The sequence below is a fragment of the Erinaceus europaeus genome, chromosome 2, assembly GCF_950295315.1.
Source record: "Erinaceus europaeus chromosome 2, mEriEur2.1, whole genome shotgun sequence".
Classification (NCBI taxonomy): Eukaryota; Metazoa; Chordata; class Mammalia; order Eulipotyphla; family Erinaceidae; genus Erinaceus; species Erinaceus europaeus.
Genome location: NC_080163.1, coordinates 157,269,579 through 157,557,936, shown reverse-complemented (window position 1 = coordinate 157,557,936; position 288,358 = coordinate 157,269,579). Strand labels below are relative to the sequence as shown.

At 39.0% G+C, this 288,358-nt stretch overlaps 1 protein-coding gene across 4 annotated transcripts; it reads right to left on the bottom strand.

Moving 5' to 3' along the window:
- Positions 1–115,276: 115,276 nt before the first annotated feature.
- On the bottom strand, positions 115,277–251,550 carry TOX3 (TOX high mobility group box family member 3). 4 transcript variants are annotated; one of them, XM_060185555.1, is made up of 8 exons: positions 250,964–251,550; positions 151,311–151,376; positions 147,145–147,396; positions 130,863–131,132; positions 124,986–125,213; positions 122,892–122,972; positions 116,496–117,212; positions 115,277–116,234 (listed from the first exon to the last, which is right to left on the bottom strand). In XM_060185555.1, the coding sequence occupies exons 1-8, from the start codon at positions 251,048–251,050 to the stop codon at positions 116,178–116,180; spliced, it is 1,758 nt and encodes a 585-aa protein (XP_060041538.1). In that variant the 5' UTR covers positions 251,051–251,550; the 3' UTR covers positions 115,277–116,177. The 4 variants fall into 4 exon arrangements, with proteins under 4 accessions (XP_060041538.1, XP_060041537.1, XP_060041539.1 ...); XM_060185554.1 differs by having other exon boundaries at positions 147,145–147,399; positions 250,964–251,549; XM_060185556.1 differs by having other exon boundaries at positions 115,277–117,212; positions 250,964–251,549.
- Positions 251,551–288,358: the final 36,808 nt, after the last annotated feature.

Below are 288,358 nucleotides of genomic sequence, written 5' to 3'. Positions count from 1 at the left end.
CAGTAATTCTCAACACAATCTTCCAGGTAGGTTTTCCCAATTATCTTTGGTAAGAGAAAAAAAATTGAATTATTTGATATTATCAACTCATATGAACAACACTCCATTATTCTTTTTTTTTTTTTAGTTACCATCAGAGTTATCTCTGGGGCTCAGTACCTCCTTTATGAATCCACTGTTTCTTGTGACCTTTTTTTTCTTTTACATTTTATCTGATAGGACAGAAAGGAACTGAAAGAGGAGGGAGGGAGGGAAGGAGAGAGAAAGATAGACACCTGCAGACCTGGTTCACCATTTGTGAAGCATCTCCCCTGCAGGTGGGGAGCAGGGCTCAAACCCAGGCCCTTGTTCATGGTAACAGTGTGTGTTCAACCAGTGTACCACCACCTGACCCCAGCTCTTCATTTCCTTGTAAGACTGTAAGATTGACTAATAGGATAAAGGAAGTTGTAGATGAGAAAAAATTATTTTTTTTATTGGGAGGTTAATGGTTTTACAGTACAGTTGTTGGTTCATGGGTACAATCTCTCATCTCATCAAGATGGGTGTCTAGAAAACACTATCACCCCCAAATTAGAGTCATCATCCTGTACTAAGAAAGTTATCTCCTTACCCCATATCTCTTCCTGTCCTCCCTTCCCAGTGTCCTTTACTCTGATGCAATACATCTAACCAGTTCAAGTTTTACTTTGTTTCCCTTTTCTGTTCTTGTTTCTTAAGTTCTGCCCATGGCTTTGATCATCCCATATTCATCCTTCTCTTTTTGACTTATCTCAAGCTCCAAGATAAGGTGAAGAAGGTGTCATCACCATTATTAGTAACTGAGTAGTATTCCATTGAGTATGTATCCACCAAATTTTTCTTGGCCACTAATATGCTGTTGGACAACTGAGTTGCTTCCAAGTTAAGGTTCAAATTGTGTTGCTATGGAAATAAGTCTACATAGATCTCTTTAGATAGATGTGCTTGTTTCCTTGGGATATATCCTTAGAAGAGAAGTTGCCATGTCATAGAGTAGGCTCATTTCTAGCCTTCTAGAAGTTCTCCAAACTGCTCTCTACAGAGGTTGAGATCTGCATTCCCACCAGCAGTGCAGGTGGGTTCCTTTAACTGTACAACCTCTCCAACATTTGTTGTCACTGACCTTCCTTGTGTATGAAATTCTCATAGAAGTGAAATGGTATCTTACTGTTATCTTTATTTACATTTCTTTTGACAATCAGTGACTTGAAACATTTTTATATACCTGTTGGCCCTTTGAATCTCTTCTTTGGTAAATATTATTTCATTATCTGTTCCCCACTTTTGGATGGAGTTGTTTTCTTAGTTGCTGAGTTTGATGAGCTCTTTGTGTATGTTGGTTATTAACATTTTGTCTGATGTATGACATGTAAATATCCCATTTGGTAAGAAGTCTTTCTATTTGGGTGGTGGTTTCTTTTGTTGTGCAGAAGCTTTTTAATTTGATATAGCCCCATTTGGTTTATTTTTCTTTTCATTACAAATGGATCTGGCAGGAAGCTCCTAGAAAATATTAACAAATATAGTAAGATATCCAGCTATAAAATTAATATACAAAATGAATTATAGAATTAATATACAAAAATCTGTCATTCCTATACAAGAATACTAAGTCAGAAAAAGAAGTTCAGAAATCAATCACATTTTCTAAGCTATCAAAAACAATCAAATACTAGGAGTCAGACTAACAAAAGAAGTGAAAGGCTTGAATACTCAAGATTACAAATCACTATTCAAGGAAATAGGAAAGCTACAAAGAAATAGAAAGATATGCCATGTTCATGAAAAAGGAGAATTAACATCATCCAAAAGACTATACTACCTAGAGCCATATCCAGATTTAATGCAATCCCTATCAAGTTCCCACCAAATTTCTTTAAGAGAATGATCTGGAGTAATAAAATACCTAGAACTGCCAAAGCAATCTTGAGAAAAATGAACAAGACTGGAGGTATCATGCTTCCAGATCTTAAACTATATCATAATGTTATTGTAATCAAAACTGCCTGGTACTGGAACAAAAATAGACACAGTGGCCAGTGAAATAGAAATAAGAGCCCCAAAATAAGCCCCCAACCTATGAACATCCAAGAAGGCCCAAAATATTAAATGGAGAAAGGAAAGTCTCTCAAACAAATGGTGTTTGGAAACTTGAACAGAATAATGAAACTAACCCACTACATTTTACCACACACAAAAATAAACTTCAAATGGATCAAAGATTTGGATGTTAGACCAGAAATCATTAAATATTTAGAGAAAAACATTGACAGAACTTTTTTAGAACTAAGTTTTAATGCAGAAATAAATAGCATAATGATTATGCAAAAAGTTCAACCCATTGCATAATCCAGATCTGAGCAGTGAAGTTTTAAATAAGTCTTCAATGACAAGAAATTTCTTTCGGGGGCCTGGTGGTGCACAGATTAAGTTGACATAGTACCAAGTGCAAGGACCTGAGCAAGGATCCTGGTTCCAGCTCCAGGCTCTCCACCTGCGGGGGTGGGGGGGTGGGGGGGGCGGGTGTCACTTCACAAGTGGTGAAACAGGTCTGCTAGTGTCTTTCCCCCTCTCTATCTTCCCCATCCCTCTGTCCTATCCAATGGAAAAAAAATGGCTGCCAGGAGCTCTGGATTTGTATTGCTGGCACAGAGCACTAGCAATAACCCCAGAGGCAAAGTCAAAACAAAATATATATTCTCCTTTAACAAGTCCTCAGAGGTAGTCAGGACACAGCAGGCTATAATTGACCCTACTCTCCCTAGGGATACACCAAAAACTTGGTTACTGACATGAATATAATGAACATGCTACGAGTGAAAAGACGTTGAACAGTTGCTGCAGAAGTAAGAAGTTCACCACTAAAAGTGAGAAGGTACTATTACCTGGTTCTGACTCTTTGTGTGTCACTCAGTGGTTTTGAGGCCCTTTTTTACTTTTTATATTTATTTATTTATTTATTTATTTATTTATTCCCTTTTGTTGCCCTTATTTTATTGTTGTAGTTATTATTGTCATCATTGTTGGATAGGACAGAGAGAAATGGAGAGAGGATGGGAGGACAGAGAAGGGGAGAGAAAGATAGACACCTGCAGACATGCTTCACCACCTGTGAAGCGACTCCCCTGCAGGTGGGGAGCTGGGGGTTCGAACCAGGATCCTTACTCAGGTCCTTGTGCTTTGAGACCCATTTTTAAGAATCTTTTTCTCATTGGTCCTTAAATGTCTACCTGACAAATGAAAGTGGTACATCCATGGTCTCTGAGTTCTTTCCAATTCTGTCTACCATCCCACTTTTGCTGTAAGTACTAGATAGACACATGTGGAATTATTCAAGATGATTCTACAGAAAAATGGAGATGCTAAACAACTTACAAGACCACTCCTGCTCCTAGCTAAAATGGGACAGAGTTGGGTTTCAGTATGAAATTGAAGACTACAGAGGATATTAATAGGAGAAGAAAGAAATGTAAACATTACTATGTGAGCATTCGATGGCTGATACCATGTATGTCAATATATTTTTCTATTGCCACCAGGGTTAACACTGAGGCTTAGTACACACAGGATAAATCCACTGCTCTCTGCAACCTTTTACTTCATCTTTTTCTAAAACAACTTCTTCTTCCTCTTCTTCTTCTTCTCCTTCTCCTCCTCCTCCTCCTCCTCCTCCTCCTCCTCCTCCTCCTCCTTCTCCTTCATCTTCTTCTTCTTCTTCTTCTTCTTCTTCTTCTTCCTCCTCCTCCTCCCCTTCCTCTTCTTCTTCTCTTTCTCCTTCTCCTTCTTCTTCTTCTTCTTCTTTTTCCTCTCCTTCCTCTGCTTCTCCTTCCTCTTCTTCTTCTTCCTCCTCCTCCTCCTTTTCTTCTTCTTCTTCCTCTCCTTCCTCTCCTTCTTCTTCTTCTCCTTCTTCTTCTTCTTCTTCTTCTTCTTCTACTTCTTCTTCTTCTTCTTCTTCTTCTTCTTCTTCTTCTTCTTCTTCTACTCCTTCTTCTTCTTCTTCTTCTTCTTCTTCTTCTTTTCTGTTTTCTCTTTGATAGAGATGGAAAGAAAATGAGAGGGGTGGGAGGAATAGGGAAACATGGATTCACTGCTTATGAAGTTTCCATCTTTCAGGTGGAAACCAGGGGCTTGAAATGGGTCCTTGAGTATGGTAATGTGCATGCTCTACCAGATATAACCACCATTCCCAATAAATGTTAATAAATGTCAACAAAGTAGCACTAGTCTACTTCTAAAACAGTCCAGAAGCCAAGGCCTGGCTCATTTTGTTGGCAAGTGTATTCACTTTCTTTAAATCTCTTTCTTAAAGCTCAGCAATAAAAGTCCACATTCATTGCATTAAAGAAGTCCAGAGTTTTGCCACTTGTCCCTATAGTCAGATTTTCTCATGCTATACATGGTTAAACTGGAGTTCCACCACAGGCTAATCCAGAGATTTTACAGAATGAATTATCTCCTAACACTTTATAGAACTCAAGAATGCTAGCCCCCCCCCCCAAAAAAAAAAAAAAACATCACTCAGTGTCCTCAGACATCACACTCTACATTCTCAAGGGCAATCAGAACAAATGCAACCTTAAATTTTACTTTTTACTTATTCTGTCCACCTTACAAGTAAGATTATCTGGAGGCAGAGCCAAGATGGTGGCTTGGAGACAACACCTGCCATGAACTCTGCAAGGAAACTGCTTTCAACCTAGAAATTTTGGGTGAGGGTAGGATTTTTGGGCCAGTGCTGGAGGAGCAGTGAAAGGGTGTCAGGGTGGAACTAAGGAACAGCCCTATAATCCACCCTTGGGCTGGCAAACAGAGACCAAAAAGGACAAAGGATTTTGACTTGGATATTTTTTTCTGCACTCCCCTGCCCCAAGACCAAACCCCACACCAGCCACTCCTGGTAGGCCTTCTGTGGAACTAATTTCTTAATCAATATTACTGGCTCAGCAGGGCTATCATCCAAAAGGCGGGGGACTATCTTCCCAAGAAAAGCCCTCCCTCCCCTTTTTTTTCTTTTTGAAAAGTGCTGGAGCTCTGAGTGACATAATATCTGACCAATCAGAGCCTGGGTCTTGCCTGGGTTAGATTACCTGTCTTCCTTCCATCTACATTAAATTTGTTTGATAGTTGCTTCTTATAATTATTTTTGTTTGGTTTAGGAAGGGGACAGGCTATGTACAGCCAATCTGGAGTGGTTTAATCTGAAGACTGACTGTTAGGGTTGTTTTTGTTTTGTTTTGTTTTGTTTTTTAATTTTTATTTACACTTGTCTGTTTTCCCTCCTCTCCAGGTTGACCAAAATTAGCTGTTGTTGCTTTTTCCACTGATAGGCGACTGGGATATTATCCACTGTGTGAAGAACTTGCCTTTCTTTCTTTCTTTCTCTCTCTCTCCTCCACTTTTCTTTTTCTTTCCTCCTACCTGATCCAAAAAAAATCTCTTTCCTTTTATTGCTATTTTTTCCCTCTTTTTCTTTCTTTCTGTATTCACTACACTCAATTGTGAATTATCTTGTGGAAGAAGTCTGACTCAGAGTGGAATCTGTGTGTGTTTTCTCCTTTCCTTCCTTCCTTTTTTTTTTTTTTTCAATTTCTTTATTGGGGAATTAATGTTTTACATTTGACAGTAAATACAATAGTTTGTATATGCATAACATTGCTCAGTTTTCCATATAACAATACAACCCCCACTAGGTCCTCTGTCATCCTTCTTGGATCTGTATTCTCCTCTCCCCCCTTCTGCTTTCCTTTCTCTCCCCACTATCTCTAGAATTTATAGTTGACAGTTGATTTCTGTAATTGTCTATTCTTGCTTTGTATTTTTCTTTCTTTTTCTTTTCTTTTTTGAGTGAAGGTGTCGCTTGGCTAACTGGTTTTGGTTGAACTGCATTAATCTTTGCTTCAGTTGCTATTGTACTTTCTGAGGTTTGTGACTTCATTTGTGAAAAGACAAGTGAGACTGTCAAAAGCCAAAGACAGTGATGTTTTCTGATTTTCTACCAACATATTAACCACTAAAATGTCCGTAAATACAGTTTTTTTTTTTTTTAACCAAGCTCTTCCTGTTCATGATCTTCCTTCAGATTCACAGCTTGTCTGTGAGGTCTTAATGTTAGATTTTCTACTCTCAAGATGACTTAGAGAAAAGTTATGCATCAAGTACCAAGTTCCATGTTTGTAATGATAAAACTGGATCTAGGCTCAATGATTTATGTTTGTTGAGCCACACTACTGGGGTCCCTGACATGTCCTTGTTTAGTGACTGGTACCAGGAGGCTGATAAGTGAATCACAGGCCATTCTGACAAGGCATCTGTGAAGTTTCCTGTTTCAACTCCTCTTCAAGCAGTTCACCCCCATCTGAGGACCTCTGGGCATTTTTGAGAGGCTAATGTGACAAAGGAAAACACATGACCTGAATCTGAATTCTAGTTCACATATGAATAATTGTCTGATATCAGACAAGTTCCTAGGGTGATTTAAACTTCAATTATCTCTTCTGGAAAAGGGTGACTATAAATTCTCACTATGCACAGGGAGACATGTACAAAGATGTTTGTCAGAGTCTAGTTTACCACAATAAATACAGGAAAGAATTTATCAGTAGCAGAGTGAGTAAATAAAATGATGTTTAGTGGCAAAATGGAATAATCTACCACATTTAAAATGAATAAACTACATATATAAAACTATATACAGTACATATACTACATATAAATATTAGGAAGCAAATAATAACATATATGCTTATATGTACTTGTATGTGTAAGTGCAGACTCTAGTATTTATGCCATCTTATGCTATAATGTATGTACATATATATAATTAGGCAGATAAAATTTAAAAACAAAGATTTAAAAAAAGCAAAATGCAAATAGAGAGAAGACATCAATGTACCATTTGTTTATGTACCTACCTACCAAAAGAATAAGAATGATCTTTGGAGTGATGACCACCAATCCTGGAATACTTTTTTCTCTATGAAGGGATGAAGATGAAGGTATGTGACTAGACAGCAGAGTGATTCCGATATAAATATATGTGATTACCTTTAGGAGCAATTCATATTTCTAATAATGTTTTAGCAACTTGGAGCTTTTCATATCTATTTTATTTATCCTATATAAACATATTTATTTAAAGGAAGTTTTCTAATAAATTCTACTTTAGAAAAGGATATTTCTGTTATATAACTAAGCTTCCTAACTTTGTGTACTAGTCTAGTAGTTTGAAGTTATTTTCTAAACATTGTTCATCCAACATGTATTTAGTGATGGCCAGTTCTGAAGTGGTCTCTGTACTAGGTAGAGATATACAGAGATAAACTAAGTAAATATGCATTCTAAGTTCTGAAAGCTTATGTTGGTGAAACAAACTAAATAAGGAAATAAATTATGCTAGATTCTGTGAAAGAAATTTTAAAATGTGCTATGATTTAAAAAAAAATAGAAAGGAGAAAGGGGAGTATTTCAGTTATCTGTTATCTATCAAAACCAACCCCCAACTTCAGGGTCTTCAAATAAAAAACAATTCTATTGGTTGGCTAGAAGTTTTCTTTGCTTCCTATAGTGTTCACTGGAGAGACTGAGATGGCTGGTAGACCCACAGTGGCCCAACACTCATGATGGGCAGTGTTTTGTTTGTTTGTTTTTACCAGAACACTGATCAGCTCTGGTTTATGGTGGTTGGGGGGACAAGGATGGACCTGATACTTTGGGGAGTCAGGCATGAGCCTTTTTATACAACTGTTATGCTATCTACCCCCACATCATCATGGGCAGTTTTATACTGACTGTTGGCTAAGATCTCAAGGAAAGGTATAGCAATGATGTGGGGGTAGATAGCATAGTGGCTATGCAAACAGATTCTCATGCTTAAGGCTCCATAGTCCCAGATAAATTTCCCACACCACCATAAGCCAGAGCTGAGCAGTGCTCTGATGAAAAATTTTTTAAAAATAAATTAAAAAGGAGGGAGAGAAAGATAGACACCTGCAGACCTGAGGTATAGCAATGTTGATTTTAGTTTCACCCACATAAGCTTTTCCATGAGGCTCTTTTAACTCCATCAGCACTGGGTTTTGTTTTTTGTTTGTTTGTTTTTCCTCCAGGGTTATTGCTAGAGCTCAGGTGCCTGCACCAGGAATCCACTGTTCCTGGAGGCTATTTTTTTTCCCTTTTGTTGCCCTTTGTTGTTTTATCATTGTTGTGGTTATTGTTGTTGTTGTTGTTGTTGGATAAGACAGAGAGAAATGGAGAGAAAAGGGGAAGACAGAGAGTGGGAGGGAAAGATAGACACCTGAAGACCTGCTTCACCATTCGTGAAGCGACCCACTATGGGTGGGGAGCCAGGGGCTCGAACCAGAATCCTTAAGCCAGTCTTTGCGCTTCATGCCATGTGCGTTTACCCTGCTGTGCTACCACCCGACCCCCTCAGCACTGGTTTTAAAGCAATTATTCCAAGTGAAAAATACAGGACTTTGGATCACTTAAGCTTTAGCAGTGAAATTAGTGTCACTTTTACCACATATATGGGTCAAACTGAGTCATAGCACCATCTCGGATTGCTAGCAAAACTTTGCACTATCTCTTGGGTGAAGAATCTGTGTACCATGTCCTTCCTAGATATTCACTATGACCACCATCAAAGTGTAGTTAAAAAAAATCCTGCCATAAATAACATTATTCTGGGTCAGTGAAATAGCTCACTGGGGAAGAGACCTGGTCTGCCGTGCATACAAATTTGAACCAGGCCCCACTACACTGGAGGAATCTTCAGTGATATATGTATATGTGTATATAGGTGAGAGTGGTGAAGCCCCACTTACAGAGAAAAATAAAAGAACATTCAATTCTGGGTAAGAGAGATAGTATAATGATTATGCAAAAAGACTCTCATGCCTGAGGTTCTGAGATTCCGGGTTCAATCCACCACACCACCATAAACCAAAGCTGAGCGGTGCGCTGGCAAAATAATAATAATAATAATAATTAAATTCTGATACACTGTATTCACTGTTTTAAAATTTTACCTTTTGCAACCTGAAAAGTCACACAGTAGCTAAAAGTATGAGGTCCCGAGTTTGATCTTGTGGTAAAGTGATACTTGGAATTAACTCCCTTTTATCATTAATAAATAATTTTTAAAAAAACAACTTCTGAATAAGTATATCTGTGTACCATTTTTGTTTTATGAGCAATGTTTTCCAAAGCTGATTGACCATAAGCACTATCTTAGTCCACTTGATCAAGTACATTTGCACTAAATTTTGCAAAGGACCATTATAAATGAAATAGATGTTTACAAATTGGAGGTGCTTAAAGCTGAATGACAGATATCTTATGTTCCTTGGAGAAAAGATTCTTCTGTGTAAATCAGGAAAATTAATAAACACAGTAACATGGTCTGCACGACACAGCCCAGGCCTGAGTGTGGTGGTGGGGTTGGGGGGTTCCAGAGGAGAGAGCAGGGGGAGAAGGATCTGGGTTCTGTTTGTTACCTGTGGGCCTCCCCTAGGCCTTCAGCATTTCTCTGTTAGTCTCTCTAGCCTGGGAATAAGAAACTCTGGAATTTTCATTTCCACTAGAATAAAAATTTATAAGTAAAGTGCCATTAAACTATCAGACTGGAACGACCTGGACAATTATTAGTGAAGAACTGCTGTGAATGACATAAAAGACCAAAACACTCCTCTTGAACACAATCCAGGATCCAACAGACAGGCTGTGGTGTTCGGCAGCCTCGGCGGCCGTGTTACAATTGAATTACAAGAGGAAAACAGCTCTGTGCTGATTTCATAATTATCATGATCTACTATTATGATCCATCACCAACCCAGCCGTTAGTGAGGCCACAATAAATCACCATTATTTATACCGCAACAAGTAACAAGGAAGTATCATCAAGAGTCATAATTCACACTCACTTCTGGTTATAATTACCTATATAGGACAGTCTAGGTATGTCATGAAGATAACACAGGAGGAGAAATAATATCATAAGGAAGAAATAATATCCCACTCTCTTCAACACATGGGGTCTCTCAGCCAATTTTTTAGCTCTGCAGAGAAAGGAAAGGTAAATCTGCTATGTCCTCTTTCACAGTAGCTGTCTTGAGTCTCCTCAGATGACACCAAGTCTAGTGAGCTCTGGGGGATGTACTTTTAGGAGGGACATTAAGCAAACTCACAACTTCTTGGTGGCCCAGCAAGATAGCTTATCGAGGAAAGCATCTGAGAGGTTTGAACCAGGCAGTAACCAAGCTGAGGGGAGATTTGATGCTATGGTGTCTTTCCCTCTCTCCTTCTGTCTCTCTATCCCTATTTCTGTCTCTCTCTCACCTGGAAAAAATCTATAGTGAAGCCCCAGCGATAATATAACAAAATAAAATGAAATGAAAGAAAAGCAACCTCTTGGCGACATCAAATCCTGTGAAACCAGCCTGAGAACCTGGTAGTGATTATGCTGAAGGAAGCAAGACCCACAAGAATGAAATACTGGGAGCATGTCACAGAAATGCATTCCTTCCAGAGGCATTTTGCTCTGTTTGAGCAATGTACCAACGGAGACTAGACAGCCACATGCTTTATACGAGATGAAGGCTTCAGATAAAGGGGAATTCAATAGACCAAGTCTAAATATATTTTAGCCACAAAATTATTAGGGCCAATATGATTATGCCAGCCATGTTGGGACCTGAAGTAAAAGGGAAAGTCAGCATAGGGATTATTTATTCATTCATTCACTCGTTCATTCATTTTTACTCACCCAGGGCCTTACATATGTGAGATTTTACTGCTCTTGGGCTACTTTTTTTCATTCTGAGAGTCACAGAAAGAAGGAGAGACAACACTCGCAGCACCAGAGCTGCCCCCATTGCCATGCCACTCTCACGAGGTGCAGGGGTTTGATTTTGAATCTCATGCATGTCTGGGTGTTTGCCCTGCCTGGTAAACTATCTCCCTAGACTTGTTTAAAATTTTGGTATGTTGTAGATTGGGAAGTTCTGCAGAGGATAATGCACTAGACTTACAAGCATATGAGGTCCTAAGTTTAACCCCTAGCATTGTATATGCCAGAGTACTGCTCTGGTCTCTATTTCTGTCTTTATCTCTGTCTCATGAAATATATAAATTAAGTCTTACAAAAGTAAATTCTGGGTGAAAGAGACAGCATAATGGTTATGACTGAGGTTCTGAGATCCCAGGTTCAATACCCCATACTACCATAAGCCAAAGCTGAGCAGTGCTTTGGCAAAAAAAAATAAATAAATAATAGATAAAATTCAATACATTATATTCATCATGGATTACTAGCATTAATTTTAATTTTTAAAGTTGAACAAAAGTACTATTTATTTTTTATTAGTGACCTAGCACGTTATGATTGAGCCCTCCTCAATCGCTATCTAACAGGCCATGGCCGGTGCGCCGCTAAGTTCCATCGCTGGGGAGCCAGAGACGACCCGAACTGCCCCTGCGGCTACAGACAGACTATGACCCACATAGTCAACAACTGCCTCCTCTCCAGATTCAAAGGAGGTCTCGAAACTTTACATCAGGCTCAACCTGACGCTGTTGACTGGCTACGGAAGAAGGGCAAACGCTAGAAGAAGAAGAAGTGAGTGAACTCTTTAATTTTGTTCCCTAAGAGAAAGTCTCAGCTCTTCATTCTAATACTACCCTGGCTAATTTTACCAATAATTCTATGAAGTAGACATAATCACCTCTATTTTAGAGAAGAAAAATCTGAGACTCACTAACTTGGCATATTCTGGACATACCAGAAATAACAGTAGACAACAACTTAAAAATATATGTTATCTCATCTTCTCACATCCTACATTATATCAATGAATAAGGCAGAATTATAATGGGTTCCAATCCAAAGGCAGAAACCCAGAGGAACAATTCACCTTAACAGAGAGAAAGTGGACTTAGGATCAGCCCACTTTTTCATTCACTTCAGAATAGAAACCTTTAACAAAGGGTCTACAAGAAGTCATCTGCCTTTATTGGGTACATAAAACTTCCCCAAAGTTGTATGAAAATCCTGTGTCTATGTCTGTGCTAGACAGAAGACCTACTTGTGTTATCTGTTCTCAAAAGGGCCTTTAATTCTACCCTCCATACTATCACCTTATGAGAGTTCAGGTAACTCCTCACATAAAATCTTATAGTTGGTGGGGGTAGGGGGTAGATCATGGTTATGCAAAAAGACTCTCATGCCTGAAGCTCTGAGGTCCCAGGTTCAATCCCCACACCACCATAAACCAGAGCTGAGCAGTGCTCTGGTAAAATAAATCAATAAATAAATTTTATAGGAAATGATCCATTAACAAAGATGGATTCTATGAAAATAGCAAGCATTTACTGGGGCCAGAATTACAGCTGACAGCAGTATCATTTTGTTTTCTCTAGAAACTTGGTTAGGTATAACTTTTTAATGCTGTCCAATGATGGGCATCACTGAATCCAAATTCCCTATGTCCCATATATGTTACCCCAGGACTGAGATTACTGCTGAAGTTTGACTCTTGAACCTCTTTCCCCAGGGAGCAGCTGCAATGTGTTGGAGCAACACACACACAAGTCCTTACCTAGAAGGTTGCCTTCACCAAGTCACTTTGTTAAGATCCAAGTCTCTTACACGTTCAAGTGAAGACTTTGGGTATCTTAGCTCCAATTTATTTGAGACATGAAGACCCCCACAGTCTCACTTTAAAACCATTCTCAATTATAAACAACAGAAAAACTTTGGCAGAGACCTTCTGTACTAAGGACCTTCCTATAGTTTAGTGTTCAGAATTAATTCTGCACCATTGATGCCACTCTCCAGAACCTGACGTTCTTAGTCTTAGGACGTAATTTCTAAAGAATTTTCCTTTAAAATCAAACATGCAGCATGGGTGTTTATTCTTTTGAACTAAGGAGTAGCTGGGGCCAGGGAGAGAGCTCAATGGACATAGTGTGTGCTTTCCCCTGCACTTGACCCAAACTTCAAACCCCAGTAGTACATGAGAACAATTCTGGTGCTGTTGTAGCTCTGCCTTATTCTCTGATCCTCTCACTTATCTGAATTAAACATGGTCCAGCATTGTGAAATCGTGCTTGTGGAAAGTGTCAGCCCTGAAAAAAAAAAAAGTAAAAATTAAAAATAACGGAAATCTGATATCAGAGAGAGCACATGAGGTCTGGTTTTAGTCATAGTGAGTAACTTTACTTAAAAATAAAATTAGGGGAGTCGGGAGGCAGCGAAACGGGTTAAGCGCACGTGGTGCAAAGCGCAAGGACTGACATAAGGATCCCGGTTCGAGCCCCCATCACCCCACCTGCAAGGACATCACTTCACAGGCAGTGAGCAGGTCTGCAGGTGTCTTTCTCTCCCCCTCTCTGTCTTCCCCTCCTCTCTCCATTTCTCTTTGTCCTACACAACAACGATGACATCAATGACAACAACAATAATAATACAACAATAAAAAACAAGGGCAGCAAAAGGGAAAATAAATAAATATAAAAATTTTTAAAAATAAATAAATAAAATAAAATAAGAGTTATTTTAAAACTATAATAGGTTGATAGCATAACCTTCCAATAATTAAATGAGGGAAACAAAGACACATAGTGGTAAAGATGGCAATACTGGGTAATGCTTTACAGAGACTTCAAGAACAAAAGACTGTATATATATATGTATATATATATATATATATATATATATATATATAAAACAATTCATTTTGTTAAAAGGATGAAACTGGGGCAGGGCGGTGGCATATCTGGTTGAGCACACATGTTACAATGTTCAAGGACCTGGGTTCAAGTCCCTGGTCCCCACATGCAGGGGGAAGCTTCACAAGTGCATAGCAGGTCAGCAGGTGTCTCTCTGTCTCTCTCTCTCCCCATTTCTCTCAATTCCTGGCTCTATATCCCATAAATAAATAGATAATTTTAAAAAATTAAAGACATGAGATGAAATCATTAGTAAATTTCAGCAAGTTCTAAATAGCAAAGGTTCCTTATGTTCTGAATACAAATTCTTTCTTTTTATTTATTTATAAAAAGGAAACACCAACAAAACCATAGGATAAGAGGGGTACAACTTCACACAATTCTCACCACCAGACCTTTGTATCCCATCCCCTCCCCTGATAGCTTTCCTAGTCTGTTCTTCTTCTAGCGTTTGCCCTTCTTTCGTAGCCAGTCAACAGTGTCAGGTTGAGCCTGATGTTAAGTTTCGAGACCTCCTTTGAATCTGGAGAGGTGGCAGTCGTTGACTATGTGGGTCATAGTCTGTCTGGAGCTGCAGGGGCAGGTTGGGTCGTCTCTGGCTCCCCAGCGATGGAACATAGTGGCGCACCGGCCATGGCCTGTTCTATAGCGATTGAGGAGGGCCCAATCATAACGTGCTAGGTCAAAGCCGGGTTGACACTTGCAGGGGTCTGTGATGAGGTGTTTGTTCTTTACCTCAGCTGACTGCCAACTCTGTTTCCAAGAGTCTGGAACAGAGAAGTTCAGTGTAGGCATAGGGGACCAGATTGGATGACGAGACGTCAAGTGTTGGACAGGGTGGGCGAAGATATCCGTGTATATTGGCAGGTCCGGTCGAGCGTAGACGTGGGAAATGAACTTAGATGATGCCGCATCCCGACGCATCTGGCAGGGCGATGTTGCTAAGAACTGGCAGCCATGGAACCGGGGTGGAACGGATGGTTCCAGAAATTATCCTCATTGAGGAATATAATTTGGAATCGAACAAGTGGACATGGGGGCTACGGAACCATACTGGGGCACAGTATTCTGCAGTGGAATAGCATAGTGCCAGAGATGATGATCGTAGTGTGGAAGCGCTCACGCCCCATGAGGAGCTGGCCAGTCTTGCAATGATGTTATTCCTCACGCCCACCTTTGCTGCAGTTTTTATGAGATGATCGTGAAATGACAGAGTGCGATCGAGAGTAACGCCAAGATAGACTGGCTGGGCTTCATGCCGGATTCTCGTATCACCAAGCTGCACATTAAGCTCATGCGAGGCCGAGGCATTGTGTAGATGGAAAACAGATGATACTGTTTTTGCGGTGCTAGGGATTAGTCGCCATTTTTTACAATAATTAGATATCAAAGACATGTCTTTCGTGAGTGTTTCCTCGAGGATGTCAAACTTGGATGCCTGAGTTGCACAGCAGATGTCATCAGCGTAGATGAACTTCCTTGAAGAAGTTTCTGGGAGGTCATTGATGTAAATATTAAATAGTGTAGGAGCCAGAACAGAGCCCTGGGGGAGGCCACTTGAGACAATTCTCCATCTGCTAGACTTGTCACCCAGATGCACCCGGAATCTTCTGTTTTGGAGAAGAAACGATATAGTGTTGGCCACCCATGGAGGCAGGCATCTTGAGATCTTGACTAGGAGACCATGGTGCCAGACCGTGTCATAGGCTGCTCTGAGATCAACAAAGACAGACGCTTTGAAGAGGGTTAAACCGGGAATGGCTGCTGGCTATGATAACATCATCCCAGAACTCATTCTTAACTTGGGCCCTACGGCAAAGAAGTGGCTCACTTCATTCCTGTCCCACATCTTGGAATCTGAATCTATGCCCAAAATTTGGCGTTGTGCGAAGATAATAGCAGTTTTGAACCAAAGAAAGACCCAACACTGCCTACCAGCTATAGACCAATTTCTCTCCTCTCCGTGTGTTAGAAATTCCTTGAGAGGCTGCTTCTGTCACGTATTTCTCCTCTTACAGAGAAATTCCTATCACCCGCCCAAGCTGGTTTTTGTCCAGGAAGATCTATCTGCGAACAAGCCCTGGCCCTCTCAACTTACACTGAAAATGGATTCCAGAAGAATTTAAAGACGGGTGCTATCTTTGTTGATCTCAGAGTAGCCTTTGACACGGTCTGGCACAGTGGTCTCCTATTCTGTAACCCTCTGGGAGTATGGACCCAAAATCGTTGTGGGATGCAGAAGGTTGAAGGTCTGGCTTCTGTAATTGCTTCCCTGCTGAACATAGACATTGTCTGGTCGATCCATACTGCAGCCTGTCTCTCTCTTTCCCTAGTGGGGAAAGGCTCTGGGGAAGCAGAGCCTCAAGGCACATTGGTAGGGTTGCCTGTCTAGAGAAGTCTGGTCACATCTTGCTACCATCTGGAACCTGGTGGCTGAAAAGAGAGTTAACATAAAAGTCAAACAAATTATTGAACAATCATGGACCTAAAGGCTGGAATAGTGCAGATATAGTGTTGGGGGGTCCTCCATTTTGTAGATAGCTAGTAGGCATATTTTAGTTATATTTCAAAGGGCCTGTAGCTATACTAGTTTTGGGTTTTGGGGGGTTTTTGTTTGGTTGGTTGGTTTTCACTGCTTTCATATTCCTTAACCCTCTGGGAGTATGGACCCAAGGTCTGTTGTAGAGCCAGATGTTGTAGTGCGCGGGCCGCAGAGAAGAGAGAGAAAGGGTCCGGAGAGAAGAGGAAACACAAATCTTTATTCGCGCTGGCACCTCAGAGTTGAGTGTTAGAGAAGCAGGTTGGGCCACGTGGAGGTAGAGAAAATGGCCGCCTCACGCAGTAACCTTTCCTGCGTCTGAACACCAGAGTGGAGCGCCGGCAAGAGAGCGAGGTGCAGAAAACGAAGGGTTTTTCTAGGAGTAGCTTTCGTGAGAATGGGAAGGGGGAGGAATAACCATAGCACTCCATGATAGGATGATAACTCTCGTGAGAATGGGAGGGGGGAGGAGTAACCAGAGCACTCCAGATATCGCGGGGATATAGACAATGTCCTGAGGGCACAACATGGCTGAACAGGCACTCCAAGAATGTCCCAACTCTCCAGGGAACTAGCAGTAGCCTGAAGGGACAACATGGCAGATGTAACTGCATTGGCACAATTTCCCAGCATCTCCCCCTTTCCTTTTATCTAATGCCCAGGGCAACAGTGTGTAAAGTCTATGAACTACTCAAGGTCAGTCTATGAAAAACCAGCAACGTGAAGGGAAGGAAGCTGCTGTAAAATAGTCTAAAGTGTCCAAAGGGTATATATACCAGCAAGTCCGATAGAAGTCTCAGTCCAAAGTAGGCGACTAGGGGGAGAAATGGCAGGGGATGAAATGCTGCATGAGGAAGGTCAGCGTCTGGAATTCTGCTTTTCTGTAGATTGTGAGCTGGAACCGCCAAAACATGACAGGTCAAAGCAGAAGCAGGAAAGGCAGACAGGCAGTAAAAAGGTTCTGTCCTTGGAGTCTGCGAATCAGATTCTTCAGATCGCATCAGGTGACATCTAGGGTTTCAGGGGGTGTGCCACTGTAGTCGTGCCATCTAGTGGGTGATGTCAGGTTGTGCAGGGGTCCAGATGTTTTTTTTTTCTGGGATTCCTGTGGAAGAAACAAACAATCTGCTTCTCGTGGTTAGCAGGGCATCTGATTTGAATGCTTTATAGAAAAAGAGGTTTGGTGCCTTGACCAACTGAGTATTGGGGGATGTATCTTTCCTATTCATTTATGATTATATTTTATATTATTTGTCATGGTAGTCAGCCGTTTATCTGGAAGGTCCTGGGTGATTCATGGGGAAAAAGACCTTATCTTTTAACAAAGACTCTAAGGTGTAGGGAAGCGGGAACTATCTTATCCCTTTTTTTTTTTTTTGTATCTTGCCTTTTGTTGCCCTAGTTGTTCTTGCTGTAATTATATTGTTGTTATTGCTGATATTGTGGTTGTTGGATAGAACAGAGAGAAATGGAGAGAGGAGGGAAAGACAGAGGGAGAGAAAGATACCTGTAGACCTGCTTCACCGCCTGTGAAGTGATTCCACTGCAGGTGAGGAGCCGGGGGCTCAAACTGGGATCCTCAAGCCAGTTCTTGCACTTAGAGCCACCTGCGCTAAACCTGCTGCGCCACCGCCCGATTCCCAGGAACTATCTTTTAACATAAACTCTATGGCCATGCCAATAGCAACCTTGAGGGCACATGTGGCTCCCCACATGTCCCCCTGTCTTATACCATGTTTTGATGTTTGGCGGACTTTGTTTTGTGGCAGGGTGGACTGTGCCTGTCTTAGGTTGGGGATCAGCCTTCCGTCTTACCCGTCATTGGAACACCTGGTCATTTTTGCCCAGTAGTACCAGATGCCCTGTCTTAGGTTGACTGGATAGCACTAGTTTCCTCTTACCCGTCATTGGCTAGCCAGCCCTCTACATGGTGGTCGTTCTGATGGAGGGGGGCAAATCCTCCACAGCAACTCAATATTCTGCCATGTCCAGCCTATGATAGTGAGTTTGTATAGGTTTCATCTTTATGGCATCAATCTGTTGCCGCAAAAGGCCATGAGCTTGTTAAGAATTATAGGACTGTGGTCCAGGAGGTGGTGCAGTGACTAAAGCCTTGGACTCTTAAGCATGAGGTCCTGAGTTCGATCCCTGGCAGCACATGTACCAGAGTGAGTCTGGTTCTTTCTCTCTTTCTCATTAATAAATAAATTTAAAATGTTGAAAAAAAAGAATTATAGGACCTATTGTGAGCAGAAGAAGTAAAACAAGCTAGAGTCCCACAACTAAGGGTATACAGGTAAGGAAAGGGGAATGTATCCATTGATATGAAGAGGTAGGATCATATCTCAAGTCTAAGGGAAGCAGTCAGTGGAAGTGATGTCCAGGGGAACAGCCATTTGTCTTTGGGGGTAGTAAAGGATGTCCATGGCATGGGTGATGTTATAAAGGGAAACATCTTTAAATTGTTGGCTGACAAAGGCAGGCCTATGGTGGCAAGACAAGATACACCAGTTAAGTTTACAAGAATATGTGAATGTTGCTAATTCACATAGGTTGGATATGGAGGAACTTCTTACAGTTTAATACCTTACCATATGAACAGATGATTCCTCATATGAAGACTTGATAGCTGTAATCACTTACTTGTGAAAAACAATAAAACTTGTAACAAGTTAGAGGTTTACTATAACTGACTTTGGACTATAAGCAGACTCAGGTTACTTAGAGAGTTAATGCATGTTAGTAACAATGGTTTTAACATTTAGAGTACTTCTGAGCAGATGGGTCATACAAAAATTTTTGGTCATTCAGCACACTCACTCACAAAACATAACTGGCCATTCATAACATAAGACATTCAGGGAAGGGGTAGGAGAGAGGGCTCTGTGAGCCAACTTTTGTAGGTTCTGCCATGTCATATTATGGATCCTGGGATGTATCCTGCATCTAGTCCTCTTGTGTTTCTTGTTCTTCAGTGCCATCATGAGGGTATTGTCAGACATGGCGGCAGGAACCCAGACAGGTTTAAAGTAATTATGAGGGAAAATGCATGCAAAACCTCTTCCCATAGTCAATAGAGGGTCAGGCCCTTTCCAAATTTTATCAAGTGGGTCTTTCCATTTGACCTTAATAGATGGGAGAGTAGATGGTGTTTGCCAGTGAAGAATAATAGGAGGTAAGTCCGAGTTATTGTAAATATTAAAGAGATTTAACATAGTTAAGGCTTTTGCTAGCTGGATATTGGGGGGATACATTCCTCCTTTATCTTTATTCAATTGAGCCTTAAGAGTTTGATGGGCCCTCTCGACAATGCCTTGTCCCTGTGGATTATAGGGAATGCCTGTGGTATGAGTAATGTTCCAGAAGGAACAAAAATCTTTAAATTATTTGCTGGTAAACGCTGGTCCACGGTCGGTTTTCACTTGAAGAGGTAAGCCCATCACAGCAAAAGAGGAGAGCATGTGGCTTATAAGCTTTTTAGAACTTTCTCCTGTCTGAGCTGTTGCCCACATAAATTTAGAAAAGGTATCAATTGAGACAAACACATATTTTTGTTTGCCAAAGTTTGGTATGTGGGTGACATCAGTTTGCCAAATAGCATTAGCTTTTAAGCCTCAGGGGTTAACACCAAGAGTCTGAATAGCAGGTGTTTTTATGAGACTTGCACAGGAAGAGCATGTAGCTAGGATATGTTTTAATTGTGGTAACGGAACATCAGGAAATCGAGCTCGAAGGCCTTTAAGATTAACATGGGTTAGAGAATGGAAATCAGCAGGATCAGAGACAGAGACTAGTAGAGCTCCTGTGGAGGCAAGGCGGTCAGCTGCAGCATTCCCTTCGGACAGGGAACCAGGAAGAGGGCTGTGGGAACGAAGGTGCTGAATATATAGTGGTTGGGTTCGAGAAGAGAGCATAGAGGCGATTTGAATCAAGAGAGGGGAAAGTGGGTTGTCATCAATTTTCACATAAGAACGAGCAAGCCATGGAAGTAAGTTAACAGTATACACACTGTCAGAAAAAAGGTTGAAGGATTCTGGTACAGCTTTTAATGCAAGGAAAACAGCATAAAGTTCTTTGTACTGAGGGGAATTCTCAGGAAGCTCAGTAAAGAGAGGTTTAGGAGATTGTTTGTCTGGGTAATATATAAGGGCAGAAGCTCCCTTTTTTCCACCATCAGTGAAGACTGTAGGAGCAGAAGGAATGGGATCTCGAGAGAAAAGTTTAGGTGCTAGTAGAGGCAGAAGAGGTAAAGAAGCTATCAATTTATTGGAAGGAAAATGGTTATCTATTTGTCCTGGAAACCCCAGGAAGCTTATGGCAAAGCAGGAATGATGGCGTATAAGCCACTCTGTATCTGTGAGACAAAAGGGCAGAATAATTAAATCCGGTTCTTTCCCTAAGACCTGCACAGACCTATTTCTCCCTTGGTGAACCATGAATGCTAACGTGTCTATCTCAGTGAGGAGTCTTGGAGTTCCTCCTACTGGCGTGTGAAGCCACTCGAGAACCCCATGGTCTTGCCACAATGCCCCTACTACTGTGGGGGTGGAGTTGAAGATTAGAAGGTTTACCGGAGAGGAGGGAGAGAATCGAACAAGGTGCATGTCCTGGAGGGCCTGGTTAACCCTTTCCAGTGCCAAGGAGGCCTCGGAAGTTAACTTACGTTTTGAGGAGGGCTGTTTGTTTCCTTTCAACAGGTCAAACAGTGGTTGGAGGCAGCTTGTAGGCAGATAGAGATACTGCCTAAGCCAATTTAAATTTCCTAGGAAACTTTGTAAAGAAGCAAGAGTAAGGTTAGAAGGAAAGGTGACATTAGGTTTTTTTTTTTTTTAATTTTTTATTTAATAAAGGATTAGTGAACAAAAGCATAAGGTAGGAGGGGTACAACTCCACAAAATTCCCAACACCCAATCCCCATAACCCACCCCCTCCCATGGTAGCTTTCCCATTCTCTATCCCTCTGGGAGCATGGACCCAGGGTCGTTGAGGGTTGCAGAAGGTAGAATGTCTGGCTTCTGTAATTGCTTCCCCGCTGAACATGGGCATTGACTGGTTGGTCCATACCCCCAGTCTGCCTCTCTCTTTCCCTAGTAGGGTGTGACTCTGGGGAAGCTGAGCTCCAGGACACATTGGTGGGGTCTTCAATCCAGGGAAGCCTAGCCAGCATCCTGGTGGCATCTGGAACCTGGTGATTGAAAAGAGAGTTAACATATGAAGCCAAACAATTTGTTGAGCAATCATGGATCCCAAGCTTGGAATAGTGGAGAGGAAGTGTTAGGGAGGTACTCACTGCAAACTCTAGTGTAGTCCTGCTTTCAGGTATATATTTTGCAGTAGTTTATGGATATGTGTGCACATAAGCTCTCTCTCACAGAAACTGGTGTATATCTAGGTTATGGGACTTTGTTAGAAAGTGAACTACCTGAGATGAAATTAGAGTGTACTATTAAAGGAAAGGTCTCACCCGAGTAATGAAGCTGAAGGGTTGTCATTCCACACGTGAAGTCTCTGGATACATTCTGAGGTGAAGCATGTTGAGGTAGTAATCATTTCTTTGGTTAGGTTGTGATCGGCAGATGCAATGTTATTTGGTTTGGATTGGGAGATGCATACGGGAAAGTGGGCCCTATCCAAGGGTTCCAGGACTGGGGGAAGTAGGGGCTCTATAGTGAAGATGTGAGGTTCCTGCTGTCTTAGGGTTCAAAAAGACAATCAATAGTTAATATTATCATCACATTATTTGTTAATTGGGTTAACTTTGAAAAGTCCCTTTGTTATGGTTTGCTGGACAGTACCCAGTATCTTGTATATAGCTGTGCTATTGGAAGCTTCTAATCTACTTGGTCTAGGCTTTTGAGAGAGTCCGCATATCAAATACATAGCCTATATATTAAAAAGATTCAGTTTGTCTTTTGAGAAACTTTGAGACATACAATTGATTTCCCCCTCTCATATTAATTAACTACTGATTTATATGTCTACATTTTGCTAGGAGTGTACATAAACACCATTCCCACCACCAAAGGACTGTGACCCATCCCTTCCTCCCACTCCCACCCCCCACTGGCCCAGGAAGCTACATGCCTACCCCTCACCACTGGGTTTTTACTTTGGTGCCCTAGACATTAGGTTTTAAGGGACGAATTTGCGTTAAAGAAATCTCTGAACCTAAGAAAGATATTGGAGGAATTAGCTGTATCTTCTCAGGAGCTACATTAAGGCCACTTTTCTTTAATGCAGGAATGAGAAAATCACGTAAGGCATAGAGATCTGTATCTGATTTTCCCCATATTAAAATATCATCTGTATGATGAAAAACATTAAGGCCCTTATGAATATATGGGACAAGGGCAGATTTAACAGCCTCCTGACAAATTATAGGACTGTTGGCCATACCCTGGGGCAGCACCACCCATTCAAATCTGTCAGCAGGGCTGGCGTTATTAATAGAAGGAACAGAGAAGGCAAAACGTTTACAATCTTGTGGATACAAGGGAATAGAGAAAAAACAATCTTGTATATCAATAGCTATGATTGGAATTCCTGTGGGAATTGCAGAAGCAAGAGGCAAACCCCTTTGGGGGGAGCCCCAGACCTGCATGGTTTTATTTACTGCATGGAGATCTTGAAGGTGGCGCCATTTTCCCGAGCACTTTTTAATCACAAAGACAGGAGTATTCCATGGGCTTCGAGAATGGCGAATGTGTCCTAAGGACAACTGATCTCGGACGAGCTCTTTTAAAATTTTTAGTTTATCCCTAGGTAAAGGCCACTGTTCCACCCAGACAGGCTCATTAGAAAGCCAGCTTAAATGGGGTGTTTGGCTATGAACAGTGGCATTTAGTATTGGGGGTGCTGATTAGACCTGGTCTCTCGGGAATGGGTGTTACACTCTGCAGAGGCATCTGTGGATATCCTAACATCAAGACATTGTAGAAGAATAGGTTGGTGCTAATATTAGCTACCAAAGGGCAGAAGTGTCCGGTAGAACCTTCCGGGTCTTCCCACATGAGCGAGTCTTGTGTGCAAAATGATTGGGTCACCCCTCCTACTCCATGTATACTGGGTCCAGGGATGAGTTCCCAATCTTGGGGAACCTCTTCTTGCCTTAAAATCGTCTTTGCTGCCCCGTGTCAATCAAAAATTTAAAAGGAATATTGCCAATCTTTACTGTCATAGAAGGGTTACCTTGTTCTAGAACAGGAGTGGTCCACAAAACCTCAGGCCCCGAATTTGTACCATTCAGGGGCGAACCATCTTTATGAAATTGGGACCAACAATCTCTCTTCCAATGAAACCCCTTACGACATCTTGGACAAACAGTACGTGGCCTCTGGCTCCCTGACTGAAAGCGGGGTTGCTCTGACTGGAGGCATGGTCGCAGCTTATCAGGACATTGGTTACGCCAATGTCCTTGGTGACCACACTGAAAGCAGGCCCCATTGTGATTACATGGGGTAACTGCATAAACCTGTGTCATAGTGGATGCCCCATAATTGCCTGATGTAAGTTCCTGTGTCGCTAAAATCCAATTATCTGGGTGTAGGTGTTTAAGATTAAGGCATGCCTGACAGAATTGTGGTATCATGCCTTCCCAGACAATAGAGTGCAGGAGTAGTGAGCGGATGTCAAGATTATAAACCTTTCTCTCTAAGCTTGTCTTCACCCTTGAGATGAAGCTCGCTAATGATTCATCAGTGCCTTGGTGAATAGAGTTAATGGGAACTGACGAATCTACATTGGGTGGGGTCACCCTTTCCCATGCTTGTGTTGTGCAGATGCGTACCTGTTCAAAATAACCAGTTGGAAACCTGGCTTCTGCCTGCTGAGCTCCAGATTCATAAGCTCCTTCTCCAAACAAAGCATCAGAATCCCATTCCACCTGTTTGTTACTATTTTCCTGCGACTGTCTAGAGCACTCATCGCAGAAGTATGCCTTCCACTGTAGGTAGAGGGGGTCTGGGAGTGCAGCACGATCCAGATCTTTCCAATCTTTGGGCGTGTTAAGATGGTGGTAAAAACTCCTTAATACGGACTTGGTCCATGGAGCGTGCATTCCGTCATCCCTGACTGCTTGTCTGAGTGTTTCAAAACCTTTAGCGGAGTATGGCTGCCAAGGCTGAGGGTTTTGTTTAGACGGGGCCACGTTTACCGGGAAGGTGTGGATTTGGTTCGATGACACTGGGGAGAGATCTACAGAAGTGGAAGGTGCCGTGGAAACTGCTGTAGTGGCCGCAGGGGAAACTGAACACATATCTACGGGGATGGAGCTCTTGGGGTGGACTGCAAATGGTTTAAGGTCCTTAAATGCTGAAAAAATATCCTTTAACTCTCGTATCTCAGCCACAAGGTCTCTTAATGATGACGTATCAGCAGGGGGTGGGGTCAGAGAAGCAGAAGCCTCAGGGGAAGCCAAAACCGGGGCGGTAGGAGGAGGGGCTAGAGAACCGAAAGCCTCAGGGGAAACAGGGGGCAGGGCCAGAGAAGCAGAAGGAACAGAACACGTGTCTGCCGGTGAAGGGGTCATAGAAGCCGCAGAAGGGACTGAGCACATGTCTTCAGGGACAAGAGAGCGAGGTGCGGAAAACAAAGGGTTTTTATAGGAGTAGCTTTCGTGAGAATGGGAATGGGGAGGAGTAACCATAGCACTCCAGGATAGGATGATAACTCTCCTGAGAATGGGAGGGGGGAGGAGTAACCAGAGCACTCCAGATATCGCGGGGATATAGACAATGTCCTGAGGGCACAACATGGCTGAACAGGCACTCCAAGAATGTCCCAACTCTCCAGGGAACTAGCAGTAGCCTGAGGGGACAACATGGCAGATGTGACTGCATTGGCACAATTTCCCAGCAAAGGTCACTGTGGGATGCAGAAGTTGGAAGGTCCAGCTTCTGTAATTGCTTCCCCACTAAACATGGGTGTTGACATATTGATCCATACTCCCAGCCTTTCTCTCTCTTTCCCTAGTGGGGCAGGGCTCTGGGGAATTAGAACTCCAGGACACATTGGTGGAGTTGCCTGTCCAGCGAAGTCTGGTTGGCATCATGCTAGCATCTGGTACCTGGTGTCTGAAAAGAGAGTTAACATATAAAGCCAAACAAGTTGTTGACTAATCATGAGCCTAAAGGCTGGAGTAGTACAGATGAAGAGTTGAGGGGGCAGGGTTCCTCTGTTCTGTATGTAAATGCAGTGTCTCTCCCCTCCTCTTTCCTCTTGCTTTCTCTGTCTCTATTAAAAATAATAATAATAAAAAGAACCTTCTAGTTACTTTTCAGATAATATCCAGACCTTTCTAACCCACTGGAAATAAGTGGTCCCATCACTCCCTTTCTTACTCTCCCACAACCCAAGTATCCCATTTAACACTGAGCACTGCACAGTCACAAATGAGTCCTGCTCATGTTCCTGACCATTGATCCACCATCATTTTTTTTTCCAGGCCTGAGGCATGAGATTATCTGCAAAGCTGACTTACAAGATAGAAACCCCAGGCCTCTCCCTTCCCCCTTTTCTCCAACAAGCAGACATTGATTTTACACAGAATGTGCATGGCGTTGATGGTGTTATTGCAATCAACATGAAAAATACCACCACAGTGCTTATCCAGACGTCTCCGTTGTTTTGCCTCATAGCACAAGTGATTGTTTAAAGAGGCTTGACACTGTTGGAGTCTTTTGTTTTATGGATTTTGCAAAGCATTGCTCTTTGTCTCCTGGGCTGACAGAAGAGAAAGCTCTTTTTTTCAAGCCAATGGGCAGTGCTTTAAGAAAACAGGATCCAAGGTGATCCAAGTCTGATTCTGAGAGTCCTTTGAAGAACCTACATTTATTTACCTGGCAATGCTGGTTCTACAGGAAAGGCAGTACCAAACTTGTCTGTGTTTTTATCTTCTTTCCTCTAATGAGCCTACATTCTCATCTTTTTCCCATGGTATTATGCCATTATTCCATAATGATCCTAAGTAAAAAATGTGTCTGCATTTTCTTCCTCTCTCTTTCTTTCTCTCTATTTCTCTCTCTCTAAATTGTCTCACCCTCACATCACAACTGATCAGTCATCAAAAATTCACCTAATCCCCCAGGGAAAGTCAACAATGAAACTTGGTATTCAATTCAAATCATTCACTTGCTACCCTTCCCATTCAGCCAAGAATCCAGAGAGCTCCATCTTTTTTCTCCTCCTGCCTATAATGATAGTCACTAATACCACATTATAACACCCGCCTCTTATATCAGAGTGCGACCCCAAAAGGCAAGAAATCTTCAGCATGTTATCCAGCTTACTGTTGATTTTTAATTATATTTACAATAAGGGTGAGGGCAAGGGCTAAATTATATAATTATGATATTTTTGAGAATGATGACTAAATTCTCAAGCAATGCTACAGCTGAAATTAAAATCTGTTGATATTTTGGACCCAATAGTTTTCGTTTAGGGCCAATGCCTATACATTGGAAGATGTTAGCAGTATAAAAAATGTCTTTGAATATTGCCAAATATCCTGGGAGAGGTGAGAACAGTACAAAATCACCCCAGTTCAGAATGACTGCCATAGAGCATACATATTTTGAACTTGTAATAACCTTGATAGTCTTAAATTTAGAAAAAAATGTGGTAACTAAGAAACCACCACCCAAACAAAGAGAACTACCACAGAGTGGGAGAAGATCTTTACATGCCACACATCAGACAAGAGTTTAATAGCCATAATATATAAATAGCTTGCTAAACTCAGCAGCAAGAAAACAAATGACCCCATCCAAAAAATGGGGAGAGGATATGAACAGAATATGCACCATAGAAGAGATCCAAAGGCCAACAAACATGAAAAAATGCTCCAAGTCTCTGTCAGAGAAATGCAAATAAAGACAACAATGAGATACCACTTCACTCCTGTGAGAATGTCATACATCAGAAAAGGTAGCAGCAACAAATGCTGGAGAGGTTGTGGGGACAAAGGAACCCTCCTGCACTGCTGGTGGGAATGTAAATTGGTCCAAACCCTGTGGATAGCAGTTTGGAGAACTTTCTGAAGGCTAGAAGTGGACCTACCCTATAATCCTGTAATTCCTCTCCTGGGGATATAACCTAAGGAAACCAGCACACCCATACAAAGGATTTCTGTATACCTATGTTCAAAGAAGCACAATTTAAATAACCAAAACCTGGAAGCAACCCAGGTGTCCCAACAGATGAGTGGCTGAGTAAGTTGTGGTATATATACACAAAGGAATACTACTCAACTATTTAAAATGTTGATTTCCCTCCTCTCCTACTTCCTATTATACTTCCCTCAGTCACTCCAAAGCCAATGTTATCAAAGTAAGGACTACAAACGCTGAATAAGGGCAAGAGACTGGCATACTTTAATGATGACTCTTTAGTCACTATCAAGCCACCCCAACAGCTGGGGCCCTCATCGGAAAGTCCTGAAATTCCCACACAGACATGATGGGCCTAGACCTTAAATAGATCCCTCTCTCCACTGTCACTGGTCATCTCCATCAGGAACAACACAATGGAACCCTTTGTGGACCCCATAGGACCTTGCCCTAAATGTGGATCAAAAATGGTATAGAATGTTCCATCCTATGAAGGGAGGCTAGATAACATACTCTATATACTACCTGAGGAATATGGGCCCTGAAATTGTTACAACTTGGAACATTCCTACACAGAATGCAAGCTCAGACCTACAGGGATGCAAAGGTTACGAAGGCTACTTTGCTGAATATGAGGCCCAGATCAAATTGATAGAGATGACAGTCAACAATATTTTCCATATTTGGGAGCTACTCTCTTCCTTGATCCAGCTTTCTAGCCCTTTCTCCAGCCTTGACATCTCCCCAGACAATAACTTAGACCCACCTGCATATCAGGCTCAGTAAAAAACGAGTGTAGTCATGGGCCCTTTGAAGTATAACTAAAATAGGCCTACTAGCTCTCTTCAATACAGAGACCCTAAATTTTCATTTTCAATATTCCAGTACTTAGGTTCATGATTAGTTAAAAATTTGTTTGGTTCTATATGTTAACTCTTTTTTTCAGACGCCAGGTTCCAGATGTTACCATGATGCCAACCGGACCCTGGAGCTCTACTTCCCCAGAGCTTCATCCCACTAGGGAAAGACAGAGACAGGCTGGGAAATGGATCGAGCTGCCAATGCCCATGTTCAGCAGGGAAGCATTTAAAGAAACCAGACCTTCCATTTTCTGCACCCCACAATGACCTTGGGTCCATACTCCCAGAGGGTTAAAAAAATATGAACACTATCAGGGGAGGGGATGGGATAGGGAGTTCTGGTGGTGGGGATTGTGTAGAATTGTGCCTCTCTTATCCTATGGTTTTGTCAGTGTTTCCTTTTTATAAATAAAAATTTTTAAAAATGGTGATTTCACCTTCTTCACCCCATCTTGGATGGAGCTTGAAGGAATTATGTTAAGTGAGATAAGTCAGAAATAGAAAGATGATATGGGATGGTCTCACTCATAGACAGAAGTCAAAATACAAGATCATAGGGGAAAACAGAACCTGGACTGGAGTTGGTGTATTACACCAAAGTAAAAGACTTTGAGAGGCGGGTTGGGTAGGGTTTAGGTCTTGGAGCAGGATGGCAGAGGAGGACCTAGTGGGAGTATATTGTATTGTTATATGAATATATTATGCATGTACTAACTATTGTATTTTACTATCAACTGTAAATCATTAATTCCCCAATAAAGAAATTTTAAAATATATATAGTAACCTTAGAGCAATGTCATTTATAGAATTTGGAATTTCGTGTGCAGATGAGGAATATAGCATAATGGTTATGCAAAAAGATTTTCATACCTGAGGTGCCAAAGTCCTAAACTCAGTTTCCCATACCATCATAAACCAGAGCTGATCAGTGTCTTGCTAGGTCTCTCTCTGTTTTTTTCTTCTATCAACTATCTCTATCATTAAAATAAAAACAAATTATCTACATCCAAACATTAGATACATACTCACACACACAAACATATATGGATTGGGAATTTAGGGTCATTTACACATCATGACTTTTTTCTCTCTCTAGTCTCTGTGGCACTCTTTACCAAACCTAAACTATGATTTTGTTCCACCCTGTCAAACTCCTTGTACTGCATTCTGAGGATCAATATGCTACTGTAGTTTTCTGTTGACCTATCAAACATTCTAAATTTGATCATAGAATTTATCACTTCTAAATTAGATCACAGAATTTATTAACAGTGTGTAGGTTCAATTTGGAGTCCACTGTTTCTCTTAGAGTACAAACCAAAAATAAAACTGAAAATCAATGCATGATTACAAGTTTAAAGAAAGCCAGCATTGTGAGAGACTGGGCTTGTGATCTGAAACAGAGTGTGAAAAAGTTAAAATTGTTAGGAAAGAGTTGGGCATACCTGTCCATCACTGGGGCACCCCACAACTTTGTTGGCAGAAAGAGAATCACTAGATGAAAGTGAAAAGTAATCTCACCTGACAAAAGTACCTGATCTGCAATCCTTCTTCCCAGTCTGAAGCATTTAAAAAGACACCATAGGGGGAGTAGGGCAGTAAGTAGCACAGTGGGTCAAGCTCAGGTAGTGCAAAACAGAAGGATCCAGGTTCGAACCCCAACTCCCCACCTGCAGGGGAGTCACTTCTGTCTTCCCCTCCTCTCTCCATTTCTCTCTGTCCTATCCAACAACAACAACAACATCAATAACAACAATAATAACTACAACAATAAAACAACAAGGGCAACAAAAGGGAATGAATAAATAAATAAATATTTTTTAAAAGCCACCATGGAACAAAAAAACGTATATGTGTGTGTGGGTGGGGTGGAGTGGGGGTGATTTGAAATATATGAGGCTGGGAAAATCCCATTGCTGTAGCATAGTGGGTTATGCAAAAGATGTACATGCCTCAGACTCCAAGCTCCCAAATTCAATCCCTGTCACCACAAAACAAACCAGAGCTGAGACTAGCAGTGCTCTGATAAGGCTGGGGGAGGGGGGTGTGGACACAGCACTATACCTCTGGACCCTAAACTGTACAGTATCTTAATAAATCGATTCTCTTTGCACAATTAGACAGAGTGTAGGGCCTTGCTGTACCTGCATCAGGCAGATGAGAAATAGCTCAATTATAGGCCCAGATCTGTTGCTGGACAACAGGCTGCCACTGGGTGATCCCCTGAATCTTTTGCCCCACACCTGGCTGAGATTTCCTATATGATTTCTTCCAGAGGAGATAGAAGGAGGAGGAGAAGGAGGAGGAAAAAAGGAGAAAAGAAGAAAGAAAAAAGAGAAAGAAGATACGGAGAAAGGCTTTCAAGATTCTTCAGACTCTTCAAACGATTTAACTATTAAACCAATTTATAGAGTTTAATAGAAGTATTGCAGGAGCTACCTTGAAAGACAAGAAAAACACTGTAAAATGAAGGTTTCTGGTCTGGATCTCAAATACTAGTAAGATCAACTTTTCACTTACCTTTTTTACATACAGGATTTCTAAATTAAATTTACTGCTCCTACTACCATCCCCCCAAAAATATAGTTTTAGTATCAAATGTGTGTATTGTTAAAAGGAAAAAAAACTAAAAAGCATTAAGGGCTAGGGAGATAGATTGACTTGCATGCCTGAAGTTCAAAGTTCTCAGGTTTTATCCCCAGCACCAGCACAAGCCAGACTAGGAAGTGCTTTGGTAAAAAGAAAAAAAGAAAAAAAGAGAGAAAGAAGAAAGAGGCAGAGGAGGAAGGAGGGAAAGAAAGAAAGAAAGAGAAAGGAAGGAAGGGGGGAAAAGGAAGGAAAAGGAGAAGAAAAAAAAAACAATGAATCTTACTGAAGCACACTTGAAATGAAAAAGGCTAAACAGCCTTGAACTGGTAAAATAACACACTTGGACAGTGCACTGCTTTGCCGTGTGCACCAGTCAGGTTCAAACCTGGTCTCTTTCACTCCCTCTGCCTCTTTAAAAAAATATATTTATTTCCTTTTATTGCCCTTGTTTTATTGTTGTAGTTATTATTGTTGTTGTTGTTATAGACGTCATCATTGTTGGATAGGACAGAGAGAAATGGAGAGAGGAGGGGAAGACAGAGAGGGGAAGAGAAAGATAGACACCTGCAGACCTGCTTCACCCCTTGTGAAGCCACTCCCCTGCAGGTGGGGAGCTGGCCTCCAACCGGGATCCTTATGCTGGTCTTTGTGCTTTGTGCCAGGTACACTTAACCTGCTGCACTGCACTACCGCTCAACTCCCTCCCTATGCCTCTTAAAAAAAAAAGAAAGAAAGAAAGAAAAGAAAAGAAAAGAAAAGAAAAGAAAAGAAAAGAAAAGAAAAGAAAAGAAAAGAAAAAGCCGATTTATTCAAAGAGAAGGGAGTGTATTAGTAGTTACAACTTTTGAAATGGAGAGATTGAGTTTCAATCTGAACGTAGTAGGGACAAGTGGGAATTTGCTTGGGAGTCATCCAGTGGAACATTATGAAGAGGAAACATCAGAGGTAAAGGAGATTCTGGCTACAATAGTCAAACAGAACATAAAAATAATATTATAATAATAAATTAAAAATTACTATAAATAGAACAACATAATTAGCCAAAAAAAAAGTATGACAATTAGAATGCATTGAAATTTTCAAGACAGAAAGAAAAAAATTAACCAAACACAATACTTAAAAAAAAAGAATGGGTGATGGAGGAGGAGGAACTTAATCTGTACTCAGGTTAAACTGATAACATTGTTCTTACTAAGACTGAATCTTGTAAAAAAATACACAATGGGTCCAGGAGAAGGTTCAAGAGTCTGATTAAAGTCTGGTCAATCCCAGGTGGTTCACTTTCTAACAAAGTCCCAAAACCTAGATATACACCAGTTTCTGTGAGAGAGAGCATATGTTCACACGTATCTATAAACTACTGCAAAATATATGCCTGAAAGCAGAAGTGCACTAGAGTTTGCAGTGAGTACCCCCCTAACATTTCCTCTCCACTATTCAAAGCTTTGGGTCCATGATTGCTCAACAATTTGTTTGGCTTCCTATGTTAACTCTCTTTTCAGTCACCAGGTTCCAGATGTCATCAGGATGCCGGCCAGGCTTCCCTAGACTGAAGACCCCACCAATATGTCCTGGAGCTCAGCTTCCGCAGAGACACACCCTACTAGGGAAAGAGAGGGGCAGACTGGGAGTATGGACCGACCAGTCAATGTCCATGTTCAGCGGGGAAGCAATTACAGAAGCCAGACCTTCTACCTTCTGCAACCCACAATGACCCTGGGTCCATGCTCCCAGAGGGATAGAGAATGGGAAAGATATCAGGGGACGGGGTGGGAAATCGAGATTGGGTGGTGGGAATTGTATGGAATTGTACCCCTCCTACCCTATGGTTTTGTTAATTAATCCTTTCTTAAATAAAAAATAAAAATAAATAAAAAAATATAAAAAAAAGTCTGGTCAAAAAAAAAGCATCTTCATTAGTATGTGCTATAATTATTAAAGTTTTTAGATCTATAGATGAGATAGCACCAAAATCTGGACACTTCAGGTTTCAATATGCTGAGGGGCAGGGAACAGGAATAATCTAATGTACAAAAATACTTAAAGGGGGAGTCGGGCTGTAGTGCAGCGGGCTAAGCGCAGGTGGCGCAAAGCACAAGGACCGACATAAGGATCCCGGTTCGAACCCTGGCTCCCCACCTGCAGGGGAGTCGCTTCACAGGCAGTGAAGCAGGTCTGCAGGTGTCTATCTTTCTCTCCTCCTCTCTGTCTTCCCCTCCCTCTCTCCATTTCTCTCTGTCCTATCCAACAACGACAACTACAATAATAACTACAACAATAAAACAACAAGGGCAACAAAAGGGAATAAATAAATAAAATAAATAAAAAAAAAAAACTTAAGGATGGGGAGTCGCGCGGTAGCGCAGCGGGTTAAGAGCACGTTGCACAAAGCGAAAGGACCGGTGTAAGAATCCAGGTTCGATCCCCCAGCTCCCCACCTGCAGGAGAGTCGCTTCTTCCTCTCTCCCTCTCTTCCTCTATCTTTCTCTCTGTATCTAAATAAATAAATAAAACGAATAAAATGTTTTTTAAAATACTTAATGATTACTCATAGTCAGACTTACAAGTCAAGAGTTTGACCTTGTAGGGGAGAAAAAAAACTATCTTTTTACTTAGGTCCTTCCAAAAAATTCGAACAACCCAAAGTGTGTCATTGGTAAAAGGTCAGTTTCAGAGGTGGGGCCCTGAAGGCAGAAAGTAAATTAGCTAGGAGATAAAGACAGCCTGAGGGTGGGGGTGAGGTGGTGTTGGTAATAGGTGGGGATGTGCTTTTGGAGAAATTGATCACTTTAACTGACTCCTCTTCCCAAAGTCTTCTGCATCAGAGGGCCTAGAGACCACATAAAAAGTTGCTACTCAAATTTGCTGGATCTCTCTCATGAATACAAAGGTACATGTTACTAATATAATTTTCCTTACTTTTCTCTTATCAATAATCTGCTTCATTCTTGTTTGATTATTTATCCAGCCTTGAAGAAATCAGAGAAGTACAGAGTGGTTTCTTTCCACCCTCATATATTACTGTAGCTTTCTATTGACTTATCAAACATGCTAAATTTGATTATAGAATTTATCACTTCTAAATTTGATCACAGAATTTATTAGCAGTGTGTAGGTTCAGAAAAAGTAAACAAATTTATTTAATATCAGTTTTATGTGACATGGAAGCAAAAGTAAGGAAATGAAAGTCTGAAGAAACACTTTGGCTTATGTGCTTTTGTGCTGATTTCGTAAAGAATGTATGATAGAATAGGAAGTAGTGTGAGCTAAGAGTCCTAGACTAGGGGAAATTGAGCAGAGTATATTTATTGACATTCTTCCCCTTCCCCTTCCTATAAGCAAGGAACTCCCTCCCGCTTCTCTCCCAACCCCCACTGGAGCATTGTTCAGCTCTGGTTTATGGCGGTACTTGTGGACTGAACCTGGAATCTTTGGGTCATTTTACATAGTCATTATGCTATTCCCTAGTCCAAGAAATTCTTTTCTTCTGGGTAATGTAGAGTATCTTTCACATGAGGATCTTACGACCTGTTTCAGGGGAAGGTGTGAAAGTTCTTATGCCACCTTTCTCCCTTCATTTTTCAAATTCCTTCAGTGTGATATATTTTTACTACTACTACTACTACTACTACTACTACTACTACTACTACTACTACTTAGAGAGAGACAGGCAAAGAGAGGAAGTGAAAAAGAAAAAAACTTTCTCCCATGAAGTGAAGGCTAAACTCAAACCTGAGTTATGCACATGATGAAGCAGTGTGCTATGCAAGTGAGCTATTTCAACAGCCCTCAGCTTAAAATTTGCAATAGCTATATTGCTCTATCTTGGGCAGCATGCTCTGAACCCTGTCAACCCAGTCCTAGTGCCCCCTCTCCATGCTAACATACCATTAGTGGGGTACATTAGAAAAGCCTGATTTGAAAGGAAAGCTAAGGAAGTGAGAAGGTAACATTGGAAAATGATGTATTTGTGTGTGTGTGTGTGTGTGTGTGTGTGTGTGTGTGTCCCGTTTTTTCTCTCCAGAACCATAAGCTTCTCCCTCCCACCCTTCCTTGAAACCTAGATTTTTCCAAGAACAGGCAAACATTTCAGCCTACCCCATACCTTCCAAGTGTCTGAGCAGGAATGGATCCTCTGACATTATTTCTGAAGCCCGAGCCTTTGACAAAAGGCCAGCCTGGCAGCCTCAGCTCTGCAGAGTTTGCCCTGAGCCCTGCCGTCCTCCTGTTTTATTAATACTGAGCCTAATGAGAACTACTGGCCTGAGTGGCAGCTACAAAGACACTGTCTCCTAAAATGTGATATTTGATCTCAGGAGGATTTTGCTGTGGAATAGTTTATAATCCTAAATTTAAATCCTTCCTGAATTTCAGAGGTTCCAGTATCAAAATCCTTTTAGGATTTTTTCAAAGTGTGTAATCTGTTTAGAATTTTTTTTTAACTCTCTGGCCCATTCTTTCTCCAAAAATAGGCTTGCTACATTTTTAACTTCTTAAAAAAAAGGAAGGAAAGAAGGAAGGAAGGAAGGAAGGAAGGAAGGAAGGAAGGAAGGAAAGAAGGAAGGAAGGAAAAGAAAGAAAGAAAGAAAGAAAGAAAGAAAGAAAGAAAGAAAGAAAGAAAGAAAGAAATGCTTTTAAAATTATTTTGTCTTGCTTGTTTGACTTAAGGGGCAACAGTTTCTAAGACATGCAATGAAATATTCTTACTAAAATAAAGTTAAACTCCTCTCAGAGACTGCAAATAAACCCAGTAGAAACATTTATTTTAAAAGGGATTAAAGAAAGAGAGAAAACAAGGAGCTATATTAAGGGAAAGGAACTAGAAGCACAGAAGAAAGAAATACAAAACTTCTTCTTTCCTCAATACTTTAAGCATCCTTCTTTGGAGAAAACAAGATAGTTGTTTATTATAATTGAAATTAGAGGGTGGAAAATAAGAGTTCCCTCGAGTCCAAGAGTTGGTGAGTAAAAGGGAGGGAAGAAGCAGTGGAGAGAGTAGAGAATGAAGCAGAAAGGAGGAAGGCTGAACTGTGGAGGTATAGTTTACACTCAGCTGTCTGTCTGAACAAGCCTTATACTGGGCTGGACCTGGGCCTTTTTATTGGGTGGATAAAGGTTGAAGTTAAAAAAAAAAAAAGTGTCCCTGAAGACAGTCCACAGGTAGAGATTGCTTGCTTCAGAATGGTTGAACCTCATGGACATATTTTTCCATGTGATTTTCATTCCATTTTCATCATCTGTTATAACATAAAATTTCATCAACTGTAAATGTCAGTTCTTCCCTTTATTATTTGCTAATGTCATAAAAATCCGAATTGTTTGCTTTGTTAAAGGGCTTGCTGGGCATTGACTTTTCCTTATTTGTACTTTACTACCCTAAATGTGTGAGGTTTGTTTATTTTTTTTAAAAAAAAAACATCCTTTTTGAAATGGGATTTAAATAACAGAGCAAGGTTTGCCATTATCATAAATGTATAAAGTGCTTTGTGAGTAATAAAATGGATCATGGATTCAGGATAATTCAAACTGAAATGTTATGTTCAGTATCAAGATTAGATTACGTTAATGCAGTTCATTTTAAATGGTTTAAAGGCCATCAGATGCATGTGAAAAGAATCTGTATCATAACTTAGAATAAATAGACTGAGACATTTGTTTATAATGTCAGTGCTAAACAAATCTATTACTACATTTCTGCATGTAGCGTTATATTACCACTGCTATTAAACAAACAGAGCATGAAGATAAATTATAGCTTTAATTATAAACATTACCTTTGCGTATTTATTAATTTAAAATGGAACAATGTTCAATAACCTTAGGTTATTTATATCAGCTAACATTTTAATTAACTTTGTTGTATTTATGCATCTTGGTAATTGTTGCTACCAGGCACATGGAGCTCTTTGAATAATGGAGGCAATCTAACCTATCCCTGTGAATATTACCCATTAATGGGATGGTAGCGTTGTAACTCCTGCCAGTCAGACTATGCTGCACAGCCTCTCCAAATGTGCAGCAAAATGTGGCAGTCTTCTTGGAAGTCACCCATGGGAGCACCTGGAATTCTTGGATAGATTGGAGAAGGGTGGCAGAGAACCAGGACTTCTTTTGTTAATTAAGGACGTATTTCCTAAAGATTGAGCTGGAGAATCACCCTTGAGAATGAGCCATGTCCCTTCTTCAGCTGTGTCCCAATCACAGGTTTGAATCTTGGTCAAAAGATTCAGACAAGCATTAATTACTGTAGTTCTTTAAGATTTCACTAATCAATTTAATTTTCCTTTTTGTCCTCTGTAGTAACAGGCTGATGATTAATTCTCTCAGAGTGATTGTCAGGAATGTTTCAAATTCAGAACAAAAAGAATATCTCTAGACTCTAGCTCACTATATTTTCTACTGCCAATCTTTTTGCTTTTTCACTGATCTCTTGGGGTCTCATTACAACCCATTTTCATGTGAAAGTTATACTGTGTCTGAAACTCCCTTATTCCTAGTTAGGACACAGGAGTCTGCCCTTTGGGGCCTGGTTACCCCTTTAAGTAACTGGAGTGATCTGAATCAGTGGCTGGGTTAGCCTTCTATGTGCATGCACAGATCTCTCCTGTCCAAGTCTGGGAGAATCTTTTTTCTTTCCTCCTGTGTCCCATAGCTTTCTAGGTTTTTGCTAAAACATTCCTTCTGTCCTTTCCACGGTAGACGTTGCTAGTCCATTAAACCTTAAAAGCTAAATTATTAACAAATTAAAAAAAGAATGTTTCTATCCCTGAAAGTAAAGGTGGGGCTTGATATTCATATGCTTCCTCAAACATTAATAAAGTAGAGGAAAGAAGAAAATATGCCTATTTGAAAGGGGCAAAGACAGGTAGCTTTGTAAATCACTACTCTCACATGTATGTACCCAGCACACCTTATATTAGTGCCTATGTTCATTTGCTTTGATTACCATAACAAAGTAACACAAACTAAGAAGTTCAAACAACAACTGGTTGCCTTACAATACTGAAGACTGTAAGTCTGAAACCAAAGTGCAGGCAGGGTTGGTTCCATCTGAGGATTTTGAGGGTAAACTTTGTTCCAAATCTCTTTCCTTGGCTTGTCAATGGCTGAATTCATGTTCACATGTATATTCCCAGTATACCTGACAGTCTCCAAATTTCTTTCCCTCTTAAAAAAAAATTATCTATATATTTATTTTTGATAGAGCCAGAGAGAAATTTAGAAGGAAAGAGGAGGTAAGGAGAGAGAGAGAGAGAGAGAGAGACACCTGGTAGGGTTGTTTCACCATTCATGAAGCTTCACTCCTCCAGGTGGGGGTTGGGGGCTTGAATCCAACTGTATGTAATCCACTGTAAATGTGTGCTATCAGGTGTGTCACTGCTTGATTCCCTCCCACTGTCACCACCAAATTCATAAGCTACTGAACTACTTCCCTGACCTAAACTTAATCACTTCTGTAAAGTAAGTAAATAAACAAATAAATAAATAAAAATAAAAACTCCAAAGAATGTGACATTCTGAAAAGCAGGGAGGTTATGCCTTCAACATATAAATTTTACAGAGAAAAAGGATATATGTAACATAATCCAGCCCCTAGCAGTGTTATGTCAAGTGATTTAGGCAGATGTGAACATAATTATCTAAAAATTATTTAGATACCCCAGAATGTGACTCTGGACAAGGTGAAATGTTAGAATGGAAAATTAACTGAAGAGTTAGAATAAATATGAGTACAAGCACAATACTTCTGATTAGTTATACAGCTTTATGTTATTTATGCTTTAATATGCATCTAAATAAAATGATATTAATATTTGACTACTTCTAAATGTTTCTAAAAGTTAACAAATGTAAATCAGCTATAAGAATATCTGTTCACAAGAAATTAGATCTTTCTAGTCAGCTTGTTTTGTACTTGAGTCTATATATTTAGATTAGCTAGAACAAATTTATTTACCACCCTCTGACTTGCCAATCAAGTATCTTCTCTGAAGAGTCTCCTCACTACACATTAAGAATTAACTATTCTTAAGCTTATTCATTTATTAAGTTATGTGTTTCAATCACCTTTTTTAAATACCTTGCTTGCCCTCAGTACTAGACAGTGTATTTTTTTTCCAAAATATTTTCATTTATCATGGGACAGAGACAGAAAAAAATTGAGAGGGGAGGGGAAGATAGAGAGAGAAAGAAGAGACAGAGAGACACCCGCAGCCCTGCTTCATCACTTGTAAAGCTTCCTCTGGCTGACCACAGGCTTGAACCGAGGCCCTTGTGCACTATAATGTGATCGCTTAGCTAGGTGCGCCACCACCTGGCCCCCTAGACAGTGACTTTCTAAAGAAAAGGGATTATGTCTCACTCATCTTTGCAACACAATCCTTGGTCCATCATATATATATTCCCTTTTGTTGCCCTTGTTGTTTTTATTGTTGTAGTTATTGATGTCATCATTGTTGGATAGGACAGAGAGGAGAGAGGAGGGGAAGACAGAGAGGGGGAGAGAAAGAAAGACACCTACAGACCTGCTTCAACACCTGTGAAGAGACTCCCCTGCAGGTGGGGAGCCTGGGGCTCGAACTGGGATCCTTACTTCAGTCCTTGAGCTTTGTGCCACTTGCACTTAACTCATTGTGCTACCACCCAACTCCAGGTTCATCTTTTCTATACTGTCAATAAATATTCTTCATGGAATTCCTCTCTGTTAGCTTTTGACTGAAGTTCTCAGGTTATTTTCCTCAACTAAATATGGAACACATGTTCCATAAAGTTTAAGCAATGCAGATTTTTAAGATTATCTGGGAAGATTTTTTTTAGCAACATGTAAAACATATAGGATACATTTGTTTCTCTAAATAATGTATTTTATATAATCATTTCTTTCATTATCATCCTTAATGACTGTACTGTGTCCCACTGAATAGATGTTATGATTTATTTAACTCAAATGTCTCACTCTAAGTGGGTGTTGGTTTTCAAATTTTTAATGTTGGTGATACAAGCAGAACCCAGGCAGGTAGCATAATGGTTATACAAAGAGACTCTCATTCCTGAGGCTCTGAGGTCCCAGGTTCAATCTCCCATACCACCATATGCTAGAGATGAGCAGTGCTCTGGCTAAAAAATAAAAGAAATAGATGGAAAAGACTTTTAAAAGACCATCACAGTGGTCAATTGGATCTAAAATAAGTAACAAAATAAGCATAAAAATCAGATTTTTGAGGGGGCAGGTCAAGTTATGCTCACGTAGTACAAACTGTAAGAACGCACTCAAGTATCCCCATTAGAGGCCCTGGCTCCCCACCTGCAAGGGATCAGCCTCATGAGCGCTGAAGCAGGTCAACAGGGGTCTGTCTTTCTCTCCCCCTCACTATCTCCCCTCCCCTCTCAATTTCTCTCTGTCAATTAAAAAAAGAAAAGAAAAATAATGGCCAACCAGAGCTGTGGATTCATAGTGCAGGCACCAAGCCCCAACAATAACCCAATAATAAAACAATAACAACAACCACAAAAAAAGCCTTCCTCTGAAATTTAAACAAAGTCCCAACAATTTAAACCAAGCCCCAATAATAACCCAATAACAAAACAATAATTAAAAAAAGCCTTCCTCTGAAATTTAAACAAAGTCCATCTAACATCTTTATGTGAGAGAATTCTAGTGTATATGTATATATGTTATCCTATGTGTATATAATATATGTGTATCAAATTTTGGGATTAATTAATGTGATAATAAGAGAAAAATTCATTGCCCTTGAATATTTATATCAATAAAAATGATGCCACAAGAACAACCTTAAAACTGGAAAACAAACCCAAAGAGAAAAAAATTATATATATATATAATAAAGATAATCAACGAGGATGAAAACTGAGAAAAGTTAAATTCACAGTGGTACAGTGGTGCCTCATTACTCACTGATTGGTTGCAGAAAGCTTATCACCACAAGACAGCTAAGCAGGACCATGCTCCTGAGCTGGTTGTCCACACCTTGTCTATGTTTGCTCCTTTCAGGATTGGAATGATGCTGCCCAGCCCTCATGTACAACCAAAGGAACTGCCACTGGATGCCACTAGACAAGGCAAGGTCCTTTCCCCCGTGATACAAATGCTGCAAGAAATCACAGATTTCAAGAGACTCAGGCACAACCCTTTTTAAAAAAAATTTTTTTTAATTATTTATTTTCCCTTTTGTTGCCCTTGGTGGTTTTTTTTTTAACTGTTGTAATAGTTATTGTTGATGCCATTGTTGTTGGATAAGACAGAGACAAATGGAGAGAGGCTGGGAAAACAGAGAGGGGGAGAGAAAGATAGACACCGGTAGACCGCTTCACTGCCTGTGATGCGACTCCCCCACAGATGGGGGGCTGAGGACTGGAACCAGGATCCCTACCCCGGTCCTTGCGCTTCGCACCACTTGTGCTTAACCCGCTGCGCTACTGCCCAACTCCCATCTCTTTTAAGGTCATAGAATGCTCCATGAGCTCCTGTGAAGGTCCCAAGGCAGCATACCAGTGTCACTACTTGCTCAGGTACCCTACAGCTGGACAACAGAGCAGGCATACCTCATGGAGTGGTGAAAATACCTAGTACAGGCTGATGGCATTGAAGGCTTGCTTCTGTGTTTGTAAGTGCATGGCCTGCCACATCTCCTTCTGGCTTCCTTACTTCCAGACCAGGTGGTAAGAGATAGTCCAGTACCCCATCTCGGTTGGCTTCTCTGTAGCTTAAAGAATAGCAATTGTTACTGACCCCTGGTTTTTATGTCTTCTCCCAGTTTGAGATCCTGCAGGGGAAAAATACACACACACACACACACACACACACACACACACACACACACACACACACACACACACACACACACACACAATAGGGCAGGGACAGGGAAAGTCATGGTATTTGCATCTACCTCATATTTACACCTCTACTGCAACTCCTCCAACAAAGTTACCATTACCCTTTGTGGCTTCAGCTCCTAGCTGAGTGACCTCTACTATCCCTACAGCTTCCAAAGGCAGCCTGAACTGAGGGCCTCTGAATCCTGTTTCCAAGTCTTCCTCTAGCCCTAGAAGGGGTGGAAGTTTCTGTTGTTGCTATTCTAGGGGTTGACTTTCTTGATTTGTTTCTGTTTTCTCCCTACCCCTTTTATCAATACTTGTGACTTCTTTTGATCTATCAGGCTTTGCTTAGGTTTTCTAATTAGAGCTTGAGAGTTGGTTTCTCATTGTTAAATAAGAAGGGAATAATTAAGAATGCAAATTAAAGCTCCTGGAGGGGAGAGAGAGCTTGATGGTTATGCAAAGCAACTCTTAAGCCTGAGGCTCTGAGTTGGGGGGTGGGGGTTAGGGGTTGGGCGGTAGGTACACAAATTGAGGAATGCAAACATTCAGGGGTTAAAAAGAAAAAGGCTTCTGGAAGGAAGTGTAAAACAAGCCATCAGTGAGGCAGGAAAGAAAACAGGAAAGCTCATTCAGTCATTCTTATGATTCTTCCTCTGCCCTCTATAACAAATTTAGTTTTTAACTGGTACCTCTAAAATACATAATATTGAATGCCAGAGGAGTACATGATAGGGAGAGATTTGAGGGATACCTCTTAAACTCCTTCATAGAAAACTTCCTGTCTGCCAGCACCCAGGACCTTGTCTCTTAGAAAAGAGATCCTTAGCCAAACATAATATTTAACTCAGTGGCTGGGCTTGAGTGTGTTTATTATCTTAATAACATACCAGCTTAATCAAGTCAGCCCTACTACCTAAGCTATGTCATTTAATTGTCTATGGTTTATATCTTGCATATTCAGTGACTGTGTGATTGAAAAGGTAATGATTGAGCCACTTAAGGAAAAAAGGAGAGAAATATTAACACCCACTGCATCAGAAACTCAGATTAAATTGAGTGATTTTACATTTCATCAGATTTTTTTCCCCAAAAATGACTGAATAAATATTGAGCATCCATGCTGGGGGGAAAATTCTATCCAATCAGAGCTCAACTGTGCATTCTTTCCCCTATCAATAGATCTGCATAGCAGTGCTTATAAAATCCTCTAACTAAATGTGCCTCATTAACCTGTATTTATCTGTGTTGAGTACTTGGTGATCCCTGATGTTTCTGGAATTGATTATCTCCCTCCAGGTGGATCTCAAAGAACCCTGGGCTGAGGAGACTTTAATGGATCTGTTGACATTTCCAGAGGATTTTAAATTCCAATCCCTCTTTACTGGTCACTAGCCCCCATCTATTTCACTTGTTCCTGTGGGAATTTCAAATTGCTTTATCTTTGCCCCTAAGCAAAAACTTTGACCTAACAGGGAACTTTGACCTCCCCAGAGCTGCTCCCCCACCCCAGCTTCTGCAGTGTATCAAAGTGGTGTGGTGTTCTCAATGACAGATGACACTTACTGAGGCCAGGAAGTGAGTAAAAATTAATTATGTTTCCAGGGACCTTGCAATAAGGTCACTCAAGGATGAGAAGTAGTCCCACTAAAACGAAGAGCCCATGGGACATCCACTGACTCTGTTCACAGCTTCCCAGGTTCATGGGAAGTACCCACCACAGTTAACTTAGCAGGTAGACACTCCATGAGAGCAGGGACCTGCTCTGCTTCAGAGCTCCCAGACTTTAGCCCACCATAGTAAGTGTTGAAAGTAATTCACTGAATAGTTCATTGATGAATCCTGAATGACACTAACTTACTGTGTTTACATTGACAATACTAAGCATAAGCTACATGCTTTCTAACCTCAAGAGTCATAAAAAAAATCATCTAGCCTCCATTCTTTCCTCTAGAGCGTCAAAACCAACCTCTGGAATCAGAAAATCCACTCCACAAGTAAAAATTATGATTTAGCAAATGATTTAACTTCTTTACCCCACTCTTCCCTCATCTGTGAAATGGGCATAGTAATGGTAGGTACAGGGAGCCAAGTGGTGGCACACCTGGTTAAGCGCTTACATTACAGTGTGCAAGGATAGATGTTCAAGCCCCTGGTCCCTATTTGCAGGGGAAAAGCTTCATGAGTGGTAAAGCAGAGCTGCAGGTGTCTCTCTGTATCTCTCCCTCTCTATCTCCCCCTCCCCTCTTAATTTCTCTCTGTTTCTATCCGATAATAAATAAATAAAATAGTTAAAAAATAATGGTAGGTACTTTAAAGGGTTGTTGTAAAAGTTATGTAAAGAGAGAGAAGACACTACCCAGGAATGGGAGTGGTTGCAGGTGTAGGTTGGGCCTTTGGCTTTAAAAAGACTTGACCTTTGGGGGCACACTATCTCTCTTCTGGGACCACCATGTGAGCTATATATGTCAGTTTTCAGCGCCTTTTTTTTTAAATTTTTTTATTTAAGAAAGGATTAATTAACAAAACCATAAGGTAGGAGGGGTACAACTCCACACAATTCCCACCACCCAATCTCCATATCCCACCCCCTCCCCTGATAGCTTTCCCATTCTCCATCCCTCTGGGAGCATGGACCCAGGGTCATTGTGGGTTGCAGAAGGTAGAAGGTCTGGCTTCTGTAATTGCTTCCCCGCTGAACATGGGCGTTGACTGGTCGGTCCATACTCCCAGTCTGCCTCTCTCTTTCCCTAGTAGGGTGTGTCTCTGGGGAAGCTGAGCTCCAGGACACATTGGTGGGGTCTTCAATCCAGGGAAGCCTGGCCAGCATCCTGATGGCATCTGGAACCTGGTGACTGAAAAGAGAGTTAACATACGAAGCCAAACAAATTGTTGAACTTCAGTCCCTTTTCTTTCTCCTTTTATCTCTCTGTCTCTCTTTCCTAACATGTTTTTGCATCCAATAAAGTTTAGTTTACCTGAATAATCATACTCTCTTATCAATTCTTTGTTGGGAAAAGGCGTAGCAAGCTCTCAGAATTGGGGAAAAGATGTTGTGCCCCCCATATTCCTTTAACAGATGATAAATATGTTATAACCTTAGAAGATTAGTCATCTGATGGGAGTCGGGCGGTGGCGCAGCGGGTTAAGCGCAGGTGGCGCAAAGCGCGGGTACCGGCATAAGGATCCTGGTTTGAGCCCCCGGCTCCCCACCTGCAGGGGAGTTGCTTCACAGGCGGTGAAGCAGGTCTGCAGGTGTCTGTCTTTCTCTCCCCCTCTCTGTCTTCCTCTCTTCACTCCATTTCTTTCTGTCCTATCCAACAACAACGACATCAACAATAAAACAACAAGGGCAACAAAAGGGAATAAATAAATATTTTTTTAAAAACAGATTAGCCATCTGTTAACTATAATTACTTAAATCAGGGAATTTCATTCAGTTTATATATATGTTTTAAACATGAGAATTTTTTTTCTCATAAAACTTTTTGGTTTGAGGTGAAATATGGTCTCATATATATATGATTCCTCTGTTCCATGACACTTTTTTCTTTCAGATTAGGGGACAGAAGCAAAAGAGAAAAGGAGACACTGTAGTACCAAAGCTTAGCCCATTCCTATAGTACCTACCAGCTGGTGTCATATTGCACCTATGTTTTAAGGAGACTGAAGCAGACTTACTCTGGTTAAATCTGGTGAAGGAAGGAGCCATGAAACTATCCTTCTTGTCATTGAGGTCACCCTAGAGTCATCTCCAGAAAAACCTAAGCTTCTAGAGAAAAATATGATGCTTCTATCATTTCATACACAAGGGCATGATGCTCAGAGAGGGGAAGTAGTCAACTTGAAACCACACAGCAAGTTTCATGTCTGAGTTCACTGAATTTTATTATCTGCTTTCCCTTTGCCTCTAGAACTTCAGGGTTGGTGGGGTCCTTGGTAATGAAACAATTCACTACTTTTCTCCCTCTATGATATTGCTTGTTGGCACAAGGTGAAAAGAAATGATTCTATACCCCCTCTGTATTCTTTAAAGCTGAGCAAATACTCAAATGAATATATGGCAGGCTAATAAGAAAAAAAAATTGTAAACATGTATAAACCACTGGAAAACATGGGAGATGCCAAGAGATTCTAAGAAAAGTCAAGTCACATAGTCTTTAGCAGAGACTTATAAGCTTTTAAAGGAAAGGATTTGGGGAAGAAGGTGGGAGAGGTTAGTTTAGATGACAGAAGTCCCTCTTTACTCAAGAAGTATAGGGTCTGTAAGACAATAATCCATATATGTTTTTGGAGGGACATCTTGCAAGATATGGGCAAGACATCTCTGGAGGGTGGAATGATTCTCCACTGGAGAAGAATTTTCTCATCCAGCTAGATACTGCTGTTCCCAGGTGCTGCTGGGAACCAGTCACAAAGGTAGGTGAAAGGGTTGCTGAACAGCCTTAAAACTCCATCGGGTGATTTTACAAATGATAGATCAGATTTTTGTACTAGTGTTGGCCAAGTTTGATGCAATTTTTTCATGACTAGGAATATTAGAGATAGAGAATTCTGTTCAAAATTTGCCAGCTACAACATGAACTCATTTAGTTATTATTTCAGTAAATTATACCAGTTGACTTTCTGAGATAAGACAAAGGAATATTTTAGGACAAATATGGATGGAACTCAAACTGATCATACATAGCGAAGTGAGTAAGGAAGTGAAAGACAACTTAAAGGATGGCTTTGCTCATATGTGGAATAAAGAGAAGTGAAGCATACGAATTTACAAAAAAAGCAGCTTATCTGCAAGCTGTCTCTCATTCTTTGTGAGAACTGTGATGGTAATTAACAAGGATAGATGTACAGAACTTTAGTGGTGGATACAGTGTGGAACTAGACTTTATAATCTTGTAAACAACAAACAAAAGCTTCTATACTAAGAAAGAAATTATCAAAATGAAAATGTATTTTATTAAATGAGAAAGTGTTTATAAATCATACACCAACAAGAAGTTAATATCAAAAATTTATTAGAAAGCTCAACAGCAAACCTGATTAAAAATGGGCACAGAATCTGAAGAGAAAGTTCTCCAAAGAAAACATAAAGATGACCCACAAGTACATGAAAATGTCTTCATCATCTCTTACTATAAAGAAAATGGAAATGATCACAATCACAAAATACTGCGTTACACCTGGGAGGATGGTGTGCATCCCAAAACACAAGAAGCAACAAGTATTTAGAGAGAAAAGAACTACTGCACATTGCTGGAGGGAATGGAAATTGGTGTAACCATTATGGAAAGAAATATGTAGATTCATAAAAAAGAAAACATAGAAGCTCCATGTGACCGTACCATTCCATTTTGGCTATTTATACAAAAAATATATATACAGGAATAAACTTTTTTTTATTATCTACTTATTTATTGGCTAGAGTCATCCAGAAACTGAAAGGAGGGAGGAGAAAGGGATGGACAGTGACAGAGAGAAACCTGCAGACCTGCTTTGCCACTTGCAAAGTTTAACCCCTGAGATGGGGACCAGTGCCTTGAATCTGGGTCCCCGTGCACTGTAACATGTGCTCAGCCAAGTGCACAACTTAGCCTCAGGAACAATAATTTGAAAAGATACATGTATCATCACATTCATGCCAGCATCATTTACAGTAGACAAGAGTTAGAAACAACCTAAGAAGCAGTCATCACCAGATGACTGGCAAAGAAGATGAAATCACACACACACACACATACTGTTCAGCTCTAACAAATAAAATCTTGCTATTTACAAGATAGATGAACCTAGAGAGTATCATGCTTAGTGAAATTTAAGTCAGACAGAGACACACACCACAGTGCTTGACCCATTTGCAGAACTTAAAGAAACAAAGCCAATGAACTAAATAAGACAAAAATAAACTTTCAGTCTAAAATAAAATCGGTGCTAACTAGAAGGGGAGAAGGGTGGATAAGTCAGATGAGAGGTCAATTCAGTAGTAAACAGTGACAAACTTAATGTAGAACATAGAAATGTCGATTAATAATAATGCACAACCCATGCAGGGGCAGCTAGCATAATGGTTATGCAAAGAGACTCTCCTCCCTGAGGCCCTAAAGTCCCAGGTTCAGTCCCTGGCACCATCATGAGCCACAGAAGAGCAGTACGCTGGTTAAAAAATAATAATAATAAAATAAATAATAATAATATTAATAGATACACAACCAACATTTCTTTATATAATGCAAAGTTGCTTTGATTTAAAAAATAAACTAGAAACTCTGAGCCAGATGCAGAGAAAAACTAAAGGGAAGCAGCACCCTACTGCACTGACTGAAGACAGCTTAATGATGAAACATCACAATCTTTTTTTTTTAATTTTTTTTTGTTTATTTATTTTCCCTTTTGTTGCCCTTGTTGTAGTTATTATTGCTGTTGTTATTAATGTCGTTCTTAGATAGGACAGAGAGAAATGGAAAGAGGAGGGGAAGACAGAAAGGGGGAGAGAAAGATAGACACCCGAAGACCTACTTTACCACCTATGAAGTGACTCCCCTGCAGGTGGGGAGCAGGGGGCTCCTACTGGAATCCTTATGCTGGTTTTTGAGCTTTGAGCCTCATGCACTTAACCCACTGCGCTTCTGCCGGACTCTGGAAACATCACAATCTTATCTTGACTCAGTGCTGATGACAATGTAAGACTTAAGCAATACTTGCTCATTATTTATTCTGCTGACATCAAATTAAATTTTCACATGTCAGAGTACATCCTTTCCTTGGCTGTGTTCCCCTTCAAAAATTTAAATGTCTATTGTTTTATATATTTACTTTACCCAATAATGTTAAACATCAACTTGAGTCTATCTTCCCACATACAAAAAAAGATAACCTTAAAAGATTTTAATGATATTTTAATTGAAACTTTATGCAATATATGGGTTAGTGTGAATGAAAAAAAGCATGTCAATTTTTTCAGTGAATTAATTATGACATTTCATTTACTGAGATATTTTCTAAACTATAAAGTCACTATGCCATGAAATTTTATAACTTTTTTTGAAGATCTCTCTCTCTCTTTTTTAAGATTACTTAAGAATAATTTTCTTAGCCTGAGTTGTTTACCTTTCCTATCCACAAAGAAAATAAAAAGTTGTCTGCACTCACACACATATACACTCAAAACTATAGTGGCACTCCCTACATGGAACTACATTAGATACAGTTGAAATTGCTGAAAAATCAAGACAATTTCAAGAAGTGATGGTTATAAAAATAGTTGACAGGTACTAAAAAGCAATGCAAGTAAAATTGTATGTGGTTGTCAAGTGTCTTTAAGGTTGCATTTTAACTACAATAATTTATTATACTTAGTTATCACTGCTTATTATTCTCATTAATGTGGATTGTTATTTTAACTGATTTGTTCTGGAATTTTGGAAAGCACTATTTTATGCTAGTTGGATATTCTTATTAAATTATGTTATTGGTCTTGACAGTTTTTCATTTGATTTAATTTTAAAATTCTTGGATATAGAAAAGCATATCATTTAAAAATAATGGCTATAACCCAGGTTTATTCCTATAGCTTCTACCTGCAGGAGGGAAGCTTCCAAGTAGTGGTGTAGTACTATAGGTATCTGTCTTTCTCTCTCCTCTCCTCTCCTCCTCTATTACTCTGGTTCTATGGGAGAGAGAGAAAGAAAGAAAGAAAGAAAGAAAGAAAGAAAGAAAGAAAGAAAGAAAGAAAGAAAGAGAGAAAAAAAAGAAAGAAAAAAAGGGGGAAAATGGCCTCTGGGTTCAGTGGCTTCACTGAGCCCTAGTGACAATCCTGGTGGGAGTAAAAGAAAAAAAAAGATGATTGTGAGGGCTAAGTGGTGGCTCACCCAGGAGAACACACAGGTTACTAGTTCACAAGGGCCCTACCTCAAGCCCCAGTCCCTACCCACAGGGGTTTCATGAGCAGAGGAACAATGCTACAAGTAGCTTTCCTTCTCTCTTTCTCCTTCTCTCTCTCTGTTTCTCACCTTCAATCAAAAAGAAATGGGGGGGGGGGCGTAGAGAGAAAAGAAAACAAAAAAGAAGATAAAAGAACTAGTGAGAACTGTAAAACTATTCAGGTACTAAGCTTCACAAAAAAAAAATCTGGTGGAAAAAAGAAAAACAAACAGGCAAAAGAACAACAATAAAAATATGATCTTTCCAGTGTTTACTCATCTCTTTTTCATGCTTTGTATAATTGACTAAGATGTCCAAATGCTAATCATAATGATGATTACCAGGATCTTTATATTACGCTTGAATTTACTGAATTTCAAATGTTATACTAATAAGCTTGTTAACCGTAATCTGTTTCTATACTTACTTAACAGGTCCCAAATGGAGTATTTAAAAGTCTTCTAAGACTTTAACATGTTACTCACCTGTGAAAATAAAAGGGGGGGGGGGGGAGTTGGGCTGTAGTGCAGCGGGTTAAGCGCAGGTGGCGCAAAGCACAAGGACCGGCAGAAGGATCCCGGTTCGAACCCCGGCTCCCCACCTGCAGGGGAGTCGCTTCACAGGCGGTGAAGCAGGTCTGCAGGTGTCTATCTTTCTCTCCTCCTCTCTGTCTTCCCCTCCTCTCTCCATTTCTCTCTGTCCTATCCAACAACGACAACAACAATACTACCTACAACAATAAAACAACAAGGGCAACAAAAGGGAATAAATAAATAAAATAAAAAATAAAAATAAAATAAAAGGGGGAGTATGGGTGGTGACACACCTTGTTGAGCACAAGTTACAATGCACAATGACCCAGGTTCAAACCCCTGCATGGGGAAAGTTTTCCACATGATGAAGCAGTGTTGCAGATGTCTATGTCTCCTCTACCATCACCTTCTCTCTTGATTTCTGAATGTCACTATCCAATAAATAAATAACAGTAATACAAAATTAAAATAAAAGAGCCTAACTACTACTTTAAAAAAAAAGATGTTATTAGGTAGCAATAGCAGTTTAAGCGCAGGTGGCACAAAGAGCAAGGACCAGATTAAGGATCCTGGTACGAGTCCCCATCTCCCCACCTCCAGGGGAGTCGCTTCACAAGAAGTGAAGCAGATCTACAGGTGTCTATCTTTCTCTCCCCCTCTCTGTCTTCCCCTCCTCTCTCCATTTCTCTCTGTGCTATCCAGCAACAACGACATCAATAACAACAACAATAATAACTATAATAATAAAACAACAAGGGCAACAAAAGGGAATAAATAAATATTATTTTTAAATGATGTTAGAAAAATAATAAAGAACCAACAAGATAGCTCACCTGAAAAGAATACCTGGTTTGTCATACATGTAACTAAGGTTGAACCTCTAGTCCCCACAGCAATGGGGAAAATTTTAGGACTGTAGTGTCTGTCTCTGTTTCTCTCCTCCTACCTGAAAAAGTCAACCTGGAGTAGTGAAATCCTAGTAACTAAACATAATAAGAATAAGAATAATGAGCATAAGAATACTGTCAAATAATCCTATAAGGCCCTCAGTTATCTAACGAGGGTAAAAATTATGATCATTCCCTTGATCCACTTAGGTAAGAAAACATATACTCTCTGGAAAAAAAAAAAACTTTTAAAAAGTAAAAGGCTAGACAAAGAAAGGAATTTTCCAAAGTCATGCTTATTTAACTCAGAAATTAAACATATGCAGAAATACCCATCTATTAATGCCTCCAAAGAGGAGAAAAATATGTCTATGAGAAAATAACTCAGATTCTGTGAAGCATATTTTCACAACTGAAAATTAGTACTATCTTTTCTATGATTTTTAAAAAATCAAGTGAGACAGAAAACAGTAGTATAATTGTTGACACATTCTAAGCACCTTAACTCATATTGACACTGCCTTTAGTCAAACTCCATGTACATAATTATCTCTATAAATATGTATCGGATGAAATAAAATTCTCCATTGAATACATTTCTCTTTAACTTGGGTAGAATCTAATTATTCATCACCTTTTTTTCTACTGTACAATGACCTCAAATTCTTTTTGAACAGCTAGTATGTTCCAACTACTATTCTAGAAAACTTTGTGTAGGGCCATCTGGTTAAGTGCTTACATTACAGTATTCAAGAACTCAGGTTCAAGTCCCTTGTTCCCAACTACAGGTGTAAATCCACACAAATGGTGAAGCAGGGTGGCAGTTGTGTCTATGTCTCTTTCCCTCTTTTATCTTTTCCTCCCCTCTTAATTTCTCTCTATCTTTATCCATAATTAATTAAATTAATTTAATTCTTGAAAAGAAAAGAAAGCTTTGTGTTCTCTGATAATAACTGAAAGAGTAGTTAGAAAGGTCCATATAGGAGGTTGGGCAGTATCACAACGGGTTAAGTGCACATGGCGCCAAGTGCAAGGACCACCTTAAGGATCCCAGTTCAAGCCCCGGCTCCCCACCTGCAGAGGAGTCACTTCACAGGTGGTGAAGCAGGTCTGCAGGTGTCTATCTTTCTCTCCCTCTCTGTCTTCCCCTCCTCTCTCCATTTCTCTCTGTCCTATCCAGCAATAATGACATCAATAACAACAGTACTAACCACAACAATGATAAAACAACAAGGGCAACAAAAAGGGGGGGAGGAGGAGAAGAAGAAGAAGAAGAAGAAGAAGAAGAAGAAGAAGAAGAAGAAGAAGAAGAAGAAGAAGAAGAAGAAGAAGAAGAAGAAGAAGAAGAAGAAGAAAAGGAGCAGGAGAAGGAGAAGGAGAAGGAGAAGGAGAAGGAGAAAAGGAGAAGGAGAAGAAGGAGGAGGAGGAGGAGGATGAGGAGGAGGAGGAGAAGAAAGGTCCACATAGAGTGATATTATACTTGCTTATCTGAGTTTTCAGAGATCCCAAGTTTGATCTCCAACACCAAGATATAACCACTGTATATCAGAGCCAAGGAATGCTCTAGTCTTAACTGCCTCTGCCTCTCTCTCATGAAAATAAATATATTTTTTAAATCACATTTCACTCTATACATTTTTCAGCACTACCTCACCTCATTTAAGAATTCAAACATACTTTTTGAATGATGAAGATCATGTGGATAGATCAGAGACTCTCAAGAGTTGGAAGGAATAAAAGACTAGCAGGAAAGGAAGCTGCCCTCTTTTTTGATCATGATCCATGTGAGTCTTAATAAAGGTGATTTTTTCCTCACTCAAAAACATCTATTAAGCACATGGTATTTATTATGTGCCTGAAAATGTCTAGACACTGAGCACATAGCACTAATCAAGAGTGACAAGGTCCATGCTCTCGCACAATTAAATTCTTGTGCAGGAGACACTAAAAGTGCATGAATAATTGAGAAAGATAATCTAGATAATTATAAGCACTTTAGAGAGAATAAAACAGGGTGATCTGATGAAGAATATCTGAAGGTGGAAAAGCACTACTTGAGATCATTCATTTGAAGTCTCATAAAGGGTGCCATATATAGCAGAAACCAGAAAGGAGTCAGAAATTTGATCCAGCCAGAAAGAAAGTTAGTTCAAAGCCCCAAAGGAAGGAAAGAAAAATGGTGTGTTAGAAGAACATATAAAGAGCCAAAGTAGCCCTCAGAATGAAAAAGCATCATTTGTAATAAGTTTGGATTTGTGACACCTTAACTCAAGAGCTGTAGGTGGTCACAGATGTCAGACTATATCAGCCTTCCACTCATGCTTTCAAGAAGTATCTTCTTTCATTCAGAGCTATGGCCAATGGGGACTCAAGACTCTGCATGATTTGCTTCCTCTCATCTCTTTGACCTCATATCTTACTGCTGTTGCTCTCCTATTCTTTCCACAGCTCTTTTGTATGTCAGGCCATTCCTGGTATCTATTGTCTATCGACCCTCCTCTCATATATCAATCTCTCTCTCTCTCTCTCTCTCCCTTTCTGTCCCTCTCTCTCCTCTACCCAAATACTTTGAGAAACCTCCCCATTATTTAGCCTAAGGGTTCATATGTCTTAGTCTGAACCCAGACATGTAACTAAATCTTTCTATCACACTCTTGGCTCACATTAAACCTAGGGACAACCAAAATTTTTAAGGCTATAAAGGATTTATTTAGTGAGTTAACAATTTTCCACTCTGAATTTGGAGGCTAGAAATAAAGTTAATACATGTCGCTATCATCTTGATTTAGGTCTGCCTATTGCTGCTTTTACATCTCCATTCTTTCATCCAGCGCCCTTCTTCTAAGCAGAGTACCAGCCATAAATATGATGAGAACACATTCTCTTTTCTCTGCCAGATTGTTAAATGTATTAGAGCAGGACAGAAAAATGCCAGAAACCTGTGGTGACACTGATAAGAGCTAACCCACACTCTCTAAAGACATAGATTTTTATAAATAATAAAACCATCAACTTTTCCTTTTGCTTTTATTGTCACCAGGAGTATCACTGGAGCTCAGTGCCAGCACTGGGAATCCAATGCTCTCGGTAGACATTTTTCCTCCATTTTCTTTCTTTCTATTTTGACAACAGAGAAAAACCGAGAGGGATGGAGAAATAGAGCTTGAGAGAGAAAGTCACCTGTATGCAGACTTGCTACACTGAACTCCCTGCAGGTGGGGGGTTAGGTGGGGCTCGAACTTGGGTCTTTCTGCATGGTAATATGTGTGCTTAACCTGGTGCACCAACGCCTAGGCCTGCATCAACTTTTCATCTGTTCGGCAAACCTTCATCTCAAATTTTGACCTCTGGATCTTCCAGCTATCATTTTCAAGTTGTTTATTTGGTAAATCCATTCAGGTACTCATTAATCATCTCAAAATTAACATGTCCATAAGCCTCCAGATCTTTTCTACCTTTACTAAAAAAATTTCCAGGGCCTGCTTTGTTGTGTTATGTGCATAGCCCAGGTTTGAGCAGGCCCCCATTACATTGGGGAAAACGGTACTGTGCTCTTTCTTTTTCTTCCTCTATGTTATTTTTATTTTTTCCCCTTCTCTGAAAAAGTCATGTTGGAGAGGTGAAGCCCTGGCAACTGTGGTGACACAGTACACCAGCGACCATGGATGGAAGTCCCAGAACAGTGCTGACATCAGCCTTGGCGACAGAGTGCAGTGATCTGCACAGGTGCACGGTGGACTGTGGGTGGATCCAGTCTGTGCTGGTGTGCAAAGCAGTGTGGGTGGGCTGAAGAAACTTAAAAGTACAGCCAGCCAGAAGTTATGCTCTCTTTGGCTGCTGCTGCTTCTCCTGGACAGAAGCATCCCTGCCGAGGTGCTCCAGGTATCCATCCGCCATGGCTACTTCTCCTGGGAACTGAACACGTGTGACCCAGTAAACTTTTAAATCCCTCTATAGCCATGAGCAACATTTACCAGAGCTGATAATTGTTTATCTTATGGGACTAAACTTTTGATAACTATACTCAGACTTTATGGACCTAGTGTACTCTTAACCCTTGATGATAATTGCTTGTTTTGCCTTTTACTTGTTTCACCCTAATATACCTTGTATTGTTTAAACCAGTTCCCAGCTCCCCACTGTGAATCCTTTTACACACCGCAGCAGACTCCACCCAAAACCCCCTTTTAAGTTAAATAACAACAGCAATAACAACAAAGACAAAACAAACAAACAAAAAAAGATCTTGTCATCTTCTCAAACCAAAAAGCTAGGTATCAACTCTTATTTCTCTTTCTAAATCCACTTCAACACAAAATCATCTCTATCACCAGTATAGTGAAATGGCATCTTCTTTCAACTTGGAATAATATCTTTCCAGTCTTTCGGTTCATTCCAATCCATTTTCAAAACATTTATTACTGTGATTAAACTCACACATATACACACTAAACAAAAGTCATAGGACTACATTACTTTCTTGTTTAAAATTTTTCTAGGACTTTTCATTTGCAATTAGATTAAAACATAAATCCTTAAACTCAACCTAGTCTGAACCCTGTCTAATTCTATGCCCTTATATTCATCCCTTTGTTTTCCTTTTCCCTGCATTCTTCTTAATTTCCATGGTACTTCAAGCCCATGCACTTCCTTCAATGGCCTTTACACCCCACCAGTCTTCTATTTTTCTCCACTTTTCACCTGGTTGTTTCTTTCTCACTTTCTTTCTTTCTTTCTTTCTTTTTTTCTTCTTTTCTTTTTTTGCTTCCAGGGTTATTGATGGGGCTCAGGTCCTGCACTAGAATCCACTGCCCCTGGAGGATATTTTTTCCCTTTTGTAAGGCAGTTATGCTCACCACTATACCACCAACACTTTCCTTTTTGTAGCCCTTGTTGTTTATCATTGTTGTGGTTATTATTGCTGTTATTGCTGCTGTTGTTATTGTTGTTGGATAGAACATAAAGAAATCGAGAGAGGAGGGAAGACAGGGAGGGGGAGAGAAAGATAGACACCTGCAAACCTGCTTTACCACTTATAAAGCGACTCTCCTGCAGGTGGGGAGCCAGGGTCTTGAACCAGGATCCTTATGCTAGTCCTGGAGCTTTGCACCATGTGTGCTTAACCTGCTGCACTACTGCCTGGTCCCCTGGTTGTTTCTTTATGTAGCAGTCTTATCTCAGCTTAAATGAGAACTTAATTTTTAATATATTGTTATACAATAATAATAGTAATTACTATAATATTTGTCCTTGATGAAACTTCAGTACTAAGGCTGACTTCTTCAGATAGAGATAAAGATGAGATAGCATAATGGTTTTGTGAAAAGACTTTCATGCCCCATGCCCCAAAACCCTAGGTTCAATCCTCTGCACCAACATAAACCAGAGCTGAGTAGTGCTCTGGCTTATCTCTGTATCTCTGTATCTCTCTCTCTCTCTCTCTTACTACCATTAAAATAAAACAAAAGGAGGCCGGACTGTGGTGCACCTGAAGTGTTACCATGGGCAAGGACCCAGGTTCGAGCCTCTGCTTCTCACCTGTGGAGGGTAAGGGGGAGGACTTCAAAAGTGATGAAGCTGGTCTGCAGGTGTCTCTCCCTTTCCCTCTCTGTCTCCCCTTCCCACTCTCAGTTTCTTTCTTTTTAAAAAAATATTTATCCCCTTTTTATTTTTTATTATTGTTTTTATTGTTATTGATGTCATCAATGTTGGATAGGACAGAGAGAAATGGAGAAAGGAGGGGAAGACAAAGAGGGGGAGAGAAAGATAGATACCTGTAGACCTGCTTCACTGCTTGTGAAGCAACTCCCCTGCAGGTGGAGAGCCGGGGGCTCGAACCGGGATCCTTACCGGGATCCTTACTGGAGTTTCTTTCTATATTATCAAATAAAAAAGCAAAACAATATTAGCGGGAAAAATAAAAGGCCACCAGGAGAGGTGGATTCCTAATGTAGGAACTGAGTCTCAGCAATAACACTGGTGGCAATAAAAAAGAAGTTTAAATAATTGAAATTAAGGGGAAAAAAGAAGAAAGAAAAGAAAACTGTCTATTCAGACGAAAGAAAAGAGAGAGAGGAAAAGGAAAGCCATCACAACAACCAGACTTTCCCCCAGTGCCTAAGGTGCTGAACTCAAACATGTTTTCGCATTCGCAGCAAAGCAGGCCTTCCCAAGTGACCCATTTTGTTGCTTTAACCATTTTGCTGTTGTTATTGTTATCATGAGGTGTGTGTGTGGGTGGGTGGGTACTTCCCTGACCACTCAGACTATTCATTGCTCTCCATCACATCCTCTACTTGAATTCTCTTCAAGGGAGATGACATGTTAATGTGCAATTGTGCATTCATTTGTGTATTGACTGTTCTTCCCCCTCCTAACTGGGATGGAAGATCTTTAGCAATAAAGACACTGTCTGACTGGGTTAGTGTTATCCTTCTGACTCTGAAAGAACGTCTGTGACATAAAGCAGGTTCTCAATAAGATGGATGACAGAATACTCTTCAGCCTGCAGTTGCCTACCATATTCACAGGGTATCATAAGAAACCAAGTCAGGGGTCCTTAACATATACTAGATCACTGAATTCCCTTTAAGTACCTGTCTTATAAGTATATTAAAAAAAAAAAAACCAGGAAGAAAGAAATGAAATGGATTCTGCATAGTTTGTTAGCTCCCGAGTCATTATATTTTCGACTCAATGCTCAAAAACCAGCTAATTAATACTCTAGTTTTCTTTTAGTGCTTTTCTTGACTTACAGAAGCGAAGCATGTTTATTGGAATAAATTCTAATAATACATAAGAGTATAAACAAAAATAAAATTAGATGTATCCTCTCCTTTCATTTCCCTCTGTGAACAACTTGATAAATAGACATTAGGGATATATTCCTGTACTTAGGACCTTAGGTGATCCAACAATCGACTATGTCTGTCAGCACATCTATCACATGGTGAGCATTTATGTTCACTCTATTGAGCTACTTCATTTTGAACTCTGTCGGGCTGCGCCGCAGAGAAGAGAGGAGATCCGGGAAGAGGGAACACAAATCTTTATTCCCACAGACACCTCAGGGTTGGGTGAGAGGCAGCTGTTAGGGCCACGTGGAGCTAGCCAAAAATGGCCGCCCCCTGCTATTCTCACCACCCTTCCATCACCGAGGTAAAAAACGGGCAAGAGGTGGGGGTCGGAAGTAGGAAAGCTTTTACAGAGCAACAACCAGGAGTGACGTGTTGAGACAGGATTGGTTGGGAAAGGTACTTGAGAATACAGTATTACCTCTCATGGGAAGTGGCAGAGCCTGAGGGGACTGCTTGGCAGATGTGACTGCACCTGTATAATTCCCCAGCAGAACTCTTACATAGAAATCTTCTGAATTCACTAATTTACATATTCAGTGTAGTTTTAATTTGCAAACATGAAAATTGTAGGAGTATGGAAAAGCAAGAATAAGTATCAAAGTATTGATGATTTTTTTGAAAAAAAAATCTATTTATTCCCTTTTGTTGCCCTTGTGGTTTTATTGTTGTAGTTGGTATTGATGTCGTGGTTGTTGGATAGCACAGAGAGAAATGGAGAGAGGAGGGGAAGACAGAGAGGGGGAGCGAAAGACACTTGTAGACCTGCTTCACCACCTGTGAAGTGATTCCCCTGCAGGTAGGGAGCTGGGGGCTCGAACTGGGATCCTTACGCTTTGCGTCACCTGCACTTAACCCACTGCGCTACCGCCCAACTTCCATATTGATAATTTTTATAGCCTAACTCTAAAGTACTGTATCACCTACTATTTTAGTAGAGTAGAATATTATATTATTAATAATTATTACTATTTTTGTTGCTATTGTTATCATTATTGCCACCCAGGATTACCACTGGGGCTCAAGTACATATAAGGTGAATCCAGTGCTGCTGGCAGCCATCTTTTTTCTTTTACTTATAGAGACAAAGAGAAATAGGGAGAGAGAAGTACATAGAATAAGAGAGGAAGAGAGACACCTGCAATGCTGCACCACTGCTTATAAAGCTTCCCTCCTGCAGGTGGTTGCAGGGCACTTGAACCTGGGTCCTCATGCATGATAAGATATATACTCAACCAGATGTGCTACCACCCTGTTCCCAAAACCACTGCATTTTAATAATATATATACATATACATACACACATATATGATTGATTTTATAATAATCGACAAGACCATAGAATAAGATAGGTACAATTCCACACAATTCCCATCACCAGAGTTCTGCAGTAGTTATATTTTTAAAAGAAATAGTTTGCAAATTGTGAATTACTGAATACTTTCTTCTGATATCATAAACAAAATAAAGATGTCTGCTATCACTACTTCTTTGGGATGCATTGGATCGACCTTCCCGTGGTGCACCCCGTGAGTACCCATTCATTGGGGAAACTGATGATCCTTCCTAGCCGACTGAATCCACATGGATCCCAGTCACTTTCAAAGCCATTAACTGGCTACGGAAGAAGGGCAAACGCTAGAAGAAGATTTTTTTTTTTGCCTCTAGGGTTATTGTTGGGGCTTGGTGCCTGCACTACTAATCCACTGTTTCTGGAGGATATTTTTTTCCCCTTTTGTTGCCCTTGTTGTTTATCGTTGTTGCTGTTGTTATTATTGTTTTTGTTATTGCTATAGTTGTTGTTGGGCAGGACAGAGAGAAATTGAGAAAGGATGGGAAGACAGAGAGGGAGAAAGATAGACACCTGCAGACCTGCTTCACTGCTTCTGAGGCAACCCCCCCTGCAGGTGGGGAACCAGGGGTTTGAACCGGGATCCTTACACCGGTCCTAGAGCTTTGCCTCATATGTGCTTAACCCACTGCACTACCACCGCACCCCCCTAGCTATCACTACTTCTATTCAACATTGAATGTTTGTGACTACAATTAAAAAAGGAAATAAATAGCAAAGGGACTAAAAAGTAAGAAGCAAAATAGTCATTATTCACATAAAACATGATTTCACATGAACAAATGTTAATGAATCTATAAAGTACTAGGACTAATAAGCAAATTTAGCAGTGCCTTTAGTCACAAGTTAATATGCAAAACTGTATTTCTGTATGCCAGTAACAAAGTAAAAGAAAATGAATTTTTAAAACTCTTCTAGAACATCAAATACTTAGGAATAGATCTAATGAAAGATATGTAAAACTATAGTGATAATGAAATGACAATGAGAGAAAATTACAGATAGTCTAAAAATAATTGTGCAATGATCTCTTTTATGTTGAATGGCAGATATTTGGATAGGCTAAGGATACCATACTAATTAAAAACGACATAGTTCTTGTGATCTTGAACTTATAGTCAGTCTGCAATAGCCAGTATTCATCAGATATTTGTGTAAATTAGCCCAATACTGCAAATAGGAGAAGGGCTACAGAGTGAGATCCATTACTTCTCCCTTACTGCAGAAAATACTTTTTCCAAAGAAAGAGAGAACCAGAGGGAGAGATCTGGAGCATTACTCAGGTATATGCAATGCTGAGAATCAAACTCTGGAGCTCATGTGACAGTCCAAAGCTTTATCCACTGTGCCATCCCCCCCAAGTCTCCTGCAGAAAGCACTTTACAGGACCTCCATGAAATGTTTGAAAACACAGGTGGTACCAAAAACCCTATATATAATATGATTTTTTTCTATACATATCCATGATAAGATTTAATTTATAATGTAGACATGGTAAGAAATTAATAACTAATAAAATTGAACAATTATTCAATGAGTTACATGAACAGATTCCCTGTTACATATTCCATATTTGCATATAAAGTTTTATTACTGAGTTAGCCATGGGTAGTTGAAAACATGGAAAGGGTCAACTTGCATATGAGGAATTATCAGATTAAGTGTGTACGAGAGTTTTGGAGATGCAATTTGACTTACTCAGAGAACTAGGAAAGAATTCTGCAACTGAGCCCTAAGGAAGAAAATGAGTTAAAAAAAAAAAAAGCTGGAGAAAAGAACATTCTGAGCATTCCTTGCACTCTACACAGTTCCAAAGTGAACAGTCTTATGCAAAGACAGAGCAAAGAACGAATATGAACCATAACTGAAAAAACCATTCTTGACTGATTGCTAAAGCTGCAGAGATTTCACACCCCTCCAGTAGCACCTTATTTATTTATTGTTATTTGTTATTATTGCCACCAAGGTTATCCTGGGGCTCCATGCCTGCACAACAAATCCACTATTTCCACTGGCCGCTTCTTTCTCTCTTCCTTCCTTCCTTCCTTCCTTCCTTCCTTCCTTCCTTCCTTCCTTCCTTCCCTCCCTTCCTCCCTCCCTCCTTCCTTCCTTCCTTCCTTTCTCTGTCTCTCTCCGTCTCTGTCTCTCTCTCTCTGTTTTTCTTTCTCTAGATAGGAACAGTGAGAACTTGATAGAGGAGGGATATATAGAAAGGGAGAGAGAAAGAGAGACATCTACAGTACAGCTTCACCACTTGCGAAGTTTCTCTCCTGTAGATGGGGACCAGGGGCTTGAGCCAGGTCCTTGTGTGGTAATCAGTGCACTCTACCAGGTGCACCACTGCTTGACTCTGAGTAGCACCTTATTATATGGATTCTGAATCAGGCTATATTAATTTGCTTTGGTCAATGAGATGATAGCAAATGCTGATGCATGTGAAGACCCAAACTCTACACAATGGGGCTTCCTTTCTTTTGCTGTACTTAACACCCTGGGAACAAGCTGAGGTCCATCTATTAGATGATGAGAAATGAACTACCTAGAACAAAAAACAATTGTCCTAGCTGACCATTCAGCCTATGAACCACCAGACTTGTGTGGAGGCCATTCTAGACCATCCAGCAGCAAGTATAAAAGACAAGGTTCTTCTTCTAGCGTTTGCCCTTCTTCCGTAGCCAGTCAACAGCGTCAGGTTGAGCCTGATGTAAAGTTTCGAGACCTCCTTTTAATCTGGAGAGGTGGCAGTCATTGACTATGTGGGTCATAGTCTGTCTGGAGCTGCAGGGGCAGTTCGGGTCGTCTCTGGCTCCCCAGCGATAGAACATAGCGGCGCACCGGCCATGGCCTGTTTGATAGCGATTGAGGAGGGCCCAATCATAACGTGCTAGGTCAAAGCCGGGTTGACGCTTACAGGGGTCTGTGATGAGGTGTTTGTTCTTTACCTCAGCTGACTGCCAACTCTGTTTCCAAGAGACTGGAACAGAGAAGTTCATTGTAGGCATAGGGGACTAGATTGGGTGACGAGACGTCAAGCGTTGGACAGGGTGGGCTAAGATATCCACATATATTGGCAGGTCCAGTCGAGCGTAGACGTGGGAAATGAACTTAGATGATGCCGCATCCTGACGAATATCTGGCGGGGCGATGTTGCTAAGAACTGGCAGCCATGGAACCGGGGTGGAACGGATGGTTCCAGAAATTATCCTCATGGAGGAATATAATTTGGAATTGACCAAGTGGACATGGGGGCTATAGAACCATACTTGTCTTAAAGACAAGGTGACCTCAAACACTAGAGAGTCAGTCATTAGCTAAACCAAACCAGACCAAAACCACCTAACCAAATCATAAAATTATGAGCTGTATAAAATGGTTATTATTTTAAGGATCAACTGCAGTTTTCTGGTCTTAAGTAGAATTATAGTAAATGTCTTTGCATATATGCCCAGGAGAACCTGACCCATAGCAAGACTTCGTAAGTGGTTCTATCATGTTATTAATATAAATTAGGGAATTGCATAGATGAGGAACCTGAGATACAACTAAATTAAACTGAAATGTAAAACTCATGCATGGAAAAGAAGATATTTGGGATTAGTAGCCTGGTCTTTAAATTCCAATTCAATAGTCATTCAAATCCATCATCCTCTTATCTTGCTAGGGTAGGGGAAAAAAGCCATACATTTTATTCAAAGTCAAAAATCAAAGCCATTCTAATTCAGTTTTCTGAGCTCTAAGCAGTCTACATTTTATAACCCTGAGCCTTTTAATTCTGACAGCAAACCTGTTAAGTCTTTAGCAAGAGAGTTCCAATAAGGCCACTGGGAAGGCTATCCTTCAGTAGAAATATTGCTGTCTTCTGGGAAAGAAATGTGGTATATGAGCATTTTCTCTAACTTCTTTTGTTCACTACTAGCCACAACTCACGAAGGGTTAAATTTACAAAGATCATGGGATTTTGCAACAAGAGGTGGTACAGTTTATTTTTTGTCCAGTCTGGAGAATTACACAAATAACATTTTCCTGGAACTTGGAAGGAGAATTCGGCAAGACAATATGAATTTCAGGAAAATATTTTTGCCATTAATTATGTCATAAGCAAAAGAGTAAAATAAACTGTTTATCATCACATATAAAATGCTTTTGACCAGTCAACTGAAAAACTAATTTCATTTTCTCATTACACTGCCTCAGGCATCCTTTAACGTCAATTTTTATTATAGCAAAAGCAAGGAAATTAAAATGATCAGTTATGGTGCAGAGAGAAACATTTGCTTCAGAATTTTTAAAAGTAAGAATAATAAAGCACTGAACCTCTTTATCATTCATAATAATCACAACTCATCTAGTGAGGGAAGAATTCTGCTCAAAGGCTCTAGAATATCATTCCACCATAAACTTTTCCTTGAACCCTTAGGGCCTTTAGTGATGGTCAGTACTGGGACAGATGCCAGGGGCACTGTTCATGTGTCTAAAGATATTGGGTGGAATTTTCAGTCCAACTGGCTCAAAGTTCCACAGATGGAACAGTGTGGGAGGGGACTCTATTTCCACCCATAAAAATAATAAATAAGAAAATCCTACAGAGGATTGTGAAAACATGGATTTGGTCTCAAGCTTTTGGTCCAAGAGTTAATATTAAAGAAAGTGTAATGATTTCACAAAAGTCAAGGCGTTTGGAGACATGTATTTGACGTTTGTCCCCGTCTCTCAAGCTATGAGCACCATTCATGTACTGAGAGTCCTGACTCCCAATTGCTTTAAAAAGTGTCAACAAGGCTCTGTATAGGAAAGATCTTTGTAAAGTAATAAGTAAAGTCATTTTAACAATGTTGTTAAATTGTTATCTTAAGATAACAATTCCTTGACTGGGGTTGACCCAGAACTTGATTGTTTCTGGTCTAGGATCATGGATTGGAGTGGAGCTCTTGCATTTTGGCTAAAGAAAAAGGGAGCTATTTCTAGTGAGAGGCACGTTAGGATGGGGAGAAAGAAGGCTTTGGTAGTGAGGGGATAACAGAACCTCTGGCCCCTTTCTAATCTGAATGATCTGATTGAATGCTCCATGGAAAAACAGAGAGACACTAAATGAAGTACCACTCTATGGGTACATATGGGTACATATCTAACATGGGTACATATCCCTGTCTAGGACCTTGATGATAAGATAATTAAGGGACCTTGTTGTCTGATGTATTACTCAGGGGTAGGTGGGTCTGCCTGACATCACATCCTAATTCATAATATTCAGAGGAATCTGATATTCTGACTGGTAAGGCGATTGTATCTGATTAGGCTAGACGACCTTTCCCAGGACTGAGAGGATATGTATATATATTTAATTTTTTTACTAGTGATTTAATAATGATGAACTAGATGATTTAATAAAGATTATAAGATAATAGGGGCACAATTCCATACAGTTCCCACCACCAGAGTTCTGTGTCCCATACCCTCCATTGGAAGTGCAATTATTTATTTTTCCTCAAGGAAAATAAGAGCATTCTTATTGGCAAGAGATGGCAGAGAGGCAGAAATTAGCAGATGGCTCTATTAACTATAAACCTATGCTCACCCTTTCCAAGTTTTGATTAGGGCTTGGTTTGGAGCAGAGATGTAATCTGAAAGTAGAGCTTTGAGCTTCTCATGCCAGTGGCATTCGACAGGCACGCACAGGTACAGGGCAAACACAGGACAACCCTACTTTTCTTCAGCCAAGATCACCCGGCCTGATGAAAAGGACAATTAATCCAGCTGCCCTCAGTAATCCACAGACCCATTTGGTAACCATCTGCACTTCTCATTCCACAAGGCAGCTCAAATTAAAGAGGCCTATATTTGTTTTTTTGGAAAATGTTATGATTTTTCAAGTAAACAGTAGAAACTTTATAAAGCCATGAGATTTATTGAAACTGCCAAACTGTCTGGACTTGATCAAACTGGTTTATGCTGGCATCAATGTGTGTTCCATTCTCCCCATTTTATTATCATAAACAATAATTTCTATTTATTTATATAGAACAAGAATTTCTCTTTATGTTTTTCAGATATTATTTCATTTGATCCCGACCAAATCCACATGTAAAACAAGGATAAGTACTATCATCAGCTCTGTCTTATGGATGGGGTGTTGGAAACCTAAGTGATTAAGGATTTCTAGAACTCAACTTGGTGCGGAACGAGTTTTAGATTGAAAACCATGTTTATTCTGGTGTAATCTATTATCCCTGGACCCAATTTATAACTGCAGTACTACTCACATACCCTGTGGTCTCAACCTTCACAAGCACAATATTATAAAGAAAGAAGAAATGAAAAAAAGAAAGCATTTACACTTTGTGTGTACTCAGGAATTGTACTACTTTTAATATGGAAAGTTTATTATTATATTCCATTGCATTCAAGCATCAGATTCATTACTTCTGTGGGGGAAAAACAAAAACAATACTAAATACTCTGGTAAGAAACACAGACGAATAAAGAGTATAGCTTATGTCCAAAAACTCTGATGCCTGGAGTGGTGAGATAGCATAAAGACTTTGGTGCCTGAGGCTCCAAGGTCTCTGATTTAATCCGTAGCACTACCTAAAGCCAAAATTGAGCAGTACTCTGTTAAAAAAAAAAAAAGTGACTAATTGTACACACAAGGCAAACTTGAAAAACTATATATCCTTTTGTAAATTCTTTTTTAATTTTTAAAAATTTATTTATAAAAAGGAAACACTGACAAAACCATAGGATAATAGGGGTACAACTCCACACACTTCCCATCACCAGATCTCCATAACCCTTCCTCTCCCTTGATAGCTTTCCTATTCCTTAACCCTTTGAGTCATTGTGGGATGCAGAAGGTGGAAGGTCTGGCTTCTGTAATTGCTTCCCCGATGAATGTGGGTATTGACAGTTCGATCCATACTTCGAGTCTGACTCTATCTTTCTCTAGTGGGATGGGGTTCTGGGGAATCAGAGCTCCAGGACACATTGGTGGGGTCGTCTGTCCAGGGAAGTCTGTTTGGCATCATGGTAGCATCTGGAACTTGGTGGCTGAAAAGAGAGTTAACATATAAAGCCAAACAAGTTGTTGACTAATCATGAACCTAAAGGCTGGAGTAGTGCCGATGAGTTGGTGTGTGTGTGGGGTATCTGTTCTGTAGATAGCTAGTAAGAATACTTTAGTTATATTCCAATATAACTATACTAGTTCCAATATAACTATACTAGTTCCCCCCCCCCCCCGTAAGCCTGCTTTTGTAATTTCTGTGCAAATCTAGATGAATGGACAGATTAAAAAAAAACTTGAGCCAAAATAAACGAATAGGTTGCTATGTATAACCTATGATTGAAATACCCACAAAATTGTACAGAGGTTAAACAGAGAGGTGACTCAAAGGAAAAGCAGCATTATAAATAATAAATCAAATAAATGTAAAATAATTCATGTTAAATGACAGGAAATTACTTTATTTCAGGGTTTTACCCCCAAGATCAGGTCAAGATTTCTAACTTCCTAAGTGTCAGAAATGCTACAGTAGGAATCCTAGACCCACTAACCAACATGATTGTCTGTGGATGCTTCCCCACACCAACAAGCATTGCTTGGACACCAGCAGAGTGTCCAAGAACTCAGTTCAGATGTTATCTCCACAGAGATAATAATGGTGTACAATATAAACAAGAAAGACAAACACAGAGTCTGGGTAAAAACAAATAGAACCAGGAGGAAGTTGAGGGTTGGGTCCCAAACAAGTCCAGGTGCATGTTTCAACATGCCCAGACATATCTATACTAGAAAAGAAATCATTTTGGCCCACTTGGAGGAGGGAAGCTTCAAGTGATAGAGCAAGTTGCAGGTGTTTCTCTTTCGCTCTGTCTCTATCATAAAAAAATCATTTTAGTAAGTCAAAGCCTACCTAATAACAATCACCACTTGTTTAAAAAATTTTTTATTGATTTAATAATAATACCCCTGTCTCCTCAGCATAAATGCTGGACTCCAGATCTTTAAGGTCAGACATACGCTGAAAAAATCATTTTGTAAAGCTGGGTGTTCACCTGCAGTGCAGAATATGCAAACTAAAGTTTGTTTTGTTTTGTTTTCTTAAAGATATGTGTTTAAAGGTCAAATTAGAACTTCTTTTTTTTTAACACTATAGATGGAAACTAGAGTTATTTTCTTAACAATAATAGACAACTATAGAGGGAAACCACAGTTCCTTTTAAACAATAGTAGATACTAACTAGACTTTTTAAATACATTTTTAAATCTCTTCTTGCTTGGTTACATGGTGTATTATATCAAAGCAAAAGACTCTGAGGAAATAAAGGAATAGAAGGGACAGAGAGAGCTTTAGGGCCCTGGTATATGATGGAAATGGATTTAAATTGGACATGAGAGTGTTCTGCAATTACCTTTCATAGGGAGATGAGAAATTGTACCCATGTATTAACAATTGTACTGTAAACCATAAACTCTCCCAATAAAGTTATAGTCATAAAGAACTTTTTACTAATCAAACTTCACCCACTGAAAACCTCATTTGCATAAGGTAAACCTGAAGTGTGACTAGTTCTGCCTTTTTGCCTTATTGTGCTCCCATTAGTTTACTCATGCACACAGCTCACAAGCTTCTAGCATCTCTATTGCCCAGATTGATGCCACAAATAAATGTTCATGTGTAATACATCAACTGGAGACTCTGCAGGTATAAAAACATGCCGACTGTAAGACTGGAACTGTAATGAAATACAGGTTCTTAATCAACAACATCAGATTTTGTAGGTTAAGGGTTCAATTTCCTAAACTCATTTTCAGCTTCATTTGTCAATCCCAAACTCATTAGTCCCTATACTTCTTTTTTTTTTAAATATTTTATTTTATTTATTTATTCCCTTTTGTTGCCCTTGTTGTTTTATTGTTGTAGTTATTATTGTTGTTGTCGTCGTTGTTGGATAGGACAGAGAGAAAAGGAGAGAGGAGGGGAAGACAGAGAGGGGGAGAGAAAGACACCTGCAGACCTGCTTCACCGCCTGTGAAGCGACTCCCCTGCAGGTGGGGAGCCGGGGTTCGAACTGGGATTCTTATGCCGGTCCTTATGCTTTGCGCCACCGCGCTTAACCCGCTGTGCTACCACCCGACTCCCAGTCCCTATACTTCTAACCACCTGGCTATAGATTAGAGATTCCCACAGGTCCTTTTAAATTTCAGGTGCTAGCTGCAAGCCCAAATTATTTCTCTATCTTCCTTTCTTCCTTTCCCTTTCTTCCTTTCCCTTTCTTTCTTCCTTCCTTCCTTTCCCTTTCTTTCTTTCTTTCTTTTTTTTCTTTCTTTCTTTCCCTTTCTTTCTGTCTTTCATTCATTCATTCTTTTCTTTTTTCCTTCCTTTCAACTCCAGTTCAAGTTTTGCATTTTCCCTTCTGTTCTTGCTTTTCTACTTCTATGAGTGAAAACATCTCCTAATCATCCTTCTCTTTCTGACTTATCTTACTTAACGTGATTCCTGCTAGCTCCATCCAAAATGAGGTGGAAAAGGTGAATTCACCATTTTAGAAGCTGAGTAGTATTCCATTGTATATATCCCATAACTTTCTCAACCACTCATCTGTTGTTGGACACCTGTGTTGCTTCCAGGTTTTGGCTATTATAAATTGTGGAAAGCCTAAATTATTATTATTTTTTTAATTTTTATTAATTAAATAGAAATACTGACAAGACCATAGGATAAGAGGGGTATAGTTCCACACAGTCCCTACCACCAGAACTCTGTATCCCCTCCCCTCCCTTGAAAGCTTTCCTATTCTTTATCCCTCTGGGAATATGGACCCATGGTCATTATGTTGAATTAATTTCCTAGGATCCCTCCTCAGACTGCATTACTTTGCTAGACAGGCATGCAGAACTCTGGAAACCCATGTATTCACTAGATCACTGACTTATCACAAAGCAAAAGCCAGCTGGAAAAAAAGCATAGAGCAAAGTGTAGAAAAAGGACAGAGTTTCCATGCCCTCTCCAGGCAGGCTATTCTCCCCAAAACTCTATATGTTTACCAATCCAGAAAATCTCCAAAGTCCCTTCTTTGGGCAGGAGGAATTATATGGAGGCCCCCTTACTTATTTAGGCAAGATTAAATTATTAGCCAATTGGAAAATATCTAGTAGTCCCACATCCCAGAGGCTGGGAGTGATCTGGAAGTTCCCGTTCTGTAATCACATGACTGGTTCACAGGGAAACCAACTTCCAGTCTTCATTCTGGGGCATTTACCCCAAAGCTGTCTCATAAACAAAACAATAACTCTTTTAATCACTTGAGAAATTCTAATGGTTTGGGGATCTTTGAGTTAATAATTGATAGTGAAGACCATATATGCATGAGAAATATATTTTAGTCATCTAAAAAGAGCAAATAAATACTTTCTTGTAAATCACAATACTGCATCTACTCCTTAGGCCACTTATGATCAATTAGACATTCTTTTTTAGTCATTAGCTAAAGTTGTACTGAAGCAGTTCGTAAATTTGGAAGTGCATGGGCTTGTCTTGTCTTTATTAATTAATCACATGCTTTAGGAGGACACAACCCTTGCTTGTTTACTATCTTTTCCGCCTTTTTCAAGAAACCTAGTGAGAGTTTGTAACCACAACAAAAGCTAAATCCTATGAAACTGGTACTGAAATAAATCTGATTAATGATTAATTATTAAGCTAATGATTAATTAAGCTAATGATTAAGCTCTAAGTACATGACTGTTTTAACCATGCAGTGTTTAGGGAAAACAGTCCCTGGGATACTGTCCTAATTCGGAACCAGATGGGAACCTTAAAACAACTGGGAAAACAGGGCACTATATAAACTCAGGCTACTGCTAGTCATTACATTGACTCATATTTTGGGTTTCCTACCTGGCACACCATGAATCGTCTTAAAACAAAAGGGATGGATAAGTCACTTGGTTCACCAAATGCTTAGTCCCAGACTAGTAAGATTGGAAGTATCTCTTAGCAGTCTCTGTCCAACTTTTAATGAAATTTCCTTGATGCATATTTGAAACAAGTCTTTTCCCCCACCATGAATTGGCAATTTGAAACAGATTTGAACACCAAGTACTATGGGAAAATGTACCTGAATGGTAATGTAATGAATGTATAGGATAAATAAAATATTTTCAATCTTTTTATTAAATTCTGTGCTTCAACAACTTTAATTTTTTCTTCCTCCTTTATTCCGTTAAATGCTTCCACTTGTGCTTATAAAAATATGTGCTGAAACTGCCTTAATAAATTATTTCTCTTGCAAGCAATGAGTTGATCCAGCCTTGTTTGGTACATCTGTTATAACACATCACAGTCTCCTATAATTACTCTTTTATTTAATTCTACACATTCTGATTAGCTGTGTCTATTCCAGGCAAGCACTAAGAGTGTGGTAAGTGCCCTTCATTCAAAAAGAGTTCTTCAAAACAGTATGAAGTGAAATTAAAGTAATTATTAAGTCATGGAAACGAAGCACAATTCAACAAATGGCAGAAGGGTTCGCAAATAGCGAGCATGGCACAGTGAGAAGTGTTCAAAGCTGATTTCTGAAATAGTTTCTAGTATCTTAATAATTTCTAGTATCTTTTTTTTGGGGGGGGTAATGATGTACAGTGAGTAAAGAGGCAGGAAAAGAGAGTTTGAAGTACTTTAAGATTTAAAATAAATCAGCACTTAAGCACCGATGGAAACCAGAGAAGTGATGTGTGTGACACTATGGCTGGACAATCTCATCTCATTAACTCTCATGAATATTCTGTGGGCAGAGAAGCTTTTAGAAGAGACAATTAAATTCAAGCTTTTCACCATCGTATCTCTTACACTGAAGTGAATAATAGGGCAGAGGGCAATAGACTGAAATTAGATTGTAGCAGAACATGTGTACTGACCTTTTCTCAAAACAGACCTATTTACTTTGTACTGCAGTTCAACTTGTAGGAACTGATGTACTTCTAGCTGGAGTAAAGGTTAAGAAACATGTGCATCTTAATTCATCTCGATTTCAACTCTGCTCTAGTCTGTTTACTGTGTAGACCAATATGTATTGGCTTTGACACAACTGAGAAGACAGAATTGTTTGTGAAGTTAGGCATCTGTTGCTGCTTCTATACTTGAGTATAATTGTTCTCAGTAGCAAAGAAAGAGTTGCCAAGGTCCTTATTAGAAATTATCATTTTATGGCTTATCTCACTCAATATGATACCTACAGATCTGACCAAGATAAAGAGGGCCTTAGGTTGGGGGAACAAATGTCTCTCAGACACCTAGATGCTTATCACAGGGAGATAAGAGACTGTGCCTCTGTGTCAATGAATGTACTATAATTCACTAACCCCCAATAAAATAAAAATAATTTTAAGATCATATGTCAAATTTACTGAGTCAGAAACGTGATAAAGCTTGAGTTCAACAAGCCCTACAGATGATGCCTATATGTGCTAGTGTTTGAGGGAGTGTATGTATATCGGTGTGTGTGAGTTAATTTCTTAGATACTTTTCACATGCAGTCCATAAGGTAGTTCATTGGTTTTCTAAAATATGGAATGTAGCAGGTACCACTGGTGACACACAATTATACAGTGGTATATAAGTCACTTGTGATGGTTTTAAGTATGACTGGAATGCAATTTTAAATAACACCTACTCTCTGATGCTAAAGTTAAAAGTTAATTCTATTTAACCCTTTTCACTACTCAAGAATACTCTCTGTCCAGCACTAACAAAGTAGAATCCAGGCTCAGGACCTCTAGTACCCCAAAATGTAAAAACAGTGTATGAATCAGATCACCAAATTTTATTTGGATTATCCTTATGTTCTATCTATCTCAAGTAATGTCAATTTTTATTATAAAATAGTGGTATAATGCTTTTCTTTAAATTTTTTTCCCAAAATAAGTAAACCAATTAAAAATAGTAAGTAAATCACCACATTATACAGTACAAACTCTCAAGAACTAACCTATATGTTAGGAAGTAAAGGTAATATCCAGGACACTGCTTTGTCAGTGCAAATTAAGCCTAATTTCCAGTACTGGCTCAGTCTGTAACTCCTAGCCTTGACCTTCAGAAAGATGAACTGAAGTCTAACACTCTTTCCATTAGTAAAGGAAAGTTTTATTAGTTTCAGTCTGTTAACTACACAATTTACTAAGATAGAAAAGTAACTCATAAATTTTGGAAAGTTATTTAACCACAGCATATGAAATCAAAAGGATTTTATATTACATCAAATATAGCCCATTCCTCAAAATTCATATTGATCACATTTGGGTTGATCTTTACAAAAAAAATTTACATTTTAAAAATTTTTATGAAAGAAATACACTTTTTCAATGTAATATTGGAAAAGAAAAAAAAAGACAGAAGGAAGAAAAGTATCATAATATTCATACACACATATACTAAGAGGGAACTATTCAAGAGCCAAGAGATAGCTCACCACATGTCACAACATGGGAAAGCTCCAGGGCCATGGCATTTCTGTTTCTCTTTCTCCATCCAAATGAAAAGATAATCCGTAAATGCTGAAACTGTGCATGCACAAGGCACCATCTTTGGAGAAAAAAAAAAAGGGAAGTGTGCTGGTATTAAGACTTCTACCAATTACCTTCCAGTCTTTTTTTTCCCCCATGTGACTATGGAATCAGTATACGTAATTATCAGTTTTCTAGCATGACAGTGTAACTTTTTTTATGTTTTAATGAGTAGCTTATTTTGCGTACCACAGAAAAATATAGTAGGCGTGGAGTCCTGTGGATTATGGAAAAATGTAGTAGGAGTCTGATGATAATGTGTAAGTTATCATGTGTGAGGACCTAGGTTCAAGTCTCTAGTCCCCACTTGTATCTCTCTCTTCCATCTCTGTATTTTACCCTTTATAGACTTTTTTTTTCTTAATTTAAAAGGACCAACAGTAGTGGTGGAGCTGTACAAGTTCCGGCAATAACCCAGCAATAAATGTATTTATTAATAAATAAATAAATAACACTTCTCTCCTCATTCTCATCCCTATGACTCTAACCTGTGCTCATCAGAAGATCAGAATCAGCTAGCAATGGTAATTGATCCAAAAAGAACTCATAACCTAGGTAGAATCCATTGGGCTGAATTCCAGAACTTTTCATAAAAAAAATATTTATTTCAAGGGAAAGGGAGACACAACCAAAGCATCATTCTTCCAATATGTAGTACCAGGGATCCACTTTAGGACCTCATGCTTGGAAATGCAGCATTCAAGCCATTGCACTGCTTCCTGGGCCACAAGTTCCAGAACTTTGAAAGCCACTTAGAAGAAATCACTTTCAAACAAATTGTTGACTAATCATGAACCTAAAGGCTTGAATAGTTCAAAAGAAGTGTTGGGGTCTCTGTTTTGTAAATAGTAGTATTTTAGTTATATTCCAAAGAGCCTATGACTATAACAGTTTTTTTTTTTTTTTTCCCTGAGCATGACATCAGATATGCTGGTGGATCCAAGTTATTGTCTGGGGAGATGATGTTATGGCTGGCAGAAGGACTAGAAAGCTGGATGAGGGGAGAGGGTAGATCCCAAATATGGGAAAGGTGTATAAATATTTTCGACTGTTAAACCCCTTAAATTTGATCTGATCTAGGACCCATATTCAGCTTAGGAGTCTATGTGACCTCTGCATCCCTGTAGATCTGACCTCACATTCTGTAGTCATGAGTAGGAATGTTCCAAGCTGCTCCAATATCAACCCATCTTCCTCAGGTGTAGCAAAGAGTATGCTGTCCAGCCTCCCTTCAGAGGATGGAACATTCTCTACTGTTGTTGATCCACACTGAGGGCAGGGTCCTATGGGGGCCCACAAAGGGGTCTATTGTGCTGTTCCTGATAGAAATGACCAGTAACAAGGAGATAAGAATCTATTTGAGGTTTAGGCCTCTCATGTTTGTCTGTTTGGCTCTATATGCTAACTCTTTTTTCAGTGACCAGGTTCCAGATGTTACAAGATGCCAACTGTACTTCCCTGTACAGACCACCCCACCAATGTGTCCTGGAGCCCTACTTCTCTAGAGCCCCACCCCCCTAGGGAAAGAGAGAGACAGTCTGGGAGTATGGGTCAACCTACCAATGCCCATGTTCAGCAGGGAAGCAATTACAGAAGCCAGACTTTCCACTTTCTGCACCGCATAATGACCCTGGGTCTATACTCCCAGAGGGATAAAGAATAGGAAAGCTATTGGGGAGGGGATGGGATACAGAGTTCTGGTGGTGGAAATTCTGTGGAGTTGTACCCCTCTTATCCTATGGTTTTGTCAGTGTTTGCTTTTTATAAATAAACATTTTTTAAAAAAATTTTAAAAAAGGAGATCACTTTCTCCTGGGTAGAGTAGTGCAGTGTTATTGATGCAATTCCATTCTTCAATTCTTGACAGGCATCTTGTTAAAAATAAATAAGTAAACAAACAAAACAAACAAAAACTACTTTATTTGGAATGAAATTGACCTGAGGTAAATCAGGTATAAATCAAGAGATGGAGCTGATGAGACCGAATTCTGAGAATAGCCTTTGGACTACATGGATTCAAGTATATCTAAATATACTGCTACTATTTCTGTGCTTCTCAGATGTGAAACACATACTACCATTTTTCTTTAAACAAATTTGAGTTTAATTCCATCACTTGACACCAAGCTAGTCTCTTTTATGAGCATGTAGTACTGAATCCATAGTTTCATCTGTTTATGGCCTACTATTGTCTTTCTTTCTAAGTTTTAACCCTAACTACAATATTATGGGTGCAGGTACTATTTCATACATTGTGGTCCAGGAGGTGGCGCAATGGATAAAGCACTGACTCTCAAGCATGAAGACCTGAGTTCAATCCCTGGCAGCACATGTACCAGAGTGATGTCTGGTTCTTTCTCTCTTCATATCTTTCTTGTGAATAATTAAAGTGCTTAAGAAAAAAAATATATATATGAACCTGAAACTATTTTTTAAAATATTTCATACATCCTTAGTACTCATTTCAAGGTCAAAATAGCACCAGACATCTAATTTATTGTGTTTTATTCCTTTTAAAAGTGAGCTAGTGGCACTGGGAAGATAGCAAAATGGTTATGCAAAAAGACTCTTACACTTGAGTATCTGAGGTCCCAGGTTCAATCCCTAGCACCACCATAAATCAGCTGAGCAGTGCTCTTCTCTCTCTCTCTCTCTTCCTACCTCTCTCTTATTAAAAATTAAAAATAAACAAAAGTGAGCTACAGATGTGTACTGTAGAGAAGTCTGGGGAAGAATCAGAATACTATTGAATTTTTAAAACAATATTGGGAGTCTCTTCCTTTCTTTCTTTCTTTCTTTCTTTCTTTCTTTCTTTCTTTCTTTCTTTCTTTCTTTCTGTCTTTCTTCCCACCAGTGCACTGTTCAGCTCTGGCTTATTATGGTGCAGGGGACTAAACCTGGGACCTTGGAACTTCAGATATGAAAGCCTTTTTGCATAACCATTATGCTATTTACCCTTGCCCATATTGTGAGTTTCTATTTCGATCCCAAACAATTTGTAATCTTTATATCTCTGGGGAGGAGATACTCAAAAATACCACCCAGTAGGAATCAGGAGGTGCATATACCTTATTTGTATGAGTTTCTAGGTTCATTGTCAGCACTATGAGAGAAAGCAATCCAGACAAAATGAGTGGAACTCCATGGATGTTAGAGTGGTGATTTGATTCCACTTTCTCATGGGAAAATAAAATCAAAATAAAAAATTGGACCACAGAGGTGGCTCAATTATAGAACACATGTCCAACTTATGTGAGACCCTGAGTTTACCACATTCAAAAAATTACCTCCACCATCAATGTTAAAGAAAAAAGATGATGACCAACAATTACTCTTTATTTATTTATTCCCTTTTGTTGCCCTTGTTGCTTTATTGTTGTAGTTATTATTGTTGTTGTTATTGATGTCATCGTTGTTGGATAGGACAGAGAGAAATGGACAGAGGAGGGGAAGACAGAGAGGGGGAAAGAAAGACAGACACCTGCAGACCTGCTTCACCGTTTATGAAGCAACTCCCCTGTAGGTGGGGAGCAGGGGACTTGAACCAGGATCCTTATGCCAGTCCTTGAGCTTTGCGCCACCTGCACTTAACCAGCTGAACTACTGCCTGACTCCCCCAACAATCACTTTTATTAAATTATTATTATTATTATTATTATTATTATTATTATTACCAGAGCACTGCTCAGCTCTGGCTTATGGTGATACTGGGGGCTGAACCTAGGGCTTTCAGTGGCTCAAGCATAAAACTCTTTTTGCATAATCATCATGTCATCTCTCCAGTCATTCTCTTATTAAATTAATAGAGATCAATGCAGAAGTCACCAGGCATGATAGTCATAAATTTACTAATACCCAAACCCAACCCATATCAGGAAGAACTAAGCTTATAGAAAGCTCATTCTAAGAGGAATAAAGTCTACCAGACCCAACTATTTCCCTCATATTTAATAAAACATGTCATTCTAACTCCCCAAAAGATAAGTGGTAGAAAAGCAGACATGTCACAACTGAAATGATTCCTTCACATTGCAGGAGAAGAGTCAAAGAAACATCCCCATTCTTCAGTACGTCCTCCTAGCCACTTTGCAGTCATTCCAAAGGAGCTTATGACTGAAGGTTACTAATGATTTCCTCTTATGTTCCTGGTGATAGAAAAGAATTCCCAAAGACATTTGGTAGAAATGGTTGGAAAGAAGGTGGGATTCTATTGAGAAGCAGATATAGTATCACATCACAAGAAAAAAAAAAAAACTCTCTTTTTTCAGCCCTGGCTTTTTCTCCCTCAAAGTTTATTTTTTAAATTTTTTCTATTCTGTGTTTTTAGGACTATGGTGAAGTGGAATTTTATGCTTCAGGAGGGAAGTTGATGAATCATGGAAAGTGTAATTGACAAAGAATTGGCATGTTTTTCACTTTTCTGTTTTTTTCTGCATCAACTGAATAAGATTAGTGTCTTACATGGATTATTTTTTCAATAATAAGGATGGCTATGTTGGCAACAAAAATTGCAAAACAGCAACATCATAAGCTTGCCTAACCATCCAGTAGAAGAGAATTTTCAACTTGAAAAACACTCTAGTTCCAGCAAACCAAAGACCTGAGGAACAATTACAAGTGAAATCATTAAACATTCACAGTTTTTCCTGTGGAGAAATCAGATCCCCCAGCATTCTTAGAGAAAAAAAGTAGAGACATTAAGGGAAGACCTTACATAATAACCTTCCTGTAAAGCTTGGATGGCACAAATGGTTTTGTGAGACACTTAAGTCACATGTCATTAATCAGAAATGACAGTCTTTATTCACATATATTTGACTGAAGCTGCATAATTTTAGACTCCAATAGGTCTAGATAAATGACCCTAAGTATTGTACTTTTTCAAATTGACAATGATTGATGATGGAAAGAGAGAGAGGGGAAGAAAAAGCATGCTGAAAAAGCACCCTGAAGTAAACATTAAAAATCAGTTATGTTACTTTGGGGTAGAGGGGGTGCTGGGGGATATTCTTCCTCAATAATTTTTTCCCTTAACATTTCTATCCTAAATGATTTTTCAGATCATTCATTTGGGTATCTTCATAGTATAACTCAATGAAAATAACTGAGATTAATTTAGATATACTTGCTCAAATAACCAGGAAAGGAAGATAGCAGTGAATAATAAAAATTCATCTGTTCAACATTTCCTGGATCCATTATAAGTTAGATCCTATTAGATATACTACAGCTCCAGCAGAAACTAGGACAGCTGTAATTTTCCCCCCTCATTTTTTAAATTAGTGACTTAATAATGGCTTCCAAGACTATAAGATTACTGGGATGTACTTCCACACCACACCTACCACCAGAGTTGTGTGTCCTCGCCAACCCCAAGCCCAACAGAAAAACACCAAACTTCTCACAAAAAAAAAGACATCTATAGTTTTTGGGTTTTTGTTTGTTTTTGGAAGACTGCATTTTTTCCCTCCCTGGCCATTTTTTAAATTAGTGATTTAATACTGATTTACAAGATTATCATATAGTAGGGGTATAATTCCACACTGTTCCCATCACCAGAGTTATATGTACCCTTCCCCTCCCCTCCCCTCTCCACTGGAAACTGTAGTAGTGAGGGACTTTATTTTAATAGAGAGAGAGACAGATGATAACTAAGGGAACAAATGAATGAAGTCAGTTCAGAGTTACACAGAGCAATATAGAATGGGAATTTCATTTAAGAAGTTAAGGAAAGTCTCTCTGGGGAGATGGCATTTTAGCTGAATAGGAATCTGTTTTTCAAAGAGCATATTATGAAGTAGGTAAGCAAGTACAAAGGCCCTGAGGCAGGGTTAGGTTCAGCAAATGGGAAGAATAAAATAATGCAGAGGGAAGACGAATCTTATCAACACAATACCTACAATCTATTGGATTTTTATAAGCAAGGCATCATGCCTGATACACTATATCCATTACATATGCCCTCCTATAAAGAAAGGGCTTTTATTGCCTTTTAAAGGTAAGGAAGTAGCAAACTTTGAGCAATATCACAGAGCTTAAATGTAATAAAACCCAAATCCAGATTTAGACTTCAGTCTGCCTAGCTCACAAATCACAAGCCCTCTGACAATCCAAACTGATTTCTACCATCCTTTTTTCTTTTCTTTCTTAGAAATATTATAGGAGCTAACATTTCAATATAACAGTGTCATCCTCTATGAAAACATAAGATTATTTGTCAACAGTGGGCAGTGGAGTAATTTGTAAGATCTATGCCAAATGTTTGTGTGCAATTTTCAGGTGGAGACAGAGAAGACAGAGAAACAGAAAAAGCGAAAGAGACCACGGCACCAAAGTTTCCATTGATGTGGGGGCTGGGCTCAAGCCTAGATCATGCACATGGCAAAGCAACACACTACTCTGGTGACTTATTTTGCCAGTCGTCTTATACTGGTTTCTTTGTTTTTGGTTTAATAAAGTATGGGGATGGGATGGAGTATAATAGTTACGCGAAAAGACTTTCATGCCTGGGGCTCCAATGTCCCAGGTTCATTCTCTCATATTACCATAAGCCAGAGTTGAGCAGTGCTCTGGTAAAAATGAAAAATAATTAAAATAAATAATAGGTGTTTGGGGCTACTTCTTACTAGTTCTTTCTGGAAATAACTTTCTTAGATGTGTGAAATCCTTTTGGGGTGTTTCCAAGCAACCATTCATTCATTCATTCATTCATTCACTGATTTATTAAGTAAACATTCCGGTTGCACATAGCTGAGGACACAGCTGTGGAAAAAAAATCCCTCTCCTTAGGAAGCCTATATTATAATGGAAGCATTATCCATGTATCATAATAAAATCAAAATTACCTTTGCACCAAAGTTTTCCACAGTGCTTATTTATGTTCTTCTCCTGTAGCCACTCCTCAAGAGAAAATACAGATATATCTGACAATTATCCCAGGTCAAAAATTAATAATAATAATGATAATATAGAAATGAAATTAAAGCACAAATAAAACAAAACACAATGTTCTGTATCTGTATAGGCTAGAGGCAGAGTATGCATAAATACATAGCAAGATTGACTTATCAAGACCAGTTTTCCAATACCAGTTTGTGTATTAGTGATTTAATATTGATTTACAAGATTATAAAAGGGGTATAATTTCACACCATTCCAGCCACTAGAGTTCTGGAAACTAGAGTTTCCTCCATTGGAAACTGCCATCGTTCTCCCAAGGCTGCAGATAAGGCTTGACTTTATATGTATCCTTATCTATCAACATCTATATACTCCTTTTTCTAAGGTCCTGTCTTTTCTTTCTTTCTTTCTTTCTTTCTTTCTTTCTTTCTTTCTTCCTTCCTTCCTTCCTTCCTTCCTTTCTTTCTTTTTTTTTTCCCCCAATACCTTTGTGTGTGTTGTGAGTTTTTTGTTGGAGAAAAAAATTTTTTTTTAGATTTTATTTATTTGTTAATAAGAAAGATAGGAGGAGAGAAAGAACCAGATATTACTCTGGTACATGTGCTGCTGGGGATTGAACTCAGGACCTCATGCTTGAGAATCCAGTGCTTCCTCTGCTATGCCACTTCCCAGTCCACCCTTTACTTCCTTTCTAAGTCACACCTACACCCATTATTACTTCCAAGCATTTTTTCTTTTTTTCCTCTTCTCTCTTAGATAAGAGAAATAGTTCTTGACTTCCTCTGGTGTTTTCCAGGTCCACCTCCCTTTCAGTGATAAAAACAAGATTTCTGGTGATAAGCGCTTCAGGTCCAGATGAGGTGGGGTACAGAGTCCTCTGGTCATCTTCCTCTATCACTTACCCCTCTGAGAGTATGGACCAAAATTGTTATGGGGGTGCAGAAGGTAGTTCTTGCTTCTATAATTGCTTCTCCACTGGGCATGGATGTTGGTAGGTCAATCCAATCCCCAGCCTGTTTCTATCTTTCCCTAGGGGGATAGGGCTCTGGAGAGGTGAGGTTCCAGGACACATTGGTGAGATCATCTGTCCAGGAATGAAAACATAGTAGCATCTGCAACTTGGTGGCTGAAAGGCAGTGAGATATAAAGCATGACAAAATGTTCAATAAACAGGAACCCAAAAGTAGGAATAGAGCAGATGAGATTAGGGACCTAAGGGTAGAAAGAGGCTAGGAAATCTATTTTAGGAATCTTCCTAGGTGGCCTATGACTTAGTAATCTTTGCTTGAGCTTGAGAGCTAACATGGAGGTGAGCTAGAAATATTGTCCAAGACTGATTTTAAATTAACATTTAAAAAGCAATACTGTGGCCAAAAGTGCAGCAAAATTGAATAAATAATAGACCTCTATGAGTTTATAAATTCACTAAGGATTGGAAAGAAAGGAAATCCAAAAGAAACAAAAGATCAAGAGGTCTCAGTGCTAAGATTTAAAATAAAAGCATTGATATTATTTTATAGATTATTTAAACCTTGTTGGATAGCATACTTAAATATAAAACATACTATCTGGACTAATGGTTATAAAGGGAAGTAAACCAAATAAAGGAATCAAGGAAACACAGAGTGATAAAGTTTTAAATTATCTCTTGGAGATACTTTGCATATTGGTTATGCAAAGAGATTTATGCCTGAGGCTCTAAAGTCCTAGGCTCAGGGTGCCAGGTGATGGTGCTCTGGATTAAGCACACAAAGTACCAACTTCAAGGAACCGCTCAAGGATCCCAGTTCAAGTCCCCAGCTCACCACCTGCAGGCACAGTTGCTTCACAAACAGTGAGGCAGGTCTACAGATATTTATCTTTCTCTCCCATGCTCTGTCTTCCCCTCCTCCCTCTATTTCTCTCTGTCCTATAAAAAAAAAATAAAATAATAAAATGGCCACAGGAGCAGTGGTTTTGTTGTGTAGACCCTGAGCCTCAGCAATAACCCAGGAGCAAAAAACGAAAAAGAAACAACAGCCTAGGTTCAATTCCCCCATACCACAACAAGCCAGAATTGAGCAGTGCTCTGGCTAAAAAATAAAAAACTTTCTTCAGAGGCCAGGTGATAGCACACCTGGTTGAGCCACAAGTTACAATGTGCAAGGACCTAGGTTCAAGCCCCCTGGCCCCACCTACAGGGGGAAAGTTTTGCAAGTGGTGAAGCAGTGTTGCAGGAGTCTCTCTCTCTCTCTCTCTCTCTCTCTCTCTTTTGCTTTCAGTTGTTTCTTTTATTTACAGTTTGTATCCAATGCAAATCAATTACAGAACATGAGAAGTTACTATGAATCAAAGCATAAATACACAAACAAATTATACAATCCAAAATAGATTTACAGCATTCAGGTATGAGACAAAGAGGGGTGTTCATTTACACACACAGTAGCTTAAGATTTGTTGGTTATGGTTGGTCCCAAGTAGGTCTCTAGTGGAGGAAGAAAAAAATGACTGTTTATCAAGACTATTATGGACATGTTAAGTACTGGAACACTGAAGCATCAGTGTGTGAACATGCGAACAAAAGACTTCAAGGAGTGTCTCTTTAAAAAAAGAATTCTGTGCATCGAGGCATCTGTGAAAAGGTTTATTTTTTTGGAATCAAGCCCACTGTGGATTTAGGACCAAGTTCTAACTATCTAAAAAATACTGACTAATCACAGAAAGTGTTCCAAATGTGACTACCCTGATTCATTTTTTAAAAAAAGTATTTACAGAAAGAGTATAAAAGTTTATCTGAATTTGACACATTAGCTTCCAGTCTTCACTTCTCAAATATTTGATTTGTACTTTTGGCTTCTTTGTATATATGTTTTATTAATTTCAAGATGTCAATTTTACCATCAGAACAGATTATTTGAAATTATATTTTTTAAAAAAGAATTTGACATAGGCATTAACAAAAAGCATTTTGACATTAGTTGAGGTCAGTGTACTTATACATTTTGAAAATCAGTTTAACTAAATGAAAATCAGGTGCTCTTGTAGAGCAGGAATATGTGATTAAGTTTATAAGCAAGTTTTTTTTTAGTTTTTTTATTTATTCCCATTTGTGGCCCTTGTTGTTTTATTGTTGTAGTTAATATTGTTGTCATCGTTGTTGGTTAGGACAGAGAGAAATGGAGAGAGGAGGGGAAAGACGGAGGGGGAGAGAAAGACACCTGCAGACCTCCTTCACTACTTGTGAAGCGACCCCCTTGCAGGTGGGGAGCCAGGGCTCGAACCGGGATCCTTATGCCAGTCCTTGCATTTTATAAGCAAGTTTTACTCATTAAACTTGGATTAGGGGTAGATTCCTCATTACCCTGGTACTTAACAATTCCTACATTAAAAAAGTCAAATGAAACATCAAATCCAAAGCTCGAGAGGAAAAGAGTTCAGCTCTTGAGACAGCAATAGTAGCTTTAGAATGTAAAAACTTGAGTGTATCAGCATTACATTAGTACTCTGGAAACAATACATTGAGGATGGACAGTAACACCTGGAGTTCCTTCTAACATACACATAAACAGAATCATAGAAACATCTTATGTGACAGAACTGCCTTTGGCCTCATCGATTTAATGAACCAAAGGAAAATTGAATCTCTGCTCTACATCCCATCTCTACTGAGATAAAATCTATTCTTATTTTCAAGGTAGAGATTGAGAAGTCCCTATTTTTTTAAGCCACGTTTAAGGAAATCATCTCTTCACTAATTGGGGATGTTGTCTTTCTTCATATTGTGCATGAAAAATGTCAGCAGATTCAATATTGGCATCCACCACCTCATCGCATGCTTTTCTTTTCTTCAAGCCAATCAAATTGGAGAACATTTTTGGTGTCAGCGAGACAAGGTGATGAAGTAGAAGATTTAAGGGAGATTTTTTTTTTCCTTGCCACATTGGATGAAAGGTTGGCGTCGTTTGGATTGAATTTAGAAGATGGGGAAGTGTAGACGTTTCTCTTTAACAGTAGAGATGAAGAAGGGAGAACAACCACGAAGAGTGGCTGTTGGCTGCAGTGTGTGCACTAGTTGGGCTTGGGGCCATCGAGATACTATGAGAGCAGTTACTTGAACCCATAGCTGTTACAGAAGTTGTATTATCTGTGTAAATCTGTGTGGGGAGAAGCAGCGCCAAAGGAAGCAGCCCCAGTCCCAGTCTGGCCACCACGGCTATGCCCATGTCCGCTCTGTTGGTGCGGTGCCGGCTGCATGTAGGAGTGCGGGCTTCTGGCAGGGTGCTGGCTGCGTGTAGGGCGCAGGCATGGTCGTTTCTTTGTCTCTTTCCCTCTCTTATCACCCTCTTCTTTTTCGATATCTGGCTTCTCTATCCAATAAAATTAAAGATAATTTTTTTAAAAAATTAAAGAATCTTAAACTATCTCCTATAAATAAATACCAGTCAGGAATTCTCCCAGCTTTTTAGTATAAGAACATCTTTATCGGGAGTCGGGCGATAGTGCAGCGGGTTAAGCGCACGTGGCGCAAAGCGCAGGGACCAGAAAAAGGATCCTGGTTTGAGCCCCCAGCTCCCCACCTACCTGCAGGGGAGTCGCTTCACAAGCCATGAACCATGTCTGCAGGTGTCTGTTTTTCTCTCCTCTTCTGTCTTCCCCTCCTCTCTCCATTTCTCTCTGTCCTATCTAATAATGACAACATCAATAGCAACAATAATAACTGCAACATCAATGAAAATCAACAAGGGCCAACAAAAGGGAAAATAAATTTTAAAAAATTAATAAAAAATCAGAATTAAAAAATCTTTATCTTTCATTTTCAAACTACAGAAATTATCCCTGAAAGTATAGCCTTTATTTAAATTCACTGTAGAAGGAAAGATATTTTCTCTGGTTATAGAATCCTAGGCTGACTATTTCAGCACTTCAGAGATATTATTCTAAGACTCTCTGGCTGTCAATAAATCAGACGAAAACATTCATTCTTTTTTAAATTTGCTTCTCTTCAGTGGTGGGCTACATGCTTGTAGGATTACAAAGTATAGTTATACACAGCACCCACAACCAAAGTCCCGTGTCCCCATCCTTCCACTTCCCAATGATAATCACCATAGTTCTCTCAAAGACTTAGAAACAGTATGTTTGGGTTTGAACCCTTGCACTTTAAAACCTCAGACATGAGACCATTTTGCATAACTACTATGGTAGCACCAGCCTTTTCTGTTCATTTTTTGCTTTCTTATTTGTTTGCTTGTTTATTTTGCTTTGTTTTACAAGTTCATGCGTACAAAGTTTCTAGATCATACATATGAGTGAAGCCATTCAGTAGTTGTCTTTCATTTCTTTAGTTCAATAAGCATAATCACCTCCAGTTTCATCCATTTTATCCCCAAATGAAATATACTTAGCAGTCTTCAAGACACTTTGTATGGAGCACAGGAAAAAAATAAAACATGTCTCCTACCCTCAGAAAAACTTCAACTATTTTCCAGTGGTTGTCCCCATTAGTACATCTGAACACACGAAAAGATTAACAAGTGTTGCTTTCAAAGTTAAACACTACCAATTCAAATTACTGTATGGCCTTTCTCTTCTGGCTGGTCTATGACTGATACCCACATCAATAAAGGATGCATCAGTTTCATCTTAACACAAGAGTTTCTTAGCTTCATTTAACCAGGAGACTTTTTTTTTTCTTTTTATAGCTGAACTCCTGTTGCCCAAGTACTTTAAAGTGCCAGTATCTTACAGATCTGTTTGGGAAAATGCTGCTTTGGGGACTTGTCAATAATCAAATTAATGTTTCTTCAGAAGGTGAAAATGTTCACAGCCTCCACAGGCACTCATTTCAATTCAGTACATCATTGAATGTCTGCAGTGCTAAGGACACAGTGCCACCAGAAAGCATACAGTAAATGGAAATACAAAGGTGAAATGTGCCATTGGGAATTATAAGTGGAAACAGAAAAGAGGGAGGAATTCATTTTTTGACTCAGGAAGTATCAGGAAAACACTTCTGGAAGCAGGGATGTGTGAATTCCAACTTAGAGAATGAACAGGTCTTGACAGATATGTAGAAAGAGTTCTGGATCTTTCTGGAAAAGAGAAGGAAAAAAAGAATATATGAAATTGGATGAAAAATTGGGGCCCAGAGGTGGAGCAGCGGGTTAAGCACATGTGGCGCAAAGCTCAAGGATTGGCGTAAGGAAGGATCCTGGTTTGAGCCCCCAGCTCCCCACCTGCAGGGGAGTCGCTTCACAGGCAATGAAGCAGGTCTGCTGGTGTCTCTCTTTCTCTCTCCCTCTCTGTCTTCCCCTCCTCTCTCCATTTCTCTCTGTCCTATCCAACAACGAACAATATCAACAATAACAATAATAACCACAACAAGGCTACAACAACAAGGGCAAAAAAAGGGGGGGGAATGGCCTCCAGGAGCAGTGGACTCATGGTGCAGGCACTGAGCCCCAGCAATAACCCTGGAGGCAAAATAAATAAATAAATAAGAAGTTGGATGAAAAGAAGTAAGCATATTAATCAGGATGCAGGCTATAAAACAGACAAAATTGCCATGCAATGGCTTTAGTAGAGAAGAGGATGTATTAACATGAATAATCTCAAAGTCCCATTGATGCTTACAGGGAAAACTGAATTTAGAGATCTAGACTTGTTCCCAGACTCAGGTGTAGTCTCATATCATTCGACTTCATTTTCTCTGGTTGGATACTATTTTCTCTCATATTTTGCTTCTCCAATAGACGGTTGCCCTCAGCTTGCTCCTGAGTGACACAGAGAGATTTTGTCTTTCCTAGAGATCTAGAAATAAAGAGCCAGGATTAAGTTCCATGAATTATAACTAAATCACATTCCCAGTTCTAATTCTATTCCTGTGCAAAAGAGATATGGGTCTCTGATTGACTGGGTCTGGTTCACATGCCCTTCTCTGGACCAAGAATGGTGTCATCAACAGCCAGGCCACAAAAACAAGGGAGAACCAGGTTCAATAACCCGAAAAAGGGGGAAAGGAAAAACATAAAGCAGATCTTGGACTGGAGTTGGTATATTGAACCAAAGTAAAAGACTCTGGGGTGGGCTCAAGTCCTGGAACATGATGGTAGAAGAGGACCTAGTCGGAGTTGAATTGTTATGTGGAAAACCGAGAAATGTTACACATGTGCAAACTATTGTATTTTATTGTCAACCGTAAACCATTAATCCCTTAATAAAGAAATTAAAAAAAAAACTGAGCTATAGCCTTCTCAGACTAACAACAAAATTGGAGGTGATTCATAAACATAGACAATTTTAGGGCCTGAGAGATAGCTCATACTGTAGGGTGTTTCATTGCCTTAATCATAACACAGGCTTGAGTCTTGGCACCATATGGAAAGTGCTATAGCACCAGAGGAAGCTCTGGGGCTAGATCTGACTGAAAAAATGGCCAGATGCAGGTGGTGAACTAGCACATACCAAAAAGAATAATAAGTAAAAATATACTTTTTACTATAGGCTGGGAGAAATTGAGACAATGTGAAGTGTCTCAGAAACCATGGAGTTAATTCTCCTCTGCTGTTTTGTGAGCACCAATAATTTATGATATTTTTATGGGGAGGAAGGGAAGGACTGAAAGACTAGATGGCACGTCTTTATACAGTTAGTGTTTGATAACAGGGTGTGAAGAAAAAAATAGGAACACCAAGCACTGCCCCATTTGAATGCTCATTTTCAATTCATTACACAAGAGAGTTAATGTTAGATTAATAAACTAAAACTGCCTCAATGCTGATGGGTCCTAGTGAGGAACTGCTAACAAGATGTGAACGTGCTTAATAAAATGACCAACTCTTGCTGATATATAACCAACTAATTACCTGCCAAATATCTAGGCTGTGTTCTCCCAGCTGGAATTGATGGCAGGCTGTCAATGTGAGAGGGGACAAAAAAGGCAGTTCATGATTGAGGAATAAGAAGAAAAGTTTGATATATTATAGTGGATACCATTACTTTATATCAAATTATCTTGGCTATCCAGAGTCACACTGACAGAGAAATTCAAGCTGGCATTTTCAGAAAATCTAGAGTGACTTAGATTCACATCCACATACCAGAATGTGGAGTTTGGTGTCTTTGATGGTGAAAGCTCTTTGTTGTTAAGGTTTCATCTCAGGAAAAGAGAAAGTACAATCAGTGCTCACTTAACATCATCTATATATTCTTAGAAACTGAGTAAGTAAATTATGTTAGTGAAAGCTGCTCCTTGAATTGCATTGTTTTACTCCACATCAGCTAAGACGGTTTTCGCATCATTGAGTGAAATGGCATTAATCAAGCACCTGCTGTATACTAATGTGGGAGAGCTCAAGGTAAAAAGTGTTATCTCTTACTCTGAGGCCCTAAACTATGCATGCATATAATGTCCATCCTGAGGGCCAGGGAATGGTGCACCTGGTTGAGCGCACGTGTTCTAATGTGCAAAGTCCCAGGTTTAAGCCCCCAGTCCCCAGCTGCAGTGATGAAGCAGGGCTGCAGATGTCTCTGTCTTTCTTCATTTCACTCTCCACCTCTGCTCTCAATTTCTCTGTCTCTATCCAAGATTAAATAATAAAATTAAAAAAAATAATAATGCCCATCTTGGAAACTTCTGTATGCTGCACTGCAAGTCTTCCAGTGTATGGGACTGAAGTTTAGAAAGAGATTTCCCAAAGTCGGGCAGTAGAGCAGTGGGCTAAGCACAGGTGGCACAAAAGCTCAACGATGCTTAAGGATCCCAGTTTGAGCCCCCAGCTCCCCACCTGCAAGGGAGCCGCTTCACAAGCAGTGAAGCAGGTCTGCAGGTGCCTTTCTCTCCCCTTCTCTGTCTTCCCCTCCTCTCTCCATTTCTCTCTGTCCTATCCAACAATGATGACAACAATAAAAGTACAATAAAAAACAAGGGCAACAAAAGGGAATAAATATTAAAAATACATTTATAAAAAAAGAGAGATTTCCAGTTAAGTAAAAAATTAGTCAGGTAGCACTGACAACCAGAGTATGGTCCTTTAGCAAGAATATTAATGAGCATTTAGGAGACTCAACCTCATTTAAGTAAGCAGAAACTGCCTAACAGTACCTGCAAATGAAGAGACTCTGAATGCAAACAGAGCTTACTATGGTGTTCAAGGAAAGAACATTTGAACTGCTAGCCCTTCTTGACCCAGCTGTCAAACAGGACATCATGGTGCTTTTCCAATTTAGTCATGTTTACTTCATATATCAATGCTATTTCATCCAAAGATGAACATTCTCACACAAAAACGATATTGACCAAGAAAGCTTGGGGCATCAAATACTTTCTGAAAGCAACGTGATAGAAAATAAAATAAGGCATCAGACATATAAAAATAGGTCACATAGATCTGTGAAAGAAATAGCTACAGTGTGTTCATTTGCTTCAAGAGTCAGAAAGCTTCATTTATTGTCTTTTTTCCCCATTTATTATCTTTTACTCCTTTCTGGGTTATAGCAGAGAATGAAATCTTTAACCAGATAATAGCTTTTTATTCATTAGCTCATCTACTTTTTCCGTAGCTCTTACTTCCTCCTACCTTCAACTTTTAATGCCTTTTGGCTGGTCAACTCAAGACATGGTGTATCTCCAAATTTTTGTAAGCAATAGAAATTAACTCTGGTTAATTTAAAGACAAAAGAGAATGTGTTGGGCTCATTTATGGAATGAAGGAAGAGCTGAATGTAGCAAGTACAAATAGTAGAAATTCCTAAACCTATTTTTTTAAAATTATTAGTGATATAGTAGTGATTTACAAAACTATAAGATATCAGGGGTATAATTCCACATCATTCCCACCACCAAAGTTCTGTGTTCCCATCCCCTCTAGCAGAAACTGTAATAGTTTTCCTAAGATCACAGATATCTAGAACTATTTTATTTTATTTTTATTTTGCCCATTTTTTTCTATGTCTCTGCCTCCATTCCCTTTCTTTTTCTTCCTCTTCCTCTCCTAAAACATTTCATTTCTTCATTATTGGAAAGAGACAGAGATAAATTGAGAGGGGATGGGGGGATAGAAAGGGAAAGAGAAAGAGAAACACCTGCAGTCTTGCTTCATTGCCATTAAGCTTTTTTTTAAGTATCAGGGGCTTGAACTGAGGTCCTTGTGCATTGCAGTGTGTGCATTTACCCAGGTGTGCCCCTTCCCTCTTCCTTTCTAAGTCACACCTACACCTCTTACTGCTTCCAAGTTCTCTTCTCTCTCAGAGAAAGGAAACATTGCCTGACTTCCTCTGGTTCTAAACCTTCTCTAACGAGTATTTTTCAAATCAGTCTCATGTTAGGAATCACATATGGAGCAGAAAAACAGCTAAGCTTATAGAGCAGGACTTACACACCGACATTCTCAGTTCAGTCTCCAGTGCCACATATATGAGAGTGGTACTTTCATATACTTTCTCTCTCTCCCTCTCTCTCTCTCTCTCTCTCTCCTCTCCCCCCAACACTGTCTCCTATGAGGTAAAATAAATCTTTCTTTTTTTACATTTATTTATTGATTGGATAGAGACAGAGAGAAATTGAGGTGAATGGGGTGGGGGGAGATAGAAAAGGGAAAGATAGAAACAGACTGGGGGTATGGATTATGCTGCCAATGTCCATATTCAGTGGAGAAACAATTACAGAAGCCAGACCTTCCACCTTCTGCACCCCATAAAGAATTTGGTACATACTCCCAGAGGGATAAACAATAGGATAGCTTCCAATGAAGGGGGTGGGATACGAAACTCTAGTAGAGGGAATTGTATAGAATTGTACCTCTGTTATCCTAGAGTCTTGTTAATAATTATTAAATCACTGATAAAATAAAAAAAGAGAGAGAAGTTGAGAGAAAGAGAAACACCTACAGCACTACTTCACTGCTAGCAAAACTCCCTCACCCCAATCTACAGATGGGGATTAGAGACCCCAACACAGGTCCTTGCACACTGTAATACGTGTGCTTAACCAAGTGTGCCACCACCTGATTCTCAAGTAAATTTTTGTTTGTTTGTTTCAAGTATGTTTCTTTTTGACCTACCCCATAGAGTTATCTTTTTTTAATTAGTGATTTAATAATAATTGATGAGATTATGGGATAAGAGGGGTACAATTCCCACCACCAGAGTTCCATATCCCATCTGCTCCATTGGAAGTTTCCAGATTCTTAGAGATTATCTTTTAAAAATATATTTATTTTGATGAGAGTGAGACTGATCAGAGCATTGTTTGTGGTAACGCCAGGGATTAAACCTGGAGACAATCTATATAAAAGAGAAAAGGAAGAAAGAAAGAAAGAAAGAAAGAAAGAAAGAAAGAAAGAAAGAGAGATAGAAAGAAAGAAAGAGAGAGATAGAAAGAAAGAAAGAAAGAAAGAAAGAAAGAAAAAAGGAGAGGAAAGGAAGGAAGGAAGGAAGGAAGGAAAGAAGGAAGGAAGAAAGAAAAGAAAAGAAAAGAAAAGAAAAGAAAAGAAAAGAAAAGAAAAGAAAAGAAAGAAGGAAATTACCTACCTATGAATGCTTTTTTAAACACTGATTTCAGGTTCCAACCCAGTCCTATGGAAACAGACCTTTTCAGTAGCATACTTAACAGAAATGACCACAAATCACTGGGAAGTGCTGATATTATTCTCACTTAACTGAGCCTCAGGCTCTTCTTCAACTGGTAAATATCAGAAAGGGATTATATGACTGGCTCACCTTAGGACAGGTGTCCCTTTTCCATAAGCTATGGTTAGAAGGGCTGTCAAGAGGCACTGCCACAGGAGAATTCATGAAGGACACAGAGACCATGGAGTTGTGCCTTTTACCAGTAAACTAAGTCTAAGCTAAGCAGAATTCATTATTGGGCCTTTGCAATTCATTTGAACTTCTGAAATGTTATATTAACAGTTATCTTAAATTATGAAACACAGCTGTGCTGGAAAAATTGGTAAAAGTTGTCCAATTGGTGAATCCAACCCGGATGAAGAATGTTCAGTTAACCTGTGAAAAGAAGTCAAGATACAGGAGTCGGGTGTAGCACAGTGGGTTAAGCGCAGGTGGTGCAAAGCGCAAGGACTGGCATAAGGATCCAGGTTCGAGCCCCCGGTTCCCCACTTGTGGGGGAGTCGCTTCACAGGCAGTGAAGCAGGTTTGCAGGTGTCTCTCTTTCTCTCTCCCTCTCGGTCTTCCCCTCCTCTCTCCATTTCTCTCTGTCCTATCCAACAACGACAACAACAATAATAACTACAACAATAAAACAACAAGGGCAGCAAAAGGGAAAATAAATAAATATTTAAAAAATTTTAAAAAAAGAAGTCAAGACACATAGCTTTATGGTGACAAATGCAACATCTGGGTTGTCACTTCCATCATGGAGGGCCAAGTCTTCCTCACAAGCCACAGGTCCATGCCCTGAAATGTTTACAAATCAAAATCTGCCCCTGCTGTGCAACATGGAAGCATCAAGTCAGGGTACACGTTTGGGAAAACTCTGCTACCTCCTCCTCCTGGCTCTGGAGGGGTTCTCTTCCATGTCTTCTTCTCTCCCCATCAGAGGCCCCACAATAGCTAATGTGGCCAAATGATGGCAGCTTGACAGAGAGTCTTCTTTGTCCACAAGGTTTTAGTCACAGTCGACACTCAATAGATAATTTTGCTGCAGGCATGCATTCAAATGCCAAAAAAGCATCTGACAGTGTTGAATGTTTGCAGGGCCATTGTTAGGAAGATGAAGTGCTCTCCCATAGTCAATCATTTATTCAATAGCCACATTGGGGAACTTAATGAGAATAGGCAAGTGAAGTCTGGGAGTTTGGGTTGGTTTTGCAGAGGAGACTATCCTTATTTTTATGTGTAAAACCCCAAATGAGGAATCTGAACAATACATCATATGGCCTCGCTTTGAGAGATGGATTAACGGTGATGCTTCTAAGCAACTCTATTTAAAAAGCAAGGGTTTTTTTGTTGTTGTTGTTTGTGTGTTGTTTTTTTTTTTTTTAAGTTTTATTTATGAATGAGAGGAGGTGAGGCAGGGAGGGAAGGAGAGAGAGGGAGAGAACCAGACCACTATTCAGGCATATGCTGTACTGGGATCAGATTTGGGACTTGTGCTGTTTTTTTTTCTTTATCAGATACCATAATGGTTATGCGAAAATATTTTCATGCCAGAGGCACCAGAGTCCTAAGCTCAGTCCCCTGTCCCACCATAAGCTAAAGATGAACAAAACGCTGGTTATAAATAAATAAATAAATAAATAAATAAATAAATAAAAATAAATAAAGGGCAGGCTGTGAGCCTAAGAGAGCACACTCCCAATACCACAAAGCAAATTGATTTGGCACACACCAAAACCTAGTTTACCCTTTTCCCAGACTCCAGCTGGATGCTTTGTAGCTGCCAACCCACTAAGAATTTTTTTATCTGAAAGTATGCTAATATGCACTATGCATGCCTCCCAATATCTACTCATGCTTCTGTCAGCAATGCATTGATTTTCTATAGGAAGCAGCTCTCCTTGTTCTCAATTAATGTGTAATACTTCTTCTAGTGGAGCTGAATCCATACTTAGTTTCAGGATGAACAGTTGACTTGAGTTTAACCACCACAAGGCCCAGTCACAACTAACTTAACAGGAGAAATTCCTGGGTGAGAGAGGAGTTCATTCCCTTTTCTGCTGAAAATTCAACAGTAAAGATATTGTGAATCGGGGCTTAAAAAAGTCAAAGAGTGAACCCAAGGATGAAACTAACACAGTAGACAGTAGAGCACAAAGGATAAAAAATAAAAAGGCCTTTATGATTTATGTGTGTTCTTCATACCAGATGTTCTGAAGCCAATTGTATTTCCTGGACATTTTAGAGATATGAGCAAATACATTCCTATATTTTCCCTAAGCTTGTTTGATTTGGATTTTTATCTCCTGAAGTTCAAAGTGCTAATTAAAACAGGAATAAACAGAATAATGCATTGTGTTGATTTTATATCTTTAAAAACAATCTATTAGAGCATTTCCTATAAGCTTTTCAAGAAGTGAGGACATTATCCTTCCACTAACATTCGCTTATTTCTTAGTGTAGGAGACAATGTTCCTACATGCACCAAATATGGAATAATTTCTATTTAAAGCAGTAAATGAATCAAATTTTCATATATCAAATTATATACAAATAAGCTGAGTTGAAATCAATATAGAAGGCAGAGGCAGGTGTTTCTTGGAGGTGAGATAAGCTGAGTAGTATCAAAGCTGGTATTTCTTCCACCTTAACCTGATTAGGTCTGGGCCCCAATTTCAAGTTTGAAAAAGAATTAAGAGCCTTTGTAAAGTTTTTAAACTCTTTGATTCCACAAGGAAATTTCATCAGTTTAGTTAGTCCCTCTCACATGCTCATTGGTAAACTGGGCTTGGGGAACTAACTATACCACTGCTCCAGAGACCAGGTCAGGTCAGCTGAAGTCATTATTAATTTCACATGACAATCATCTGAAAGTAAGTCAACTTACATCTTTAAAAAACATTTATAGACCAGGCTCTTTCCTTGGTGAGGAGGGAATAGAAATGTTCCCATGCAAAACAAGCACCCTGTATACCACGAGTTTTCAAATCAGTCATCTACACAACACATTATAATCAAATGTTAACTTTTTAAAAATAGTAATTTAGGGGGCTGGGCAGTGGCACACTGGGTTAAGCTCACATAGTATGAAGCACAAGGACTGGCACAAGGATCCCAGTTTGAGCCCCCGGCTGCAAGGGGGTTGCTTCACAAGCGGTGAAGCAGGTTTGCAAGTGTCTTTCTCTCTCCCTCTCTATCTCTCCTCCCTTGTCAGTTTCTCTGTCTTATCAAAAAAAAAAAAAAATCAGAAAAAAAATGGCCACAGGAGATCAGGAAAGGAAACTAAAAGCAGGATCTGACTAAATTGAAAGTAGGACACCAAAGTAAAAACCCTGTGGTGGACATGTGACTTCCTGGGCTGGTGGGTGGGTGGGATGGGACAAATCTTTTGGTGGTGGGAATGGTGTTTATGTACACTCCCATTAAATTGTAGTCATATGAATCACTATTTAATTAATATGAGAGGGGGAAAATTGATTGTATATCTAACAAAGGGACTTCTCAAAGTTAACCCAATTACCAAATAATGTGATGTTAACAATAACTATCCATTGTCTTCTTGAACCCTAAGACAGCAGGAACCTCACATTTCCACTATAGAGCCTAAACTTCCTCCAGTCCTGGGACCCTAGGGTGGGGCCAACTTTCCCACATGCTTCTCCCAATTTTTTTTTTTTATTTAAGAAAGGATTAACTAACAAAACCATAGGGTAGGAGGGGTACAACTCCACACAATTCCCACCACCCAATCTCCATATCCCACCCCCTCTCCTGATAGCTTTCCCATTCTCTATCCCTCTGGGAGCACGGACCCAGGGTCATTGAGGGTCGCAGAAGGTAGAAGGTCTGGCTTCTGCAATTGCCCTCCCGCTGAACATGGGCGTTGACTGGTCAGTCCATACTTCCAGTCTGCCTCTCTCTTTCCCTAGCAGGGTGTATCTCTGGGGAAGCTGAACTCCAAGACACATTGGTGGGGTCTTCAATCCAGGGAAGCCTGGCCAGCATCCTGATGGCATCTGGAACCTGGTGATTGAAAAGAGAGTTAACATACGAAGCCAAACAATTTGTTGAGCAATCATGGATCCAAAGCTTGGAATAGTGGAGAGGAAGTGTTAGGGAGGTACTCACTGTAGACTCTAGTGTACTTCTGCTTTCAGGTATATATTTTGCAGTAGTTTATGGATACGTGTGAACATAAGCTCTCTCTCACAGAAACTGGTGTATATCTAGGTTTTGGGACTTTGTTAGAAAGTGAACCACCAGATATGAAATTAGAGTGTACTATAAAAGGAAAGGTCTCACCCGAGTAATGAAGCTGAAGGGTTGTAATTCCACACGTGAAGTCTCTGGACACAGTCTGAGGTGAAGCATGTTGAGGTGGCAATCGTTGTGTTAGTTAGGTTGTGATCGGCGGATGCAATATTATTTGGTATGGATTGGGAGAGGCATATGGGAAAGTGGGCCCTATCCAAGGGTTCCAGGACTGGGGGAAGTAGGGGCTCTATAGTGGAGATGTGAGGTACCTGCTGTCTTAGGGTTCAAAAAGACAATCGATAGTTAATGTTATCATCACATTATTTGGTAATTGGGTTAACTTCGAAAAGTCCTTTTGTTATGGTTTGCTGTACAGTATCCAGTATCTTGTATATAGCTGTGTTATTGGATGCTTCTAATCTACTTGGTCTAGGCTTTTGAGAGAGTCCGCATATCAAATACACAGCCTATATATTAAAAAGATTCAGTTTGTGTTTTGAAAAACTTTGAGACATACAATTGATTTTCCCCCTCTCATATTAATTCACTACTGATTTATATGTCTACATTTTGCTAGGAGTGTACATAAACACCATTCCCACCACCAAAAGACTGTGACCCATCCCTCCCACCCACTCCCACCCCCCACTGGCCCAGGAAGCTACATGTCTACCCCTCACTACAGGGTTTTTACTTTGGTGCCCTACTTACAATTTGGTCAGGTCCTGCTTTTAGTTTCCCTTTCAGATCTTCTTACTCAACTTCTGTTGATGAGTGGGATCATCCCATACTCATCTTTATCTTTCTGACTTAGCTCACTTAACATAATTCCTTCTAGCTCTGTCCAAGATGGGTCAGAGAAGGTGGGTTCATTGTTCTTGATAGCTGCATAGTATTCCATTGTGTATATATACCACAGCTTACTCAGCCACTCATCTGTTGTTGGGCACCTGGATTGCTTCCAGGTTTTAGCTATTATGAATTGTGTTGCTATGAACATGGGAGTACACACCTCTTTTTGGTTGGATGCTATGGAGTCCTTGGGGTATAACCCCAGGAAAGGAATTACTGGATCATATGGAAGGTCCATGTCTAGCCTTCTGAGAGTTTTCCAGACTGCTCTCCACAGAGGCTGTACCAATTTACATTCCCACCAGCAATGTAAAAGGGTTCCTCTGTCCCCACAACCTCTCCAGCATTTGTTGCTGCTGTCCTTTTTGATGTATGCCATTCTTACAGGAGTGAGGTGGTATCTCAGTGTTGTCTTAATTTGCATTTCTCTGACAATCAGTGACCTAGAGCAGTTTTTCATATGTTTGTTAGCCCTTTGGATCTCCTCTGAGGTGAATGTTTTGTTCATATCCTCTGCCCATTTTTGGATGGGGTCATTTGCTTTTTTGCGGCTAAGTTTGCTGAGCTCTTTATATATTTTGGTGATTAGTTTCTTGTCTGATGTCTGGCATGTGAAGATCTTCTCCCATTCTGTGAGGGGTCTCTCTCTGTTTGTTTAATAGTTTCTTTGGATGTGCAGAAGCTTTTCAATTTGATGTAGTCCCATTTGTTTGTTTCTGCTTTAGTCTTCCTTGCAATTGGGTTTGTTTCATCAAAGATGTCCTTGAGGTTTAGGTGGGAAAGTGTTCCACCAATGTTTTCCTCTAAGTATTTGATTGTTTCTGGTCTGAGATCTAGGTCTTTGATCCATTTGGAGTTGATTTTTGTTTCTGGTGAGATAAAGTGGTTCAAGTTCATTCTTCTGCATGTTACACCCCCGTTTTCCCAGCACCATTTATTGAAGAGAGCCTCCTTTTTCCATTTAATCCTTTGGGCCCCCTTATCAAAGATTAGATGTCCATAGGTGTGGGGATTTATTTCTGGGCTTTCAGTTCTGGTCCACTGGTCTGTGTGCCTATTTTTGTTCCAGTACCATGATGTTTTGATGATGATGGCTTTATAATATAGTTTAAGGTCTGGGAGTGTGATGCCTCCATTTCTGTTTCTTTTCCTCAAGATGGTTTTGGCAATTCTAGGTGTTTTCAGGTTCCATATAAATGATTGTAGTGTTTGTTCTATTCTCTTAAAGAAGCTTGGTGAAACTTTGATAGGTATTGCATTAAATTTGTATATGGCTCTGGGGAGAATATTCATTTTGATGACATTTATTCTTCCAATCCATGAGCATGGGATATCTTTCCATTTCTTGGTATCAGTTTCTATTTCCTTGAGTAGCGATTGATAGTTTTCAGCATACAAATCTTTCACTTCTTTGGTCAACTTTATCCCTAGGTATTTGATTGATTTTGCTGAAACAGTAAATGGGAGTGTTTTCTGGATGTCTTCTTCTTCAGATTTAGTGTTTGCATAAAGAAATGCACTGATTTTTGTACATTGATTTTGTAGCCTGATACCTTGCTATATTCCCTAATAACTTCCAGTAATTTTCTGCTGGATTCTTTAGGTCTTTCTATGTATACTATCATATCATCTGCAAATAGTGAGAGCTTGACTCCTTCCCTTCCAATCTGTATTCCTTTGATTTCTTTCTCTTGCCTGATTGCTATGTCAAGAACTTCCAATACTATGTTGAAGAGTAACGGTGACATGGACAGCCCTGTCTAGTCCCCGATCTGAGGGGGAATGCTTTCAGCTTCTGTCCATTGAGTATGATGTTGGCTGTAGGTTTGCTATATATAGACTCCACTCTCTTGAGGAATTTCCCATCTATTCCCATTTTTTGTAGAGTTTTGAGCATGAATGGGTGTTGGATCTTGTCAAAGGCTTTCTCTGCATCTATTGAGATAATCATGTGGTTTTTGGCTTTGCTTTTATTGATGTGGTGAATGACATTGATTGACTTATGGATGTTGAACCAGCCTTGCATTCCTGGGATGAATCCCACTTGGTCGTGATGAACAATCTTTTTGATATGTTTCTGTATCCGGTTGGCCAAGATCTTGTTTAATATTTTGGCACCTATGTTCATCAGAGATATTGGTCTGTAGTTTTCCTTTTTTGTTCTGTCCCTATCAGCTTTTGGTATCAGGGTGATGTTGGCTTCATAGAAGGTGGTAGGGAGTATTCCTTTTTCTTCAATCTTATGGAATAGCTTAAGAAGTATGGGTATTAACTGTTTCCTGAAAGTTTTGTAGAATTCGTTTGTGAAGCCATCTGGTCCAGGACTTTTGTTGTTGGGGAGATTCTTAATAACGGTTTCAATTTCTTTGTCTGTGATTGGTGCATTTAGATTTTGTAGTTCTTCTTGGTTGAGTTTTGGAAGTGCATAGGTTTCTAGGAATTGTTCCATTTCTTCCAGATTCTCTAGCTTGGTGGCATATAGTTCTTTATAGAAGTTTCGCAGGATTCTCTGGATTTCTGTGGTGTCAGTTGTGATATCTCCTCCATTGTTTACAATTCTATTAATTTGAGTCTTCTCTCTTTTTTGTTTGGTGAGTCTGGCTAGGCGTTTGTCAATTTTGTTTAATCTTTCAAAGAACCATTTGGCTTCATTGATCTTTTGTATGGTTCTTTTATTTTCGATGTTGTTTATTTCTGCTCTAACTTTAGTGATTTCTGTCCTTCTGGTTGCTTTAAGGTTCCTTTGTTCCTCTTCTTCTAAGTCCTTAAGGTGTGCAGTAAGGTGGTTCATTTGAGCTTCTTCTTGGTGTTTAATATGTGATTGTATGACTATAAGTTTCCCTCTCAGTACTGCTTTAGCTGTGTCCCAAATATTTTGATAGGTTGTGTCTTCATTTTCAGTTGTTTCCAGGAACATTTGAATTTCCTGCTTAAGTGAGACTCTGACCCAGTGTTTCTTAAGGAGTATGTTGTTTAGTTTCCAAATTCTGTGACTTTTAATAATTTTCTTTTTGTTGTTAAATGTTAGTTTTACTCCACTGTGGTCTGAGAAGATACTTGGGATGATTTCAATGCTCTTGAATTTATTGATGCTGTCTTTGTGGCCTAACATGTGGTCTATCCTTGAGTATGTTTTATGTGGATTTGAAAAGAAGGTGTATTCCAGTTTCTTGGGGTGGAGGAGTCTGAAAACATCCAAGAGGTCTAGTCTGTCAATCTCTTCATTCAATTCTCTTGTATCTTTATTAGTTCTCTGCTTTGTTGATCTGTCTAAGTGTGAGGCTTCTCCCAATTCTTATCAAATAATACTGCAGCCGCCGATCGCAAGCTAATCAACACAATGAGTGCCACCTCAACATGCTTCAGCTCAGACTGCTTCCAGAGACTTCAGGTGTGGAATGATAACACTTCAGCTTCATTACACAGGTGAGACCTTTCCTTTCATAGTATTCTCTAATTCCATCCCAGGTGGTTCACTTCCTAACAAAGTCCCAAAACCTAGATATACACCAGGTTCCATGAGACAGAGCATATGTTCACACGTATCCATAAACTAGGGCAAAATATATACCTGAAAGCAGAAGTACACTAGAGTTTGCAGTGACTACCCCCCAACACTTCATCTCCACTATTCCAACTTTTGGGTCCATGATTCTTCAACAATTTGTTGGGCTTTGTATGTTAACTCTCTTTTCAGCCACTAGGTTCCAGATGTCATCAGGATGCCGGCCAGGCTTCCCTGGACTGAAGACCCCACCAATGTGTCCTGGAGCTCAGCTTCCCCAGAGACCCACCCTACTAGGGAAAGAGAGAGGCCGACTGGGAGTATTGACCGACCAGTCAACGCCCATGTTCAATGGGGAAGCAATTACAGAAGCCAGACCTTCCACCTTCTGCAACCCACAATGACCCTGGGTCCATGCTCCCAGAGGGATAGAGAATGGGAAAGCTATTGGGGAGGGGAATGGATATGGAGATTGGGGGACGGGAACTGTGTGAAGTAGTACTCCCCCTATCCTATGATTTTGTTAATGTCTCCTTTCTTAAATAAAAATAAATAATAAAAAATAAAAATAAAAATATGGCCACAGGAGCACCAAGCTGCAGCAATAACCCCAGAGGCAAATATATATATTTGCAATAGGGCAGAAAGAAATTGAGGGGGTGGGGGGAGATGGAGGAGATAGAGAAAGAGTGATACCTGCAGTACTGCTTCACTGCTAGTGAAGCCTCTCTCCCCACCCCCGCAGGTGGGGATCAGGGGTTTGAACCTGGTAATGCATTCACTCAACCAAGTGCACCACCACCATCCCCTGTTCATTAACTTTTTTTTTGTGAATTAACTAAAGCAGGATGGTTGATTCAAGAACAGGATTAAGGTGGTATAGTCCTTCAAGGTAAGGTTTTTATCTCAAGCAATCTTCTTTTACTAAGTCTAATATACAGCTTTGACCAAGATACATTCAATATTCAGTTGTAGATCAGACAAGGTCTTGTGAAGATTTCTTGAGGATAATATTTGGAAGGTATAGGCCAGGACGAGAGGGAGTACCCTATTTAGAGCTTCCGTGAGATGGAAAAGCATGATGTAATTTTCATTGAAAGACAGGTCTGATAGTCTTGGCTGGACTTTCAAAGCCTTTTGTACATTTGCAAGTGAAGGAAAAAGATGGCTTGTGGAATGCTAAGTTTCTGAATGTTAGAATGTTAGACTCAGAGAGAATTTCTTTTTTCTAAACTTCATAACTTTTCCCTGTTTGCTAAAAATCAACAGTCAGAGCAAAAACTGTCATAATTCTCTCAGGCGAAGGTAGTCAAAGCTTTAAAGGACAAATGCCTTTATCTTCCTGTGGGAAATATTTCTGGTCCTTCTCTCACATACCCTGCTCTATCCAGAACCTGAAATGCTAGGGTAGATAGCATAATGGTTATGCAAAGAAACTCTCATGCCTGAGGCTCCAAAATCCCAGGTTCAATTCCCCAAACCACCTTAAGCCAGAGCTAATCTGATCAGTATTCTGGTAAATAAAATAATAATGATAATAATAATAAATAAAGGAATTGTGCTTTATTGATAAACTTAAACAAAGGCACACCACCTTTAAAAAAAAAACAAACCTTAAATGCCATCACTTTCACAATACACCATTTTAACCTATTTTGGAATGTCCCTTTGCCCAGTAGTAATTTTGTAGAGTGAGAATATATATATGCAATCTACCTTTCTATGGGCCAACAATATGTCACAACCCTCACCTAACTGTTTTAGAATCAAGTCTATGCCGTAATAGTGACCTGTTGGAAGATCGTATTCCTGCCGTTCTTGTATTAATAGATAGTTCACAAAACTTTGGGAGGCCTGAAAACAAGCAGCAAAACAATGTCTATACTGTATCCCAAATCAGTTATACTAATGATTAGAACTGTTATTTATTTTCAGATAGAGACAGGGAGAGAGAGAGAGAGAGAGAGAGAGAGAGAGAGAGAGATAGACCTTCTCTCAGCACCAAAGTTTCTTCCAATGCAGTGAGAACCAGGCTCAAACTTGGGTTGAACATATGGGAAAGCAGTGACACTGTACTAGTAAACTATTTTGCCAGCCTCTGTTGTTTAGATGCAAGGGTTTTTCAGGTGATTTATTTATTTACTTATTATCGGATAGAGATAGAGAGAAATTGAGGGATGATGAGGAAATGAGGGTGGATGAAGAGGAGAAAGAGATACCAGCAGCACTGCTTTACTGTCCATGCAGACCCCCCACCATCACCCTCAGCTTGGGGACTGGGAGCTTGAACCTTCATTGCTCACCAATGTGTCCCAGAACCTCACCTTTCCATAGCTCTATCCCACTAGGGAAAGATAGAAACAGGCTGGGGACATGGATCGACCTGCCAAAGTCCATATCCAGCAGAGAAGCAATTACAGAAGCCAAAACTCCCACCTTCTGTACTCTGGAAAGAATTTTGGCCCATACTCCCAGAGGGGGAGAAATGATAGGGGAAGGTAACCACAGGGCTCTGAACTTCACTTCCATCAGGGCCCAGAGAGAGAAGAGGAAGAAAGGAAGGACATTCTGAAATAGTAATAGGTGTAGGTGTGGCTTAGAAAGGATCAGAAGGCAGGATCATAGGGGGGAAAATGGGCAAATAAAGATATAGAAATATATCTGTATCAGCCATGACATCATCGCCCCAGACAATAACTTGGATCCACCTGTATATCAGATTTCAGACTCAGGGAAAAAAAAAACAGTATAGCCACAGGCCCTTTGGAATATAACTAAAATATGCCTACTAGTTACAAAATGGAGGACTCCCCCCAACTCTTCATCCGCACTATTCCAGCCTTTAAGTTCATGATTGATCAACAGTTTGTTTGACCTTGTATGTCAACTCTCTTTTCAGCCACCAGGTTCCAGATGCTAGCATGATGCTGACCAGACTTCCCTATACAGACAACCCCACCAAATGTGTCCTGAAGTGCCGCTTCCCCAGAGTCCCACCTTACTAGGGAAAGAGAGAGACAGGCTGGGAGTATGGATCAACCTGTCAATGCCCATGTTCAGCAGGGAAGCAATTACAGAAGCCAGACTTTCCACCTTCTGCATCTTACAATGACGTTGGGTCCATACTCCCAGAGGGTTAAAGAATAGGAAAGCTATCAGGGGAGGGGAGGGGGTATGGAGTTCTGGTGGTGGGAATTGTGTGGAGTTGTACCCCTCTTATCCTATGGTTTAGTCAATATTTCCTTTTTATAAATAAATAAAAAAACATATATCTGTATATATGTGACCTTGGGAAAACTGCTGCAATTTCCAATGGAGGAAATGGGGACACAGAATTCTGTCTGTGGGAAGGCATGGAATTATACCCCTGTTATCCCATAATTTTGTCTATCAATATTAAATCACTAACAAAATTTAAAAAACAGTTTTAAAAATGTGTGTCTCAGGTAGCTGACTCTTTTTTATGCTATTATAATTGGGAATTTGACATACAAATTTAGACAAAATGGTTCACTGACCCTGCATAATTATAACCCAGCCCCAGTACTTCCCAACCCATGGCCTATCCTGCTTCCTCCATATGTTGCTCTAGTTCCCTCCCCAGTAGTGTGATGGAGCCAATACCAGACATTGTTTCATTCTATCCATAAATACTACAGTATGTAGCTGAAAAAATTAAGGACTCTCCCCCCACGCCCCATCTTCCCAACATCCCCACAATGTCATAGTCACACCTAAAAGAAAGAGATTAGCAGTCACTGTGATCTACTTGTGATGGTTGAGAACTCCCCCCCTCCGCAACCTACCTCCCTGACTTCTTCCAGAACCTTACTGAGTGCTTTCTTCACACTCTTTCACCTCCAACCATACTGGCTGTTCTGCAGCAGCTCAAAACACTGACCATCTTGAGCCTTTGCATAGCCTGTTCCCCCCCCCCCTCCATAGAAGCCAGACACACAGCTCCCTCCTTTGCCCATTCTCACTCCCTCCGTTGAGATTTCACTGCTCTAGCCAAACGTGTGTGGTCCTTCCGCTATCCACATCTTCATTTACTCTCTATTGGCTGCTTTCCCTGCTTCTTTTTTCCTTTTACTTGTTACATTTTATTAGGTACCCAGATACTTAATGAGTTAATAAAACTGTATCTCTTATAAGACTAGAACTCCATGGGGGTAGGCACCATGTAGTTATTTGCTGAATAAATGCATGGCTGAATGACTCAATTAGATAATACTATGCCTACAGGTGAGCCAATGAGATGATGGGATAAAGGATAAGAAAGCAAACAAATAGATGTTATATTTAACAAAGCTTACAGAACAACCATAACCATTTGTAAACATGAAAAGGTGAGCATAGCTAATAAGTAATGCACTCACAGTGAGCTGATAATGAAAGCTAGGGTATTGGAAATAAAATGCTGAGCAAAAAGGTTAACATCAGGAAGGACAGCTGTTCTCTTTTATTAATAGATCCATGGGCTGCTTATACCCTAAAATCAGGCTTGGTTGATGAAAGGCACATCATATATCCATAAATAAACAATTGCAATATATTGGTTTATCTTAGCAGTGTATAAATATATAAGCATACATTTCTATGATCTAAACAGGAAAAAAGAAAAAAGAAAAAAAGGCCTGTACAAGTTCAGGCCTAAGTAGGCAAAGTCCTACATATTCTTGCTGGCTAGGCATTCATATTCTCTTTTGGAAGAGAACTTGATCCTGGAGTTCATTGTGTGTGCTGCTGCTGTCATTGAGTCAGGAGTGTTCTTGGCTAACTTCCAAGGGTAGAAAACAACAGAACAGTTGCAAGTCTCTGAAAGGCTGGAGTTGCACACCCAGGCATCATGCAGTACGGTACTAAAGACATACTTTACTGCCTACATCCTCCAGAGCTGAGAAGGACAATTGGAAGCAGTCCTTTTGGAAACCATACCTAAAACATGTTTTTTCAATCCAGACTTAGAACATTAAGTATTGGCCTCTGACATAAGCAAGCACTCTTCTTGGCTGCTAAGGCACAGATGTCATGCTTATTGTTACCTGGCAGACAAATATTCAAAGGCACTATCATTCTGGTGACGGGGGTGGACTGGGAAGAGCAATGGTCTTCAGCCTGCTACTCCTTCCTCTGAATTAGGAATTGTGGAAATTAACGAGGTATACAGGCAGGAAGGGTGCTTTTCACTTCTCACAGATAACGCAGTGCACATTGGAAACCTGATACTACTGTAATAAAGACTCCAGTCATCAAAGCATAGCACTCACCCTCAAGAGTCACAGACAGAAGTTCAGCAACAAATGCCATGCATTAGTCAGAGTGAGGGGCAATCCGAGAGCTTTTTGATTTCCATGCCTGTTACACGTGTGTTAGTAAAAACTTGACTCTCACTGAAGTCATTTGTTATGAAATTAACTTCCCTACTGTTCTTTGCAAAAGAGCTGCCAAGCTGGTAGACACAGAGCTGCTTGGTAAATGCAATTAAAAGAAAATGAAGTTTCTCTTAAAACTCTGATGAATTTCCTTTTGGGTTGCTTTGTAGCTTGGCGGTAATAATCACATGGGCTCATCTTTCCTTCTTGTTAGAAGACAGAGATATGTATGCATATAATGACCTGATATCTGGAGATTCCTTTATATTTTCACCCTGCTGTCCCCTTTTCTTGCCTTGTTTCTCAAGTACGACCTATATGTGAGATCATTTATCTTCTTCTGGCTTATCTCACTTAACATTAAGTTCCATTCAAGATATGGAAAGAGACATCATTTCTTATGTTTGAATAGTATTTCATTGTACAGTTTGATGTGTTTTCTTTACTTCTTTTTTTTTTATAAATACTTTATTTATTTTATTTTTGAGCGAGATGCAGAGGGAGAGAGAAACACCAGAGCACTGCTCAGCTCTGGCTTATGGTGGTGCTGGGGATTGAACCTGTGACTTTGGAGCCTCAGGCATGAGAATCTGTTTGCATAACCATTATGCTATCTCCTGCCCTCTTTACTTCTTGTTTCTGTTTTTTTTTTTTTTTAAACTCTTTAATTCCACCCAGAATTAAGAATCATGCCAACGTGCCAATTGCCACAATCTGGTCCAACAGAACTTTCCTATAATTGTTTGGAGTAGTTTCCACAGACCAGATTCATTTCTCTCTTTTCTCTTCTTTAACTGCTAACATATTGTTATCCACAGTCATCCTTTCCTTTGGCTGCCCTAACTCAACTGACTGTCAATGTCCCATGAGTGACAGGAAGTGAGAGTGAATGCCTCAAATGGAGGTAAGTAAGGGCAATCCATTCTTCTCATGATGCTAGAAAATGAACCTGGCCTTTTATAGTTGCAACTTTGCCAAAACTTGTGTAAGTTTGTAAACAACATAAAATATGTTACGATGTGTGCAGCATATGTCTTTTATTGTTAAGAACTATTGTGGAAGTATGAGCAGAGTCTACTTCTTAAAATTTTTTTTTTATATTATAGTTAGAGCATCCAATTATACAATAGTAATTGTGAATAATTATACCAAACCCCAGTCTGTTTTATGACTACTTCTCATGCTGAGCTCATATACTCTATATAAACACCATCTGTATCAAACACAAAACTCTTAGTTGTTCTAAGAACACAGGCTTACAAAATCTAGTGTATTAGTTCTAGGGCCAGGCAGTTTCATGGCTGTTGCTTGATCCCACAAACCATATAAATCCAGGTATATTTTCCTTCTCAGGAGCTTTCTGTATCTTTGACTTGGTGCCCAGTTACCTGTATGTTCAGAGTCATTATGGAAACCAAGCCCTAGGAGCTCAGCAGGTTGATATATCTCTGCATTTCTACCCCCCCCATAGACTTAATTTTCTTTGCAGAATTCTGTTCATTTCCTTTGTTGTGTTGTGATTTAAGTACATGAACTTGGCCAAGAGGTACTTCCTGAAGTTCCCTTTGTGAATCTTTGGTGTAAGGCTACTTCTCTAGAAATCCACAAAGGATGCTTTCCCTCGAAGAGGCCTCTCACTATGCAAAAGATTTAACACTGAAAAAAAATTATTTATGTATGGGATAGAGACAGAAATCAAGAGAGAAGGGGAAGACAGATAGAGACACCTGTATCACTGCTTCATAACTCATGAAGCTTCCCTCTGTGTTAAGTGGGGACCAGGGGATTGAATTCACATCCTTGTGTATGTTTTTTTGTTGTTGTTGTTCTTGTGTATTGTAATATGTGAACTCAACTGGGTGCACCACTGTCTTATCTCAAGATTTAACATTTTATTTTATGTTTACTACCTGGGCTTCATTAGGACTTTGCGCTCTCTCTCTCTCTCTCTCTCTCTCTCTCTTTCCCTCTCTCTCTTTTCAGGTAGAGCAGGGTGGGAAACATTTGACCTATAAGCCATATACATATAATTCACACACATCCATATACATCCATACACACACACACCCACATACACACCATTTGGTCTGTCTCTGCCAAGGCAACCACAGGCAAGACTTGAAATTCAATAAATCTAGATTTTTTTTTCACAGCAACTTTAAGTTGGTAATTTTGTATGAGATACAAGGGGTCAGGTAGTGGTACTCCCAGTAAAGTACACACATCATACCATGTGCAAGGACCAGGGGTCAAGTCCCTAGTCACCATGTACCTATAGAGGAGGAAGCTTCATGAGCAGTGAAGCAGTGCTGCTGGTATCTCTCTTTCTCCTTTCTTACCTATGTCTTTCTCCCTTCTTACCTATCATCCCTTTCCCTCTGAACTTTTCTGTCTAAATAAATAAAATGTCCACATACAAATACCATACTCAAACTCAATGATGATTGTATTTTCTTTTTTTTATTTTAAAAAATATTTATTTATTTTCCCTTTTGTTGCCCTTGTTGTTTTATTGTTATTATTGATGTCGTTGTTGTTGGATAGGACAGAGAGAAATGGAGAGAAGGAGAAGACAGAGAGGGGGAGAGAAAGAAAGACACGTGCAGACCCGCTTCACTGCCTGTGAAGCAACTCCCCTGCAGGTGGGGAGCTAGGGGCTCGAACCGGGATCCTTATGCTGATCCTTGCGTTTTGCACAACCCGCTGCACTACCGCCTGATTCCTGATGATTGTATTTTCTAAAGGACAATGTTCTCCTGAGGAATTTTAGGTCTGCTTGGGAAAGAACCTCAGTTGTATCACATTCATTGTGATGCCAGATATTCTACCAAAAATATTCTGAATATCATTAAAAAGTTCTATGCTGGGAGTCGAGTGGTAGCGCAGAGGGTTAAGCACACGTGGCGAAAAGTGCAAGGACAAGTGTTAAGGATCGCGGTTCAAGCCCCCAGCTCCCCACCTGCAGGGGAAGTCGCTTCACAGGCAGTGAAGCAGGTCTTCAGGTGTCTGTCTTTCTCTCCCCCTTACTGTCTTCCCCTCCTCTCTCCATTTCTCTCTGTCCTATCCTACAACCAAGACATCAACAACAATAACTACAACAACAAAACAACAAGGGCAACAAAAGGGAAAATAAATAATAATAAAAAATAAAATAAAAAGTTTTATGCTAGGTATGCCAACAGCTGGACACAATTCATAAAATGTTATTATGAAGAAAATGGTGCCAGTCCCTCCAGATAACTGTCAAAGCATCCAAAGTTGTATATTTTTATTTAGTATAAAAAAAAGAAAAAAAAAGGGGAGTCGGGCGGTAGCTCAGTGGGTTAAGCGCAGGTGGTGCAGGTGGCGCAAAGCACAAGGACTGGTTAGTATGATACTGGTCCGAGCCCCTGGCTCGAAGGAGTATCACTTCACAGGTGATGAAGCAGGTCTGCAGGCGTCTGTCTTTCTTCCTTCCTTTCTATCTCCCCCTTCTCTCTCAATTTCTCTCTGTCTCTATCCAATAACAAATAAATAAATAAATAAAAATTTTAAAAAAAGAAAAGAAAAAAAAACACCCAAGAGGTCAGACAGACTGTCTGTAGGTAATTTCCTTAGATGCTCTTATCTGTCCCTTGGAACTCTACGTACTAAGCACCAATTAGTAGATTGAAAGAGCAAGAGTGGAACAGCAGGCCTGAAGGATTTGGACTAAGATCTTGCATCAGATCTGCAAATTATCAGTTAAGGCAGGTTTAGAACATGTACTCCATTCTGTTCATTGTTACAAGCTAAAAATTAGGACCTTGCATGTCAGAAAAAAGACTCGGAACAAGAGTTGTTATCAAAAAGAAGAAACAAACAGAAAAATAACCAAAATAAGAAAACTTACCTAAAAGCATTATGCCCTTGGATGTATAAAAGGAAAAAGTAAGCCAAACATCTGAAAATAAATCTAAGACATGGATCTCAAAATAACTACTTCTTTCTTGACTCTGGATCAGTTACTTAAATACCTTGCAAATGAAAGCTACTAAATATTCATTCACCAGAATGCTCAAGCTTGGTGTTCTGAATGGCTGAGTATGTTGGAATTGTCATTCCTTTGTATTCAATCTTAGCAAGTGATCCTTTGCAAAGTAATTTTGATGCTCCATTCATTTAAAGTTAATAGGATAAAAAAAAAAGTTCTGTGAGTAAGGATGAACACTAACAAGTGGTGACCTGTGGTAATGCATACCCCACTTAGCAAAAGGAGTGTGATCCTGGAGATGGAGTAGTGATTCACAAGGACATTTCAGGGCCCTTACTGCATAATCTCCAGGAAGAGGCAATCCCTCTGCTGTCACTGATTTCCCATGCTTCGTATTAAAGGGTCTCACAGAATCCTTAAAACACAACTGTACACAGCCACCAAACATTCTTCCATCTCAAGCTTTCTTATGCTTTGTCTTTTCTTACTTTAAAAGACACATAAAACAGGTGTCAGATTGTGATGCACCTGGTTAAGAGCATGTTACAATGTGAAAGGACCTGAGTTCAGATCCCCAGTCTTCCAGGGGAAGGTTTACTATTGTTGAAGCAGTACTGCAGGTGTCTTTCTCTCTTCCAGTCTTCCCCTTCTCTCTTGATGTCTTTGTCTCTATCCAATAAACAAACAATAAAATAAAAATATATTTCCTTATTCCTTACAAATAAATACTAAAACATATAAATCAATATGCTTTGGCACTTGTATGTCACCTCTAGCCCTAACTCCTGAAGACCACAATTCAAAGCGACTTACTTGCCTGGTGGAGGCAATAGCATAATGCTTATACAAAAAAAAAAACGCTTTCATGCCTGTGGCTCCGAAGCCCCAGGTTTAGTTCCCCATACCACCAAAAGCCAGAGCTGAGCAGTGCTCTGATCTTTCTGTGTCTCTCTCATTAAAATACAACAAAATATCAAAAGAGTTGCAAAGATCTGATTTTGGATAAGCAACAAACAAACCCAGTTTACCCGAATAGTGTTTTTAAGCTATTCACCTGACAAACTAATTGCAGAAAGACTATTGTAGAGAAGGACTGGGAGGTGGTGCAGTGAATAATGCATTGGATTCTCAACCATGAGGTCCTGAGTTCAATTCCCAGTAGCATATGTATCAGAGGGATGTCTGGTTCTTATTCTTTCTTCTCCCACTGTTCTAATGAATAAATAAATTCCAGAGAGAGAGAAAAAAAAAAAGAGAGAGAAAGAAGGAGAAAACAGTGAGACTTGAAACTATTCACACCAAAAAAAAAAAAAGTGCTATGTGGCATTCTGCCCCATTGAGAATGTGAGTTTGATAGCACTCACCCTGATTTACTGTCTGAAGCTGTGAAGAAAACAGATTCGTTAGTACTGCAACGGATTTTGGTTAACTGTTAACCTATCATTTACCTGGCTAATCATTTATTTACTCATATACCATCTCTATTCACAATCCTTTGTATAAGTATCAACGTATGCCAAATATACATATACAAACATCCTAAGGTAAATTAAATGATAGAAGACCTAAAGTGAGAAAACTTCCATTTCAGTTCGGACTTGTTTCCTATTTCGTATCAAACAAGTCACAACATTTTTTTGTGCCTCAGTTTCCCAGCTTGTTACAGGGGGGTTAACTCCCACCCTAGCAACCTAGAAAGAGGGAATTGAATGAGGTAATCCAGAGAAAACTGCTTTGAAAAGTACAGAGCACTACACAAATGCTGGGGATAATGAGATGTTTTACAAAAGAGCATTATTCCTTTGCTAAGAAGTGTACATCCTCATTCACATTTTCGATCTGTGAAGGTTCTTCTTTGAAATTAAATTGAGACCATAACCAACATCCCTCCCAGTGCTGCCTGAGGTTTTTACTCAGCAACAAAGCAAGGGCTTCTTTTCATCATTCATCACATTTGAGTTCAAGCACCAAGAGGTACTTTTTTTCCCCCTTTTTACCAGTGGTGAAAATAGCTTTCTTTTCACAGCAGAAACACAGAAAATGATCTCCATCTTGATGCTGATGCAAAGATATGGCATATTCTACATTTGCCACCAAAATTGACTTGATTTGGCTTTCTCAGTTCTGTGTTCTTTCTTGTATAGGCAAGATGGGAGTGGTGTGAGAGAGAACGTGAATAAATATTTACATATGCATGGAATAATCAGAAGAGTGAAAAACATTTTCATGTGGGGCTCTTGTTCCTTTTTCAGCCTTCTGAAATGGACCTTAAAATCAATTCCTTCACCAATTCAATCATCCCTTCCTTACTGGGATACCTTCATTATTGTTTAAATTAAGCACAAGTTCTCAGCTAGGCATACCTGATCTCCTATAAATCTGACCCCAAACTTCCTTTCTAGCACTCTGCTACTCTCCCAAAGCATGGTGTTTAATTTTGAATTTCCTACTGCTCTTTTGATGGTGCTTTCAGATTGAATGACTTTTCTCTTGGTCCTTCTTGTCAAGAGAGATGTCTCTTATTTGTACTAGAGAACTGCTTCCATATTGGCCTACAGAAACCCTGTCCCTCTTCAAGGCACTTTATTATTTTTTTTTCCTTCCAAATCATTTTAGTATGGGATTTAGGGTTTACAGTGCAGTTGTTGACACATGGGACAAGGCACAATTTAAATGCCAAGAATGCCATGCAGTTTTCCCTAATCTCCCTAACCAAATGCAATCTTCCCCCTTGCTAAATGTTTTAATTTTCTGATTTCAAACAACAGTCCCCATGTGTTTATATGTCTCTTGTTGGCACACTCATCATCCATTCTGGTGGGTATACCTTCCCCCACCTCAATAAAAATAAAAACATTCCTGAAATGAAGCATGGCATAGTTTTTTTTTATTAGAAAAAACTTTTATAATAGAAAATGTCAAATATACACACAGCAAAAATAAGACCTTGTTTATTTTTTCATCTCCTTTGGGGCCTATCACTGCATTTTGCATGTAGCAGAAGTAAATTTAAGTAATTAGGGCCTTAGGCAAATGGAGCTGTCTGCCTGCATATCTAACTCCATGTTTCCTGGGTGGTTAATCTTTTCCATGGTAACACACACCGACACAAACAACCCACACACCTGTAGGAACACAATTAACATGACTTAAACCAGAATACCAACTTTAAAATCCAGAGATGTGTATCCATAAGGGTAATTCAGACAGTCAGCAAAGCTAACTATATTTGAGAGGGCCGGGAGGAAAATCTGTAAAGTTGTTATTTTCCAAGATAATTCTACTCAGCTTGTATCTCTGTATGGTTTTTTTTTTAAGTAAGTTACAATTCTTATAAATATGCAATATTTGAGAGATAACCTGTAGACAAGATGGCTTTCTATACCTAAAAGAATTGCAGTTTTTTTTTTTTTACCATTCATGATTGACATACCACTGAAATAATCTCTCAATACCTCCACCTCACTCTTATGTCTGCTATTTTAGATGTACATTATCTTTTAAGTTGGTGCTTAGACTCAGCTCTGAATTTTTATTGTTGTGTGTATGTATTAGTTGGAGAGAGGAATGATGAAATCCATAAAGCAAAGCAGAATTCTAGAATGATAGATTACATGCCCATGCTGTGTCATATCCAATTAACTTAAATTGACTGTACACTGCATTATTCTGTTAGTGCTTGGAAGATCAATAAATATGGGGAAAACCCACCCTAGCTCCCCATTTTCCCATCCGATCCTCGTCGATGTGAGGCAGATCATGCTACTGTGATGTGTATGCCATAGCCCAGGCAGGCAGGTGGTGCATAGACACCATTCAAACTTGGCCTATTCAATCCCAACTCCTCTAACTCGCCATTCATGCATAGCAAAACACCATCTGGTCCTATTTTGCCTCCAGCAATCACAGCTGACCAAAAAACGATAATAACAGCTGTTGCAAAACAAAAGCCAAACAAAGAGGGTGGGGGGTGGGTGGGAAGGAAAGGTTAGATTGAAGTCCAGTGCTGAAAAATGCTCCATGAAGTGAGAAAACGGGAATGAAACCATTCAGATGTCGAAAGCCTGCTGAATGGACACAGTGGAGGACTTCTACTTAAACTTGAGATATTAATCCATCTGTCTAGAAAACCTTCAAATCTCTGTCAGGTGGTAATATACTGCAGAAATTATGCTTCACAAAGGCATTTAAGTTTTTGTTCTTTTGAGTCGGGAACTAATGACCCCATGTCAGCTAAAAACGAAAACTCCTTATGTTCTTTCATCACATGGCAGTATAGGTTAATGCAAAAAGGAGAGTGTGTTTAGCCAGGGTAATAAAATAATGTCCACACAGGAGGGGGGAGAGAAAAGGTGTGTATGAAGGGGGGTGAAAGGGGGCTAAGGGATAACCTTCTTAATGTCTGTAGACCACTTAAAAGAGAAGGCATTTAGGCCATTTAAGGCATCCCACTAATCAGATACCACATTTCTCATACCTAGCTTTCATTATCTTGATTTATTTCTGACTTGTCACAAAAAAAAAAACCAAGTACCAGTACTTCCATTTTAGGAGTAGCAACCAATCCCATGTACAGATTGAAATAAACTTGATTCATAATATGCTTTAGTAAATCCTGAGAAAAATAATTTGGTAACAAGGTTGGGGAATTCTTTTTATGTTTCAAGCCTTTTGACATTTTAAATATAGAGTCTTGCCTGGTGGCTGATTTTTAAAACTGTAGCGATTAAACTATTTTTTAATTGACCATCAGTGGCTTAGCAGCATTTAATCAAATGTGATAAAACCCAAGATTTATAAAATCATTTAATAGATGTTACAACACCTGCTTCTAACTGCAAACAGTTGAAAACAGACTTCACTTGCAATTAAGTCTTATCACTAGTGACATTTTTTTTTTCCAAGCAATACTTCATGGGTTTTCAAAATGACAATTACAGAACTAATACACAATTACTGTCACATGTAGTTTAGCAATTAATTTTGAAGACATTTGTCTAAAGGTTTCACAACAGAATATAAAATGGTTCTTATTGTTATGTAATGGCTGTTTCAGTTCACAGAAAATCTTTTACCATCAGCTCTGCTTCTGATGGGTTGGTTGCAGGCAGATCATTTCTTTGTGGAATACAATTGCCTCCCTTGTAGATGTTATTAGGCATCAATCTAAGACTGTTTGAACACTGATACCTGTCAGCTAATACATCTTATGAAAAGCTTCAATTTAGACATAAATTTTTCTACAGCAAGAAATCTATAAATTTATAATTAGAATCCCTTGCTGTTCAATATTTGTACATAATACAGAGTGTGAGAGGATTATGAAATATTGAAAGCTGAATTCATTATTCATAGCTCACAACATACAGTAAATATTCTTTGAAATATAACAACAACTTTGAGAAATCCATATTCCAGTATTTTCCAAATGTCTTAAACACAGTAGCTATGGACACCAGGGCTCAGACCTTCATTTTTTCCAGATTAGGATTCTGCTCAGGGTTGACACTTGCTGTTTTTAATTTTCATTTTATCATAAGCAGTTTAAGACTGTTGCCAGTGGTAATTTGCAATTTTTATCAAGACCTCTTCATTATAGCTTCTGACAGGACAGATGCTGTAATTAATCATGCAAGACAACCGGGGATAGTGGCCACACTGTTCTCAAAGAGGAACCACTACAGAGCAAGGAAAGGGGAAAGAAGGTGGTGCTGTAATAATGATTTTGGCCTAAGACTTAGCATTCACCATCCATTTTTAATATCAGGAACAACACAATGACAACTCGTTGTAACCCCAAATACAAAACAAGTGGTTTTTTTCATCCAAACTTACCTTGTCATGTGCATTGTTACCAAAAAAAAAAAAAAAAAAATCACTGTAAAAGTAGTCCCAATGGATTTTTCTCTAAGGGTCTATGCAATCCAGAGTCTTAACTAAGAACATCAATATTGCCAATGGAAAATGGAAGATGATGCTTGGGTTCAAGTAAAGTTTGGAATGTGGTATATTTCCCCCCTCTTATATGTATTTAAGGAACCAAGTGTGAAATCTGATACCATTTTATTTGAAAAGTGAACAGCTTTTTTGTTGTTGCATCAAAGTACAGTCCACAGATTTTACTGAAATGTGTTTATTCTATAGTAAGATAAAAGCATTTTTATTTTAGTTAAGCAAAATACAAACAACTTAATTGCCGCTATTGTAACTCATAAAAAAGTATAAAACAGCATAAAAACACAATAAGCAACATAGCAATGAATGGTTTATGTCACCAGTGTTTACGTTAAAGCCTCATTTATGAAAACTTTACAACACATCATATGAAAACTTACAACTTTGAAAGAAAATATTTACATTGATTATTCAGGTGTGGTGTGCCTTTTAAATATTCTACTGGTATTACATCATAATAAAACTCTTGCTTTTTTTTTTAAATCTTAACTTTTGTAATAATTGTTTTCATTTAAGTGCATTTCCCTTTGAAAAATACAGTGTTTTTATTTTTCGAAACTTGTCACTCAAAACACAGAATATAATAATATTCACATTTTTCTTCTAATTGGAATGGATATAATGGGCTAACAGTGGTCATATATATTGTTACAACATATACTGTAGTTCAATTTGGAGAAGTTATGGGTTAAAAAGTGGAAATGAGTCAATAATTGAATCTAATCACTTGCATTTTTTTTTCTGGAGAGATTTAGGAAAAAAAATAAGAGCTTTGGCAAAAGTTTGTGATTTACATTATTTTTTTTTCATGACAAAAAAAATGCCATCAACGATTCACATCATACAAATGTTTGTATGAAACTGGATCTTTATATTTCAGGTAGTTACAACTGTGCTTTTTATCTTTAGGGCTTCGGAAGTTCAAACAGCCTTGAAATGTAGTTTATTCACTTCTGAAGAAATAAGGCCATTTTCTGTGACTCAGAGAGGCCAGTTTATAGTCAGCAGTATGTTCCAGGATTCATCAAATGGTTTGATTCACATATTGTAGGTATAGCCTGAATAAATAAAAAAGGCATCACATAAAAGAGCACAGCTTTTCTTGTTTAAAAACAAAGTGATTCATAGTCAGCTAAAAGATGATACTCCACTAGACTGTAGTTCTTATTGCCTATCTAATAGACACTTGAGAGGACCGTGTGATCTGTTACACATTTCTGCATAACCAACACCAACGCCATATAAGGTTTACCTTCCTCTGCCGCTCTCCTCCATATGCGCAAATCCATCGGCTATTTGTGTCTTCAGAAAATACTGACCTGCGATAATACTTGAGTTTGTGTCTGTGACTGTATTTGCGACTGGTGCTGCTGAGAGGCTGGCTGGGGGCTCCCAATGGCAGGGAGCGGGGATGTTATCTGAGAGGTCACGGGGGAGTGCTGCCGAGGAGAAGGCTGAGACTGATGTTGCATGTGTTGCAGCTGCTGCAGCTGGATGTGCTGCTGCAGCTGCTGCTGCAGCTGCTGCTGTTGCAGGTGCTGCTGCTGCAGATGCTGCTGCATGTGGTGCTGAAAATGCTGCTGCTGCATCTGCTGCTGGATCTGCTGATGCATTTGGTGCTGCTGGAGTTGCTGCTGCTGCATCTGTTGTTGCTGGAGCTGCTGTTGCTGTTGCTGCTGCTGCTGCTGCAACTGCATCTGATGCTGCTGGCTTTGCACAGAAGGACTCACTTGGGTGGAAGATACTGAGCCAACCATGGTCGTTCCCATGGAGCTGATCAGCGGAGCCCCAATGTTCGATGGCATGTTGGCTGCAATGGTGACCGATGTGACAATCTGGTTCATGGGGAGTCTCATGGTTAAGGGTTTGGGAGCAATTGACCTAGGGAGTGATTGTTGGAGAGTCTGAGGTGATGCTGATACTGTCCCATGTTGAGACAGTGGAGGGTTGAGAAGAAGGGAGGAAGTCAGATTGGTGGACGCCAGGGTCTGTTGAACAGAACGAATGGTCTGGGCTTCAGCTGATTCAGCAGCAGCCTGCATTTGGGGGGGGGAGAAGATAAGCCCCAAATATTAAAACATTTATGCATTTTTAAGTAGTGTACACTGGTCACAGAATGGCTACTATTCTTGCTTCCCTGCGTCCAAACGTTTTCTTTTTATTCTTTTTAAAAATATTTATTTATTTATTCCCCTTTGTTGTCCTTGTTGTTTTATTGTTGTAGTTATTATTGTTGTTGTTATTGATGTCATTGTTATTGGGTAGGAGAGAGAGAAATGGAGAGAGGAGGGGAAAACAGAGAGGGGGAAGAGAAAGACAGACATCTGCAGACCTGCTTCACTGCTTGTGAAGTGACTCCCCAGCAGGTGGGGAGCCAGGGGCTTGAACCAGGATCCTTACGCCAGTCCTCATGCTTCGTGCCATGTGCACTTAGCCCACTGTGTTAATGCCCGGACTCCACCTTTTTCATTTTCTTTAAAAAATATTTTATTTATTTATTTCCTTTTGTTGCCCTTGTTGTTTTATTGTTGTAGTTATTGATGTTGTTGTTTTGGATAGGACAGAGAGAAATGGAGAGAGGAGGGGAAGACAGAGAGGAGGAGAGAATGATAGACACCTGCAGACCTGTTTCACTGCTTGTGAAGTGACTCCCCTGCAGATGGGGAACCGGGGGCTCGAACCGGGATCCTTATGCCGGGGTCCTTTTGCCACGTGTGCTTAACTTGCTGTGCTACTGCCTGACTCCCTATCCAAACGTTTTGTTGTATAACTTTTTCTGCTCTTCTAGAGGTAGACTGAAATTCCCTTTTTATTGAATCTTAGATGACATTGTGCCTTTGCTGGGAATGTGAGAAACAGGGACTTCAAGTTCACCCCTTACATACACACACACACACACACACACACACACACACACCCCTTCTTGGAACCTGCCAATACCATGTGGCACATGGAAAAGTTAACTTTCCTCATGAACTAGTTCAAATCCAGTCAGCCAACTGTCATGTCTGTGAATGAGCTCAGCTTTCCCAGTTTCCATGCTGACCACAGGTAGATGAGCAGGGCTTGCTGATCTGCCTCTGTGAGCCTACATCAGAAGAGCAAGCATGACAACTAGCACTCTGTGAGGTAAATGCTTCTCTTTTCAAAGAAACTTTGTGGCTGTGACACAGCACTACTGTAGAAAAGGCTAACTGGTACACATCTTTAAATGCAACAAGGTTTTGACACTTAAGTCTGAACTACCGTCAGACAAGAATCTTATGTTGAAAGAAAGCAAATTGCTTAAATTCATAGCAAGCTCTACTACTTAGCAACCTTATGAATTTAGGTAATCTAATTTTTCTGATTTGTTCTTCAGCTTCCTCATCTATAAAATGGAGTTTTATGGTATTTACCTTATGTAGAGATCATGAGAATTACATTTAACTTATTAGTTATGGATTTACAACAGTGCCTAGCTCACTGGGAGCACTTAGTAAACTTAGCTATTTTATTAATTAACAATTTCTACTACCAGAAAATTACTGCTACTAGAAAATTTAAAAGCTCTATAATTGAGTGATTATTTATAACAGTGCTCACTCAAATGTAAGAAAAACATTACTGAATCCCTTAGAGACACTGAATTGAAGTTATTTAATACTTTAGGAAGAGTTTAGTTTAACTGAATATTTTCAAAGATTCCTAGAATTCATCAACAGACTCATAGTTAAGAGGCGAATGTTCCCTATTTTGTGACTGACTGACCTGCTATACCATCAACAATCTAAGACACACATGGAAACTCCCTATTACATTCTGTGCTAATAACATGCAATTATAACAACAACAACAAAAAATAGTTTTGCTAATATAACAGTGACTAGAATGATTCCTCTCTTAAAAGCCTTTTTTTCCCTCTTTACAAAATTATAGAGGTTTTGTATGGCATCAGAGACACCTTGAAGGGATATCCACTCTTTAAGGATTTGGGATATTTATTACTCAAGTTTATTATATTTACGAGTAGGAAAAAAGCTGGCAAGTGGCCTTACACAGAGAATCACTCAAAGTAGAAAAAGCTAGAACTGTTTTAAAGCACCATACATTGGCAGACAGAAATCAGGTTGCAGAAGCTCAGTAGGTTGCACGTTACTAGAAGGCCATATTCTAAAGTCTTATGGGGTTTTAAAAAAGAAAGAAAAGAGAAGCCTACACATTCATACCTATTTTTGAAAAACTATGAAATCACTTATAAAGTAAAACACTGTTTTGTGTATGAATACAACTCTTAAATATTCTAGTATTTAAAAAACCAATAAGTGGTTTCTTTCCTCCCTCCCTCCCTTCCTTTCTTTTCTAAGGGTATGCCAAATAAGAAAATTTAGATATTTCTCTTTCTTCTTCTTTATTTATTTATTTGCCTCCAAGGTTACTGCTGGGGCTCAGTGCCTGCACCATGAATCCATCATGCTCCTAGAAGTAATTTTTTCCACCTTTTGTTGCCCTTGTTGTTGTAGCCTTGTTGTGGTTATTGTTGTTTTGATGATGTTCATTGTTGGATAGGACAGAGAGAAATGGAGAGGAGGGGAAGACCGAGGGGGGATAGACACTTGCAGACCTGCTTCACCACCTGTGGAACGACTCCCCTGCAGGTGGGGAGCCAGGGGCTTGAACTGGGATCCTTATGGATGTCCTTGCACTTTGCACCACGTGCTTTTAACCCACTGCGCTACCACCCGACTCCCTCTTATTTTCAATTTATTCTCATTTACTGTTCATCTCCTGCTTATAGTGGTGCTGGGGTTTGAAACTGGGAATTCTGAGCCTCAGGTATGAGAGTCATTTTGCATAACCATTATGCTGTCTCCCCAGCCCCCACCAAGTCTTAAAGAAAGAAATACAAGAGAAGTCCATATTTAGACACCTGGATAGTCACTCCATTGTGTCTTTAAGATGCTGCCTTGGTGGCAAATGGAGATAGGTGGAAGAACATAAAGTTTTACTCCCTTATGGCTTAATATTAAGCTTTTATCAGTTTTCCTGGTTGTTGTGAAGATTAAAAATGAGAGTAGACTCACATCTTAGGAGTGAGTTATAGGCTCTGAAATGTAGAGACGTTAACTTAAATGCACATAGGATCAACCCCTACTTATTTCTAACGTTGAGGCTGAAATCTTGCTTCCTGTAACCTCATTCCTTAGATGAGTTTTATCTAAGGCCACAGAGAGCATAGCCAGACTTCCTAACTAACTGGCTCTTATATTTGAGAAGATCTATGTAATCAAAATGTTACCTCCCTCTTTCAGTTCTTTGACTATGCTTTGACTTTCTGTCTCTGCCATCACAGAAGCAGCCCTTCAGAGGGACTTTAGTTGGTCACTAATTCTCTTTAAATTGTGGGGCCCTTAACAGAAACAATCCTTTTTTATACATCTATTTTTATTATCTTTATTTATCAGACAGAGCCAGAAATGGAGAGGGGAGGAGAGAGACTGATAGATACCTGCAATACTGCTTCACCACTCGCAAAGCTTTCCCCTGCAGGTGGGGCATGGGGCTTGAACCCAGGTCCTTGCACACTGTAACATGTGTGCTCAACCAGGTGCTCCACCACCAGGCCCCCCAGAACCAATTCTTCAGATGTGATCTTGTCATTACACTGTGCCTTCAGATATTGTTTCCTATGAAAGCAACATTACAAGCAGCTATTTTTCACTTCTGGTTCAGAGTGAGATTATTCTAAATTTATATCTCAAGGACTCTTTGAGTTGCCTGCCAGATCTCAAAATTTAGGACACTTTCAAATTGTATTTACTTAGTGAAAAAAAAAAACCAATATTCCAGATTTATTCTTTTAAAATTCCACTCTACTTTTCTTTTTTAATATTTAAAAAAATTTTTTATATTTATTTATTTTCCCTTTTGTTGTCCTTTTTATTGTTGTTGTAGTTATTATTGCTGTTGTTGATGATATCATCATTGTTAGGTAGGACAGAGAGAGAAATGGAGAGAGGAGGGGAAGACCAAAGGGGGAGAGAAAGAGAGACACCAGCAGACCTGCTTCATTGCTTGTGAGGCCATCCCCCTGCAGGTGGGGAGCCGGGGGGTCAAACTGGGATCCTTATGCTGGTCCTTGCGCTTTGCGCCATGTGCACTTAACCCACTGCGCTACTGGCCAACTCCCCTACTTTTCTTTTTTTAAGCCAGTGAATTCCATTAAAAACAAAAAAGTACTTCTAAGTCCTGATCCAGTACCTAATGTATAAACTTTGAAAGTTACCCTTTCTAAGTCAGGTACAGAACTATGAGTCTAGTCATGGTTGCTATTTCCTGAATGCCTTTTGAGTTACCTTTTGAGTTATTAGGTCCTTGGCTTAAGTCCATGTATGGTCAATTATTCATGCTCTAATGCACCCAGATCATCTATACCTTCTTCTGGGTAAATGAATGAATAAATGATCCATTTAAGAAGTACATACACATTGTTATTCTATTCACTTCACTCTATCCTAAATAGCCATCAATTATATCTCCGTCATTAACATCAATAGCCCACATATCTAGTTGTTTTCTGCCAGTGTGCAAATCTAAGTTCAGTACTGGTACATCTTTTAACATGAGTCTTTCAGAGCCTCAGAAACAGGGTTTTCTATTGATTTTATGTATGTTTTCTCTTTCTAATGAAGTGGAAAGTGTCCTAAGAGCTGTCAACAAAGACAGCAGAGATTCCCTTGATCTGATTCTGAGCAACTGTCAAAAAGAAAAAATTCAGGTAAAGAAGTAGGGGGCTGAGGGGGGGTGGTGGTAAGGCCCTTTAGAATGGCCTTACAATGCCTGGAGGCCCAGTGTGGTACCCAAGGCAACAACAATGACAATGAAATGGAATCTTTACTTGCCAGAGGAAATACATCAAGAGCAAAAACATTAGTTCAAATTATCCTCCCAAAAGCCTCTCTAAATTCTAGGGAGGCTGAAGATGGAGTACATTAAATGTTAAAATAATGTAACAGCTTATACTCCTTTTGGATCAGGGTAATAATAATCTAGAGTGACATTTGCTTTGGGATATTGGTACATTTCATAATACATTAGGGCTCACTGTATACTCTATGTATAATACATATATATGTCTTTTTAAAAAGTACTTGGAGCATAATTTTATTTTAAATAATCATGAGTTTTACTTATTTATATGATGTGGAACAATTTGGTAAAAAAAAAAAAACCCGCAACATCCCCTATTACAGTAATGTAACTGTTGCAGAATTTATGACATGATGTCCAAAAGCGCCTAACAAATATGCCTCCCAGTTTAAACAGAGTACATTAACACAGATCTCTGCCTATGACAAATAGAAAGAGGTTATTTAAAATTTGTCTGAATAACTTCAACATACACAGAGATCAGTGAAACTTTTAGAAACAATTCAACTTTAACAGTGTAAATGAGCTCATACTTTTCATGCCATCATTTAGGAAGCCTTTAACAGAAACATGTAAGTTTATGAGTTATTTATTTATTTTTGTCAGCTGGAAAAGGAGCCGCATTTAAGTTTTCTTTTGTTTAACTGGAGCATTGCTCAGCTCTGCCTTAGGGTGGTGCTGGGAAATGAACCTGGGACCTCAGAGTCTCAGGTATGAAAGTCTTTTACACAACTACTATGCTAATTCCCATTTTCACTATTACAGGTCTTTCAGTGACTAGCCTAGCCACCCCTGCCCAAGTTTACCTTAGAGACAAGGCTGGCCCTGTAGGCAGCCAGGGCCTTCAGGTACTCCTTTTTGGCAGCTTCTGTTTTCCTTTTATATACCTATTAAAAAGACAGCAATTAGCACCACTTTTAGTATAGCAAAAATTCAGTCACAAATTAGGTCACAACACAGTTCACATAAAAAGCTTGTCTCATCTCAGAGGCTTTAGGTTTTAAATGCCAACACACATACAAAGATACTAAAACAAAATCCTCCCAACTTCCCTGGAGCACGATTTTGATGGTTTACTATTGGAAATGAGAAAAAGATTTCAGGTTGCAGCACAGAATCCTTGAGAGCAACAGTTTAGGGTCTCATGTGAAGAAGGCAGTAAATAAGGCAGCAAGAAGAGGAAAATTTTCTGAAATGGCTTAAATTACAGAAAGTAATGAGTTTCTCCATCAATGTCTTCTTTCCCTCACACACATTCTAAACTGTAAAAAGTTATAGGATTAAAAAAAAAAAAAAGACAACAACAGGTAGACTGTGCAAAGAGGGGAAAATAAGACAACAGTTTCTCAACTCTGCTTTTCCTTAGGAGGAAAAGGTCAGAAATATTAAAATAAATGGGAAATATCTATTCAAGAGACCAATGGATTATATAAATAAATCTCAATACATTAAACATGATCTGGGCTTGCTTTTCTTAACAGCTGCTGGGTGTTAGACCAAAGCACACCTGTCTTTTCCCAAGGTAGGAGGAGGTGTTCTAAATGCTAAAGTTTGACAGTTCTCTGGGATTATAACATGGGCTAGAATAAAGTAACTACAAATAGGCAGATTCTACAGCTGCACCACCCCAAGGCTGGTCAGCTAGTATGAATGGGTTCATGATTTGTAGTTTTTTTGTTTTGTTTGTTCGCTTGCTTGCTTTTTTTAAAAAATTTTTTATTTAAGAAAGGATTAATGAACAAAAACATAAGGTAGGAGGGGTACAACTCCACACAATTCCCACCACCCAATCTCCATAACCCACCCCCTCCCATGATACCCCTCCCACTCTCTAGCCCTCTGGGAGCATGGACCCAGGGTCGTTGAGGGTTGCAGAAGGTAGAAGGTCTGGCTTCTGTAATTGCTTCCCTGCTGAACATGGATGTTGACTGGTCGGTCCATACTCCCAGTCGGCCTCTCTCTTTCCCTAGTAAGGTGTGTCTCTGGGAAAGCTGAGCTCCAGGACACCTTGCTTGCTTTTTAACTAGAGCATAGCTCAATTCTGGCTTATGGTAGTGCCAGGGAGTGAACCTGGGATATTTGATGCCTCAGGTATGAAAGCCTTTATGCATAATCATTATGCTGTCTCTCCAGTGTGGGCTCAAGATTTATAAAGAAACATTTAAGATTTTCCATTCCTTATTCCTAGAATAAGTATTCTGTTGGCACTATTGATAGTAAGATCTTCTGAGTTTATGTAAAGGCAATACTGATGAATGGCCATTGGTGTTTAGTGTAAGGCACAAAGGAGCGGGGTGCATAGACTCCTCTGCATTGCCCAGCAGAATCCATTCTTCTGTTTGTAAGGAGGGGTTCCAAGGGGGAAGGACAAGAGACCAAACTTTAAGGGAACATGTCCTACTAGCAATGCTAATCTCTCAGTACTTCTCATACTTTGGAGCTTTCTAGTGAATTTGGAATATAATTTCAAATGCTTGGTGACAATAATGAGACATGCAGAGGCAGCTTCAAAGTTTGGAAGCCCACCAGGATAGCACAAGGGTTCAAAAGATGATCAAAGGAAAGACAAACAGATGGACCTAATCCCTTTGCATTGCTCTTTTTGAACAAAGAGGGGAAACTTGCACATTATTTAAAATAAAAAGATTATTATTAAAAGTATTTTCTTGCAGGATACTGCCTGAATTTTTCTCCAGCTCTTGCCTGAAAGGGTCTGAACACCTTCAAGGAGGTTGAGAAATCTTTCTTAATGGAAAGTTTAGGATTTATGTATGTAAATTTTTAATTTTTTTTTTAATTCCAGAATTTAGAAAAACCTTTCTGAGAATCCAGTGTATGGAGTTGAGTGAATTTCCTCAGAGAAGGTATAGGGAAATCCTCACAACTTCTCTTTGCCTCACCTGCTTTTGTTCTTCTCCCAAGCTGTCCCACATAGATGCTACGATTTTTGAGACTTCTCCAAAGGTTGCATTGGGGTTTTGGCCTTTAATTGCAGCCTGTGTGTCTCTGAAAAACAGGGCATATGCTGACACTGGCTTCTGAGGCTCATTGGGATCTTTCTTTTTCTTTTTCTTTGGAGTCTTGGGCTTCTTGCCAGAATCTGGAGCAGCTCTTTTCTCTCCAATGGCCTGCAAAGCATGAAGAAAATTCACTGCTTAGAATGTACTTGGCAAAGAATGCAGCAAGACCTGCTCAGGTCCACAATTTTTCGTTTAAGGTTCTGTGAGCATCGTCAACAGTTAAATCACCATTAAAAGTAGGGGAGGGGTAGAGTTGGTCCAAATTAACTGGACAGTGGAGATTAACATTTAGAGCACGGGCAGATGAGACCCAGAAGTATCTTCTATACATTCACAACATATGCTTTAAAGAGCAATTATGAGTAATGAAAAACAGAACACTGTACCAAAGAAAAAAAAATGTTGTATATGTACATATGAAATATTTCCAGTGGTTTTATAAGTAAACCTAAATCATATCCAAGATGTTTATCATATGCAGATATTTTAAACTGGGTCTCTCCCTTGCCATAGTCCCATGTCACATATATAAAAGGTATGAACTGGTTTTTTTTCCTTTTTGAGATTTTTTTTTTTTTTAAATCTTACCAGGACATTACTGAATGGGTCATCAGAAACTAAAAGGGAGTTAGCTAGATCTCTAAGCCTGCACTGTTAGGGTAAGGATATCTTCATTTTTTAAAACTAATATGTTTTCTAAATAGAGTTAACAAGATATGTAAGCATTGTCAACTCTATTCGCAGAAGGTAGAAAGTCCAAGCTCTTCATAAAAATTAAATCCTGGAACAAAGTAAGAATAGATACTTAACCCACTAAGACTGAAAAGGATCCTAGTAGAGCACATATATTTTATTTTGGTAAGTAGTACTCCAGTCCACCAGAATATTGCCATAGAGATACTTAAATTAGTCATAACACTCAGATTAGAACCATAACACTCAGATTAAAATCAAAGATATATACAGCTCCTCCAAGTTTATGTACCACTGATCTCTATAGTTACCTGTTACCATCATCTAGTTTCAGTGATCATAAAGTAATTATTTGAGAGGAGCAAGGGAAAAGATTATCAATGTTGCTTTATCCTAGATTATAATATGGCTATACAGAAAGATAATGATGCAGTTAACTTCATCAAAGATGCTGAAGTGTTTCACAAAATCTGTTAAAAGCCAGCCTAGAGCAAGATCAACAGAAACAGATTTGAGTTACTAACAGATTGTCTTTTAATGGCCTTGAGCCCTGAATCCTAATTCCAATTTTCCAAAAGTACCATTACTTTCTGAATCAGATTTATTTGGAACTTGATCCAATTATTAAAATCTACAGGAAAGAAACTGACAAGTAACTTGCCTCTGTAAGATCTGATTCTTTTAGGTTTGGGAGAACCACTAGTCTACTTTTCTTAAATTGGGAGGTTAATGGTTTACAGTATAGTTGTTGACTCATGGATACAATTTCTCATCTCACCAAGAAAGGTATCTGCAAAACACTCTCAACCCCAAATTAGGCCCTTTTTCATCATCATGTACCAAGACTTGAAAGCCCCCCACCACCACACCATTCTCCTTACCCATAGTCCTTTGCTTTGGTGCTATACATCAAATCAGTCCAAGTTTTACTTTAGGTTTCCTCTTTCTGTTCTTGTTTCTTAAATTCTTTTTATTTTTTTTATTAGTGATTTAATAATGATTAACAAGACTGTAGGATAACAGGGCTACAATTCCATACAATTCCCACCACCATTATTCTGTGTCCCATCCCCTCCATTCTGACCATGAATATGATTATTCCATATTCATCTTTCTCTTTCTGGCTGATCTCACTTAACATGATTCTTTCAAAGTCCATCCAAGATGAGGTGAAGAAGTTGACTTCATTGTTCTTAATAGCTGTCTAGTATATATCTCACAATTTTCTCAGCCACTCATCTGTTGTTTGACATCTAGGTTGTTTCCAGGTTTGGGATACTACAAATTGGGTTGCTATGAACATAGGAGTACCATCTTTTATATGGGTATATTTGTTTCCTTAGGCTATATCCTCAGGGGAGAAATTGCTTGGTCATATAGTAGGTTGCTTTCTAGCTTTCTGAGAGTTCTCCAGATTGGTCTCCATAGGGGTTGGACTAATCCTGCTTCTAGGCTGGCCCATTCTTCCTTCTAGTTGAGTGATCACAACACCTACACATCATAAAAATAGTTACTTCGCATGGCCTTAAGCCATAGGTCCACTCGCCTCCAAAATGCTATTTTTATAACTCACACCAATAATTAAATAATTCTGTTGACCTCATAGCCTTTGCCTAAATTCTCAGAATAAGTGAAACTTGTCTAATTCTAGTTAATGGATCTGAATTTTCAAGGGAGTCAGATGCCTTTCAGTTAGAGAATCTACTGGAGCCAAGTTTTCCTTCAATGGAAAAAAAAAAGATCTTGGCAATAAGAAATATATACACATATTTTTTTTTCTAATTGAGTAAAACAACTATATCCTTTTCCTAGAAGAAAATCTGGCACCAGAAGCATTAATAATACCTTGGTGGATAGCAAGATGAAAGCATTGCTAGTGCTCCTTTTCCAAATAAGAGTTCAACTTAATTTCCTGTGAAATAGCACTCATATGTTAACAACATCTGATGTCTTTTCTTGGATAACCATGACTTGCCCTAATCATCATTACCTTTAAGTAAACCTGAAATGAAGAATCACACAGTTTAAATAAAAGCTAAGAATTCATTCTCCTAAAGAAACTTTTGTGTAATTGAATCAGAAAGGTTGGGAAAGGTGGAGCCATAGCTTTACCGTAAAGAGACATAATCAACGCTAATTACAATCTTCCTTTCTTGGTAAAGTTTCTCAAAAGATGAAGGAAAAAAAAAAAAAAAGAACCCTGTGCCTTTACAGAAAACCTCCATCCTTGTTTGAAATGGAACAAGCTAGTGTGGTTCTCTCCTATCTTCTACCTATTCAACTACAGTTTGGTAATATCATATTCACATAACTTTTATTGTAGTACGCTGCTATTCTACTTCATTGCTAGTTATCAGTGATAATCTCTTACTATGCCTAATTACACATTAAGTTTTATTACAGGTATGTATGTACATAGGAAAAAATATAGTATATACATGGTTCACTACTACCTATGGTTCCAGACACCCATGCATCTTTGAAATAAATGTGGGTAAGGGTGAACAGCTGTATTACTTACTATCAGTGGAAATGTGAGTGAGTGGTCTGGGAGGTGGCACAGAGGATTAAATTAAAGCATTGGACTCTCGAGCATGAGGTCCCAAGCTCAATACCTGCCAGCAGCACATGTACCAGAGTGATGTCAGGTTTTTTTTCTCCCTATCTTTCTCATCAATCAATAAATAAAATCTTTAAAAAAATGTGAGTGAAATTAAAGGGCTTCATCTGAAATGCATAATGGCCAGTTGTAACATGTCTTAAACATGTTCCTCAAGTGCCTCTAATAATTATCTCTCACCTTGCCTCACTGAAGATCTTGTGAGTCTGAGCAGAGGCTTCTAGGACATTTATCAACCTCGTGTCCAATGGCATAGTAGAAAAAAACTCCCCTTCCTAAAGTTCTTGCAATCTTCTCTAAACTTGTCATCCATTCAATCATGTCTAGCTCCTCTTTGGTCTTTTGCTATTTAAAATTAAATGATGCTCAGGGTTCTGGCCTTGGTTTACTTTCACACACTAATAATCCCCGACTCATCCCATTTCTTCACCTCTACATGCTACAGGCCCCCAAACCAAGACTTTCAGCTTTACTGAGCTGGAGTTGAATTGTAGACTCAACTGTAAGTGCCTCACATTCAACTCAAACTTTATCTTCCCTGGGAGAAAAATCAACACTTCTCTCTTTGTGAGTTGACCTTCTTAGTTACTGTTATCCATGCTGGCACTCCAACTAAAACCCAATTTACCACATTCTGTCAAATTTCAGTGGCTCTCCCAATCACCATGAATCTCTCTTTAAATGTTTCACTGATCTGGTGCCTCCAGTCCATTTCTTCCTTTGCTAAAATGAAACACTTTATAACAAATGGGTCTTGTGAGTGGTTTTTAAATTTTTTGATTCCTTCCTTTGTAATGTGTTCCATATATAACCAAAGTTATCTTTCTAAAGCATAATTCTCCTTATGGCACTCCTCTGTGCAAATAATCAGTTCTCAACTACTAAAAGCCTACTACTGCATTCAACTTTTTCTATGTTTGCTTCAGTTTCTTTCCACCCCCGTTTCAAACTGCCCACAATACCCATAAACTGACATGTACTTTCACTGCTTCCTCCACCAGAATGCTGGCCTCTTCTCTCTTCTGCCTCACAAACTTTTATGTAGCCTCTTAGACTTAATTCAAATATCACCTTCTCAATAAAGTCTTCCTCAAATCACTCTACCAAACAGAATCGATTACAATCTTAGCACACCAGATACATCAATTATACTCCTAATCACATCTAGAGCTACTTTAAATGCTATTATTCATCCTCAGTGGGGAGTCCCATAGGTAGTAATTCCCATATAAATTGTTATAACATCAGAATCAAGTGACATGCCAAGCACTGAGTAGGTGTACAGCACATAATGACTGAAGAGTTGTGTACCTAGAATAAATAACTTTAAAGAAACAGAATGCTGCTCTAGGCATTCAGAAAAGCCATACCCACAACTGAATTTTTTAATTCCCAATTATGCATATTTGGATAACAGGTACTTTCCACAACACTGAAAAAGTAAAGATGTAAACAAGACTGTAAACTAAGTGATACTTACAAGAGGTGCAAGGCTGTCAGATGTGGCAATGGTTCAATTAACTGGATGAAATTTATGCACATGAATTTATCTACTTAAGAGTCAGAGTGGGGCCAGGTGGTGACACACCGGATTAAGCACACATGTTACAATGCACAAGGATGCAGGTTCAGGCCCCTGGTCCCCACCTAAGGGGGGAAGCTTTGCAAGTGGTGAAGCAGTGTTGCAGGTGTCTCTCTGTCTCTTCTTTCTATCACCCCCCTTGCCTCTTGATTTCTCCCCATCTCTATCCAATAAATAAATAAAGATAATAGTAAAGAAAAAAAAAAAAGAATCCAAAACAGATTAGAGTTTCTGGAAAGTCTAATGTAAACCACCCTCCTGTAGATTAGAAAATTTTGACATTTAAGGGTTAAATGGGAGATTGGGTGGCGGGAATTGTGTGGAGTTGTACCCCCCATTCTATGATTTTGTTTATGTCTCCTTGCTTAAATAAATAAATAAATAAAGAGTTAAATGACTCACTCAATGTTTTATGGATAGTAGAAGCCAGATCTGCCCTTCCAGCTTAATATACTCCCTACAGAAAAGAGGTAAATACAAGAGTGAAGAAGGAAGTTGAAAAACGAGATCAGAAGAGCAAACACAAGTATAACCTGAACTGGAATTGGCATATTGCACCAAAGTAAAAGACTCTGGGGTGGTGGTGGTGCTGGGTGGGGGTACAGGGCCTTCAGAGGACCTAGTGGGGGTTGCATTGTTATATGGAAAACTGAGAAATGCTATGCATGCACAAACTATTGTATTTACTGTCAAATGTAAAATATTAATTCCCCAATAAAGAAATTAAAAAAAAAGAGTGAAGAAAAAAAAATCAAGCCACCATATATTTAACCATGACTCCAAAAATCTATGAAGAGAAAGACAGTACCATGAATACACTTCAGAGACTTGAGCATGGGTGATGCTAAGGCAGTTTGCTTACCCTGTTGGACTCATCAGCATCCTCTTCATTGATGGAGCTGGAAGGAGAGGGTGTTGCTGATTTGCTGGCAGGAGGTGAAGGAGATGTGTGGGGTATGCTGGCACCTCCCAAGTTCAACCCCAGCTGGGCACTGAGCTGAGACTGGTTGATAGTTGTGAGCTGGGTGGGAGGCATGATCCCTGAACGAGCAGCATCAGTCATGTGGACAATGGACCTCATGATCAAGGAAGGATCCTGACGGTATTGTGATACTTGTGTGTGGTTCTGATCCTGAAAAAGTGAGCAGTATGTGAAGGATATAAACTTTTAGTTTTCCCATTATCATTGAACTTTTTTTTTCCTGTCCAGTCCAATCTATTTCACTACAGAGTCCTTGCTGAGTGACCAAAACAAATAAGTAAATAAATGAAATAAATACAAGCCAAAAAAAAAAAGGTAAACATTTCACCCTTTCAATTCACCCATTGGTTTGCCATCCTTCTCAGATTCACATAGTACTGTTTCTACTACCCTTTACTCAGCACTGAGAGATGCAGAATCTCTTCTCTGTTTCATCCTTCTAGGAAAACATATGACATGCAGAGAGGATGGACTAGAGAAGTACAGAGCAAACATCTGTTTGCTTCAGGGCACCCTTCTGTAAAACCCTCTGTGGTTAACCAGGAGGTCATTTCATCCTGAATTGCATTGTCAACAGCATCTGGAAGTCATTCAATGTCTTTTGGATTGGATATCACTTTTTTCATCTTAAACCTGCTTTGTTTGCTTTTGTTCAACCCACTCTGATTTAATGTACTAATGGGTAAAGAAAAAAAAACTTATAAGCAGTAGGTAGAGATCATCAGAATTAGTTTTCCCTGACAGTTACTGCAGTCACGTCAAATACAGCCTTCCCTGTCTTTGGTAGCCATATAAAAGGCTTTAGAGTTGTTGCTGCTGTTTTTTTTTTTAATTTTTATTTTTCTTTAATTCCAAAGAATCAAAAAATGAAGGCACACTTTTTCAAATGACTTACTTTAAGACCTGTCATTTAGAGTGAGTCTGTGACTTTATTGAAACCAAATTCTCTTGACTCACAGTGACCCAGAATCCAATTTTATACACAAGCCTATAGATTCTTAACTGTTCCTGTTCTGAGTCTCTCTGATAAGGCTTACTTTTGCTTCTTGAAAAGAAACAAATTGTAAAGAACTAAAAATTGCAGCACTTGGTTTCTTAACGTTAAATACACAAACACCACACCAAAAAGAAGGCATGGTTACCAATAGGAAATTAGTTGAATACAATTATGATATGTTCGTACTAGAAAGTATTAGGAAGCTGTTAAAAATAATAAATTAGACTTTATGTATTAACCCAGAGCAGCATTTTTCAATCATGGCTCTATTGACATTTGGGGTCAGACAATGCTTTGTTGGGGGGAACCTTCCGGGTGCACGGTAGGGAGTTGAGCAGCATCCCTGACCTTTCCCCACTAGATGCCAGAAACAACCTCTCTTTCCCCACCAGTCAGGCTAATCAAAAATGTCTCCAGACACTGTCCCATGAGAGGAAAAATTGATCCCAGTTGAGAACCCCTTGACCTAGACCTAGACTGACATCTAGGATAAAATAAGCAAAAAAAAAAAAAAAAAAAGTAGCAAAATGATTACATAGCATAGTTCCTTTTTGTTTTTTAAGAGTACCCAAATTCCATAAGAGGTAAAACTGAAAGGGTGAAGAGGGGGAGCATCTTAATTATTCCTACTGGCAAAAATTATATACAAAATAAAACAAAATTAGGGGCTGGTGGCGGTGCATAGTTATCTATGTGTAAGCCCATAGTCCTCTTCTGCAAGTGGGAAACTTCACAAGAAGTGAAGGAGTATCTTTTCCTCTCTATCTCTCCTTTCCCTCTCAATAGCTGTCTCTATCCAAAAATAAATCGAAGTGAAACACTTAGGAAAAAATCAAAGAAAGCCTATTTAAATAGTTGAAAATAATCTGGCTGTTAGGGCTTAATATCAAAACATAAACTTTCCATTTCTAAGTCATTAAATTGCCTTGGAATCTTGGAAGAATATGTCACACATATCAGAACAATCCCACTCTTTTGTATCTTACTGACAATATTTTTTTCCACTGTTCCTAAAATACTACATTTTACTGGCAGGGGTCCTTCTGTAGACTTGTATCACAAATGTGAATTTTACTTTATCAGTTTGTCCTCATTTTTCTTAACTGGCATCCTTCCATACACTTAGTCATTTCTCCTTAAAAAAATCGAGGTGCAGGGAGTCAGGCTAGTGCAGGGGGTTAAGAGCACACATAAGGATCCCAGTATGAGTCCCTGGCTCCCCACCTGCAGGGGAGTCACAGGCAGTGCAGCGACTATCTTTCTCTCCCTGTCTCTGTCTTCCCCTCCTCTCTCCATTTCTCTGTCCTAACAACGATGACATCAAATAACAACAACAATAACTACAGCAACAATAAAAAATAAAAAAAAAACAATGGCAACAAAAGGGAAAATAAATAAATAAATGTTTTTAAAAAATTGAGGTGCCTACTATCTACTCTTCTACATTTTTTGAGCAAACAGTGCTTCCTTACATCACTTCCACCCCCACAGTTTTGGCAACAAAACCATCTTTTTCTTAATTGTATTCTCCAGATACATCTTTCAGTATGCTTTTTTTTTTTTTTTTTACTCAGAGCACAGCTTATATGCAAGTTCTGTATAAAACCAGTGTTATCTCTCTTCCCCGTCAGACACATTAATCTGAATGTACAGCAACTTCCAGAACATAATTAAATTATATTAGTTTAGAATTTCATATTACTACTACTACTATATTATTACCAGAGCACTGCTCAGTGCTGGCTTACAATAGGACTGGGGATTGAACTTGGGAACCTCAGGTGTGAGTATATTTGCATAATAATTATGCGCTCTCCCCTTAACACTAATCACATTATTTTAAATCTGACTCCATAGTAATTAATTAGTTAATTAACATGACCATGAAATATGATGATCTGATTTATGCAACAGAAGAATTACTTTAGTTTTTTGCTTTGTTTATTATAATGCCTATGAGAATCAGCATGCATAGGGATTTGACTGACTCATCTCACATCAGTAGCATTTCATGCGGCCCTCATGGTCCAAAAGGGCCACAGAGTAAAATTTCTCGGCTTCCTTTGCTCTTCCTGGATTGCATCTTCAGTGTATGCCTGTACAATGCATCTGTTTGTTTGACAGTTCCTGTTGACAAATAGTTGAGTTCACTGTATTGAAAAGGAACACTGAGAAGTTGGGTGGTAGTGCAGCAGGTTAAGTGCACGTTGTGAGAAGCACAAGGACCGGTGTAAGGATCCCGGTTCAAGCCCCCGGCTTCCCACCTGCAGGGGAGTCGCTTCACAGGTAGTGAAGCAGGTCTGCAGGTGTCTATCTTTCTCTCTCCCTTTCTGTCTTCCCCTCCTCTCTCCATTTCTCTCTGTCCTATCCAACAACAACAACAATAATAACCACAACGATAAAACTAGGGCAACAAAAAGGGAAAATAAATAATATATATAATTTTTTTTTAAAAAAAGAAAAGGAACACTGAAGGTATGTTTATGATGGGTGGAGATTTGTGTGTATTTTCTAATTCAAAACTCTCAAAAAAATCTTCAGAACTATATACAACTCAACCATTATTAGATAAGGATTCCCCAGACACAGAGGTAGCTAGAGGCTGCTCAATGGAAGCAATTATCTCAGCAGCCAGGGCCCCTCTGCAGAGGTAGATACTGACAGAGATGAAGGGAAATTTGGGGTCTCCATCATCATCACCGTGAAAACAACTTCAATGAAAGCAATTCCATTTTTGTTAGTTAATAAACTGAGATTCTCTATAACATGTCATTTCTCTAAACAGCCACGAGTGTGGGGGAGACGTTAGTGAAGAATGCTGCTGGTGGAGCCAAGATTTAACCAAAACTTCTAGCCATCCACATAACATCTAGAAAAAGATGTTAGCCTTCGGCACAGCAGGTTAAGTGCACCTGGCGCAAAGCACAAGGAGCAGAAGGATCCCGGTTCGAGCCGCTGGCTCCCCACCTGCAGGGGAGTCGCTTTCATAGGAGGTGAAGCAGGTCTGCAGGTTTCTGTCTTTCTCTCCCCCTCTCTGTCTTCCCCTCCTCTCTCCATTTCTCTCTGTCCTATCTAACAACGACGACATCAATAACAACAATAGTAATTGCAACAACAATAAAGGGCAACAAAAGGGAAAATAAATAAATAAAATATATAAAAAAATTTAAATGTTAGCCTCATCTTTTTTATTTTCCACAGGACAATCCAAAGATCTTTAGGACATTTTCAAGTACCTCTAAATCACATAATCAATGCATCAAAATGTGCCAGCATTTTCCATGGTCCGAGTTATCTGATAATAACTTCCTATGACTGAGGATTACAATTTAAGAAGATTAATGGTTAAAGTGTCTCTTAAGAGATTCAAGTTCCTTAGGGGGACCAATTATTAACAACTGCCTTGGGGAACTTGGAGATTCTTAACAATCCCAATCATGTTCCATAAAAAAAAAAAATTAATCTTTTTTTAAAAAATAGAAAAAAAAACTTCCTTTGATCTTAGGATTTCCATTTAAGAAGAGAAAGATGTCAATTCAATATTGCAGTATTTATTGAGCACCTACTATGCCCAAAGCCAGAGTAGCTAATCTGGTACTCATGTCTTTGAGAACTAGAAAATTAACCTGTTATTCTTTTAAATATTATGCCAATTAAATACAACAGAAGAGGGGACCTCTGGCCCATGAAATCATTTGGTCTGACTCTACCAAGACAACCAGAGATCTTTTTCATAGCAACATTAAGTGCTTAAGCTGATAATTTTGTATGGCCTGCAAATGATGTTATAAATATACAAATAGTCCTTGGCAGGGAAAAAAAAAAAAAGAAGATTCCCCACCCCTGAAATACAACTTAGAATGGACTAATAAATGTACTGTGACAAAGTGTATCCAAGAATAATTCATATATTCTCCAAAATAGGTCACAGTATCCCTAATAGTTTTGACATGGTAAAGAAATCTAAGAGAGTGTGTGTGTGTATAAGGCCTGAAAAATCAAAAGCATTTCTTGTAAATCATTACCGCCAATTTATGAAAATTAAGTCTTAATTTAGCAATGATTACTGAAAGGCAAAATAACTAGTAGACTATAAGAGATCACCTTAATCATATTCTAAAATAGGAGTTGAAAAAAATAAAATAAAATAGGAGTTGAACATTGGTGGCTTTTTTTCAACTCCTCTCACAATTATATTTGATATGAAGGGCTTCCTTGTTTCCCTTTCTAAATTGTTCATTATTAGGGAAAGTGGTTCTGTCCTCCCGATGCCACTCTGTATTTTAATTAATGATATCAGATAAGCATTTTAGGCAGAAATGACATTTTGTCCTGTAAAACTCACTGTAAAGAGGCCAGAGTGCCAATCTACCCCAAACAAATTGTGACATCCTGAATGTCTCAGCACAACTGCAATTGTACCCCCAGTCTGGTGGTGGGAGGGAGAGGTGAGGATCATCCTCATTTGAGAACCACTTAGACAACTTGCTATCGGTATTGATATCATGATTCTGACTGATCTGGAAGGTGGAGGGGGGGAGATATTGAGACAGAGCAGGAAGATATCAATTAAAATGTCATTCTGGGTTTATGTAGACACTGATAAACAAGGCAAGGCCAGATAAAACCTGGCTGACTGGGCTGGATGCCAGCATGATGCCAACCAGACTTCCCTGGACAGACAACCCCATCAATGTGTCCTGGAGCTCCGCTTCCCCAGAGCCCGTCCTCACTACACAAAGAGAGAGACATGCTGGGAGTATGGATCAACCAGTCAATGCCCATGTTCAGTACGGAAGCAATTACAGAAGTTAGACCTTCCACCTTCTGCATCCCACAATAACCTTGGGTCCATACTCCCAGAGGGTTAAAGAATAGGAAAGCTATCAGGGGAGGGGATGGGATACAGAGTTCTGGTGGTGGGAATTGTGCGAAGTTGTACCCCTCTTATCCTATGGTTTAGTCAATGTTTCCTTTCTTTAAATACAAAATTTTAAAAAAAATGTTAAAAACAAAACCTGGTTGTGTGGGAGGACAGGTCTAAATTAACAGGTGGTCATGATAACACACTTTGGAAAGTAAAATATAGGAGCTAGACTAAGTTCATCTGAGATGCCTTCTAAACTCAGCACCCATAGTTCTGAAGCCTGCTACAGATTTCAGTGAAATCCATCTGGAGCTTTCACTTAGGGAGAAGTGCCCTTCCCTCCACCTGTTAAAAGAACAATAGTAGGAGACTCCCTGTGGACCACTCAGTCATACAGCTGATACAGCACACATATTATAGTGTGCAAGGACCTGGGTTCAAGGCCCTGGCCCCCACCTACAAGAGGGAAGCTTTATGAGTATTCGAAAACAGTGCTTGCTGCATGTCTCTCTCTCTCTCTCACTCTCTCTTCCCTCACTACCTCCCCCTTCTCAATTTGTCTCTACTCAAAATAAAACAGAATAAAATAAAATAGCTGGGGTCCCCTTGCACTGAGCTGCAGCCTCTAGCATGCCAGTCACTGGAGCTCATTTTAGTGGTTTGCAACCCTCCTTACTGGCCCTGCCAACTGAGTTGTATGTTTACATACCTGTAGAATGAGTTCCTTCCAATACATCACGTATCAAATTACATGCAGTTGACTTGCATCCTACATAAAGCCCCTCCAATCCTGGTGGGACATCTCACTTTTGAAATCTGAAGCTCATTTCCCACAAATATAATGGAAATCACTTTCTAGGGACTAAGGTGGAGTAGTCAAAACCTACATTCTGTTCACAAATACAGAAAATAGACACAGACACGATCCAGGTTGCAAGAGTGTGAAAGAACATAAACAGGTTGTACAGAAACAACCAAAGAAGTTACTGCAGGGAGGGTGGCTCCTTTTGATTAGGTAGGTTAGTAGGCAAGGTCTCTCCAACAGGTCATTTGAGAGGATACCTAAAAGATACAAGGTGTCAAGCAGAAAAAGAGGAAGCTATGTTCCAAGGCAAAGGAACCTGTTGAAGTGTGGAGTGGGAGAGTTTGACATGTGTAAGAAATGGAAAAGAGGCTAGTACAGATTGGAACAAGGAAAACACACAATGGACGAAATGCAGCAGGTTTGGTAAGACTGGAATGGGCCAGGCCATGTAAGTGGGGCTATGAGGGGACACTTCCAGAAGAGGCAAGGTATAAAGGAAGAGAAGGTAACAAAGCCAGAAAAATCAAATTGAGCATTCCAAGCAGAGAAGAGCATGTGCAAAGGCTTGGGATAGAAGGGAATGCACCATGGATGAAGGAAAAGCAGGATAAGGAAAAGCTAGGCTGGCTGTGGGTTGGGGAGGCAAGTCCTGGCCCTCAGGTCTTGGTATCCATCCAAGAAAGTCTGCCTTTTATTCATAGTATAGATAAATGCCATTGGAAAAAAAAAAAACAAACTTGGTATCTGTTTAGTATTGTCATTAATTCCCATGCAAACTGTCTAATTCAGTTGTGGACAGTCTGTTTTAGTTTCTTTACTTCATACTTTGTATTTACTTTTGTGGAACTGGAAAAAATTTACCCCTCCTTCCTTCCTTCCTTCCTCTCTCTCTCTCTTTCATTCATTCAAGATTTTATTTATTAATTAGAAAGCAGGAGGAGAGAAAGAACCAGACACCACTCTGGTACATGGGCTGCCGGGGATTTAACTCATGACCTCACACTTGGGAGTCCAACGCTTTATTCACTGCGCCACCTCTAGGACCCCAGGCATTTTCTTTTTCTTTTTTCCTTCCCTTCCCTTCCCTTTCCTTCCTTTTCCTTCCCTTCCCCCCCCCCCCCCCCCCCCCCCCCCGTCTCCTCTTCTCCCTTCCCTTTCTTTGACCCCTGCCCATTTTTACTATTGCCACCAGAGTTATCACTGGGGCTCAAAAGTGGCTCTACAGAGCCATGGCTCCCAAGAGCCATTTTTTCCATATTTTTTTTTCTTTCTACTTTTTTATTTTTACTTGTTAGGGCAGACAGAAATTGAGAGGGAAGGGGAGCTGAAGACAGAGAGAAAAAGAGAGACACCTTTTTTTTTTTTTTGCGCCACGTGCGCTTAACCCATTGCGCTACCGCCGGACTCCCCCTATTTTTTCAATAATTTATTTCTTTATTGGGGAATTAATGTTTTAAATTCAACAGTAAATACAAAAAAAAAAAGAAAAAGAGAGACACCTGTGATGTGCTTCATGGCTCATGATGTATCCTTCCTGCAGGTGGAGAGCGATGGCTCCAACCTGGATCCCTGTTGAGTGGTGCTATGTTCCCTTAACCGAGTGTGCGACCGCCAGCCCCCCAGAACACTTTTTTTTAATTACTTTATTATTTATTTTCCCTTTTGCTTTGTCTATCTTTCTCTCCCACTTCCTGTCTTCCCCTCCACTCTCCATTTCTCTCTCTGTCCTAACAACGACAACATAAAAAACAACAACAATAATAACTACAACAATAAAAACAACAAGGGCAACAAAAGGGAAAATAAATACAAAATTTTTTTTTTAAATGACAAAAAAAAGAGGAACCTTCTTGTCTTTTAATTTTTTTTTTAATCAGAAAACAAAGAAATGTGTATTCCTGGTAGTGACTCCTCATTGCTTTAAATTGCCTGAAAACCAGTCTACTACCAATCAATAATCATTTGAGTGAACTACTAAAATCTAACAAATCTCTATTAAAAAGGAAACTTTAGGTCACTAGCCTAAGTGAAAAATTTGGCTCATTGCTGATCGATGGAATGCCAAGTAAGTGCTAAGAACAGAAAATAACACCATTTAACACCACTTTAAACCAGGGAGGCTGCCCAAGGCTTGGGTCCAAATTTCTCTTATTGAAATTGGATGGAAAAAGGTGTAAAGAACTTCCTAGCTTCCAAACACATTTTTTCCTTGACTTAATCAAGACCAAAAGCTAACTGGAAGGTAAAAACAATGTTTATACTTCACACAAGATTTGTGGGGATTGAGAGAAAAGAAATGAATGGGCATGTGGACAGTCTGAGGTTATTTTATTAGCCAAATAACTCTCTGCTACATTATCAGTTTTTGGGAACTCATCCCTTCAGTTCTGGGGCACAGGCCAGCTTCTCTAATATGGCCTTCAATGAGTGAACTCTTCTTTCCCTCCTCCACCTGCACACATAGCAAAACATTATAGTTCCTCCGACATGACTTTTTTTTGTTTTTTTTGTTTGTTTTGAAAATGTAAGGTTATGTGCTTTTGAAGGGATTTATTTTAAATATCACACATTCGTAGGCCATTTTTACTACATATACTCATTATAATAGTGCTTACTTCTAGGTGGGTTGACTTTAAACTCTAATATGCAAATGTGTTTAATGCACCTTGCATCTATGTTTACAAGTGAATACTCTGTAATGATCCAATGTTGAATTTTCATAGATAACAACTAATTAAGAAGCAAATATCTCAAATATATTAGAGAGTGTGGCTAAATACATTTGCACTGTGCCAGATTTTTAATCAATATTTCTTGAGAAATGGAGTAATTAAGCAATTATTAATAGTAAAACTGTTTTGCATTCATACATACCAGGGAACTACAAATACTAATTCAGGCCAGATATTCGATGATGGTATTTAATTATGTTAATGCGTTAATATTTTACTTCTAAATCCAACACTCAAAAGTTATGCATAACTATGATATATTTAACTGCAGTAAACTCTGAAACAAATATAGCTACACTAAATATATACCAATGGTAATTACAGACCTGCATACCATAAACTTTCTATGCACAAACCAAAATATCTACACTGAAATAGATAATTTTTACTTAATGATTACTCTCAGGGTTATAATCAAAAGTACATGAGTGATTTGAGGAAAAAACAATCTTACCTAAAGCCAATTAATAGTATGTTTGCAAAATAAAAGTTCTAAGAGTTTATCATAAAACATTTAATGGTATTTGATGGGTATACCCTGTAACTAGCTTTGTTTTTTACCAAAGAATCAGCTACATGCTCATTTTATTTCATTTTAAATTAAAATTCCAAAGGGGGAATTCCATTATACATCTGTTTATACTTTAAGCTCCCTACCCTCCATTTTGATGCACACAGTCTTCATAAGTTTACCTTTATAAAGACTAAAATAAAGATACAGGGAAATAAATCATAGCATACCTTTCTAAAAACGCTTTTCCTTAACTGTTAATAAGCGAAGCAAGAAAATGTGTCATACTCCACAACAGCTAACTGGGGTTAGTAAAAATTTGGAACTTGCCTCTACTTTAATAGATGGCTTTAAAGTTAACTCAACCTTAAAGACAACACTTATATGTTCAGGGTCAGTAAGTATTTACAGGCCACGAGTAAAGGATATTTATTTAAGTTATGTATGGCACAAGCCTATTTGCTCCACAAAGAAAGGCAGCTCGTAAAAAATGTCGGCGGCCTGGGCTTTTATTTTTGGAAAACAAATCTCAAGACAATATCTTTAAAGTAATAATCAGAGTCTGAATTTTTTTACTAGATGGAAAAAACAGTGGTAATCAAAAAAGATTTTATGCTCTTCTCTCCTTCCATTCTTTCAATTGAGACAGGCAGCGAGCCAGGAGATTGAAAGAGACCACACTCCCAATCTTCCTTCAATGCGGTGGTGGCTGGGCTCGAATGTGAGTCACACACATGGAAAAGTAGATCACTATCCAGGTGAGCTATTTTGCCAGCCCATAATGAAGAAGATTTTAAAACAGTATAGCCAATCAAGCATTATTTAAGTACTATAAAATGTGCACATAATTTTCTCAATTTGGGCTTTGCATTAGATAGCTCCTATTCCATGAAAAATATGTTTTCTGTCTTTGTAAGGTGTGCTTTTTCTACTGTCAACTTAGAATCAAAATACTTTCTGACTCTAACTTGATGAAAAGTAAACACTGGTGTAATCATTCAGCTTGTATGAGAAATTGTGTGTCTTCTCAATGACTAAATGGTAATCATCCTCTGGAATTTAGCTCTGAACCCTCTATTGACAATGGCAATGAACATGTTCATAATAATAATAAGGGCTTGTTTTAATAGAACGTTCCACACATTAAACACATTAATGACCCATGAAATAACTGTTTTATCTGTAACACATTAAGAAACATTGCTAAACCACTGTACTAATTGAAAGTCCGCTATTTCTTTTAATGTGAGATCTTTTTAAAAGTATGAAATGGCATGAAGATTATTTTGTAAAATCAAAAACAATTCAACTTCAAAAGCAGAACCATACTTAGTGATTACATAAAAAAACCAAAATTTTCAAAATAGGACCAGACATTTTAAATATGTTATTTCTATATGTTCCTATTTTTCTGATCAAAGGTGATTATTTGCCTGGATTATAATTTAGGAAGTTTATGAATATTTTAAAAGTTTAATCTTTATTTTTTTTAACTATGTTTTCTGTAGAACTTTCATCTCTCTCCTCCCAAATAGGTACAAGCTTACCATACTCAAATATACCTCATTTATTTCCATCTTTTTCAATTTATTTTTTATTTTTTATTTATTTATTCCCTTTGTTGCCCTTGCTGTTTTATTGTTGTAGTTATTATTGTTGTTTTCGTTGTTGGATAGGACAGAAAGAAATGGAGAGAGGAGGGGAAGACAGAGAGGGGGAGAGAAAGATAGACACCTGCAGACCTGCTTCACCGCCTGTTGAAGCGACTCCCCTGCAGGTGGGGAGCCGGGGCTCGAACCAGGATCCTCATGCCGGTCCTTGTGCTTTGCGCCACCTGCGCTTAACCCTCTGCTCTACAGCCCGACTCCCCTTTTTCAATTTTCTAATACAATGTTTGATATTACTCAAGTACTAGTATAGCATTTTTATAAATATGTTCTATCACAATTAAATCCAAAACAATATGAAACAGAAAGTGTTGTTCCCCTAAACACGAACTATAATGTACTAAGAAAAAAATAGGTGAATTATCAGAGTATTTTTATATTCTTTTTTTGAGGGGGGCACACAAAATATCAGACCAGAGACAATTATTTTACTGTCTGTTTCTCAGTATCAAAGAGAATTCTGAAATTCATCAAAGCTAACCTTCTGTTACGTACAACAGGCTAAGCTGAAAAGAATGTTAACAAGTTCAATTTTCATTCAATCAGCACTACTGCTCTCTGAAATGTTTCATTGCAGGAAAGAAATAAAAATAATCTATATGGTAATTATGAGGATGAATCCCCCAGTAACTTTCAGCTACATGAAAGGTCAGTTCTATTCAAGATATTTTATCAGTCCCCTGCACATACTCCTGTCCTGTCATTTTAAATCTGAACAGCATTTTATTTTCCCATTTACAGCTACCTGCAGAATTAAGTACTTAAGCCAAATAAGAAAAAAAGAAGGAGAAGAAGAAGAAGAAGAAGACGAAAAAAAAAAATGTTGAATGCTGGCAAAGGCTATAATAGCATAGAGATAAATCGTTCAGCTGCTCTCCCTCAAGCCTCTAGGGCTGCAGATTTTTCTTCTCCTGGTGCACTGTGGGTATTCAAAACTTGTTCAACATGATTTCATTTCATTTCAGGCACTGCCTGAGAAAACTAAATTACAGAATCAATCATACAGAAGGTCAGAGTGAGACTTCATTACAAGTATTGCATGCTTGCATGAATATCTTTCATTTATGACTGACCCAATATGTCACAATAGCTGTCTAGTAAAAATAATCCACTTTCTGAAATTGATGTACTACTGATGTCAGTGCTACTCAGCAGGCTGGGCAGATTATAGAGAGGTGTTAAAAAAAAAAAAAACCTTTGGAGCACACATTGTAGGTTTCTAGAATTGTAATCTTGGGTAGATTAAAATAATTTCCAGATGATCATCTGAACTGACAGTAATGCTTAAAGGTAAAGACTTTCTCACCAAAATAAACTGTTGATTTCAGTGTGCCATGCACATCCTGATTTAAAATATATGTAACCACAACACACAAATCAAGGTTGTTCTTTGAAGTCATAAGTACATCTACCTTCAATTGCTCAACAATTTTGCCTTTGAAGACTGGGACAATTATTTGCATATTTTGAAATATGAATGCTAATCATTAGACTTTTTTTTAAATCCCCTTTTTATGCTTGCTTTCCATTTTAAAATATATACAGCATAAACTTAAGAAAGATAAACACGTTGTGCTTATTGCCAACAAAAATGCAGCTAATGAGTAATGTGACAAACTGTCACTCTCTCTAAAGGAAAACCAGTGAAGCTCTGAAGAAAATCTGGTTCAATACAACATAAACACGCCAGCTTTTCTTATTATACGGTAGTCTTAATTCACCACTGCAGTCCTTAACAGACAGCCATGTTCATTTGGATAATAAAACTTCCTACTTGTACAAGGCATGAAATATCCGGTGCACACTGGAGAGCCGAATGTATGATGTATAAAGTATTATTTATTATTTTTCTGGTGACCTTCCTAAGGGAAATCTCCGAGGAGCTGCTATGGAGCATTATGATGTAGCTAAGCCAACTCAGTACCCGGAGGGAGATATAGAAGAACCTTGACATAACCTATTTTTAACCATGCCTCTGGCATTTCTGAATTCAAGTTTATAGGTGAACATGTCAGGTACTACATAGAACAAAGCCAACGACACACTGTATTCATCATAATTCTGTCCTAGTACATTTTTATTATTTTTTTCTCAACATTTGTGATTTAAAATCCCATGACATTTCTTCAAGGTGAAATTCTACTAGAATTTTCAACAAGATTAGTTTGTTTCTAGCCAAAAATAAATATCATTCAGGTTCAGCAAAACTCCAGAAAGGCACCAATAAATGTGACGAGGTCCATGTATATACCATGACAACAGACTGTACTTAGCTAAAGTACACTTATACTTTTTAAATTTTTTAAAAAATATTTATTTATTCCCTTTTGTTACCCTTGTTGTTTTATTGTTATAGTTATTATTGTTGTTGTTATTGATGTTGTTGTGTTGGATAGGACAGAGAGAAATGGAAAGAGGGGAAGACAGAGGGGGAGAGAAAGACACCTGCAGACCTGCTTCACCGCTTGTGAAGTGACACCCCTGCAGGTGGGAAGCCGGGGGCTTGAACCTGGAACCTTACGCCAGTCCTTGCCCTTTGCGCCACATGCACTTAACCCACTGCGCTACCTTCCAATCACACTTTTTGATTTTATTTTATTTGCCATCAAGTTTATCTCTGGCGATCAGTGCCATGAAGATGACTCTGCCACTCCAAGTAGCTCCCCCCCCTTTCTTTTTGCTATAGAGATAGAGAGAAATAAAGAGGAGCATGAAGAGGAGAGGAGAGAAAGAGACCTGAAGCACTGCTCCACATTTTGTGAAGCTTTCTGCTGCCTCTTGCAGGTGGGAAAGTACTTACACTTTATACAATCAATGAAATGATTCAACTGCTTTAGTGATTAGCAATACATTACAAAAGAAGCATTAACAATTGAGTCCTCTCTCCCAACGCCAGTCTGTGAAAGCATTGTTCTTTAAGTGTATATGAATATCATAATTATTTTATGATTCCATCTTTAGTTCTTTCCAATATAGTAAATTCAATTGACCATGAAATGAAATTTCATAGTCAAAATGCCTCCTTTACACTTTTTTATAGCAGCAATAAGAGTTTTATAGCTTTAAGGCAAGGTAATTCATCAGATGTTTAATTTAAAGGCAGAGTCTTATATTATTAATAAATGTTTACCAATTTAATAAAGTACACATCTTAGCATGTATTATATGGCCTTTTAACTATTTCTGCAACTTCAATGAGCCTTCCTGAACAGCAGTGAATTAACAGTGGACTCTGGAAAACTCCCTTGGTGACTAAATACCTTTTTCATTTTTATTATTTTCCAGATGCAATACTGTAAAGCTTGATTGTAGAAGAAGACAGGAAAGAACTTCCATTCCAGTGTCAAAGGGACATAAATGTAAGAAAGTCCACAGGAAACAATTATTTGTGATGGCAAGGAATGCTTATGAATACTTAATAACCATTTCCTGACTGTTCACTGCATTCTTTTCGGACAAAAAAAAAAAAAACCCTGTTAAAAAAAAAACAAAAAAACTCTGCTGTTCAGCTCAAACACAAAAGATCACAGGCAAAGAAAATTAAGTTGCCACAATCCTATTTGGGAAAGCAATCTTACATTTCAGAGAGGACACTGAATCTTTGTACTGCTAATCCACTACGTATTTTGCAATCATCTGTTGTTATCTGGGGAATTAACAATGAAACCAATAAACATCACTGGCATGGTCTTAATGTGTAGAGAAATATGTAAACAAGCAATAGGATCTGTTTTTTGTTATACCAACACATCTGCTTTGATTTAACAGGGTTAAAAAAAAAAACTCTATAAACTATTAATCTTGTTTTAAATGTCTGCTTAGTAGCTCACCTAGACAGATATAAATGTAATATGCACTATGGTGGAGGGGAAAAAAAATCCCAGCTGAAGAGTTTAAAACATTTAAGTAGATTTACCCTGGTGATTGCTGACTATAATTGCACTCCAAGAAGAAAGAAAGAAAAAAGAAAAAGAAAGAAAAAAATAAAAGGAACCAAAATTATTGCATTAGTAATCTTTGCTCTCTGGAGTGCCTTATTCAATGTTTATGACAATAAATAACACAATTAGGTATATATTTCACATAATAATGTATTCTATGTTTTTCTCTGTTGGCTATAAGCAATAATTCTTTTTCCCTTCCTCTGTATCACAGTTTGATATTTCATTTATGTAGCAACAAGTCATGTGTCAGAAGCCTTACATTACAATCCAACAAATGTAAAAGACCTAGGCACCTTGATAAAGCCTTCCAGTTCTTAAATCTCTCCGGAGTAATTTTGAACTCGAATACACTACTGTTAAATCAAGAGAGGACTACTTCCAAACCAATGAGTCAAACGTCTTAAAAATTTTAAAGCAGAAGGATCTTCTGGCTTTATATTCTTCTGTGTGACCTTCAACCCAACCCAAGACTTTCTTGTTCAATACCAGAGATTAACATAGTAACTACATGTAAATGAGACAACAGAAGAATCCGCATGCCTATAGGGAGATAGGAAAGAACATGCCTAAGACATGGGCTATCAAATGAGAAATTCAAATAATATAAAAATACTTTCAAGCAATAAATGTAGTGCCTACCATATGCAACCCACTGCTATGAAGCACACCATCTTGTTCCAGGAGATTTCTTGAGATTGTAATGGAAGGAAGATCCAGGCTTTGAGGGGGGAACTGGGGTGTAAATTCACTTCCTTGGGAAGGCAACTGATCAGTGAGGCCTTGGAAGGGTAGAAGAACATCAGGCATGCCTAGGGCGGGGTCTGACTCTGGAGGAGGCGTGATTGGGGGAATTTCAAACTCCTCATCTCCGAGGCTCGGTGTATGGAATGTCTGCTGAGAGAACAAAATATAGATGTCTTTATAATGTCTTGCTGCACCTTATTTCTCCATGGAGAGGAAAGAGAAATATTGCGCGGAAAAACACTACGTAGCTAGGCCAAATATTTATTTCTCAAATGAAAACATCTCAGACACAGATTTCAATATATAAAGTTTTGCTGATCATTCTGATTAAAGATTTAAGTCTCATTATCATATGGTTTTAATGGAGTATCAGTATTAACAGTTTTTTAATGCGTACTTAATTAGCAACATCTGTCTTTGTTGTTGGAGCATCAGCGACATTAGATCTGGCTATATAACAAATTGCCACTTTATTGATATGTTAGTGAAACAGCTCAAACCGCTTACATTAGCCACATGCTTCATAAAATACTGACGATTTTATGATGTACACACACATTAATCTAGAAGTGAGTATTGTACATATTTACTTTCTGCCACAACATATAAAAACAAGTCATATGAAATCTGCGCCTTAACTTCCTTTACTAATGTATCTTCAAGAGCAATGACTCTTGTATGTAAATTGTTACTGCTTATGCAGAGCATTTTATATAAGGATTATCAGAGCACAAATTAAAAGGTCCCTGTGCTTTTATTTAAATGTAATACACTTTTTATCCTATATGAGACTTTTGATACGTATTCATCTTTTAAAGAATATATATATATGTATATATAGTCATATAGATACATTAAAATTCAATGATGTGACTCACTTATTTAGTAAGGAGACCTAAGTTATTAGTACACTGCTTTCATTGCAGCTATTTAGATCTTTAAAGATAACAGTATTTTAAAACAGGATCTTCTGATATAAAATCAGGGCTGCATTGATGACACCAGTCATCTTTCTTAAATAGAACTTGGAATGGAGGAGGGGAGATATCAAAATCTAGGATACTTCTGATAGGCTATGGGGATTAAGGAAACATTCAGATATTTTTATTCCTTGTTCAGAGAGTTAAAGTGATAGCTCACTTATTAATAGTATTTTTGAAGGGTGAATTTGAATGAGCTATAATAGGCTAAGACAACTAAGAGTTGAAAATCATCATTCTATAAGCTATCAATGTAATAACTGAATATTCAGAAAAATAGAAACAAATTCAGTGGAAAAAATTTTCTTGCTTATAGAGCCTATCAACTATTATTTGTATTTCACCAGAAAAATAAAAAGATGTCAAAGGAATGGGTGTGTACGGTGGGGTGATTGAACACCTTGAAGTTCATAGGAGATTCAATATAAGTAAGATGTCACAGTATAATACACACTTAAAAGCTGCAATGAAATATTAAATATTCTGACATATTCATTCCCATAATGATCCCCCAGAGATATCAATTTCTTACTGCGGTACCCCAAATATTCAAACACAAAGGGATGAATTGGCCACAAACTTGGTTGGCTAATGAACATAACCCTATGGCTGCATTTGCCGTTATCTTGGCACTAATGCGGTCTAGTAACAGATGCAACTGTAATTTGTGACTCATTTGCTACCCCATTACTGCTTAATGAAATCTAACATATCACATTAACAATACGGATAAACACTCATTCTTGATATGTGGCATTTGGCTGTTTTCATTACCACTGTAATTAACACTTGAAATATTATTTCAATAAATATTTAAAGTACTTTAAAAATGGTCAGGGTAATCATGACACAGACAGAAAACATAAAGCAAATGTGTGAATTTCAAACTTAGAGTATCCTAGTTCCTGTAGTGTTATCTATAGGGCAATATCTATGTGAAGGGAATTGGGTTTCAGGAACAATTCTGACTTTATAGCGTTCAAACCTAAAGTCTTCCTGAATTAGTTTGCACTCATTAAAATGTCTTTAAAAAATCTACTTTTAATGCAGTGATTTGGAAATCAGGCATGCTATCATTTAGAGCATCAACATTCACTTGGGTTTTATTGTTAGCTCAAGAAAAGACATATAGCGAGATCATTGTCTAGATTATTTCTTAAACTTAAAGCATATCTTAAGCAAGGCAGACAAAATTAAGGAAGTTTTTAATTTTACTTTTACTAAGGACTAGAGAGAAATTTTTCATATATAAGATGTCTCCATGGCATACTTTTCAAAAGACAAATTAATTTTAAGTTAGAATTTAGCATATTACTACCTCATACAATAATAAAACTATGATATATAACCAACAAAGTGTGAAAATATTAAGCCACTTTTAAAGATAAGTAATAATTCAATAAAACATAAAGGATTCCTTAGAGAAAAAGAGTAATCCAAAGTACTGAATATTTGAAATAACTAAAATAATGTGTGGCATCAACAAAAAGATATTGATATTGGTGATTATGTCATCAGACCAATAATCTGATTAAGCAGTTTATCTGAATACTTTTTTTTTTTTTTACTGATACTGACTTTTCAGTGTTTACCTTGAACATGTTAAAGTAGTATGTACATGGTTAAATGCCATCTGTACTGAAATGTTCAAAACATTTGTTCCTTTTGATAAAAATGCAAATCTGGAGAACTGTTGTATCAACATATAACAGCCAATGTCTGACACGGTGAATTATCACAGCTGGAATTAAATTGTCTCTGAACAGCTGCTGGCAGTAGAGCTTTCATCAATGTTTGATTCAAATGTAGGGAAAAAAAATCCTACAGAATGAAACATCATGTTGTCCTTACAGATGGGGTTTGTGTTCATTATCACAAACAACACAGCAGCTAGTGCCAAACAATATTCCCTTATCTAGGCTGTCTTCTTAGTTAGAGAGCTGATGGTCACTGTAAAAATGATTAATCTATGAAGACCCTTCATTCTTGATTTCACATTTTTTCTAGTAATTTCTCCGTTTAATTTCTTCCATTCCACTTGCTTCCCTGTACTGAGATAATTTACAAAGCCATTATGGTTTTCATCCTCTTGGGTCAAGCTAGTTCAGTTTCTTATATTTGAATGTATTTGGAAAATGGTGACTTTTTATTAGCAGGAACCACAAAAGGAAATGTTCCATTTGGACCAATTTTATTCTGTTCATTCATGTTTTAAAATCTTGAATCTCACATAAGTTACCATTTTTAGGAAATTGTTTTCTGGATCTAATAAAGATAATTTTTTTTTCTGGAGAAGAGCCCACAGAGATCAGACAACAGTCTTAAATCACTAAATAGGGAAAATGGCAAAAACAAAAAGACATTTGTTCCATCAGTAGCATCTGCTGAAGACAAATCAACATGGGACTGCTATTAGATTCCGTCATTCTGTCTCCCTAGTTATGAGCAAATCAAGGAGCAAGTGCATTCACTTGTTCAGTCAATATTTCTTGAGCACCTACTATGTGCCTGGCACTGTACTAGGCTGTCAAGACACTAACAACAGCAGTCACAACAACAGCAATAACAACAACAAAATAATTATGTATCAGAGGTTCAAGAAGCTAAAATGCTCTACCATGCCATTTCCCAAATGATGGCAACTTAATAAAAATATCCTTAGAGGTAAATAAAACATTTTCTATTGTAAGTCACTTCAAATCTAGTCTCCTAAAGAGCCACTTCTCTGCTTAGATGCCCATATAGTCTGATATTAAAACTATATCAAATGGTAGGCAGCTAGACAGACTGGTCAGTTATATACTTTTTATATAATTATTTTGTTTGTGTGTATGTATACTTTCTTAAAAATCAGGAGGTCAGTGTGAAATACAAATGTTAGTAACAGTCTATAGGACAATTGATAAAGATTTGTCAGGTTATTTTCTTTTCCAATAGGCTTTTTTCATTTCTCCTCCAAAGCTGTTACCTTGTGCCACATAAGAGAGAGCTATATTTAATACTCTGCTTTTCCTTTCAAGCCTTTTAAAGGTTCTAAATAACATATAAAACAGGAACAGACACATTAAGACAGACACCTACCTCACTGGCTGCAAAGAAAGCGTTGTTTGCTTCAGCCATACTCATGTAGTTATTGTTATTTCCAAACTGAAAGAAAACAGAATGGTTTATGTTAATATTCAGCATAATAAAGAATTCTAGTGGCTTACTTAAGACTCAGATGGGATTTGAAAAGAATGCTGGTGTTAGGAGATAAAAGTGTGGTTTTACTCAGACCAAATGAGAGCAGTGACAGAGGTTTCAAAGCACTGTCGGCTGGTTCCCTTGGAAAATAAAGCATAGAGTCCAGCTAACTCGATAATTCTAGAAAACAGTGTTGTTTCTCATCAAGACTAATAGTGAAGGGAGGTGATTACAAGCATTTGGCCAACTAGTCACTAGTGGGTGTTGTTTATTGAACTGGTATTTGTCAGAGGTTAGAAGGAAAAGAATTTCCAGGAAAATCACCTTGACACATTTTTAAAGCATGTTGGGATTTCATAGCTTACTTTTCAAGAACAGATGTCACAAGTGTGGGGAGGTTAAAATGTGAATTAAAGGGAATAGAATTCAATTCCCAGGACTCAAATTCTATTTTCTAGTGAAAGGGGAGTGGCATGAATATAAATAAATAATAAGACTAAAGAATATTTTTTAAATCTACAAACAGCTTAAAATGATATCTATGTCCATCAGAACTGTTGAAAGCAGTGATATTTAATCTCTCAATGTAACATTAAGTGATAAGAGGTTTAAAAAAATAAGTGGGGTCTTATGAACACAGCAATTTTTATTTAATTCCCTAATACAATAGCCCATTTATGCCATCACAAATAAGACTGTATCAGCATTTCAGACATAAGCTCTTTACTTCTAGAGACCTGTTATCAAAATGTAAAACTTAGATTTCAGCAGAAATCTATTTTCAGGTTTGGATGGCATATGTAGGCACATCTTACTGCTTTAAACACTGTCTTATCAGTCTGGCAATGTAAAGTGGAAAGTCTCTTTAAGCCTAATTATTTAGCACTATATTACCTTTACAACTTTTCATAGTTAAAAGATGTCTGTCTTTTCATTAATTGTATCATTTCCTTTCTGAATTTAGTGCATCAAGCAGTATATGGGATTGGCTCCAAGGGTGAAATGTTTGTGTGTGTGTGTGTATCTATATATCTCCATTCTGTAATATAAATAGCATTACTAAAAGGCACAAATTTCTCAGGGAAAGAAAGATAAGTAGATAGATGAGAAAGAGATATATAGATAAGTAGATAAATAACAGAAAATACAATATAGATAAACACACAGAGAAATGGAAGGCCTACATAATCCTTTCAATAAAACCACAAATACTTATTTCTGGGGGTGCTCTCAGCCCGACTAACCTACATACTCTGTGCACAGAAGCCGGATTGACATGCTACACTTTATCATGTCAGGGATCCAAGAACTAAGAAGGATTTATACGAAAGATTCTAATGGTTCCAGAGAGCTGTTATGTTCTACAGAAGCAAAATCCCACTCTGTAAATCGACACCTAGATACATACTCACACAATGAGCTCTCAGAAAGGCTTCTCATGGAGAACCCAGATTCATTTGGATAAATATCTTTATAAGAATTTCTGAAAGATGAATTTGTTAGGACTTAAGACCTTTATCTAGTTTCTCTGAAGGTTTGTGAAATCGAAAAAAAAATTATGGTTTCATGAAAGGATACTGATTTCCAAACTCATCAAGCTCTACATAAATTAAATAAAGTTTCCTTAGTCCATTCCATTATATCTCTATTACATGGCTTTAAAATAATTTGGAAACCAAGAAATGTCATACATGAATGTGTACAGACAATCACCACTTATTTTCCCTATTTCTCTACAGTATCAATTAAAAATATTCAGGGTAAAGTATAGTTTTTTTGTCTTGGGATTTAAATATATATGCATATATATATTAATGACAATTAAATAAGTCTCTTATTTCAACTCTGAGTGTTTTTTCAATTTTTATGTGAATTTGGACTCACAAATGTATTTCATGTACCAATCTTGTTTCCCCAGACTGCCTGACAGCCTGTATCACAACTTTACCATTATTTAAATATAGGTTTTTTGGGAGAATTAGAAATCCATTTAAGGCAAACAGCTCATTATCAGGGAGTAGTTTTTTTAAGATTAAACTCACTTATTATCTAATAGCACCTAAAACAACAAAGAAAAATAAAATGGCTATTAAACTAAGGGCCTAAACTATTCAAAAAACAAATTAAGTTTAGAGTGAAATAAGAACTGGGTTAGAAATCCTCTTCTGAACAGTTAGTATGCGAATGTAATTACTGAAGAAACTACAGCTAATCAGCTGTGAATTGTATCCATTAATTAGTATTTGCCCTGGAGAAATGAGAAAAATCAGTAACAACACTGGCACCGTGTGCGCTGATGAGTCGGTGCTGGCCGTGCTGCGTTTAGTCAAGCAGGTGGCTTCAGTGGTCCACGTAATTTGAAAAGCTCTCACCTGAAGTACTGAGCTGGAATTACAAATCACTCCTTGCATATCTTTTGTATCTATATAAGGCCTTAATTAATGGCTTTTAATTTGGAAACACTTGGCGATCAGGGGGGAACCGTTATAAATCATTTCAAATAGAAAGCAGAGATTTCTATTCTGTTTGGGGTAAAATACCCTCCTATAAAAAGGCAGATTCAGTCGCTAACTTGTTGCATATGCATTTGGTCTCATTCCTGAGCAAGCAGGTGGTTAGGCCCCTGGGTTAGAGCCATAAAAGTAGTCAGTCATAAAAACAGAATGTTCTGGGTGCTAAAATAGTATGTGTGTGTGTGTGTATTTTAATTTATTGTTTTCTAGTGCATACTTTTATTTTTATTAGCAATTAAACAGTGCTTTACAAAAGTGTAACATTCAGAGGTATAATTTCACACCCACACATGGTATATATGTTTGACTTTCAAAGAAACAATGTTTTTAAATTAAAAATGTATTTATTGGATAGATATAGAGGAATCAAGGGGTAAGGGAGAGATAGGAAGAGAGAAAGAGAGAGATACCTGCAGCACTGCTTTACAGTTTGTGAAATCACCCCACCATGGGAACAGGGGGCTTGAATTTGGGTCCTTGAGCATTATAACATGTAGGCTCTGCTAGATGTGTCACCACCTGGCCTGCTCTCTCTTCTCTCTCTCTCTCTCTTAATCTATTTTATTGTTGAGATATACACTTAAAAAAAATCAAAGTATTCTCTGAAGCTCAAATTTAACTGAGTGTGGTGTGTTTTAATTTGCTAGATCTAGCCTGCCTCCTGTTGTTGTTAACCTGATCAGAATGAAAGGAATGCCACTTGCCATTTGCTTGAACTTACCTAGTAATGCTAGCTCGATTTTCTTAATTTTATTTAAAAATGTGACCTATAAGTCCTGTTTTACTTGCTCTGTGTAAAGATCTGATTCTGAGAGGGGAACAAAGTAATCTGTTGGGGCAGCTCTCTAATATAATGACCTCAGAACAATTAACTTTAACTGTTTTGTGTACAATTAAATTTACTTTATATTCTGAGATAGTGACACATTCAATAAACACCTATTACTAGAAACCACTAGGTCCTTGAGGGAAGAGGCCCTGCTTCCCTCAGAATTAACAAGGCCTGGACAATTATATACACTCCAGTATTTGTCTAAGGGAGAGAAAGAAAGATAAAGGTTGATCACAGTTTAACCTCTAGGTCTCATAACCATCCACCTTTTTTTTTTTTTAGATTTTATTTATTTATTAATGAGAAAGATAGGAGGAGGAGAGAGAAAGAACCAGACATCACTCTGGTACATGTGCTGCCGGGGATTGAACTCAGGACCTCATGCTTGAGAGTCTAATGCTTTACCCACTGTGCCACCTCCCGGACCACAATAACCAACCATTTTTAACTGCAGTTGTTTTATCACTTATTTTTCCCCCTTCCAACTTTGGTATCTCTTTATTGAAGGAGAACTGATTTAGAGGGTTCACATTTCCCCAAGTTAGAGGGCAGGACATCTCAGTCTCTTGGAAACCATCACCCTGTTCTACCACAGGGACTTAGAACTCCATCCTCCCCTCACATTGTGCTTACCTGCCCTCTTCTGAGTGTGTAAATCTGTAGAGGACTATTATCACCGAGGTGTCACCTTGTGTGGACTTATTCTTTGGCTCTTAGATCCTATCTTTGAGTAAAGTTATCTTGTACTCATCAACACTTTTTGTGGCTGTGATGATGATGAACATGATAATGTGTTTACTCAATGAAGTCTTCTACACATTATTTCAACACCTATCTAAAAGGCGACTAAATAGAATTCATTTTTCCAACAGCAATTTAGATAAATATAATGAAAATAAATTTTGGAACAACACCCCCAAACCTATGGACATCTCATTTTTGACAAGGGGGCCCAAATTATTAAACGGAGAAAGGAGAATCTCTTCAACACATGGCTCTGGGAAAATTGGGTTGAAACGAAATGTACAGAAGAATGAAACTGAACCACTCTATCTCACCAGAAACAAAAGTAAACTCCAAATGGACCAAGAACCTGGATGTTAGACAAGAAACTATCAAATACCTAGAGGAAAATATTGGCAGCACTATTTTTCATTTAATTAAAAAAATTTTTTTTACTATATTTATTTATCAGATAGAGACAGTAATCAAGAGAAGGGAGGGATAGAGTGGGCGAAGAGACAGAAAGCTTCACCACTTGTGAAGCTTTTCCCTGAAGATATGGACCCAGGGCTCGAATCTGGGTCCTTGCACATTGTAATATGTGCGCTCAACCAGGTGTGCCACCACCTGGCACCTCCATTTAATTTTTATAGGCATCTTCAATGATACAAATACAATTGAAAAGAAGCCTAAAGCAATAATAAACCAATGTGACTACAACAAACTGAAAAGCTTCTGCACAGCAAAAGAGCCCACCACCCAAACAGAGACTCTTTACATAACGGGAGATCTTTATATGCCATACATCAGGCAAGAGACTAATAATGAAAAAATACAGAGCTCACCAAACTCACCAATAAAAAAGAATGACCCCATCCAAAAATGGGGAGAGGATGGATATGAACAGAATATTCACCAAAGAAGAGATCCAAAGGGCAACTCCAAGTCACTGATTGTCAGAGAAATGCAAATAAAGGCAATAATGAGGTACCAATTTACTCCTATGAGAATGCCATACATTAGAAAAGGTAGCAGCAAAAAATGCTGGAGAGGTTGTGGGGGCAAAAGAACCCTCCTGCACTGCTGGTGGAAATGTAAATTGGCCCAACCCCTATGGAGAGCAGTCTGGAGAGCTCTCAGAGCCTAGAAATAAACCTATCCTATGATCCTGCAATTCCTCTCCAGAGGATATATCGTACGGAAACAAACACACCCATCAAAAAAGATCTGTGTACACATATGTTCCTAGCAGCACCATTTGTAATAGCCAAAACCTGGAAGCAACCAAGGTGCCCAGCAACAGATGAGTGGCTGAGCAAGTTGTGGCATATATACACAATGGAATACTACTCAGCTATTAAGAATCTTGGATGAAACTTAAAGGAAGCCTGTAGGAATCACTGTTAAGTGAGATAAGCTAGAAATAGAAGGATGAATATGGAATTATCTCACTCATAGACAGAAGTTGAGAAATAAAAACAGAAGGGGAAATACAAAGCAGAAACTGGACTGGGTTTGGTGTATTGCACCGAAGTAAAAGACTAAGAGATGGGTCAGGTCCTGATGTACAATGGTGGTTAGTGTTATGCAGAGAACAGAAATGTTATACATGTACCATCAACTGTATTTACTGTTGACTGTAAACCATTAATCCCCCAATAAAAAAAAAAAACTGAAAAAGAAAAAAAACTAGAACAGCAAATTAAAAGAGACTTCCAAGGGTTAAGAATTGTGCCCAGGGAGGGGTCCCCTGGTCTTTCTTAACAATAAACTAAATGTTTTATTCAGTGATCAATTCCATTTGAAAACTCTTGTTACTCTTTCACAAACCCAGAATTTCCTAGACTGCATTTCAAGGTGCTCAAGTTGAGTAAAATGTTTCTTGGAAAAAAAGAAAAAAAAAAAAGTAGCCACAGTCCAGTAAGTCTAGGTAAGAGTGCAGACCACTGATCTCTCTCTGGTAAGACACAATGCCTGCTCTAAAGTTAACATCACTGAGAGGTCCTGTAATCTAGTGTTCAGCATATATTTGTGTGCACTTTACGTGAGGCACTGTGCTAGGCACAGTGTCTAAACATGATGGTGAAAACATAACAAAGTTCTCACTGGGAGGAGTTTACATTTTTCTTTAAGTGAGAGACAGTACCTTTCTAGTCAGTAATTGAAACACTTCCTTCTGCTTTCTCCAAAAAATCAAGTGGGAACACACTTTGGAAAATCTTGTTCCAAGGACTTTATGACAACAGAATTTTGATTTTCCCTGAATTGATTTTATAAAGTATTAATATCAATATTTTACACTATAAACAGTAAAGTTTATACATTTTTTTCTTTAAAAAATTACTTGTTAGATAGAGACAGAGAGAAATTGAAGGGGGAGGGAGACATAAAGGGGGAGAGAGAGACAGAAAGACACCAAGAGCACTTCATCTCCACTCCTAAAGCTTTCCCTCTGTAGGTGGGAACCAGAGGCTTGAACCCAGGTCCTGGTGCCTTATGTGTGAGTTTAACCAGATGCACCACCACATGGCCCCCTAGTTTAGGCATTTTTGTAAAGTAGTTAAATAAGAATTCTAAGCCATTTTAATTTTTATCTATTTCTACAATTTCTAGATGATAGCTTTCTATTTATGTTCCTTCAAATAGTGTGACATAGATGCATTGGATCAACCTTCTCGTGGTGCATCCCGTGAGTACCCATTCATTGGGGAAACTGATGATCCTTCCTAGCCGACTGAATCCACATGGATCCCAGTCACTTTCAAAGCCAGCAACAAGCAGCTCCTGACAGCTTTCAACCTGACGCTGTTGACTGGCTACGGAAGAAGGGCAAACGCTAGAAGAAGTGTGACATAGTGACACAGTTCAAGTCATAAAAGGTTCTTCTGTGTTTGCTTGCTTTTCTACCCGTGCCCACCCCCCAACCCCCAGCACTGTTTACCTTTGGCTTATGGTGGTGCCAGAGACTGGTCCTGGGACCTGTGTGACTCTGTCATGAAAGTCTTTTGTATAACCATTATACCACCTCCCCCACCTTCTTCTAAGGTATTTAAAGAGCCAAAACAAAATGCTCTAAAAATTAACCGAGCACTAAATGAAAAGCACATAAAAACATTCAAAACAGTTTGATTCCAAATATGGATACTGTCACTGCAAAGCAGGGCATTCATGAGGTCTTTTCCACTTTGATAGTCCCTGATGGATATGGTTCCCCAAAAGAATCCCACAAGATACCATTATAAAGCAGAACTAAATTACTCTCTGCATGTCAAACTTCTGTTAACTTAATAATTTCACAAAAGAACATCTTCATTGTACTTGGAGGTAGATTTGCTTTTGCTGCTTGATGAGCAATTATAGCTTCAGCAAATACAATTTATGAAGGACATCAATTAAGAGGGAGCATTTCAGGATTAAAAAAAAAAATCACTAAAGACCATCCTGTTCATGGCCTGTCTAACCGTGTGAAGTGCCAGAGTAAATTAATGGAGATTGTTAAGTCTAGCTCATCCAGCAAAAAAGTCTTGGAAGAAAGTGGAGCAGCACAGACAAAAACCCATCTGTAATCACAAGACGAATACTTCATCTTGATGAGTCCACACAACATCATTTTCACTGGAATTATTTTGACACCCATGTGAAGAATTGTACAGGCTTCTAATAAAGCAGCATTAACTACAGGGTATCAAACAACTAAATGGCACAAATTTAATCCTAAAACAACAACAACAAAATGATGATCTTTTAAATTCTCTTTTCTCCCCCCCCCCCCATTAGACTTGTTAGCAGATACCATCCAATTTGATGCCTCAGTAAGGACATCTGTCAAGTTGCTTACATAAATGACCTGTGTGTGTTATTATGAATCAAGCACACTCACATGAAGAAGGCTGCTATGTTCACATACTCTAGAAGGTTTGGGCGTTTGCTCCAAGGATAATAACTTTCCAGAAATAATCAACTGCTCACTATTTCCAAGGCATTGATCCACTCCAAGATGCAAAACTCAAAGGAATCAATACAAGCTCAATAGGACAAATGACAATAGCATTATTAGTTATCAAGAGGTGGATCTATAGTGCCACATCAAAGACTAACTTGGAGCCAGTGAAATAGCTCATTTGGATAGTGTGTTGCTTTGCCATGAGCAAGATCCAGGTTTAAGCCCAGCTCCCACTGCACTGAAGGAAGGTTCGGTGCTGCGGTGTCTTTCACTCTCTTGGCCTTATTTCAAAAAAAAAAAAAAAGGAAGGAGTGGGGAAGGAAGGACCATTTTAGTAAATAAACAGCCTATGCCAAAAGCTATGGGTTCAAAAATAGTTTAGGCATAAGAATGACAAATAAACAAGTATGTCATTAGCAAGAGAGAAAAATACATATCTATATATCCTAATCTAATATTTATATATACTGATAAATACACGATTCTTTCAAATATATGTATAGTTATACACATGTACTTCATATACATATATATGCATACACATATTAACAGATTCAAAACAAATACAAAAGCAAGTTGTTTTTTTAAAAATATTTATTCCCTTTTGTTGCTTTTGTTGTTTTATTGTTGTCATCGTTGTTGGATAGGACAGAGAAATGAAGAGTGGACGGGAAGACAGAGAGGGAGAGATGAAGACAGACACCTGCAGACCTGCTTCACTGCCTGTGAAGCAACTCACCTGCAGGTGGGGAGCTGGAGCTCGAACTGGGATCCTTATGCTGGACCTTGCGCTTTGCGCCACTTGTCCTTAATCCGCTGTGCTACAGCCAGACTCGCAAAGCTGTTTTTAAGAAAATAATTTTTCAGGGTCAGGCTGTGGCACACCTGGTTAAGCACTCATACTATAGTGTGCAAGGACCCAGGTTCAAGCTCCTGGTCCCCACCTGCAGGGGGAAAGTTTCACAAGTGGTGAAGCAGGGCTGCAGGTGTCTCTCTCTCTCTATTTCCCCTCCCCTCTCAATTTTTGTCTCTATCCAATAATATATATACATATATATATATTAAAAAGAAAATAACCTTTCAAAATTATCTTTTTATGTGCTAAGAAAAATCCTACATAACTATCTCTTGGATACCAGACTCCATATATATCCCACAGCATTTATACCTGGTGTCTAGAGGCACAACTGAATTCATCTTCTTTTTCCTCAAGTCTGCTCCAATAATGCCCTTCCCATTTCCTTTCATGGGTCAGTAATCCTTTTGGTAACTCAGCCCAAAAGTCATCTCTCTCCATTCATCGGACTGCTGACTCATTTTTGCAATTACACCAAACACTGACCACCTGACATCACCTCTACTCGCTTCATTCAAGCCCCTTCCTCTCCCTTTCTTACCCACCTTCCCATATCTGAAATAAATAAAAAGAATGAAAAAGCTGGCCTTTGAGCAGTGGTATCACACTTATGTAGGACTCTTAGCACCCCTCCTCCACCCCTGCCCCCACGACCCACAAAATGTAAATCACCTTTCCCCAGCTTGGATATACCATATCAGAATCTCCAGGCGGGGGTGGGAGGATGGCGCAGTGGGTTAAGCGCATATGGCGTGAGGCTCACTGACTGGTTTAAGGATCCCAGTTCGAGAGGGGAGGGGGTCACTTCACAAGCGGTGAAGCAGGTCTGCAGGTGTCTTTCTCTCCCTCTTACTGTCTTCCCCTCCCTCTTTCTGTCTTCCTCTCCTCTCTCAATTTCTGTCTTATCCAACAACAACAGCAATAAAAACAAGGGCAACAGAAATGGGGGGAAATGGCCTCCAGAAGCAGTGGATTCATAGTGATGGCACTAACCCTGGAGGTAAAAAAAAAAATCTCCAGGAAGTAAGGAGGTCCTAAAATCTGTAATCTTTTTATTTATTTATTTAATACTAGGGTTATTGCTGGAACTCAGTACTTGCTCGATGATTTGATAGTTCCTGGTAGCTATTTTTTTTCCTGTGATAGCGAATGAAACAGTGTGAGGAGCACCTGCAGCACTACTCCTCATCCATCCCTGCAGGCGGAGACCAGTTTAAACTTAGGTTTTTCTTCACTGTAACCTACGGGAGCTCTACTTAGTGCGCCATTGTAACTTCTCAGGAATTTAAAAGCACACTAATGTTTGAAAACCACCATCTTTCATTCCTTTTAGACTAATGAACTGTGAATAACTTTTTGAAATAAACCTTTCCATCCTTCAACAAGGATGATCTTGTTGAAATGCTGATGCAGCACAAGCTGTTTAGGACAGAGAAATAAGATCTTAGCTCGATTATTTGCAATCTCTTCTCACCTTCCTCACTTACAGGAAAAATCTAATATTTTGTGAGGTGACCATCTGCCCACTCTTACCCTCATCACCAAGAGAAAGGACAAGAACTTTATAAGTTGAACCAAGTGGGGAATGCAAATTCCACTGTTAAGATTTTCCAACAAGTTCTGTGGACCCTCACAAGGCACAACAATGCCTAAACACATGGACTCTACCCAAACACAGAGGTCTTTGGATTTTCATGATCTGGACATATTTGAGTCTGTGAATTGCACAACCATCTGGACTAGTTAGAAGTGACAAGGGAAAAAAAAAAAACCCTCTCAAACTCAACTCAACTCACTTGTTTAATATCAGTAACGTAAACGTAAGTAAAGAGAGGATAGAAGTTGTCTGAAGACCCCACCAATGTGTCCTGGAGCTCCGCTTCCCCAGAGACCCACCCTACTAGGTAAAGAGAGAGGCAGACTGCGAGTATGGACCAACCAGTCAACGCCCATATTCAGCGGGGAAGCAATTACAGAAGCCAAACCTTCTACCTTCTGCAACCCACAATGACCCTGGGTCCATGCTCCCAGAGGGATAAAGAATGGGAAAGCTATCAGGGGAGGGGGTGGGAAATGGAGATTGGGTGGTGGGAATTGTATGGAATTGTACCCCTCCTACCCTATGGTTTTGTTAATTAATCCTTTCTTAAATAAAAAAAAAGTTGTCTTGTGAGTAAAAAAAAAATGGAGTAACCTTATGGAATGATCCAGCAAGAAACTATCACCACTGTTCTCAGAATTAGAAGTTACTTTATTTTATTATATTATCATTATTATTTTTCTTTTTCCTTTATTGGAGATTAATGGTTTAATTATTATTATTGCCATTGCAAGGACTATACTGATCTAGATTGATTTTTTTTTCCAGTTAGAAAGGGAGAGAGAAAAAAGGGGCACCAGATTCAAGCCTGGATTGTATGCATGACAAATGTGGAGCCCTCCCAAGTGAGCTATCTTGCCATACTGAGAAAAAAGTTCTCATTTTCCTTACACAAAAAATGATAACATGTATGCTGTTACATGCCCATGAGCAATGCTTTTTACACAATTCTGATTTACATCCCCTTTTCTCCCCCAACCCCCATTTTTCCCCTGTATTCACCTGAGTATCAGTTAGATGCTAATTAATAGAATTCATCTGCCTGTCCACAGATGTCAAGGAGTAAAAGATATGATAGCTGTTTTTAAGGCATGGCAACTTAGGGTGACGGAATAAAAACATTTATTAACCTAAGGGCCAAGTCAGTGAGTGACACTGACAGATAGTCTGCAAGCTTAGGAGAATGATTAAAAAGAGAATGGCCCTTCAGAAAAAACAAAAGAGCAGAACGATTTAGTTGCAGAGGAGATGCTACGCACTGAAAATAGTTTCTAGGAGGTAAACTCTGTGAGATGGTGGGCAGTCAAGATTTTGGAAGCCAAATATTTAGAAAGGTACTAAATGAGAAAGCTTGTACTTGCACTCAATGGGAAAGTTAAAATGAAGACCTTTGCTAGAGGATAGAGGTAGACAGGCATAGAGTTGTCAGAAAAGTCCTAACATACTTACACAAAGAAAACACAGGGAAAAAATAAGGGACTGGATGGTGGCACACCATGTAAAGAGTACACACATTATTACAGGGTGCAAGGACCTGGGTTCAAGCCCTTGCTTCCCACCTGTTAGGAGGAAACGTCTCAAGTGCTGGAGCAGTATTGCATGTACCTCTCCTCTCCCCTCCCCTCTCCTCCCCTCCCCTCCCCTCCTCTCCTCTCATCAATTTCTCTCTATATCCAAAATAAATAAATAAATAAATAAATAAATAAATAACTGTTACTGAGAAACAGGAAAAATACATCATGACTTTTCTGATAACATCTTCAAGGATGTTGAGAAAGCAAATCCCTGGAAAAGCCTACTTCGCCTATCCCTAGTTGGACTAGACCCTCCTCCTCCTCCTCCTCTTCCTCCAAAGATCTAGGCTACTGGTACACTTCCAATACAAAGCCCAAATCTGACTGCATTGCTAGAAGAGGTGAGATTAGTACTGGGAAAGACAGGGGCCAGTTCAGAACTCTTGAGTCTAATCAGGCCAGAGGCATTAGAAGGAAGAAAGTAATGCAGAGAGTATCAAATCAGGACTCAGACTATCTGGATTTGAACACCAGTCCCACTGGGTTCAGTGTGGGCAGGTAGGCAAGTAAGGTAATTTGCCCAAAGGACAAGTTCAAAGTTCAGCTAAGCTACTCCCTAGTAATGTAATTGTGCACACCCGACTTATATCTAGATGTGCCTCAGTTTCTCCATCTACAGGGATGGAGGGATATGAATAACATTTGCCACATCATTGCATGTTGAGGAGTCAATATGTTAGTGCACATGAAGACATTAACTCTTTTTTATTAAACTGTCTCCCTTCCTTCCTTCCTTCCTTCCTTCCTTCCTTCCTTCCTTCCTTCCTTCCTTCCTTCCTACTGCCATCAGTGTTATTGCCAGGGCTTGCACAATAAATCCACCACTCCTGGCAGCTATCTCCCTCTTCTTTTATTTTGATAGGAGAGAGAAATTGAGAGAGGAGAGGAAATAGAGACGCCTATAGCACTGCTTTGCCACTTGTGAAGATTTCCTCCTACAGGTAGAGAAGAGGAGCTTGAACCTGGATCCTTGTGTACGATCTTTGTGTATTCTCAACGCGGTGTGCCACCACCCACTCCCCAAAGCCATCATTTGTATTTGTATTAAAGGATAAATATTGTAATGATCCTTGTAGAAACACAGACCAAGCATATCTGTACTACAAACTATTGTATTTTTTAAGTGTTTATTTGCTAGAAATAGGAAGAAATTAAGAGGGACAGGGGAGACAGAGAAACACCTGCTTCATCACTAGCAAAGCTTTCCCTGTGAAGGTGTGTACCAGGGACTTGAACCTGGGTCCTTGTGCACTGTAGCATATAACATGTGCACTCAACCAGGAATGCCACCACCCAGCCCTCAAACTGCTGTATTTTGTTAATGAGAATTGGAGGGTTTTACTACTTAAAAAACAAAACAAAACAAAACAAACAAAAAAAACACTCCAACAACTTCTCAGCATTTAAGGAAAAATCTAAACTCTTCTTGAAGGATAAGAAGTTCTCCCATAATCATGCTACTGGTTCCTTCCCCAGACTCTGTTAAAAATACAGTTCTTATCCACTAGCTGCAGGACTACTACCTTGCTTACTCTAAGCTTTTGTTGTACCTCAATCTTCCCTGAAGGATCATTACCCCTTTATTCTTTCTGTTGACTTCTGCTTAACATCTCCTCCTCAGAAAGGCCTGATGAATCAGAATAGCTAAAGCTACCTGCTCATCCACCTACCACTCTCTCTCTCTCTGTCCCCCTGCTGTATGTCCCTTCAGAGGATATGTTGCTGTCTGACTTCACTGTATATAGCTGTCTATTTTCTTTCTGCTCATTAGAATGAAGAGTGAGTGGTGACAAGGAATTCATCTAGTCCAATGCTGTTACTTCTGGCCTTAGAACAATGGCAGGCAGGTGTTCAGGATCTATCTGTTGAATGCATGAGTAAAAGAATAATTGAGAGACTCAAGTTCAAATCCCAATTCTGTCATTTACAGCCTGGGCACTGTTAGGAAATCTGCTTCAAATTATCTGTTTCTTCATTTCTAAGGAGGGAAAGGATAAATTTTTGTGGAACTGGGTTGTGTAAGGAGAAAGGTGACTATACAAAGACCCCAGAAAAAGAGTTCATACAGAGGACGGACTTAAGACCAATAGCAAGAAGGTATATGTGAGGGAAAGAAAGGAAATCAACATTTTGACAGGCTTGCCAGTGAGACAAGAACATGCTGGTTAAAAACAAAGCAAAATCTATTTGGGCCTATATGGGTTGGCAGATCAAGAAATGAAGAGTAAGAGAAGAGAGGGTTGAAATGGGTGCCAGTAACTATAGCATCTACCTTGGAGAAGTTTACTTTGAACAAGCTGTATGGCACATGCTAAAAGGTGAAGGAAAGACTTAATAAAACAAAGAAAGGACATCAGTTGATGATAAGCAGGACATAACTTCTGAGTATAATTTTCAAAATGTGAGGAACTGTGGATATCTTTTACACAACAGCAACTTGTAAAATAGATATGCTTGGTCTGTTCTGTTTTCCTGAAAATTACTGAAATAATAGCTATTAGGTTGGCCACTAGTCCAGATGGAAAAGGTGGTTACTTTCTTTGATGTCACTCTAAGAGCCAGAAAGGCCCCTTGCCCTCAAAACACCTGGCATTGACATATAATATCCACTACAAGCAGTATATCATCTGAGTTTCAAAAAGGCTATGTTCCATGATTAGTTCTAGGATATTTGGGAGGAATAATAACTTAGTTTTCATATGTCAGGGACACTTTAGGGTCAGTTCATTTATAATACAATAGAGATCATCTTCAAGCATATTGAGAAAGCAAATCCTTGGAAAAGTCAACTAGAACCTCCTCTCCCTCCTCCAATAGTCTAGGCTACTGGTACACTCCACACCGTGCTAAAGTGATTTAGCTCTTACATCCATTGCCCCTGAATGCAGAGGTTCTCATGGTCTGTTATAGTATCACGGCCTTGGCACACAGTAGGTACTCAAATGATAATGCAGAGATTCCAGGGTCAACTTCAGGGCTAACTGCAATTGGCAGCTCGGCACAGTTAAAGATTTCTAACTAAGTCATTTGTTTTGTGCACATGACTAAGTGCACATCAATTCAGGTGAATCATTGTTATGGTTTGCCAAAGGACTGCCAAGCCTTAAAACAAAATAGAAATGGAAAGTCATGTAAGATAAAATCTGAGTTATTTTCCTTGTACTGCTAGACTCTGTAGTTCATACTGCAATCAAATGACTAAGGACCTTAGAGACTTTCTGCTGAAAACAAACTTTAAGGTCTCTAATGACATGAAATATTTAAACTGAATACCCTTAGTAAGTCTCCTGGGCATTATGTCTTACACAACCATATGAAATTTCAAATGTAAAAAGGGAACAACAAATTAAGTAAATTGTGCCTCAGTATTTTTAAATGAAAGCATTTTAACTAATTACATTTCAGTTCAATAAACAAATTAGTAGTCAATGGTAAAATATGTGTTCTTCAATTTCAGTCTTTCAAATCATGATTTAGCATGAATTCCGTCTAAATACCAACGACTTTCTATATCATCTTTCATTCTTTGATCTCCAAGTCTAAAACTTGATGTTCTTAATCTATATTTAATTTAGGTGCCAAAAACAAATATGACAGAACACAGTAATGTGAATATATAAGCATATATTCTCAAGTAGGGGTAAATTTGCCCCTGTACCAATCTTTTCCAGAGGTTTTTAATAGTGTCTGGGTAGAGTTTTTATTGTCATGATTAGAGGATGCTTTTGGTACCCAGTGGGAAAAAGCCAGGGATGTTTAGACTAAACTTCTTACACTGCACAGAATTGTTCCTACAACAAAGAATCATCCTATCCAAAATGTCAATAGTGTCAAAACGAGCAACTCTGATATAAATCAATCCATATACGAAGCATATGCAGAAGATATTTAAAACATTTTAAAATGAATATAGGATCATTGCTTAGACACCACCCAAGCATAATCAGTGCTCCTTCTTCAAGTGGTCATTATGCTGACTTTGGATATACCTCTTTTTAAGATCTGCAATCAAGGACTATCTTCAATGTGTTTCAAATATGTACGAACTAGCTGGCCATTAGTTCTGAAGCTTTCCCCATTTATATAAATATCTAGCTGCCTTTTCTCCTGCCACAGACCCATCAAGAAATGGATGTAGTTTAACTTGTGACTCTAAGGCTAACATTTTAAAAAGATCAATAAACCTATAAATTCTTCCTGAAGAACTACATAAGTGATTCAATGTGTTTATTTCCAGTTTCAGTCACATTTGATAAACCAAATACTGGAAGCCTACTTAACTCGAAAACTATCAATGATAATAAGAAGTTCACAAGCACATATAACATATAATTATTTAAATCAAACAGGATTACATATGAGGTCTATTAATGTTTATGAATTCACATATATCATTTCCAAACATTTAAGAACCAGTCTCAGGCACTTGATAAGAAATTATAGGAACATGAGAAAACACAGTATGGACTGGCCATGGAAACATATGAGATCTAGTGTTTTATGGCCTAGTGGCAGAGATGTTTTGCTCACATGGCAAGAATTTCTTGATTACATACATTTTTTTCAGTGATTTTATGACTGCCTAAATTCTGGAGGGACAGCTTTTTACCAGATGGGTGATCATATAGCTTTCATTAGTTTTCTGTAACTTAGCAGTTATGTTTGTTTATTTATCTAAAATCTTTTACTTGGAAAGGGCTCACAGGAGACTCTAAATCCCACTTCTGATAAGGTCTTGGGGCCAGGAGGGAGGGAAATTACATTTTTCTAGACAACTATTCCAAAATCCATAACTTAAGATTTTATGTCTTTTATTTTATTTTAAAAGTCTGAATTTTCCCCAGACCTATATTTTAATTACTTTGAGTATAAAGCTAATGGTTTCTTAAGCATAACCATAAAACAGAATTCCTCCAGATGCAGGGACCATTGACTTTCATCTTGAAGACAATGAATGAAATTCAGTCAAGATGTCATTGCTAATCCAGTGTCTAACTCAATTTTCTTAAAAAGCACTTTATAGAAAATTACTGTGAATTAAAGTTTTCCTAAATAAAGGAGAAATTTTAGACTTGGAATTCCAAACATCCACTGTATACTAATACATTCAAGATTACCTTAACATTTCCTTGCATGAATTTAAAAAGATGTGATTACATAGCAATTTGTAAGCAGCTCTTCTTAAATCATATCAAATTTTACTCACTTCAGCAAAAAACAAATTCTATTCCAGAAAAATGACTCAACTACATGAAAGCAAATTACATCAAGTGGTAAATGCAAAAGTGACCAGAAAAGGGTGAAAACAGGTGTAAAAATCTTACAATGAACAAAGTGAGGTATTAGTTAACCTGAGTTTTAAGCTAAAGACAATATGTGAATACTAAATAAAATTTACAGCCTTGACTTATGCCATGCTTAACTAAACAATGAAAAATTTGTTGAAACTTTTTTAAAAGGCAAAATGACTTGGTTTTAAAGTAAAATGTTAATACCTTATTTACAGTGGCTTTTACAAGGTGTGTACACATTATCAACCTATACGGCCTCTAGTTTTTCCTAGAGATTTTTCCCCCCAGTGCTAGTAGTGGGAGAATATATATGACACAAAGGAAAAATTACTACACATTCCACAGTGCTGCTGAATAACTGAGGGAAAAAGTAAGATCTATCTTAAAGCCCATCTATAAATTTCTTTGGCCACAATAAAAATAAGTTAGGTGTATGATTCTTTTTTTTTTTTTTTGCCTCCAGGGTTATTGCTGGAACTCAGTGCCTGCACCATGAATCCACGGCTCCTGGAGGCCATTTCCCCTCTTTTGTTGCCCTTGTTGTTATAATTATTATTGTTGTTGTTGATGTCGTTTGTTGTTGGATAGAACAGAGAGAAATGGAGAGAGGGGGAGAGAAAGATAACACACCTGCAGACCTGCTTCACCGCCTGTGAAGTGACTCCCCTGCTGGGGGCTGGAACTGGGATCCCTACGCCAGTCCTTGCGCTTTGCGCCAACTTCTGCACTACTGCCTGACCCCCTGACTTTTTTTAAAGAACTGTAGCTGCCTTCATATCAAGGTTAATATTGAAAAAAAAAAATCCCATGTAATAGGCCCCTGGGATTAAGGAACAGATTCCACAAGGGATGTCCATCTGGCACCGGCCATAAGCTGTTTGTTCCCTTCTTCACTGTTCTCTCTATAAACACCCTAGGCCCAAAAATAACTGCTTAGAAATAACAGAAAGACCACACTTCTAAAGGCCATGCATGCTGTCCAAACTGTCTCATTTTTATGTTTTAATGACCTCAGGAGACTATAAAGGGGTAAAGCTGAATAGCCTAATGAACAACAGAAGGGGGGAAAAATCAGATTTCTACAAAGGAAAATAAGCTTTCCTGAAATAACAGAAAATATGTTAAAGTTCTTCACCCTGAATTGGCTGGGAGAATTGCTGAAAAAACACCAAGTGCTCCCCATATTCTAACAATGAAGAATTACAAATTCCCTTCAAAACTCTTTCGAAAACAAATAGTAAAAGATAAATTCTCAAATGCCTGCCCATCATCTATTGTTGGGCAAAAGTTTCTGAAGTTCCTTTCTCTAGTAGTCAGGAGAGTTTCTGTCATTTCTGGAACTTAACTGTTCTAGGGCAACTTTTTTAAACAGAGAAAGTCAACAGAGCACAGATGCTTCTTCCAGTGAGGTGGATTGGTGGAACCTGGGTCATTTGTATGACAAAGCAAGCAGACTGCTCAGCTGAGCTATCTTGCACGAGCGTGCATGTGCGTGTGTGTGCGTGTGTGTTGGTGATGGTATGGGGGGGGTAAGACAAGAAAAGTAACTTTATTTACCAAACCCAAAAATAATCTCTGTGTGTGTGGTGATGGTATGGGGGAGAGGTAAGAAAAGTAACTTTATACACTAAACACAAAAATAATTTCCAAGTGGATCAAGGAATTGGATGTTAGACCAGAAACTATCAAATACTTAAAGGAAAATATTCACAGAACTCTTTTCTGCATAAATTTTAAAAGGCATCTTCAATGATGTGAATTCAACTATTCTGAAGAAGACTAAAATAAAAATAAACCAGTGGGACTATATCAAATTAAAAAGCTTCTTCACAGCAAAAGAAACTACCGCCCAAACACACAGAATGGGAGAAGATTTTTACATGCCATATATCAGATAAGAGGCTAATAACTCAAATATATAAAGAGACCACCGAACTCAGCAACAAGAAAACAAATAGCCCCATCCAAAAATGGGGAGAGAACATGAACAGAACATTCACCCAAGAAGAGATCCTAAAAGCCAACAAACATATGAAAACATTCTCCAAGTCATTGATTATCAGAAAAATGAAAATAAAGACAACAATGAGATACCACTTCATTCCTGTGAGAAGGTCATACATCAGAAAAGATATTAGCAACAAATGCTGGAGAGGTTGTGGGGAAAAAGGAACCCTCCTGCACTGCTGGTGGGAATATCAATTGGTCCAATCCCTGTGGAGAACAGTCTGAAGAACTCCCAGAAGGCCAGAAGTGGACCTACCCTGTAACCCTGCAATTCCTCTCCCGGGGATATATCCTAAGGAACCAAACACACCCATCCAAAAAGATTTGTGTACACCTATGTTCATAGCAGCACAATTTGTAATAGCCAAAACCTGGAAGCAACCCAAGTGTCCAACCACAGATGAATGGCTATTAATTATGGTCTATATACACAATAGAATACTACTCAGCTATTAAAAATGTTGATTTCACCTTCTTCATCCCATCTTGGGTGGAGCTTGAAGAAATCATATTAAGTGAAATAAGTCAGAAACAGAAGGATGAATATGGGACGATCTCTCACTCTCAGGCAGAAGTTGAAAAGCAAGATCAGAATAGAAAAACACAAGTAGAAACTGAACTGGAGTTGGTGTACTGCACCAAAGTAAAAGACGGGGTGGGGTGGGGTGGGGTGAGGAGTGTTCAGTTCTTGAAACATGATGGCAGCGAAGGACCTAGTGGGGGTTGTATTGTTACGTGGAGATGTTATTCATGTACAAATTATTGTATTTTACTGTTGACTGTAAACCATTAATCCCTCAATAAAGAAATAAAAAAAATTCTAAAAAAGTAACTTTACCAAAAAAGGGAAATTTGGGGCTGGGTGGTAGTTCACTTAACTGAGTGCATATATCACCATGCACCAGGACCCAGATTCAAGTCCTTGGTCCCTACCTACAAGGGGGAAGTTTCAGGAGCACTGAAATAGTGCTGCAGGTTTCTGTTTATCTCTTCCGCCTCTCAGTTTCTCTGTGCACTAGCAATAAACCAAACAAAAACCTGGAGGATCAAAAAAAGAAAATTTAATTTCTGATGAGAGAACCTGAAGTTAGTGCTTTGCATGATCATCTAGAACAACATAAAGTTGATACTCTGGAGCAAATATTGAACCAGGAATTCTCTGTGGCATATGGTTTTGCAAAACCTGAAAGATGGAAGGTCCAGATAAGAAAATGGAGTGCGGGACTGGGTAGAATGCATGCTTTGTCATATCTGAAGACTCAGGTCTAAGTCAGTGCCACCTAACAGCACCATGGACACCATCAGGAAGCTAAGATCTATAGTAGGTGAAGCAGTGCTATGGTGACTGTCCTCTCTATTATTGCTTTATATTTGAAAAAAATAATTAAGAATGAAACAGCTGGTCTGCTCAATAGAATCTTACATACTTATGGTTCTAGCACTGCAAAAAAGAATGTGGAGTTTTACAAAGAAACAGTAGTGTTGAAGCAAACTAAGCATTGACATGAGTATTGATAAAATAAAATATATTTTAAATGGAGCCAGATGCAATCAAACCTTATGGACTCCAATATTAGAGAAACTTCATAAATTAAACAAGGTCTGTTCAAGAATTGTATTACATCAAATTTAAAAAAAAGAAAGAAAAAAGATAGACAGAAACACTCTAGAAAGGATGTATGCCCCAAGCTAGCTGACTGTATTTTAGATGGTTCTGAAGTGGTTTTTAATGACATAGGAAAATAACCTTGGTAAAGGAGAAAACCATGACTCAGAATCAAAGGCAATGTTATATCATTTTTCCTTTTATCTTTCTGTGCTTTCTAAAATTAGCACTTGCTGGTTCTGTAATCAGGAAAATAACATATTTACAAGAGAACTACAAAAATAGGGTTTACTGAAGTTCTACTCCCATAAAATATGTACATAAATAAAAATCCAGCAAGTAAAAACAGTCGATTCTTTTACTATCTATGCATCTAATTCATTCTTAAAAGAAATACAGTCTGATAATATATGTATGTGCCAGGCAGTATGCTCAAGTTCTGAGAGTACAAATGAGCTCAAAAAAGTTGACCCTGCCTTCATGGAGCATAAATGCCAGCACAAGGCATTAAAGTAACAGCCAAATGATTATAATGATAACAGAAATAAAAAGGAAGACTTCTCCTGTGAAGTACACCATGAAGGACACTAAAAGTTTAAAATATTTAAATTTTATTTAGTGTGAAAAGATGTATTTTGTACTTCAATACTGTCTCTGTTTTGCAAAGATGTTAAGAATAAGACTGGAACAGACGCTAGTAGACCAGTAGGAAAATAATGCAACAGACCAGATAAGTCAGCAGTGTGAATTAAGAAGGTAGAAGAAGAAAATGTAGTGAAAATGGAGAAAGATGAAATGTGAACTGGATTTCAAGGATTCCCCCCAGATTTGATGATTGAGAGGGGTGAATAAGAGATGGCTCTAAGGAAGATGACTGCGTTTGGAGCTCGCCTAATTGAATGAGTGGCAATGCCATTCATGAGAACAAGGGAAAGTTTAAGTGGATACCACCTTAAGAAGATGGCTAGGGACCAGGTGGTGGCGCACATGGTTGGGCACACCTTACAATGCACAAGGACCCAGGTTCAAGCCCCTGGTCCCCACCTGCAGGGGGAAAACTTGCAAAGTGGAGAAGCAGGGCTGCAGGTGTCTCTCTGTTTCTCTCCCTCTCTACCACCCCCTTCCCTCTCGATTTCTGGCTGTTTATCCCACAGGCAAATAAAGATAATTAAAAAAAAATTTTTTTAAAAAGATGGCTTAATTATTTGGAATGTATTGAGCTTGAAGTGCCAAGATAGGTCTTTATTTTACGGTTTAAGTCTGGCACAGAGAAACTTTTTTGGTAAAACCTATGGGGGTAGATCTTCAGTAAAGCTGTCAACATGAAGAGAGCGGGAGAAGAAACCTGAAATTTGAAGTAAAATGAAGTCTAGATTTAACCTTGAGTAATTCCACTATGTAATGATCAGGAAATTCATGCAGCACAGAAGCCTGTGCATGAGTGACAAGGAACAGAAAGAAGGGGAGTCTAAAAAGAGAGGAGTTTCTGACAGCAAGGAAGCCACACTTGGAAGTTTTCTGACAATCATCGTGTGTGTGTCAGAAGTAAATAGGTGTGTAATGAAACAAACTGTGGAGTGCACACACTGGTAACTAGAAAATGAGGGAAAGAAGTACCAAGAACCTTAGATTAAAATATATATATATATATTTATATACCCCCCCCCATCATGGTCCTGGTGAGATCCTCTTTCCAGCATATCTTAAGAAACAGCAGAATTGACTCTATCCCCAACTTAGTTTGGATCTCTTCTTCCAGCCTATTTGGGGGTGGGGGAAAGGTTTTTTAATACCTTCATGAAAACAAAATTTACATACTATAAAGTCCATCTGTTTGAAATGTGCAATAAAATGGGCTTTAGAATTATATGAGATTACTAGAGCTGCTATGACAAAGTACCACATGTTAGGTGGCTTACAGAGTATTTTCAAACAATTCTGCGGGCCAAGATAAACTCAAGGTGACAATGAAGTAACAATTCCCTTCAAAGGTTTTAGGGGAAATCTTGTCTGGCTCTACCAGCTTCTGGTGGTCCAAAGCATTCCTTGGTCTATGGGAGCTTCAAACTAATCTGTGCTCCTATCTACATACCATGCTCTTTCTTGAGTGTCAGTCTGTGCCTTCACATGACATCTTTTGTTTTTTATTATTTATTTATTATTGGATAGAGACAGAAAGAAATTGAGAGAGAGGAACATATAGAGGGAAAGAAGCTTTCCCCCTGCAGGTGGGGACCAGGGCTTGAACCTGAGTCCTTGCATACTGTAATGTGAGTGCCTAACCAGGTACGCCACCTTCTGGGTCCCCACATGACATTTTTAAAAACAATACTAATCATTGGGAGGGGGGAGCATTTGCGATGTCAAGAAAAGACTGCATGAAAGGTATCCATCATGTTAAATACTATAAAACTTTGTGAAAATCTGGATTTAGTGGCATCATGATACTTCATCATTCACAAAAGGCAGATAGTAGAAATTAGAGGACAGTACCAGCACCCCCAAGCTGTTGTCAAGATAAACAGACCTATATGCAGTGACCCAGAACCACATTCAAAGGAATCTCAAATGCTCAACTCATTTCAGGGGGGAGAACAGAAAAACTGATGAGGAAGAGGAAATGTTGTAGCTACAAAAGAATTAAATATGAAGAATACCCAGCACAGGATGTTATTTATTGATGAAAGGCAAAAAAAAAAAAAAGGCACTCTATCGTTAGCATTTCAATTATCCCTGAAAGATAATCGAGTCAAAAAAATGTCTGTAAAAGAAATTTTCTTACAACAAAAGAAAAGTGTTATTACAATAAAGAAGATGATACATCTTTGGGGATTGGAGAAAATTACTCAGTCTCAAAAAACTTGTAAGTGCTATATGTTTTGGAACCTGTTGGTTTCTTATATTGAAGAAAAGAAAAAAAAGTACAGGGCAGTTCATATCAATTTTTCTACCTCCTATCCATCCCCACACCATTAGCTCAGGGACCACAAGAGCAGCTGATCACAGTTTACAAAACAAAACAAACAAACAAACAAAAAAACCCAAAAAGAAACAAAAAAAAGTCAATTCCTTCATTACTAGTGGCAAAAGGGAGTCAAAACAGGCTTTCTCAACACCATCTCACTGTGAAGAAATGTCAGGTATTTTTGGTTGACTTCACTTCAAGACTTAATTCTAAAGCAGGGATAGTTTAAAACTAAACCAAAGGCCATGAAGGTGGCTCAGCTGGTAGAGTGCCCACCCTGAGATGCTGAGTTCAGTCCTCAGCACTACATTGATAGCATCAAAGATGGAAACAGGTGAGACTCCAAGCAGTTCTTTGGTAACAATCGGAAATGCAGAACATCAGAAATGCAGAAACAATAAATGAGACACTGGAAGAAAACACTAATTATCTCAAGGATATTAGAGAGCTGAAAGCTGAAATAGCTGAGCTAAGAAAACATCTAGCTGAACAAGCTGAAATAGTATCGGAACAAGGTAACAAAATAGATGAACTCCAGAAAACAGTTGAGGGGAGAGAGAATAGAATAAATGAGGCTGAAGACAGAATTAGAAAGATTGAGGTTGAATTAGAGACAACTAAATAGAAGTAAGAGATCTCAAAAAGAGATTAAGAGATACTGTAAACAACAACAGAAACCTATGGGATAACTTCAGAAGAAATAATATACGTATTATTGGCTTATCAGAGAAAGAAAGAGAGGGAGGGGAAGAAGCATTCTTCAGGGCATAATAGCTGAGAACTTCTCTAGTCTAGACCACATCAAAAACATAAAGGTTCAAGAAGCACAGAGGGTCCCAAACAGAACTAACCCAGATTTAAAGACACCAAGACACATCATATTTAAAATGGAAAGGAATAAGGATAACAAAAGGATCCTGAAGGCTGCAAGAGAAAAACAAAGTCACCTACAGAGGAAAACCCGTAAGATTAGTAGCAGACTTCCCCACACAAACACTATAAGCCAGAAGAGAGTGGCAAGATATCTGTCGAATGCTCAATGAGAAAGACTTTCAACCAAGACTACTGTATCCTGCTATACTGTCATTCAGACTAGAGACATACAAACCTTCTCAGACAAGCAACAGCTGGAAGAATCAACTATCACCAAGACTGCCCTGAAAGAAGTTCTGAAAGGTCTCCTATAAACAATCAGACCACCATAAACATGGCATATATCAGAACACTCTAAAAATCTATAAGAATGGCGTTAAAATTTCTTCAGTCTTTGATATCAATAAATGTCAATGGCCTGAATTCACCTATTAAAAGGCACAGAGTAGGAAGATGGATCAGAAAACACAACCCAACAATATGCTATCTACAGGAAACCCACCTAACTCAAGTAGATAAACAAAGACTCAAAGTGAAAGGATAGAAAAATATCATACAAGCCAATGGCCCACAAAAAAGGGCAGGAACAGCTATTCCCATATCTGACATGACAGACTTCAAAATAAATACATTTAAAAAACATAGGGATGGGGAGTCGGGCGGTGGGGCAGCAGGTTAAATGCACGTGGCGCAAATCGCCAGGACCTGCGTAAAGATCCCAGTTCCAGCCCCCGGCTCCCCACCTGCAGGGGAGTCGCTTCACAAGCGGTGAAGCGGGTCTGCAGGTGTCTGTCTTTCTCTCCTCCTCTCTGTCTTCCCCTCCTCTCTCCATTTCTCTCTGTCCTATCCAACAACAACGACATTAATAACCACAACACTGTTAAACAACAAGGGCAACAAAAAGGAAAATAAATAAATAAATAAATAAAGACAAAAAAACCCATAGGGATGGATACTACTTAATGCTCAGTGGATCAGTCAATCAAGAGAACTTAACGATTATTAACATCTATGCACCCAATGAGAAGCCATCTAAATACATCAAACATCTACTAAAAGAGCTACAGCAATATATTAACACCAACACAGTAATAGTAGGGGACTTCAACACCCCACTCTCTCAACTTGACAGATCATCCAGGCAGAAAATAAGTAAAGACATGAGGGAGCAAAATGAGGAGACAGATAAACTTGAACTAGTGGACATTTTCAGAGTCATTCATCCCAAGAAACTGGAATACACATTTTACTCAAGTCCACATGGGTTATTCTCAAGGATCGACCATATGTTAGGCCACAAAGACAGCATCAGCAAAAGCAACCAGGACAGAAATCACTAAAGTAGGGCAGAAATAAATAACATTGAAAATAAGAAAACCATGCAAAAGATCAACTAAAGCAAGTGTTGGTTCTTTGAAAGAGTGAACAAAATTGACAAACCTTTAGCCAGATTCACAAAACAAAAAATGGAGAAGACCCAAATATATCAGATCGTAAATGAAAGAAGAGATATCACAACAGACACCACAGAAATTCAGTATATCATGGGAGACTTATATGAACAACTATATGTCACCAAGCTAGAGAACCTGGAAGAAATGGATGATTTCCTAGATACCTATGAACTTCCAAAATTAAGTAAAGAGGAACTAGATATCATGAACAGGCCCATCACAACTAATGAAACTGAAACAGCTATTAACAATCTTCCCAGGAATAAAAGTCCAGGAACAGATAGTTTTACAAATGAATTCTATAAAACCTTCAAGGAAGAGTTAATACCTCTACTTTTAAAAGTCTTCCAGAAGACTGAAGACACCGGAATACTCCTTTCCAGCTTCTATGAAGCCAACATCACTTTGATAGCAAAAGCAGATAGGGACACAACCAAAAAAGAAAACTACAGAGCAATATCTCTGATGAACATAGATGCTAAAATATTGAACAAAATATTTTTTCAATAACCCCAACGGGCTACAACAGTCTATTAAAAAGATGGTTCTTCATGACCAAGTGGGGTTTATCCCAGGGATGCAAGGTTGGTAATCAACGTGATCCACCACATCAATAAAAGTAAGACCAAAAACCACATGATCATATAAATAGATGCAGAGAAAGCCTTTGACAAAATGCAACATCCCTTTATGATCAAAACACTACAAAAAATGGGAATAGATGGAAAATTCCTGAAGATAGTGGAGTCTATATATAGCAAACCTACAGCCAACATCATACTCAATGGAGAAAAACTGGAAGCATTTCCCTTCAGATCAGCTGGGGATGTCCATTACCACCATTACTACTCAACATAGTGCTGGAAGTTCTGGCCATAGCAATCAGGCAGGAGCAAGGAATTAAAGGCATACAGATTGGAAGAGAAGAAGTCAAAGTCTCCCTATTTGCAGATGACATGAAGTATACATAGAAAAACCTAAGGAATCCAGCAAGAAGGTTTTGGAAATCATCAGGCAATACAGTAAGGTGTCAAGCTACAAAATTAACATTCAAAAGTCAGTGGCATGCAAACACTAAGTTAGAAGAAGTTGAAATCCAGAAATCACTTCCTTTTACTATTGCAACAAAAACAATAAAATATCTAGAAATAAACCTAACCAAAAAAAGTGAAAGACTTGCATACTGAAAATCATGAGTCACTACTCAAGGAAATAGAAAAAGATACAAAGAAGTGGAAAGATATTCCATGTTCATGGGCTGGAAGACTTAACATCATCAAAATGAATATACTACCCAGAGCCATATACAAATTTAATGCTATCCCCATCAAGATCCCAACCACATTTTTTAGGAGAATAGAACAAATGCTACAAATATTTATCTGGACCCAGAAAAGACCTAGAATTGCCAAAGCAATTTTGAGAAGAAAGAACAGAACTGGAGGCATCACACTCACAGATCTCAAATTTTATTATAGGACCACTGTCACCAAAACTGCTTGATACTGGAACATGAATAGACACACTGACCAGTGGAATAAAACTGAGAGCCCAAAAGTAAGCCCCCACACCTATGGACATCTAATCTCTGACAAAGGTGCCCAGACTAGTAAATGGGGAAAGGTGAGTCTCTTCAACAAATGATGTTGAAAAAATATGGGTTGAAACATGCAGAAGAATGAAACTGAGCCACTGTATTTCACCAAATACAAAAGTAAATTCCAAGTGCATCAAGGACTTGATTGTTAGACCAGAAGCTATCAGATACTTAGAGGAAAATATTGGCAGAATTCTTTTCTGCATAAATTTTAAAGACATCTTCAATGAAATGAATCCAGTTACAAAGAAGACTAAGGCAAGCATAAACCTATGTGACTATATCAAATTAAAAAGCTTCTTCACAGCAAAAGAAACCACTACCCAAACCGAGAGGCCCCTCACATAATGGGAGATCTTTACATGCCATACATCAGACAAAAATTTAATAACCATAATATATAAATAGCTTGCCAAACTCAAAAACAAGAAAACAAATAACCCATTCAAAAATAGGGAGGACATGTACAGAATATTCACTACAGAAGAGATCCAAAAGGCCGAGAAACACATAAAAAAAATGCTTCCAAGTCTTTGTCAGATAAATGCAAATAAAGACAACAATGAGATACCACTTCACTCCTGTTGAGAATGTCATACATCAGAAAAGGTAACAGCAGCAAATGCTGGAGAGGTTGTGGGCTCAAAGGAACCCTCCTGCACTGCCGGTGGGAATGTAAATTGGTCCAACCTATGTGGAGAGCAGTTTGGAGAACTCTCAGAAGGCTAGAAATGGACCTAACCTATAATCCTGCAATTCCTCTCCTGGGGATATATCCTAACAAACCCAACACACCCATCCAAAAAGATCTGTGTACACATATGTTCTTAGCAGCAGAATTTGTTAACAGCTAAAACCTGGAAACAACGCAGGTGTCCAACAACAGATGAGTGGCTGAGCAAGTTGTGGACTATATACACAATGGAATACTACTCAGCTATCACAAATGGTGACTTCACATTTTCAGCTGATCTTGGATGGACCTTGAAAAATTCATGCTAAATGAAATAAGTCAGAAACAGAAGGATGAATATGGGATGATCTCACTCTCAAGCAGAATTTAAAAAATGAAGATCAGGAGAGAAAACACAAGTAGAACCTGAACTGGAATTGGCATATTGCCCCAAAGTAAAAGACTCTGGGGTGGGTGGGTGGGAGAATACAGTTCCAAAAAGGATGATATATGGGAAACAGGGAAATGTTATGCATGTACAAACTGTTGTATTTACTGTTGAATGTAAAACATTAATTCCCCAATAATGAAGTTCTAAAAAAAGAAAGGTCTTATGATCAAAGCACTGTTTTATTATTTTTTTTAATGAGGAAATCTAGGCTTAGAGAGGTGAAGTCCCAGGGGCCAGGTGGTGGTGCACCTGGTTGAATGCACATTTAAAAAAAAGAAAAAGAAAGAAAGAAAATTTGAAACTATGTCTCAAAAATCAACTTGAGCTTGATAAATGTTGATACTGGTTTACTTTCAGACTGTAATATTTGTCTACGAAGCAGTGTAGACTCTTGTAAGCCTGAGATTTTTGGACTAAAAAAAAAAAACGTAACAATGACTAATCAGGAAAAGTAATTCTGATGTGTATCAAGAATGAATTTAACCCATACTGAATCTTTCCCTTCATCTGAAGCCAGCACTAGTATTAAGTAGTAGACAAACTTCCACATGAGTGACTGTGCTTTCTTCAGATGTAGCCTTCTGATACATGCATACATACTTTTTTTTCCCTTGAACACATCCCACATTTCCTCAACTTCCAGTCATCTCTTCCCTCTGAAATGCTTAGTCTCCCTACACCCACATGCCCTTCCCCCACCACCAATGGACTCCTGATGAAATTCCACACATTCATCAAGATCCAATACAACTATCTCCTCTCTTTCCTCAGCTTAGGCTACCAGATTTGTTGTCCTCTTTGTAATCTTCAAAGCCCTTTCTTTCCATCACTCAGTGTGTCATAACATTGTGTCAACACACACAAGTGTCCCCATACTGAAAGTTTCTTATGGACAAGGGCCATCTTGTCTCCTGTGACTCTTCTGCAAGACTAGCTACTTACAATGCTTTATCCCCAGAGGGGATACACAAAGTGCTTAGATTTAATTTTTCATTCTGCCATAGAGAGGGAGAGAGGAAGAGAGAGGGAAAGAGAGGGAAAGAGAGGGAGGGAGAGAGAGGGAGAGAGAGGGAGAGCAAGAGCGAGAAAGAGAGATTAACTGTAGAGAAAAAGAAAATGTAGGTCACAAAAGCAAGACTTTAGCAGGAAAAGGAACTGAAATCTAGACATTCTATTACTTGAGTCTAAAGAAATAGAAAATACATGGTCTGCAAATTTATGATTGTTTAATTTCTTCAACAAATGTGTACTCAGCTTTCATTATAGAATACACACAAGATTAATAAGCCTTGGAGACATGAGCACTAAAATTATATATCTCCCAACAGACCTGATCTCTTTATTATTAGGTTTTAGATCTCAGCAGAGCCTCTTGGAGAACTGGCAGTCCCTTGTAACTCTTCCTCAACAGTTCCCAGAGCAGCTCTGGCGACTCTCTTCTCTCCCCCCACAGGCTTTTTGCTTCAGTCCTCCTCCAAGGATTTGTCCCCTTATCAATTCTTCAAATCTACCCCCCAAACTTAAATCTACATCCTACTTCCTCTTCCAAGGAAATGGCTTCTTCATTCACCTCCACAGGAAATCTCACACCCATTAAGTCTTAGTTCTGCCAATTTACTGCTTACTGATTTTTTCAACTTTTCCCAGCCCCATGCTTCTTCCCTGGAGCTATAAAAAGGTTTGAATCCCACTCATCCTGGGGTAGAGGGAGAAGTAGGGATCATTGAGGCCAAAAGAAATTACTCACTCACTTCTTCCCTCTATCATCCACTAGCCCAGATGCCATCTCTACCTCTTGATCTTTTTCCCCTAAGCTGGGGGGGGGGGAATGGGAGTGGTGGGGATGTGTGTGTGTGTGTGTGTGTGTATGTGTATGTGCGCGCGCAAGAGAGAGAGAGAGAATGTTATATAATAGTATTAATAGTGGTTTATAAGATTATAAAATTCTGCATCACACCAAACTTCTTTGCCCCCACCCTCCCAACAATACCCACCATAGTCCTAAAAATGTCTTAGGGATAGATTGTTTACTTTTGCTTTTTTTTTTTTGCAAGTTTATATGTTTCTGCAATCTGTCTTCCTCTATTTAACGAACTGCGGTCATTAAGTCTACTTTAGATTCCTAATTCCCAAATGCCATGAACACTTTCTCCACTCTGACACTTGTAACCATTCCCATTCCCTTTTAGAAAGAATATTTTTCATCTGAAAACAGTCTCTGCCAGTTTTTTCACTCCACACCCCCCCACCCTGTAGAGTTCTCAGTTTCTCCCTAACACATGCTCTGCTAATTCATCACATCCTGATGTATCAAGCACCAACCACACTCTCCAGTCTTAAGTATCTATTGTTAAACTGAACTGCAAACTTCCACCTCCTTCTGAATTTCACTGTGGATGTCTAGCCAACAACTGAATTCAACAAACCCAACAAAGTGTTTAATATTCTCGACACATTCCCCTCGCATGGCCCATTACTGACTGTTAAAGTTCCCATCTGAACATCACCACCTTTGATCCTCTCTTTCATCCTCTTCGTAAGGTCATTTTTCCATGATGACACACACACACACACACACACACACACACACTCTCATCACTCCTTATAATTTCATTGCCCATCCTAACTGGCCCTCAGATTCCAGTTTCTCTTTTGAAAAAAGCACCTACAGCCACATGCTAAGTCATGCATGCTCTGATTGTATATCATGTGGCCAAGAGCAACAGGAAGCTTGGCTTTTATAGGATTCCAATCTGAACAGTTCTGCTTGCCCCCCCCCTCCAACCTCCCGCCCCAACGCTGCAAACACTTATTTTGAAATATTACTCCCTTGGCTGCTCATAGATTTACAAATAGATCCATTTCTCAAAATGCATGGGTCTGATGACTTTTGCTATCAAATTATCTTGGCAATATTCTGAAAACTTTCCAGTGGTGCTACTGTTGTCACTTTTAAAGCTATACAAAAGTTCTTTAATTTTCCTTTTACACAGAACATTCACGAGAAACTGAATTTTCCTGAATTTTCCTGCACTGTGTCTGGATCCTAAAACAGACAGTCAATCATTATTAAGTCACTCTTACCCTTCCCAATTGACTCAGGGCTCCAAATGTTGCCAGGTGTTATTGGATATAACAAGAAAAAAAAAAGGCCATATCTTTGCCTCTGATTTGCTGGATGATGAAAAGCATCTTCATTCCCCCCCCCCCCCCTTCAAGACTCCTCTTTCAACTTCCAATTTTGGTTTCATGAGAGGCACAAGGTAGATCAGACAAGCCAATAAGAGGAAAAAAAAGTTCAGCCTAGGTTTTGTTCTGAGAACAGCCAGATCAAAAGAATTTTTCTAAAGGCAAAACAGGTGGGCTTTCCCACTTTATACTCACAGGTAAAACAAACATGTACTCTGTACTTTTGCTGAACACAGAACAAATGGACAGGGCCAACCTTCCCTCTACTTCCTTAATACTCACACCTGCAAAGGATTCTTGTCCTTCAAAATGAACAGCCATCTGAAAGCCATGACTTCTAGCTGAGCACAGAGAACAGGATGTCAGTAGCAGCACCCTAAACAACATATGCAGAATACTGTGCACATAAGAAATAAATGTAAGACAACTGTAAGAAATATTTAACCTTGGCCACAAACTCACACACGTGCAGCACATTTACCTTTATCCACTCAGAAACCAGCTCTTTGGAAAAGAGCTACCGTTTTTTTTTATTCAAGTTCAGCATATCCATAAATTGAACCATAAAATAAAAGTAGTAATGGTGAGTTCCCAGGAGAGGTTAAAAATAAATGTCTAAATAAACTACAAGATGATGAAAAGCAATAAAGCACATTTTATGCCAAATATCACCCAAAGAACATAACTGGCTGGAATAAAGAGAATCAGTTATAAATATTTGACAAGTCTAAAATGTTCTCTTTTCTCCTTCCCAACACCTTTTTCTCTCAAGGAAATTTCCCCAATGTCTTCTTTAGTTTTATCCCAATCCATCTCAGAATTGTCCTGAAAATGATGTAAAGACTGTTAAGTAAATCCCAGTAAATACTGGGCTTGCTTTCTGCACACTTGCTTTCCAACTGCCCAGTATACTGGCTTCTACTTTTGAACCCCACTTTTCCTAAAAAATATTCCTTTACTTGGAAGAAAGGTGGTATAATTATTTCTCAAACTCTTTCCATTCTAATGTATAATTACCCAAATGGCTCTTCAGTCATTGCTGGTCTCTTTGTAATCAATGTCAATACTTCATATGCCATTTCAATGTTTCTAACTCTCCCTATTGGCATGAGATCTTCCAAGATTAATCTTCACTAACAAAAAGAGTCTTGAATTTTATATTTTAAGGAGAGCAGATATTTTCTAACTGATAATACATTCCCTCCTATAACCCTCCTACCCACAATTTTAAGAATAATTTTATAATCTCTTCTTCCAACTCCCAATAAATCTTGTAACACTAGCAAACAAATCTGCTTGTCATTTGTAGCAGCTACAGTCAATTATTTTCTAAAAGCCATGCTCCTCTTTCCGTAATAGTGGGTAGCTGTTTTGAACCCCCTGTGTTTTGGTGGGATGAAGCAACCACTTCTCACCAATGTGCTTTGAATGGAAAAGTTGTGAGCCATTATGAATACAAAGCAGTTGGGAAGCAAGTATGGCTTCTCCACTTCCACCTTTTCACACAATTGCTTACTGGCACTTTAAAAATATACCTCTACTGGGAGTCTAGTGGGAGCATAGTGGGTTAAGCGCACACGGCACAAAGCACAAGGACCAGCGTAAGAATCCCAGTTCGAGCCCTCGGCTCCCCACCTGCAGGGGAGTCGCTTCACAGGCAGTGAAGCAGGTCTACAGGTGTCTATCTTTCTCTCTCCCTCTCTGCCTTCCCCTCCTCTCTCTATTTCTCTCTGTCCTATCCAATGACAACAACAACAATAATAACCACAAGAAGGCTACAACAACAAGGGCAACAGAAGGGGGGAAATGGTCTCCAGGAGCAGTGAATTCATGGTGCAGGCACCGAGCCCCAGCAATAACCCTGGGGGCTATATATATATAACCTCTACTACATATACCCCTTTCTACATCTGGAGTTTCTTTGCTACAGCTTTTAAGCTATTCTCACTAGGCTAGCATTTCCTTTATATACTTCTACTTCTCATATCTTATGAGGCCATCTCAGATGTTCTACATTACTTGGATCATTCTGTAGCCTTTAAATCTCTAACCAAATCCATCTCTCTGATAAAAACTTCCACTGAAATCACCTTCTCAACCTTGACATGATTATATTCACTTGCACTTGGTTACATCACTCTTTCAATCCTTCTATCAAATATTTATTCAATACTCTTGCATCAGATTCAAAGCTATTTTGCCAACCTGACTATATGCAATTGGAGGAAGAGAGGAAATTGTGCTTGGCTTTCTTCTAAAAAGCTTTGCATCTGTGGGTTCAAGAACTTCTAGTAGTCAGTGGAGTTTAATTAATTTACAGCAATACCCTCCTAGCACTACAGGGGGTTATTAAAATAATCCTCCCTGAGGAAGTTATTCTCCTGTAGTTAGGACTATGAGCTGCTGAGGTTGAAATGGATGTGGGATTGTAGCCCTAGGGACACGGGTTCAAATCCAACCTACCAGTTGAAGTTATTAAGTAAGTTTCTTAGAAATTCCTTAACTCTGCTTCTATTTCTTTATCTGTACACCAGAAATAAAATATGTACTGACCTTGTAGGACTGTTGTCCATCAGCTGACCAGAGAAGTATGAAGAGATTTCTCTACCAATAAGACACAACCTTCAAACATATATAGTTGTTAAAGGAACTGGTGTTTCAAAAAAGATCTTTCGGGAATGGAGAACCTTCCTGCCACTTCAAAATTTGATTCTCTGGTACCTTATTTCCTCTTCAAAAATAACTTTCAGGAGGAGAAAGGGCATATGAGCAATAAGAAATCTTCCACTGAAATTTTTCAAATACTTTTCTAGAAAAGCTTTCCAAAATCATACCAACTCTCTAATAGTCTCTATAGATGGGTATTTAATGTCAATAATTACTGGCCTTTCAGTCCATTTCCTTGACCATAACACCATAACAGAAAAGAAGTATAAATGTCTCACGTGGTTGAAGATAAAAGAAGCTGATTTTCAGAAGTTTAGCATCTTGCTCAAAAGTCACACTGTACATTCACACGTGGTGGACACAGGATTTGAAGCCAATCGGTCTGAAGCCAGATGGTGTGTTCTTAAGGACCACCACAGTGCTTGTAGACACCCTGCCCTTCCAGAGCACAGCTGGCACATATAATCTCTAAATTCTTGCAGCAAGGCATTTGATCCTGAAATTCCCACAAAAGTCATCTAGAAATTCTCCAAATTACCAGGGGAGAAGGGAAAAAGATTATCTATAAATCTTTATTTCAATAGAGTGAAACTTGAGTATTACATTTGCTTTCAGCTATTCACACTAGATTTTAGTGAGAAATCCTGAAAACATGCTAAGCACCCCCCTCCATCGTCGCAATGATCAAATAGTACTATCATGAAGCACAGGTTGATGAAAGAAGCATGGTATCCAGTTTTAGTAAATGCTGTTCACAAAAGAATTTAGAACTCTACTTATGAGTTACTCTCATTTGTTTCTAACTAGAGACTTAAGTCTACAGGAAACAGTAACTAGGAGCTTTAAAAAACATGTAAAATACCATATAATCAAGATTGTTTAAATGTATAAAACTGTCAAGTAGATTATCCTTTATGCAATTCAAATGAGCCTTTGGGAGACAGAATTAACAGAGGGCAAACAAGAGCTTAACTTTAAAAGACAAAGAGTTGGCTTATATCAAGTTGACACTTCCAGATAAGATACTGCATTATACCAGGTTATACTCGCAATAATAATTTTTGATTGGCATATCATTTGCCACTAACTACTGCTTGGCTTCCACCGAGCACAGGCAACATACTATAAACTGTTATGAAAGATGTCTTTGTACTGTTCAATATTTACAGGGAGCTCTATTTTATAAATGCTTGAGTTGGCAGAAGTAAAAAAAAAGAAGAAAAAGGCATTAAAACATTTCAGATCAAAATGATCCCCTTCTCCTTACAAAAGAAGCAGTTTCTAAAGACAGGTGACAATTCTTTTCAGAAATTTTCACACCAAGGCTAAGTAAATGTTCAGCGGTAAAAACAGAATTGCTTTGTTCAGCTGCACAAACAGATTTCTACATCACCTCTATTTGCCTATTCCTGAATATCCTCTTTCAGATCCCACTTTTATGGGAAGCAAAATCAATTTTCTCTTGGACAAAAAAAAAAGTGAGATCTGGTCTAATGATTTTAATCTTTTAAATAAACATGAACCGATCTTGAAACACAAGCTTTTCCCTCAAGAAAAGATCTTTGTTGTTCAGAAAGATTTTTTTTTTCAATCTATGAACAATTAAGGCCAGAGACAGTAGAACCTGGGGGGAAAATAGGTATTTGTACCAATGTTTTTTTTTTAAAGTAACAGCAAATGTTAAAAAAAAAATACACATATACAACACACACACACACACATACACCCCTGCAACCAAATTATCCTGTCCCAAATGCAGACTTACGTTAAGTTTAATTTTTGAAGCAAATTAGTTTCCCCAATTCAATTTTGAACAAATAGAAAATGAGAAACAGAAAACTATAACATAAAACTTTTATTGCTACATTGCTAAAAAAGCACACTTCATGTTTATGAAATAGAGTCTCCCTTAGCCTCAAAGGGGGAATTATTCTGAAATTCGGCAATACCTCAGGATCCTCACAAACACCAGCCCAGTAGAGAGCTTTTCCAGGCCTGTTTCAGCCCTGCTAATAGTTATTGTTTGTACAACTGTAACTAAGTACATTACCAACCAGTTGTTCAATCTATATAAATTTAAGAAACACACATTGCCAAGGAGTGACTCATATATCAGTCTATTATATGCTACAGGGCTGACTGTATTAAACAAATCACTCTGCCTACAGCTGAAGAATAGAAGCTATATACAGAGCAGAGGTTATTGTCTAATTTAAATCTTGGCTCGCTTCCCAGTGCTGTACAAGATTCCAATTTGTGGAAATGTTGCTCTTTGCTACTGCCAGAAAGGCTGCAGAAAATGGTACTGGGAGCCTTCCAGAAATATGTCTGCAAAATGCCAATCAACAAGTCACTAAAGATTAACAGTATGACTGTACCAAATTAATTTAAATTATAGAAACATATGGCTAGGATGTTTGCTTTGCACTTAAGACAACACCTATCTCACAAAGAACTAGGTTTGTTCCACAGTATAAAATGATATCCCAATGTTCAGATTCTTGCAAAATGCGAACATCAGCTAATAAATCGAGAGTTAGATATCCTTGCAGAGCTAATCTTGAATGTTTGGGGCCTTATTTTTAATAGATTCATAACATATGGGAAAATACTTTTTATAACAAGGTATTTTTCTCCCACAAAGATATAAAGAAGAAAAATCAACATTATTCAGCAACTGAGAACATTCTGCTCTATAATGTGAAAAAAAATTCTAGTTTTACTGAGATTTGCTGTAGAACCCAGAGGATGATGCCATCTATTGCACATTATTCCCAACCCTAAAATATGATATCAGGCTAAGAATTTTATATACAGCCAAGAGAAATTCAGCAATTATATGACCAAATCACTAAAATCAAAAGACAGCACAATTTATACCCTGCCAGCTGCTCTCAATATATATTCTATTCATGTTGCTTCCCCCATTATTTTCATGGGAATCTTTAATATATACAATCATGTCATCAGCCAAAAGGGGGGAAATCAATGGCACTTCAAGCCGTAGTTATACATTAGTGTATGCTGTATTTCAACTGAATAGGAAGGGAACTGTTTTATGTTTCTCTCCACTGCTTTTCTATTATTGCCTAGCTAATGGAAATACATCAAACAAATGTTCTACAAGAGCAATAAATATTAAAGTTGACCTATCCATCTGGGAGAAATGAGAACAATACTGCTCACTTTTAGCCCAAATATGACACTGATAAATGAAGCGATGAGATTCCATCACACTTTCAACAACCTGGGCTGGGAGCCCCCGCGTGATCCTGGTACGGGCAATTTTCTTCATTCATCTTCATTAGGTAGTCACTTGACCTGCCTCCCAACATCCCTGTCAAATCAGAAAGGGGAAGTGGAGTGTGTGTGTGTGTGTGTATGTATGTCTGTGTGTTGCCTGTTGTACTTTCTAACGATGTTTTTTATGAAGGCCCCGATGAGCATAAAAGAGGGTGCAAGCATTTCTTCTGGACGCAAAAAGACATCAAATGCTACTCATAATTAAAAGGGAACCCGTGGTATAATGCGACAGTCCACACAGCATCCTGTTCGCAAGCGTATCACATCGCCCCACTGAAGGGGGGCAGGGCCAGGGGTGGGGGGACCCTGAGTGTGTGAACAAGCACCCCGAGTCATAAAAGACAATTACATATTCAAATGAAGGAGGTATGTGAGGCCTTATCACAGATGTAGAAATGCTTTCCATTTCCTTCCTCAATCACAGTTTCAAGTGAGCTGGAACAAGAAAGGAGGACATTCTTACTTGAACACAATGAGCGAGTTTCATCACATTAGCAGTTTTACATTACAGTCCCATTATTTTCTATTTCAACGGTATAATAAGAGAGGAGCTGATTTGATTATTCTGTAATCGTGAAAATGAATACCAATGCAATATAGAATTGCTATTATAACACAAAGCTACTAATATGATTCACAAGACCCCCTGGAAATTAGGTTTTATAACTATGATCACAGGGGAAAAATTAGAAAGCCAGTAGGCAAGAAGGGAATTAGGTGCTCCCACACCAGTCTTTGCCACGCAGGCAGCTGCTCAAAGGAAGCCAGTCGGCATTTACTGGAAACTGCATGCAGAACCCAGTCCTTGTGAATTATCAGAGAGGTATGCCTCTCGTTTTTCCTCATGGCATGTGTTCCAACTACTCATAATGTTAACCAAAACTGTGCTCCAGCACAATATTAATGCATGGTTTCTCAACTCAAAAACCCACATGCACACACAGTGAAAGAAACTGCAAATGAGAGGATACTGAGGCAAGTATGAAAAATCCATCACTTATGAAATCAGACGTCTAGGACTAGACTGGTTCTAAAAATCTACAATAAACAAAGTGATGAAGCAAAATGCCTGAGGGTTCTGGTCAAAGGCCCACTTTCATCCCTGCTCTAACTCCAAATTACAATGAGGTAAATCGTGTGATTATTCCTAAACCAATCTCTTCCCTTGACAGTCTGTAAGGCTCTAAGAACCACCTCAGGATACTCTGAGCTGGCAAAGAGTGCACACCTGGCGTCCGTGGTTCTACCAATCTGAAGATATGCTTTCCCTGTGGCTCTAAATGTACACCTGCCTGGACAGGTGGAGGGGAGCAGAGAAGCTACTGAATAATAATAACTCTACCATCACCACAGGTAGCAGATAAGGATGCAAGGCCTTATACAAAAATCCCTTCCAAGTTGTTTCTTTGTAGGGTTCTGAAAAGATACAAGACCTTAGAGACAGCAGCAAAACATAGCCAACAAGGATTGTGGGTCTCAACATCGGAGTAACTAGCTATAAAGTGATAACTGTGAATTTCTGCAGTGTAATAACAGGATGCTTGTATAGAAGCCAGAAGTTTTCCATCTCTGCAAAAACAGAATATTCTAGAACTAGAAACTGGTTTGCTGACCATGCCTTTCCCCCTCCAAATCACAGTGTGTGTTCTATTTAAGAAATTAAAAAAAGAAAAAAAAAAACAACTTACTCATGTTTAGTTGGCAAAGGAAGTCACACTGCATCCAATTTTACCCTGTATCTGCACATTTCCTTTTTGTGTTTAAACATCTCAGTATTGAATGAGGCAGCACTATGACTCAAACCAAAACCAAGGGGTTTATAAATAAAGCAGGTACATTTCATGCACATCGCGTCCTCAGGATAGGCCAGGACACCTGGCCCAGCCATATAATCAGCAGCTTGACTGACAGACCAGTACTGGTGCTACGTCATCATATGAGCATATATAGCAATAGGAAATGGTTCACAAAGATTTTGGGGGAATGTTAAAATTCTGCCATGTTTCTTGAGCTGAGTGCCAGAGAAGCATTCCCAAGTGTTGTGAAGGCTGAAATTCATAATGCCATGAGATCAAGGGCGCTGGTCTCCAAACCCTACACTTACTCCAACTACTGTCTGTGCATTTCCTTTCTCATTTCCCATTTAGAATAATGCATGTGCTTTAGTAATAACGGTATTTACTGGGAATGATAGGCATTATGCTAATCACTTTCCATTAATGGGTGCAGCATTCTTCACAGCTACTAATGAAGTTGAAGCTATCATGTTTCATAAAATCAAAAGACATCACTGATTACAAAAATGCAACCCAACAACAGACATGTTAAGTTGTGAGAAAACGTGTGCCTTAGTCAATGAAGTAAGGTCTTATTGCCATCCCCCCTTAGCAAAGGAAAGGCAGCTCAGAGAGGTTAAATAACTTGCCCACAATCACAGAGCAAGAGTCTAATTCAAACTAAGAACAGATTAATTCAGGAGTCTTATATTCTAATAGATTCCAGTTATTTTTATTACACATCTCTACAAAGGATGTTCATATAAATAACAGTTAACACCTTCAAGTTCAGTGTTCTTTGCATATGTTAACTCATCCACTGCTTATACCAATGGGATAGACACCATCACTGTCCCCATTCTACAAAAGGAGCAGACTGAGGGCTTTGGCCACAGCCATGTGGTGATACAGACAAGTGAGCTCTCAAGTCCACGTGTACCAGCTCTCTAAAAAAAGCATGTGCATCCAATTCTACATAAATGGACTTATTTCTGAATTAGATACATGACTGTCACCATTATGACCTATCTATACTGCTAAATATACCAAAATTAAGTAGAAGAAATAAAACACCGAAAAGACTTACAAATGTTTTATATTTCCCCCAGTATTCAGGGTCACTCACTCCCTAAGCTACATGGACCATATTGTGGCAACTGCTGCCCTGAATGAGTAATCAGATTCCTTTGGACAACCCTATCTAGAATGATCTAAAAGGGATGACCATGTCATCAACTGAGCTCTTTCTCCCCTTCCTTCCTGAGGTAGCATGGATTCCTCTCACAATCCTGCATTACTTGAGAAGATAGTAATAGCACAGGGAATAATACATCACAGTTTCCTTTAAATAGCTAACAAATAAAACTTGGCCTTGTCAATGAAAAGGGAAAAGGTGGCCACTTCCTCCCAGGTGGCTACTCAATGCATGGTTTTCTGGGACACTGCAACCTCATTTTTTTTTCCTGAAAATGCCTTTGAACCCTACAGTAAGACACAGTGTTAAGCATTTCCTGACTGCCTACTGTTTGACAGTCTGTATGAGGTACCAGACATACAAAAATAAAAGCTACCACTATTCAGGAACAACATTTCAAAGTGACAAATGGGATGAAAAATAAAATATGGGTGGAAACGCTCATGCTTCAAGTCTAATCCTCATTTCTAAAATGTCTTCCCATATATAATAGACAGAAAGTGAATTTCCAACAAGATAAGCAGCAATAATTTTTATGCAGACCAAGCCTATAAGAAAAGGAACAATTTTCAGTCAAAATGTAAAAAATCTATTATTAACAAAAGCACAGACTGCTAGAGAAAATTTCAATAGCAAAGAAGAAAAATTACCATTGATCCAGACTGCCATGTTCTACCAGAAGTGGAAAAGTTTGTGAGAAAATCTTTAGTATTAAAGTTTGAGCAAATTAATTAAATGGTAGACAATATGAAGAATTTTAGAAAATTCCCTCAACTATAACTTATAACAAAGATAAAAGCAAAGGAAGTATTTTATGACTAATAAAATGTTTTAATGAATTCTAACAAAAGAATTCTATAGTAGTCTAAGACTAAACTTCAGTAACTCGGTTTCTAGGAATTTTGTCTATTTATTTCTTGGTAATGACTTGTTTTATGAGGGGGCGCGGAGCTGGAGAGAAAGTACTCTGGCACATGTGATGCCAGGGATGGAATCCAAGGCTTCATGCATGTAATCTCTTGAATTACTTCCCAAGCCATAGTTAACTTATTTATTTGTACCAGAAAACTACTCAGTTCTGGTTTATGGTGTTGCAAGGGATTGCATAACCATTATGCTATCTCCCCCACCCTCTAGGAATTTTTAAAATTCTGTCGTCTAACATCACTTCCTGCACTAAGTAGTCGCATTAGTTTACTAGCAAATATGAACAAAGCATTTTGACCTGTTACTTTAAAGCAGGGTCAGCAGTTTTACTTAAAGGTCCAGATAGTTGAATGCTTTAGACTCTGTGGGCCATCCAGTCTTTGTTGCAACTATACAGTTGTGCCTGGTATAACACGAAAGTAACCACAGAAGAAAGGCAGTAAATGAATTGATTATGTGTGCCAATAAAGTTCTAGCATTTATATAAAAAGACAGGTGTTTGGTCCATGGGCCATTTTTACCTGTTTCATTTAAATTACTTATAACTACTGATTATTTTTTTTTTCATTTTTTCCCCTTTCTTGGAGAGATTAATGGTTTGCAGTTGACAGTAAAACAAAGTAGTTGGCATAGGTGTAACATTTCTCAGTTCACGACATAATGAATTTTTTTAAAAAAAAAAAAAGACTGACATTTAGCGAGTTCTTTTAATTATAAAAATATATGTTCATTCTGGGACCATAGACAATGCACCTGCTTTGTCACACACATGGTCCAGGTTAAAACAGGGTCCCCAACCACACTGGAGGAAGCTTCAGTGTTACGCTATCTCTCTCTCTCTCCTCCTATCCCTCTGTATACACCTAAAAAAAGTTGGCACAGAGTGGTGAAGCCTGGGCAATCACAAAAGTGATGTTCATTAAAAAAAAAGAAGAAAACTGGAAAGCTTAACTTTAGAATGAATAATGAGCTATGGGCAATGCAGTCAAACAGAGCTATGTTCTAGGACATCTGTGTGACTCCAGGCAAATGGTCTACAAATCTCTGGGTGTCAGTTTCCTCACCTGTAACATGAGATGATGACAATCCTGACCTCATAAGGAAGATCAGAAGTGAATCTACTTCAAATATAGCGCTAACCCACTATCCTAGTATGACTATTACTATCAACTTTGTTCTAGCTTGTCTTAAATGATAAAAAAAAAAACTCAACACAATGCCAGCACAAGCAGGCCATTCACATTGAATGTATGAGTGAATGGGCGCTGAAAGGAGGGAAGTGACAACATTTTATCTTAGTTTCTAAATTAAACTATAACCTGACTATTTTGATGCTTTATAAAAGAAAAAAATGGTAACAGAAAGTAATAGTTAATATTTAAGGTATACTGATGTTTTCTAGAGATTTTTTTTTTTGAATCCTAACAAACAGAAATGAAAAGCAAATGAGGATCTGGGAGACGGCTCAGCGGATAACATACATGCCTTGCTTGTGTGAGGCCCTTGGTTCAATCCCTAGCACCACACTGAAGCACATATAAACAGCACCATAGGAATTCCACAAATGATGGAGCTCTGCTTTGTTCTCTTTAAATATAGACTAAAAAATGGGCTAGGGGATCAATCCAGCTATTTCATATAGGCATGACGCCCTGGGATACTTCCCTTGTACCATATTTAGAAGTAAAATTAACTGCAACTATATATTACTTTAAAGAGTATATTTATGGGAACAGTACACATATTGTCAATTAACTAGTGTCAATACAAAAGAATTGTATTTCAAGAATATGTCAGATCACACCCTGATCCAAGACTATGGTATTTATTTTTAAAAATTCAAGTAATGGGCTGGGGAGATAGCGTAATAGAAATGCAAAAAGCCTTTCATGCTTGAGGCACCAAAGGCCCCAGGTTCAATTCCCAGCTCCACCAGAGCTGGTAAAGAAGGGGAAAAAAATTAAGTAGTGTATGTTAGTTTAGTATTTATCCTCCAAAAGAATCACCACCTTCATATTCACTATAGTATCAGATGAAATATTTAGTAGGTAGTGGGTCATTAAAATCCAAAGATTAGGTAGTTTCTTTTAACAAAATTGAATATGAGGACAGAAGATGGCTAACTATTCCTAGTTGTGCAACAATTTCTGTTGTTAGGAAAAGATGATAAGGCCCCATTTGTTCTCTGAAGAAGGTCACACTCTAAAATGAAGAGACGTGAGAGAAACACAGAGAGACCCAGGAACACACTTTATTTGGAGAACTTAGACCTATGCATCTTCTCTTTTCCTCTCATGGCAGCATTTCAGAAGCCAAGTGAGACTCAAAAGATGGAAGGTATGTGGGTGGTTTCATTGATGGGCTAAAGGAGTTTCTTAAAGACTTATTTTTTGGATGGACAGGTAAAGGATCAAGTGTGAAAAGGAAAGGCATAGGGCTCAATGGAGAGAATTAGAAAGCTAAGGTGAAAAACGGAATAGCAGTCCCTGGGGACATATTCAAAGTGAAAAAATATTCAAAGAATTATTATAGTGGAGATCAGGTATGGTGAGCAATACTTAGAACATAGGACTAAATCTTCAGTTTTTCCCATTTCATTGCTCAGTTTAGTTATTAATGCAGCTGAGATAAAAATCAGTGTATACCACCAATAGTTCTGATTCACATTCTCCCCTCACCCCCCCAGGGTTATCTCTGGGGCTCAGTGCCAAAAATACAAATCCACTGCTCCTGGCGGTCACTTTTTTTTTTTTTAAATATTTTATTGGATAGGACAGAAAGAAATTGAAAGGGGAGGAGGAGGTAGAAAGGAAGAGAGAAATATAAACACCTACAAACCTGCTTCATCACTTGTGAAATGTCCTCCTAGGAGGTGGGAGCCAAGGGATTGAACTCGAACCCTTCCCTGGGTTTTTGCGCTTAGTACTATGTGTGTTTAACCTGATGTGCCACTGCCTGGGCCCTTACCCTCACATTCAGATAACAATAATCTTATAGTTAGTCCCTTTCTTTATGAGGAATTACTTTTTTACTTGCTTCTTTATCCATAATAAACTTTGAATGTGAGTGTCTCCAAGCTAAGAGTTAAACAAATCAACTGAGAATTTGAAAACCTAGGAATTAATTACAGCTTATGCTAGAAAACACAGCTAGAATGGAGTTTCAGGAAGCTAATTAACTATAGAGTTTACTACCAAAGTCACTAACCGCTTTGAAACCTAGGAAATGATCTAGTGAGAAGCCACAAGTTCCTTCTGGAAAATGCAAGAGTCAAAATTACATCCTATGAATTAATAATTTGAAGAATAAAGATTAAGAACCTTCAGGAAAGTCTTGATTTCTATCTAAATCTACTTGGTACCTCGGTGATAAATTTCATTAACTGAACCCTGAACTGGCAATGCAAATTAAAATTATAATTCATGTAGGAGAAAGGCCTAATTATTAAACTCTAAAGCTAATTTTATATACATCCAAGAATTTGAGAATTATGCTTTGCACAAATACACATGTAAACGTGAAACTATATACCAGAAATAGTATGATTTTTGTAACAAGGCATAAAATTTAAAAAGTAAATTACACTAGCGTGTATATGTGGTATTTGTCATCTCTTTATTTCAAATCTCACCAGACTCCAACCTAAAAACACAAAATGTTTACATGTTCAAGATTAAGTAATCAGATGCCCAAAGCTACCTAAAGACAAAAACAGGTAAAAAAAAAAAAATAAGGTTGAACATTTTCCTAATTGCCAAAGTTATGTTCAAGATGAAGGAAGAAGAGAGAACAAAAAAGTGAACAACTTCTCACAGGTTTCACATGCTCATCAGTGCCTGTGTCTCAGCTCAACCCAGAAAATAAACTGTCAGATTGTATTGTGGACCAATTGGAGAAAATATAAATGGGCTGTGGCACATGATACAAGGATTTTATGGATTCTTCTTCTTCTTCTTCTTCTTCTTCTTCTTCTTCTTCTTCTTCTTCTCCTTCTCCTTCTCCTTCTCTTTCTCCTCCTCCTCCTCCTTCTCCTTCTCCTCCTTTTTAAAAATAATTTTCTTATTTTGTAAACCTTTTATTGGATAGAGACAGAGAAAAATTGGGGGGGGGGGCGAGGAAGAAAGGGAGAAACAGATACCTGCAGCCCTGCTTCACAACTCATGAAGCTTCCCCCCTACAGGTGGGGACCAGGGGCTTCAAGCTGGGTTCTTGGACATTGTAATGTGGCACTTAACCTGGTGCACCACTGCCTAGCTCACAGTTTCATGGACAACTCTTCTTCTCCTTTTTCCTTAAGAAAGGGAGTTTTTAGTCCTTGGCATAATCAAAAGGTCATGGCAGTCAGTTCTCACCACAAGTCTACTAGACAGGCTAATAAAATAATCAGGACCCTTTAGAGACTGCACACAAGGCACAGGAAAAAAGACTCTTATGGGAGTTTGGGGGAGAGAATTGTCAGTGAGGCTTTTAATGAGGAGATACAACTTGCAATCACTGTAAAGTTTCAAAAATCACGATTAGGCCACCTATTCATATTCTCCTTGGAGCTATGACTTTTGCAAGAATGCCTTTCTAAAACTGACTTCACCTAAGAAATGCTATCATTTACATCATTGTTGTCAGTGTTGAATTTTTCAAAGGATGTTATCAAGGAGGTTAAAGCTTTTAAGTAGCTGGGAACCCTGGTTAGAATAATCGACAGAGATCTGAATTCTGTTCAGTTTAAAACTTTCAACAAAGTGGTCACTGACTCAAAGTGGTGAGAACCATGTAGATCCTATTTAATGTTAAACTGTGTGGCACCCTGGTTTTTAAACTGGGATACACCAACACCTAGCATGTACACTATTTTTTTAATGTACATTTTTATGTACATTTTTTATTCTGAAAAATATTATTTACTTATTATTAGAGACAAAGAGAAACTGTGATGAGAGAGAGGGAAAGAGACAGAGAGACACCTGTAGCCCTGCTTCACCACTTGTGAAGCTTTTCCCCCTGTAGGGCTTGAACCTGGGTCCTTGCACATTGTAATGTGTTCACTTAACTAGATGTGCCACCACCTGGCCCCTGTACATAAAAATTTCTAAAGTCATAGAATGAGCACTACCATTTTCCATACAATAATTTTACTGAAAGTATAAAGGGAAAGACTTAGTCAGAACAAAGATACCATATTGAAATCTATATATTTATAAAGAGACTTACTCTGGTGGTAGAAACTGTATAGAATTGTACCCCTCTTATCCTACGGTCTTGTTGATATTTTTTTATTTTATAAATAAATTAGTAACAATAAAAAATCTTAAAAGAGTTACTGATAACTAAGTAACTTTGAAGAATATGAGTTTCCACCACTATGCTTATTCTTAATATTGCTATCAGGACTACTTGACTGACAAAGCTTAAGAAAAATGAACCTTAAAAGAGTCTCAGGTATCATTTCAATATTTAGGCCTATTTGTTGTTCATAATTCAGGAAGCAATGTTAAGTTAAAAGCAAAATTACTGTCAAAAACAATTTTAAAGGCAAATGATGTATACTTGATGGCTTCCATATTAACAGAGGCAGCAGAATGTTATGGCTAAACCAGGTCATCAGCTATTCTAGATGTTATATCCCGAGGAATGAAATACAGTGTTACATTTTACCTATGACCTTAAGTAAATTTTCCTAGAGCTAGTACTACCTCTTTCTGAGGCAAATAGATTATAGTATTTGAAAAATAAATAAAGGCTTCCAATCATATTAGGTAGCAGAACAATGTCCAGGAGGAAGTGAAAGTAAATCTGACAATTCAACTCTATCACAATTAAGCAATGGTGTTTGCATAACTATAACAATATTATAAATGAGCTTCAGTTTGTTATTGAACATGTTTAATATTTGATCAAATGTATTGAGCCTTTTTCACTAAGCACTGTAAGCAAAGAAATATGCTATCATAGCAGAACTTCTGTGTTTCCATTACATAAGAATCTTTTCCTTCTGCTTTAAATAGAGTTAATTAATCACACAAAATCTAGAGACATTATTATGAAGGATGATTTGGAGGAGACATCAAACACTAGATCAGAATGTAAATTAATATAAGCAATTTGGAAAAGAGTTCAACATTACACAATCAAGTACATAACTTATCCTACATCTCACTTGGCTCCACTTCTAAGTGTTTACTTAGAGGTATTCTTGCACCTTGTACCTGAGGAATAAATATAAGGATGTTTGTATAGATACTGCTCCTACTAGCAAAAGACTGGGAACAAATCAAGCATCCACTGACAGCAGTAACATGCTTATGTAATGGAATACTATGTAGAAGTGAAAACAACAGAAGTAGAGCCATATACATCAACTTACTTGAAAACTATAAAGATAATATTGAGAGAGAAAAAAACACCAGGAGTATATGGTGTGTTTCCACTTACAGTGAGATCAGAAAAGCAGAAAAGTATAGATCATTGTGGGATAAACAGGCATATGATAAATCTACAGAGAGACAAGTGAATGGTAAGTGTTCAGGAATATTACTAGCTCTAGAAATGAGAATGGAGGTAGTGGCAACTGAGAAAGATGCACAGGGGCTTCAAAATTACTAATAACCTGTCATTACGTCAGTCGCCACTCATCATTATATTTATTGTCATATTCTTGTACACACACAATTTCCTTCAATATAAATGCATCATTAAACACACACGTACACATCCTATATAACTTTATCAGTAGTAATTATCTTTGGTCAATACGGCCTTTCATTACATTTTAGGTACTTAGAAAAGAAATATAGGAATATTTCCAGAAATTCTGGTTGTTGTAATATTTTAAGAATTTATCATCATCACCATTATCATTTACTGGAATAGAGACAGCCAGAAATCAAAAGTGTAGAAGTAGAGAAAGGGGGAGAGGGAAAGAGAGAGACCTGCAGCACTGCTTCACCATTCACAAAGCTTTTCCCCATGCAGGAGACTCAAACCCAGATCCCTGCACACTGTTAACATGTGCTCTCAAGCAGGTGCGCCACCACCCAACCCTGGTTATTGTAATATTCTTTTAATTTAGAATAATAAATTAGGAGAGGTCCAAATGGAACTATTTCTCAGTTGCAAATATAAATAATTGCTTAGTTGGAATTATCTCCACAACTATACTTGAAACTGGGGTGGCAAGAAAAGCTATTTCTATAGCCTCATCTTTGCTCTGAATGCTTATCATCGTAGCTTTATTATAAAGAACATCTTAAAGATTTCTTTCCAAGCTCAGGAGGAAAAAGTACTATAATAAGGTATCTTACATTAGCGGGTAAAAATACTCCTTTTAGAGAACATAATATAATTAGTTTCTATTCCGAGTCTGTCAGTATGCACTGTTAACCTCTGACAACTATACATGAACCTTTTAATTAGTATGTTATCTTTGGTGCAATTAATAACTTGTACCTCATGTTATAGGCAAATTAAAGTTTCCCCAACTAAAACCAAATCGTCAGTGTAGTTCTAAAGTGTTTTACCATTTAAATGAAATTTTAACATTCAGACCTCTTGCTCTCAAAACACTTAATCCATTTTTCCAAAGCTAGACAGCTTTTTGCTATCACTGTTCTCTCAAATATTTTACCTAAGACAGAGACTCTCACATTAAATTCAATTTCACACTTGCCAATCATACCCACCCACACACAATTCCTCCAGATGATACAATGTGGCCTAATGTGTACACGTGCAAAAAAAAAAAAAACACATAATGCTTAAGTACATATAAACAGGTTAACTGGTAAGTCCTGGTTAAAATTCTTATTATGTTTTGAACACAATGATTGGTATTAACAGTTCAGCTAATATAGTTAACCTTTAAATCTGAATTGGCAAGCCCAAAGTCTAAGATTCATAGCAGTGATCTCAAGCTGGTGCCCTAATGCTCAATCATGGCATTTGTGAAATGAATCTTAAAGATTTCCCAGTCCAGCTCTCCCCCCCCCATACTATTACTCCTCTTTATACCCTCCCTCCCCAGAAATCAAAGATATTTGTTGCTAGTGATGGTGAGGAGGAAGTTTCTAAGGGTAAAATCAGCTACTTTTTACTGTTCTTGTACCTTCCAATGTACCTAAAAAAAAATCACAGTATTTCTTAAAGAAAAAAACAAAAGGTAGAAGTCTTGGGGTCCGGGCAGTGGTGCACCCTGTTAAGGGCACATATTACCATGTACAAGGACCTGAGTTCGAGTCCCCATTCCCCACCTGCAGGGAAAATGCTTCATGAGCAGTGAAGCAAATCTGCAGGTGTCTATCTCTTTCTCCCCTCTCCCCCATGTCCTCTCTCCTTTTAATTTATGTCTTATTAAATAAAAAATAGAAAGGAAAAAAGAAAAATGGCCACTGGGAATGGTGGATTTATAGTACAGGCACAGAGCCATTGTGGAAAAAAAAAATAGAAGTCTTACAAAAAAAAAAGTCACAAGATAAAGTAAAACATACCTTTCGCTTATTTTTTTCCTTTCCTTTCCTTTTACAAAAAGTATGAATAACCTCCAAGTATCTGTATCAACAATGTCATTACACTAAAAAGATGAGTAAGATATTGATATTAAAGAATAAAAATAATACTTAGGATGAGGGTCTCACAAATCTAAAGCAGGTAATGTTGGACATAAATATATACTCTATGCTAGAACAAATGAAAATAAACAGTAATGTTGAATTTAAATTACAAATAATTATCTGTACTTATGACCTTAACAAAAAATGTTTTTTTCCACTCCTTAAAATGACCTTCTTGGCAGTCATTTGCACACAAATTTGAGACTTTGATACTATTCTCTACTCAAAAGAATCACAGCTTCAATAGAAGGAGAAAAACTATATCCATGTTGAGACACAAGAAAACCAAAATCAACTGGAAGTTCTTGAGATTCTCAGAATGCCAGATCTTTCTGGATGACCAAGGAGGAAGAAGGTTATGTGGAACTACTGTAGCCATCCGAGCATCAACATGAGAATATGAGTCAGTCTTGCATCCTATTAAAAGCTCATAGTTTAGGAAACCAAAATAGCAAAAAAAATGTAAAGTATAGTAGAGAGGGTATTTCTAATACAAAATGAAAGCGACTAAAAGATACTTAAAAATAAATTTTAATGGGGGTGAAATCTTCACAGATTTGAATGTTCTGTTTCTCTTATGAAGCCACGTACTTCTTTATAAAGTACAGATCTGCATTCTTCACTATGTGCTTGTAGTTACAGAAAAGTAAGAATCAGACAGGGGAAGTAGCATATCCCAATGCAAAAAAAAAAAAAAAAAAAAAAAGACTTTTATGCCTGAAGCTCCAAAGTCTATGATTCAATTCCTTACAACACCATATACCAAAGTTGAATACTGTTCTAGTCTTTCTCACCATCTTTCTCTCTGCATCTCTCTCCCATTAAAATAGGACAAATAAAACATTTTTTAAAATAAACACAGGAGGGGCCTGGTGGTGATTCACCTGGTTGAGCACACATGCTACAGTGTGCAAGGACCCGGGTTTGAGCCCCTGGTCCCCACCTGCAGGGGAAAAGCTTTACAAGTGGTGAAGTAGGGTTGTAGGTGTCCTTCGATCTCTCTCCCTGTCTATCTCCCCCTTTCCCTCTTGATTTATGGCTGTCTCTATCCAATAAGTAAATAAAGACAATAAAAAATTAAAAAATTGTATAAATAAACACAGGAAAAAAATGAGAATAACTATTTCAAGAAACATGAAGGATCCCAACAGCAGTTTGAGGAGTGACTCTTATGGTCTCAAGAAGTATGAGTCCCTATACTATTAGTCCCTATAATAACTCAAAAATTCAGTATACTAAAAATAAAACCCCTCAGTATAAAAATCATTTGTATCTTTACAACTTCAAAAAATGTTTAAAACCAAGAAATATATCTTCTGTCTAACTGGGGAAAAAAAGTACACCTAATTGTGGCAGCAGAATACAGCAAAGAAGTGAAATTGATATCAGGGAGAGCTCAGGAACAATTATCAAATATTTGTCTATTTCTTAATTTTTAAAAATTCTAATAGCAGTCAGATTCCTTCCCAAAGTAGTGTGAGGATAAAATATGAGACCATCTCCATAGCTTATATCTGTCTTGCTGTATTTGGTGATACATATTTAAGATAATTTGTCCATGGAAAGAATAAAAGTATTTTGTGGTCCAAGAGATAGTGCAGTGGATAAAGCATTAGACTGTCAAGCATGAGGTCCTGAGTTCAATCCCTGGCAGCAGATGTACCAGAGTGATGCCTGATTCTTTCTCTCTCTTCCTATCTTTCTAATAAATAAATTATTTTTTAAAAAAGAACAAAAATATGTTTCTATTACCATACCTCAGAAATCAGAATCCACTCTAGAAAAAGACACAGAAATATTGGGTCCAATTGATTTTATTTCAAATAAATCAAAGGTATAAAAATTTGCTTAAACAGTTGCCAACATTTTTAACAGAAAGCCCAGAGCTGATATTCAACTCTCTCAAAATGATTCTGACTCATCCTAGAACTTTACTCCAAGAATATTCCAAACATCATCAAACTCTGCTTTCTACTGTCCCAGATCATGGTTACTGCTCAATTTATCCATTTATACAACAAATGCCATATTTATTAGTGCATTCTAGGTACTCTCTAGATGTTTAGGATAGTTAGCAATAAAACAGAGAGGTGCTGTCTGTGCCTCTGATGAATGAGGATAAATACTGGTGCCAACAAATAGGAATTTCCGATAAAGAAAATAAAATTATGTTGGGCCAAGGAGATAACTCAGCAGCACTAGAGCATAGAACTTGTATGTGTAAGACCCAGGTTTGGTTTTATGCCAAGGGGAGGGGGCAGTGCTCTGACCTATCTCATTAAAATATAAATTAATAAAATTAAATTACTTTAAAATGACTCATGGGAAGGATGATTTTGAAAAGGGATTAGAAAAAGCTTCTAAGAGGAACCTAGAGATAAATGATAAGAAAGAGCTGGTCTTAACCAAGAGCTGGGGAAATCATTCCTTGCAGAAGGAAAAAAAAAAAGCAGAAATGCTCTTAGAAACATGCCTACCATTTTGTGTGTGTGTGTGTGTGTGTGTGTGTGTGTGTGTGTGTGTGTCTAAAGATACTCAAAGAATGAAAGAGAATAAAAGAATGTTAACATGGTTTATGCAAAGTGAATGTAAGGGAGTACTAGGACTTGAGATGGAGAGGAAGGAACATGGTATGAGCAGGGCAAACAAAAAGCATAAATAATAACACCCTTAAAATTCAAAAGCTAATTTTATTTTAACAATTTAAAAAACTATGTATGTACATAATATCACATTGTGTAGAAATGCAAGTGAAGAATGACTAAATACAGAGAGCTTAGACTAATTCTTTTGGGAGATTAAGAAAAAAGAGGTGGAGACACCAACACAAAAGGCTGAATAAATCACAGACTCACCCAAAGAGCAATATTAAGGGCATACTCTGTTGAAGAAATAACTGGTTCTCTTTTATTCACACCTATCAAGAGTTATCACTTATCAGTAACATCATCTTCCAAACAATAGGCAATCCAGTGTAAGCCGTGTTCTAGAAACATTTGGTATTGTTATTAGAGATGCTGACACATGCATTATGAAAATGATTAAATATAGGCCCCTTTTATATTCAATATACAAAACAGGATCTTACCTCCCCCATGTTCATATAACTGCAGTGTCTCAGGCTAAATGCATGAGTGAAAATCTTAAAAAGCCTAGCTGAGTTAGAAAATGAAAATGTATCAAAAACAATTTCTCTCATAGTTAAAGTAGAATGACAAATGCAAAGCTCCTAGCAGAGTACTTAGGGCTCAGTGTTAGTTTCCTTTCCAAATAAAAGTGACAAGGGGTGTGTGTGTGTGTGTGTGTGTGTGTGTGTGTGTGTGTGTGTGTGTGTGTGTGTGTGTGTGTTGCGTCTAATCCACACAGTAAAAGTAAAAGTAAAGTGACCAAGAATTCAGGTGGAAAGACCAATCAGAGATTATTTTTTTAAATGTGCAAGTTTTAAAAAAAGGAGATCTTAATTACTTTATTTAATTCATTAACAATACCTAAACATAAAGCAGGGAACTTACATATATTTTTTTCTAGCTGTTTTATATATATTACCTTACAAAGGACTGAAGTATTTCTAGTCCCTTGTTTCCAAAGAAATCATAGTTCTGAGATATTTAAATAATGTAAACAAAGACATGAAGTTAATAAATTGCAATTACAGGAGTCAAAGTGAGGGTATTAGGCTACAAGTCTATATTTCTTACTATATTACACTGCCCCTCAAGTATACAAATTTAACAAATTCCAAAGTATTAAGGTCTAAATACCATTTCTATTAAATGCTGTATCTATTCCCATGTGTTTCTGGATGTCATTTCAACCATAAATCAACAGTCAATGCTTACAGATTTAACTCCATCCACATGACTAATTTTGAGCAAGATCCCAACTGGTACTTAGCCATTAAGATTACACATAATACATTTCATTCATCTTTGGAGCAGCCTTTTTAAAAACAAGGAAAAGAGGCATTGTTTTCTCAATGCTGTTGTAAAAACTGAGAACAGTTCAAACAAATTCAATAGAGCCAGAAATAGACAGAAGGCTTTCAAAGACTACAGGAAGATGAATATATACATTGGAAGAAGACCAGCAGGTTTAGAATCTAAGAAGTGTTCATATAGACAGGAGTACTGTGAAGTCAGGCACTGCATGAGAAAAACACTTTACTTCATAAAAAAGCTAACTTTATACAAGGATCAAAATGAATACAAGTCCAGGGGCTCACCCAGTTGAGTGTACATTACCATGCACAAGGAACCAGGATCAAGCCTCTGCTCCCCACCTACAAGGTAGAAATCTCATGAGCAGTGAAGCAGGTCTACAGGTATCTGCCTTTTTTTTTAATTTTTAATCTTTATTTATTGGATAGAGACAGACAGAAATCAAGAAGGTAGGGGAGATATAGAGGGAGAGAGAAGGAGAGACACCTGCAGCAGTACTTCACCACTTGCAAAACTTTCCCTCTGCAGATGGGGACTGGGGGCTTGAACCCGGGTCCTTGAGCACTATAACTGGTGTGCTCCACCAGGTGCGCCACCACCCAGTTCCCAGGTCTGTCTGTCTTTCTCTCCCACTATCTTCAACCCTCAAGTTCTCTCTGTTCTATTAAATAAAATGGGGGGGGGGGGGAGAAAGGAACATATGGCCACCAGAAGCAGTAGGTTCACAGTGCATGCACCAAGCCCCAGTGATAACCATGGTGGAAATTCAAAAAGAATGTAAGTCCTAGAAACAGTGCACAGGTGCAGCGTATTTTGCTTTGTCACACAGTAGATCATTAATAGGTAATTTCTAAATGAATCAATGATTAACTTAAATGCATAACTAAGAATAATTCACACACATACTTTAAGAGGGGAGAGAGGCATGACAATGCCCCTGTCCTTGGTCCTGAATAAATTTAGTTAGATTATGATGATTTCTTCATTCCAGTTCACAGGAGTCCAGTATGTAACAGCTTTCCTTTGTGTGAATTTTAATCTGTATGAAATGAAAGAGCCTGTTTTTTTTGCGGTGCAGAACAAATCATTCTCTAACTTCTGTTCTGAGTTTGCATAACTGACTGCATGTACTTTCAAAAGTTCTATTATGCTTAACACTTATAAATATTTTCCCTAGTCCCTTTGGGAAGTTTGGCATTATGTGTTTCTCATCCTCCCCTGATGTTATACTTTAGTTTAAAAATAACAGTCATTATCACTCAATTATTCAGTGATCAAGTGTAACACCAGGTGCAAACAAAAGTTCTGACAACATTAAAACATGCCCTTGTTACTGCAAAGGATTTAAGAGCTTGCAATTATGAAACTGGTGATCATGTTACTCTCTAAATTTGAAAGAGGTAAAATGGAAGAACCACAGAAGCTGTGTTTGTTTTGTTTTGTTCACTTCCATTTTCTTGGCATTATAAATAGATGTAAAGCACATTATTTAGCTTTCTATCCTCTTCATTGTTCTTTTGCATAATCACTTGTTGACAGAATTTTTAATTTTTTAATAATCGTTTTATTATTCACAGTTTGATAACAAGATTCTAAGATTGGAGCCAGGCAGTGGAACACCTGGTTAAATGCACACATTACACTGCACAAGGACCCAGGTTCATGCCCCTGCTCCCTACCTGCAAGAGGAAAGCTTCATGAGTGGCAAAGCAGTGTTGCAGATGTATCTGTTTCCTTCCCTCTCCCTTCTCAAATTCTCTATCCAATAATTAATAAATAAGATCATAAGATTATAATGTATAGTTCCACACCACACCCATCACCAAAATTCTGTATTTCCTCCCTCCAATCTCCCAAAGTTTACCACTAAGCATTATAGTTTGCTTGCTTCTGTTTTGCTTGGATTTTTTTTTTTTTGGCATGTTCATATAAATCAGATCTCTAGACTCCACATATGCGTAAAACCATTTGGTAGTTGTCTTTCATCTCTTTACTTATTTTGCTAAGCATAATCACCTCTAGTTCCATCCATTTTGTCTTTAAAGACACAATATCATCTTTATGATGGCAGAGTAGTATTTCATGGGATATATATCCCATTGACTTCTTTAGTCAGTTATCTGTTGATGGACATTTAAGCTGCTTTCACTCTGGCTATTGTGAATAATGCAGCTGGTCTGGTAAGTGGTACAGTGGATAAGGAACTGGACTCTCAGTCATGTCATCCTAAGTTCAAGCCTCAGCAGTACATGTATCAGAGTGATGCTCTGGTTCTTTCTTTCTCTTCTCCTCTCTCATTAATAAATAAAATTCAATTAAATAAAGATAAAGGAAGAGGTACAAGAGGGAGAAGAGGAGTAGGGGTGGAGGAGGGGGGAAATTGAATAATGCACATAGGGGTTCATATGCCTCTTCTAATTATTGAGTGTCCACTGGATAAATGCCTAAGAGTGGTATTGCAGGATCATAAGGTACTTCCATTGTTATTTAAGGATTCTCCATAAAGTCTTCCAAAGAGGTTGTACCAGTTTACATTCCCACCAGCAATGTAGCAGTTTCCTTTTCTCACAACCTCTCCAACAGCTGTTATTTCCTGATTTGTTGATGTGAGCCATTTTCTCAGGTATGAGATGGTACTGATAGAATATTTTTTAAATCATTTTTATTACTTTACAATCAGTCCTCTAAACTAGTAGCTCTAAGGTACCAACAGCACAATTCCTCAGGGAGACTTACTATGCAAAAAATGACTTTTCTGACAACCCAGTATTTCTTCTGAAAATTCACAGAAGGGCTAGCAAAATAGCTCAATTGGATAGTGTGTTGCTTTGCCATACGTGCCACTCAATTCACACCCAGTCCCCCACAGTCTTTTTTTTTTAAGATTCATTTATTTATTGGTGATAAAGTGAGGAAGAACCAGAGAGTCACTGTAGCATATGTTGAGATCCTGATCGAAATCAGAATCTCAAGCCTGAGGGTTCAACACTTTATCCACTGTGTCACCTCCCTGGTTGCACCACCAAATTGGAGGAAGGTTTGGTACTGAGGTTTCTTTCACTCTCTCTCTGTCTCTATCTTAAAAAAAAAAAAATCCAAAGAATCACAAATTTCAGAATTAAAAGGACATCTAAGCTCATCTAGTCTACCTCTTGGTATAGCTGTTGACCTCAAACATAAAATAACTCCCAAACTTTTTATGGATGGCCAATATGGCAATGGAAAACCAGCCAACAAACAACTAACATCAAATTTCAGAATTAGGTGAACTCTGTGACTCTAACACAAACAAAAGTAAACTTCCCTATATAGAAATGGGTATGTAAGTAAAAACGTAAATGGTCCTGTGACCTGGATACTATATCTGCATACATATACATATATATATATATATATATATATATATATATGTATGTATGGGTGTCTGTGTTATTTAGCGATTAACCTAGGAATGGACATGCTGGCTCATTATGGTATTTGAATTTTAGGGCAGGGGGCAGAAAGCCTAATGGTTATTCAAAGAGACTATCATGTATAAGGCTCCAAATCCCCAAGTTCAATACCCCACACCATCATAAACCAGAGCTGAGCAGTGAGTGCTCGGGGGGGGGGGGGGGAGTCTAGTTTTTTGGGTTTTTTTAGTAATTTTATTTATTTTATTCCCTTTTTTGCCCTTGTTTTATTGTTGTTGTTATTGATGTCATTATTGAATAGGACAGAGAGAAATGGAGAGAGGCGGGGAAGACAGAGAGGGGGAGAGAAAGATAGACACCTGCAGACCTGCCTCACTACTTGTAAAGCGACTCCCCCCAGGTGGGGAGCCAAGGGCTCAAACCAGGATCCTGATGCTTAACACACTGTGTTACCGCCCGACTCCCCCTGATTGTTTGTTTTTGTAGCAAAGTAATCAACAACATTGAAGGAGTATTTCCAGCAAGAGCGCCAACTCTCTAATAAGAAATAATTTGTGGCATGTATGAATCTTTTTCAACTCAAATTGATAAAAAATTTTCCTCTAAGTTTCTAGCATTTCCTCTTTATGGAAAAGACTCAGCAATACCAAAATGTAACAAAAGATAGAAAAATAGACATGCTAACCAATACTGATATATATAGACACATACACACCTGGAGTCAGTCTCGGTGATGAAAAGAAAATCATGTAGATATGTAAATCAGTGATTGATGTTAAGTTTTGTAAAAGGACATAAGTAAACTAGTGATGTTCTATATTATTATGAGAGTACATATTCAAACCTACACATAATTTTAAATATTTACAAAGCTGCACTTAAAAATAGCAAAATTTATTGTATGCTAATTATATCTCAATAAATATGATGAAAAAAATCCTGACGTGCTATGACTATGAAGAATAATTTCTACAGAGTATCTACCTAGAACTTACGGTATACACAAACATTTAATTATGACCCAGCATAAAACTATAAAGAACAAAGTAAACATTCTCTATAAAACTACATAAGACTAGGGAGTCCGGCAGTAGCGCCGCGGGTTAAGCGCATGTGGCACAAAGCATGGGCTGGCATATGGATCCCAGTTCGAGCCCCCAGCTCCCCACATGCAGGGAGGTCACTTCACAAGTGGTGAAGCAGGTCTGCAGGTGTCTATCTTTCTCTCCCCCTCTCTCCATTTCTCTCTGTCCTATCCAACAATGACATCAACAACAACAACAATAATTAAAACAATAAAACACTAAGGGCAACAAAAGGGAATAAATAAATAATTAAAAAACTACGTAAGACTGTTAGTGAATAATACATATAGATTGTTAAGTCAGATATTATAAAGGGAGCAGAAAAATTAATTTCTTAACCCTTGCCCTACTTCCTAGGTGCAGTCTAATTTGAGTAGAATTGGGGGTACTTCTCAGACTGCCTTAACTTTCTCTGGATATCACCTTTCAAAGATTCCCTTGGGAGGCTGGAGATATGGCTCACTGAATAAAGTGCAGGACTTGTATATGTGAGACCTTGGTTTCAATACTCAGCTTTCCACATATAGGACTATCTGTGGAATGTCATATAGATAGTGAGTCTTTGTCTCTGCTTCTCTCTCTCTGAAAAAATAAAAATTTAATTAAATAAAAATTAAAAAGATGCCTTTATGCCATCTAGTCTCACTTGATATTCACGTTCCTTTGCCTCATCCTCTATTCTGCAAAGAATTGGGAAGAGAAAAATATCCCAATACTGAAAGAAGGTAGTTGTAAGCCAGGTTGGTTTGCAATAGCAAAACCTTCTCGTCACAGTAAAAGCTCCTTTCTCATTGGTAGTGTCCTAGCCTGTCCCCCAAGCATGTCTATGAATAGAAAGGAGAAAAGAAAAAAGCACTAATAATGACAAATGTAACGGAATTAAATACTTTACGAAGCATAAAATATTATGGGAGCTCTGGAAGAACAGGTAGGTTACATGTATCTTACCTCCAAGTTTAGTTAATTAAATTCCCAACTATCCTCTATAGAGTCACCACACTAATAAATTTAGTACATTGCAATCTTCCTCATCAAATTAAACACCAAGACTGCCTGGGATGTATGCAGAAGAAACCATGAAATTAGGAATAAAATAGCATTTAAAATATAATCTTAATTATTAATTTTTAAAAGGCTTCTACTTGGTCCATCTGTGATCTTTTTCCTAAACCCTCAAGCAAAGAAAACAGATTCGTGTTTCTAAAAACATTTTTTATAAACTGTGTATTATATGTGCTTTTAATTTTATTTAATAAAATGTAGGGCAAAGTTAAAAAAAAGCAGGTGCCTCTACAGATGGAGTATGCTAAACACATGTAACACCTCTGATAATGTTAAATTCTCCCCACTTTTAGTCTAAAACATCCCTAAAAATTGCATTTTCAAATGTTACTAAATATTTAGAGACTAAAGGACCAGGTTCATTATTTTTCACAGTAACACATCCTCAAATAATACTTCAAGCAAGTTTCAGAAGAACTGCAATTGATATCTTTTCCATATATACTTAACCTCCTACAGATTTATTTGATTCTCAATAATTACTATTCTCTGGTAAAAGGCATATGTTATTACAGTACACTGTGCTCCCACAAGCTGTCCACTCAGTGTATTTTAATAAATCTTTGCTAGAGCAGTATAAATTTGATCCTGTTTAAATTTAATAAGGATCAGAATATATCAAAGCACAAATGCCCATGGGAGAGATAGATATTTTGCATAGTTATTGAATGGCCTATTCAGGGATACAATATGTAAGACCCAGGCCATCAACTTTGAATTAAAAAGAGAGATTAATGTGTTCAAAGCCAGCTACTTGTTAAATAACATATGAAATTAGTATTTAATAAAACATCTTCTCTATATTGCTAATGGTATCAGTCCTAATACAGCTTTAATATCAATATTCCCATACAGAATTCTAATATTTACAAGAATTGTCAGCAACATATTCCTTAAATATCTACATTTACTTTGATAAAATGCAATCCTAGCAATACTATAAGGCACAGAAATAAAAAGTTGCTTGTAGTGAATCAGAACTGGGGGTCTCACTGTCCATCTGCATAATATAAACAGAAAGAACAGCAACTTGAAATATTTCTCACAGATTGCAAGGCTGATTAACAATGAACTGTTTTCCCAAATAGTCTACTCCAGGGGAGATGTGCTTCTGATTTGAATCATATTTCAATAATCATTAAGATTTTGCAGTTGAATAAATAATTTAAATATGTGTGTGTGTGTGTGTGTGTTTTGCTAACACAATTTATTCTTGAGTGTAAATGTAAAAGACAACGAGTCATGGGTCTGGATTTAGAAGCTAAAGGTACTGGAAGACAAAACCTCAGTTATCAGGAACTCCTTCTTCATGGCTTATTGGACAATCAAGAAGATCAAAGGAAAAACAGTATGACTAGAGGCATTTAAAATAACTTGTGCCAGCACTAAAGTTCAACTGCCTTGAGTTATCTCTATTTTGGAGGCTACAAATTGTATTAAGGCCATGAAGCCTACACTACATGTTGCACACCTTGTTATTCCCAATTGCTCTTTCTCTGTTAACGGTTTACAAGAATGTCAGATTACAGGGAAATAGTCCCACACTCACACCTGCATCCACCACCAAAGTCCTATGCCCGCCCCTCTCCCCCACGATAACCACCATAGTCCACAGTCTTAGTTCACACCATAGTTCATAGTCTTAAGAGGCAGTTTAACTACATTTTTTTTTCTTGCAAGTTCGTGAGCTTCAATTCTCTATATTCTACATATGAGTGAAACCATCTGGTAGCTAGATGTCTTTCATCTTTTTAATTACCTCACTAAACATAATCACCTCAAGTTCCATCCATTTTTGTCCTGAAGGACGCAATCACTTTTACCTTGTTTAAACTAGAAATGTAAGGGCTAGTTCATTCATCACGCAAATTGATAAAATAGCCTGTCAGTTGAACCACCAAGATCCATTAGCCAACCTTACCAGAAGATTAGGTCTTCCTATCAGATAAGTGGTTATCAAGTAACCCTGGCTTTTGTCCATGTGCCTTGTTCTCTAAGTTAGGCAATTATCCCTCCCCAGGATTTTCTGTGGGCACCTGAGTCTTCTCTTACACTTCTGTGAATTCTGTCTCTCTGCTGAATTGGGTTGGATCAAAAAAGTGAATCTTGGCTAAGCAAAAGAGAAAAAGGGAAGTGGTCTGGCTGGAAGGTGGTACAGTGGATAAAGCCTTGAGCTCTCATGTCTAAAATCCCAAATTCAATCCCTGGGCAACATATGCAGAGTGATGCCTGGTACCCTTTACCTCTCTCCTCCTCTCTCATTAAAAAATATATAAACCTTGAAAAAAAAGGAAGAAAAAAGGGTGTGGCAGCTTAGTGATCACTCTTCTTTACACAGACTAGAAAGCTTTAAAAGCCAGACATCATTTCTGACCTGGTAAGATCTAAACAAATAGCCTACAAATACAAAGCCCCAATGGCCAGCAAAAATTGGAATACAGATGTACATACTGCAAGTCAAATATATCAATTTTATGAAGTAGAAGAATATAAAATACAAATATAAGAATAGTTAGCCCTTTTTTTTTTTTTTTTAAATCTTGAGACAGTAACACCTAAAAACTGGCTCCTGGTAGAACTTTTCACTTTTTCAATGAAAGTAGGGTGATTTCTTGTGTGGCAATTTTCCTGAGAAGCTTTTATTTTAAAGGATCAAGACTAGTAGTTGTAGGACTAGTATCTAATCTTTAGCAAAATACAGTAATCATGCAAGGAACAGATACAACCACTACCAATGGTGTATATGCAAGAGCTGAGAAACTCCACTAGCTGCTGTTATTTGTTGTGTTCATATTAATATACTCACCTTGTTTTCTATCTCTTAATCGTAGACCAACATTGCTAGTTTTCAACTATGCATATACCTTTATAGATGTGTCCTTTTAAAGCAGTTTCATGCCCTCCCTCATCTAAAATTTTGAGGCCAGATGTTTTGCTGTTGAGAATGTTTAAGATTTAGCAAATTAGTAAAGCAGATATGGTCTGGTCCCATAATCAAATACACACATATGTATGTAGCAAAATGTCTGAGTCATCACAAAGCTAGATAAATTCAGAATAGAATAATCTCATAAACAAATCTGCAAATCCTAGTTCAGGTTTTACTGCAAATGTCTTGTAATAAACTTAAAAATTAAAAGGCCAGGCAGTAGTGAAATCCAGCTGAGTACACATTTTACCAAATGCAAAGATCCAGGTTTAAGTCCCCCTTGCAGGGGTAACATTCATGAGTAGTGGAGTAGAGCTGTAGGTATCTCCCTTTCTTTCTCCCTCTGTATTTCCTCTTCCTGTCTCAATCTCTCTGTTCTCTCAAATAAAAAATAATTTTTAAACTTTCCTTTGAAAAAAAGATTTAGCTTTTAAACTTTTAGGGATACGAATAAGGTATTATGAAACGTTCTACCTCTTGAATTAAGCCATTTGAATACAATTGTGTTATCATTAACAAAGGAATATGTTATTATCTTAAGTAAAAAACTAAGTCCTTGCCACAAATAAAATATAACCACCAAACACCAAAATAAAGTACAATGAGAGGAAAATTATCTACCAAATTTTGGCAAACCACTAGCTTCAGAAGGCTCTGTGACTAAATGTTACTCCTTTTCTCCTTCCCTCCCTCCTGTTCCTCTTCTCTTCTTCCCTCTGCCTTTCCTTCTCCCTATGTCTCCCAGTCTTTCTGTTGAAAAAGCAGATTAGAAGCATTAGGTGTTAAAGACATACTGGCAAGAAACTGAGGCTTTCCTCAGTGATGTAAGAAGAGAGACTGAAAGGGGAAGGGGGAGACAGAGAGGGAGAGAGACAGAGAGACACTTGTAGCCCTGCTTCACCACTTGCAAAGCTTTCCCACCGGCAGGTGGGGACTGGGGGCTCAAATCCAGGTCCTTGCATACTGTACCATGTGTGCTCAACCAGGTGTGCTACCACTCAGGCCCTGAAAGGGAAATTTAAAGGAAACACTTTATTTTTTAAATGTAACTCAATATGGTTTAATGACAATCCTGCAGCTAAAAATCAAATCAAATCCTACCAGCAGCTTGTCACCCTAATACATTTCCACTTCCATGTGTGTGTTCAATTCCCTGACTAGACCTACTTTTTCTATCAGATGTTTGGAAACACAGAGCTCTTAAGTATTCAGCTGAAAAGAAATAAGATGAGTGGGGCTGGATGGTGACATACCCAACTGAGCATACATGTTAGATTCAAGCTCCCAGTCCTGACTTGAAAGAGAAGAGCTTTGCAAGCAGGGCTCCAAGTGTCTCTCTCCTTCTGTATCCCCTCATCTCCTCTTAATTTCTGTCTCTATACAATAAATAAATAAATATTTATCTTAGAAAGTGAAAATCAAAGAAGAAGAAGGAGAAGGAGGAGAAGGAAAAGGAGGGGAAGGGGAAGGGAAAGGAGGAGGGGGAGGAGAAGGAGGGGAAGGGAAAGGGAGGGGGAGGAGGGGGAGGGGGAGAAGAAGAAAAGGCAGTAGCGCAGCGGGTTAAGCGCACATGGCGCCAAGCACATGTACCCACATAAGGATCCCTGTTCAAGCCCCCAGCTCCCCACCAGCGGGGGGGGGGGGGGGGGGGGGGGGAAGGGGGGGTCGCTTCACAGGCGATGGAGCAGGTCTGCAGATGTCTATCTTTCTCTTCCCCTTCTCTTAATTTCTCTCAGTCCTGTCTAACAACAACAGCAGTGGCAACAAGGGCAACAAAATGGGAAAAAATGGCCTCCAGGAGCAGTGGATTCGCAGTGCAGGCTCGGAGCCCCAGCGATAACCCTGGAGGCAAAAAGAAGGAAGAGGAGGAGGTGAAGGAGGAGGAAGAGAGGAGGAAGAAGAGAAAGAGGAGTAGGAAGAGGAGGAGAAGGAGTAGGAAGAGGAAGAAGAAGAGGAGGAAAAAGAGGAGGAGGGAGTCCGCGGTAGTGCAGCAGGTTAAGCGCACGTGGCTCAAAGCGCAAGGACCTGCATAAGGATCCTGGTTTGAGCCCAGCTCCCCTACGGGGGAGTCCCTTCACAGGCGGTAAAGCAGGTCTGCATGTGTTTTTCTTTCCCCCTCTCCATTTCTCTCTGTCCTATCTAACAATGACGATATCAACAACAATAACTACAACAATTTTTAAAAAGGGAGCAACAAAAAGGGAAAATAAATATAATTAAAAGGAAGAAAAAAGGAGGTGAAAAGAAACTTAAATTTAGTAAGGCAACAGGGGCCCAAGAAGTGCTTCATTTTACATAAAACCCATTTTTATGCCTGTTAAGTATTTTTTTGCCATTATCTATGGTTGCCTATGTGGATGAGATGGTATTCGCCAAAGTATGCAAGATGCACATCAGCTGTGTGTACATAGCTCCACTGGATTCACATACATTCACTCCAGTGGTCCATGGATCCTTCAGCAACCTTGGGCTGGTTCAGAGCAGTAGTTCATAGCCAGTACTTAAATCCAAGCATAGCAGCAGAATCGCCTGAGAACCTATTAGAAACACATATCCTCTGATCCAACTACAAATCAACTGAATCAGAAACTCTAGGTAGAGGACCCAGTAATCTGCAATCTAACAAGCCTTCTTGACAATGTTGATGGTCACTGAAATTTGAGAAGCCTGGAAGTAAAGAATGCAATTCCTGGAAGCAACCTCTGATGGGTCTTAATAACAGTTCTATCGCCTCCTTGCTTATCACTTGCATGAGTTATTCAGTTTAGCCACGGATCTAGTTCTTCATCTGTAAACTGGAACGTTAATAGTACTTACCTGGTAGAAAAGCTAAAGATTAAATTCATTAATATAAACAAAACGCTTGGGATAGTTCTTGGAAATATTCCACAAAGGTTGAAGTTACTCTATGTTAACAATACAGAACTTTTACCTACAATTAACATCAATATTTTTTCTGCAAACAGTAAAGACATTTAATAACTACGCTCACCATATGGCACTGAAAATTAAGACTCATAGGTCTTGTCCCTTAATTATTTGGAACCTCAGGTCTACTGCAACAGCAGAGTTAACCAAATAGCTCACAAACTGTATGTATGCCATAAAGAGTTCAGAAGTAATTGGCAAATTATAGAATTTAAATTACTGGTTCTCCCTGAAAAATAGGCTACGATACCATGGAGCTACTATTGGCTACAATGGAACTGCAACACGGCATATGAGAGTCCAAAGTTCTCTCACCTCAGCCCCCAGCAGATCAGTTAGTCATGTATCATCTTCCTCGTGTTTATGACTTGTGAGTTCTTTCTGTAAACTCCTTTAAGTTCCAGTATGTTCTCTGTGCCTGAGAATGAGGAGGTTCCTAAGACACTTTCATACCAATACCAGGAAAGTTTCAGAAAATACATTAAGTTGGCCACTCAGCCTAAGTCTCTGAATGCCTCCACTATGATATTCACAGTTTTCGGCAAGGAGGACAAAACAATGAACAAGAGACAGAAGTCTCTGCTCTCACAAGGTTATGTTCTCTCATGAAGGAGACAGGCAACCCACACATATGGGTTTTTTTTATGACAAGAAATTAGAAAAAAAAAATGAAGCAGGAAAGAGGGTGGAGAACAGCAGGGAAAGGGAAGAGGGCTCAATTTTAGATAGCATATAGACATAAAAGGCAGAATCCCTGTGAAAAAAGGATATTTGAAAAAAAAAAAAAAGAAGAAGAACATTTGAGAAAGTATATGTACCACCCAGATTCAAACCTACCCCCCAAGACATTGAAGGAAATTTTGGTGGCATAATTTATCTTCCTCTTCCCTCCCTCCTCCCCTCCCTCTTAAAAAGTGAGGTTAGAGAGGTGAGGCCCTAGAGATTTCCATAGGGGAGGGGAAAAAAAGAAAGAAAGGAAAGGAAGAAAGCCATGAAAGTATCTGAACAAACATGGTTTGAGACAGATGGAAGTAAACCAAAGGTCTTGAGGTGGGAGTGTGCCTGGAGGTTCAGGAAGATAACAAGGAGGCAGGTGTGTGGCAGGCATGAGGTAAATCCAACAGATGAGATCAAGGTGAACATGGAGGCCTTGTAAGGCTGTTCAGGCCTTTCTGTGAACTTTGGCTTTTACTGTGAGGGGGAAAAAAGAATCAGGAAGCAACTGGATAACTCTAAGCAGAGGAGTATAGCTAGTAGTGAACCTTATAAAATAGTCATCAATATACAGTTATTTTTCTTTAGATTCAAGTGGGTCAGTGCAAGGAAATTAGATCCCAGACTTTCTGTGATGTCAGCATACTCCCCATTCAAAAAAGAAATCACATATAACATTACTGAGTCCTTTAGCAAGAAAGTGTGATATAGAATCAAACAGAAAAAAAAAAAAAAACTTACCTCAGTTCAGTTCATCTACTGGGATTTATTTATGCACTGCAGGCTAATATGCCATTTCACTGGAATATTTGTGTTTATGAAGTCATTCTGATAAACGATACTTTTTTTTTGTTCATGAAATTTTCAACATAAAAGAACCTTGAATCCCTATTTTGAAATCCATTGTGCCATTTTTATTCCGCCTGTATTTTAATATAGCATCAATATTTAACTACTCATTAAATGAAGTGTGACTTTTATAGTGAAAATGTCAGTCTCTGCAGTTCATTAAATTCATTTAAAGTATAGCTGCTTGATATTTTTTTTTCCTGGAAGAATAAAAAGACTATGAACTGAAGGCATAAACTTTATATTTAAGCATGTTTTCTTCAAAATTAACATTCAGGATCTGTAACATTATTCATAAGATTGAGGAACTGTTTGCATCTCCTTGCATTTTACTTAGTGAGTGTCGTCTTTATAGAGTATAGAGCTGTTTATCACAGTTGGATATGGCCAGTGGAATGTCACTGTGGACATTAAGATGTCATAAGCTATTATGAATCTCTGGAATTTTGCATGTAGTATTAAAAAAACATTATCTTGAACTGCAGCATAAAAAAAAACCTGAAAAATGTGAAAGTTAATAACTCACTAAATCCAATAGAGCTTAAAAGTGGTCTATTTCAATTTTTTAAAAATAATAATTCTGATACATTGGATTGCCTAAAAGACTACATTAAAAAAAGAAAATCCGAGAAATGCATTCAAATGAATTTTTTTACATGTTTGCAAGTCTTTTTTTTCCTCTAAAATTACTATGATTTACATGTATGAAGCAATAAATGCAAATGATTTCAAATCACCCCGGGTACATGTACAAAATCTCTTCATGACAGTCAGCTTTCACTGAGTAAGACATAAAGTGAATGTGCACTACTGTGCCATTGCCATTCCCTTCCTGCAGAGACTGCTCTGAAAGGGGTTCAGTGCTTGTAACAAGAATACAACTGAAAGACCAAATTAGAGATAAAACCAAATTCTTTCTTTTTTGCTTCCAGGGTTATTGCTGGGGCTTGGTGCCAGCACTATGACTATTACTCCTGGTGGCCACCCCCCACACACACACACTTTATTGGATAAGACAGAGAGAAACTGAGAGAGGAGGGGAAGAAAGAGAGGAGGAGAGAAAGATAGACACCTGCTTCACTGCTTGTAAAGTGCCGCCCCCCCCCCTCTGCAGGTGGAGAGACAGGAGTTCAAACCAGGATCCTTGAGCCAGTCCTTTCTCTTTGTACTATGTGTGCTTAACCTGGTATACTATCACTCAGGCCCCAAATTCTTTTTTTTATTATTATTAGTGATTTAATAATAAATAATAAGGTTGTGAGATAACAATTCCATACAATTCCATACAGTTCTTACCATCAGAGTTCTGTGTCCCATCCCCTCCATTGGTTAACGTCCCTATTCTTTATCCCTCTGGGAGTAAGAAAGACCAAATTCTAAAGTGTGACAGGCAAAGCATTCATTACACTTCATTTATTTGTTTGTTTGTTTGACCAGATCACTACTCAGCTCTGGCTTATGGTGGTGCTAGGGATTGATCCAGGGAAGACATTAGGTGCCTCTGGCATGAAAGCCTTTTTTTGCATAATCATTATGCTATCTCCCGCGAAACAGGCAAGACATTTTGAAACCTAGTCTCGAAGCTCCTCTCAGTATCTCCTCCCTGAAGAAAAAACAAAAAACAAAAAAAACACCAAAAAACCTATTTTCTGTCTTTTCAAGACTCCTTGCCTTTGTCAGATGCTGTTTCTTTCCCCTGCATATCTGCCTCTATAATCTTCACCTGTTCAGGTAAAATCACTCCTTGCAAAGTTTCTTTAGTTAACTTTTACTTTTTGTGTGTCCTGGTTGTAAAACTGTAAACGGCAAAATATTTGAGAAATACTGATAGTTGGTTTTTTTTTACCTTTGAGGGGGAGAGGCTTTTAAAAATGAAGTTGTAGGGCTCTATAATTCTATAATTTGTATATGTTGGTAGCATACCTGAAAATTTTTCAGATAAATGAAAAGTTTGGTGAATGAGTAAGTTAGTGAGTGAGTGAAGTGGTGCTATCTATGTATTTATATTCAGGTAATGATCTGCTTGAACAAATTTGTGGGTTTTTCCCCCCTTTGATCTTTTTCTTGAAGTCTTCCTATTAGAAAGGAAATGGCGAGAAAACTTATCTGGAATCCAGAGTACCTACCTAAATTAACTGAGACATTAGAATACATGAAAAGTAGCCAAAAGGGCTGGAGAGACAGCTCAGTAGTTGAGCACAGGCTTTGCATGTATGTGGTCTCAAGTTCAGTCCCCATATACAAGCATATGCCAGAGCTGAGCAGCACTTTGCCCTTCCCCTACCCATCTCCCCCATCTCCTCCATTAACTAGAATTTAAAATTAAATATGTTTGGAAGAAAATAATAAGTCATGTTCTACACTTAAGATGTCTAGTCACTATGTGGCATGCATTCTGTTGTACTAACTTTACAAATTATGCATAGAAGATCAAACACTAATTTCAAATCTTGGCTAGTGTCAAGCATTACTTTTTTGACAGAGGAAGTGGAACATAGGAGCCCAGTGGTGGTGCACTTGGTTGAGCGCACATGGTACAATGTGTAAGGACCTGGCTTGAAACCCCCAGTCCCTACCTATAGGGGGAAGCTTTGCAAGTGGTGAAGCAATGCTGCAGGTGTTGTCCCCCGACCCCATCTCCCCCTACTCTCTCCATTTCTGGCCACCTTTCTTCAATAAATAAATAAAGTATTTTTTCTTTTTCTACTTTTATTTATTTATTTATTTTCCCTTTTGTTGCCCTTGTTGTCATAGTTATTGTTGTTATTGATGTCGTCGTTGTTAGATAGGACAGAGAGAAATGGAGAGAAGAGGGGAAGACAGAGAGGAAGAAAGATAGACTCCTGCAGACCTGCTTCACCGCCTGTGAAGGGACTCCTCTGCAGGTGGGGAGCCAGGTCCTTGAACCGGGATCCTTACACCTGTCCTTGCACTTCAAGCCATGTGTGCTTAACCCGCTGTGCTACTGCCAGGCTCCCAAGTATTTTTTTTAAGGGATAGTTGGACATGAAGTACAAAGGCAATAACTAAATGGGAGACTTGTCTTGACTAGGCTCCTTTCACTGGGAAGATCACCTGAGTCCCATAGTCTGTAGGTACATAGGGCAAGCACACATACATGCATGCCCTTCCAACATCTCTCAATATTTTGCTCATACCTTGCTCTTTCTGTTATAGGTAACAGCTGTAGTAATGGAAAAAAAAAATGGCTGGTGAGAAGTTGTAGAGATAAAGGAACTCTGCTACATTACTGGTGGGAAAGCAAACTGTCACATCCCCTTTGGAAAACTGTATGGAGAGTTCTTAAACAGATAAAAATGCAATTATTTTATGATCCAGAATACCACTCTTAGGCATTTATCCAAAGGGCACTAAAACATTAATTCAAAGGGAAATCTGCACCCCTGTGTTCATAGCTGCATTATCTACAATAGCCAAAGAGTTGAAGCAGCCAAAATGATCATCAACAGATGACTGGCTAAAGAAGTTATACATATATCTTCCATGGGATATGACAATCTACAATCAATTTTCCATGGGATCTTCCATGGGATATTACATCTTCCATGGGATATTATCTACAATCAAAATAAAAAGGATGATATTGTGTCCTTTAGGACAAAATGGATGGAACTAGAGGTGATTATGCTTAGAAAATAAGTAAAGAGATGAAAGCCAACTACCAGGTGATTTCACTCATGTGGAATCCAGAGAACTGATACACATGAACTTGGGAGGAGGGGAACAGAAGCAAGCAAGCAAGCAAGCAAACCTTCTAAGACTTATGAGAACTATAGTGGTTACTGAGACGGCGGTTGGGATGGAGGTACAGAATTCTTGGGGTGGGTGTGGTATAACTATACACTGTAATCTTACTATCTTGTAGCCTACTATTAATCACAAATAAAAGAACTTAAAAAAAAAACCTAAAAACTTTGTAACATTAATCACTGAAAGATGGCTCATAAGTGGATTTTTGCTACTATCTTTAAATAGCAAGAATACTGGCATGTCCATCAAGGACTAAATGTTCACTCATTTCATTTAAATCTTCCAGAATGTCATTACAGGAACTTTCAGGCTGTCCAAAATAGCTATTTCTCATAAGAATTTCTGACTGCCTCTAAGACATTGTCCAACATCCTCAGTGACTTAAGTATTCTCACACTTTTCTGCCGAAATTTGTGTTTCCCCAAGTTAATGACCTCAGAACAATGCAGTCATCGACAACTGACTAAAAGAGTAGGGAATTGTTTCCCCCATAAATCTATTCCCTGAGACTCTACCATGCTTGGAATGTCCAGCGAAAGATTCAATAATCAGGGAGAAATGAGTTGCAGAAACTCAAAGAGAATAGAATAACCAAGGCAGGAGATTACGGAGCCAGGAGATGAGGGCTCACTGAATTAAACATTCTTAAGCAGACTTACATACATAATGAATTGGTCAATTCTGTCCAATGTTTCTGAAAGAGATTACTTTTCCAACAAGCCAAATGAGTGTTCAAGGACGGTAGCTCGGATGGATTCCCGAACAAAATAAGTGTTAATCACTTTATCTCCCCCAATCTTTTTTTGTGAAGAAGAGCAACTTTTCATTTCCATAAAGCCTTGAAATCTTTGGTTGGCAAGGGGATGTGGGGTGGGGGGAGGGCTGGTTAGAGGATGCAGACAATGAAGTCCCTGAAAAAGGGGATTTCCTGACAATAAAACCCTAATCAGAGTCAGAGAAGGGACATTGTTGTCTGTAGCACTCCCTCTTTCCTTTGGTAATTCCAGGCATGGTAGAGAGGGAAGGGTCACAGTGACAACTGCTTTGGGGAGGATAAACCAGGTAGACTTTGAGATTTATAGCTTATGGAATGCTGGACCACCACAATGTATTTTCTTGGAATGCGTTCTCCTAAAAATATTGTGACAGGCTTCCTTAAGACATCCTGCCAATTGTTCAAAGAATGTGTAATCAATCTATGAAAGCTTCAAGCAGAGGACACTGACCATGAGCATAAAATTGGGCAACTAGTTAAGAACTGAGGTTTTTAAGGGGCCAGGCTGTGGTGCACCTGGTTAAGCACACACATCATAGTGTGCAAAGACCCAGGTTCAAGGCCCTGGTCCTCACCTGCAGGGGGAAATCTTCATGAGTGGTGAAGCAGGGCTGCAGGTGTCCCTTTGTCTCTCTCCTGCTGTCTCTCAATTCTTCTCTGTCTCTACCTAGTAATAAATAAATAAATAAAATAAAATAAAATAAAATAAAATAAAAATAAAAGAACTGAGGTTTTTGTACACACCAGAAATGGTGCTGGATAAGGAGAACACAGAAGCAGAGAAACAGACATGGTCACTACTCTGCTGAAGTCACAGGTTGGAAGCACCAAATTATTTCTTAAACGTGTGCATGCCACATCATCAACAGTATCCATACTATAAGGATTTAATGAATAAAGAAAATATTTTTCTGAGCTTGGGGTTCATGTAACTCAAGACATAAAATACAAGCATATATACACACATGGCAAGCGTACTGGGCACAATCAAACACAAAATAATCAGCTTGTGTTGCTCCCATCGACTTAGGAGGAATGGGATAAGAACTCAGAATCTTTTACATCTAGCTCTTAGCTATTATTGTAATATAATCAGGGCACAGGAAATAGTACTGGTGATATCTTAACAATCCATCATCAATTGTTCTTGCACTGTCTTAACTCAAGCACCTAGAGAAATAGGTGAGCCCTACTGAGTCAACCCCCCAGTTCATGGACACTTACTTCCTTTCATAAACATAGATCTTCTCTTCTCAGTCCATTACATCACACAGTTCTGCACAAGAAAAAAAAAGAAAGAAAGAAAGAAGAAGAAAATAAAAATGTTTTTACTAAACTAGAATGATCTCCAGGAGAAGAAAAAAAAAGAAAAGTTGCCAGGTACCACCAAGAACCTCTTTCCCTGGCAGCTATCTATTCCTCAGAAAGGATACTAGCTGCCTTAGCTATTCCTAGAATGCTCAGTACTGAAAACTCCTTTTATCTCCATCAGACCCTAGAGAAATAACTGCTCTATATTTATATAAATCTCCTTTGCAATAAAGGAATAACTCATCCCAGTTACCGCTTTCTAAATGACAAATCCAGCAAGTTTTCCAAAATACTCCTCTTGTTCAGTGGTTATCAACCAGGAGTGATTTTGCCACGCAGACATTTAGCAGTGTCTAGACATATTTTGTTCTTAGAACAGGGAATGCTAGTGGCATCTAGAGGGTGGCAGCCAGGGATGCTGCTCAACATCCTACAATGAAAAGGACAGTCCCTACAATGAAAAGGGTCAGGCAGTAGTACAGCGAGTTAAGCGCACATGGAGCAAAGCACAAGGACTGGTGTAGGGATCTGGGTTTGAGCCCTCAGCTCCCCACCTGCAGGGGAGTTGCTTCACAGGCAGTGAAGCAGGTCTCCAGGTGTCTGTCTTTCCTCCTCTCTGTCTTCCCCATCCCTCTCAATTTCTCTCTATCCTATCCAACAACAATGACATAAATAACAACAATAATAATAACCACAACAATAAAACAGCAAGGGCAACAGAAAGGGAAAAAATAGCCTCCAGAAGCAGTGGATTTGTGCCCCAGCAATAACCCTGGAGGCAAAAAAGAAAGACAAAGACAACGACAGTCCCATGATACAGAATTATCTTCTCCAAAACAGTGTGCTGAGGTTGAGGAACCTGCTCAAGTTATACACTAAACCAAGGACAGAGGATCCATCCAGCAGTGACCAAGGTATCCTCCAAATAAGGTTGCTAAAACATTACATCATTTCATTTGGGGGCAAGAGATAGCTCAATGGGTAAACCATATCACTCATCATGACTGATGTCCTAGGTTCAATCCCTGGCACTACATGGGAGATCCATAGGTGGCACCAGAGCAACTCCACAGATGGTGGAATAATAATTTGATGTCTCTTCTCCTCTGTCCTCTCTTTGTTTCTTCTCTTTCTTCCCTTTCATGACCCCTTCCCTGTCCCCCAATAGAAAGTAATAAAATGGGCTGAGAAAGTCACTTGGTGGTTATCATGCATGGGTAAAGCCTTAGGTTAGTTTCCTTGCACTGTATATTAGAACAGTGTGTGTGTGTGTGTGTGTGTGTGTGTGTTGTGAGGGCCCCACACCTGCACAATTCATCCAACTATCTCAGAAACAAGATAGGAGGAAGAGACAAAGAGATACAGAGAGAGGAACACCATAGCACCAGGGCTTCCCCTTGAGCTTTGCTCATGACAAGGCAGGCATCAGTCCCTACTGACATAGTTTGAGGCAAGATGCTTCTCCCATAGTCTATGCCCAGCAGTCTACCCACATATTAAGTCTACCCACATATTAAGTCTACCCATATATTAAGACATTCTGATCTCAGAATAACAGTGTATCTTAGAATGATAATGATGACAAGTTTATGTTAATACATTGTTTAATAGAAAAATAGTCCATATTTATAACCCAATATTGTAAGTGATATTCTCCAAACAACAAAGGATAATTCTATATAGGTTCACAACCTCTAGAAAACAAATGCACCGAGGCAGAGCTCTGTGTTTCACTCACCACTCTCTCCAACACCTAGCACTTCAGAGATAAGGGCACTAAGAGGCTCAGCAAAGTTTAGGAGACTACTGTAGTGGGAACTGGCTCAAACCAGGTCTCTGGCCTCACTGCTGCAAATGGGGAGTCAACAAAATCCACTAGACTTCCCAGGCCTGAGCTTACAGAGACAGAAACAACAACCAATGGAAGAATGAGTCATGCTGCTTTCCAAAGGTACTAAAATTAAGTTTTTCACTTTTCAGGAAGCTGATCAAATGAAACAGTGCCTCGAAGACAATGGTGAAGTACATCTGCAGTTCCATGAGTCACTTTTTTTTTAAAGAAGTATTTACTTAGTTTGTGATTGGGGGTGGAGGTGTGGGTGATGGGAGGCCAGAATACTGCTGTATCATATGCAGTGCCAGGAGAGCTGCCAGGGTCTCAGACATGCAAAGAACGAATTCTATTATTTTTTAAGATTTATTGATGTATTCATTTTATGAGAGGGAGAGACTAGAGCACTACTTTCTAATATGCAGTGGTGGGGATCAAACCCAGGGCCTCACACATGCTACTTCTGTGGCCTCCTTACTGAGGAACATGCCCAACTGCCATGAGTTGCTTAAAGCTATCCAAGAGGATAGCTTTAAGGGTTGAAGAGATGAACTATTCAATACTTCTGTTAATTAAAGCAAGGCTCATATGAGACCAAGTCCTATCTATGCCAGGACAGCAGTACTTCTCAAAGGACAAATGCCCTGAATGAGTGCAGGAACTCTTCAACTGTGTGGGAACTAAGTAGTGGTTCACAAGACGAACATATGGACCAGTTCATAATTAACTGATCCTATACTTCCCGTGCTCTAACCCCCACCAAGGTCAGGTTAATCTTAGTAGAGTCTTCAAGTGAAACTAAAACCACATCTTACTCAGTTAAGACAAATACTAACTATGGCATGATGTGAACTTTCAGGAATGAGTACTTTATTAAAACAAAAAACAAAAAAACACTTTATTAGCGGCCAGGTGGTGGCGCACCTGGTCAAATGCACATCATGTTACCATGCACTAGGGCCTGGATTCAAGCCCCTTCTTGCCTCCAGCTGTGGTGGGTGGGTGGGTGGGTGGGGGGGGGGGGAAGAGACTTGATGAGAGGTGAACCAAGGCTGCAGGTATCTCTATGCCTGCCTGCCTGTCTCTCTCTCTCTCTCTCTCCCCTCACAATTTCTCTCTGTTCTATCAAATAGTAAATAAAAATGCACTTTATTGGAGAAAATAATTTGTGAGGCAATTGTCAGAGGTGTGTAAATTAATCTTTTAAAAAAATTTTTAACCTTTATTTATTTATTGGATAGAGACAGCTAGAAATTCATAGAGAGGAAGAGAGACAGACAGACACCTACAGCACTGCTTTACCACTCGCGAAGTTTTTCCTCTGCAGGTGGGGACTGAGGCCTCAAACCTGGGTCCTTGTACATTGTAACATGTGCGCTCAAGCAGGTACGCCAACACCCAGCCCCTAAAATTTTATATATTTATTTAGGATAGAAATAGAGAGGAAAGGGGGTGGGGAGAGATGCCTACAGACTGCTTTACTGTTCACGAAGCTTGCCCCTATAAGTGGGGTCCCAGGATTTGAACTCAGGTTCTTGTGCACAGTAACGCACAAGAGTAAACTCAAGCAAGTATGCCACTACCCAGTCCCCTGTAGTTTGTCTCTGTGACAGGTATCTGTATAGACCATAACTGGCCTGGGTTTTCCCCTGTTATTTGCCCTTTCTTTGTTTCACCCTGTATTTTCCCTTTCTTTGTTTCCTAAGTCCCACCTATGAATGAGGTCATCTGGTACTAGTCTTTCTCCCTCTAACTTGGGTTACATGGCATGATTCCTCTCAAGTTCTAAGGTATAGTAAGAGAGAAGATCTCATCATTTCTTATAGCTGAGTAGAAAAGAGTACTTTTTGAACTATATGAAGATTCAAACATTAGAGGTCTGAGGAGGATACTAGTTGCCTTATTTTCATCATTTCACCAGGGTCTCTAATTTGGGGGAAAGGTGGGGGGTATCCTATGGGAAACAAACTCTTAGCAAATGCTATAAACTGAGAATTCTATTCATGCTTATCAGAAAATAAAGAGATGGGATAAGAGCTTGACTTTTAGTTTTACAATATTGACATAAGAAGAATTTAATTTTAAGTGGAAATTTCTCTTGTAGAAAGATATACAAAGTACCCTTGACACTATACAAACATATCCAATGCACTTGTAAGTATTTTAAGTATTTATTCATGACTTGCTTTCCTCCACAAAAGAATTGAAGTGGGTTTTGAACATATATTTGATTTTTTTTTAAGGAGAAAGACAAGATCAAGGCCAAGAAAAACAGAATTTAAAAGTCAATAAAGGCAAGATGACTAGCACACAGGAACATATTATAGCCTACAATTCTGTACAGTTATTAGATGGGTTTCACGTAGGACTTCAAGTTTCTTGGCAGTCAGTGCACAGAAATGCGAATGGTAAGATTAATAATACCCATAAGATAAAACCAAGTGACTTTTTTTTCCAGCTCTTCCTGATACAATATCCTAAGAAGATTATCTAGTAAATCATAATAAATGGAACCCTGATTTGTAATATGTAAAAACAGAACCATATAAAAGGGATGTGCATGAAATTTATTCAGGATTCCCCTCAAGCAAAATGAAATCCTGAGAGTGTTCAGTTCAATAAATGAGAGTCCAGTGAAGACAACTGTGGAATGTGGTTCACAATACACCATCATGAATACCCAGCTCTCTCAGGGTGGCAGAAGCCTGGCAATAAATTAGGTTATCTAGGTAACTGGGGCACTGCATCTTCTGCATTTATTATCAATGTATTATTTCTTTCAACAAACTTCTTAAGAAGGAATGGATATCTAAAACTCTGTGCAAGAAATAGGGTTCAACCCCAGCCCCTAGTCCCCACCTGTAGAGGCAAAACTTCATGAGCAGTGAAGTAGTGTTGCAGGTGTCCCTCGTTCTCCCCATCTCTCTTTTCCCTCAATTTCTGTCTCTATCCAACAAAATAAAATATTAAACGAAGGATAGAATCTTGTGTAAATAAGTAACTATGGGGAGTTGGGCAGTAGCACAGCGTGTTAAGCGCATGTGGTGCAAAGCACAAGGACCGGCATAAGGACCCCAGTTCGAGTCCCCAGCTCCCCACACTTCACAGGGAGTCACTTCACAAGCAGTGAATCAGGTCTGCAGGTGTCTGTCTTTCTCTCCTCCTCTCTGTCTTCCCCCCTCTCTCCATTTCTCTCTGTCCTATCTAACAATGATGACATCAATAACTACAACAACAATGAAAAATAACAAGGGCAAAAAAAGGGAAAATAAATAAATATTTAAAAAATTATTTAAAAATATAAATAAATAAGTATGGTCTAACATGTGGCATCAGAAGAAACTTTTCCAAGAAAAGTGAACTCTAATACACGGGTTGTTTGCAAATGGAAAATCCTAGTTAGTGTCAGTACTCAACATATTAAGTATTATTTGTCATGGAAAGTGCCTGCTAATTCAGAAGTGAATTGGACTCATCTAAAACACTTATTTAGCTCCACAACTGAATTGTCTCTTTCCTGTATGTTAAAAAATCTTCCAGGTAACTCTCATCCATAATCACTCAGCTTGTCTTCTCTTGTCAATATTCTCACTCTTCTCATTAGTCTATCAGAATTCCTTTAACTGGATTTGGCTTTCCTTCATTTGATTTCTGCCTTGAACCTTCACAGCTTTCTTCCTAATAAGCATGCAAACTCAAGAATCATGGAAGAAGGAGAATGCTAATTGCAACCCACCATCTTGCACCTGCTTGAGTGCCGGTATGTTCAAGATATCTATCTTTGAAGAAGAGCTTAGATGATCAAAGCAATGTCTGTCATAACTAAAGTATTTTCTAGGAATCTAGGATTGAAGACTAGTCATAAAAAATAAAACCTATAGTGTATAGTGTATGATTTTACCCTGCTGAAAATTAGAAACCTATACATCAAAGCCAGAATTGGAGAGGATACTTGAGAATTAATGCAGACAGAGTAGTCCTATTATGCTGCCAAGAAATTTACTTATTAGGAAGACAGAAAATAATCTATTTTCAAATTAATATTCCAAAACAATATATCTTAATAAGATGTAAAATATGAACAGAGTAGTAATGATGCATAACCTTGAGCAAAACTCTATTTAAGAAAATGCACCAGATCTTGCTTTTCAGAAAAATGGTAATTTTCATAATATGGGGCTGGGGAGATAACATAATGGACACACAAAAAGAATTGCATGCCTGGGGCACCAGAGATCTCAGGTTCAAGCCTCTGCACCACCATAAGCCAATGCTAGGCAGTGCTCAGGTAAAATAAGAAATCTTAGAAAAATAAATATGTAGACACTATTGAAGAGTCTTCAATGTCAAGCTAAGAACATACTTTTTTCTTTTTATTTTATTTATTTTGATAAGAAGGAGAGAAACTGAGAGGGGAGGGAAGACAAAGAGGGAGAGAGAAAGAGAAACACCTGTCAACCTGCTTTACCACTTGTATAGCTTCTCCACTGCAGGGGGGACCAGGGGCTTGAACCCAGGCCTGGGTGCACTGTAGTGTATACATTCAACTAGATGCACTACCACCTGGCCCTTTCTAAGGACATAACTTAGCCTTTATTGTTGGTCAGGGTGCCCAATATCTTGAACATTGAATAAATCTAATAGTTTTATCAATATTTTAATGCAACAGTTTAGCACAAAGTATGTGCATATTTTACATACTGTAAGCAATATAAGGTTGCCTTGTGCAAAAGCAATATAAATTTAAAAGTGAGTAAATGAAAAAAAGCATTTAAATTAATAATACCAAGAGCTGGGCCACAGAAATAGCTTGTTTGAATAGTGTGTTGCTTTGCTATACATGAGATACAGGTTTGAGCCTGGCCCCAATCACATTAAAGAAAGCTTTAACATTGTGGTCTCCTTTAATCTCTCTCTCACTCTCTCACTCTATCAAAATAATAATAATAATAATAATAGAATCAAGGGCTAAGAGATAGCTTACTGGATAGGCTATCCAAATGGTCCAGGTTCAAACCCTAGCATCACTTAAGAGTGCCATGTCAGGGGAGTCGGGCGGTAGTACAGTGGGTTAAGTGCACGTGGTGCAAAGCACAAGCACCTGCATGAGGATCCAGGTTCTAGCCCCGGCTCCCCACCTGCAAGGAATCGCTTCACAGACGGTGAAGCAGGTCTGCAGGTGTCCATCTTTCTCTCCCCATCTCTGTCTTCCCCTCCTCTCTCCATTTTTTTCTCTGTCCTATCCAACAATGACAACAAGACTAACTACAACAATAAAACAACAAGGACAACAAAAGGGAATAAATAAATAAACATTAAAAAAAAAAAGAGTGCCATATCACTGGGGGAAATTCTAGTGTTGTGGTGTCTCTCTCTCGGAGTGGTAAAACCAAATATGTGATGTCCAGGTTCTGCAAAAAATAAATCAATAAAAATCAATAAATAAAGCCAATGGTGAGTAGCTATGGTCCAAATAAGGGCTATAACTGCTATATACTAAGACAGATTATTGGAAGTGGATTTAGAAAGAAAATGACCACCAGACTGATGGTCCTTTGAGGATTATACTAGAAGAAAAGTAAAGATCCAACTGAGGCTGTAAGAAATTTAGAATGCAGAGTCCCTGAGGAACTAGAAGTGACAGCAGAGGCTTAGACTTGGTTACTCGTAGTAGAAAGATAACAGAAGTAAAATACCATTAAAAAGAAAGAGGAAGAGTTATCTCACAAAAGCAATAAAAAGGATGTTAAGAGAAATAGTAAAATTTTGGAGAGGAATTTCGGAGAGATGAGTACAGGTTCCCAGGTTTAGGATGACTTAAACTAATGGCAGTGAGTAAAAGGGTGATATTCCATAGACAGCTGCAACAGAGGAAGTAAAGCACGTAGATCAAGCTATAGGCTAGATACAAGGTCTACACACTAGACTTGATGTGTTACAAAGACTGGAAGTCTTTGGCATAGATCACAAAAATGGCCTCAATCTGGGGACCAGATGGTGGCACACCTGGTTAAGCACACACTTTACAGTATGCAAGGAACAGGGTTCAAGTCCCCGGTCCCCACCTGCAGGAGGAAAGCTTCATGAGTGGTGAAGCAGGGCTGCAGGTGTCTCTCTGTCTCTTTCCCTCTCTATCTCCCCCTTCCTTCTCAATTTCTCCCTGTCTCTTTTCAATAATAAATAATAAAATATTTTTAATGGTCTTAATTCTTCACACATCCCTGTCCTTTTGTGCTATGATTTTGCATCTCCTCCCATCAAGAACTAGAATCTAGTTCCTCAACCTTGATTCTGGTCTGATCTTGTGACTTGCTTGGGGACAAGAATGTAGTAGAAGGAATAGTGTGGCATTTCTGAGCCTAGGCTCAAGGACTTTTGTGTATGCCTCAGCATGCAAGAGGTGAGAAACTACATGAAGGAAAAATGAGGGCCCACTAAAGTCAACCAAAGATCCCTAGCTGCAAATACATAAGGGTTCCCAGGAAAGAAAAGATAACTAACCCCAAAGACACACACATTGATTCCAGCCTGACATCTCAGTCTGGTGCTAACACCCAGCTACTAACACTTGCAAATCTCCCCTTTCAATAAACAGAGAGCAGAACCTTTAGGCAAGCAAGGTCTCCAGTGAGCTTTTAGCAGGACTGTTAACTCCTCTTGTATTTATTGTTAAGATTTTCTTCTATGTATGGAGAATGATAGAATTTTTTTTCCATTTGTGGTAGTCTTGGTTTCACATTCATCAAAAGGAAGAAACTGGGTTTCACAAAACGAGGGAGAGTATTAAGATGTGGAGAGAATGAGGTAGCAAAAGCTAAAACAAGTGCTGTGGAATCCAACACACTGAAGAAGGCAAAGGGTATGGTAGAGTTCAGAGGGCATCATCATACTGAAAGAAGCAAGGGACAAAACTGTAAAGATGAGGGCTGAATTTACAGACAAGAATATTCTACTGTCAGAAAGGGATAAGCACTTAGAATGATTTATCACCAAAAGTTGAGACTTCTCCCCTCTGGGTCTATAAAGAACTGGTTTCTGGATGAGGGAAGAAGGTGGATAAATAACACTTATTGTTATTATCTACTAAGCATTGATATATAAACTGAAAAGTCAGAGTTATCTTTCTTAAAAGTCAGGGCAAGGCCGGTTTTACTGGATCCTAAGATCCAGTAAAACCGGTTAAGGAACATGACTTACCTGAGTGCAGCCCAGGTTCAAATCCCAGGACCACCTGGGAGTGTCATGGCACCAGGGCACACTCCAGTGTTAGTGTGTGTTCCTCTCTGTCTCTGTCTCTCTACCTGAGTGAAGACGTTGACCCTGGAGTAGTGAAACTGCATTCAATTCTGAAAAACAAACAAATAAACAAAAAGACCCCCCCCCAAAAAAAAGTGTGGAAAATGTACAAACACACACACACACACACAAGATAAATAAAAGATGAGTAGGGAAGACAGCAAAGTGGTTGTGTAAAAAGATTTTCATGCTTGAGGTTCCAAAGTCCCAGGTAAATTCCCTTTATCACTATAAGCCAGAACAATACTTTGGGGTCTCTCTCCCTCTCTCTCTTTCTCTTTCTCTCACTCTCACTCTCCCTCTCCCTCTCACTCTCTCATTCTCTCCCTCTCTCATGAAAATAAAATATAAAAAATAAATACAATATAAAATTAAGTGAACAAAGCAGATGTACAGAGGATTGTGCAACGAGGGACAATATATACTCAGCACTGTTGTTTTTAGAAGCATACCAACACAGCACTAACATTTAGTGAAGAAAATGAAAAAAAAAGAGTTTCCAGTTATCGTAATGCTGAGAAACGAGACTAACTTAAGGATGACAAACTACACACCAAAAGGTAAAGGGGCAAAAGAGGTTGGGTGGTACTAAGAATAGCTGACATTTCTTGGCAGTCAAGACTGGAGAAGACCTCAAAGGGGCATGAGAAGGAAGGATGAGTCAGGAGGAGTCAGAGGAAAGATAGGTTTGACAAAAAAAAAAAAAAAAGGAAAAGCATAAATTTTAAAAATCTAGTTTTTTAAAATGTCGACTGAATATGGACTTGTGCTCAAAACTTTTGTTACTGATAGTTACAACTTGAAAAATGGCAGTATAAAAATTTAGTAGGTATTTTAAAAAGAGAAATCTGAGTCTAAAATATAGGTAATCAATTAAAATTAGGACATAAGGATTTGCAGTTCCTGCAAAGAGGAACATAAATCACTGGGTATTTTAAGCATACCCAAAATAAAACTTCAAAAACTGAAGAAAGGACAGAAAAGATTTTATCACAGCACATCAGCAAAAGAGGCTTCTCCAAGGAGCAAATGAAAACTAAAATACTGGGCCAGGGAGACAGCATAATGGTTATGGCAAGACTTTCATGCCTATGCCTCTAAGGTCCCAAGTTCAATCCCCAGCACCACTACAAGTCAGAGATGAACAATGCCCTCATCTCTATTTCTATCTCTTTAAAAAACTGAAGAAAATAAGAGATAGGGGAGGCAGGGATGGGGAAAGGAAGAATAAGAAAACTAAAATGAAGTTTATTAAAAATGAAACACTACAGTTTGTACACAGAACCTCACATAAAACCCAAGAAGGGTTTTTATACCTCCACTATCACTCACTCACATGTATCTGCTAAAACTACTTGTTCTAGTCTATTTACTCACTCCTTCTTCCACAGCAAATGAGTGTTTAGCTGGGGACATCATCAGTCATAATTCAGACACATTTCTGAGGTGGGTCTTTCCAAGTGACACAGTGGATAAAGTATTGGCCTCTCAAGCTTGAGGTTCTGAGTTCAATCCCTGGTATTCCTTGTGCCAAAATGCTGCTCTGCTCCTCTCTCTCCCTCTAATTAGTTAATAAATAAAATATTTCTTTTTCTTTCCTTCTTTCTTTCTTTTTTAAAGTAACTTTAATATGTCTTTCACTTGTATCTCTAGACTCCTGGCTCTTCTCTCACTTGGTCAAGATCCATGAACAACTCATCCCCACCATCCATATCTCTATTCCAGCCACCAACTCATAAAATACTGATAAAGAAGGTTTTGTTTATTTGTTTACTTATTTAGCTAGCCACTGGGGTTGCGCTGGTGCTTCATGCCTACATGATTCCATTGCTCCCACTGCACCTGGAAGATTTTATTTTTCCCCTTCTTTTTAGAGAGCGAGCCAGAGCGACAATGAAGGGGAAAGAGAAAGAAAGTGATCAATAAATTTTAAATCACTGATAACCAAAATAAAACATCATGGGCCAGGTGTACCTGGTTAAACAGACACATTACATACAGTGCACAAGAACCCAGGTTCAAGCCCCTTGTCCTCACCTGCAGGAAGAAAGCTTCATGAGTGGTGAGATAGTGCTGCAGGTGTTTTTCTTCCTCTATCTCTCCTTCTCCCCTCTCAACTTTTCTGTCTCAATCCAATTGTAAATTTAAAAAATATATATTAAAATAAATAAATTTTAAAAAGTACAAGGAGAAAGGGAGTGAAACATCACAGCTCCACTCCATAGCTCTTGAGGCTTCCCCAGTACCTGGTGCTTCCATGTGACAGTCGGGGCTCAAACATCATAAAGTGTGTGCTCTATTGACTAAGTCATCTCTTGGCACCAGATAAAAGAGATTTCAAATAACAATTTAAATGCAGAAACTTCCAACAGGCATTACAACAGCTTGGTTATTTCCTAGACATGCCTGGCACATAATAGGTCCACCCTATACTTAGGCAAACATTCAACTGCAACTAAATCTTCTACTCAACATCCTAATCATTATCCCTAATCATAGTTTAGTGCCAAGCACTGTTCTAGATGCTAAACATACAGAAGTTATTAAAACACAGTCCCTACCCTCATGGGATTTGCATTTGAGTGAAAAGATTAAAAAACAAGAAGAAGGAGGAGAAGGAGAAGGAGAAGAAGAAGGAGAAGGAGGAGGAGGAGGAGGAGGAGGAGGAGGAGGAGAAGGAGAAGGAGAAGGAGAAGAAGAAGAAGAAGAAGAAGAAGAAGAAGAAGAAGAAGAAGAAGAAGAAGAAAAAGAAACAAAAACTAAATGAAACTAAACTTCAAACAGTGATATATGCCGTGAAGTCCATACCTGATCAAGGTGGTTAACAGTGGGGGAGGATTTGTGAAAAGGATATTTTCAAGTACTGAAATATTTTTAAATGTTCAGGTCATATTTGAAGATGGCACTGGAATGCAAACAGATTGGTGGGAAGATCTATGGTGAGTTTCAGGTAGAGGGAACAATGTCAGGCAGCCCCGCTGCTCTGCTCCATAGCAGATACTATGGTCTATTTACATAATCATTGTTTTGCCTGAGACCCGCCCTGCCTATAGGGTATTATTTAATCCCACAGGTCCTTCACAACAAGGTCCTTCACAAGTTGCTATGGAAGCTTTCTATCTTCCGCTATTTCCTTTTCTCCACCCCCTTTTCTAGCCATTTCCTTTTCCAACTTGCCACTTCCTTTTCAAAAGATATAAAGGCATTGTCTCTGATCAATAAAGACACATTGCGTTCTGCTCCACCGTGAGTTCCTGGTTCCTCTCCCGTGACGCTGAGTAAGCAGAAGCCCAGGTTAGCTCTGGTCGAGTTCTCTCCAACCCAGAGAGCACGTGCCCAGGAAGAAACACCCTCACACTAGCCCGGCAGAGCAGCAAGCATAAAAGGTATGGTAAGAGACAAAAAGCAAGGGTTGAACAGAGTGGCAGTAAGGAACTGGTAGAAGAAGTGGGGAGAGCTCCAGATGGTGGGTTTGTGGCTCAAATCCTATGTCCATTCCTACTCTCATTTCTGTATCCCTTTATCTCTCTCCTCTTCTCTGCCACATTTTTTTAATTATCTTTATTTATTGGATATAGATAGCCAGAAATCGAGAGGGGAAGGGAAGATAGAGAGGGAGAGAGACAGAGAGACACCTGCTTCAACACTTGTGAAGCTTTCACCCTGCAGGTGGGGACCAGAGGCTCGAACCCATGTCCTTGCACATTGTAACATGTGCACTCAACCAGGTGTGCCACCACCCTGCCCTTCTCTGCCACTTTTTCCACTGAAATGTAATCTTCAACTGTCCTCTCTTTCTACCCTACTATCTCAATATAAGGTTACTAAGTTTACATTTCAAGGTTAATTCCCCTTCATCTTCAGTCTTCATTCCAACATCAACCGATCATCCTTATCCATCATTCAACTAAATTCTATTGCTCAAGCTTATGATCTCTTTTCAGACTTTTAAAATCTCTTTAGCCTCAGATATTACCTTGGAAGTATCTTCTCATTAGCAGTCTCTCCATTTAAGCTTCCATCCCTTCAATATGTATACACCCACATATTCAAACACACACGCACACACAGAGATACATACATATGTAAACATATATACATACAGGGAACTAGGTGGTGGTGCACCCAGGTAAGTACACATATTAGCAAATGCAAGGACCCCAACTTTGAGCCCCCACGCCCTACCTGCTTCGTGAGTGGTGAAGCAGGTGTCTTTCTCTTCCTCTCTAACTCCCTATCCTTTCTCAATTTATCTCTGTCCTGCCTGAAATAAATAAATTAGAAAGAAAAATGGCCACTGGGAATGGTGTATTCATAATGGCAACACTGAGCCCCAGCAATAACCCTGGTGGCAATTAAAACACACACACACTAAAAACTCAGGTCTTTCATTAGACGTTTTGGGACCTCCATAGTATGGTCTCATACGAACATGCTTCCACCATAGACAAAACTCATCTCCACAGACTGTCCCATAAGATCATCCTGGACATGCTTCTAAAAGGAGTTTTGCTAAGATATTATTCTTATGCAGAAAGGCTGCACTTCTCTAAATCTCTCTCTCTCTCTCTTTCTCTCTCTCTTCCTCTATAGAATTCTATTTTTCTTACTTTTTCATTTTAACTTGACTAACCTGACCACACACCTCCACCCCCAACCGAGGATACTTTGCCTTCTTCCAATCTGTTCCCCAAATACTTTCAACCACACCAATCACTGGTTTCAGATTTGAACACCTCCCTATGTAGACATATTCATGCATACACAAATATTTGCACTTACAAGTTTCCTGACCAAACTAGTAACCTGGAAGACAGACCACATTTAATGTCAACCCTAATGAGACATACATTCCTAGGGTAGGGATGGATAGCATAATGGTTATGCAAAGAGACTCATGCCTGAGGTTTCAAAGCCTCAGGTTCAGTTCCCTGCACTACCATAAACTAGCTGAGCAGTGCACTGGTAAAGATGAATAAAATAAATTCCTAATAAGTGCTTAGTAAATAGTCATTTCGATATCTACAATAAATAAGCACTGGCTTTTTCTAGTTCCTATTAAGAGCAGTATAAGCTGGATTACTCAAATTCTCAGAAATCTTTACTTCAGTTACTTCAGTTAGCAAGATAAATAAACTTTTTTTTCCTTTAATTCCACACCCACTGCCCTTCACTGTGATGCCAGTACCAAGTACAATGAAGTGCCACTGCTCATGTATTTCCATGGGATGACAGACAATGCCATCTGCTCCTGAGATGAGTGTGTCATTTGGGGTGTGACCTTAAGTCTGTCCAGTGAAACTCCTATCCAGAAGTTGAGGAAATAAGTAAGGAGAACCTCCTGAGAACCCAAGTCCTTGCAAACTGTACCATGTGCTCTCTACTGGGTGTGCCACCGTCTGGCCTGGAAGGAGAATCTTGGGGGCAATGAGCTGTTGAGACATCACTTGGAGGTGTATGTAACTGGAGGTCTTCCCACTCCTTGAATGTCATATGACCAATGAAGCCAAACAGATGAAAGCAGATTTACATAAGACAGTCCTGACAACATTCTAAATACAGTTAAGCCTGGGGGTAAAAATCTCTTTCCTATTTAACTCGGTTTGAAGACTTTCTCACTTGCAATAGGAAGAGTTTTCACTAATAGCTTTAACCACTTCTCCATTAAAATTTTAATTAGACTTATTTATTAGAACCTTTAAAATAATCCAGATAGTAAAAGGCTGAATTTTTCCTTAATAGTGAATGCATAAAAGAACAGGCCAGAGGCTTCTGGGTTTCTGCTTATTTGTTTGTTTGTTGTACAACCCAGGAATAAACCAAGACTTCAGGAATGTGCTATCTCACTGCTGAGCAACCTCCCCTGACAAGAGTTTTTCTTTTTATTTTAGAGAGAACAAGGAATCAAAGAGACGGAAAAGACACTTAAGCATAAGGGCCAAGAGAACACACTTTACTATGTGCAAGGGTTGGTTTGAGCCCCAGAACCACATGGGAACACTGTGCAAATGGGAAGCTTCACAAATGGCAGAGCAGAGCTGTAGTGTCTCTCTTACCCTCTAATAAAAACAAACAAATAAATCAATAAATAAATAAGAAAAAAAAAAGTCACTTCACCACCCACGGAGCTTCCCCCGGTACTGTCCAAGGTACTCCCAAGTGGAACAGGGGATTGAACTGAGGGCCTTACACTTGGTAAGGTGTGTGCTTTAAGCTATTTCCCAGCCCCCTGAATTATTAATTTTTAAAATTTTTATTTAATTTGTCCATTTTCTAAGAAAATCAACTTTTAGCCAGTCTTTCACATTTCACAAGTACTATCTAGTCAGGACAACATTTGGGGCTTTTATTGCTATACCGAGATTTATAAAAATAAACTGTAGGACTTTCAGTTATTCTACAGCACTATAAAATCCCTGGCTCATTACAAATCAACTATGGAAACTGCTGGAAGATCTCAGCATATAGTACAGTTACTTACACTGCATCAAATTAAAATATTAAACAGCTTAGGTTAGCAAGTTGGGTAGTGTGCTGCTTTGCCATGACCCAGGTTTGAGCCCGGCCCCCACAGCATTAAAAGAAGCTTTGGGACTTTGGTGTTGTGGTCTCTTTCACTACCTCTGTCTCACTGCATCTACCAAAGAATATGTATGTGTACACACACACACACACACATAAAACATTTCAAGTCATCATCACATTTAATATATTCCTTCTCTATAAACATTTCAGTCATTGTTGAAAAGACCACAAAACTTGCAACCTTTGGAATAGAACGGTCTGACTTAAAACCTATCTTCTCCAAAACAGTGTTTCAGCTATATAGAGTGAAATCCAAATATTTGTTGGTGCTTTTTTGCTTAATTCACAGGTTATCAAGACATTTGAATAATTCTCTTATAAGCGAAGTAAAATTTAAATTAAGATCAGGAACAAAATGCATCATACAAGAAAGCTATTTTCTGTGCTTTATACAAGCATAGAATATATTTAAGAGAACACAGCCTCCCTGAGGAAGGGATTAAGAATACAAACCCAGGAAACAAAGAAAATAAAATGATCTACTACAAAGGAGGAAGATAAAGCCTGTCAGAAATTCATGCAGACCTTGAATAAAAGCTCCTACTCCTTATATTTGAAACAAGATTTAAAAAAAAAGCTGAATCCCCTTCAAAATATATTGAATTTGTAAATATACTAAGCAAAAAATCCTGTTCTCCCTTTTTAACTAAACTCAAAAGAGAATCTCCAAGTATTTATGACATTAGCATGTCACAAGATTCAATGTGAAATTGTGACTAATAATAAAGGAAATACCATGAAATGTTTTAATTCATAAATGACTGCTGTGGTTTTCAACTGTTACTAAATTTTTTCCCAACAATCCCACTTAATAACCACTTAATGTTTCTTCTCAAATAACTGTTATGAAAGGATATATCATCCTGCAAAAATGTATGCACACACATATACACTCCCTTTTTACACCATTACTGTAATGGTTCAGTTATATTTTTCAAATTTCTTAAATACCTCCTTATTGAGAAGCTTAATTGGGGCCAGGTGGTGCATCTGGCTAAGCACACACACTACAGTGTAGAAGGACACAGGTTCAAGCCCCTGGTCCCTACTTGCAGAGAGAAGCTTCAGGAGTTGTGAAGCAGGGCTACAGGTGTCTCTCTGTCTCTCTCCCTCTATATCTCCCCCACCCCTCTCAATATCTCCCTGTCTCTAGCCAATAAGTAATTAATTAACTTTAAAAAACAAGTTTATTTAATATATACTACTTGACTCTCACTATTAAGAGTCTCAACCTAAATTGAGATAAATCTGCAACTTCTATCCCCTCTCTCGTGAAAGTGTCATGTCCATCCCAATGGTTTCACTACATACTAGAATTTTACACCAGAATTCTTTCAGCTCTGAGCTTTCTCTTGTGTTCCAGGGCATCTGCTCTAAAGGCCTACTTGAAGTATCTATGGAGACAGTCCATCAAACTATCAAATATCAGTTTTAACTTCTGTTTAAAGCAAGTTTTGTCCTCTGACCTCTCTGCTTCAGTTCAAGGTCCTGCTCATCCAACATCCAGGCCACAAATTCAAGTCATCTCTGGCTCCTCTTTCTCTCTTTCTAAATTTCAGATGTTATGGTCAGTGCCCACTTCTCCTTCACACTCATACTTGCATCATTGGGGTTCAAATCCTTCTTATATTTCATCTCCAGTGGACAGTGGCATCCTCCCTACCTGACAGTTGTCTAGCTTTCCCCTAAATCTAGTCAAAAGGTCAGAACCATCCTCACAAAGTACAACTCCAACCAAACCACCAGTTCACTCAAAGAGTTTTCATTTAGTAAGTAGAGGACAGTACTATGGGGGGGCCAGGAGGTTGTGTGCAGAAAGATACAGTTTCCAACCCCTGCTTCCCACCTGCAGAGAGGATGCTTCCCAAGTAGTGAAGCAGGTCTGCAGGTGTCTTTCTTTCTCTCCCTCCTTATCTCCCCTTCACTAACAATTTTTTTCTACCCTGTCAAAAGAAAAAAAAAAAAAGAAAAAAGAAAAAAAATGACCGCTGGGAGCAGTGGATTTGTAGTGCCAGAACCCAGCCCCAGCAATAGGCCTGGTGGCAAATAAATAAATAAAACATAGTGCTAGTTAGTTGCCTTTCCAACAGCTTTCTTTCTTGCAAATAGAGCATAAAACCAAGTATATTCACAAGTCATTATGCTTAGTCCCAGGTAATGGGATTGGACTGATCTGAAATGTTCCTGACAGTAATCTTTGTCAGTAATTGGTCTAGGGTGGGCATGTGTACCAATTCTATTCAATAAAGTTAGAGTCTCGAAGAAAAGTTATTCTTTTTGGTAGGAGATATACAGAAGGTAAAAGTCTCCTTCTGCTATCATTCCCTTCACCACCACTACCCTGCTTCTTTTCATGGTTACTATCAAGTGAGGCTGGGATGCCTACAGCTGCAGTAGGCAACTTCAGACCATGATGAAGATTGCTGAAACACAAAGAGTGATAGGACTAAAAGGTGAAGCAAACAATGTTTCTAGAAGACAAGACTGAACCATATAAAACAGCTTGAGACTATCTACTTAAAAATGTCCTTGTAATTAAATAAATGTCCTTATGGCTGATCCCATCACTTCTTGGGTATTCTGTTACTTGCAGCCCAAAGCATTCTAACTGATGAAACTATAAAGCTCAAACTCTTAGGGTTGGACAATGGTGCACCCGGTTGAGTGCATACTTTACAAAGATTAAACTCTTTCCCCACACCACCATAAAACCAGAGCTGATCAATGCTCTGGAAAAAAAAAAAAAATCTTTACCTTACCATGAAAGACTATCAAACCATGCTACTCATGGCATGGCCTATATACACTCAATATCAGCATCACTGAGAGAGAGCACCATCCAGAAAGAATCTGTATAAGTTAAGCTGCAACCAACCATCTTTTCTATTAAAAAGATCTCCAGGTGATCTTTATACCTGTCAAATAATGCACTTTAGAATATAATTACTAATATACTTTTTTTCCATTTCATCTACTACCCTGCATGTCATAAGGGACACTGGGTATGTATTTCTATAGGACAGTGACCTAATTATACTTAGGTTTGCACATCATTTGTTGTTTGTTTTCTATCTCTTCTTAATCAAAAGTTTCACAGCTAAAGTCTTATGGGAGCTTATGAGAACACAAGGAGTCATGTAGAGAGATGAGGAGGGGAGAGAACCATGATGAACTGTGGAAACTATGACCACTCAAAGATCTGAAGATAAACTAGCAGATGTTGCCATGCAATGGTACAAAGCCCAGCACTGTCAAGTTGGTGATCATTTCTCAAGCATAGCTGAAAATCTAGATTTATATGTAAAAGCTTTCAGATGCAGATTATATAAGCCCTCAAGTGCACTCAGCAATCCCTTCACATTTATGATTTGACAATTGTTAAAATATCTATATACAAAATGAATATTAGGAGTCACAATGACTTTATCTAAAATTAATCTTCTTTGAATAACTGAACTCTAGTAACTACTGAGCACAGGGTTTTTAATTAGAATAACAGTGTTTGGTATAGCAAAATGAAGACTATATAGATCTCTAGCGGGTGTGAGCAGGACTATTTCATCCATTAGTCTCTGTGACCAGAAACCTAGAAATATATGACTCTCAAGGGCTCACAGAAATGTTCAAAATATAAGAAAAATGTATTTGTCTACACAGAACACAGGCTATAAGGCTAAAACTAACAGAGGTCTATTACATTTACAGAAAATGTAGACTTAAGTCAACTTATCAACATCTGTTCAGATATGCTGTCATAACACATTATATAAAACAAGGGATAGGGGTGGGGATGCATTTCTATGTCGGACATGATGTGTAGGGAGCCAAGATCAACTGTGCTTAGAACCTGCCAAGTTCCTAAAAGGGCCCTTTGTGCCAAACAGAAACCACCATCCTGCCCTAAGTCTTGTCTTCCTTATAGCAACCACACATTATTTCTTTACCCAGTTCTGGTGTTCCGAAAGTTTGGTCCTTGAAATCTCATATGATTGTACCATCCAAAGGGTGTTGGACTGCCACTTCAAAGCAAGGCCTTTAACCTCAACACTGGCATCACTAACCATTAAAAACACTGCAGACTGAGTCCCATCTGCAAAAATTCTTGTTGAATTGTTTTGAGATGGGGCTGCACCTAGTGGAATGCACACGTTACAGTACACAGGGATCCAGGTTCAAACACCTGAACGCCTGATTCCACCTGCAAGGCAAAAACTTTGCTAGTAATGAAATAGTGCTGCAGGTGTCCCTCTGTCTCTCTTCCTCTCTATCTCCACTTCCCTCTCACTTTCTGACTATCTCTACCCAATAAATAAATAAAGATAATAATAATAATAGTAAAGAACTGTTTTGGGATAAGACTGAGCATGAGCATCTTTTACAAAGCACTCTCAAGCAACTAGGGCTTTAAGTACTGCCAGGGCTGAAAACCTTATGTTCTAGAAGCAATTAAAATATATATATATCAGTGATTTAACAATGTTTACAAGATTGTAAGATAACAGAGATAAAATTCCATACAGTTCCCACCACCAGAGATCCATGTCCTATCCCCTCCATTGGCAACTTCCGTATTATTTATCCCTCTGGGAGTATGAACCAAAATTCTTTATGAGGTGCAAGAGGTGGGAAGGTCTGGCTTCTGTAATTGTAGAAGCTTTTTAAAAAAAAAAAAAAAAAAAAAAAAAAGATAAACATAGAGAGATAGAGACAGTAAGAGATCATAGCACCAAAGATTTCTTCTCTGCAGTGGGGGCCAGCTTGAATCTGGGTTGTGTACATAGCAAAAGCAGCTCACTATTCAACTGAGCTATTTCATAGGCCATTTATTTTTCTCTCTTTTCTTCCTTCCTCCCTTCTTTATGCAGTTGCTGTTCTAGAAGTATTTTGAGAAACATTCATTGAGTTAACAAACTCCCAGTTGTTCCATCTTATTAACTAGATTTTCTTTCTATTTGAGGCTTGGAACAAATGATGTTCATGCTACCATGAAGAGGTTTTATTACCTGGAAAAAGGGTCAATGAACTTTCTGTAAAGGGTACAAAATAAAATAAAATGTTTAGGCTATTGCAGTCCATATAGACTTTGTCACAACTACTCAACACTGCATGAAAGTGGCAACAGACAGTATATAAATAAATGAATGGAGCAGTATTCCAGTAGGGCTTTATGGACATAAATGTGGATTTCGTGTAATTTTCATAATCATTAATATTCACCTTTGGATTTCTTTCAATCTTTTAAAAGTATAAAAACTGTTGTTGTTGTTGTTTTTAAGATAATGATAGCAGGTAATGAGAGAGGGAAAGAGATTCCAGCACTGAAGCTCCCTTCAATTGTGGGAGTGAGGAGAATGGGGGAAGGGGAGCAACCTAGAATCTGACTGAGTACATGACAAATCAGTGCACTATCCAAGTGAACTAAAGCTTTTCTTTCCTTTTTCTTTTTTTCAACCAGACCACTGCTAAGCACCAGCTTGGGGGTGATGCTGGGGATTGAACCTGAGGCCTTTGGTGTCTTAGACATGAAAAACATTTTGCTAAACCATTATGTTATCTACCCAGCCTATAAAAATTATTCTTAACTTGCACAGCAAGCATACTGATTTTAATTATTTTTTAATTTGCTGGCAACATTTAAAATTGAGGATATTTCTCACAAAAATCAGATTATTATTATCTTGGAAAAATAATGGGTTGTGGTCCAGGAAGTGGCACAGTGGATATAACATTGGACTCTCAAGCATGAGGTCCTAAGTTTGATTCTTGGCAGCACCTGTACCCAGAGTGATGTCTGGTTCTTTCTCTTTCTCCTCCTGTCCCTCACATTAATAAATAAATAAAATATCTTTTATAAGTAAATAAATAATGGGGCCTGGTGGTGGCACACAAGGTTGAGTACATGTTACCATGCTGAAAGACTCAGGTTCAAGCTCCCAATTCCCACCTGCAGGGAGCAAGCTTCACAATTTGTGAAGCAGTGCTGCAGGTGTCTCTCTTTCACTATCTCTATCTCCCCTTCCTCCTCCATTTCTCTTTGTCCTATAAAATAAAAGGAAGAGGAAAAAAGGTTTTTTAAAAGCTGGGGAAACAATATAATGGTTATGCAAAGGACTTTCATGTCTGAGGACCTGAGGTCCTAGGTTCAATCCTCAGCACCACCATATGCCAGAGCTGATCAGTGCTCTGGTCAGTCGATTTCTCCCTCTCTTTCTCTCTCTCTCTCTCTAAAAGTAAAAAAAAATAATAAATTAAATTAAAGTTTTTATAAAAAGTAGTTACACAATATGTGGAAAGACTGGTCCAAAGTGCTGGCATAGCATCAAACTTGCAGTACAGAACAAGATTATTCCTTTAAGTGGAATTTGTTCTTCACTTGACTACAAGCCCATCTTCTGAATGAGGATAACCAGTTATCCCCTAGGGGTGGGAAAGCTCTTTTCTGCCAAGGCCATTTGGATATTCATAATATCATTCACAGACTATACAAGGTTATCAACTTAAAAATTAGCATTTAACATTGCTATGGAAAAAAAAAAAGGTCCATGTGCTTTGGCTGGGGCAATCTAAAGGATTCTGCAGGCCCACCCTTTCTGTAGGCATTATGAATTATAACCCCTGCCTCAACGTCCTTGAAAAACATGGTTCTACTTCAGATGGCAGCTTAATGTCTTCTGTGAAGACCTGAAATGGAGATCAGCTCTCCAAACTAAATCATCAGTTCTCATGATAGTATAAGGTATCAGCTTAACAGTAATTCCAACCACGTCCTAGTCCTATTCTCAATATTTTCAATGTGAACCAGATTTTTACAGTAGATAGACAAATGTCAAACTACTCTTCAACTCCTCTTATCCTTTGATTCAAATTAGCCAAGGCAGAAGTCCCATGCGATGGAATAAAACCTACCAGAACATCTTCACTAAACAGAATGTTAACAACATATAATAATTAGGAAACATGGTTTAGAGCTGATAGAGTAAAGACAACATAGTACTTATTAGTCTACACAGGCTAAGAAATCAAGTCAAGTTCTGAAATGGAAGGTGATTCTAAGAAGATGCAGAAAAAGTTAGTAACTAGAATTTAGTCCAAGTTCATTATTTGTATCACCTTACTTACACCTATGCTAAATACAATAGTTTAATTTAAGGTAACAAACTTCTGACAGCTACATGCAAATTGGTATGTTGTATATTGTCTTCTTGCTGGTTAAAGAACATACTGAACACAGGGAAAGAAAAAAATTCCAGTGTGTCTACAGTCTCTATGTAGAGATGTGTGAATGAGAAAGGGAGAGGGATTAGTTTAATTTGTTAGCCACATTAGAAAAAGAAATGTTCAAACAGGAGATTTTCCACTTGAAATTAAAATGGAAATTAGTCCTTAGAAAATACAGATGACTTTAAGTTTATACATCAGTGGCTGGTTCATGAATTATTAACTGATTTTAATGATCCTGACTATATTTTATTTGAAGTTATTCTACTCACAACGACTTTTGAACCCTCAAAACTCTTTCATCCATTCTCCATAGAGTGCACGTTCATGAGTGCTGACATTTAAAAAGGATCCATATACTCACAGAATGTAAAGATAATACACATGCATATAATTTATACAAAGGGCTCTGTTCATTTGTTAAAGAGAGAAATGAATGAAACCCTATTATTCACGGTTTGTAAATAAATTTAAAGATAAGTGCTAACTTTTCACTAGTTAAGGCTGAAGTGGAGGGTTCTGTATTTCTCCTAAAGTTTCTCAGATGGTCATTAAAACAAGAAAGGGCAGAAATATACTTTCTTTGAAACCCATCCTTTCCCACCCAGAAAGATAAGACAAGTCATCAAAAGTTAAGTCCTAAGAGATTAATAATTACAAGTGTTTTGAAATAAAATTAAAAGCATGTCTTTGATGCAAGTTTTTACATTTTCAATATAAACCTGTACTAAGCAGCACCACTTCAGACTCAAAAACAAAATCCTATAAACCTTTAATTAGCACTTGATGTTTTATACCCATAAAGTTAATACTTCCTTCTCTACTACACTCTCCCTATAAAGAAAAATTATAGGGAATAAAATTGGGTTTTTCGGTCTTGAAATAAAATTAGGAAAATAAAATACTGTGGCTCAGTTTAAAGATTACAGTGTTTTTATCTTCAAGGAAGTAAACACAAATATCCCTTACAGTTAGTACAATTTGATTTCTACCATTATTAAGTGCTATGTCTATCTAACTTTGATAAGTTGAGTACACAGGACTTATGATGGCCAGATTGCTGAATTACTAAGAAACCAAGATATTTCAGGCAAATAGCTGCTTGAAAAAAAAATTATGACAGCAAGCTCAGTAGTAATCTTTACTGCTGAAGGTGAATGAGTATCTCAATAAATAATACCTGTTTTCAAGCTTGAAAATAAAAGCCTCCCTGAAATAAATGTCCTGAGTTTAAATTGACTCAAAATAGCCTTTCTCAAAAAATAAAGAGAGAGACACACACAAAACACCCACAATTTCCTCTGGTCCCTTGAAGTACCCTTGGGATCCAGTGAACAGAGAGATTTGCCACGCATTGCAGTGACTGGATTAGTACAAAAGGTTTCTATTTTGGTGTCATTCGAGTGTTGCTGATCTTAAATCAGAGAAGAAGTAGTTACATTAGGCAAGGTAATGGCTTCCAAAAATAAGAGCATGCCTAGCTATACAAGGTTTGCATACACAGGCTAAGTTGTAAGGAGATAAATAATACCCCACTGGAACAATTAGATGGATTCTCAGAAACACTACATACTTAATTAGGCTGCCTAAGTCCCTAACTGAGTATACATGGGGGACTTTTTAAAACATTTAATAACCTGAGTAAGTCTAAAATGAGAGGACAGAAAGTAACCCTTAACTCTAGCTACAGGGTTAGGCCTTCTCATGCCTCTCTTTCAAAGCTTAATATAGGACTCTAGGAATTTCGAGAGCATGAACGCCTCTCCCCTCCCAACACCACCGAAGGGTTAGTAAAACACAGTGAATAATGTCCCCTCATTTTTACCCCGGTGCAAAGGCCCCCTCAGTCATGCGTGGAGCTGGGTGAAGATGCCACACGGGTGAGGAAGAGAGACCCTAACGGTCGTTCACAAACTTCAGCACTGGAGTTGGGAATGGGGTATAAACAAATAGAAAGCCCCCATCAGCTATGGGGCACAGCAAACTGTTCCTCACTCTAGATACAATTCCTCCTCTTCCTGTTATTTACTCATTAGTCTTGTATAGCACCTTTCTTTCAGCAAGCTCCTTATTTCCTCTTCTGTTATCCAAGCAATCATAAACAAACTACGATTTGAAAGACAAAAAAAGGAGGGGGGAGGAGGAGGAAGAAGAAGAAGGAAAAAAAAAATTCAAAAGGCACTGGCCATCCAGAGCACAGCTCTTTCTCTGAAAGTCACCCTCGGGGTGATGTTGTCTACAAAGCTTGGCCCCGGGGGCTTCAGCTGGAGCGAGAACATGAGTCCCCAGGCTCAAGGGCTGCGGCTCCGCACCGTCTCCCAGCTCCCAGCTCCCAGCTCCCAGCTCCGCCAGCGGCCCTTCGTAGGTCCATCTTCGCCACCTGAAACCCTCGATCCTCGAAGTTGGCTTTGGGGGAGGGAAAGGAGGTGGGGCGACCCAGGTGTGGTGAGGTTTCCAACCCCTATCTCCCCGAAAGGTAAAACCTAACACTCCCCCACCCCCAGAGCTCCCCCTCACCCCACCCCCCCAATGAAAGCTGAGAAGCCACTTGCGGCTCACTCTGGAGAGGACCAGCACCTCCGTTGCGGGTTCCCAAGCGCCCTAGGCAGAGAACCCCCCAAACATCACCTGCGGAGGGGGGAAGGGGGCCTCACCACTTCGCCCCCCTCCATTCCTAGGGCTCGCTCAAAAAGTTTGTTCCTTGCCCTCCCGAGGCGCCTCCGAGTCCAGCATTCTGCAGAGACCCGGAGAGATGGGGCGGACCCGGGAAAGAGGAGGCGGGTGGTGAGGTCTCGGGCCAAGAGGACCGGGGACTCGTGCCTGGCCACCCCCCTCCACACACACTCACACAATAAAGGGGAGTGTGATCGCGTTTACTAATAGCAACAAAGACTCACATGCGAGTCCTTACCCGCCCCCCCCTCCCCCCCAGTCCAAGGGTTGCTCTTTGCTTCTTTGGGGCAGCACTAGAAAGTCGCTAGGGTCAGGGGGAGTGGGAGGAGGGGCAGGCAGAGGGGAGCGCCCCAAGGAGGGACAAAAAAAGGGGTGAGATAAGGGGCCGAAAGAGTAGATGGTGAGAGTTGTACTGACACCGAGACGCACCGGGGAAAAAGCGCAGAGGGGAGGGAAGAGGGGAGAGAAAAGTGCAAGCCGAGGGGAGCAGGGGTGCGGAGCGCGCCCGGATGGAGAGGTGGCCCCCCGCCCCCCCGGCCCGGCCCGGCCCGGTCACCTTGCTGTAGCCGTAGTACCCAAGGCACTGCGCGAAGTCCAGGCCGGCGGGGTCCCCGGCCGCCGCGGGGTAGAACCTCACATCCATGCCGGAGCCGGGACCAGGACCGGGACCGGGGGCCGGGGCTGGGGCTCGCCGGGGCCGGCGCCCGCCTCCTCGGAACCGCTAGATCCACCGTCGGGGGGCGCCCGACCGGGGTTGCCCGGGGGGGGGGGGGGCGTCGAGCGAGACTCGGGGCTGGAGGGGCGCCGCGAGCGGAGCCGGAGCAGCCCGGGAGCCTCGGCCGCCGCACACAAAGGCGCGGCCACGCGAGCCGCCCGAGAGCGGGAGGCGGCCCGGGGGGACGCGCCCCGCCGGGGCACCGAGGCACCTCTGCGCGCGGGCCGGGGGCGCGGGGCGCGGCGCCGGGGCTCGGGGCGGCGCGGCGAGTTCAGGTGCGCTGGGCGAGGCTGGGACGGCGGCGGCGGCTGCGGCGGTGAGCCCCGCTCCTCCTCCTCCTCCCGGGGCGGACTGAGGAGAGGAGCGGCGGAGACAAGGGGCCCGGCCCCTCCCCTCTCTCTCCCCCTCCTGCCTCCGCGCGGGTCCCCTCCCCGCGCCTCCGCCGCTCCGCCCCTCCCACCGCAGGCAGCTGGCGCGCCGCCCGCCCCGCCGGTGCGCTCCCCTGCCCGGCCCGGCCCGGCCCGGCCCGGCCCGGCCCGCCCCGCCCACTCCGCCCCGCCCGGCACGACCCGGCCCGGCCAGGGTCCGCTCACTCTGCGCCCCGCGCAGCCCTCGCCTGCCCCATCGGCCTCCCCCTCTCCCGGGCCCCTCGTCTCCCCACCTCGCCCCCCTTCCTTCCCTGGTCCTCTTTGTCCCTACAGCCTCCGAGCGCTCCTCGCTCCCTTCCTCCCCTCAGCCGAAGACTCTGCCAGCCCCGTGCCCCGTGCCCCGTGCCCCGTGCCCCGTGCCCCGTGCCCCGTGCCCCGTGCCCCGTGCCCCGTGCCCCGTGCCCCGTGCGGGCCTTCTCTGCCTTGCAGACCCTGGCGCCCCGCGTCCCCCCTGCTCTGGCCGCCCGTGTTCGCTCGCAGTCCTCTCTCTTCTCTCCCAGCCGGCTTTCCGTCGGTTTCCTCCTCGCCTTCCCGATGGGTGCGGGCAACCCCCTCCATACATACATACCCCTCTACCCTGTTCGGCCTTCCCTCCCCACGAAGGTCCCCTACTTGGAGGTACCTAACCCCGCAGCTATCCAGCAATAGTTAGTGCCTTCCGCCAGCCGGGACCCCAATATACACCTGTGGTGTTTTCCAGAAAGGGTGTGTTGGTGCCTGACCTTTCACAGGTAGGCAGATTTGAAGCCTCCCGGGTTAAGCCTCATGTCGGTTCGCTTCGTTATTTCCTTTGCTCTTGTTTGTATTCGAAAGGCATTTGAGTAACTGGATCTAGGCGGATCATTCACTGTTCTCGCAGAGAAAATGTCCCTATTTTCCTAAAAGGTTCTGGGTGATTAACTTCCTCACACTGTTCTCATCCACCCTCTTTATTTTTCAGTCTTTAAACTATATGCGTCCCCGCCACGCGCCACGCCCCCCAGTTTTGCTGTGAGTTAATTTGAGAGTTTGGCCCTCAGCCTTGGCAGAGAGAAAGGAGTCGGTCCTAGATGAGAAACTCCTCACTTCAGTTATCTAGAAGCTATGTTAGTCGGAACGGAGAAATTCGCAAAAATTTTAGTTGACACTCGCTAAACACTTGGCTGGGCCAGGGCCTGAACTTTTTCAAACAGGCTTTACACGAGTTTCTTTTCTTTATTTCTTCAATTCTCCAAATTAGACTCTCGGGCTTGGTGACACCTTCATGTGTACCTTCGTCTATTATCTTTCTGGAGCCAAGCAGGAAAAATAAACTTCAATTAGGTGAATGTGTGTGTATTTGCTCTTCTCTTAGCAGAAACGTGTGTTTGGAAACTGTTTGAGAGAGCGGTGTGTATTCAGAAAGGAACAACTGCTCACATTATCCCTGGGTTGACTCTGATTCCCCCCTCCTGAAAAAAGCTTTGGTCTCCTCTCCAGAGTCTCCATTTAACGTTGACAACCCAGCGGCGCTCCCTAATGGCCCAGCGGGTTGCACAAATTGGCAGTGAGCTGAGATATTATCAGGACAACACCCCATTGAGCAGGTTCTTGAAACGCAGAAGTGGAGGCCCTTTCTCTGGGCCACTGGGCGCCTGTGGCCTTTCCACCAATCAGAGCTGGAGGTTGCAGTGGCCACCTGTTGTCTCGCAAGAGAACATCTTTTTAAGTTTCACTATTAGTATAAGACAATGGCGGGTACTGCAGCATCTGGCCACAGGAGTGGAGCAGCCTGCTGATCTGGGGGTACCAGAAATTATTTTCCAGATTGTTAAGAGGAGCCTCAAAGCTGGGAAACAGTTTTTCTCTGTACACTTACAGTGCTCACCTTCTGCACATTCTGCAGTGCATCTGAGTTGATTACAGAGAATGAAGCAAAGTATCATCATAGTCATAGAGAGGTGAAACCTAAAGTTGTAACCAGACCTCGAGGATCAGGACTACAGATATTCCCAGTGGAAGCCCCACTAGCTGCTAGAACTGGAATTGCATGTCAACTGCTGAGCTATGAAGTCTAGAATATGTTTTGAGAATACTCTCCCAGGAAACTCTCAGGAGTTAGGGATGCTTAGCCACACCAGATAACCATTTCACTTGCCCACCCCCCCTTTTTTTTGGTAGAGGTGGAAAAAGCATTTTCTTAAAACTTCTCTCCCTATTGCTACACAGTTTATCCAAGAGAGATCAGTATTCACCAGTCAGTACCTTATTATGATGATTTGGGAGATAGGAAAGCAAAGGTTCTGAGTATGATGTTTGTAGGGGGGGAAGGTTTCGGAAACATACTTGTAATGATACTTGTGTTGAGGCACCTAAATGAGAAAGACATTAGAACAGAGAGAGGTCATTTCAGAAGCCAGCCAGCTTCATGATTTTGCCCAGTCAGTCTTCTTGCACTCAGCAGCTACATATGGAATGCCTCTTTAGTACTGGACAATATTTTAGGCACTTGTGAGTGAGAAAAAGGATTACAAAAATAATGCACATGGAAGTCCTCAAAGAGACTGAATTAGTCCTATCCCATTATTTCACTTACACTCCTACACACATGTTCACATTCCAGGTATTTATACCTGGTCTGGTCCAGTTATCTGAAGATCCTTTCCGGAGACAGTTAATTTCTGTTATTGAGAGAAACAGTCCGCTAAACAGATCCACATAGCTCAGAGTATACCAGGCTCCTCTCCTCCCCCATGATATTTGTAAAAGCAAACTCAAGGAAGAAGGCACTACAGGCTACTACAGAGTTCAGGAGTCCAAATTTGTATTGTTTGGTACTTAGTTTTGAATAAAGAAATATTAATTGAGGCCGGGTGGTGGCACACTTGGTTGAGCATACACTTTCCAGTGTACAAGGACCCAAGTTCAAGCCCCCAGTCCCCACCTGTAGGGGGTAAGCTTCACAGGATGGTGAAGCAGGGCTGCAGGTGTTTCTCTGTCTCTCTCCCTCTCAATATCCCCCTTCCTCTCAATTTCTGGCTGTCTCTATCCGATAGAAAAATAAAGATAATTTTAAGAAGAAATAAAAAGACAAAGAAATAATAATTTAAGAATGGAAAGTGGAGGGCACCCCTGCTGGGGAGAAAGCACAACGGCTATGCAGAAGGCCTCAGCTCTAAGGTCCCAGGTTCAATCCCCAGCACCACCAAAACCCAGAGTAGAGGAGTGCTCTGTACTTGTGTTCTCTCTTTCAAATAAAATACTTAAAAAGAAAAAAAAAAGTAGGAAGACAATAAAGGAGGGAGAACAAGGGAGTAATCCTGGTTAAGGTAGGCTTTGAATCTAGGACCTCTGATTTGAGTAGAACAAACTCCCTGGAGTGTGTGTGTAGGGGGAGGTGGGGGGAGGGGAGTAGCATCAAAGGAGTCTTTGTGCATTATTTTAGACCTATTCATTTAAAATTAGAAGTATATGTTGTGTCAACTACAACTATCTGATGAAATTCCCCATTGTACTCAGAATGCCATCAAAGTTTAAAGGTTCCATTGGATTTGAAACCCCTCCACTAAAATCTTTACACTGATGCTTTTAAAATTTTAATGCAATTGTAACTGCCAATGCTATTTGTCATCTTAAGGGTGTCACCTTTTTCAGTCTGTCAGCATTTTTGTTTCTGAAATGCCATAGACAAAGGTTTCCTTTGTACTAGGTTAGCCTTGAATGTGAAAAACCGTCTTCAAGAACATATCTTAAACATGCTTTGAATTTATGCTGAACGGAGTTAACAGTTATTGATTTAGAAGGGCAGTACAAAACCCGTTATGCAATCAAAATACAACTTTGAGGCAAAGGAAAACTGTAGTACTTTTAAATGATGTGGGTCAAAACTGTCATTATCTTGATATTTCTAATTGAATAGTATGTGTCATCCAAGAATCTCATAATAGAAAAAAAAAAAATCTCAAAGTTGCTTAATGGGAAAACTATTTTACATCTTGACAGAACTCAAAATGTTTATTTTTCTACATAATTTGGCTCCAAATGAAGCAAGAAAGTCCCCATGAGAACTTGCTAGGACCCTGTGTTTAGAGATCTGTAAGCAGTCACTTAACACCTCTGTGTCCAGCTTGCCCAGATCAGAAGATAGGATTAGACATTATATATCACGTAATTTACTTGAGTTTTGGTGATGAAACGTCCTATCCAAATATTATGATCTTTGTTTTCAGTATGTAATGTAGCCAAATTAACAGCAGCTCCAAATGGAAATTAATAAAGCCAGAGTATTCAAATTTCTTCTCATCTGTTCCCATAGGAACAGCTAATGTATTATATTGGTAAAATGTCTTATACTTGCTTTCGTATCTGAATTTGGCTTGACGTCATAAAGCATAGCCTAAGAATTCAACATGAATTCTTAGTATCTGTGTAATTCATCTCCATGAAATTTAAGAGAGTTTCATGGCAGAGAATTGGCACTCATACTCACAGTCTAAATCGCAAGCAGATAAAAACAAGACCAACCAAGACTTTCCCAATAGTGAATATAAGCAAAGTATATATATATATATATAGGAAATATTCTGACCTTGGGGCCCTCATTACACATTTCCAATGCAGGCTCAGAAAGAAATCAACAAGAGAATGATCCATACAGGAATTAGTGTTAAAAAAAAAAAAAAAAAAAAAAGTTCCCAGGCATTGTCATTGCTAGTTTCAATTTTAAGTGAATCCAGCTTTCCTGGTCTGGAAATATGAATATATATTTACTTGGGACAAAAAATGCAGAAAGAAATTAGTAAAGTCATGAGCCCCTTGGAATATAACTAAAGTAGAACTACCAGCTTTTTCCAAAATGGAGACCCCCAAATCTCATCTGCTATATTCTTACTTTTAGGCTCCTGATTACTAAACTATTTGTTCTGCTTTATATCTTAATGCTTTTCAGACACCAAGTTGCAGATCCTACCATGATGCCAACCTGATGTCCCTGGGCAGATGACCTTACCATTGTGTCCTAGAACCCCACCTCTCCAGAGTCCTGCCTCACTAGGGAAAGATAGAAACATGCTGGGAGCATGGATCAACCTGCCAATGCCTATGTTCAGTGAAGAAGCAATTACAGAAGGCAGACCTTCCATCTTCTGTATCACATAATGATCCTGGGTCCATACTCCCAGAGGGATAAAAAATAAGAAAGCTTCCAATGGAGGGCATGGGATGTGGAATTCTGGTGGTAGGAATTGTGTGGAATTGTACCCCTCTTATCCTACAGTCTTGTCAATTGTTATTAAAACAATAAAATAAAATTTAAAAATTCAAAAAGATGTACAAGTGGGAGAAAAATAAGCAAAGTTTTCCTACATGATAATTTATATTTTGTTAGGTCCATAAGGTTGCTTGTCACATTACTCCAAACAGTTTGAGCCATATAAGTCTCTGTACTACCAGGCACAAGAAAAGTTCCAGAAAACTCATTATTTTCCCAGGTGACTATTGCCTTTATCAAAAATAGATAGACCCATCTTCTCTAACAGATGTATAATAATTATGGAATGGTTACCTCCTAAAGTCTAGTAGCAAATAGGTACTGAACTGAGAATTCATTCTGAAACAGGTGCAGCAAGTATTTGCTTATGACCTAAGTAGCTCTTCAATAAAGCTATTTTTAAAAAGCCAATACTCTCAACACAATCAGGAGGTGTACAATTTTCAGTGTGTTTACACCTTGTCTTAAAAAAAAATCCTGTATTCACAGAAACCCTAAACAGTTGTCCTGCCTGTTTTCTGAAATATATTCTATTTCTTTTAAAGTGAAAGAATGACCTCTTTTGCAGGAACAATTTTCAGAGACAGTGTGTTTATCAAATGGTTTCTCTGCTTTCATAAAAACAATTTATTTTCACTGAACTCTTCAAGATAAGCATCAAAGCCAGGAAGAATGTACAATGAAGTTTATAATTACATTCCAGAAACAAATACTGGGTAGTTTTTATTTTGCTCAAGTGAAAAAGATTCCCCCCACACACCCCCAAAGAAACAAAGGTAGTGATGGGGGAGGAGGTTTATACAGAAGTGAAAATCAGGAAGCTCAGAGGGTTTCCAGAAGGAGAGGCCCTGTAGTGTTGCCCATAAATCCCACTGACTGAACAATGATAGCTGAAGACCCAGAAATCTCTTAGCAAATGGATAGAGGTCACCCAATTTTTTAATTCTTCTTCCTAGGGACATTTGGAAAAAAATTATTAAGGAGATATTAATTACCCTTTCATGACAGAGTTATATGTCATCATACCTAAATATACTTTCATATATATAAATGAGAGAGAGATACAGAGAGGGGGAGCTACAGAGACCATAGCACTGCTCAGCTCTGCTTATCATGCATATGGGGATTGAGCCTGGGACCTCAGAGCCTCAGGTATAAAAGTCTTTTTGCATAACCATTATGCTGTTTCCCCAGCCCATAATTATCTCTCATAGTTGGAAACTGATGACGTCCTTTCTTTGAGAAGAACCCTGTTTTTAGGCTTAATTCTTATGACTTTTTTTTAAGTGGGAGGTTAGTGGTTTACAGTGCAGTTGTCAGCACATGGGTACAATTTCTCATCTCACAATGATAGGTGTCTACAACACACTCCTTTTCCATCATCATGAAGGCATCCCCACCCCCACCCCTCTCCCTGTACTTTTTTTTTTTTTGCATTGCTGCAGCAGTTATTTTTAATGACCATAGAACAACACAATTGTGAAAAATAACTGAGGAAAGAACTGAGTCTAATAAAGATTCTGTTTCTTAAGGAATAGAAAACAATTGCATTTGATCACAGAACAGCCAAGGACTAGCAACAAAATAATTGCCACTAATTTACATAGATCCCTGCATGCCAAAGGAGGAATGTTTGCTTTTCGAGTAATAGTGCAGGTGCATATCCTGCAGTGACGAAATCTCTAACTCATCAAACTGTTTCACCAGAGTGGGACATGCCCTCTTTTCTGGAACAGTTTCAAACAAGCTTTCGCTCCAGCATTCCAGCCACCTGTTTATGGAGTTCATCCTCGGGAGTAGATGCATACAATTAGAAACAAGAAAATGAAAATAAATGACCTTGCTTGTTATTTATAACAAAGAAACTCAGCAAAATTAATGCTGTAGAATTTGACCTCCTGACCCTGGCAAAAGAGCCACCTCATGGCTTTGTGGCCAATGAACAATAGTCTGGTGACTCCTATTGTCCAGCCGCCCTGACTTTTGGATGGCCACTAAAGCCATAGATCCAAAATATTAAATGTTTTACAAGTCAGATTAGAGGATTTTTACTGTATTAAAAGGCAAGCTTAAAGAAGTAAGACCAGTTTGTAAAAATTTTTTTTCTTTCTAAGGAGGACAGGGCAAGCAATTCATTTAATTTTATCTACTATGTATGTCCTATGTCAACAAAGTGTTGAAAAGGAAAATATTTTTAAAAAATGGAACTAAGCCATGAGAATTTATCAGTGGTTAAATATATAATAGAAATCAAATAGAAAGGTGGTCATGGCAAGTGGTTCAGGGAAAATAATATCTTTCCTCCTCGTGAAGCCTACTGATAAAAAAGAAGAGAGTACAAATTCATTTCTTGGTGTAAATGAAGCATGAAAGGCACCCCCTAGAGTTATGCAATGATATAGCATCACCATCCTCTATCTTCACTTAGTCCCACCCACGCATCTCAGAAACCCAGGGCAGAAAGAAACATCTTTTTTTAAAAAATTTTTTAATCTTTATTTATTTGCTGGATAGAAACAGTCAGAAATTGAGAGGGAAGGGGTGATAGAGAGGGAGAGAGACAGAGAGACACCTGCAGCACTGCTTCATGAGTTGTGAAGCTTTCCCCCTGCAGGTTGGGGCCAGGGGCTCAAACCTACAAGGTGTGCCACCAACTGGCCCCAGAAAGAAACATCTTGATAGGTCTGGTTGAAATACGTCTGAAATATAAATGACATCCCCATAACTTAAGTGATAGTTTCTCCTATGGGCTATCACCTACTTCCTTCCCACCTACCTGCTACCTTCCAGATGCTAGCATGATGCCAACCAGACTTCCCTGGAAAGATGACCCCACAAATGTGTCCTGGAGCTCCATTTCCCCAGCACTCCACCCTAAGGAAAGAGAGAGGAAGTCTGGGAGTATGGATTGACCTGCAAATGCCCATGTTCAGCGGGGAAGCCAGACCTTCCACCTTCTGCATCCCACAATGACCATGGGTCCATACTCCCAGAGGGTTAAAGAACAGGGAAGCTATCAGGGGAGGCAATGAGATACAGAGTTCTGGTGGTGAGAATTGTGTGGAGTTGTACCCCTCTTATCCTTTGTTTTTGTCAGTGTTTCTTTTTTATAAATAAATAAAATATATAATAATAATAAAAAGAATCCATCTTTCACTCCAAAGCCACATACCAGTTATTGTCTTACTGAAAGGCAGAACTCTCTTAATCTAGAAACATCACCAATTGATTTCCCACCATGGACTTTAAATACCAGGTTTTATAGCTGGGCACAGTGGGGAAGATGGGGTCAAATGTGATTACTCCATCTTAGCCATAACTGAAACTCACATCATTTATTGCTCAACTATTTTTATTCTATATTTGTAGGTATGTGATGCTAGGTTTTCAGAACTGAAAGAACTGAAAGAAAGAAAAATAAAGATCTCTGTCTAAAGTTAAAGACATGAAGAAATATTACACTCATAAAATATTGTAAGTTGTTATCATTTTCCAGTCTCATGTAGTTAACACTTATTTATAGATATTGTTGCAGAAAGGATGTTCGATGTTGTTTAGAGAAGAAAGAGAACATTTATGACCAGGTTCTTCAGGGGAAGCTTTGTGGGGGAGACATTCTGCAGTAGAAGGTATACTTGATAGAAGAAATGAGGAAAGAGTGTCAGGAGTGGAGTAGGGAGGTTATAAGTGGTTACTAAACTGCAGTGGTCATGTATATGTTGGGGGTGTGAGTTTGTACATGTCATCTCCTATCAGTTCTCTTCTTCTAGCGTTTGCCCTTCTTCCGTAGTCAGTCAACAGTGTCAAGTTAAGCCTGATGTAAAGTTTCGAGACCTCCTTTGAATCTGGAGAGGTGGCAGTTGTTGACTATGTGGGTCATAGTCTATCTGTAGCCGCAGGGGCAGTTCTGGTCATCTCTGGCTCCCCAGCGATGGAACATAGCGGCGCACCGGCCATGGCCTGCTCGATAGCAATTGAGGAGGGCCCAATCATAACTGCTAGGTCAAAGCCGGGTTGACGCTTGCAGGGGTCTGTGATGAGGTGTTTGTTCTTTACCTCAGCTGACTGCCAACTCTGTTTCCAAGAGTCTGGAACAGAGAAGTTCAGTGTAGGCGTAGGGGACCAGATTGGGTGACGAGACGTCAAACGTTGGACAGGGTGGGCAAAGATATCCGCGTATCAGTTATGCTATAGCAACAAACAGTCCCTAACATCTGTGTCTTCACCACTAAAGTATTTCTCACCCACTCTTAATTTATTTTTTTAAATTTATTTATAATATAAAAACACTTGGGATGGGGTGGTGCAGTGGGTTAAGCGCACATAGCTTGAAGCGCAAGGACCAGCATTAGATCCCAGTTCAAGGGCCCTCCCCACTTGCAGGGCAGGTGGCTTCACAGGCGGTGAAGCAGGTCTGCAGGTGTCTACCTTTCTCTTCCCCTGTCTTCCCCTCCTCTCTCTATTTCTCCCTGTCCAGTCCAACAACGACAGCAGTAACAACAACAATGATAAACAACAAGAGCAACAAAAGGGGGAGGGAATACGGAGGGGGCCGGGCTGTAGCACACCTGGTTAAACGCACAAAGTGTTAAAGCGCAAAGATGCGTGTTAAGATCGGTGTTAAGGATCCGGCTTCAAGCCACGGGCTCCCCTCGTGCAAGGGGGTCGCTTCAGGGCTGCGGGTGTCTCTGTTTCTCTCCCTCTCTATCACCCCCTTCCCTCTCAGTTTCTGGCTGTCTATATCAAATAAATAAATAAATAAAAAGAGGGGTACAATTCCAAACAATTTCCACCACCAGAGTTCCAGATCCCATTTCTTTCCTTGAAAGCTTTCTTATTCTTTATCCCTCTGGGAGTATGGACCCAGGATCACTATTCGATACAGAAGGTGGAAGGTCTGGCTTCTGTAATCACTTCTCCACTGAACAGTTGGCAGGGTGATCCATACTCCCAGCATGTCTCTATCTTTCCCTAGCAAGGCAGGACTCTAGAGAGGTGGGGTTCCAGGACACATAGGTAAGGTCATCTGCCCATGGACATCAGGTTGGTATCATGGTAGGATCTGCAACTTGGTGGCTGAAAAGCATTAAGATATAAAGCAGAACAAATAGTTTAATAATCAGGAGCCTAAAAGTAAGAATATAGCAAATGAGATTTGGGGGTCTCCATTTTGGAAAAAGCTGGTAGTTCTACTTTAGTTATATTCCATGGGGCTCCTGACTTTACTAATTTTTGCCTGAGCCCGACAGCCAACATGCAGGTGTACCAAAGGTATTGTCTGGAGAGATGGTGTCAGAGTTGGAAATAGGACTAGAACGTTGGATCCCAAATATGGGGAATATTGTTAACCATCGATTTGATATAGGGCCCATATTCACTACAGGAGCCTGTGTAATCTCTACATCTCTGTAGGTCTGAGCTCGCATTCTGTGCTCATAGTTAGGAACATTCTAGGCAGCACCCATTGTCATGCCCATCTTCCTTGAGTGATAGAGTATGTTGGCTTAATCTCCCTTCAGAGAATGGGACAGTCCCTAACATTGTTGATCCACATTGAGGGCAAGGTCTTGAAGGGGCCCACAAAAGGGTCTACTATGTTGTTCCTGATGGAGATGACCAGTGACAGTGGAGAGAGTTATTTGTTAGAGGTCTAGGCCCATCATTTTTGTGTGGGAATCCCAGGACTCCCTGTCTAGGGCCCCATCTCACCCACTTTTAGTCCACCATCAGCCCTCTCTGCTGTGCTATTCCACTTTTGCACTTCCTGACCAAAGCTGAAACAGCAACTTCTATCTGGACTTGTAGTAGAGGATCAAGACAGTGCTTCTTTCTGTTCACTTCAGCTTATCACCAGCTGAAGAAGGTCAAAGGGTCCTGCTTGATGTCAATGGAGCAGAAAGGTTGACCCTCATTGAGGGAATTTCCTAGCAGGGAAGAGTCCCAAAGTTTTGCAATAATGTGGTTAGTAACAAGGAGAAAATCTTTTTAAAGGCTTATCCAAACTCTCAGGCAGCAAGTAAAAATGCTTGGCTGGAGCCATGAGTGAGTGTTGAAGAGAAGAGCTTGATGAGATAAGATGCTGGGAAGTTATGGTGGTGGTGGTGGTGGTGGTGGTGGTGGGTGGGTGGTGTTGATATAGGAGAAGTGAAGCACAATGGAGTTTTGAAGGGCAGGCAGCTGAGTTCTAATAGATTTGGTGCCAGAGGCTACACAGAGGGTGACAAGTAAAGCCTGGCAGGTTGCAGCCCAACTAAAATTTGCTTTGATTCGCATACAGCAGACCATTTAAAGTAGAAGGAGCTTATACTGTGTGCCAGTTACAGTGGGATGTAGACAACTGCATATGGATACATACTTTAAATTTTTTAATCTTCATGATGTAGATAGCATTATCCCTCCCCCCCTTTTTTTATTCTAAGTTGAGGAAGTATAATCACAGAAGTTAAATGACCTCCTTAAGGACACAAAGGTAGCACACAGGAGAGCTGTGGTACAAATTGAGGTCTTTTCTTTCTACCACATTGCTGCAGGGCAAAGAAATAAAAATGTCACCTTTCTTTCTTTAATTTTTTTTATATTTTTAAATTACAAAGTTACATGTAGACAGGGATTTGAATCTACACTATTCCCACCACCAGAGTTCTGAATCTTAACTCTCCTCACTGTAAGCCATCACAGTTCCCTTAAAGTTGTAGACATGGGCCAACCATCTTCTCTACAACTATCTGTCCACATTTATACAAAGCTACCCCTTCTTTTCCTGATTCAACCCTCTCTTTCCCTCTAAGCCACTCATGACATCAAAGCTACCTTCCATATGTCCCTCTCCTTTTCCTTCTCTCTCTCTGGGTGCTGATGGAGCTGGAGTACAGAGTCCCCTTGTCTTCATCCTATCAATTCTCCCCCGCTGGGAGTATGGATCAAGGTTGTTTATGTGGAGCAGAAGGTACAAGTGCTGGCTTTTGTAGCTGCTTCTCCACTAAATATGGACATTGACAGGTCAATCCATACCCTAGCCTGTTTCTATCTTTCCCTAGTGGACCAGAGCACTGGAGATGCAAGGGTCCAGAACACATTGGTGAGATCATCTGCCCAGAGAAGTTGGGGTAGAGTCATGGTAGCATCTGCAGCCTGGTATCTGGAAGGTGACATGACCTAAGTTGAGGCAAGATGGTTAATGAACAGGCACCAGAAAGTAGGATTAGAGCAGATGAGATTAGGGATTTTAGGGTAGAAGAAAGCTAGGGAAACCATTTTAAGCATGTTCCTGGGGGCATACAACTATAATAGTTTTGCTTGAGTTTAGTAACTAACCTGAGGATGGATGAGAATATTGTCTGAGAGAATGGTGTCAGAGTGGAGCACCAGATTTGAAGAGCTGCGAGGTTGACTTCTGAGGCTGGTATCTCAGGTTACAGACCACAGTAGGATTTCAATAGCAGCATAATGCAGGGTGGCAGCACCAGTAGCGATTTGGTTAAAATTGACAGGGCTGGTGGTAAGGAATCATAGAAAAGGAATTTCAAGAAGTATGGGCATATCCTACAGTTACCAGGACTAGGAGAAATACAGGTCTTAAAGAGGATGGAAGGGGTTTCTTATAGTCTTAGAGAAAGTTAAAATATCAATACTTAATTATTATAGCCAGGTTAGTTGGGGGACTAAGTATCTCTGTTGTTATACTTGACTTCACTATGATCTGAACTCTTCTAGTGGTATCCGAACCTCCTTGTATTTTAAATACTTACAAGGTCAAAAGGTCTTGACCTATCTAGCTTAAAGCTGTAATTGATTTAGATGTTTGCAGAGCTTTATTTTCCGATACATTTTTAGAGATCCATAAACAATCCCCTTATCAGAGTATAATCATTTTGCAAATCTAAGATAAATATTAGCAAGAGCTAGTATTTGTGTTTAGGGCTATAGTCTAGGCATTTGGGGAACTTGAGATATTAAATCTATCCACCTCTCCCATATGTCGTATTGTTACTGATAGAACTAAATAGTGATAAGACTAGAATTTCACATCTGCCCCACCACTTAAAGTTTGTGCCCTATCCCCCCCCCCAGGTAACCACAATAGTTTCCCCATTTTAAATATGGGTTGTGTTGTATCTGGTTATTTATTTTATGTATGTGTGTTCAGTTCTCTAAATTCCACATATGAGTGAGACCATCCTATAGTTTTCCTTTACCTCCTTGCTTATTTCACTAAGCATAATGTTCTCTTGTTTCATCCATTTTATCCCAATGGATGTAAAACCATCTTTTTATTGCTGAATAATATTCCATTGAGTATATGTCCCATAACTTTTTTAATCAATCATCTGTGGTGGGACATTTTGGTTGCTTCAAAATTTTTGCTGTTGTAGATAATGTGGCTATGAACATGGTGTATATATACCTTTGAATTACTATCTCCTTTGGATAAATGCCTAGGAGTGGGATTGCTGGGTTATAAGATATTTACATCTGTATTTGCTTAAGAATTCTCCATACTGTTCTCCATAATGGTTGTATCATTTTGCATTCCCACCAGCAAATATATTAGAGTTCCTTTCTCTCCACATCATTTCCAGCATTTATCTTCTCCTGTTTTGTTGCTGAAGGCCATTCTTACAGGTGTGAAGTGGTATCTCAGTGTGGTTTTAATTTGTGTTTCTCTGGTGATGAGTGAATTAGAGCATTTCTGCATATGTCTGTGGGCCATGCATATCTATTCTTTGGAGAACTGTCTATGCATGTCCTCTGCCCACTTTTTTATTGGGTTGTTCTTTTTCTTTATGTTGAGCCGAATGGGTTCTATATAGATGTTTGATATCAAGTGTCTGTCTGAAGTATGATATGTGAATATGTTCCCCACTTGCTGGGCTTCCTGTTTATCTTTATGGAGTTTTAATTTGATTTATGAAAGCTTTTTAATTTGATATAGTCCAGCTTGTTCAATCTTGCTTTTGTTTCCTTTGCCCATGGGGTGAAGACTCCAAATATGTCTTTAGTGTTAATGTCATGAAATGCTTCACCGATATATTCTCCTATGTATTTTATACTTTCAGGTCTGAAATCCAGATCTTTGATCCATTTTGAGTTAATTTTTGTGTATGGTGTTAATTGGTGGTCTAGTTTCATTTTTCTACATGTGGATGTCCAATTCTGCCAACACCATTTGTTAAAGAGACTTTCTTTTCCCTCACTTAATATGAATTTTTCAAGGTCCATCCAAGATCGGCTGAAAACAGTGAAGTCACCATTTGTGATAGCTGAGTAGTATTCTATTGTGTACGTATACCATAATTTGCTTAGCCACTCATCTGTTGTTGGACACCTGGGTTGCTTCCAGGTTTTGACTATTACAAATTGTGCTGCTAAGAACGTATGTGTACACAGATGTTTTTGGATGGGTGTGTTGGGTTCCTCAGGATATATTCCCAGGAGAGAATTGCAGGATCATAGGGTAGTTCCATTTCCAGCCTTGTGAGAGTTCTCCAGACTGTTCTCTACAGAGGTTGGACCAATTTACATTCCCACCAGCAGTGCAGGAGGGTTCCTTTGACCCCACAACCTCTCCAGCACTTGTTGCTGCTCCGTTTTCTGATGTATGACATTCTGACAGGAGTGAAGTCTTATCCATTGTTGTCTTTATTTGCATTTCTCTGACAATCCTTTGATTGGAGCATTTTTTCATGTGTTTCTCGGCCTTTTGGAATATGGAATGATCTCACTCTCAGGCAGAAGTTGAAAAACAAGATCAGAAAGCACAAGTAGAACCTGAATTGGAATTGGTGTATTGCACCAAAGTAAAAGACTCTGGGGTGGTTGGGTGGGGAGAATACAGGTCCTTCAGAGGACCTAGTAGGGGTTGTATTGTTATATGGAAAACTGAGAAATGTTATACATGTACAAACTATTGAATTTACTGTCAAATGTAAAACATTAATTCCCCAATAAAGAATTTAAAAGAGAGAGAGAGAGAGAGAGAGAGAGAGAGACTTTCTTTTCCCCAATGGGCAGATTTGGCCCCTTTGTCATATATAAGGTATCTGTATATGTATGGATTGCATTCTGAGCTCTCTCTCCTATTCCATTGGTCCATATCACCATTTTTGTTCCAGTACCACACTATTTTGATTACTACTGCTTTGTAGTATAACCTAAAGTCGGGTATTGTGATGCCACCATTTTTCTTCTTTTTCCTTAGGAGTGTTTTGCTATTCATGGTTTTTTAGAGCTCCCCACAAATTTTTGAATAATCTGTTCAATTTCCTTGAAATATATCATTGGGATTTTAATAGGGATTGCATTGAATCTATAGATTACTTTTGGCAAAATTGCTATTTTAATGATATTTATTCTCCCAATCCATGAAGAGGGGATATTCTTCCATTTCTTTGTGCCATCCTCTATTTCTTTTAACAGTGTCTTATAGTTTTCCTTAAAAAAATCCTTTACATCTGTTGTCAGATTTATTCCTAGATATTTAATCTTCTTGGGTTTAATTGTGAATGGTACTGCTTTCTTCAGTTTCATTTCTTCTTTTGCATAAAGAAATACCACAGATTTATGGGTATTGATTTTATAGCCTGCTACTTTACTGAATTTATTGATGATTTCCAGTAGTTTCTTGGCAGATGATTTCCAGTAGTTTCTGGGGTCTTCTAGGTATATCAACATATCATCTGTGAATAATGAGAGTTTAACTTCATCCTTTCCCATTTCTATTGTTTTGATATCTCTTTCTTGTCTGACTGCTATGGCAAGGATTTCTAGAACTATGTTGAATAAAGATGGTGAGAGGGGCCACCATTGTCTAGTACCTGATTTTAGGAGAAAAGCTTTCAATTTTTCCCCATTGAATATAACGTTAGCCGTGGGTTTATCATATATAGCCTTTATTATGTTAAGGAATTTTCCTTCCATCCCCAGTTTCTCAAGGGCCTTTATCATAAATGGGTGTTTTGTACCTTGTCAAATGCTTTTTCTGCACCGAATGGTAGAATCCTGTGATTTTTATCTTTTCTTTTGTTGATATAATGGATTACGTTTATTGACTTACAGATATTAAGCCATCCCTGTTTCCCAAGGATGAATCCCACTTGATCTTGATAGATTATTCTCTTAATATATTGTTGTATTCTATTAGACAAGATTTTGTTGAGGATCTTTGCATTGATATTCATCAGGGACATAGGTCTATAGTTTTCTTTTTTTGTGTGTTCCTTTCCTGCTTTGGGGGTCAGGGTGATGTTAGCCTCATAGAATGTATTTGGGAGTGTTCCCTCTTCTTTTATTTTCTGGAAGAGTTTGAAAAGGATGGGTATTAGTTCTTCTTTAAGTGTTTTGTAAAATTCATCAGTATAGCCATCAGGACCTGGGATTTTGTTCTTGGGTAGCCTTTTGATTACTGTTTCAATTTCTTTACTAGTGACTGGCCTGTTAAGTTTATCTACTTCCTCTTGTGTTAAGGTTGGTAGTTGGTATGACTCTAGAAATGTGTCCATTTCTTCTAAGTTGTCAACTTTGGTTCCATACAGTTGTCCATAATATGCTTGCAAAATCTTTTGAATCTCTACCTCATCTGTTGTAATATCTCTTCTTTAATTTTTGAGTGATTTTACTATAGCATTCTTTCTTTTTCTCTTGGTAAGTGTTGCCAGTGGCTTATCTGTTTTATTTATCCTTTCAAAGAACCAACTCTTGGTTTCATTAATCTTCCTAATGTTCTTCTTGTTTTCTATTTCATTGACTTCTGCTCTGATTTTAACTATTTCCTGTCTCCTTCTGACTGTTGATTCTTTTTGTTGCTCCACTACTAGTTGATTGAAGTGGTTGTTAGACAGTTTACTAGTGATTTCTCCTGTTTATTAAGGTGGGCCTGTATTGCTATGAACTTCGCTCTCAGCACTGCTTTTGCTGCATTCCATAGGGTCTGGTAACTGGTTTCTTCATTTATACTGGTATCAAGATAATTATTAATTTATTTTTTGATCTTCAATGACCCATTTATTGTTCAGCAGAATATTGTTTAGTCTTTAGGATTTGGGGGAATTTCTTTTCCTCTTTTGGTTGATTTCTAGTTTCATGCCTTCATGGTCTGAGAGGATGCATTTTATAATTTTAATATTTACATATCTGTTTTTGTGGCCCAGCATATGGTCAATCCTTGTAAATGTTACATGTGTATTTGAGAAGAATGTGTATTCATTACTTTTGGGATGGAAAGTTTTGTATATATCTGTTAGGTCCATGCCACTTATGGTTTCATTTAAATTCGCTGTTTCTCTATTGATTTTTTTGTCTAGATGTTCTGTCTCTTGCTGTGAGTGGTGTGTTGAAATCTCCTACTGTTATTGTGTTGCTGTCAATGTCTCCTTTGAATTCAGTAAGTGTTTGTTTTATATATTTCGGTGCTCCTAAGTTGGGGGCATATATACTAATGATGGTTATATCTTCTTGTTAGATTGAACCTTTAACCGTTATGCAATGTACTTCTCTATCTTTGATTACTTTCTTTTCCTGAAAGTCTATTTTATCAGAGAATAGGATAGCTGTCCCTGCCCTTTTTTGTGAGTTATTAGCTTGGAATATCTTGCTCCAACCTCTTACATTCAGTTTTCATTTCTCTTTTCTTTGGATGTGTATTTTCTGAAGACATGAAACAGGATGGATCCTCTTCTTTAATCCATTTAGCTACTCTGAGTCTTTCAATAGGTGAATTTAGGCCATTCACATTTAAGGTGATTATTGATATATGCAGTTTACTTATGTCCATTCTAATTTTTAAGTTTATTTTAAATTGTAGCATCTTTGTCCATTTGTTTCTATCTAACCTATTGTGTGGATGAGTTTCTGTAGTGAATTCCTCACTAATTGTTCTTGTGTTCTCTGCAAATCTCTGTTCCTTGTTTTGTTTTGTGGTTACCCTGTGTGTAATAACTAGCATTGTATATCTAGAAAAGTCTTTTTTAAGTGATCTTGGTTAACAAACATTTGAAAAGGCTTCTTTGTCTTTTAATTCCCTCCCTTGTTTGCTTGTTGTTCTTTTCTATTTTATTGTGTTTTTGTTTCTAGTCTACTGCTGTTCACCTCACTGAGAACGTGTGTTCCTTTGCTTCCTCCTTTCCTGTAAGACTCCACTCAGTATTTCTTGTAAGGTGGGGCTGATTGTGGCAAATTCCTTTAGTTTTTGAGTATTTGGGAATGCCTATATTCGTCCCTCATACTTGAAGGATAATTTTGCAGGATACAAAATTTGTGGCTGAAATTCCCTCTCCTTTAGTGCCTTGAATATGTCATTCCTCTCTTTCCTTGCCTCTAGAGTTTGTAAAGAAAAGTCTGATGAAAGTCTGATATTTCTCCCTTTATATGTAACTTCTTTTCTTTTCCTAGCAGCCTGCAAAATTTTCTCCTTGCTGTTGAGTTTTAATAATTTTACAATAATGTGCCTTGGTGTTGGTTGTTTTGGATTTGTGAATCTGGGTGATCAATCTGCCTCCAAAATAGGTATATTCTGAGGATTGCCTAGGTGAGGGAATTTTCATCTAAAATTTCTCTGAAAATTACCTCTGGACCTTTGACTCAGTCTACTTCTTCAGGTATCCCCATAACTCATATATTTGATCTTCTTATGGAATCTGCAGTTTGACAGAGAGTAGCTTCATTCTTTCTAAACCTTTCTTCTCCCTCATCTTTTAATTGAAAGAGTGGGCTAATTGTGTTTTCTAGATTGGAAATTCTTCCTTCTGTATGTGTGAGTCCATTACCTAAGCTCTCTACCTGAGATTGAACTGCACTAAAGATGTCTTTTAGTACTTGCAGTTCTGTTTGAATTTTTTCCTCCATGCTGTTTAACTACTTAGTGAACTCTGCTTTGAGTTCTTCTTCCACAATTTGTAGCTTCTTATCAAATTCCAAGGAAAAATGTTTTTTCAACTCTTGATTATATTTTTGTAAAGTTCTCATAAGATTTCTATAGTCTGCCTCTAATAGACTCTCTGTATCTGGAATTTCATCTGATTTACTTTTCTCTGTTTGATGTGACATGCTATTTAACTTTCTGCCTCTTTGCGTTCTCATGTATGGTGTTGGCTATGTTGGCCAGCAGGTGGTGCTGTTGTAGTCTTTGCTTTCCACTTAGTTAATCTGCTGCGGTGGGTGAAAGGAGGGGTGTTTTGGGCTACCTTGTGGGCTGAGTTTTGTCTTTGTCTTAAACTCAGACTGAGGAAAAAAATAAAACGAATAGAACCCCGAGTCAAAGATTGAGAGGTTTGAAGCTCCAATTTCTTTTCTTCGGGAGAGTCCACTAACTGTGTTACTGTCCAAAATGGCATGGGAAGGTGCCGAGAGCCATCACGTCAGCCCAGAGCTCTTGTTCCTACCTACCATGTCTTCCAGCCCACTCCTGTTTCCCCAACTGCACGCGCTGGGACCCACCTGAGGCTGTGGATTTTTTTTTTTTCAGCTGTATATAATGTGTCCAATTTGGTCTCTTGTTGTGTTTAATAGTTGTATCCAGGAGAGCAAAGGTCTGATTGTAGCTACTCCATAAACCACGCCTCCCAGAAATCGTGTCACCCTTCTTTTGTATTGACTTGTTATTCTTTATCTTCTTATACTCACAGCCTAAAAGCAAGGTTAATGTGATATTTTTCCCCTCAAGCAGAAGTCGTCATTAAAGTGATGTTTATATAACCACTTCTTGCATAGTACAATTTTATCATGTATAAATAAGAAACAAATCTTTCCCAGTTATTCAGCATAAAACCTTGTGACAGAAATAGAGGCTGTTCACCAAATGTTCATGTAATACACCCCCACCTCCTATGTATTTTGCAAACTTTTGTCCATTAGAAGAAGAATCAGGTGAACAGCTCTGGTCAACAGACTGTGAGTTGACATGTGTGTTTACTACCAAGCCGAGACTATTAAGAGCCACTGTGCAAGTTCCATATCTTTGTTATCCTACTGTGGTGTCCTATCCTAGATGGTTTTCTAGATGATATAAGTAGAAGGCAGACCAGGACAACTTATGTCTAGAACTGACATGAACAAAACACATCTTTATGATCTTGAGCCATGAGATAGCAGTGTTTGTCACTGCAACATTACCTAGGCCAGCCTAATCAATACACATTCTGATATCAGTTTTTTTAACCCTACAGTTTCATTTTTTAATTTTTAAAAGTATTTTATTTGTTCACTAGACAGAGAAATTGGTATGGAAGGGGGAGATAAAGTGATAGAGAGATAGAGACAGATAGGTGATAGATGATAGATAATATATAGATAGATAGATAGATAGACAGACCGACCTATAGCACTATTACATTGTTCCTAAAACTTTCCCTCTGCAGGAAGTGACCATGGGGTTGAACCTGGATCCTCAAACACTGTAACATGTACACGCTACCAAGTGCACCATTGCCTGCCCCTTACTTTAAGTTTTATTTGTTTATTTATTTATGAAAGAGAAAGAAGCAAAACATCTTCATTGCATATGCAGTAGTAGAGATCAAACTAGGGGACCTTAAGGCTGTAAGTCCTATAGTGAAATTTAACAGGCTGCTGGATACTCTGAATTTAAGAAACATAAAGAAAGACACCATTGCTGTCTTGCTCATTTCTGATCCATATTCCTGATCCATGCAACGTAATGCATTGCTTTCCACATGGTATAGTCTCAGTAAACTTTGGTTGAAGAAAAGCAAAAGAGTCTGGTCTCTTTTTGCTACTTAGTTAAGTCATCTGTGAATTATACTTTGGAAAACAGATCAATCTCTCCATCCCATTACTCCTCAGATTAAGAGTTTACTGTTTAGACCATTTCAATCTCTCCTTGACATTCAAGGTCCACATACTCTGACTTTAATTCCTATGCTTTTAAACTTAGTAGTTTATCTTTTCTGTCCTTACTCACTAGTATGGTTCAGTTTATAATTTTCCCATTGCTCCAGGAGTAAAGTGTGTGTGTGTGTGTGTGTGTGTGTGTGTGTGTGTGTTTGATATAGGATGGTACCAGGGATTGAACCTGAGACGTTAGAGCCTCAGGCATGAGAGTCTCTTTGCATAACCATTATGCCTTCTCCCCCACCCATATTCAATGTTCTTGAGCAAGTCATTTCAAGTCTCTGAGCCTTCAGTTTCTCATTCTAGTAAAATGGTTAATCTGTAGCAAGTAAAAGAATATCTACAAAAGCTTTTAACTATGCAGAATTGTGAAAGTTCAAACGTGCTTTGCTTTTTTTTTGTTTGTTTGTTTGTTAGTGTATATTGTCTATATTTATATATTAGAGGAGTGGTGTTAAAGAAAACTATCTCTATTTCATATTTGTCAAAATTATCCATGACAAGTATAGTCTCTATCAGGAACACTGGTATAAAGAAAAAGGAAGTCTTCAAATTCATCCCCTCCCTTTTATTAAAACAGTCTCCATCATATTGGGGGTGGGGTTGCTATTTGTTTGCTTGTTTGTTTTTCCTGAGCACTGTTCAACTGAGGCATATGGTGACCCTGAGTTTTGAGCCTGGTACCTCTAGATCCTCAGACATGAGAGTTTTTGCATAACTATTAAGTTATCTCCCTCCTCACCCCTTTTCTTCTCTGGGGTCATATTCATCCAGGGTTGACTCTGTACTGGTTAATGGTTAGTTTAGTCATTGGCTATACTGAATTTCTGGTAGATAGACCAATAGAAAAGAATAGAAGGGCTAATAGTACAGAAGAGTTTCTAATGGTGTTACTTTAAAAAGAAGTACTTGAGAAGGTATAATAATTTCTTCTTCTGGAAAATGTCATGTCTACAAATGTTGCAACCATCTTGTCATCATGAAGGGATCTTTTGGGCCTGAGGTCAGAGTTGACCTACTGTGATGAGAATGGTGGAGCCAAAGCCTGGAAAAAGCATAGATCCTTAACTCTGTCATGAGTCACTGCATTAATGGCCCTGGGAGCTCTTTTCCCCATGATTTCTAATTATGTGAAAGAATACATATTCTTATCCTCTGATCCAACTAAATCTTCTATTACATGCAACTGAAAGCACTAAAATCTATTTAAACTTGCTATTTTTGGTTTGCTAGGGTTGCCATAACAGAACGCCATAATCTGGTGAGTGTAAACAACTGAGATACTTTTCCTCATATTTCTGCAGGCTAGAAGTCCATGGTCATGCACGGTATTGTCAGGTTTGGTTTCTCCTAATTCTTCTCTTTGTCTTACAAATGATTACTTGCTTGCTGTCTCTCTTCATGGCCATACCTCTGTGCTTATACACGCTTGGTGTCTTTTTGAACATGTGTCCTAGTCTCTCTGTTTTATATAAACACCACTGAATTGCATGAGGGTCCATGCTAACAGGGTCCATTTTAATGTTATTTTATTTTATTCTTAGATTTGTCATCAAGATTATTGTTGGAGCTCAGTGTCTGCAAGATGATTCCACCATAACCAGTGGGCACTTATTTTTCCCCCTTTTCTTCTGATATGGACAGAGAGAAATAGAAAGGGGTGAAAAAAAAAAAGGACAAGGGGAAAGGAGAGACACTGGCAGCACTGCTCTACTACTCCTGAAACTTCCATTATCTGCAGATGGGGAGCTGGGGCTTGAGCCCAGGTCCTCAAGCATGGTAACACGTACTCACAGATAACTTTAACTTCCTCACCTTCTGTAAGTCCCTGTCTCTACCGGCATACTTTAACGATGACTCTTTAGTCACTATCTGGCCATTCCACCAGCTGGTGCCCTAATCAGGGAGTCCTGAGTCTCCCAAACAGACTTGATGGGCCTAGACCTCAAATAAATCCCTCTCTCCATTGTTTCCATTCATCTCTATCAGGAACAACAAAATAAACCCCTTTGTGGGCCCCCATAGGACCTTGCCTTCAACCTTGATCAACAATAGTAGAGAATGTTCCATCCTCTGAAGGGAGGATGGACGACATACTCTATGCTACACCTGAGGAAGATGGGTTGATACTGGGGCAGCATGGAATGTTCCTACTCATGACCACAGAATGTGAGCACAGATCTAGAGGGATGCAGAGGTCACACAGGCTCATAAGCTAATTATGGGCCCCAGATCACATCAAATCAATGGGGTTTATAGTCAACAATATTTATACCCCTTTCCTATATTAGGGAGCTACTTTCTTCCCTGATCCAGCTTTCTGGTCCTTTTCCCAGCCATGATATCATCTCCCCAGACAATAATTAGGATCCACCTGCATATCATATTTCAGGCTCAAGCAAAATAAATAAATAAATAAATTAAAAAAAATAAAAAAATAAAAAACACTAGTATAGCTACAGGCACTTTGAAATATAACTAAAATATGCCTATTAGCTATCCTCAAAATGGTGGGCCCCCCAACACTTCATCTGCACTATTCCAACCTTTAGGTTCATGATTGTTCAACAATTTGTTTGGCTTTGTATGTTAATTCTCTTTTAAGCCACCAGCTTCCAGATGCTAGCAGGATGTGACCAGACTTTTCTGGAAAGACTACCCCACTAATGTGCCTTGGAGCTCTACTTCCCCAGAGCCCTCCCCCACAAGGGAAAGAGAGAGACAGGATGGGAGTATGGATCGACCTGTCAATGCCCATGTTCAGCAGGGAAGCAATTACAGAAGCCAGACCTTCCACCTTCTGCATCCCACAATGATCTTGGGTCCATACTCCCAGAGGGTTAATGAAAAGGAAAGCTATCAGTGGAAGGGATGGTATATGGAGGTCTGTTGGTGGGAATTGTGTGTAATTGTACCCCTCTTATCCTATGTTTTTGTCAATGTTTCCTTTTTATAAATACAAATTTTAAAAAAGGAAAAAAAAAAAATAAATAAATTTTTAAAAAGTCCCTGTCTCTAAATACAATCATATTCTGAGAATGTAAATTTAGGCTTTAGTATGTGAATGGAGAGTAGGGAGGATATGCAGGGGCATAGTTTGCTTTGTAACATTTAATCAAAAAGAGAGCTTATTTTAAAACTATTAAAAAGAAAAAAAACAACCCCACAGAATAAAACCCCAAGTTATAAAGATAAAACCTCACAGGAAATAGGAAACTAACAGCCTTCATTCCACCCCCCACCAAACCCCCAAATTATGACCTCAAAATTCTTTCTCTTAGTATGCGTATTTTGCATATTTCTTTCTCTTTGTGTATCAGTTCCCCAGTCTTCTGTGTGTACAAGACCCACTATGGGTACCCCAGCATCTGCCCTAGCATCTTGAACCGACTATTTAACTCTCTACAGCTAGAGACTCAAAATTCATACGTCTTTTTAAATTTTGTTTTTTCCAGAATTTTTTGAGACATATAATTGACTTAGAAGTGTGTTTAAGGTGTGCAACAAATAAATTAATTGGTGTATGTAATATATTGCAAAGTGATGGCCACAACACATTGAATTAACATCCATAACCTCACAATTGCCATTTTTTTTCTTGTGATGAGGATCTCCAAGATCTTTCTTTTACCAAATCTGTATAAAAGCATTCAGATAGAAAATCTGATTGACCCATTTGCTTGATTTCACACAAAAGGACTTGTTCTTAGTAGTCTATAACTAAATTAGTTCACTAAGGAAAAGATTTGAGTGCAAGTTAAATATTTGACAGCTCTAAGGTGTATGGAAAATATGAATACATTTATACTATAGTCAGTAATATTTGAAGTAGATTGAATGATCATACATTCATTATTGACAACCTTCAAAGAAGTCTTTTTTCTTTCTTTCTTTCTTTTTTTTTTTTTTTTTTGCTTCCAGTGTTATTGCTGGGGCTCAGTGCCTGCACTACGAATCCACTGCTCCTGGAGGCCATTTTACCCATTTTGTTTCCCTTGTCGTTATCCTTGTTGTTGTTCTTATTGTCATTGTTGCCATTGCTATTGTTGTTGGATAGGACAGAGAGAAATCGAGAGAGGAGGGGAGACAGAGAAGAGGGGAGACAGAGAGGTGGAGAGAAAGACACCTGCAGACCTGCTTCACCGCTTGTGAAGTGATCCCCCTCTCTTGCAGGTGGGGATCAAGGGGCTTGAACCAGAATCCTTGTACCGGTCCCTGTGCCTTGTGCCATGTGCGCTTAACCTGCTTTGCTACAGGCTGACCCCCCCCAAAGAAGTCTTTAGTCTCTTTTCATTCTGCTCCTGGCTCTGATTTTTCTCTTCTTTCCTTTTAAATAGATTTTATTGATTTTAATAAAGGACAGATACAGAGAGAAAGAAACAGAGAAAGAGAGAAAAAAAAGACCAGAGCACTATTCAGCCCTGGCTTATGGTGGTGCTGGAATTGAACCTGAAACCTCAGAGCCTCAGGCATGAAAGCCTTTGGCATAACCATTATGCTGTCTCCCTAGCCTCACTCTGATTTTTCTATTTCCTAGCATTTTATTTTATTTGTGTGTGGGGGGCTTAGTAGTTTATAGTCAACAGTAAAATACAGTGGTTTCTATTTGTGTAACATTTCTGTTTTTTTGTTTAATTTGTTTTTTATTTAAGAAAGGATAAATTAAAAAAACCATAGGGTAGAAGGAGTAGAACTCCACACAATTCCCACCACCCAATCTCCATATCCCATGCCCTCCCCTGATAGCTTTCCCATTCTCTATCCCTCTGGGAGCATGGACCCAGGGTCATTGTGGGTTGCAGAAGGTGGAAGGTCTGGCTTCTGTAATTGCTTCCCCGCTGAACATGGATGTTGACTGGTCAGTCCATACTCCCAGTCTGCCTCTCTCTTTCCCTAGTAGGGTGTGTCTCTGGGGAAGCAGAGCTCCAGGACACATTGGTGGGGTCTTCAGTCCAGGGAAGCCTGGCCGGCATCCTGATGGCATCTGGAACCTGGTGACTGAAAAGAGAGTTAACATACAAAGCCAAACAAATTGTTGAGCAATCATGGACCCAAAACTTGGAATAGTGGAGAGGAAGTGTTAGGGAGGTACTCACTGCAAACTCTAGTGTACTTCTGCTTTCAGGTATATATTTTGCACTAGTTTATGGATACATGTGAACATCTGCTCTCTCTCACAGAACCTGGTCTATATCTAGGTTTTGGGGCTTTGTTAGACAGTGATCCACCTGGGATGGAATTAGAGAATGCTATGAAAGGAAAGGTCTCACCTGAGTAATGAAGCTGAAGGGTTGTCATTCCACACCTGAAATCTCTGGACACAGTCTGAGCTGAAGCATGTTGAGGTGGCAATCGTTGAGTTGATTAGGTTGCAATCGGCTGATACAATATTATTTGATATGGATTGGGAGAGGCATGTGGGAAAGTGGGCCCTATCCTAAGGTTTCAGGACTGGGGAAAATATAGGCTCTTTAGTGGAGATGTGAGGTTGCTGCTGTCTTAGGGTTCAAAAAGACAATGGATAGTTAATGTTATCATCACATTATTTGGTAATTGGGTTAACTTTGAAAAGTCCTTTTGTTAGGGTTTTCTGTATAGTACCCAGTATCTTGTAAATAGCTGTGCCACTGCTTGCCTCTGATCTACTTGGTCTAGGCTTTTGAGAGAGTCTGCATATCAAATACACAGCCTATTTATTAAAAAGACTCAGTTTGTGTTTTAAAAACTTTGAGACATACAATTAATTTTCCCCCTCTCATATTAATTAACTAGTGATTTATATGACTACATTTTACTAGGAGTGTACATAAACACCATTCCCACCACAAAAAGACTGTGTCCCATCCCACCCCCCCACCCCCACCCCCCACTGGCCCAGGAAGCTGCATGTCTACCTCTCACCACAGGGCTTTTACTTTGGTGCCCTACTTACAATTTGGTCAGGTCCTGCTTTTAGTTTCCCTTTCAGATCTTCTTACTCAACTTCTGTTGATGAGTGGGATAATCCCATACTCATCTTTATCTTTCTGACTTAGCTCACTTAACATAATTCCTTCTAGCTCTGTCCAAGATGGGTCAGAGAAGGTGGGTTCATTGTTCTTGATAGCTGCATAGTATTCCATTGTGTATATATACACAGCTTTCTCAGCCACTCATCTGTTGTTGGGCACCTGGGTTGCTTCCAGGTTTTAGCTATTATGAATTGTGCTGCTATGAACATAGGAGTACATACCTCTTTTTGGTTGGGTGTTATGGAGTTCTTGGGGTATAATCCCAAGAGAGGAATTACTGGATCATATGGAAGGTCCATGTCTAGCCTTGTGAGAGTTCTCCAGATTGCTCTCCACAGAGGCTGGACCAATTTACATTCCCTCCAGCAATGTAAAAGGGTTCCTCTGTCCCCACAGCCTCTCCAGCATTTGTTGTTGCTATCCTTTTTGATGTATGCCATTCTTACAGGAGTGAGGTGGTATCCAGTGTTGTTTTAATTTGCATTTCTCTGACAATCAGTGACCTAGAGCAGTTTTTCATATGTTTGTTAGCCTTTTGGATCTCCTCTGAGGTGAATGTTTTGTTCGTATTCTCTGCCCATTTTTGGATGGGGTCATTTGCTTTTTTGGTGCTAAATTTGCTGAGCTCTTTATATATTTTGGTGATTAGTTTCTTGTCTGATGTATGGCATGTGAAGATCTTCTCCCATTCTGTGAGGGGTCTCTTTGTTTAATAGATTCTTTGGCTGTGCAGAAGCTTTTCAATTTGATGTAGTCCCATTGGTTTGTTTCTGCTTTAGTCTTTCTTGCAATTGGGTTTATTTCATCAAAGATGTCCTTGAGGTGTAGATGGGAAAGTGTTTTACCAATGTTTTCCTCTAAGTATTTGATAGTTTCTGGTCTAACATCCAGGTCTTTGATCCATTTGGAGTTGATTTTTGTTTCTGGCGAGATAAAGTGGTTCAACTTCATTCTTCTGCATGTTACAACCCAGTTTTCCCAGCACCATTTATTGAAGAGAGCCTCCTTCTTCCATTTAATGCTGTGGGCTCCCTTATCAAAGATCAGATGTCCATAAGTGTGGGGATTTTTTTTAAATTTCTTTATTGGGGGATTAATGTTTCACATTTGACAGTAAATACAATAGTTTGTACATGCATAACATTTCTCACTTTTCCACATAACAGCTCAATCCCCTGTAGGTCCTCCTCTGCCATCATGTTCTAGGACCTGAACTTTCCCCCCTACCCCAGAGTCTTTTACTTTGATGCAATACACCAGTTTCTTAGCATTTTAAGAAATAACTTAGATTAGGACACAGAAGACATGTTTATGGAAGATTTAGTTAAATGTAGTTGGTGACAAAGTTTTTAGCTCAAAATAATCCTAAACACTAGAAACCTAAGTAGAATAAATAAGATGATAATTAGAAAAAACAAGTATCAACTTATACATTTGAATTTCAGCATTCACTTACAAAACAATGAGATGAAGTTATCAAATTGAATCCTTGTAGAAACTGTAGCATTCTCTGGGTATGCTCCTTATCTTCCAAAGAAGGAAGTCCTTTTTAATTAGTTGCATGCTAAACTTAGTCTGGCTTTCCTAGAGACAGAAAAATTCTTATAATTTTGGTTTCCTTTTTATTTGAAGATCAAGTGGATAATAAGATCCAGTAACTTTGGATCTTATTACCTGTGAGGACAGGTAAATTCATCCATCCAGAAAGTTCTTGAACTAAGAAACCCTCTACAATGTAGCTTAGCAGCCGGAAGCATAACTTTTATGATGTTTCAACTTCTATAGACAAATGTGTTACAAGTGTAATTTCCCAAAGTTAAGATACAAGTTTTATTTCCATCTTCTTTGTTTCTTATGTCATTTAAATTTAATTAAGTTTTTTTATTAAAATCTCATTAAACTGAAGTACAAACATTACAAAAGTGTGTTTTGTAGAAAATGAAGTACTCTCAGATGGATAACCAAGGTTAATGTTTTGGTGACTTTTTGTCCAGATAATATGTGAAATTTTCTTTAAAATAACTGAGGGGTCCAAGCCAAGATAAATGAATGGAAGGGGTCTAGGCATCTATCCCTCCTCTTAGCACCAATAGAAAAACCACAATAACACATGGGAAACATACATAAAACAGACTTTATACAGCAAGAGATACAAAGCTCAACATCCACACAGTGAGACACAGGACACACAAATATACCCCCCTCTTATGAAGATAAAAGCCACCTTCCCCCTCCACTACCCCGGACACATATACATATACCAAACCTCACGCAGAAAAAAAAATTATAAGATAGAACACTGGTTTGGTGAGCAGGCTGCAGACTATGCTAAATTTCTCATCCTCTGGTCATAGTCCTACAACTCTGCAACAATGTAAAATAGAAAGTGAGAGGCATAAAGAGGGAATGGTAGCTTGGGAGTTCTAGCAGATGTAGCCATGTTGGAATTCAATTTTCATGGTGACAGACTCCCAGAGATGCGTTGAGGAGGATTTTGCCACCTCAGTTTATAGACTACTGGATACTATTCCTTGCACCTATAATTTTGTAGCTGCAGTGTGGGCATGGAGAGGGGAAACCATGTTAGCAGCACTCAGACCATCCATGGGTTTGCCACTGGAGCTCTAGTGGACACAATAATATTGGAATTCAGTCTCCATGCTAAAAGCTCACGAAGGGATATTCTAAGTTCACAATCTTCCAAAATCTTTCAGATTTTGGAATCTTTTCAGATTTTTCAGATAGACCAAGATCCCAGACACATATTAGATCTGAATCCCAGCCCATAGCAGTTTAGTGACTATTGAGCAATCACAGTCCCAAGTTTCTAGTCAATACTCAAATTCAAACATAGACTCCTACACACAGGTTCTCACAGAGCATCAAATAAAATGAAAAGACAGAAAAGGAGGGGCCAGGCAATGGTGGGCCAAATTGAGGGCACATGTTACCACGCACAAGGACCCAGGTTCAATCCTCTGGTCCCTACCTGCAGGGAGGAAGTGTCACTATCAGTGAAGCAGTACTGTAGGTATCTTTCTCTTATCCTCACTATCTTCCCTTCCACTCTCAACTTCTCTCTTACCTATCAAGTGAAATAAAATAAGAGAGAGAAAGAAAGAAAGAAAGAAAGAGAAGGAAGGAAGGAAGGAAGGAAGGAAGAAGGAAAAAAGGACCACAGAAGTAAGTTGGATATTGTTGGACTTGAACAGCAACTGGAAGAAAATCCAAAATTTGCAGTCTGGGAGGTGGTACAGTAGATAAAATATTGGACTCCTAAGTATGTTCCTACTCATGACCACAGAATGCGAGCTCAAATCTACAGGGATGCAGAGGTCACATAAGCTCCTAAGCTGAATATGGGCCCCAGACCAAATCAAATCGATGGGGTTTACTGTCAACAATATTTATATCCCTTTCCCATATTAGGAAGCTACTCTCTTCCCTGATCCAGCTTTCTGTTCTTTTTCCAGCCATGACATCATCTCCCCAGACAATAACTTGGATCCACCTGCATATCAGATTTCAGGCTCAGGGGAAAAAAAAAAACAACTAGTATAACATAACTAAAATATGCCTACTAGCTATCTACAAAATGGTGGTGGACCCCCAACTCTTTATCTGCACTATTCCAGCCTTTAGTTTCATGATTGTTCAACAATTTGTTTGACTTTGTATGTTAACTCTCTTTTCAGCCACCAGGTTCCAGATGCTAGCAGGATGCGACCAGACTTCCCTGGACAGAGGACCCCACCAATGTGTCCTGGAGCTCAACTTCCCCAGAACCCCACCCTACTAGGGAAAGAGAGAGGCAGGCTGGGAGTATGGATTGACCAGTCAATGCCCATGTTCAGCGGGGAATCAATTACAGAAGCCAGACCTTCAACCTTCTGCATCCCTCAATGACCTTGTGTCCATACTCCCAGAGGGATAAAGAATAGGAAATCTATCAGGGGAGGGGATGGGATATGGAGATCTGGTGGTGGAAATTGTGTGGAATTGTACTCCTCTTATCCTATGGTTTTCTCAATGTTTCCTTTTTATAAATTAAAAAAGAAAGAAAGAAAGAAAGAAAGGAAGGAAGGAAGGAAGGAAGGAAGGAAGGAAGGAAGGACCACAGAAGTAAGTTGGACATTGTTGGACTTCAACAGCAACTGGAAGAAAATCCCAAATTTGCAGTCTGGGAGGTGGTGCAGTAGATAAAATTTTGGATACCTAAGCATGAGCTCCTTAGTTTAATTCCCAGCAACTATGCACTAGAGGATTGTCTGCTTCTCTTTCTCTCTTCTCGTCACTCTCTCATTAATAGCTTTTTTTTTTCCTCCAGGATTATTGCTGTGGCTTGGTGCCTGCACTATGAATCCACTGCTCCTGTGGCCATTTTTTTTCCTTCCAATTTTATTGGCTTGGACAGAGAGAAATTGAGAAAGGAGGGAGAGATAGAGAGGAGCAGGGGTGAAGGGCCTCTAACTGGGATACTTGCACTTTGTACTATACACCCTTAACCAGTACACAACCACCCAGTCCCTAAATAAAAATTTAAGAAGAAAAGAAACCCCAAAATTCAATAAAGCTATGTAACCTCTTAAATGATATATCAAGATTATGGTTCTGGGGGTCAGGTGATAGTGTAGTGGGTTAAGCGCACATGGCACAAAACATAAGAACTGGAGTAAGGATCCAGGTTTGAGTCCCCCAGCTCCCCACCTGCAGGGGAGTCGCTTCACAGGTGAAGCAGGTCTGCAGGTGTCTATCTTTCTCTCCCCCTCTCTGTCTTCCCCTCCTCTCTCCACTTCTGTCTTATCTAACAATGATGACATCAATAACAGCAACAATAATAACTACAACAACAATGAAAAAACAAGGGCAACAAAATGGAAAATAAATAAATATTTTTTAAAAAGTAACAAAACGAAAAAGTATATTGAAGAGTTATGGGACAACATCAGGAGGGATAATATTTACATTACAGAGTTGCTAAAAGAAGAGAGAGAGGAAGGGACTTGATTCTTATATGAAGAACTATTATTTAGGATTTTTCTCCAAATTAAAAAAAGAAATAGGCAATTGGACCAAGAAAGCTCTAAGAGTTCCAAACAATCCAAACATAAGCTCACCAAGGCACATAGTCATTAAAGTGGCAATATCATGGATAAAGAAAACATTTTTTTTAATCAAGTGGTCTGGTGGTGGTGCAGCTAGTTAAGTCCATACATTACGGTGTGCAAGGACTCAGGTCCCTGTCTGCAAGGGGAAAGCTTCAAGAGCTATAAAGTGATGCTGCAGGTATCTCTCTGTCTCTTTCCTTCTCTATCTTCCCCCTTCCCTCTCAGTTTCTCTCTGTCTCTATCCAATAAATAAATAAATAAATTTCAAAAAATAAAAAGTAAATACAAGGGAAAACCTATAAATGACAAAAAGATTAATCTACTAAAACAGTGTAATAAGAATTAGTATATATGTACCCAACATAGAAAATTAAAATATAGAAAGCAAGTATTAACAGACCTAAGGGGAGTAATGATAGCAACACAATAACAGTAGGGAACTTTTGCACTTACTTATTTTGGTGGATGGATCTCCAGACAGAAAATCAACAAGGAAATATCAGCCTTAAATAACACATTAGACCAGATGGACTTAAAAAGAAAATACTATCTAGACCATATCAGTTAAATGCGGTAGAATAAACATTCTTCTCAACTGCATATGAAATATTCTCAAGGATAGACCATATGTTGGGATACAAAATGAATCTCAATAGGCACTATAAAGGAAAAGATTGGTGATAGGACATCATAAAAATTAATAATTTCTATTCATTAAAAGACACCATTACAAGGGTAGAAATACAAAATCACGGGAGTTGGGCGGTAGCGCAGTGGGTTAAGCACAGGTGGCACAAAGCACAAGGACTGGAATAAGGATCCCGGTTCAAGCCCCGGGCTCCCCACCAGCAGGGGACTCCCTTCACAGGCAGTGAAGCAGGTCTGCAGGTGCCTACCTTTCTCTCCCCCTCTCTGTCTTCCCCTCCTCTCTCCATTTCTCTCTGTCCTATCGAACAACAATAATAACTACAACAATGAAATAAGGGCAACAAAAGGGAATAAATAAATAAATGTTTTTTTTTTTTAAAAAGAATGTTTAGTTTTAGGATTTCCAGTTCCTTCTACTGGAGATTTTGGTCCAGATGGTCTGAGTTAGAGACTTAAGTATCTGCAAGTTGACAATTTCTATAGCTAGATCTCATGATTAGACAATTAAAAATAAATAAATTATCCAACTATGACACCATCTCCCCAGACAATAACTTGGGTCCACCTGCATATTAGAAGTCAGGCAAAGGCATAACTAGTAAAAGTAAACTAGTAAAGTCATTGGCCCCTTGGAATATACCTAAAATAGACCTACCAGCTTTTTCCAATATGGAGACCTCAAATCTTCATCTGCAATATTCTTGCCTTTAGGTTCATGACTAGTCAACAATTTGTCCTGCTTTATATCTTAACTCTTTTTCAGCCACCAGGTTCCAGATGCTACTATGATGCCAATCTGACATCCCTGGAAGATGACCCTACCAGTGTGTCATGGACTCCCACATCCCCAGATCCCTACTCCACTAGGGAAAGAGAGAGACAGGTTGGGAATATGGGTTGACCTGCCAACATCCATGTTCAGAAGGGAAGCAATTACAGAAGCCAGACCTTCCACCTTCCGCACCCCATAACGATCCTTTACTCCCAGAGGGATAAAGAATAGGGAAGCTATCAAGGGAAGGGATTGGATATGGATTTCTGGTGGTGGGAATTATGTGGAATTGTACCCCTCTTATCCTACAGCCTTGTCAATATTTCCATTTTATAAATAATAAAAAAAAAACAAATAAAAGACAGACCTATTTTCTAGAATTTCACTGAAAGGTTACTGCCTAGAAATTCTTTCCTGGCCTAGTTTTCTAATAACAGATTAAGTAACCTTGCTGTTAAAGTTCGGAGCTCTAGTAGGCCGGGCTAGCTTTGTGCAGTAGAGAGAGACTCGAGGACACATGGCTGGGCTGAGAAGCTGCAGTTTAATCTTTATTCACGAACAGGCAAATCACCACACCATGTCCTTCCCTATCATTCTTCCTCCGCAAGTGCTGCTGGGACTCTGCACGTCCTTAGCATACTGGGCGGGGAGAAAGAGGGGCGCGAAACTAGCAAGGGCCAAACCATTTCTCTCAGAGGTAGGGGGAAGGGGCCAAACCAACACGAAGAATACCAACATAACCTTTTCAGTATTTTCAGGGCATTTGGGTATTCATATGTCTTAGACATATATACACACATACATTAATATTATGTTTGCATAGTTACTCTCCCCTGCCTCTCAATTACTCAATTGATATTTAGAACAAGTACCTAGAATATGGGGTTTGTATATAATAGTCACACAACAAATATTTTATGATATAGGCTGATAAATTAATCCAAAATAATAAATTTGTAATTTGAATCTAAAGAACATGCACATTTTAATTTTTGCTTATATAACTTTTGGGATGACACCACTGGGCCTTTCAGATAGAAACATAGAGAGAGATGGCTGCATGAAGACAACACCTAGGCTGACACTCCTCTAGAAATCTCTTCAGATCTCTGAATGGAAGCAGGATATTCAGGCCAGTAGGGGAAAAACTACAAAGGGGGAGAATGAGAAACCATGGTGAAAAATTGTAACTCATTTATGAACTGTCAAAAGGGTGCTGAAAAGGACAAAGATGACCCAAGTGGTAAGTTTTCCACTGAATCTCCAAACCCATACTGGAGCCCAAGAGAAGCAAGAGCAGCAAGTGAGACAAAGACACCCTGAAGATAGAAAACCCATCTGGGCAGACTCCAAGACTGAAATTTCTGGAGAGTTCATCATTTGCCAGCTAACCTAGTCCTATTTAACAGATCCAGAGCCAGAACCCTTTGACAGGTCAACCTGCCTGCAAGCTACTCTCTTTATGTTTCTATCTGAAAGGCCCAGTGGTGTAATCCCAAAAGTCATATAAGCAAAAATTAAAATGTACATGTCATTTAGATTCAAATTATAAATTTATTATTTTGGATTAATTAATCAGCCCATGTCATAAAATATTTGTCATAAAAATCAGATCACAGTATAGAAATGTACTACAGATAGAATTGAAGCAGCATGGCAGACTGAGTAGTCTGCCCACTTCAATAATCTGGCAATCACCCCTTCAACCTAAACCTGCCACCCATCACTGCAACAGAGACCTACAAAAATAGATACTTTGGAGAGTTGGGGGAAACCTCAACAGACTAGCATCCTTCTAAATTGTGAGCATAATATATATTCTGTTAGTTTGTTAATTCCTTCTCTGGTTGTCTGTGTATAATCCTTCTAGTTGTGGTTGGCCAGTTTGGTTTTTGTCTTATCTTTTTTTGGGGGGGGGGTGAATATTTGTTTCTTCTTCTTCTTCTTCTTCTTCTTCTTCTTCTTCTTCTTCTTCTTCTTCTTCTTCTTCTTCTTCTTCTTCTTCTTCTACTTCTTCTCCTCCTCCTCCTCCTCTTCCTCCTCCTCCTCCTCCTCCTCCTCCTCCTTCTTCTTCTTCTCCCTCCCTCTCTCTCTCTTTCTTTCTCTTTATCTTTTGGAGGTATTCCAGCCGTTTATTTCTCTCTCCAATTTGAACACAAGATACCTTACCTCTCATCTTCCAAAGGCAGTGGTGTCACCATTAGGACAACAGCCCCACCCACTCCTGAGACACATCACAAGGTGACTGCTTTCAGAGATCCAGGAACCAACAGAGTAAAGACCACCTCACACCATATGTGGAAACAAATTTCAAAAGAAACCAAATATAATGGTCAAACCAAAAAGAACTACTGCAGACACAAACCAGGACAGAACCCAGAAAAGAAAATCCCAACAAACTAGAAGTCAATAAAAATGAGGTTCAATATCCAAGCATTAATCTATGTGATAATCACAGAGTGAAGAAAGCTTTCAATGGAAATATTACCAGAAATGGGAAAACAACAAGTGAGACTCAGAAAGAAAACACAAACTAACTCCATGTAATTAGAGAGATGAAAGATGAAATAGCTGAGTTAAGAGCCCAACTAACTGAACAAGCTAACATAGTAACTGAACATGGTAACAAAATAGCAGAACTAAAGAATGAAGTAAAGCAGAACAACTGAGGCAGAAAACAGTTTTAGGAAGATTTAGGATGAATTAGAGAAAACTAAGAAAGAATTAAGAGAACTAAAATGAAATTAAGAGACATTGAAAACAAGAACAGAGACACAGGAATAACCTCAAAAGAAGTAATATATGTATCACTGGCTTGCAAGTGGCAGAAAGAAAAGAAGGGGAAGAAAGCATACTAGAGGAGACAATAGGAAAAAAACATACCCACTCTAAACAGCAGAAAGGACACAAAAAAATTCAAGAATTCCAGAAAGTCCCAAGCAGAATGAACCCAGACCTAAGGACACCAAGACACATCATAGTTAAAATGGAAAGGAGTAAGGTAGAGAAAGGATTCTGAAGGATGCAAGAGAAAAAGAGTCACATACAAGGGAAGGGTTAACCCCTAAGACTACCAGTACATTTCTCCATTCAAACTATAAAAGCTAGAAGAGAATGGCAACATACATATTGAGTGCTCAATGAAAAATGCTTTCAGTCAAGAACCTAATAGACTATCATTCAGACTAAATAGAGGGAT

What these genes read in the sequence shown, in the direction of transcription:
- TOX3 (XM_060185554.1), bottom strand. Translation starts at nt 251,050, where the DNA reads ATGGATGTGAGGTTCTACCCCGCGGCGGCCGGGGACCCCGCCGGCCTG. An exon ending in ATGCTGATGAGTCCAACAGG is followed by an intron (nt 125,214 to 130,862) that starts GTAAGCAAACTG and finishes CATGCTTTGCAG; the next exon opens with GCCATTGGAGAGAAAAGAGC. An exon ending in TGGGAGAAGAACAAAAGCAG is followed by an intron (nt 122,973 to 124,985) that starts GTGAGGCAAAGA and finishes TCTTTTTAATAG; the next exon opens with GTATATAAAAGGAAAACAGA.